The sequence below is a fragment of the Notolepis coatsorum genome, assembly GCF_963971535.1.
Source record: "Notolepis coatsorum genome assembly, chromosome: 5".
Lineage (NCBI taxonomy): Eukaryota > Metazoa > Chordata > Actinopteri > Aulopiformes > Paralepididae > Notolepis > Notolepis coatsorum.
The window spans coordinates 207,239,257-207,504,256 of NC_140169.1; the positions used below are offsets into that span (position 1 = coordinate 207,239,257).

The window sequence follows — 265,000 nt, forward strand, 5'->3', positions numbered from 1 at the left end:
ACAGTGGTATATTTAATGTGTAATATAGCTTCCTGGATCTATGCTATAGGATTGTCCCCAGAGCTCTACAGTGGAGAATCACTCAAACACACAAGTAGAACATCTACTACTAAACTTAAAATTCAGCAAACAGAAGAACATCCTAAATGCTGTTTTAGAGGCCTGTTCAAAATAGCTAAATAATCTATTTCTATTTGATACCATGTGACAGAAAGCTGTGTAAAAAGTGGGATAAGCTATTCAGGTCGTTGGAGGTTTGTAGGTGGTGTGTAGCAAGAACAGGAGCCGTCAGTCAGTCAGTCAGTCAGTCAGTCAGTCAGTCAGTCAGTCAGTCAGTCAGTCAGTCAGTCAGTCAGTCAGTCAGTCAGTCAGTCAGTCAGTCAGTCAGTCAGTCGGTCAGTCAGTCAGTCAGTCCGTCAGTCAGTCGGTCAGTCAGTCAGTCAGTCAGTCAGTCAGTCAGTCAGTCAGTCAGTCAGTCAGTCAGTCAGTCAGTCAGTCAGTCAGTCGGTCAGTCAGTCAGTCAGTGAGTCAGTCAGTCAGTCAGTCAGTCAGTCGGTCAGTCAGTCAGTCCGTCAGTCAGTCGGTCAGTCAGTGAGTCAGTCAGTCAGTCAGTCAGTCAGTCAGTCAGTCAGTCAGTCAGTCAGTCAGTCAGTCAGTCAGTCAGTCAGTCAGTCAGTCAGTCAGTGAGTCAGTCAGTCAGTCAGTCAGTCAGTCAGTCAGTCAGTCAGTCAGTCAGTCAGTCAGTCAGTCAGTCAGTCAGTCAGTCAGTCAGTCAGTCAGTCAGTCAGTCGGTCAGTCGGTCAGTCAGTCAGTCAGTCAGTCAGTCAGTCCGTCAGTCAGTCGGTCTTATAGGAGGACAGGTAACCAGGATACAGTGAAGTGCCTTCCCTCCCTCCAGCTTTAAACAAATATTGACTGGAACAGCAGGCTCTCTGAGACACAGAGGACCAGGCTGTGTGATGTCTTTCTCCCTCAGATAGTGTTACCAAGTCCCAGAAATGTATTTAATTTCATTTATTTAAACAGGAAGAAAAACATACAAACACCATAAAAGGTCATTCAAATGGGCGGCTACGTGGCGTAGTGGGCAAGGCGCTCGCCACGGAATCTGGAGACGCTGGGCTTGCCTGTTCGAGCCCAGCCAGTGGCGGACTGGCCATCGGGACGTTCGGGACGAATCCCGATGGGCCGGGACCAAAGTGGGCTGGGCCCAAAAAAAAAAAAAAAAAAAAAAAAAAAAAATTACTTTTTTTTTTTGGGCCAGTGTGTGGGCCAGTGTGTGGGCCACTAATGTGGGCCGATGTGTGGGCCAGTGTGTGGGCCAGTGTGTGAGTCGGTGTGTGGGCCACTAATGTGGGCCAGTGTGTGGGCCGGTGTGTGGGCCAGTGTGTGAGTCGGTGTGTGGGCCACTAATGTGGGCCAGTGTGTGGGCCAGTGTGTGGGCCGGTGTGTGGGCCAGTATGTGGGCCAGTGTGTGGGCCGGTGTGTGGGCCAGTATGTGGGCCAGTCTGTGGGCTGGTGTGTGGGCCAGTGTGTGAGTCGGTGTGTGGGCCACTAATGTGGGCCAGTGTGTGGGCCGGTGTGTGGGCCAGTATGTGGGCCGGTGTGTGGGCCAGTATGTGGGCCAGTGTGTGGGCCGGTGTGTGGGCCAGTGTGGGCCAGTGTGTGGGCCACTAATGTGGGCCGGTGTGTGGGCCGGTGTAGTGTGTGGGCCAGTGTATGGGCCATATGTGGGCCGGTGTGTGGGCCATTATGTGGGCCGGTGTGTGGGCCAGTGTGTGGGCCGGCAATAAAACAATAAACAAGTTGCATAAACTAAATCAGATTAAAAATGATCACAGTTCTGGTTTGCCTTAAGATGCAGTTTAAGATGGGTCTTGAACATGGAGTATGTAGGGCACTCTCTAATCACAACTGGCAGGCTATTCCAGTAGTTACCACTTTTAACAGAGAACACAGTTTTTGCAATGGTAGTATACCTGTAACTGAGGGGTACAATTCCCTGACTGTATTACTAGATATGATACTTACTACCACTACCTTTGTACTTAATATTCGGCCACCCAGTACACGGCATAAATATATTATCATGAACACTCTCACGTAGATGAAACGGATCCAACACAAATGTACGAATTAGAAACAGGTCTTTATTTCTACACAGCGATGGTGTGTAGAATAAGCACTTAATCACTTAATTACATTTATGAATTGAAATAGTATGCACTTTTATGGCAAGGAGTATTCGTCGGTATATCAATAGAGAATGTCCAATCTCTGAAGGCGCAGGTGGTAAATATACGACCTGGAATAGTTAAGGAATAACAGCAATGATACTTTAATGATTATACTAGATACACTAGAGGGGGTTAATCCGGTCGCTTGTAAGCCGACAGGAGTAGGAGGGGGGGGGGGGGGGTAGAATCCGGCTGCCTCGTCCGGCCAAGGGTATCCCAGGTGAACCCACTGTAGTGCCGTTCAATGCGCCGGCGATCCTTGGACCACAGATGAAAGCAGGTGGACTCTTTGTGGGCCGGCTCTCTCCGGTCCACGGGGGAGAGACGTGAAGCGACCTCGTCTTGCAGAGCGTCTCCTCACCTTGCGTCCTCTCCAGGGGGGGGGGTTCCAACACACGGCAGTGTCGGGGGTCTTTATCCATGGAATAATCAAAGTATCCAAAGCATAATCCGTGCCTGGGAAGGCGGGCTGTCGTCGGTAGAATAATCCGGTATACAGGTCCACTCGCTCGTCGGCTCTGGGGCTCCTCGGGTGCAGCTTCACATAGGGTCAACCACCCTGGGTAAGCAGCCAGTTCTCTGCCCGAAACGATGGGGTACTGACTACGGTAGTATTCTCACCGCACGAAGCACTATATATTAACAGACTATTATTAGCTTAATAGACTACGTCCAACTCGACGATATAGTGCCAAATATGACTATTCAAATATTAATATACACGATGTCTCAATACCGATGGTAGGCGAACTTGGCCTTACTCCCACACGTGGCGTCGCGGGGAGGCTTTACGTCTGTGACTCTATTGGAGGGTAAGAAACTGGACTGAAAAGAAAGTCCTACTTTAGTAGCGCAGTATATATACGCACTATGAACAAATAGTCCCATTAGTGGTGCGGTAGCCAAATTCCTACGCGGAACTAGGACTTGTTCGTACATGTCGAGCGGTACGTTTGAACTGGGTCTGAGGGGTATGGCAGCCTGGCACCAAGGTCTCGACCAATAGTAGAATGGAGACTATTATGGGATGTTCAGTAGGCTAGAATGGATATTCAATGCATATTGTACAAGGAATATACAAGGGATATCAGGGAATATTAGAGAATATACAAATACAATTAAATATATATAAATAAATATATATATTCGGTTTAATCTGGCCCTTCACAACAGCCACCCCCTGAATAGGTCCCAGACCTAATCAGTTAAACAGAGACAGATTAATCGCGTTGTCTATTTACACATAAGGGTTTGCTGTAGGGGTCAGTCAACTTCACAAAGTCATAGGGTTGTAGGGTCATGGTCATCATCGATTGTGTCTGGGAGTCGAGGCAGTTCTATGAGCCTCGCCACGGGACGGGTGTAAGTGCGACCCTGGACGAGCACTTCAGCTGCTCGGACCTTGCCGTCGGCACCGGTGATCACTTTGCTTACGCGGCCGGCCAGCCACATAGCTCTGGGCAGTGATTGATCAATAATCATGACGACTGTTCCTTCTGTCAAATTGTCTCTCTCCTTTACCCACTTCTGGCGGGTCTGTAGAGACGGTAGGTAGTGCAGTAGGAAACTGTTCCAAAACTTGTCGGCTAATACTTGGCTGTACCTCCACATTCGTCGGCCGTTCGCTTCTTCAGGCCGGTACATTGTCTGGGGTAATGCAGGATCTAGCCGCCCCATCCGGAGTGTGTTGGGGGTAACTGGGTCGATATCCGCCACATCACTGGAGACATATCCGAGGGGCTTCGAGTTAAGTACTCCCTCAATCTCCGTGAGGACTGTCATTAGGACTTCTTCCGCCACAGTCTGGGCCCCAAGTACTGCGTACAGGGCTGTCTTTATGGAGCGCACTTCTCGTTCCCAAGTGCCACCGAAGTGGGGTGCGTTTGGGGGGTTGAATTGGAAATCAACCTGTGCTGGAGCGAGGTGGGTCTTAAGTTCTGGGCCCATAGCTTGGAAGCTCTCTCTCAGCTCTCTTTCGCCGCCTTTGAAGTTTGTCCCATGATCGGACAATAGGGTAGACGGTCTTCCTTTCCGTGATGTGAATCTACGGAAGGCCATAAGGAATGAGTCTGTGCTCATGGTCGGGAGAAGCTCGATGTGTATCGCTCTGGTGGTCATGCATTTGAATACAATACCCCACCGCTTCTCGGTTCCTCTTCCTTTCTTTATGTGCAGCGGGCCAAAGCAGTCCATACCCGTTGAGTGGAATGGCTTGTCACCGATTCGGAGGCGACATGGAGGAAGGTCAGCCATCCTTGGTATGCTGGGCTGCGCGCGCCACTTGCGGCAGTCTAGACATGTTCGCTGGAAGCGTCGTACCGCCTCTCTTCCTTGTAGGATCCAGTAACGACGTCTGATTTCCGCGAAGACTCTTTCTGCTCCTGCGTGATGTACATCCTCATCGTATTTCTTTATAATCAGCTCTGTGACCTTGTGTCGGCTGTTCAATACGATCGGGTATTTAATGTCATCCGGTAGATTGGGGGCTCTGCGTAGGCGACCACCCACTCTGATGAGGGTGTGAGCGTCGCTCTCGGGGGCCAGGTGAATTAATCTGCTGTCGGATGGGACGGGCTTTCCTCCCTGTAGACAGGCCAATTCATCGGGGAACGAGTCTCTCTGGGCTCGCTGCAGTAGAAGCAGTTCTGCTTCCTCGTAGTTAGCTGCTGACATATCAGCGGGGGACTTGCACTCCGGGTGGTACCGCAGGAATGTTCTTTGTTGTGCACTCTCTATGGACGTGCAATCGTCTATGTTAGGGTCGGTGGAGGCTACGGTGCTCAATCCACAGAACACAGACTTCTTAATTTCCACCTCCTCTGGACTTGCTTCCCTCGGGATAGGCATGGGCCACTGTCCTTCCGGGAGTCTTAGGAATGCGGGGCCGTCACTGTAGACATTGCGACGGGTGAGGTCATCCAGGGGCATCCCCCGGGTGATGACGTCGGCTGGGTTCTGTTTTGTATCAACGTAGCGCCACTCTGTTTCTCCGGTTAACTCTTCGGTTAAGTCTTGAATCTCGGTGACTCTGACTCCCACGAAGACTTTGTACTTGCATGAGTCCGATTTGATCCAGGCGAGTACCGTCGTGGAATCTGACCACAGGATTGTTCTAGACACCGGTATGGTGAGCTCACGTTGGATGAGCGTGGCTAGGTGCGCTCCGGCTAGGGCTGCGCAGAGCTCTAGACGTGGGATAGATTGTTGCTTGCGTGGGGCTATTCTCGAGCGGGCGAGGACAAATGCTGTGTAGATCTCTCCCCCCTGGTCTTGGGCCCGCAAGTAGGCTACTGATCCGTATGCGACCTCTGAGGCGTCACTGAAGACGTGTAAGTCCATTTTACATGTCTCTGGCCTCACCGTGGGTGGGAAGTAGCTTCGGCGCATATTAACGCCTGGGAGTGAGTGGAGCTCCATCTCCCACTCTCTCCATGTGCGGGAATGGGGTCGTCCCAGCCCTGGTCCTTGTCCCACAATGCTCGTACAATCATTTTTGCCCTGGTGGTGTACGGTAGAATACATCCTAGCGGGTCATATTGTCGGGCGAGTGTTGTGTACACACTCCGTCTGGTGGTCGGCGCCGCCGCCGGCCTTCCCTGCTCCGTAGTCAGGGGCTTGTGTCTGTAGTGAAGCGAATCTGTTTTGAATCGCCACACCAATCCCAGGGTCATCTCCTGGGCTTCTCCCGGGATTGTAGCCATCCAGGTCTCGCTGCTGGCTGCCTTGTCCTCGGAGGAGAGGCTGCGCAGTACTTGCGGATCGCTGCTGGCCCACTGCCTGAGATCAAAGCCGCCTTTGATCAATGAGGCGCGGAGTTTAATCAGGAGAGCCTCGGCTTCTTCCTGGGTTGAAAGGCTTTGTAGACAGTTGTCTACGTAGAAGCTGTTCTTTACGCTGTGTCGGACCTCTTCGTCCGCTGCTGGGTCCTCTGCTACATGTTTCTGTAGTGCAAATGTCGCACAGCAGGGGCTGCACGTCGTTCCGAAGGGGAGGACTTCCCATTGGTAGATGGCTGGGTGCTCATCTCCTGGCTTCTCTCTCCATAGGAACCGTAACAGGGGCTTGTCCGCCTCTACTAATCTCACCTGCAGGAACATTCCTTTAATGTCCCCGCTGATGGCCACCTTTTCCTGGCGGAAGCGGAGTAGAACGCCGAGTAGGGAGGGGCCGAGTGTGGGACCGGGCAGTAACTCTTTATTCAGATTTTGGGATCCGATCTGGTAGCTGCAGTTAAATACTATGCGGTCTTTACCGTTGTGATGGACCTTGTGGTGGGGCACGTACCACGATTCAGTGGTCTGGTCAGCCTCTTTAATGTCCATCTTTGTGACGTGTCCCGCTGTGATGAGCTTCTCAATCTCAGCGCGGTATACACTCTCTTGGGCGGGGTTCTTGGCTAAGCGCCGCTCCGTGTTCAGCAGGTACCGTTCTGTGGCGTCTGTCTTGGCGTGGAAAGTAGGCATTCCTTCTCGCCGCAGGAGTGGCGTGGCGTATCTCAACACGCCATTGACCGGGACTCTCTTGGTCCCTGTCTCGAGGAGGTGAATTGCGTAAATGTCATCTTTAGAGCGAATGTCTTTCTTTCCGTTCTTAAAGGGCATTTGTCCTAAGGTCCATAGCCGCTCTACGTGTTGTAGGAGTGCGGTTTCTCCCTCTGTGACTCGGGAGTGGAGACATCTAGTGGCTGTACTTCGGTTGAGAGATTTGGCGAGCGGGCCTTGGAGAGTCCATCCCAAACGGGTCTCGACTGCTGCAGGACAGCCTCGGGGTCCGGTATGAACCCGGTCTATCGGGACAATGAGGTCTGCATGGTCGGAGCCCATCAACAGGGTCGGCATAGCATTGTCTATGAGCGGGATCGGTAACCTGCGCAGATGTACATATTTCTCCATCAGCTTGGCGACGGGGTATGTGTACCGCGACAGTCCTATTTCTTGGCTGGTGAAAGCGTCTGTAATCTGGTACCGTCGCTCAGGCTGGCCGCTTGCTGCGATAGAGAATGAGACATTCTCGCCCTTTATCGTCTTCAAATCTCGTCTTATTGTCCGAATTGTCATTTGGGTTTCGCTTCCCCGCAGCCCTAGCTGGGCCGCAGCGGAGGCGAGCAGCAGGGTCTTCTCTGACCCGTCATCGAGGACGGCGTAAGTGTCCAGGACTTTATTCTGGTAGCTTAGTGTCACACGCACTACTTTTAGGAGTACTCCGGCTCCACTGCTGCTGGCGGGATCGATGTACATGCCGCTCGCTTTGCGGCTGGATGGTGCGGGTGAAGGGCGCCGTCTGTTACTGTCGTGAAGTATGTCCAGATGGGCTCCATCGCACTTGGTGCACCTTTTCTTTAAGCGGCATTCGGCTGCCATGTGTGAGCGCGCACAGCGAAAACAGCGCTTGTTGGACTTTATCCATTGACCTGCTTCCTCCGCGTTCAGCTTGGGGAAGGAGTCACATTGCGCTAGCCAGTGTTCTTTCTCACAGTAGGGGCACACTATCTTCCACTTCTCCGTTCTGGAGGGGGTACTGTGGCTCCTGCTGCTCGGTACTGACTCCGATTGGTGCATCACAGTCACCGATCTTCTTCCATCATTTAGTCGTCTGGTTCCTTCTCTGGAGCCAGGGGTGCTCCGTCCGAATGTATCTAGCCGTAGGCTGCTGACTTCTCTCGCCAGGAAGTCTGCTAGATCGAGGAGGTTCGGTTCGGGGCCATTCGGGTCTCTGTGGTCCCTCTGCCGCCTAAAGCGCTCCTGACGAGCGGGCGGCAGCTTCTCCAGGATCCTTTCCACATTTGAGTTGGCGTAAAGTTCATGCCTCCCCTTCTCTCTTTGCGCTCCCAACATCCCTACCAGGGACTGCACTCTGATGGACAGGTCGTCCAGTGCTCGATTGTCTATTGCTGGGGGTAAGCGGTCGATGTGTCGGATCTCCTGGATCACGTAATCCCATATGCGCCCATACCTCTGGTCCAATGCTACCAGCGCTGCTGTGTATGGGGTGGTGGAAGTCGCGTAGGCGAGCGCTATATTATGTGCGCGGGGTACCTTTAAGTGCTTCAGTAGGATGGCGTATTTGTGGCGTTCATCCAATACATCCACCAACATGGTCTCCAGACACATGCGGAGTTCTGTATACTGGGCCCGGTTCTCTTGGGTGAAGTCGGGTACCATAGGCGTGCCAATGTATGACGCTGACTGTGGATACATCGGCGAGCGTTGGGGGAGAGGCCTCCTAGGCGAGTCTCCTCCCGCTCCTTGGTATGGGCTGGTACCGGCAGTGTACCATGGCCCGCTTGTCCAGGTGCTGTTCCTCGGTGCGGGTCGTGCGTCGTGCTCACCCGTGTATAGAGTCGGGGGTCTGTAGCGCAGCTCCGCGGGAGTATAGCCTGGGCTGTACCGGACCTCCTGGTCCGGTAGAGTACTGTGCTGTCTTCGGGCGTGGTTCTCCTCCTCTTCCTCTTCGTCTTCAGTTAGGTCATCCAGTGCTTGTAGTCTCTGGTTTAGCCTCTCCACAGGATATGCTGCTCCTTCCCGGTTACTAGGTCTCGCTTGGACCGGTGGGGGGAGGTGGTCTGTGGGGGGTATAGACCTCGTCTGTTGGTCAAGTTCAGGGTTGTTTACTCGGCTAGGGGATGCCGCCCTGGAGGTGTGTCTAGACGAGTTCCTGGAGCCTCTGGCGGAGGGAGAGGGTGTTGTCCGTCTGATCAGCTGTTCTATTAGTTGCGACTGCTGTCTGTCGCGCACTGCGTCCCGTTGAGCACCGGCTCGTTCTCGGGCCACATTCTCTTCCATCTGAATGCGTCTTATTTCTAGACGTATCTGCTCGTGTTCGCTTCGCTGCTGGATCTGCAGTCGGTCGCGTTCAGCAGCGGCGTTCAGGCTGATGAGGAAGGCCTGCTGTAGGGTCCTCTCTGCCTCGCTGGGAGAAGGCGGTTGTATAGGGGAGCCTTCCCTCGGGGTACTCCTTGCGGAGCCTTGGAGCTCTATCTCCACGGTGCTCTCCCCGTCTTCTTCCGTGCCGAGTTCTCTCTCGGTAGCGTTGTATTCCTCCCGGGACTCATCGGGGACTACTTCTTCAGTACTGGCGGGATGTGAAGTCATGTCTGGTTCCCACTGGTCCCCACCGTGAACTTGGTCAGTTACATTAGAGCCCGTAGGGGCCTCTATGGTCGGGGTAGTCTGGGCGTTGGGGTTAGACATACTTTTACTTTCTAGTTTTACCGCGTTTACTGTTAGTAGAAGACTAGGTTGTTGACTGACAGCGTAAGCCTCTAAGTACTGAGGGAGCCGTCGTTCGCGCTGCGGGCGTTGGTTAGGAGGATCGTTTCGTGGAGTGTTCATCATAGGCCATTTCAATATTAATAACACTATATTAATATTACACTGATTACCCTCCGGCTCGAAGGACCAATTGTAACTGAGGGGTACAATTCCCTGACTGTATTACTAGATATGATACTTACTACCACTACCTTTGTACTTAATATTCGGCCACCCAGTACACGGCATAAATATATTATCATGAACACTCTCACGTAGATGAAACGGATCCAACACAAATGTACGAATTAGAAACAGGTCTTTATTTCTACACAGCGATGGTGTGTAGAATAAGCACTTAATCACTTAATTACATTTATGAATTGAAATAGTATGCACTTTTATGGCAAGGAGTATTCGTCGGTATATCAATAGAGAATGTCCAATCTCTGAAGGCGCAGGTGGTAAATATACGACCTGGAATAGTTAAGGAATAACAGCAATGATACTTTAATGATTATACTAGATACACTAGAGGGGGTTAATCCGGTCGCTTGTAAGCCGACAGGAGTAGGAGGGGGGGGGGGGTAGAATCCGGCTGCCTCGTCCGGCCAAGGGTATCCCAGGTGAACCCACTGTAGTGCCGTTCAATGCGCCGGCGATCCTTGGACCACAGATGAAAGCAGGTGGACTCTTTGTGGGCCGGCTCTCTCCGGTCCACGGGGGAGAGACGTGAAGCGACCTCGTCTTGCAGAGCGTCTCCTCACCTTGCGTCCTCTCCAGGGGGGGGGGTTCCAACACACGGCAGTGTCGGGGGTCTTTATCCATGGAATAATCAAAGTATCCAAAGCATAATCCGTGCCTGGGAAGGCGGGCTGTCGTCGGTAGAATAATCCGGTATACAGGTCCACTCGCTCGTCGGCTCTGGGGCTCCTCGGGTGCAGCTTCACATAGGGTCAACCACCCTGGGTAAGCAGCCAGTTCTCTGCCCGAAACGATGGGGTACTGACTACGGTAGTATTCTCACCGCACGAAGCACTATATATTAACAGACTATTATTAGCTTAATAGACTACGTCCAACTCGACAATATAGTGCCAAATATGACTATTCAAATATTAATATACACGATGTCTCAATACCGATGGTAGGCGAACTTGGCCTTACTCCCACACGTGGCGTCGCGGGGAGGCTTTACGTCTGTGACTCTATTGGAGGGTAAGAAACTGGACTGAAAAGAAAGTCCTACTTTAGTAGCGCAGTATATATACGCACTATGAACAAATAGTCCCATTAGTGGTGCGGTAGCCAAATTCCTACGCGGAACTAGGACTTGTTCGTACATGTCGAGCGGTACGTTTGAACTGGGTCTGAGGGGTATGGCAGCCTGGCACCAAGGTCTCGACCAATAGTAGAATGGAGACTATTATGGGATGTTCAGTAGGCTAGAATGGATATTCAATGCATATTGTACAAGGAATATACAAGGGATATCAGGGAATATTAGAGAATATACAAATACAATTAAATATATATATATAAATAAATATATATATTCGGTTTAATCTGGCCCTTCACAACAATACCGAAAAGGCACCTTACAGTCCCCTCTACTGATGGCCCTGGTGGTAATGCCAGTGTCTGCTTTCTGTTGGATGAACTCATTCAATGGGGGAGGGGCAAGTCCATGCAGAACCTTGTACATGAAGCAAGTATATTTGAAAACTTGGAAATTCTCGAAACTTAGCATGTTATGTTTTTCTAAAACATTACATTCACATTTACATTTACATTTAGTCATTTAGCTGACGCTTTTATCCAAAGCGACTTACAAGTTCTGTACGACAAGCCATCAGGAAGTGATGAAATGTAATTTGTTTCCTATCAAATACTTTTATGGCTAAGTAATTATATTGGTGTAAGAGTAGTGACATATAAAAGAGACCAGTTGATAAAACAGTAGGCCTACTCGATGTGTGATAAAATCATTGAATGCAGAAACATCCTTGCAGCATTAACTGGCAGGCAGGGCCTGATCTGCCTGAAGTTTTCGATGTTAAACTTGACTGTTTGTCACTTTCTTCACATGACTTTTTGAAGGTCAATGTAGAGTCCAATGTGACCCCAAGATACTTGAATTAATGTACAATGTCCAGCTCTGCCTCTCCCAGAAACACATTAGAGTGAGTGACCTCTACTGGTGACTTTGTGAACATCATACACACTGTTTTCTTGGTGTTAAGTGAAAGACATGCTTTTGTTAGCCAGTCTTGAATGAGACATGAGACATCAGTGAATGAGATTCACGTTTCCTCCCAACCGCGAGTAGGCCTAGAAGCGCAGAAATGGAGAATGCAAAAAAAGAAAGGGTGGAGCTGAAAAAGCTAGAATTAAAAAACAAAAATTGCTAGTAAAAGACGCAGAACAATGTTCTAAAATTACAGACATGTTTACCCGCTGCTGCTGCTAATGATGATGAAGTTCAAGTGGAAGGAACCAACAGTAACATGACAGGTGCATGCAGTAGCCTAGTGCATATTCTACTGTTGGTGTCTGCCGGTTCATGAGGGCTAGCTAGCCTATACTAGCTCTTGCAGTGATTTCAGTCATTCTATTACAAGACAATGTGCTTTCCGTATTCCTGATTCCTTACAGCACGTGGACGTAAATAGTTGTGACTCGTGACGTTTTTTCTCTGACTAAAAGTTTAGTTAGCAATGTTAGGACTAGAGCCCACCACAGCATCAGAAGCTAAAGTGCTAACCTAGAGAGCCAATCAGAACCTAGGACGGGCTGCAAATTAATCGGCTACTAATATTATAATAGTAAATACTAAAATAAAATACTATTATGTTCCCTTCCAAATTTTCATGTTGATATAATATTGGTAATCTAATTGATTGAATTGATTAGTTGCCATTTTACATGCTTAAATAAGATGTACCTTAGAATTCCCAACTGTTAGCCATGTTCTCGATCTGTATATGATTAGTCTCATCTACATGTTTGTAAATAACCACAGCTAACTAGCTTAAGCTAACAACTAGGTCAACTACTACCCCGTAGTTAAACATATGTGATTGCATATAACAGCTAACTGCTACAGCTAAGTTGGTAGTTAGCCTATTCCATTAATGTTGAATGTATTTATGAAGGTTGTTGATGGTGGTTGGCGCTGATTAGCAGACATGATTCCGTCAGTCTGCCACAGGGCAGCTGTGTTTGCTGATGCTGCTCACAACCACCAATAGTGTATGACTGTGTGAGTGTGAATGCTTGATGGTTTCTGTGAAGCGCTTTGTGGAACAATGCTGATATACAGTTAAGAATGAGTAATTCGCTTTTGGTTTTTAAGAAAAATTTGTAAAGCTATTTTTGAAAACTACAGGGGTGAATAATACTGTTTTCTTTTGCTATTTTCTTTTGGAGTCTTAATTTTTTAAATGTTTGTTTTTTTTTTATCCACTTTTTCTCCCATTTTCTACATTTTCTCCCATCCCAATTTCGTATCATCCAATTCAACCCTCCCCTGTCACGAACGCTGTTTCTTGCCTCCCACAAGCCGGCTGCAATGTGGACTAAGTCATACATAGCACAAGTCCCCTCCGGTACTTGAGGTAACAGCAGTCGCATCTTTTCACCTGCGCAGCTCGATCTCTCAGTGGCGAGGAGTAACGCGTGGGAGGCTCACGCTGCCCCCGACACTTCCTGATTCTACTGCGCAGGCACACCAACCGACCTGTAGGAGTCGCTGTCCACAACGCCCAATCCCCACCCATCAGTTTCCCACCCCCTAATACGGCCAATGTGTATTAGTATGAACGACCAGCTAAACTGAAAGCAATGTGGAGCGCTGGGCTCGAACAGGCGAGCCCAGCGTCTCCAGTATTTGTGGCGAGCGCCTTGCCCACTACGCCACGTAGCCGCCAATTTTTTAAATTTTTGTTAAGAATATAGGACAGGCATATATAAGCATTATGCTTCAGTCTGTACCTTTTCAGTCACTGTAAAATCAAATATTGTTAAATGATGGGGTATATTGTATTGTGTGAGATGATGACTGAATAAACTACTACTACTACTACTACTACTTTGGGTGTTTTCAAAAGGCTGAAAAACGCTGTATGAATTCAAGCCATTATTATTGATTGCTGATGTTCTTCTTATGCAGTTGACTCTGAGGAAAGAGAGAGCGCCCAATCCAGCACAGCTGACCCTGAGGGGAGAGAGAGTGCCCAGTCCAGCACAGCTGACCCTGAGGGGAGAGAGAGAGCCCAGTCCAGACAGACAGACAGACAGACACACAGAGAGAGAGACAGAGAGAGAGACAGAGAGAGAGACACACAGAGAGAGACACACAGAGAGAGGGAGAGACACACACACAGAGAGACAGAGAGAGAGAGAGAGAGAGAGAGAGAGAGAGAGAGAGAGAGAGAGAGAGAGAGAGAGAGGTCTTTCAATGTTGATTAAATGGCAAGCAACTAATGTCATGAGTGCCAAATTAAAGGACAATAAATCCAATCTAACTGAAATTGTGTAGCACAGACCTTTCTATTAGGGATGCTCGATATTGGCTTTTTTACCGATACCGATATTGTCCAACTCTTAATTTCCGATACCGATATCAACCGATACCGATATATGCAGGGTTTCCCGCCCCAAGAAATGGAATAATTTCAGGTAATTACCATTACATATCTCTTGTTGTGGAATTAACACAACATTATGCATACTTTTGACAATAAATAAAATCAGAATTGGTTCTTACTTGCTTGCCTGGGTAAATAAAGGTTATAGAAATGTAAATAAAATATTATTTCTTTAAAACCGATACCGATATTTTTCGATATCACATTTTAATGCCGATATCGGCCGATAATATCGGACATCCCTACTTTCTATGGATCAAAACCTCAATATTATTATGGTGTAGTTAATACTTCATGTATCCTTAATCCCTAGGCTAATGAGGCACTAAGATGTTAGTAAAAAAAAAACATATGCCAATGACGGGAAGTAACGGTATATGTATGTGTGTGTCTGTGTGTGTGTGTGTGTGCACTGTGCATGAGTGCACATCTAGGGGCGGTGTGTAGATTTGGTCTCCCTGATGTTGACTCCTTAGCCACAGCCTTGGGTTGTTTAATACTGGACAAGTGTTTCATAACGCCCGTTGTGTGGGCCGGTTTCGGGGCCGGTGCGTGGGCCGGTGTGTGGGCTGGTGCGTCTGAATGTCCCGGGCTGAATTTGTGTCCCAGTCCGCCACTGAGCCCAGCGCTCCACATTTGCTTTCAGTTTAGCTGGTCGTCCGTACTAATACACATTGGCCGTATTAGGGGGTGGGAAACTGATGGGTGGGGATCGGGCGTTGTGGACAGCGACTCCTACAGGTCGGTTGGTGTGCCTGCGCAGTAGAATCAGGAAGTGTCGGGGGCAGCGTGAGCCTCCCACGCGTTACTCCTCGCCACTGAGAGATCGAGCTGCGCAGGTGAAAAGATGCGACTGCTGTTACCTCAAGTACCGGAGGGGACTTGTACTATGTATGACTTAGTCCACATTGCAGCCGGCTTGTGGGAGGCAAGAAACAGCGTTCGTGACAGGGGAGGGTTGAATTGGATGATACGAAATTGGGATGGGAGAAAATATAGAAAATGGGAGAAAAAGTGGATAAAAAAAAAAAGGTCATTCAAATACTTCTGGGCCCTAAATTAGCTAAATGCTAATGTGGCTCCACTGTTAGAGTTAGCTACATTACCATTTAGCTACACCTAAATCCCATACATTAATCTGTTAGATATGGGGCATGAAATGAGACATATAACTCAATTAGTATCGACGTGGCATCTGTTAGACCCACGGTTGATATTCTGGAAAGTTGCTTTCTGTTAATCTGGTAAACTGTTGGTTGTGTATTGTATTGTATTGTATTAGGCGGAGCTAAATGCTAATGTGGCTAACTAACAGTAAACTTTTGTACAAAATACAGCCCAAAAACCTTAAAAGATCCCGCTGACAAACACAGTTTACAAACGTTTGCTTATTAAATTATTTTTAAAAGTAATTCAAAAAGAAAAAAGTGACGATAAAGTTGTTTAATTGACGGGAGAAAAGTTGCTAAAGTCTATGTATTGTGATGGGACCGGAAGAAGTCTGCACGTGGAAGACGTAACCGGATATGCTGCCTCCACATTGTGCAAGTGGTCAATAGGAGGTTGTTATACGCCCATTTAAAGCCAACAAAAGATGAATTACTGTGTAAATGTAGAGGATCTCGTTCCAGTAAACTCTACCACTATAAAAAGAAAGATTGGTGTCCGTAGTTATTTTTATATTTTGGCAGGGGATTTTCACAGTTTTAGATTGAACAAGTTAACCTGCATCTGGCTTCCATCAGAATCCATCTTGTCAGGCTTCAAGTTATGCACTTGTGCCTGAACCACAGTGGTTCTGACCAATCAGCATCCTTTGAGGAACAACTGGCAGCTACATTTATAGACACAGATACTCTGTCAAGATTTTTTTTAACTACCATCTCTATTCCAAACAGCTTCAAAGGAAGACTTTCCCCGATGGTTCTGTGTTCCTTCTGGCAGGCCAGGTTAAGCGCGAGTGATTTGCATTTGTCTTGTGGTCGTAAACCAAATGATGTAATGGTTATCAGAACTCACACATGTCCGTCGTCTCCCAGTCTTACTGCCCTAGTTTGCCGACCTCTCCTGCCTGTTCAGTTGTTATAGATAAAGAGGCATTTCACCAATGTTTAACCTGAATCCTTGCGTTATGTTCTGTGGAGGACATGTGATAATCGGACACAAAACCTACCAATGTCTTCTGTGTCTTGAGAGCTCGGCCGCGTTGCATCATGACTTCAAGTATGAAAGAGAAACGATGATACGTGTCACCGATTTTTAGATACGGATGACTCCCTCATTCAAAAAGATAGGGCCCAGGGCTTGTTGGAAAGTCCTGCATGGCATTATAAGACGCCGTTATGAAAGAATAAAACGGTGGACCGTTGCCTCTGACAGGGAAAGTCCCACTAAACACAGGCCACACATGCATACCGAAACAATACCCCTATACTACTCTAGCGAGGCCTTCAACCTTGAACTGGAGAGTCTGGACTGGTCAGATGAACTCAATGGTACACTGGTTGAAGAAACATGGCTTGGTTTCAAAACCAAATTCTCAACAATACTAAACGACATGGCCCCCCTAAGAACCACCAGGGTAAAAAATCGCGCTGAGCCGTGGATGCACTCCGAAATACTGACCGCTATGAAAACCAGAGACAAAAAATGCTCTGAGTTTCGTAAAAGTCAGTCAAAGCTTACTAAAAGCACGAGCAGTGAACTCCAAGCCCACGTGACTGAACTCAAACTAGAAAGAAACGACATAAACTCCATGATCAAAACTGCAAAAAAGAATTTCATCAATGACAAAACTGAGGAAAACAAAAACAAACCACGTGAACTTTGGAAATTACTCAATAATCAACTAGGATGCAGTAAAAAACTTAAAACCAGATTCTCAAACATAAACATAAAAACGGACAACACGCTCATCACAGACAAGCTGGATGTAGCCAATTACTTAAACATTTTCTTCACAAACATAGCCACAACACTGGTAAACAAACTACCCTCCCACTCAGGGCTTTATGGGGTAGAACACATAGTAGCTTACTACAAAAACCTAGGGGTCCGCAAGGACGACTTCAAGCTGGAAATGGTAACAACAGATGAGGTACTCAATAAACTGAGCGCCCTCCAACCTAACAAGGCCACTGGCCATGACAACATCCCCTCCAAATTCCTCAGAGACTCAGCAGCCGCCATCACCCCAATCATCACACACATAATAAACCTCTCCATAAAACAGGGACACGTCCCCAAGGACTTCAAAATTGCGAGGGTGACCCCTCTGCACAAAAAGGGCAGCAAATTAGACCCAGGCAACTACCGCCCTGTTTCTATTCTCACCTCCATCTCGAAAGTCATGGAAAAAATAGTCTACGAACAGGTCGAAAAGTACCTAGCGGAAAAAAATCTAATCTACGAATTCCAATCTGGCTTCAGAACATCCCACTCCACTGACACATGCCTTCTCTATTTGAATGACCACATCAAACAAGAGGTGGACGCAGGCAAATACTGCGGCATGGTCATGCTGGACCTACAAAAGGCCTTTGACACGGTCAATCACTCCATTCTGATTGACAAGCTAAAAGCAATTGGTTTTGATAGTCTATCAGTGAGCTGGATGCAATCCTACCTTGAGGGGAGGGAACAGATGGTGGAGGTAAACGGTACCCTATCCCCCCCCCTCACAGTGAGCTGTGGTGTTCCACAAGGAAGCATACTAGGACCGCTACTGTTCCTAATTTATGCAAATGACATGTCGTCAGCTTGTGACTGCAACTTGTTCCTGTTTGCGGACGACTCAGCCCTGCTGGTCTCTGACAAGAACAAGTTACAGGTTGAAAAAACCCTCAGCTCGGAACTAGGCAGAATCTGCATATGGCTCGCTGATAACAAACTATCATTACACATGGGCAAAACAGAGTCCATTCTCTTCGGTTCAAATAACAAACTCAGCAAGACCGACGGCTTCTCAGTTACAGTGGGTGACAATATTGTCACAAGGAAAGATGAAATTACCTACCTGGGTTCCATCCTAGAGGCTAATCTCTCCTGTGACAAAATGGCATCCAATGTAATAAAAAAAGTCAACCAACGAACTCGATTCTTGTACCGGATCTCCTCTCTGGTAAACAAGAATACCCTGAAGACTCTGGCAGGAGCACTCATTCAGGGGTACTACGACTATGCTTGCACCTCATGGTACCAAAGCACCTCAAAGGCGCTAAAAACAAAATTACAAACATCTCAAAACAAACTGGTCAGACTACTGCTTGACCTTACTCCTAGAACCCACCTCACCCCTGCCCACTTTGACAACCTAGGATGGCTTAGAGTAGACGACAGAGTACAGCAACTTGCAATGGGCCTGGTCTACAAGATACACTACACGACCAAGGTACCCATGTACATGGCAAAATACTTCCCAAAGGTCAGTGAATACCACGATCACAACACCAGAGGGAGCTCCACAAATCATGTTAAACCCAGATTCGGCTCAAATAAGGGACTAAACACGTTTCGCAATTATGCCACATCAATGTGGAACGCCCTACCCAAAGCTGTAAAGGAATGTGGATCACTACCCACTTTCAAAACCTCTCTCAAGGGACACCTACGGGAGACTGCAATTCAACACTGGCCCCTGTAAATATCCTAACCCAACCCCCTCCAATGTACAGTCATTTACCTAGTATGGTTTTGTCAATAGTCCAATGTACAATTTTGTTTGTTTGTACAGTGTCTCCCCCCCCCCCCCCCCCCTCAATGTACAGTTTTGCTTGTTTATACAGTGTGCCCCCCAACCACCTCCAATGTAAATTACCCAGTATGGTTGTCAATATCCCAATGTACCCAACCCCCCCCCACCCAACCTCCTCCAATGTACAGTTTCTACGTCAAATGTATATACTCCCTTTTCTTGACTCCTTCTGTATCACAAACAGTACTGTATTTGCAAATCTGGTATGTCATAAATGTATAGATGTAGCAGTACTGACTATCTATATGTCATGTATGTCATATATGTCCTGATGAATTGAAAATGGGGGACCCTGATGTAAACAAGACGAAAGTCTTTCTCTGGTCTGCATCCCCTTAACAATTGTGTGTATTGAGCTGTACTGTATTGTACCCATTCTGCAATCTGTTAATAAAGTTTTCAATCAATCAATCAATACTGATCTGGGATCAGATCCCAGTAGAACCTTTTCTACTGTGTCTCCCTCTCAGCCTTCCTACTGTCTCAATAAATAACCTTCTCTCCTGTGTCTCTCCTACTGTGTCTCCCTCTCAGCCTTCCTACTGTCTCAATAAAGAACCTTCTCTCCTGTGTCTCTCCTACTCTGTCTCCCTCTCAGCCTTCCTACTGTCTCAATAAAGAACCTTCTCTATGTGTCTCCCCTACTCTGTCTGCCTCTCAGCCTTCCTACTGTCTCAATAAAGAACATTCTCTCATGTGTCTCCCTGTGTTTCTTTGTACTGTGTCTATTGAATGGTGTAGTAGTCAAGATTTAAGAGTTTTATTTGTACATGTATGTATTGAATGGCATAATAATAATAATAATAATAATAATAATAATAATAATAATAATAATAATAATAATAATAATAATAATAATAATAATAATAATAATAATAATAATAATAATAATAATAATAATATCTTAAATGTATATAGCGCCTTTCAGGAGACCCAAGGCTCTTAGTGTATGTATTGAGTGGTGTAGTACATGTATGTATTGAGTGGTGTAGTACATGTATGTATTGAGTGGTGTAGTACATGTATGTATTGAGTGGTGTAGTACATGTATGTATTGAATGGTGTCGTACATGTATGTATTGAATGGTGTCGTACATGTATGTATTGAATGGTGTCGTACATGTATGTATTGAATGGTGTCATACATGTATGTATTGAATGGTGTTGTACATGTGTAACGGTTGTGACAACGTCACCTCAAACTTTGATGCCTCGAGTGGGAGTCGAACCCCGGTCTCCCACACCGCAGGCAGCAACACAGACCGCTATACCAAGAGGTGAATCCACTTCTAAATACTGGGTCTATCTGTCTTTTGAGGATGTGAGAGTGAGTTTAACCCATAGCACCGCTACTCACCCCAGCCCTTCTTGACTGCGCTTCACGATACCATCCGTTACACATGTATGTATTGAATGGTGTCATACATGTATGTATTGAATGGTGTTGTACATGTATGTATTGGTGTAGTGCTTGTATGCCTGTCTGTTTAAAAGCTCCAAGTTAGGGAGCTGATTGCAATTGACAACAGGTGTGTCTGTGGGAGGAGCTACAGGGATGTTTATTTTATTACCCAGGGACAATGCACATTAATCAACATTTTCACATCCATGTAAATATGTCAAAGTTAGCTAATGAGCAAATGTCTTGCCTAACGTGCATGGATCTTGGTATGGGAGGAAACCAGAGTACCTGGAGGAAACCCACACAAACACAGGGAGAACATGCAAACTCCACATAGAAAGGCCTCCCACCGGGGTTCGAACCAACAACAGTATTGCTGTGGGGCAGCAGTGCTAACCTGTGTAATAATGGGGTAGGAGTTCCTCCCAAGAAGGAATGTCATTATTAACCTCTTAAGCCCTGGCCATATTTTCTGAATATTAGCCTAAAAGTACATACCCAAGTAAATGGAAGATTGCTCCACTTGTACAAGGTTCATTTGCATGTTCTTGGTATCTAGCGACATCTGGGCGCGTCCGGGAATGTATTCCCAGTGTCAGAAACATTGTGTCTGTTACTAGGCTTGAGTAAATTGTAATGAACCAAAGGAGAATATAAATTATTATTATATTAATTTAATCTTTGACAGTGAATAACATCATGCTAACATTGACCAGTACCTTCTTGAGATCAAGTGTACAAAAAAATCTAAGCAAATGAATAAAGGGCAGATGATTTACAAGGGATTTTGTAGATACAGTATTGAATGTTGCCATCCGGACACATGCTATTTTAAATATGAATATAGAATATCAGGCCTATAAATTACCTTATTATGGCCAAGTCATACATCTATGGATCGGGCCAAATCTCCTCTTTCCAATGGCAGAGTTCAATCTGGATTTAGTACAATCAGGCGCCCGTAACAGAGCAGCAAAGACCGTGAATGAATTTTTTTTTTGACGTTCACAGAAAGGTAAAGTAACAAACTACATTCTATTTTATGGCAATAACGTCCAGGTTTGTTTGATCCGTGAGACATAATCACGAAAAATAACATTCAAAATATATTTCACGCCAGACGGCTCCAAGTTTGACCGGGGGTGGCGTGAGCTGGGTAGTGTAGATTTATGAAATTTAAAAGCCCATCGAAATCCATCGGTCTCCTCTCTCATAGGACTACAAACACGTATGACGTTTCTTCGTGTCAATATCTGCCGGTTTCCGACTCAATGTGCTGAGATTTCTATAAACTCATATTTAGCTAATAACACTTAAAATCAATGGTAAACAAACATAGTGCTGAAAATATACACTTTGACTGCTGTTTTGATAGGGTTAGGGTGTTTACTCTTGGCTACATTTGAAAAAGAAACACAACATTAATTAATAAGGACTGTTTTGTCCTTTTTAATGACGTGATATTAATTTTGTACCGGTACCGGACCGCTCGGGCTTAAGGGGTTAATGTGACCAGAAACGAACAGCATGCATGGCCCAAGCTGTGCGCTGTTGTGGAAATTATTATAAGAGCAGAAAGTGAGCGCCAGTAAACAATTTCTGAGTCCAAAGCTGAATAAAATTTTCATACAGTATATTTATTCCCTCATATGGCCATACAAGGAAAATAATATGCTCAGTTCCAAATCAGAACCACAGTGTACACAGGTGTCTGACCAGGAAGTGAGACAGAGCCCTGGTCAGACATACAATTAAATACACATGAAATGACGTCCAGATATGACAAAAAGGTAAACAAAATAGGCCCTAGGAAAATCAATAACAATACTTTGTTATGGCTTTAGCATAGAAAACAGCCTCGTCTAACAGCTCTCTCAACCCTGGGATCTCTAAAGAGACACACACCCTGTGGCCTAGTAGTCTGGGCCGTTATGCTAGTTGGTCTGTGCAGAGATAGGATACATATTGTAACATAGATGTATAGACATGGATAACATTCCCATAACAGTGCATAGCCTGGTTAGTACAGTTTCAGTTCATTAAGTTGTGTTTTGTTCTTTTGAAGACTTTGGTATCTTTTCATCTTCTTTTCTTTTTTTATATATTTTCTACCTCCACTGTACATATTCTCCATCACGGTTACTGGTGGAAACTGCTTACAACTATCCTAGCTCAGCACAAATGAATGGAACTGGATACGGACCAGTAGCCTATCTTAAAACTCCGGGAGAGGTGTTTTTGGCCAACAGTTAGGCTAGTGGTCTGTATCTGCTTCCATTAATTTGTGCTAAGCTAGGCTAGCTTGCAGCCAGATAGCTTTCTACTGAATACACAGAGAGGAAATTGGTATCTATCTTCTTGTCTGACTCTGAAGAAGACGGTAAGCACATTTCCCATAATGTTGGCGTGTTCCTTTGAAAGATTAAACAGACCTGTGTTATGATTTACAATGGATATGAAATCTTGAGATGAAGAATAACCTTGGCTTATACATCACAGTGTATACTCTGTGACTGACTGTATCTGTTACAGTAATGAAAGATGTGGAACTGTCCGTTCAATTCAACCAGAATAACCGAAATGTGACATTTAATTTCATGTTTATTTGTTCCGTTAATGGTAATGCACAGTAATGCACAGTTCCATAGAAGACAAAAAAGTATTTCATAATCAAAGCACCTCTCAATTTGCACATTCCATGAGCGAAGAGGAGAAAGTCTAATTGATCTTTCTTTATACATTCTCTTGAACTGAAATAGTCAAACACCAAACACTCTCAAAACAAAAAGAGCTGTATTGAAATTATATTTTTTACTAGCTACATCAAGGGTTAATCCCTGCCAACACAACCAGTCCGGTGATATGTAAATGTATGATGGTTATTCTGATAAAAGAATTTGTCAACGATGTCTGGTTGTTTAGAGCTGTTCAGGGACTACAGGTGCAAATTAACACTGGCATTTTTACATTGATGTTACATTGTGATATTGATTTAGATTAATGTGCACTGATCTGATTACAAAAAATTTGAAGAGAAAACTGTTCTGCACTGGAGCGGGTATTTGAATGAATGTCATGATAATGACAGGTTTGCAGCAGTGCATGTAGCTACATCTCAGAAAACAAGCATTCTTTTAATGCCTAAGTGAAATATATATATATATATATATATATATATATATATATATATATATATATATATATATATATATATATATATATATATATATATATATATATATATACATTTTAATTTTAAACAACTTTTTATTTCTTCTTGTTGCAGCCTTCTAGTAGTAGTAGTAGTAGTAGTAGTAGTAGTAGTAGTAGTAGTAGTAGTAGTATTGGTAGTAGTAGTAGTAATAGTAGTAATAGTAGTAGTAGTAGTAGTAGTAGTAGTAGTAGTAGTAGTAGTAGTAGTAGTAGTAGTAGTAGTAGTAGTAGTAGTAGTAGTAGTAGTAGTAGTAGTAGTAGTAGTAGTAGTAGTAGTAGTAGTAGTAGTAGTAGTAATAGTAGTAGTAGTAGTAGTAGTAGTAGTAGTAGTAGTAGTAGTAGTAGTAGTAGTAGTAGTAGTAGTAGTAGTAGTAGTAGTAGTAGTAGTAGTATTGGTAGTAGTAGTAGTAGTAATAGTAGTAGTAGTAGTAGTAGTAGTAGTAGTAGTAGTAGTAGTAGTAGTAGTAGTAGTAGTAGTAGTATTGGTAGTAGTAGTAGTAGTAATAGTAGTAGTAGTAGTAGTAGTAGTAGTAGTAGTAATAGTAGTAGTAGTAGTAGTAGTAGTAGTAGTAGTAGTAGTAGTAGTAGTATTGGTAGTAGTAGTAGTAGTAATAGTAGTAGTAGTAGTAGTAGTAGTAGTAGTAGTAGTAGTAGTAGTAGTAGTAGTAGTAGTAGTAGTAGTAGTAGTAGTAGTAGTAGTAGTAGTAGTAGTAGTAGTAGTAGTAGTAGTAGTAGTAGTAGTAGTAGTAGTAGTAGTAGTAGTAGTAGTAGTAGTAGTAGTAGTAGTAGTGTGTGCTCTAGTCTATAGTTTATACATCTTACACCAAAACAAAGCTTTCCCATTCATTCTAATATCAAGTTTTGTGCCTAATAATCAATACAAGACAAGAAAATGACTGGTTAAACAGTTAGGCTATTAGTGTGTGTTGGCTGTGCAGCATCCCAGAGGGAAATGTTCCCTATCAGATGACCAGTGTGTGTGTGTGTGTGTGTGTGTGTGTGTGTGTGTGTGTGTGTGTGTGTGTGTGTGTGTGTGTGTGTGTGTGTGTGTGTGTGTGTGTGTGGTGTGTGGTGTGTGGTGTGTGGTGTGTGTGTGTGTGTGTGTGTGTATGTAAGGTGTGTGTGTGTGTGTGTGTGTGTGTGTGGTGTGTGGTGTGTGGTGTGTGTGGTGTGTGGTGTGTGGTGTGTGTGTGTGTGTGTGTGTGTGTGTGGTGTGTGGTGTGTGGTGTGTGTGTGTGTGTGTGTGTGTGTGTGTGTGTGTGTGTGTGTGTGTGTGTGTGTGTGTGTGTGTGTGTGTGTGTGTGTGTGTGGATAATGGTTAATGATCAACACAGCCTCCCATTAAGCCCATCTCTCCTCTCCTTGCCTGTAGCCTCCAGTCATGACGTAAGAGAACTATGAATAGGCCCCCAGTGGAAAACATAGACCTGCATCATCACTGGACCAATGTAGAAGCCAATATGTCACCATTACTACTGTGTACCTTAAAGGAACACTCCAGCATTATGGGAAATGCACTTAGCGTCATCTCCAGAGTCAGACAATAAGATAGACACCAATTTCAACTCCGGGAGAGGTGTTTTGGCCAGCAGCTGGGCTAGCTGGTCCATATCCGCTTCCATTCATTTGTGCTAAGCTAGGCTAGCTTGCAGCCGGATAGCTTTCTATTGAACGTACAGAGAGGGAATTGGTATCTATCTTTTTGTCGAAATGCATTTCCCATAATGTTGGAGTGTTCCTTTAATGCAGTCGTTCTCAACCGGGCGCCAGGCACCCCCCCCCCCCCCCCCCCCCCAGGGACCCCCACGGGGGGGGGGGGGTGTTCCACGGGGGGGGGGGGGGGGTCCCCAGAGAAAATGGGGAATAGTTAAATTTCACTAATATTATTATTGAATTGACTAGAAGTTAGAACACTGAGAGAATGTATAAGATGACTAATCTGCTCTCTCCATTTGAAATTCGGAACTAAATCATATCTAAGAACAAAGATATTTTCCAACCGGGGCGCCTGAGACTTAATCTGGTCACACAGTGCTCTGTATGACCATTGTGCATCGATTTGGGGCTCCTTGACTAAGGCAGAACCACTGCCTTAGAGGGCAAATCATCACATTTACAGTAATAAAGATGGTACAGTTAGCTATCATTGGTACAGTTGACCGAAAAAGAAAATTACTGTTAGGAGCTGTTGGCAGCTGTTACAGTAAAAGCTGTTAGCAGCTGTTCTGAGCTGTTTGCAGCTGGTAGGAGCTGTTAAAAGCTGTTAAAAGCTGTTAAAAGCTGTTAGCAGCTGTTAGGAGCTGTTAGCAACTGTTAAAATCTGTTCGAGGCTGTTTGGAGCTGGAAGGAGCTGTTCGAGGCTGTTTGGAGCTGAAGGAGCTGTTCGAGGCTGTTTGGAGCTGAAGGAGCTGTTAGAGGCTGTTTGGAGCTGGAAGGAGCTGTTCGAGGCTGTTTGGAGCTGGAAGGAGCTGTTAGAGGCTGTTTGGAGCTGGAAGAGCTGTTCGAGGCTGTTTGGAGCTGGAAGGAGCTGTTAGAGGCTGTTTGGAGCTGGAAGGAGCTGTTAGCAGCTGTTAGAGGTTTTTCGGAGCTGTTTGCAGCTGTTAGGAGCTGTTCGGAAAGGGAAATTAAGATACTGTATGTATCAATGTTACTTGTGACAAAAAAAATGCAATTGTGGATGATGTCAACACTGGTGTCTCAACAGAGACATAGTTGTTACTCTTACCTTGTGACTTATCAAAAAGAGACACATAAAACATGGCAAAAAGAGTCCATTGTAATCACCTTCGCCTCAAAACAGAGAATAATTTCATCATAACTAATTCAGAGGTGAAGTATTAGAATAAACATGGTATGTCCAGTTATGACTGGACTAGGCTACGGTGTCCTGCTATTACTCGTCATCATTACCGACGGCAGTAACAGAAGTAACCAGAAGCAACAGGTGTTTCCAGACGCTCAGGTTCTGGCTGCCCGGTCTCTGCGTGGCCTAACCAGATGGTATCAATATTGGCACTGCATACAATTCAACTTCTTTAAAACACGTCGACTCTGTATTTTGTCAGTTTTGAAGTTGTGTTTGTTCACTAAGCCTGCTAGTCAAACAAAGAGGTGCTCAGGTCAGGTTGTGCTATTTCACTGATGGCCTGGAGCACAGACTGTGACCAACTGTATGCAAATGAGCCGTTTAGTCAGAGAGTATTACAATACACGTGTTGCTTCTATTTACAATTACATACAAAAAAAATATGTTTGTAAATTACATGACCCGTTATAATTAATCAATATCCCCCCAAAATCATCTGGTTTACTTTGAATTCAGGACAAATTACACCAGAATCACTAGGGATCAGAGTCCCTTACTTTTTATACCTAATAAACCCTTAAGATAACCGTATTATTGAATAAGTAAATTAAGAAAGAAATTAAGGAGAATTGTGCATGACTAAGTTAAATTAAGGCAAACCCCTGAATTGTATACCCTTAAAAAACAATTACAACACCTACATATTAATTAAACTCCTTAATTTACCCTGACATTAGTGATCAATGTGTTTACCTCGGATTGGAATGAAGGCATGTTGGGTTGTGTGCATAGATCAAGGAATTTTTAAGCACTTTTTAAGCATTCGAAGGGGATGATCGTCCACAGTGAGTGCAGATGTCCCATGCAGAGGAGTCTCTTCTCTCGCCAGTCGCCAACCTGTACCTGCTTAACGCGAGCCGAACGAACAAAACTTCAGCGTCAGGCATTGTGCGTGAGGCTCAACGTGAGGCAAATACAGACACAACCGAAAAGAAACGAGAAAGTCCGGAATGTGAAGAGGACTTGAAGAGGAGGGTGACTGGTCCTCGTCTCTCTGCAGAAGAACAAGCAGCTGCACGCAGCGTGATGAGTCGCTCTCTCCTCCGTCGTCGAGACGAACCCCCCTGGGGAACAGATGGAAAGGTTGTGAAACAGAAAGAAAAAATAAATATGCAAATATACTAAATACCTTATAATAAACTATCTTTAAAAAAATATATACAAATGTAGAAGAAGAAAAAAGACACCCGCCTTATATTGCAGGGATAAGATGTGAAAGTAAAAAAAAAAAAAAAAAAAAACGTGCTCACACCTTGCTCACCTTCTGCGCGCGTCTCGTCGCCCGACTGAATGAGTGCGGCCCCTGGCAGGTATACACCTTTTATACCTCAACACTGCTCGATCTATCTATCTCCCCCTCTCTCTCTCTCCCTCCCCCTTTCCAGATACAGCGATAAAGAGAGAGAGAGAGAGAGAGAGAGAGAGAGAGAGAGAGAGAGAGAGAGAGAGAGAGAGAGAGAGAGAGAGAGAGAGAGAGAGAGAGAGAGAGAGAGAGAGAGAGAGAGAGAGAGAGAGAGAGAGAGAGAGAGAGAGAGAGAGAGAGAGAGAGAGAGAGAGTGTGAGAGAGAGAGAGAGAGAGAGAGAGAGAGAGAGAGCGAGAGAGAGAGAGAGAGAGGATCCTCGGGGCTTGGCTGCAGACACCTGTCGCACGGTGCGTTGCCTCTGATCCAATATTGACACAAGAGGGGGGAGGAACGGGGTGAGAGAGACAGGCCACACACACAGAAAGAGAGAGAGAGAGAGAGAGAGTAGATTAGCTCCTCTCCATTATACCAACCCTTTCCCTCTCTATGCAAACCAACCTCCCTCTCTCTTCCCCCCTCTCCTTCCATCCATCCATCCCACCCGTGCCTCCCCTCCTCCGTCCATATGTGACCTTTGCTTGGTTGTACTGAAAAATGGCTCATCGCCAGCCCAGGTGGATAGAATTTCCAGTGGTGGTAGAGTGGTAAAATAACAGATCAGATATGAACTATGAAGGCAGATGATGAACATAACGGCAACAACCAACCACCAATATACACAAACAAAAACACAAAAGAAAATCTGTAGTTATTCTCTCAAAAATCACATTTTCATGTATGTTAACTTACTTGATCATTTCAGTCAGCTCAGAGAGGAGAGTTTAGGTGGATTTATGCCTCACTGCCGGTGTGATTTCAACACATGTTTTAAGAGCATCGATGTGCTCTCATTCAGGTTTTGTTGTAACAACCTATGGTACAACATGTACAATAATGCTGTATATTATATATATATACAGTTTACATATATATACAGTATATTTATCCACATACATCTGAATACATGCATATAATCATTTTACACATCTGTATACTATATCTACACTAGTCCTACTAGTTACGCTGCTATGACTTACTACCAGTGTTTTTATTACTGTACTGTACTACCTGATAACACTGTACATACATTTGGTTTAGCGCTATTATTCAGTAGCACACATTTTTTATATTTGATACCCAGTTTAATCACCTGTACATTGTATATTGTAAATTTGAATCTAATCTAATCTAACAAAGATACGGTAGTAAGTAATGTCTCTGGTAATGAACATACCTGCCATCCTCATCTATCTGACTACACACGGACAACTAAAGGTTCCATGAAAGGTGGCTCATTGACCATAAAGGAACCTATTTTGGCGCTACATGGAACCGTTCCAGTAGTCTAGTCTTCCGTACAGCTGCTATACAGAAGACGGTACAATAGAACCAAGTTGGCCAAACGGGTACTCCGTTGTTCCAAAGAAGTTAATAAAACGCACCGGACTAAAGCCAGAGAAGCTCTGAAGAACCATACGTTAGCTGGATAGCCTGTAGCGAAGGCCTAGCCTTCCTCCCAAAGACCATTTACACAACATTTCCATCTCATATGGTTTGCAAATAACTTCCTACTACCCTGCCGTTCGGCACACCCTCCCCCAAGGGTTTAGACGAAGACTTCGGACGGATTCTGCCGTGGATAAACCGGGTCTTGTTGAACTGGAAAATAAAGAGTCTGGGATTCGATTCCAATCTGTTCCACTAGGAGCCCTGTGAAGGGCACTTCTTAGTGGGTAAGAGGAGAGTTTTTCTACCAAGCTAGTGCAGCTTCTATAAGTGTTAATTGCCGGTTTTGTGTGGCTCAAAACCCTTGCCATCAGCGGTAGGGTAGATCCAGGTACATGGAGTCTACTAACCTGTTTTCCATACATACATGTTTTTGCAACTACAGGCACTTTTCCCAGCAGTGACATTTTGGATTTATGTTCAAATTTGTCATATGATTTTTGATAGATATATACACAGTGTTATTACACATCTTGACATACAAAATAATTACTAAATAATGTGATTTAATAACATTTCTGAGGCATTTTATGTGTCCAAACAACCACTTTTGTTCATGTCCCACAACTGTGGTCTCAATGTTGAGATTAGCTAATTCAATTACAATATGACATTATTTTTCATTTAATTGTTTCATATACATATTACTTTACACCATATTAAAATTATTTGTTTTGTTTACTGATCATTTATATGGTTTTTTAATCTAAATGCGCCTGTCCCACACGTCTGAGTCCTTACTGAACAAATGCCATAGTAAAGGTTTTTTTCAAAGCCAAACACATTTAGTTTCTATGGAAACAGAAGTTACCAAGTGAGCACATGGATGACAAGTTGTGTCACTCACACGATGTGACTCTCAAGATCAAGAAAAACAAGGTAAAGATCATCTTTTCTTCTGGAGTAGGCCTATTTATTGTGTGTCCTTACCAGTAATTGTGTATTTTGAACTATATTTAAGACATTTATTAATACTCTTGAATTCATGTATATTAGATCCTAAGTGTCAAAGCTAACGTAGCAGACCTTGCTAGCTGCCATTTATCTGCAATATTAGCAAACATGTCTTTACCGCAGCAGCATTAAGTGTCGCGGTAAAGACCTTGTGTCGCGGTAGAGACAAATTCAAGGTGAGTTTCTATATTATATTGCAAATATTAAGTCTATTGTAAACTAAACATGTCATTTTTCAACCCTAGATGAGACCAAATTCATCTAAATTCTATTGATTTTGCAGAAAACTACCTCTGCAAATATGCAAGTGAAATACAGGCGGTGCACTTCGGGGATTCTCATCAACAGGTGAGCCTACACAGTTGTGGTGTACACCAGGGGAGCACAATCTTTAATGCACTCTGTCATCCTCTTTCCACCATGACCCTTTGGCCATATGGGCACATCTTAGACCTGTTATGCACCATCTGCAGGAGAACAACTCCAGGGCTAGAGGACTTCACATGGTCAGTGATGGACCAACCACACAGTATCGGTCCAAGCTTCTTCCTGTCGACAGAGCCCTTCAAGACAGTAACATGGAATTTCCTTGAAGCAGGCCATGGCAAGAGGTCAGAGAGATCCCTGATTGATGATCTGCAGACAGTTAAAGGCACCATGAAGATCCATAAGGTATGTAATGATGCTGCATCGTTTTATTTCGTAAATATTTATTTTATAGAGGAATGTGAATGAATTCTTTCAGTAGACGCGCTATTTTCTCTGTGCTGTCTATCATGGCCTGTGGCTAAGCGGTTTGATAATTGTGCAGAATGTTCTGCTAAGTTGCCAACATACTATATTTTTCAGATCCACACATCAGTCTCTGATCATGTGGAGAGTGCTGAGCTGCTTCTGCAGAAAACCAGATCCATGCACCTGCTTCAGCCCACAGTGCATCACCTCTTCTCCTGCATCAGAGCCTTCCATGGGAGCCCTCCATCAGCATCCTCCAGCATTCCAGGAAACCAAGGCAATATAACCAATTTCTGATGTCAACGAGGAGCTGATCGGTAAACGGTGTGTCGTTCTGTATGAGAATACGCCTTATCCAGGCATCATTCAAGATGTTGCTACAGTGTTGTGCTTTTGTCAAAACAATGCACAATGTTGGGGACAATAGTTTTTTTTTGGCCAATGAAGGATGGTGTGATCTGGTACACATGAGTGTGGTTGGACTTCCGGTGCCAGAACCAAAACCAGTGACGTCAAGGAAGCTTACTGATTACGTGTGGAAGGAACTCTGCTCTTGTTTTAATTAGTTACCTGTATGTACCAAATACCTGAAAGTTGCCATGTGTTTACTCCTCAGGCTGCAATGGGAGATAGTTGGACTTGGTACCCAAATGTAATATTGTGGTGAGATGCAGTGTTAGTGTATTAGTATTAATGTTGTGGTGAGATGCAGTGTTAGTGTATTAGTATTAATGTTGTGGTGAGATGCAGTGTTAAGTGTATTCGTAGTAATGTTGTGGTGAGATGGTGTTAGTGCTCTGGGTGTGTGTTAGTGTGTTAGTAGTAATGTTGTGGTGAGATGCTGTTAGTGCTCTGGGTGTGTGTTAGTGTATTAGTACTGTAGTAATGTTGTGGTGAGATGCAGTGTTAGTGCTCTGGGTGTGTGTTAGTGTATTAGTAGTGATGTTGTGGTGAGATGGTGTTAGTGCTCTGGGTGTGTGTTAGTAGTAATGTTGTGGTGAGATGGTGTTAGGGCTCTGGGTGTGTGTTAGTAGTGATGTTGTGGTGAGATGGTGTTAGTGCTCTGGGTGTGTGTTAGTAGTGATGTTGTGGTGAGATGGTGTTAGTGCTCTGGGTGTGTGTTAGTAGTAATGTTGTGGTGAGATGGTGTTAGTGCTCTGGGTGTGTGTTAGTAGTGATGTTGTGGTGAGATGGTGTTAGTGCTCTGGGTGTGTGTTAGTAGTGATGTTGTGGTGAGATGGTGTTAGTGCTCTGGGTGTGTGTTAGTGTGTTAGTAGTAATGTTGTGGTGAGATGGTGTTAGTGCTCTGGGTGTGTGTTAGTAGTGATGTTGTGGTGAGATGGTGTTAGTGCTCTGGGTGTGTGTTAGTAGTGATGTTGTGGTGAGATGGTGTTAGTGCTCTGGGTGTGTGTTAGTAGTAATGTTGTGGTGAGATGGTGTTAGTGCTCTGGGTGTGTATTAGTAGTAATGTTGTGGTGAGATGGTGTTAGTGCTCTGGGTGTGTGTTAGTAGTAATGTTGTGGTGAGATGGTGTTAGTACTCTGGGTGTGTATTAGTAGTAATGTTGTGGTGAGATGGTGTTAGTGCTCTGGGTGTGTGTTAGTAGTGATGTTGTGGTGAGATGGTGTTAGTGCTCTGGGTGTGTGTTAGTAGTAATGTTGTGGTGAGATGGTGTTAGTGCTCTGGGTGTGTGTTAGTAGTGATGTTGTGGTGAGATGGTGTTAGTGCTCTGGGTGTGTGTTAGTAGTGATGTTGTGGTGAGATGGTGTTAGTGCTCTGGGTGTGTGTTAGTAGTAATGTTGTGGTGAGATGGTGTTAGTGCTCTGGGTGTGTGTTAGTAGTAATGTTGTGGTGAGATGGTGTTAGTGCTCTGGGTGTGTGTTAGTGTGTTAGTAGTAATGTTGTGGTGAGATGGTGTTAGTGCTCTGGGTGTGTGTTAGTAGTGATGTTGTGGTGAGATGGTGTTAGTGCTCTGGGTGTGTATTAGTAGTAATGTTGTGGTGAGATGGTGTTAGTGCTCTGGGTGTGTGTTAGTAGTGATGTTGTGGTGAGATGGTGTTAGTACTCTGGGTGTGTGTTAGTAGTGATGTTGTGGTGAGATGGTGTTAGTACTCTGGGTGTGTGTTAGTAGTGATGTTGTGGTGAGATGGTGTTAGTACTCTGGGTGTGTGTTAGTAGTAATGTTGTGGTGAGATGGTGTTAGGGCTCTGGGTGTGTGTTAGTAGTAATGTTGTGGTGAGATGGTGTTAGTGCTCTGGGTGTGTGTTAGTAGTAATGTTGTGGTGAGATGGTGTTAGTGCTCTGGGTGTGTGTTAGTAGTGATGTTGTGGTGAGATGGTGTTAGTGCTCTGGGTGTGTGTTAGTAGTGATGTTGTGGTGAGATGCTGTTAGTGCTCTGGGTGTGTGTTAGTAGTGATGTTGTGGTGAGATGGTGTTAGTACTCTGGGTGTGTGTTAGTGTATTAGTAGTAATGTTGTGGTGAGATGGTGTTAGTGCTCTGGGTGTGTGTTAGTAGTGATGTTGTGGTGAGATGGTGTTAGTGCTCTGGGTGTGTGTTAGTAGTGATGTTGTGGTGAGATGGTGTTAGTACTCTGGGTGTGTGTTAGTAGTAATGTTGTGGTGAGATGGTGTTAGTGCTCTGGGTGTGTGTTAGTAGTAATGTTGTGGTGAGATGCTGTTAGTGCTCTGGGTGTGTGTTAGTAGTGATGTTGTGGTGAGATGGTGTTAGTGCTCTGGGTGTGTGTTAGTAGTAATGTTGTGGTGAGATGGTGTTAGTGCTCTGGGTGTGTGTTAGTAGTAATGTTGTGGTGAGATGGTGTTAGGGCTCTGGGTGTGTGTTAGTAGTGATGTTGTGGTGAGATGGTGTTAGGGCTCTGGGTGTGTGTTAGTAGTGATGTTGTGGTGAGATGGTGTTAGTGCTCTGGGTGTGTGTTAGTAGTGATGTTGTGGTGAGATGGTGTTAGTACTCTGGGTGTGTGTTAGTAGTGATGTTGTGGTGAGATGGTGTTAGTGCTCTGGGTGTGTGTTAGTAGTGATGTTGTGTTGAGATGGTGTTAGGGCTCTGGGTGTGTGTTAGTAGTGATGTTGTGGTGAGATGCTGTTAGTGCTCTGGGTGTGTGTTAGTAGTAATGTTGTGGTGAGATGGTGTTAGTGCTCTGGGTGTGTTAGTAGTGATGTTGTGGTGAGATGGTGTTAGTACTCTGGGTGTGTATTAGTAGTAATGTTGTGGTGAGATGGTGTTAGTGCTCTGGGTGTGTGTTAGTAGTGATGTTGTGGTGAGATGGTGTTAGTACTCTGGGTGTGTGTTAGTAGTGATGTTGTGGTGAGATGGTGTTAGTGCTCTGGGTGTGTGTTAGTAGTGATGTTGTGGTGAGATGCTGTTAGTGCTCTGGGTGTGTGTTAGTAGTAATGTTGTGGTGAGATGCTGTTAGTGCTCTGGGTGTGTGTTAGTGTATTAGTAGTAATGTTGTGGTGAGATGGTGTTAGTGTTCTGGGTGTGTGTTAGTAGTGATGTTGTGGTGAGATGCTGTTAGTGCTCTGGGTGTGTGTTAGTGTATTAGTAGTGATGTTGTGGTGAGATGGTGTTAGTGTTCTGGGTGTGTGTTAGTAGTGATGTTGTGGTGAGATGGTGTTAGTACTCTGGGTGTGTGTTAGTAGTGATGTTGTGGTGAGATGGTGTTAGTACTCTGGGTGTGTGTTAGTAGTGATGTTGTGGTGAGATGGTGTTAGTACTCTGGGTGTGTGTTAGTGTATTAGTAGTAATGTTGTGGTGAGATGGTGTTAGGGCTCTGGGTGTGTGTTAGTAGTGATGTTGTGGTGAGATGGTGTTAGTGCTCTGGGTGTGTGTTAGTGTATTAGTAGTGATGTTGTGGTGAGATAGTGTTAGTGCTCTGGGTGTGTGTTAGTAGTGATGTTGTGGTGAGATGGTGTTAGTGCTCTGGGTGTGTGTTAGTAGTGATGTTGTGGTGAGATGGTGTTAGTGCTCTGGGTGTGTATTAGTAGTGATGTTGTGGTGAGATGGTGTTAGTGCTCTGGGTGTGTGTTAGTAGTAATGTTGTGGTGAGATGGTGTTAGTGCTCTGGGTGTGTGTTAGTAGTAATGTTGTGGTGAGATGGTGTTAGTGCTCTGGGTGTGTTAGTAGTGATGTTGTGGTGAGATGGTGTTAGTGCTCTGGGTGTGTGTTAGTAGTGATGTTGTGGTGAGATGGTGTTAGGGCTCTGGGTGTGTGTTAGTAGTAATGTTGTGGTGAGATGGTGTTAGTGCTCTGGGTGTGTGTTAGTAGTAATGTTGTGGTGAGATGGTGTTAGGGCTCTGGGTGTGTGTTAGTAGTGATGTTGTGGTGAGATGGTGTTAGTGCTCTGGGTGTGTGTTAGTAGTAATGTTGTGGTGAGATGGTGTTAGGGCTCTGGGTGTGTGTTAGTAGTGATGTTGTGGTGAGATGGTGTTAGTGCTCTGGGTGTGTGTTAGTAGTAATGTTGTGGTGAGATGGTGTTAGTGCTCTGGGTGTGTGTTAGTAGTAATGTTGTGGTGAGATGGTGTTAGTGCTCTGGGTGTGTGTTAGTAGTGATGTTGTGGTGAGATGGTGTTAGGGCTCTGGGTGTGTGTTAGTAGTGATGTTGTGGTGAGATGGTGTTAGTGCTCTGGGTGTGTGTTAGTAGTGATGTTGTGGTGAGATGGTGTTAGTGCTCTGGGTGTGTGTTAGTAGTGATGTTGTGGTGAGATGCTGTTAGTGCTCTGGGTGTGTGTTAGTAGTGATGTTGTGGTGAGATGCAGTGTTAGTGCTCTGGGTGTGTATTAGTGTATTAGTAGTAATGTTGTGGTGAGATGGTGTTAGTGCTCTGGGTGTGTGTTAGTAGTGATGTTGTGGTGAGATGGTGTTAGGGCTCTGGGTGTGTGTTAGTAGTGATGTTGTGGTGAGATGCTGTTAGTGCTCTGGGTGTGTATTAGTAGTGATGTTGTGGTGAGATGGTGTTAGTGCTCTGGGTGTGTGTTAGTGTATTAGTAGTAATGTTGTGGTGAGATGGTGTTAGTGCTCTGGGTGTGTGTTAGTAGTGATGTTGTGGTGAGATGGTGTTAGTGCTCTGGGTGTGTGTTAGTAGTAATGTTGTGGTGAGATGGTGTTAGTGCTCTGGGTGTGTGTTAGTAGTGATGTTGTGGTGAGATGGTGTTAGTGCTCTGGGTGTGTGTTAGTAGTGATGTTGTGGTGAGATGGTGTTAGTGCTCTGGGTGTGTGTTAGTGTATTAGTAGTGATGTTGTGGTGAGATGCTGTTAGTGCTCTGGGTGTGTGTTAGTAGTGATGTTGTGGTGAGATGGTGTTAGTGCTCTGGGTGTGTGTTAGTGTATTAGTAGTGATGTTGTGGTGAGATGCTGTTAGTGCTCTGGGTGTGTGTTAGTAGTGATGTTGTGGTGAGATGGTGTTAGTGCTCTGGGTGTGTGTTAGTAGTGATGTTGTGGTGAGATGGTGTTAGTGCTCTGGGTGTGTGTTAGTGTATTAGTAGTAATGTTGTGGTGAGATGGTGTTAGTGCTCTGGGTGTGTGTTAGTAGTGATGTTGTGGTGAGATGGTGTTAGTGCTCTGGGTGTGTGTTAGTAGTGATGTTGTGGTGAGATGGTGTTAGTGCTCTGGGTGTGTGTTAGTGTATTAGTAGTGATGTTGTGGTGAGATGGTGTTAGTGCTCTGGGTGTGTGTTAGTAGTGATGTTGTGGTGAGATGGTGTTAGTGCTCTGGGTGTGTATTAGTAGTAATGTTGTGGTGAGATGGTGTTAGGGCTCTGGGTGTGTGTTAGTAGTAATGTTGTGGTGAGATGGTGTTAGTGCTCTGGGTGTGTGTTAGTAGTAATGTTGTGGTGAGATGCTGTTAGTGCTCTGGGTGTGTGTTAGTAGTGATGTTGTGGTGAGATGGTGTTAGTGCTCTGGGTGTGTGTTAGTAGTGATGTTGTGGTGAGATGGTGTTAGTGCTCTGGGTGTGTGTTAGTAGTGATGTTGTGGTGAGATGGTGTTAGGGCTCTGGGTGTGTGTTAGTAGTGATGTTGTGGTGAGATGGTGTTAGTGCTCTGGGTGTGTGTTAGTAGTGATGTTGTGGTGAGATGGTGTTAGTGCTCTGGGTGTGTGTTAGTAGTGATGTTGTGGTGAGATGCTGTTAGTGCTCTGGGTGTGTGTTAGTAGTGATGTTGTGGTGAGATGGTGTTAGTGCTCTGGGTGTGTGTTAGTAGTGATGTTGTGGTGAGATGCAGTGTTAGTGCTCTGGGTGTGTGTTAGTAGTGATGTTGTGGTGAGATGCTGTTAGTGCTCTGGGTGTGTGTTAGTGTATTAGTAGTAATGTTGTGGTGAGATGGTGTTAGTGCTCTGGGTGTGTGTTAGTAGTAATGTTGTGGTGAGATGGTGTTAGTGCTCTGGGTGTGTGTTAGTGTGTTAGTAGTAATGTTCGTGCCACATCAACTATAGGCCATAATATTTTTGAAACATGAAAATCAGTTTGACGCAGTCTTTACTGCAATACCTCTATTCTTTATTTTAATCATGATTTCTATTTGCAAATATTATTTGAACACTTAGGTACAGTAGAGATGATGTACACATTAGAATTGCAATATCGGTCATAAAAAGCAACATATTTGAACTTGTGTATAAAGACACTTGACATCTAAGGTTACTGTACATTTTCCATGGCCTATAGAGAAAACCATGAAATCCCATATTTATAGTTATTATTTTACATCAGTATTTACAATTATGAACAAAGCTTGATGAAAATGAATTAAAATGTCTTAAAGAAAATACAAAAGGAAAATGTTTAAAATGAGCGTTATTGTAATGTTGCGGCAAGGACATAATTGTAAGAACAAGTGATGAAAACCATAAGAAATAAACATGTTCCAGATTAAAATCTTAACGGATATATGCAATTTTGTGTACCCGTTTATATGTATTACAGACTATAATGGTTCAAATAAAAATGCAGTTTGATTTTTTTTCATTTGAGCATAGTTGCAGAAACACTCACATACACACCCATCAGCCTAATTAAGTTTTAATCCATGTTGTAAAATAATACAAATATCTTTGTCTCACTATGAATGGCATCAACTGGAATTCCCTCCAACGGACTCTGAAGCTTCCTCCTTCTCTTGCTGCATTTAAAAGTATGACCCCGGACCACTGTCGACTTGTAACAGTCTTAGCTTATTCTTACTTGTAGTGCATCCAGTATATGTTGAGGGAGACAGTGGCTCGGGATGTAGAGCAGTCGTTTGGTAATCGGAAGGTTCCCGGTTCGATTCCAGCTAGACTCCCGGCAAGGTGTTAAAGTATCCTTGAGCAAAACACTTAACACCCAGCTGCTCCCGATGAACCATGCATGGTTGCCTCTGCCGTCGGTGTATGAATGTGTCATGAATGGGTGAAAGTGAGGCGTAAGATGTAAAGCTCTTTGGATAAAAGCGCTATATAAAAAGTCAATTTATATGTATATATTTGCTGATAAACTGTCTTTGTTTTGTACAATTGTTGTCGCTGTAAATGAGGGTAACCTCAGTGTCTCGAGTTGAAATAAAATCCAAATAGAATTTCTCAAGTGAAACAGCGTTACTAGGCAACAGCTTGGATGAAAGTTGGTCAGCTGCTGATGTTCAAACACTGTCACAGGAAAAACACTTAAGAATGTTTATGTTGTCAAGTTGAAAACAAGTCTATGAAATACAAGAACAAGGCGATTAAAACAGAGGTTCTCAGCTTGCATGGATGAGTCTGTCGCCCAGTAAGTAAACTCATGAATTCCCACAAAAATAAAACACATTTTTCAAAGCAAATGTAAATCTTATTTATTGAACTCATTACAATAGAATTTCACATTATTTCACACACAAAAAAGAAAATCACATCTGCATATTTGATTTGTTCATATAAAAACAAATCAACTGGAGGGAAAAACACTGTCGACGGTTTCTGGAGACGGAGACGAAAAGAACATGAGGATAATTTAGGGTGGGCTGCAACAAACTCAACAGACATCCTGGCCACGAGTACGTAAAATAAGCACCGTTTGGATTTGGAAAGTCCTCGCTATCCGATATTTATAGAACCGAGAATAACATTTTAAAACTTAAAACTCTCAAAGCTGCGGTACATTACATGTTTCCTCTACATAAAATCACATCTAATTATTTTCTCCAAATGTGTTTTAATCTTGTTTAAAGTGAAATAACTTTCGTTCCGTTGTTGTGGCAACAACAAAAAAAGATGTTACACAGTGCATTGCATTATGGGTGGTATTTGGGGCTGAACAGATGGCTCTCCAGCCTGCTGCCTCCAGGGTGGAGGATGGTCTGTAGTGAACTAGACCTGCACCTGTTGGACCCACACTGAGATGTGAGAACAACCACCTCCCGTTTTGATGGGGATTCCCAGAGGGACCAGGGCTAGGCAGGACGAGGGCTAGGCAGGACGAGGGCTAGGCAGGACGAGGGCTAGGCAGGATGAGGGCTAGGCAGGACCAGGGCTAGGCAGGACGAGGGCTAGGCAGGACGAGGGCTAGGCAGGACGAGGGCTAGGCAGGACGAGGGCTAGGCAGGACGAGGGCTAGGCAGGATGAGGGCTAGGCAGGACGAGGGCTAGGCAGGACGAGGGCTAGGCAGGACGAGGGCTAGGCAGGACGAGGGATAGGCAGGACGAGGGCTAGGCAGGACGAGGGCTAGGCAGGACGAGGGCTAGGCAGGACGAGGGCTAGGCAGGGCTAGGGATAGGCAGGGCTAGGAATGAGCAGGACTAGGGCTAGGCAGGACTAGCACTAGGCAGTACCAGGGCTAGGCAAAGCAGGGCTAAGCAGGACCAGGGCTAAGCAGGACTACGACTAGGCAGAACCAGGCCTAGGCAAGGCAGAGCTAAGCAGGATCAGGGCTAGGCAGGACTAAGCAGGATCAGAGCTAGGCAGGACTAAGCAGGACTAGGCCAAGACAGGACTAAGCAGGATCAGGGCTAGGCAGGACTAAGCAGGACTAGGCCAAGACAGGACTAAGCAGGATCAGGGCTAGGCAGGACTAAGCAGGATCAGGGCTAGGCAGGACTAAGCAGGATCAGGGCTAGGCAGGACTAAGCAGGATCAGGGCTAGGCAGGACTAAGCAGGATCAGGGCTAGGCAGGACTAAGCAGGATCAGGGCTAGGCAGGACTAAGCAGGATCAGGGCTAGGCAGGACTAAGCAGGATCAGGGCTAGGCAGGACTAGGGCTAAGCAGGACTAATAGGCTGAGGACAGCCATTTCTTGGATGCAGCCAATATCAGCATTCCAATTCTAAGACACGCGATATAGAAACAGTGGTCTGGGGAGCCTTTACACACGTCCTCAAACATCAACTGATCAGCGCTGCTACTTTAATCAGGGTGGAAAACAAGATTCAGCCCCAAATACCCCATCCGACGTTAACTGAGAACAACAAGGTGAAGATCACATACAATATCACAGTTTATTTCCGAGACGCTTTTTGTGTCGTTTAAATTTGTGAAAAGTAGGGATGTCCGATATTATCGGCCGACCGATATTATCGGCAGTAAAATGTGATATCGGAAAATATCGGTATAGGTTTAAAAAAAGAAAAAAACAATAACAATATTTGTTATATATATATCCAGTGAAATGATTAGTTACCTGAAATTATTCCGTTTTTTGGGGTGGGAAACCCTGCATATATCGGTATCGGTTGATATCGGTATCGGAAATTAAGTGTTTGACAATATCGGAATATCGGTATCGGTAAAAAAGCCAATATCGAGCATCCCTAGTGAAAAGGGATCCGTAAGAGATCTTGCGGCGTTAATCCACTTTGAGACGATTCAGACGCACGGTCAAAGTGGTTATTTGGAATGCATTTTCCATTACGGTTTTTGTGATTAACTTAAGTTTCACTGGCGCAACGGAATTAACATCCTAGTCTCAAAAAATCTCCTTTATCAATTGCACCTCTGATAGGCTAAAATAATAACTGGTTTCTATAACACTTTTAACGAGCCCAATCTGGAAGTGGAGTCGAGCAGTTAGTCCCCTGGCTTCTTGCTTTCTGTATGTGACCATTTGACCGTGACGCTGCTATATAAATAGAATGCATTTGCTGTGGTAACTTAAGAGAGTGGGGTAAATACGACTCGCTCTCTCTGGAAACATTAAAGCGCTGTATTGAAATTACCTTTGTGAGCTGCCAAATTATGACGGATGTTCTCCATTACAGTAATTCATTAGCTGGCTCCATGGCAGTCAGCGAGTCTTCCAGAGGTCCTCGTACAATACATTCCATTAAAGGAAAATGTTGTATACTTGTGTTGCAGTCGTTTATACGGCCGTAGGAATCAATGTCAAAGCCTAGTCTTTTTTTATTACCCATACAGACGTTGCCATAGCTGGAAATGGTAAATTCCTCATTGATATTGACTAGCTAAGCGCTTCTGGTTACATAGTGACGTCACAGGGAAATAGGGCTGTTTGGAAACTGTCTTTGCTGTGTGAGCTGCGCTTGATCCATGGCAAGTTACTGACTGACTGAGAGGTGCACGGTTAAAAAAAAAAAAGAAAAAAAAAAAAATATATATATATATATATATTCTGCTCCCTTTTCTCCTGTGTGTGTCTATGGTACTGTAGTAGTGCTACCATTACACTACCATGTGTCTATGGTACTAAAGTAGTGCTACCATTACACTACCATGAGATGTGTGTCTATGGTACTAAAGTAGCGCTACCATTACACTACCATGAGATGTGTGTCTATGTACTGTAGTAACACTACCATGAGATGTGTGTCTATGTACTGTAGTAACACTACCATGAGATGTGTGTCTATGTACTGTAGTAACACTACCATGAGATGTGTGTGTCTATGTACTGTACTAGTAACACTACCATGAGATGTGTGTCTATGTACTGTAGTAACACGATGTGTGTCTATGTACTGTAGTAACACTACCATTACACATTTCCAATCTATCCCTACATCTAATTAAAAAAACACATTAGTATTCACTAATGTTTACCTGAAAAGTAACGGAGACCTGGGGAAAATAGCTGAAGTCATTCAAATAAAATGAGAATTTCATCAAATCAGGTAACACCAGGTCTGAGGTGGTTAGAGGAGTCTCAACGGGTTTAGCAGCTCAACAGGAGGGAATTATAAAAAAACACACTTGCTCAATATTTAATAGTAAACTTTCCATATACTAGGCACGTTTACTGATGGCAAGCAAGAGTGTGTGTTTTGGTATGGCAATGTTGTACACTGGTGTCAGAAATGTCAGAAATGGAGCAGGGCACTGCACGATTTCCAGCCTCAGGGCAGAAACCATAGAAACCACTTGATAGAAACATTCTTTGCAGACAGAACTCAGGAATTCTAACGTGTGATGTCGCTTCGGCCCGTGCTCTCCTATTGGCCGGCCTGGCCCAGTCTCTTGGTGTACGCCTCCCAGCCTGCCTTCCTGTATGACTCAGCAGCCTTCAGCCTATCGGGGGCGCCCAGGATACCCCGTCCCACGATGATGACATCAGAACCTTTAGTGCAGATCACCTCCTCTGGGCTGGTGTACTGCTGCCCCAGACCATCACCTGAGAGAGAGGGGGAGAGGGGAGAGAGAGGGGGGGAGGAGAGAGGGGAGAGAGAGGGAGAGGGGAGAGAGAGGGGGAGAGGAGAGAGAGAGGGGGAGAGGAGAGAGAGGGGGGGAGGGGAGAGAGAGAGGGGGAGAGATGGGGGGGAGGAGAGAGAGAGGGGGGAGAGAGAGAGAGGGGGGGGGGGGGAGAGAGGGGAGAGAGAGAGAGGGAGGAGAGGGGAGAGAGGAGGGGGTTAGGTGCTAATCAGATGTTGAGCTAGCCTGTTACTTGGTGGCAGACAATGCAAGGATTTATTGTGCAACAGCACCACCCTGTGGTAAAACCAGATCACAACACCAGTCAAAACCAATGGCCAGCGAGAAAAGGTCCATTCGAGCTTAACTGATCTCAAAATACGTTCCCCATGTATGTTCCATGTTAGGATTGGTGAAGGTGTGAATAATGGTGTATAAGAGCCGTACCTGCCACCACTATTAACCCTTTCTGCTGCTCTGCTCCCATTTATCTACCGGTTTCCTCACAAATTTATTTTCTTTTTTTAAATTGAGTTACCATAGTGACACAAACTAAATGGGGTTTTCTATGGGGAGATATATGTTGTCAGGTTAGATTGAGAGACTAATATAATTCATACACTACACCTAATTATTCCTGCCTAACCTAAACGAGAGTGAACATAAAACTCCTTGCTGTGTAGTCAGTCAGTCAGTCAGTCAGTCAGTCAGTCAGTCAGTCAGTCAGTCAGTCAGTCAGTCAGTCAGTCAGTCAGTCAGTCAGCATGTTACTTACCGCCAGTCAGCATGTTACTTACCTCCAGCCTGCATCTGCACCCCAGGGCTCATATGGATGAACTGTGGCCTCTGGCTGATCTTAGAACCGCAGATGAACCCAAACACAAAGTCTGAATGCTCCTCTGCCATTTCAACCTGGAACAGACCACACAGAAACCTCTGTTCAACACTCGTTCATATCAGGTTTAGAGCAGAGAGCAGAAAATATCACACAGGATAGAATGTTTTCTGTCATGCTAACAGCCAGGACCTGAGTCATGCCAACACCCAGGACCTGAGTCATGCTAACAGCCAGGACCTGAGTCATGCCAACAGCCAGGACCCGAGTCATGCTAACACCCAGGACCTGAGTCATGCCAACAGCCAGGACCTGAGTCATGCCAACAGCCAGGACCTGAGTCATGCTAACAGCCAGGACCTGAGTCATACTAACAGCCAGGACCTGAGTCATGCTAACAGCCAGGACCTGAGTCATGACAACAGCCAGGACCTGAGTCATACTAACAGCCAGGACCTGAGTCATGCTAACAGCCAGGACCTGAGTCATGCTAACAGCCAGGACCTGAGTCATGCTAACAGCCAGGACCTGAGTCATGACAACAGCCAGGACCTGAGTCACACTAACAGCCAGGACCTGAGTCATGACAACAGCCAGGACCTGAGTCATACTAACAGCCAGGACCTGAGTCATGCTAACACCCAGGACCTGAGTCATGACAACAGCCAGGACCTGAGTCATGACAACAGCCAGGACCTGAGTCATGCTAACAGCCAGGACCTGAGTCATACTAACAGCCAGGACCTGAGTCATGCTAACAGCCAGGACCTGAGTCATGCTAACAGCCAGGACCTGAGTCATGCTAACAGCCAGGACCTGAGTCATGCCAACACCCAGGACCTGAGTCATGCCAACAGCCAGGACCTGAGTCATGCTAACACCTAGGACCCGAGTCATGACAACAGCCAGGACCTGAGTCATGCTAACAGCCAGGACCGGAGTCATACTAACAGCCAGGACCTGAGTCATGCTAACAGCCAGGACCTGAGTCATGCTAACAGCCAGGACCTGAGTCATGCTAACAGCCAGGACCTGAGTCATGCTAACAGCCAGGACCTGAGTCATGCTAACAGCCAGGACCTGAGTCATGCTAACAGCCAGGACCTGAGTCATGCTAACACCTAGGACCCGAGTCATGACAACAGCCAGGACCTGAGTCATGCTAACAGCCAGGACCGGAGTCATGCCAACACCCAGGACCTGAGTCATGCCAACAGCCAGGACCTGAGTCATGCTAACACCCAGGACCTGAGTCATGCCAACACCCAGGACCTGAGTCATGCCAACAGCCAGGACCTGAGTCATACTAACAGCCAGGACCTGAGTCATACTAACAGCCAGGACCTGAGTAATACTAACAGCCAGGACCTGAGTCATGCTAACAGCCAGGACCTGAGTCATGCTAACAGCCAGGACCTGAGTCATGCCAACAGCTACTAACAGCAAACTAACAAAAAGCCACTCCCAGACCTAAAGGTAGGATCTGTAATGCTGTCAAATGGCAACCTCTAGGCAAGAGCCCCACTTGCTATTATTCAAGTTCAAGTTGTTTTATTTGTCACATATAAAGGTACATGTACATTATAGTGAAAGGCTTGGTTAGGTATGACCCTCATGAGATTGTGCTTCATAAATAGTAAAATACCAAACAATATACAAATTATACAAAACGATGTGCAAAATGCTAAAATGAGGTAGAAAAGGTAGTGCAAATGTTTAAGTAAATAGATCAAATATGGTGTAATGTTTAAAAAGTGTTTAAAGTTAACACTTTGAATGCCGACGACGTGTATTGTCATCTTATCATGCCCCCCGTTGAGTGCCGACGACGTATATTGTCGTTTGATTTCTTTATTAGCGATATGAATTCATATTTCATCAACCGAGTCTCCCGTTGGTACAGCAGACCCTGTCTAGGACATAGGTGTCAAACTCAAGGCCCTCATTTGATGTGGCCCACAAGAGCTCTGGTAAAAAATGTATATATATATTTTTTTTAAACATTAATCTTGGGTTTAAAAATAGTGGCGTTAAAAGAATTGTGGGTTAATGCGTTAATAAAGCTTTAACTTTGACAGCCTTAGTTATTACACATTCTTACACACATGTATGTTGGACATCTGAGGTATTGATGAAGTAACAAAGGAAAAAAGCCAAAAGCACTTACTCCTCAGACATTCTTTGACAATTTTACAGCCCAAAATACAAAAAAGATCCAGGCGGAATAGGTAACAAAGGGTTGAAGAAATATTGTCTGAACGGTCAGATGCAAACTGGCTGTGTGACATAACCGAGCATCTCGCTCAATTGAATAAGAAGCTGTAGGGACGCAAACAAGTCCCACCCAAAACTTGACCAATATAGTTGTGAACTGAGACAACCCTTATTGTTATTTTTTAGTACAGTTACAGTTGTGTGTTCATGCAGACACATAATAGCAATTTCATTACGAATTGAAAATGGGGGACCTTGATGTAAACAAGACGCTCACACACTAGCAGCCACTTTAACATGAGCAAACACACACTCATGCTGCACACGCTCACACTTATGGTCACTTTACAAAAGGAAAGGTCACTTTAAGAATAGTATAGTATAACTTGAGATTGTATAATATAGCATTGTATAGCAGTGTACATAAAGACCCAGTGCCTCATCCGTAGCTAACAGTGGATTGCACTACCACAGGACCTAGCATGTCCTACCATGCTCTGTAAATAACTCATGTACATATACCGATATGCCCTACTTTGTTTACTTGTTTTTTGCACAATGTCGTTCTATTGGATTCTATTATATATTACTATTGTATTATGCACATCGTTGCGGGCAAGACCCCCCGCATTTCATTGTATACTTGTATGCCGTGACAAATAAAACTCTTGACTTGACGAAAGTCTTTCTCTGGTCTGCATCCCCTTAACAATTGTGTGTATTGAGCTGTACTGTACTGTACCCATTCTGCAATCTGTTAATTAAACTATCTTCCATTAGTTGGATGTATGGCCTCTGCAAGGTTGTGTGCAGCCATTTGTTTTTGTAACATCTGCTACATCTGTCCCACGGGTTCTTTGCAGCTCACAGTTGTTAGTTCTGCCCCTCTTGACTGTGACAAAAAGGTTTTGAACAAACTTAATGTCATAGCTTGTATTTGATGATATTCTTCTTTGTTATTTACTTGAATGGTTTGATCATTGATTGATGGAGTAATATGGGGTTCTGATAAACTAAAATTATTTGTTAAAATAACATAAGCTAACATATATGTTTACATCTATGCAAATGCATATGCAATATGTATAACTTGAATAAGTAATAAATACAGAAACAACATGTTTAACAATATGTAAATGAGTAGCTACATTTATTTTACATTACATTAACATTTATACAGTCTTTGGCCCTTTGAGAGCAACCATAATGGTGATGTGGCCCTCTGTGAAAATGAGTTTGACACCCTAGAACAGGGATCGGCAATAGGGGGCCCGCAGGCCAACATTGGCCCGCCAGCAGATTATTTTGAGAATATGATATTTATTTGACGCACAGGAAATATTCACTGGGGACGCCAGGGTGACTTTTATTGTGAAGCTGTATCTATCTACCGGTAGTCATCAAAAGCATGTCTGTCACTATAGCCAATTGAAATGCTAGAAATGGTCACATGGACTGGGAGAACCAATGGAATAGTCCCACCGGGCCCCGTGTATATTTCCCTAACGCACTTTCACTTCCACGTTCGAGATGCGAGCGAGTTGAAGAAAACAAAACAAACATCTTTGGATAGCAACAGGGAAATATAACGCTTCTTTTAATAAACAGGAGCCATACTTAAAATACAGGTTTATCGCAACAGGTCGGTGATTCTCGCGTGCCGAGCCGACGTCCTCTCTGCATAATATGTGGCGACAACAACAACAACAACAACGAGGCAATGATGACAACTGTGTTCAAGTTGGCAGATAAAGTAGCTGCATTCAACGCCAATCTGGAATTGGAGGGCGGCGAGTGGATATGACATGTTTCAAACATTAGCAGGGATTTTGGAGGACTTAACAACAAACAAGGTATGGTGAGTCGTGTTTTCATGCATTCTGATCTGTTCATCACCCGCCGCGGTGATCTGCAACAGCTGATCTGCTGTTCATGAATGAATGAATGAATGAATGAATGAAAACTTTATTTAACAGATTGCAGAATGGGTACAATACAGTACGGCGCAATACACACAATTGTTAAGGGGATGCAGACCAGAGAAAAACGTTTGTCTTTTTTCAATATCAGTATATTAAATTAGCCATTGTTTTTGATCCTGGCCCGCCAAGCAACGGCTTGGGGGAAATCTGGCCCGTGGCCAACCCTAATTGCCGACCCCTGCCCTAGGAGCTCAGATGGGGAAATACCGCCCCCTATCGTCTATCCCTGTGTAACTGCAGGCCATTCGATTATACTGGGAGATCCCTGTGGGGGGAGCCAACTGGCTCCATTATGCTGGCGATGGATCTGATGAACATGGAAGTGATCGCGAGACGGAAAGCAACATGGAATATATATTTACAGCAGCCAATAATCAATAAATAAACGCGATCGATATTTGGAATGGCGATCAGGAATTGGAATAATCTTTTTGGAGAACATCTGATCTAAGGTAAGGAGTCTATGTTACCAGTTTTAGGATAATCAGAGCTGTATTCACTGAGATATCAGCATGTGCCGTGTGTGTGTATGTGTGTGTGTGATGTTGAGGAAATGAGAATAGATTTTTCAGCCCGCTTCTATAGCGTGCATAAGTACACATATACTATCGATAATCTAGCGTTTATTTGAAAACGATTCATAAATAGGCAGACAAATGACAACGTGTCTAGTGTATTCGAGAATATTCCAATAAATGCCGTTTATGGGGGAATCTTAAAATTTTCCAGAAATTTTCGAGAGAACGATAGCTTTTCGAAATGCTATAAAAAGGATATGAACCGATTAAAAAACAATCAGTTTCGACAATGTTGACTGCAAACAAGTCATTGATAAGCGACAGGCAGATTAGACACATAGCCATAATTTAAAACATAGATTATGCGTTTTTAACGCTAACATTGAAGTGGATGATGGCATTCAAGGGGGTAAAAAGGAAAACAAGGCCGGCACTGATAGTGTTAATGAATTAAAGTGAATTGCACTACATTTTCTTTGGTTTTGGTCTAATGTGTAGGTTGGAGTTTAGTAATTTATTATTTTGTCAATTTCTCCAAATATCTCTAAATAAAATCTTACCACAGACTTAGTGTATTCTCCTGTAGCCAGGGAGCCCTGGGAGCTCATCTGTGCGACCAGCAGACAGCCTCTGTCCTGGGATTTACCTACTGCTCTCAGACCCTCCACCACGCCTGGGCCTGGCAATGCATGGGCATTCACTATATGAGACCAGGAAGAGATCTGATACAGACCACCTGGGGGGAGAGAGAGAGAGGGAGGGTGAGAAGAAAAAGAGAAAAGAGGAGAGGAAGAGATAGAGAAAGAAGGGGGGGAGAGTAAGAGAAGAGGGAGAGAGAAGAGCAAAATAGATAAAAAGAGAGGGAGAGAAAGAGGGAGAGCGAGAAACGATGAGAAAAAGTACAACAGCTAGGATACTAGAATAGCTCATGTTATTATATTATTGTGGCACCTGGCAGAGGAGAAGTGATAAGAAGTGAGAGGAGAGCAGATATGCGTTTCCCACTGTGTATGTCTGTGCCCATATTAGGAGTTCTGGTGACAAAACCGGCATGTACAACAATCAGAGCCTGTATATAGAGTTGTGCCCCAATCAGCCAGAGTAACGTCACCTGTGTCTAATTCGTGGAGCGCGGCTGCAGCTCGTTACCGTGCTGATTGGAGCAGGATAAAAAGGTTTATTACATGGCGTTTTAACATTCGCCGAAATGCTTGATTGTGATTGGTCAATAGCCCCTGACAGCGGTGAATTATTTTTCGATAACCACCGGTAGGGGTGGACGGTATAAACGGTATACGGTATAAACGGTATTAATTTGCTCTACGGTATGGATTTTGACTATACCGTGTAACCGGTAGTGCAGCTCTAAAATAGCAATGACGTCATGTAACCACAGCGTGACTATTTCAATCGCATTTGCCCCTAAAAATAGATAGAATTAGTCATAGATAATAGATATGTGCAAACTGGAAAAAGTTATTTAGGAGGCTTCGCGCAGTGGGCGTGTCAACACGCAATTGTCATTTCATAATAAACACATATCACCGCAGCGCACAGCAAGTTTCAATTTCAGTTCCTGGCATTTTTAACCAGTGGAGAAAGGTAAGAGATGTCCCTATCGTTTTTCTTATATGAATTATTCTACGTTAATAAAACATACCTGGTGATCAACTACAGTTTGCTGTAAACATTATGATATGCGTGTAGTGTTATGATAACGAGAGGACGGGAGGACGGCGGCAGCAGTGGATTTGCGAATAGCATGCAGCTGCAGAGCCGCAGAGCCAGCGGCGCTTTCAGGTCTCACAGGCCCGCTCAACAGCGCCCCCCCACCCAACGGCTGAAAGCTGTGACCAGACCTGAAAGCGCCGCTGGCTCTGCAGCTACATATGCTTCTAGCAAAATCCAGCATCCAGCCCGCTGTTTGCAATGGGAGCAGCACGGACTCGGGACTTATTTTATTTGGAATATAATGAGTTATACGCAAAAGTAACCTAGTTTTAAGTTAAAATATTATAAATCTACATGCCTTGAGGATGTCATTCTTTATATAGCCTGCCTATCAGGCAAAAAAGATTATTCTAATGGAAACACTGATACCGTGATATATACCGTTACCGTCTATGCTTCAAATTATACCGTGATATAAATTTTAGACCATACCGTCCACCCCTAACCACCGGTGATTATTGTTTTTCGCAGCTGGAGTAATCAAGCCCACTGACACACATTGCATCAGCTGCTCAGCATATGCAGAGCTGCAATAATCAGTGCAAGCTGCCGGCTATGACAGCGGGAGCAACAGAACAGAACTGCGTCTGCATTTGATCTCGTCTTGTCGATGGTGTAAAATGAATTAGGTATATTGTTAGTAAATAAGCGGGATAATGTATAGCTATACTCGGTCATTGTCGCAAAATAATTGACCTTCACTGACGTTTAAAACACCTCGGCGAGGCGCCTCGGTATTTTAAACTCCGTGTCGGTCAATTATTTTGCGACAATGACCTCGTAGCTATACATTATCCCTTACTTAACAGACGAGAGAAGATTGGAGAACCTTGACCGGCAAATCCATGGTGGACGTGGATAAGTAAATAACCTTTGTAGTACCGTCTTTTACTATCATGCACTTTGCTACTAAATAATCTCCCTTGCCTATATTGCTACCTACTATGCTAATATGTCTATACTACTACTATCTTGAATCTTGACTGTAGCACCCAAGTTCACCACTGTTTGACACTACTACCCTTGCCTGTCTGTGAACCCACTCCATGTCTGACTGACTACCCTCCACTAGGCTTGGGCGGTATTACGGTATACCAGGGTATTTCGAGATCCCGCCGGTATGATTCTCAATACCGTGACGTCACAGACTGCTATTACAGACACGGAGTTGATTGTAGTGCACAGCATGCGCCAGCAAAGGGTTACGTGGCTAATCGTTCTGAGAACTAACGTCTCTGCATGGCTGGATGCTGGCTAACTAACGTGGCTAATCGTTCTGAGAGCTAACGTCTCTGCATGGCTGGATGCTGGCTAACTAACGTGGCTAATCGTTCTGAGAGCTAATGTCTCTGCATGGGTGGATGCTGGCTAACTAACGTGGCTAATCGTTCTGAGAGCTAACGTCTCTGCATGGCTGGATGCTGGCTAACTAACGTGGCTAATCGTTCTGAGAGCTAACGTCTCTGCATGGCTGGATGCTGGCCAACTAACGTGGCTAATCGTTCTGAGAGCTAACGTCTCTGCCTGGCTGGATGCTGGCTAACTAACGTGGCTAATCGTTCTGAGCGCTAACGTCTCTGCCTGGCTGGTTGCTGGCTAACTAACGTGGCTAATCGTTCTGAGAGCTAACGTCTCTGCCTGGCTGGATGCTGGCTAACTAACGTGGCTAATCGTTCTGAGAGCTAACGTCGGTACCTGGCTGGCTAACTGTTTATGTTATTTATGTTATTTGTAAGGCCCGACAACACACGTTAATGTCCCCATGGGCCGGACACGTCTTCTTCAAACAAGTCAAGAAGAAACATAACAATAAGTCAATAACAAAACAAGAACACCATAAGGTCCAACAAATTTAAAATAAATGCAAAATAAATGAATGAATGCAAACACTCCCAGACATACCCCACACGAAGGTAAGGAAAAACTCACTAAAACCTAACAACAGGAAAAAATGCACCACAGGCAGTGTGGAGGAGAGAAACCTTAGAAGGGCCATTCAAGGGGGGATCTCCCTTCTTAGATGTCGGTGATAGTAGTGTTGCAGACTCAACCATTCTACTGGATTTTGGACGGAAGTATGCCGTGTGCATTAACCCCTTCCTTCCCACAAACGGCAATAAAGCATTTAGGGCTGTACCGAATGTAATTTTTTAACATTCGAAGCTTCGATTGAAGTATTCGAACGAAGCTTCGAATGTCTATAAAAAAAATTTACTTAACTTTTTTTCCCTCTCAAACTAGTGATTAATCTGATTAACACTTTCAGAGCCGGCAGGGGGTGTCGTCCTTTACGTGGTGGATGCCAGCATCCACTTCAATGATTGTTTGCGTTAAAAACGCATAATCTATGTCTTAAATTATGGCTATGTGTCTAATCTGCCCGTCACTTATCAATGACTTGTTTGCAGTCAACATTGTCGAAACGGATTGTTTTTTAATCTGTTCATTTCCGTTTTATAGCATTTCGAAAAGCTATCGTTTTCAAACATTTCAGGAAAATAGAAAGATTCCGTCAAAACGACATTTACTGGAATATTCTCAAATACACTAGAAACTTTGACATTTTTCGGCCTATTTATGAATCGTTTTCAAATAAACGCTAGATTATCGATAGTATATGTGTACGTATGCACGCTATAGAAGCGAGCTGAGAAATCGATTCTCTCATTTCCTGATCAACGCGCACACACACACACGGGGCACGCTGTTATCTCAGTGAAAATAGCTCCGATTACCCTAAAACTGGTAACATAGACTCCTTACCTTAGATCAGATGTTCTCCAAAAAGATTATTCCAATTCCTGATCGCCATTGCAAATATCGATCGTGTTTATTGATTGATTATTGGCTACTGTAAATATATATTCCAGGTTGTTTTCCAACTCGCGATCATCAGATCCCTCGCCAGCATAGTGGAGCGAGGAGGCCCCCCCCCCACACATCCACCAGTGTAATCAAATGGGGTGCAGTTACACAGGGATAGACGATAGGGGGCGGTATTTTCCCATTGGAGCTCAGAGAGAGGCTGCTGTACTAACGGGAGGCTCGGTTGATGAAATATGAATTCAGATCGCTAATAACAAAATAAAAACGACATTTAGCGCTGTCGGCTCTCAACGGGGGGCATGAACTAACGATAAATCTCGTCATCGGCATTGAAAGTGTTAAATGAGTATTTTTCTTTTATTAAATCAACTTTCTTTAATGAATATTAGGCTTGGGCGGTATGACGGTATTAAGGTATACCGGGGTATTTCGAAATACCGACGGTATTGAAAATCAATACCGTCTAAACGGAGTTTTGTTGTAGTGCACACACGCGCCAGCAGAGGGCAAGACTAGTCCTCACTAGTGGGGCGAGCCATGCAGAGCTGGTTGTCTTCTACACACAGGAGGAGGGGGAACCCCGCTTCAGTGAGTGAAATTAAATGAGACACGCTTACCGTTGCTGGTGCTGCGGGCTAACTGGCTATTCTGAGAGCTAACTGTAGTGTTGTATATGATCACAACGGTGTTCACGCTTTACGGTAATGTTGCGACAGTGCTGTGAAAATACCGTAAAGCGTTGTGGTAATGAGTGTGTGTTGTTGTTGTGTGTAGGATGCTGCGGGCGAGCTGCTACCATTCTGAGAGCTTAACGTTAGCACTAGCATGCTGCGGGCGAGCTGCTACCATTCTGAGAGCTTAACGTTAGCACTAGCATGCTGCGGGCGAGCTGCTACCATTCTGAGAGCTTAACGTTAGCACTAGATGCTGCAGGCGAGCTGCTACCATTCTGAGAGCTTAACGTTACTAGCACTAGATGCTGCGGGCTAACTGCTACCATTCTGAGAGCTTAACGTTACTAGCACTAGAGCTGCGGGCTAACTGCTACCATTCTGAGAGCTTAACGTTACTAGCACTAGATGCTGCGGGAGGACTGCTACCATTCTGAGAGCTTAACGTTAGCACTAGATGCTGCAGGCGAACTGGCCATCTCAGTGATTTGTTTACTTGGTAAAACAATTTAAAATTCGAATGTTGATTTAGAATTCGAATGTCAACATTATGATCGAAGCTTCGAAGCATTCGGTACAGCCCTAAAAGCATTTGAATTTCATTCATCCAGTTGTGGACCTTGAATTTATGGTTTTCAGTGTCACTGTGGCACACTAGGGTGAGATTTGTTTCCATTCATTTTGATATAGGGTTGCCACATTTCAATCATATACTGATGTTTAGTGATTCAAGAAAACGTTGTGAGGTAGTTTCCATCTCATCCTCTTCTTCAGCAACAGAGGATCCTTTCAAAAGTATATATCATTGAATACATGAAGTGAAAAGAAACTGGATCGCTGGAGCACTGTTTGAAACATCCGTTTGTCTGTGGTGCTCCTATCCTCCGACCACCTTTACCATACAAAGACGCCTCTAAGAGCAACGTTGGTTCACATTGTTTCAAAGGGTAACTTTTAATTAGTTTGACCATATGAAATAAGACATCCAGGGGATGTCTGGTCACGTATTAATTCTCTCTGTAAACTGTAAAAATTTAAACACACCAACCAGGTTTGGGTCAAAAAAAGGAATGAGATTAATTGCATTAAAATATATTTTTTTACACGTTAACACATTCCCTGCCACGCAATTTGAGCATCTTATACCATTCTCTGCCAGCACTGAAAGCCTATGGAGATGTTCACCTTCTTTGCAGGGCTATAACTTTTTAAATTGTATTGCTAAATTGACATTACTATGGCCCATTCAACATCGATTATCTATCGTTCAGGATGTAGGAACGTTTTACTTTTTCATTCATACATTCATACAAAAATACCATCTAGAATATAAATATGTTTTTATCGTTTTCTGCAGTAATTCCTAGAACGTGAGATATAGGCATAAACACATATATAGATGATCAAATGCCGTTTGTTGCCGATCCACGCTATATTAAAAATTTCAACTGTACACGATCCTAAACGTTATGACTGATCATGCGCGGATGAACAGAGGGGGGGGGGGGGGGGGGGGGGGTCGTTTATAATTCTGTGATAGTCGTTAAATGCTTTATGTAGTATGGGTGATATATTGATCAGAGCAGTTTGCATGGATAATAATAAACAAACAGGCTGAAAGTAAAGCCAGCGTCCTCTTACCGTCCCACTTATTTGACGGCGATCGAGTCGATCCATTTCCGGTTAGTATAATAATAATACACGCCCAAATCATGTCGATTATTGAGTTATGGCAGCGATCCATATACACGGTGTGTGGCTATAGTCCTGCAACAATATGCGAGTGCCGGCCGCATTTCGGAGACGCACCGAGGTCGACTCGTCCATTTCCGGTTTGGCAACTCGCTGATCATCCACCAGGGGGCAGTATTGAAGCGTTGCAGAGTTGTGCCGAGTCCCACTGCATCAGACCAGGCTCCGTGAGGGAATTATGAATAACATGGCGAAAAAATTTAATATGATCTCAATAACGTCGTACGCCGTGGATTGGCAGAATTAGCATGAACTTGAAACACGTTGTACAACGTTTTTGGTGCAGGATGTGTTAAAGGAAAACACCAACATTTTGGGAAATTTGCTTATTTGCCATCTTCCCTGGAGTTAGACAAGAAGATACATACCCTTTTCTTCTCTGTGCATGCATTAGGCTTAGGGAACAGCCGCTCCGTTAGCGTAGCTTAGCTTCATCACTGGAAGTGGGTCAGACCTTTACCCTGAGTTCCCTACAGTCCCCTACAGTCACGAAATACACTCCAAATACAACTCTAAAACGTTCCTGTAAACATGTTGTGACCTGTGTATTTACCACGTGGAGAAATAAAAAATAATTGAATTCGACAATTACGTTTTCTAAGCAAATATACTCCGAACAATTTTTTGCCGAACCACTCCTCTCGGGGCGCAGTCAGTGATTTCACGCAACGCAGTGATACTTACTAACGTGACGCCAGTGTTTGTTTACATTCTCATTTCATTCAAAGGATCCGAACTGATTGAAGTTTATGGATACTGTTACAAAGGGTCAGATTAAACCGAATATATATATTTATTGCTTGAGATCCCTTGTATAATATTTGTATATATACACGGAATATCCCTTTACCTGGGTACAAACCAGAGTGATATTCGCTCTCCTATTGGACAGCGACCCCTAGGCGCCAACGGCCAAGCCCCCAACGGCAAGTTCAAAGGCAACTCCGGGCATGTCTCAACATGTCCAGAGTCTGCGCAGTAATACGAGACAGAACTGAGGTTGGCACTAGATAATTCACCTTACGTATAAATACGGCGCAGGTGGAAACAGCAGCAATTTATTCGTTCATTACTAGTAAAGCCTTCACCACGAGACAAAGTGCAGTGAAGTGAGCAACTTTGCCTCTAAATAGAGCCTTGAGAACACGTGCGAATAGATTGCTAAAGTGTCAGAGTTTAACGCAGTAACGTTGAGTTCGACTTATTCTAATGTGAAGTAATAGTCTATCATTTATAGTGTATCGTGCGGCTACAGTTCTTCAGTGACCAGCATTACCACCGGTTCGTCGTGTATATAGCTAGTGCACTTATCCAGGCTGGGCGGCCTAAACTCGTGCCCCCACCCGAGGAGTCCTAGACGAGAACCGTTGGATATGTACACCGGAGAACCTACACCGGCGACTGCAGAACCATTTCTGGTTGGATTATATTGCTTTGGGACCGTGACTGCTGGAGCAGAGAACCGTCGACCCCACTGTCGTTTGGGATCTACCCCCCGTGAGGATCATCACTCGAGCCCGCCTCTAGGAAGAGGCTGGCTAGCTGTCTTCCATGCTGTCGAGCATACTGGATTATAGCTGTTGCTTTGTCTACTGATCAAGGGAGTACATGCACTGGCTCCTGTATCTGTAACCTCGTTATTCCTCGTTGACCCAGACTTTGTACCCGAACATTCCTCTACCCCGGCCGGCCTTACACCCGGAGGGAACCCCCCAGTGTCTCCAGCTGGTACTAGTGTGCCCTATGTAATTGCTATACCACAGGTGGCGTCAGTTTAGACCCATCCTAGTATTCATACTATTCTCATTGACTTACGCTCTTGACTTACTTTACGTGTGTTCTTCGCCATACAAGCGCGAGCATAATTCTCAATCTGTAACCTAACGTTGCTTAATAATAATAAATACCCTCTAAATAGTACTTTATGTGTCAATGCCGTATTCTTGTGTGGGTGTTCACCATATATATTCATGTACTGTATGGCCAGTAATTAAAGTACATAACTAGTAGTGGTTTAATATATCATACTCTTTAATACAGTCAGGGAATTGTACCCCTCAGTTACAATTGGTCCTTCGAGCCGGAGGGTATCAGTGTAATATCTAATATAATATTGATATTAACCATGGCCAGCGGTGAACACTCCCCAAGCGGCTCTCCCAAGCTAGAACGCCCGCAGCGCAAACGTCAGCCACCTCCCTATCTGGAGGAATACGCTGTCGTTCTAATACCTAGCTTTAACCAGACGTTAAATACGGATAAAGCGGATAGTCAAAGCATGTCAAATCCTACCGACCAGGCGACCCTGCCAGTAGAGACCCCAGTGGGTTCTAACGAAACTGACCAAGCTCACGGGGGGGGACCAGGGGGGACATGACATGACTATACCCCCAGACAACGTCAACGGGATAGTCCCCGGAGAGCTCCAGGATAAAGAAAGCGCTCCAGGGACAGAACCCGACACACCACCAGAAGAGAAGCGCGCCCAGGAGATGGACCTCGGGGCGCGCCAGGAGAACAGATCTCCAACGAGCACTGTCAGAAGCCGATCACCTCCGTCAGTATCATCCCCCAGCGAGGCGGACCAGATACTGGCACAAGCCTTCATCGCCACCCTGACAGCCTCCACCGAACGCGATCGACTTCAGGGTGAACGCGATCGACTTCAAGCACAGACGCTTAGTGAGCGCGAACATTCTTCCATGGAACAAGAGCGCCTCCGGGCGCAACAATTAAGTGAGCACGAACACTACCATGGAAAGAGAGCGCCTTCAGGCTCAACAGACGAGCGAGCGCGAACAGTCTGCAGACCAACGAGAGCGCCTTCACGCGCAACTCCAAGCGCAAGCCCTTAGTGAACGCGAACACTCTGCAACCGAGCGAGATCGCTTCCAGGCGCAACAAAGGAGTGAAGACGACCGCATAAAACTGGAGACCAGACGCCTTCAGACGGAAGAGAACATTGAAAGAGGCCGCGCCGATGCACAGCGCGCCGCCGCCAATGCACAGCGCGACGCCGCCAATGCACAGCGCGCCGCCGCCCATGCCCAGCGCGAAGCAGAGCGCGACGCCGCCCACGCCCAGCGCGAAGCAGAGCACGACCGGCTGCAGGCGCAGATGATAGAACTATTGATTGCCAGGGCGACACCCCTCTCTCCGCACGGAGCTCCAGGACATCATCACGACAAGGGTCTAGGGCACCTTCCCCTACCCGACCAAGTGACCCGGAACCCGGCCAACAGAAGGATCCCATCTACGTCTCCGAACCCCCTCCCCGACCGGTCCATACGAGACCCAGCTACCGGGAAGAACCGGCCCACGCCGCCGAGAGACTGAATAGAAGACTTCAGGACCTAGAAGAGGAAGAGGAAGAGGAGGAAAGTGAAGCCCACCAGCAGCAACGTACTCAGGACCAGGAGGCCCAGTACAGCCCAGACTTCAGCCCGAGTCACTGCGCTACAAACCCCCGACTCAACTCACGGGTGAGTTTGACGCACAGTCAGCACCGAGGAACAGCACCTGGGTACCCGGCCTCTGGTACCCACCAAGTACCAGCCCACGACAACACGTACGGGGAGACTCGCCCAGGAGGCCTCTTCCCCTACGCTCACCAATGTGCCAGCCATCCATGGCATCGCACCTTGGCACACCGACGTTCCCAGACTTTACGCACGAGGACAGAGCACAGTACACGGAATTACGGATGTGCTTGGAGACTATGATGTCCGACGTCCCTGATGAGTCGTACAAATATGCCATCCTCCTCAAGCACCTCAAGGTGCCCAGAGCGCATAATATAGCGCTGGCATATTCCAACTCAAGCACCCCATACTCCGCGGCTCTAGTGGCCCTCGACCAGCGTTATGGACGCATATGGGACTACGTGATACAAGAAATAAGAAATATCGACCGCCTCCCCCCAGCCAAAGACAATAGAGCATTGGATGACCTCTCTATCAAGGTACAATCCCTGGTAGGGATGCTGGGGTCCCAAAAGGAGAAAGGGAGATATGAACTATATGCTAACTCTAATGTGGAACGAATACTAGAGAAGCTCCCTCCAGCCCGCCAAGAGCGCTTTCGGCGGCAGAGAGACCACCGTGATCCCGACGGTCCCGAGCCATCCCTCCTAGACCTGGCCGCCTTCCTCGCGAGGGAAGTCAGCAGCCTACGACTTGATACGTTCGTGTGGAGTGGACCAAGCCCAAGAGATGGACCTCGGAGATCTAATGATAACCGCCGGTCGGTGACCGTTATGCACCAAGCCGAGTCAGTACCGCAGCACAAGAACCACAACACCCCCTCGACGAAAGAGAAGTGGAAGATTGTATGCCAGTACTGTGAAAAGGAACATTGGCTGTCTCAATGTGACACTTTCAAGAAGATGACCGCTGACGAGGTGAGTCAGTGGATCAAAGCCAACCGCCGCTGCTTCCGCTGCGTGCGCAGCCATATGGCAGCCGAGTGCCGTTTAAAGAAGAAATGCAGCAAGTGCGACGGCGCCCACTTGGATGTCTTACATGACAGCAACAAGAAGAAACTCGTACCCCCAAGCAGCTCGAGAGTGAACGTCATGTATATCGACCCCGCCAGCAGCGGGAGCTCCCGAGTGCTCTTGAAAGTGGTCCGAGTGATATTAAGCTACGAGGACAAGGTCATGGACACTTACGCCGTCCTGGACGATGGGTCAGAAAAGACTCTCCTCCTCGCATCCGCCGCAGCCCGGCTGGGTCTGCGGGGGAGCGAAGAAACAATGACAATCCGTACTATAAGAAGAGACCTGAAGACCATAAAGGGTGAAAATGTCTCCTTCACGATAGCAGCAGTCGGGCAGCCCGAGAAGCAGTATAGGATTACGAACGCCTTCACCAGCCAAGACATAGGCCTGTCACAGTACACCTACCCCATCCCCAAGCTGATGGAAAAATACGTGCACCTACGTCAACTACCTATACCAATCATCGACGGCGCCACCCCGACCCTGCTCATAGGATCCGACCACGCACACCTCATCGTCCCAACGGACCGGGTCCACATCGGGCCCAGAGGCTGCCCAGCAGCAGTCGAGACCCGCCTAGGTTGGACACTACAAGGCCCCCTCTCCGGGTCTTCCAACCGACCAGCAGCCACTCGCTGCCTCCACTCAAGAATAAAAGAAGAAGACACCACCCTCTTACAGCACGTCGAGAGGCTATGGACATTAGACGCGATGCCCTTTAAGAATGAAAAGAAACTCGTTCGATCAAAGGAAGACACTTATGCTATAACCCTCCTCGAGCAGAGGACAAAGAGAGTCGAGGTCAATGGAGTGATGAGATACGCAACTCCACTCTTGAGGCGAGAGGGTATGCCCACCCTCCACGCCTCAAAAGAAGCGACGGAGCGATATCTACTGAACACCGAGCGGCGTCTAGCCAAAGACCCCACTCAAGCCAATGTGTACCGCGCTGAGATTGACAAGCTAATCACAGCGGGACACATAAAGAAAATTGACATTCAAGAGGCCGACCAGACGACCGAATCATGGTACGTGCCCCACCACAAGGTCCACCACAACGGCAAGGATCGTATTGTGTTCAACTGCAGCTACCAGATCGGACTACAGAATCTGAATAAAGAACTCTTGCCCGGCCCAACACTCGGCCCCTCTCTACTAGGCGTGTTGCTACGTTTCCGCCAAGACAAGGTGGCCATCAGCGGCGACATCAAAGGGATGTTCCTGCAGGTGCGACTAGTGGAAGAGGACAAGCCCTTGCTGCGGTTCTTATGGAGAGAGAGGATCGGGGATGAGCAACCATCCATCTACCAATGGGAGGTCCTCCCTTTCGGAACCACATGCAGACCATGCTGTGCTACGTTCGCACTGCAAAAACATGTCGCAGAGGACCCAGCAGCTGACGAGGAGGTCAGACAAAGTGTAGAGAGGAGTTTCTACGTGGACAACTGTCTGCAAAGCGTCTCGTTGCCAGAAGAAGCCGAAGCCCTCCTACTCAAGCTCTGCGCCTCACTGATCAAAGGCGGCTTTGATCTCCGGCAGTGGGCCAGCAGCGACCCTCAAGTACTTTGCAGCCTCTCCCCAGAGACAAAGGCAGCAAGCAGCGAGACCTGGATGGCGACCATCCCAGGTGAAGCCCAATAAATGACATTAGGACTAGTCTGGCGCTTCAAAACAGACTCGCTCCATTACAGATACACACCCCTGACCACGGAGCAGGGAAGGTCGACCTCTCTACCGACCACCAGACGGAGTGTATACAGAACACTCGCAAGGCAATATGACCCGCTGGGGTGTATCCTACCTTACACCACCAGAGCGAAAATGATTGTACGAGAGCTGTGGGACAAGGAACAGGGCTGGGACGACCCCATACCCGACCACCTCGCTTCCACCTGGAGAGAGTGGGAGAAAGAACTCAACTCACTCCAAAATGTGAACATACGCCGCAGCTACTTCCCACCCACAGTGCGGCTGGAGACGTGCCAGATGGACCTGCACGTCTTCAGCGACGCCTCAGAAGTAGCCTACGGCTCGGTGGCTTACTTGCGGGCCCGAGAGGAGGGAGGAGAAATACACACAGCCTTCATCCTGGCTCGCTCAAGGATAGCCCCCCGCAAGCAACAATCGATCCCGCGTCTAGAGCTCTGCGCAGCCCTGGTAGGCGCGCAACTCGCCACGTTAATCCAACGTGAACTCACCATCCCGGTGCAAAGAACAATCCTGTGGTCAGACTCCATGACCGTACTCACATGGATCCAGTCCGATTCGTGTAGATACAAGGTCTTCGTGGGAGTCAGAATCACAGAGATCCAAGACTTAACAGAATCAGCATGCTGGAGGTACGTGGACACGAAACAGAACCCAGCAGATGTCATCACACGGGGGATGTCCCTAGATGACCTCACACGTCACAATATCTACAGTGACGGTCCTGAGTTCCTCAAGCTCCCGGAAGAAGAGTGGCCTAACCCCACCCCACGGGAGGCTAGTCAAGAGGAGGCAGAGATCAAGAAATCTATGTTCTGTGGGTTGACGCACACACCGGTCCCCACCGACCCTAACATAGACGACTGCCCCACCCTTGAGAGTGCGCAGTTAAAGACATTCCTGTGGCACCACCCTGAGGTTCCCTCCACTACTGTGCAGCTTTCTATTGTGGTGGTGGAGGTTAGGTGCACTTTAGTCTGTGTTTGTAAATAAGTAATGTTTTTTTTTGTGTTGTTTTTTATGCTGTGCGTTTATGTGAATGTTGATTAGTGGTAGTTGAGCTATGGTTATAATTATATTGTCATTTCGGATGTATGGAGGCACTGTATGCTTGGTTAAAGTTGTGAATGGAGGTGTATTCATTTCACATGTGATCCAGGGACGTAGCGAGGAGTGGGCTGTAATTGGTCGAGATACGTCACGTGGTGTCAGTGAAACTGTATACAAGAAGTTGCGGGGAATTTGACAGCAGCGAAGGGAAACGAGTGAGGACTGGTGAGTGAATGTGTGTAAGCGATTTGTTTTAAGAATGATAGTAGTATTGTGGTTTTTATTGATTGAATGTGTGTTTTGTTTCAAGGTTTGTAACCTGTTGGAGAAAAGAATTAAAACCGTTTTACAACTGAGTGGCATCCTGTCCATCCCTTCACCCCAGCAGCGGGAGTAAAGCTGCACAGTTACAAACCACGGGCGGCGGCAGAAGAGTGGCTGAACGCGCCGTCAGACAAGGACAAAATAACCGAGGGATATGAGGTACTCCTGTGTCGTTGTAAATGGAATAACTCGCGCATCAGACCATATGGGTCAGCGAGCAGGAACTTTCACCTGGTTCAAATGTTAATGCAAGCAGCTAACACAGCTAAGGAAGCTAACGCAGCTGAATGAGTGAATGAATGAAAACTTGGTTTGACAGATGTCAGTGCCAACTTCAAATGCGATCAGGAGTAATGCCAAGCTACTGAAACTGGCTATCAAATAGCATACCAAAGCTAACGTGGACAAGCAATGAAGGCAGTTGATTGTTTGTTTGAGCATTTTGTTAACGGATTGGAGAGTGGGTGCAATACAGTGCAGCTCAGTGCACACGGTTGTTGGGGGATGTAGACCAGAGAGGACTTTCGTCTTGTTTACATCAGGGTCCCCCATCCAGTTGAGGATAAAAGCTATAGTTTGTTTACTAGCCCTGCGATGGTGCCAATCATATTATATAGGTGTATGCTGATTAGTAGCCCTCTAATTTCAAGACCTTTAGCTTAGTTTGAGTGTACCTGGGTGGCAAGCCGGCGGGAGAAGGTGAAACCTACTCCACTTTGTTTATTTGTATTGTTTTCCATTTTTGGGCGGTATCCCTGGGGGGGACCTCTGGTGAGCCTGGTAACGCCGCTGAAGACTAGTTAGGCTATAGTTAGGGAAGTAGCTTCTGAGCTAGTTTAGGCAGCTAGAGAGGGCGGAAGACACAAGGTAGATAAGGAGTTACGGGTACGCTCAATTAGGTTATTATTTATTAGGTTATTTATTATTACAATTATTTATTTTATGGTCAAATAAATAATAAGTAAATAAAAATAAATAAAAATGGATCAATTAAAGAAAGAGAGGGCCAAAGTGAAGGCAGCTTTCACAAGAAAGGCCAACAGCATTTTGCGAATGGCGCCAACTATGCTGCGAGAGGAATTGAAAAGTGAGTGGAAATCCCTTTCTGAGGACGCAGAAAGGCTTCATGCAGCTAATTATGTGTGTGAGGCCTGTCTGATTGATGAAGCAGGCGACATGGAGGCTGTGGATGATAAAGCCAAAGCAGACTTGGAGAGGGTAACCATAGAGTGTGATACAACATTAAAAGAGTGAAGCAGGCAATCCATTCCAACCTTTGGTCAAAATATGCAGAGACCGAGCTAAAAGCAGCCATTGGACGGGCAGAAAGAAGCTATGAAGGTGCGAAGTTCCAACCTTTGGTCAAAATATGCAGAGACCGAGCTAAAAGCAGCCATTGGACGGGCAGAAAGAAGCTATGAAGGTGCGAAGTTAACCTGGAAACAATCACCTACGAAAATGGTAAAGAACAAGTCACACTCTTGGAATCTCTCATCACCAAGGCAGAAAGTCTGCTAGCTGTCTGGGAAGGGTGGATCCCTGAAGGCGCTGCGTGCGAGGTTAGAAAAAAGCTGCAAGTACTGGAGGACAAGAGAATTGACCTCTGGCGAAGGTGGGTGGTTGAATTCGGCAGGGTCCAGAAAGAGCAGGCTGATAGAGCCATTGAAATCAGGCTAAAGGCCGCCTCCGACATTGCAGAAGCTGAAAAAGGAGAGGCTGAGGCTGAAAGAAGAGCCGCCGAGACCAGGCTAAAGGCAGCCGAAATTAGCGCTGGGTCTGAGGAGAGGGCCGCAGATGCCAGAGAAAAGGCAGCTGAGATCCAGTTGGTAATGGCAGAGGCCGCCGCAGAAGAGCGTGCCGAGCTGGCTAAGGCGCAGCGGAAAGCATGGGAGGTAGCACACAGCGCTAGCATAGCAAGCCTGGAAGCGGGAGGCTCACAAGCAGCAGCCATACAGAGAGTTCGCCTTCACCCAATACAGCTACCAAAGTTCAATGGTTGCATGAGAGACTTTCACCGTTGGCGAAGAGACTGGGAAAACCTCCAGCGACAGGGAGATCCATCTGGGTCAGCCGAAGTAAAGAAATTCCAGCTCCTAGACAGTGTGGAGGAGAGAATCATCAATGGCGTTAGGCTCTCAAGCTACGACACAGCTCATGATATGTTTAGGGTCCTTGAAAACCGGTTCGGGAATAAGACCACCATGGCTATTCAGATAATTGAAGAGTTGGAGAAGTTGCCGGTGGCAAAAGGTAACCAGCCGAGAAAAACAATAGAGCTCATCCAAGCTGTTGAGAAGGCCCTTACTGACCTGACAGACTTAGGAAATATTGGAGCTATAAAGAATCCACTTGTTATCAAAGCTATTGAAAGCAAACTGCCTGAATGTGAGCTGAGGAGCTGGCTCACCTTTAAAGCTGCACCTGTGAACAATGTCACCCCTGAAGGCCACTTTGACGCTCTCCTAAAATTCTTAAAAAATGAAGAAGTAGTCCTTGAGGCGTTGGTGCAGCTAAGACCCTCAGAAGTGTTCGAGAAGCCAAGCAAGCCAGAGTGGAAGACGTTCACACGAGCAACAGGAATGGTTGCGACTGGAGAAGAATGCAGCGTGTGGAGATGAGGAGCACGGAGACAAAATTTTCTTCTGCAAAAGGTTCAAAGCGCTCAGTCTGGCTGAGAAGAGAGACGTCGTCGAAAGGAATGAAGCCTGCCAGAGATGTTTGACATCCCATCAGAGGGATGGAGAATGCAGCGACAGGTTCCTTTGCAGGAAGTGCTGCCAAAAGGGAGAGACCTCCGACCACCACTACCTCATGTGCTCTGCAGAAGGAGGGCAAAAAGGAGAGGAGAGGAGAATGGGAAAGCAAAGGGTGGAAACAAGCGGCGTAAACACGGGAAAACTCTCAGAAGAGCAACAGAAGGCACTTGCTAACGTCTCCCCCGAAGCAGCGGACCAGATTTTAAGGGCATTCACCAACCAAACAACAGTGTCAATGAGCACAAGCAGTAAGGGTGGTAGTCTCCGTGGAAAAAATGGCCTGAGGGAGCATCCTGTGCTTATGATGATCATGGAGGTCATGACAAACGGAGGGCAAACTATTGGGACCCTAGTAGACCTTGCGTCCGACACCAACTACATAACCCACCAAGCTGCCAAAAGACTCAGACTGAGAGGGGAGAAGATAACGTTGGTTGTGCATGGAGTTGGTGGGATGAAAGTGAGAGTCAAGACAGAAAGGTACCTGCTCAAGGTCAGGATGCGTATTTCAGAGGACACATGGAGTCCCCACCAGATAGTCTGTTATGGCCTGGATGAAATCGCCCGAGCAGGCAGAGTCGTCAGCCCGAAGCAGCTTAAAAGATTCTTCCCAGAAGTCAAAACGGAGGAGCTGGTCCGGCCAGAGAAGATCGAGCTCTTGATCAGCCACCGGGAGGGTCGGCTTGCTCCACAGCGGATGAAGAGAGTCGGAGATCTGGTGCTGTGGGACGGCCCGCTAGGGAAGACTGTGGGGGGAACGCACCCTGATCTGTTTGAGGAGATGGAGATGTCAATCCACAAATCTAAGACTCATTTTGCACACTCTGAGAGCAAAAGCGATCACGGTGGAGGAGATCTCCTGCGAGCTGGTAAACACCAAAAGAAAAAGGGCTCAGAAACTGGACAAGGTCACGAGAGGAGTGGAAGAGATCCTCCCCGCTGGAGGCTTCTCTCTCAAGCCATGGGTTCAGTCCAGTCAAAGTGGGAGGCGTGAAAGAAGTCAGCCCAAGCAATCTGGTGAGGTTTCGAGTCTGGCGCTCGAAACCCTGGTGTTGCCCAATGCCAGAGAGGCTGTGTGTAAGGTTCAGCAGCTTGGCCAAGCTCTGTGGGGGGGCCATCAGCTGGGTCCGCCGAGCGGTGAACAAGTGGCGAATCCGAGGTGGAGCCATAGAGAGAGCAGAGTGGGAGGCCAAGCACTTGATGCAAGCAAAGAGTGTGCTGATAAAGATTTGTCAATTTTGTCGCTAACCATGGCTGAGAAATGTGTTGCATTAGAGGAAGAAAAGGCCTCTTTACATACTATGATGAAACGGTCACAAGAAAGTCATCAGTCTGAGATTAATTCTTTAAAAAGTGAATTGGATAAAGTATCAGCACAGTTGCAAATGACTGAGTACAGTCTTGAGGAGAGAGAGAAGATCCACCATGATGAGTGTGAAGGGGCCTCTGCCCTGAAGGAGAAAGTGGAGCATCTCCACGTACAGTTCCATAAAGAGTCAGATAAAGTGAGAGAGGCAGTTAACAAACATCATTGTCTACACAATGAATTGCAAGCCAAAGATGAGCAAATCAACTGCATCAACGTTCAAATAAGTCAAAGAAAGGAATTACTTGCTGGACTCGGTCAACAGCTGAAGGAGAATGATGCAGCCATTGCCCATGTCATGGATTCTGCCTCAATTGAAAGGCTGAAACATGCTGAAGGGAACAATGGTCTAATAGCACAGTTGGGAAGAATGGAATATGAGCACAGAAGCTCTCTGAAACAGCTGGAAACTACAACAGCCTGTTAGCAATGGAACTGAGATTTCAGTTTCACAGAATAAATGGAAGACATTACATCTCAAACTCAAGCTGTAACAAAATAAATATGTGAAATTTTTGTCCTTGAAGGGGCATTTCTTCATCTTCAAAAAGAGGGTCTGTCCTCGAAGCATGGGAGCTTGGGGCCGCTTCCGAGAACTTTGTTTGGCAGCTAAAAAGGGAGTAGCATTCCCTGAGTCAACTCTGAACAGGCTTGTGTCCACCACCAAGGGAGAGTGTTTATCTGTTGTGGTCTCCTTGGGTCTAAAGACCAGGATACCAAGTGGGAGGTGTGCAGCTTTCTATTGTGGTGGTGGAGGTTAGGTGCACTTTAGTCTGTGTTTGTAAATAAGTAATGTTTTTTTTTGTGTTGTTTTTTATGCTGTGCGTTTATGTGAATGTTGATTAGTGGTAGTTGAGCTATGGTTATAATTATATTGTCATTTCGGATGTATGGAGGCACTGTATGCTTGGTTAAAGTTGTGAATGGAGGTGTATTCATTTCACATGTGATCCAGGGACGTAGCGAGGAGTGGGCTGTAATTGGTCGAGATACGTCACGTGGTGTCAGTGAAACAGTAAACAAGAAGTTGCGGGGAATTTGACAGCAGCAAAGGGAAACGAGTGAGGACTGGTGAGTGAATGTGTGTAAGCGATTTGTTTTAAGAATGATAGTAGTATTGTGGTAGTTATTGATTGAATGTGTGTTTTGTTTCAAGGTTTGTAACCTGTTGGAGAAAAGAATTAAAACCTTTTTACAACTGAGTGGCATCCTGTCCATCCCTTCACCCCAGCAGCGGGAGTAAAGCTGCACAACTACTGACATTAATGCAGCTAACTACGAAGAAGCAGAACTCCTTCTGCTACAGCGAGCCCAAAGAGACTCGTTCCCCGACGAGCTAGACTGTCTGCAGGGATCAAAGCCAGTCCCGTCAGACAGCAGACTGCTCCACTTGGCCCCTGAGCGCGACGCCCATGACCTCATCAGAGTGGGTGGTCGTCTGAGACGAGCCCCGGACTTAACGGATGACGTCAAGTTTCCTATAGTCCTCAACAGCCGACACAAGGTCACCGAGCTCATCATAAAGAAATACGACGAGGATGTGCACCACGCTGGGGCAGAGAGAGTCTTCGCTGAGATCCGACGTCGCTATTGGATACTGCAAGGAAGAGAAGCAGTAAGACGCTTCCAGCGGACCTGTCTAGACTGTCGCAAGTGGCGAGCACAGCCCAGTATACCCAGGATGGCTGACCTGCCTCCCTGTCGCCTCCGACTTGGCGACAAGCCCTTTCACTCCACCGGCATGGACTGCTTCGGCCCGCTTTACGTGAAGAAAGGAAGAGGGACGGAGAAGAGGTGGGGCATTGTATTCAAATGCATGACCACCCGAGCAATACACATAGAACTCCTTCCGACCATGAGTACGGACTCATTCCTCATGGCCCTCCGGAGATTCACAGTGCGAAAAGGGAAACAGTCTATATTATTGTCTGATCACGGGACAAACTTCAAAGGCGAAGAAAGAGAGCTGAGAGAGAGCTTCCAAGCCATGGGCCCAGAACTTAAGACCCACCTCGCTCCCTCTCAGATCGACTTCCAGTTTAACCCCCCGAACGCCCCTCACTTCGGGGGAACCTGGGAAAGAGAAGTACGTTCCATAAAGACAGCTCTGTACGCCGTGCTTGGGGCCCAGACCGTGGCTGAAGAAGTCCTCACGACAGTCCTCACAGAGATCGAGGGAGTATTGAATTCAAAGCCCCTCGGTTACGTCTCAAGTGATGTAGCAGATGTCGACCCAGTCACCCCCAACACTCTCTTAATGGAGCGGCTGGACCCCGCGCTCCCACAGACGGTGTACAGACCCGAAGAAGCGAACGGCCGAAAAATGTGGAGGTACAGTCAAGTATTGGCTGACAAGTTTTGGAACAGTTTCCTCCTCCACTACCTACCGTCTCTACAAACCCGCCAGAAATGGGTAAAAGATAGAGACAACTTGACGGAGGACACAGTCGTTATGATCGTGGACCAGTCACTACCCCGAGCTATGTGGCCGGCCGGCCGCGTAAGCAAAGTGATCACTGGTGCCGACGGAAAGGTCAGAGCGGCAGAAGTTATTGCCCAGGGACGGACATACACCCGACCCGTGGCGAGGCTGATAGAGTTGCCAAGGCTCCCTGACTCCCTTGATGACGATCATGACCCACTGACTTTGTAGATTGCCCTACTCCCCACAACAGACATTGAGTAGTTGACAAGACGATTAATCTGTCTTTGCTTTATCTAATTAGGTGCGGACTAATTAGGAGGCGGCTGTTACAAAGGGTCAGATTAAACCGAATATATATATTTATTGCTTGAGATCCCTTGTATAATATTTGTATATCGTTTGATATCCCTTGTATATTATTTGTATATATACACGGAATATCCCTTTACCTGGGTACAAACCAGAGTGATATTCGCTCTCCTATTGGACAGCGACCCCTAGGCGCCAACGGCCAAGCCCCCAACGGCAAGTTCAAAGGCAACTCCGGGCATGTCTCAACATGTCCAGAGTCTGCGCAGTAATACGAGACAGAACTGAGGTTGGCACTAGATAATTCACCTTACGTATAAATACGGCGCAGGTGGAAACAGCAGCAATTTATTCGTTCATTACTAGTAAAGCCTTCACCACGAGACAACGTGCAGTGAAGTGAGCAACTTTGCCTCTAAATAGAGCCTTGAGAACCGCGTGCGAATAGATTGCTAAAGTGTCAGAGTTTAACGCAGTAACGTTGAGTTCGACTTATTCTAATGTGAAGTAATAGTCTATCATTTATAGTGTATCGTGCGGCTACTAGGGGTGGGACAATACATCGATCCAGATCGATATATCGATCTATTATCAATAATCAAATAGGATCGACGCAACGTAAAAAGATCGATTCATATTGCGATACTCTTATTTTGAAAATCCCCGCAAGTCATATCCGCCGGCGCCCAGTATTGTGAAACTCCGTGTAGAAATTACAGCAGTGTTTGCGTCTGCTGTAAAGCACTACAGAGCGTCTATTTTGCGAGCCGATATAAGTCTGTGCAGTTTTTTCCCCGCAACGGGTCAAATGCATATAACAGGCGTTGCATCATCGCCATTCCTTTATGCCAACGTCGCGTTAAATATCTAAATGAACGTCGCGTTGGCTGCTAAAAGCTAAGCAGCTAACCGTGAGAGAGAACAGGAGAGTGGAAAGGGGACTTGGAAGGAGGAGGGGTGGGGGCTGTGGGGGACTCTGTGTGTGTGTGTGTGTGTGTGTGTCTGTGTGTGTCTGTGTGTGTCTGTGTGTGTGTTAAAGCTCAATATATAAAAACAAAAGTGAACAGGAGGTCTATTTGTATTAAAAACAATAGATTGTTTTTCATTTAAATGTCTGGAAGAGCTCAAAAATAAATACATCAATTGATATTTCCGTAGCCTTTTTTTAGTTGATCTAAATGTGACTGATTGTGTTAAATGGGCACATAATATCGCCTCATATCGATCGCAGACACCTGAATTGAATCGTATCGTATCGTGGCAGACTTTGTGATATCGGCAAATATCGTATCGTTGTCCAAAGAATCGATATCGTATCGTATCGTGATGAAACTGATGATTCCCACCCCTAGCGGCTACAGTTCTTCAGTGACCAGCATTACCACCGGTTCGTCGTGTATATAGCTAGTGCACTTATCCAGGCTGGTCGGCCTAAACTCGTGCCCCCACCCGAGGAGTCCTAGACGAGAACCGTTGGATATGTACACCGGAGAACCTACACCGGCGACTGCAGAACCATTTCTGGTTGGATTATATTGCTTTGGGACCGTGACTGCTGGAGCAGAGAACCGTCGACCCCACTGTTGTTTGGGATCTACCCCCCGTGAGGATCATCACTCGAGCCCGCCTCTAGGAAGAGGCTGGCTAGCTGTCTTCCATGCTGTCGAGCATACTGGATTATAGCTGTTGCTTTGTCTACTGATCAAGGGAGTACATGCACTGGCTCCTGTATCTGGAACCTCGTTATTCCTCGTTGACCCAGACTTTGTACCCATTCCTCTACCCCGGCCGGCCTTACACCCGGAGGGAACCCCCCAGTGTCTCCAGCTGGTACTAGTGTGCCCTATGTAATTGCTATACCACAGGTGGCGTCAGTTTAGACCCATCCTAGTATTCATACTATTCTCATTGACTTACGCTCTTGACTTACTTTACGTGTGTTCTTCGCCATACAAGCGCGAGCATAATTCTCAATCTGTAACCTAACATTGCTTAATAATAATAAATACCCTCTAAATAGTACTTTATGTGTCAATGCCGTATTCTTGTGTGGGTGTTCACCATATATATTCATGTACTGTATGGCCAGTAATTAAAGTACATAACTAGTAGTGGTTTAATATATCATACTCTTTAATACAGTCAGGGAATTGTACCCCTCAGTTACAGATACCATGACTTAAAATCCTCTTACCTTGACGATTAAAAGCCTCCCCAATTTAGAAAACAGTATTCCCATGGCTGGTGTTGATATGCTGCTAGCTAACGAAAACAAACAGCCGGACACTAAAGCAAATAACGACGGTACATTTTTTACTTCCGGTCGGGGGGTTCCAAAATAAAAGAGCAACGTCTATAGCACCGGAAATACGTTTATTTTGTACATTATCTAACTTTAACACGAACCTAAACTAACGTTACAACTAACCTAAAGTTAGTTTAGGTTCGTGTTAACGTTAGATAATGTGTAGTGGGTTGTTGACAGTCGTCCACGATGCACCTGCGATTGTGCCTTTTCACTCTGTACCAAAGTTGTAGATGTTGAATGAATTGAATGTCCACAGTTGCTCCTCTTACGGTTTACAGGGTTTATTGTTGTCCAAGGGTAAATGATAGTGAAGTAAGGGTTAAACAGAACAGTCGTCAATTGCTCCGTGGTCAGTTCCAACAGTAAAACAGTGTTTGAAGGTAAAACCTCAGCAGGTGCACAAGATTCCAGTGATCACCTTGGCTATTTATAGGAGTGGGCTGTAATGGGTGGTGAGCCCTCTAGTGTCCAAACATAAATAAGACAGTCTAAACCAGGGGTCTCAAACTCAATTTACCTGGGGGCCGCTGGAGGTAGAGTATGAGTGAGGCTGGGCCGCATCAAATATTCCACAAAAAAGGGTTTCAAGTATTCAAAAAAAAGTACAACTGATCCAATCTTCTCAATCTTTAGCAATAACTAGGGGTGCACCGATATATCGGTCGGGTATCGGTATCGGCCGATAAGTGCCTTGTTGACTGCTATCGGCCTATCGGCCGATAAGCTCAAATGTGCCGATAGCAGTCGCCGATAAATACCCATCAATTTGTGTAGCGTCAAAAGGCAAAAAAAAAAAGTTCACTCGCGACCTATCTGCACAACGCCCGCCGTCCCCCACACACACACACAAGCTACTGCATCAAAGTAACTAGTACTTATGATTAACAAGGCATTCGTTTTGTGGCATTAGCGTTATATAGTTAGTGTTACACGGACAATAACATCAGCATATTATTATTACCCATAGCAGCAAGGCATTACTCCGAGTCCGTTCATTAGCTACCGGGAGATGCAAGACTTACGTTACTGGTGAAAATGTGATTTGCGTTGGAATACTCCTTTGTCAACTTGCTGTACTTTGCTTGCAGGTCTGCAGCCATTATTATGAATAGCCCCAACTTTAGCCAAGGTAACGTTATGGCTAAACCTTTAACAATAGTTAACGCTAGCTTTCGGTTAGCTGTTCAATGCTATTAATAACACAACTCCCCGTCAACACCCTCTCTCGGGAAGATGGCATTTAAGAAAGTATCTGCTGTTAAAATGAAGTGTTACACGTTCAATAACAAGCATATTATTTACCCGAAGATAGCAGTAAACAAGGCATTACTCCGTTAGTCCGTTCATAGCTCGGTTCCATTCCGTTGCTCATTCCGTACCCAACTACACATTCTGCAATCTGTTAATAAAGTTTTCAACCAGACAAATGTATAGAAAGGCTTTGTTTTATTATAACATTTGTTGCAGTAAAATCATTATGCAGCTAACGTAGCTACGTTAAGTGTGTTCTTCTGCTCTCGCAAACAGAACAATGGCGGCATGCCCGGAAGTAGAAAAATGTATAAACGCTTGCCGATTGGTGGTAAGGACAGCAGGAGGTGGGTGCTAGCGGTGTGGCGTAATTGGCCGAATCGACTGTCAATCAAAATGGTTCCATTGCATTGGTTGAAAGCTCTGGTTGAGAGAATAGTATCCCGCTGCAGGCCGCAAGAATGGTTCCATTGCATTGGTTGAAAGCTCTGGTTGAGAAAATAGTATCCCTCTGCAGGCCGCAAGACGATACTGGGAGAGAGATAGTGATACCATAAACATATTTATTGATGTTTCCTTTTTTTAAGTAAGTAAAGAGGCCTACAAATACAAACATACACATACAAATATACAGTAGTTTCATTAAAAAAAAATAATAATAAAAAAAAAAAAAAAAAAAAAATTACAAATACTTATATACAAATATACAAATATCGGTATCGGTATCGGCCGATAGTGTTAGTTGAACAATCGGTATCGGTATCGGCGGCCAATTTTCATATCGGTGCATCCCTAGCAATAACATTTCAGAACAGTTCTTCAGAACATGAATGGTTCTTCAGAACATAGGCTTCTCAGTGGTGTCAGTGGACTCATCCACAGCTATGGAAATGCACTGTGCATTTTTTTTTATTCTATCACAAATCTGTTTAATCAAATCACCAGCCAGTATTTCAGTTATTCTGGTTGCTGTGCGATCTGAGGGGCATTTGCTTTTGTTTGCCTTCAAACATGGTCTCCATCACTCAGTCATACATTATTTTCAAATTGCCACCCTCCACAAGAGCTACCGTTTCTTGGCATATAGTCACATTGGTTTGGTGCTGGGACTCGGGATGAACGCATATTTTTCAGCCCATTCACCTTTGAATTGCAGTCGACTTTTCTTTTACTGACCATCTTTTAAAATGCCATATTTTTCTGCTGGCTGCCTGCTGGCGAAACTAGGCTAGTAGCTACATTTATGATTAATCTCACGGAGATAAAACTGGGAGCGAGTTTACTGTAGATGCGCAGTCAACTCTGCTCTGACATTACTGAAAGAGAGAGACGACATGCAATCCGTGAAGACCCGCCCTACTCTGCATCTGATTCGCAGACTGTGGGTGAGGGGGGGGGGGGGGGGAACGCTGACGGGATGCTGAATGTGATTGGACCAGACCCGTACACAGACACAGACCGTTGTCAGTGCAGCCAGCCGCTTATGCAGAGCACTGCTCGCAGTCAGGAGATAGCGAGGATATATTTTCCTTCCACTGTACTTGATATCACTCCGGAATCACGTTTCAACCAAGTCACTAATATAACGTTGCTGTCATGAGCCTGCGCTATGGTAGCCTACAAGTGATTAAATAAATAAAACGTCCAACTCTCGCGCAACGACTCGGCAAACAGTAGCGCGCGGTAGGGGTGGACGGTATGGTCTAAAATGTATATCACGGTATAATTTGAAGCATAGACGGTAACGGTATCACGGTATCATCGTTTTTGATTAAAATTTATTTTATTTTATTTTATATAATTTTTTTTTTTTTTTATAAAATATATATATTATATAATTAGACTTGTACTTGTATTATCTGCGAGACATCGCCACCACGCAACAAGCTCCACTGTCTGTGTGTACTCTAGTAGCCTCCAGCTACGGCCAGGATTCTCCGGAGCTGCACCTGGACCCTATTGGCATAACGTTACTTACCGTAATTCCTCTAATAGTAACCGGGTCTCAAATACAAGCCGGGTCTCTATTAATGGCCGGGTGCGCTCTTGAGCTAAGCAATTATAAGCCGGCCTCCTAATACAAGCCGGGTTACTAATATACTGAGCTGCATACTGAGCTAGTTACTTGATTTCACTTTGAAAACGTTGACATGACCAGTGACCACCTGTAATTGCACTGTTTACTATTTCATACAGTACTTGGTTTCAATAAATGAACCCAGTACATTTTACTGGGTTCAAACTGACACAAAATGTTGATTTATTCATTATGATCCGTTTGAAAATTTGAAATATAGGCCTCCCTCTTATACAGGCCTCCTCCTAATACAAGCCTGGTACCCGCTACAGTTGAAACAAATACAAGCCGGGGTTACTATTAGAGGAATTACGGTAACTGTGCTCAGCAAGCCCTCAGCTCGAATACGCATCGAATCAGTGTTATAAGACATTGATATCAGGAGCTATCTGTAGCTACTGCTAGCCGGATATATAACGTTAATACAACGCCTCAGTGAATTATTTAGTTCAATGGGACATTTCGTTTTGAACGGTGAACTAACTTGCGCTAACGTGAGCTAACAGGTAGCATACACATCTCTACTAGACTTTGTGGAGCGTTTGTTGATGTCAGGAGCTATCGGTAGCTGGCCGACTAGATACCGTTCGGTTAGACAATGCCTCATCATGTATTAAACTAAAAGTGAATAGTTGACTGGGTCATTTTGTAACGGTAGCTAAGCTAACGTTAGCTCAGGGAGACGCCGCCGTCCTCCCGTGTCTCGTCCCACTAGACTACTAGACCCGTGTTTACATGCGTGCGGTAGGGGCTGGCACGCCCACTGCGCGAAGCCTCCTAAATAACTTTTTCCAGTTCGCACATATCTATTATCTATGACTAATTCTATCTATTTTTAGGGGCAAATGCGAGTGAAATAGTCGCGCTGTGGTTACATGACGTCATTGCTATTTTAGAGCTGCCCTACCGGTTACACGGTATAGTCAAAATCCACACCGTAGAGCAAATTCATACCGTTTATACCGTATACCGTTTATACCGTCCACCCCTAGCGCGCGGGCCACATTAACACTAAACATTGACGTCAAGTAGGGGGCCGCAAAATATCATCCCTCGGGCCGCAATTGGCCCGCGGGCCGCGAGTTTGAGACCCCTGGTCTAAACAGTGCATGGTAATATATAATATAATATATATATTATAATAATAATATAATAATATATAAATCCACCAAGTCGGTTTCTGCCTCTACATAATGTACAAAATAAACGTATTCCCGGTGCTATAGACGTCGCTCTTTTATTTTGGAACCCCCCGACCGGAAGTAAACATTTACCCTCGTTATTTGCTTTAGTATATTTGCTTAGAAAACGTAATTGTCTAATTCAATTATTTTTTATTTCTCCACGTGGTAAATACACAGGTCACAACATGTTTACAGGAACGTTTTGGAGTTGTATTTGGAGTGTATTTCGTGACTGTAGGGGACTGTAGGGAACTTCAGGGTAAAGGTCTGACCCACTTCCAGTGATGAAGCTAAGCTACGCTAACGGAGCGGCTGTTTCCTAAGCCTAATGCACGCACAGAGAATAAAAGGGTATGTATCTTCTTGTCTAACTCCAGGGAAGATGGCAAATAAGCTAATTTCCCAAAATGTTGGCGTTTTCCTTTAAGGTTTTCAAATTGATCTGAATAAATGTACATGTTAACATTGATAGCTCCCTAAAAAATGCCACATTGTAATTTGTACTGGAAAACTAAATCAAATCATCATCAAAACTAAGATATTGTGGTATGATATTTTGTCCATATGAAGCATCACCATATTCAGTAAATAATACTCTCCATCGAGAGTGAGACCATCCTCTGGCCATATATCACTCTTTTCCATGTACTCACCTTCATATTGATGCTTCACCGTGTTTCCGATGTCAGCAAATTTGCGGTCCTCAAAGATGAGGAAGTTGTGCTTCTTTGACAGGGAAACCAGCGACGAGACGAAGGTTGGAACAAAGTCCTAGAGGGGTAGAATAACAATATGAAGTCCTACAGAGATAGAATAACAACATGAAGTCCTACAGAGGTAGAATAACAATAATGTCTGGCCTTCCCCCTCCAATACACTATCCCCTTTGTATTGTATCTACCTAACACCTACCATTTCCTAACCACCTTATAGCCATTCCTTTGTCTCACCCCTTCTCCTATATCCCACTTCCCGCCAATAAATGTCGACGTACACCTCTATTCTAAGAGCCACTTCCGGGTCCTAGGCCAGAACTCCCAGTGTGGTCTTCTTCTGGACACAATACATTAGGGGTGTAAAGGTACACATATCGGTACCGAACCGTTTCAGTGTGTTGTGTACCGTACCATACCAAACGGATGTGTAGTGTACCGAACATTTACAACCACTAACGAATGTTTTTTTCACAATCTAATATATATATATATATATATATATATATATATATATATATATATATATATATATATATATATATATATTTTTTTTTTTTATGTTTACAAGTCGATTATTAATTTCAATATAGAATATTCGTCGACACCCCTACAAGTACAATTAGTTACTGCACACTACATCACCCCTGAGTGGAACATGGAAAGCCAAACTGTACCGAAAACCCGTACCGAAACTTGACTTCAAAACCGAGGTACGTACCGTACCGTGGTTTTTGTGTACCGTTACACCCCTACAATAATAATTCAGGGAGATATACTAAAAAGCTATTTATAATTTTTGGCCTGAGGATACTAGTAAAACTTTTTTAAATATTCAATTGCAAATAGAATCAATTGTTGTAGATTTTTCTGGTACATTTATTGTTTAGATTAATCGACTAATCGATAAAATAATCAACAGATTAATAGATAACAAAATAATCGTTAGTGACAGCCCTACTATCTAGTCTACCTGTAGCATGTCCACATGGGTCTCAGGGGAGGAAATTAGGCCACTTTACTCGCCAAATGCGAGTATTTTTTACGTTTGGCGAGTGATTCATGAAGACCACTCGCCAGTCTGGCGAGTATACAAAAAAATAAAACATTCTGCAATCACTGCACTGGCAAACGGTGCGCGTCTTCTGAGTGTTCGCTTTAGTTGACAGTGCCACGAGAGCACTGCACAAGACCACCCGCGGACATATAATGTTTAATAAACGTTTGGGCAGTACTGGCCAACCCGCGGACATATAATAATAATAAAAGTCCCGCGGTACTACTAGGCTAGCCATCAGGAGCACTCGCAAACAGATAACGTTAAACACAGCAGAATATGGAAAACAGACAGACTGACCAACGGGGAACTGCATCCAACCCTAGTACAACCATCGAGTATAAGTTACTAAGGACACATTTAAATCAGAGGTGTAATGTTGTCTACTGGAACTGTATACAGTGGTTAGCTTCTAGTTAGCGTTTTAGATATAGGTGCTTGCTAGCTAACGTTAGCCCCGTGTGCTCAAAGCAGCCAGCTGGGTGTATATCCGTTATGACTATAATGTTTCCAAAAAAGCACCGGACTACGACGTAAGGTTAGACATTTTATTTCATGCTCAAAAGCCCCTGGCTTGCACATCGCAGTCACAAAAGGGGCTAGCTCAACCAGTGCACTGTGCACACAACGTCAACAGCACACCAACCCAACTGACGTTACCACAACACTTGACGGTACGTCACAGCACTGTCGTAAGACCACCGTGCTGTCTTAAAGGCACAGTGTGCCTACCCAGATGCATACACAACATTGACGCGGCTTGACATACAAAGAAGTAATTATCACAATTAGCGATTTTTTTTGTCTGGTAAAAAATCTGTTTGGCTGGTAAAAAAAATCAGATACTCGCCAGTTGGCTGGTAAGCCAAAAAGTTAGTTTCCTCCCCTGATGGGTCTCTATAAGGTCTACCTGTAGCATGTCCACATGAGTCTCTATAAGATCTACCTGTAGCATGTCCACATGGGTCTCTATAAGGTCTACCTGTAGCATGTCCACATGGGTCTCTATAAGATCTACCTGTAGCATGTCCACATGGGTCTCTATAAGGTCTACCTGTAGCATGTCCACATGGGTCTCTATAAGGTCTACCTGTAGCATGTCCACATGGGTCTCTATCTAGTCTACCTGTAGCATGTCCACATGGGTCTCTATAAGGTCTACCTGTAGCATGTCCACATGGGTCTCTATAAGATCTACCTGTAGCATGTCCACATGGGTCTCTATAAGGTCTACCTGTAGCATGTCCACATGGGTCTCTATAAGGTCTACCTGTAGCATGTCCACATGGGTCTCTATCTAGTCTACCTGTAGCATGTCCACATGGGTCTCTATCTAGTCTACCTGTAGCATGTCCACATGGGTCTCTATCTAGTCTACCTGTAGCATGTCCACATGGGTCTCTATCTAGTCTACCTGTAGCATGTCCACATGGGTCTCTATCTAGTCTACCTGTAGCATGTCCACATGGGTCTCTATAAGGTCTACCTGTAGCATGTCCACATGGGTCTCTATAAGGTCTACCTGTAGCATGTCCACATGGGTCTCTATAAGGTCTACCTGTAGCATGTCCACATGGGTCTCTATAAGGTCTACCTGTAGCATGTCCACATGGGTCTCTATAAGGTCTACCTGTAGCATGTCCACATGGGTCTCTATAAGGTCTACCTGTAGCATGTCCACATGGGTCTCTATAAGGTCTACCTGTAGCATGTCCACATGGGTCTCTATAAGGTCTACCTGTAGCATGTCCACATGGGTCTCTATCTAGTCTACCTGTAGCATGTCCACATGGGTCTCTATAGGGTCTACCTGTAGCATGTCCACATGGGTCTCTATCTAGTCTACCTGTAGCATGTCCACATGGGTCTCTATCTAGTCTACCTGTAGCATGTCCACATGGGTCTCTATAAGGTCTACCTGTAGCATGTCCACATGGGTCTCTATAAGGTCTACCTGTAGCATGTCCACATGGGTCTCTATAAGGTCTACCTGTAGCATGTCCACATGGGTCTCTATAAGGTCTACCTGTAGCATGTCCACATGGGTCTCTATAGGGTCTACCTGTAGCATGTCCACATGGGTCTCTATAAGGTCTACCTGTAGCATGTCCACATGGGTCTCTATAGGGTCTACCTGTAGCATGTCCACATGGGTCTCTATCTAGTCTACCTGTAGCATGTCCACATGGGTCTCTATAAGGTCTACCTGTAGCATATCCACATGGGTCTCTATCTAGTCTACCTGTAGCATGTCCACATGGGTCTCTATCTAGTCTACCTGTAGCATGTCCACATGGGTCTCTATCTAGTCTACCTGTAGCATGTCCACATGGGTCTCTATAAGGTCTACCTGTAGCATGTCCACATGGGTCTCTATAAGGTCTACCTGTAGCATGTCCACATGGGGCTCTATAAGATCTACCTGTAGCATGTCCACATGGGTCTCTATAAGGTCTACCTGTAGCATGTCCACATGGGTCTCTATAGGGTCTACCTGTAGCATGTCCACATGGGTCTCTATAGGGTCTACCTGTAGCATGTCCACATGGGTCTCTATCTAGTCTACCTGTAGCATGTCCACATGGGTCTCTATAAGGTCTACCTGTAGCATGTCCACATGGGTCTCTATAAGGTCTACCTGTAGCATGTCCACATGGGTCTCTATAGGGTCTACCTGTAGCATGTCCACATGGGTCTCTATAGGGTCTACCTATAGCATGTCCACATGGGTCTCTATAAGGTCTACCTGTAGCATGTCCACATGGGTCTCTATAAGGTCTACCTGTAGCATGTCCACATGGGTCTCTATAAGGTCTACCTGTAGCATGTCCACATGGGTCTCTATCTAGTCTACCTGTAGCATGTCCAAATGGGTCTCTATCTACTCTACCTGTAGCATGTCCACATGGGTCTCTATAAGGTCTACCTGTAGCATGTCCACATGGGTCTCTATAAGGTCTACCTGTAGCATGTCCACATGGGTCTCTATAAGGTCTACCTGTAGCATGTCCACATGGGTCTCTATCTAGTCTACCTGTAGCATGTCCACATGGGTCTCTATCTAGTCTACCTGTAGCATGTCCACATGGGTCTCTATCTAGTCTACCTGTAGCATGTCCACATGGGTCTCTATAAGGTCTACCTGTAGCATGTCCACATGGGTCTCTATAAGATCTACCTGTAGCATGTCCACATGGGTCTCTATAAGGTCTACCTGTAGCATGTCCACATGGGTCTCTATAAGGTCTACCTGTAGCATGTCCACATGGGTCTCTATAGGGTCTACCTGTAGCATGTCCACATGGGTCTCTATCTAGTCTACCTGTAGCATGTCCACATGGGTCTCTATAAGATCTACCTGTAGCATGTCCACATGGGTCTCTATAAGGTCTACCTGTAGCATGTCCACATGGGTCTCTATAAGGTCTACCTGTAGCATGTCCACATGGGTCTCTATCTAGTCTACCTGTAGCATGTCCACATGGGTCTCTATCTAGTCTACCTGTAGCATGTCCACATGGGTCTCTATCTAGTCTACCTGTAGCATGTCCACATGGGTCTCTATAAGGTCTACCTGTAGCATGTCCACATGGGTCTCTATAAGATCTACCTGTAGCATGTCCACATGGGTCTCTATCTAGTCTACCTGTAGCATGTCCACATGGGTCTCTATAAGATCTACCTGTAGCATGTCCACATGGGTCTCTATAAGATCTACCTGTAGCATGTCCACATGGGTCTCTATAAGGTCTACCTGTAGCATGTCCACATGGGTCTCTATAGGGTCTACCTGTAGCATGTCCACATGGGTCTCTATAAGGTCTACCTGTAGCATGTCCACATGGGTCTCTATCTAGTCTACCTGTAGCATGTCCACATGGGTCTCTATCTAGTCTACCTGTAGCATGTCCACATGGGTCTCTATAAGGTCTACCTGTAGCATGTCCACATGGGTCTCTATAGGGTCTACCTGTAGCATGTCCACATGGGTCTCTATAAGGTCTACCTATAGCATGTCCACATGGGTCTCTATAAGGTCTACCTGTAGCATATCCACATGGGTCTCTATCTAGTCTACCTGTAGCATGTCCACATGGGTCTCTATAAGGTCTACCTGTAGCATGTCCACATGGGTCTCTATAAGGTCTACCTATAGCATGTCCACATGGGTCTCTATAAGGTCTACCTGTAGCATATCCACATGGGTCTCTATCTAGTCTACCTGTAGCATGTCCACATGGGTCTCTATAAGGTCTACCTGTAGCATGTCCACATGGGTCTCTATAAGGTCTACCTGTAGCATGTCCACATGGGTCTCTATCTAGTCTACCTGTAGCATGTCCACATGGGTCTCTATAAGGTCTACCTGTAGCATGTCCACATGGGTCTCTATAAGGTCTACCAGTAGCATGTCCACATGGGTCTCTATCTAGTCTACCTGTAGCATGTCCACATGGGTCTCTATAGGGTCTACCTGTAGCATGTCCACATGGGTCTCTATAAGGTCTACCTGTAGCATGTCCACATGGGTCTCTATCTAGTCTACCTGTAGCATGTCCACATGGGTCTCTATCTAGTCTACCTGTAGCATGTCCACATGGGTCTCTATAAGGTCTACCTGTAGCATGTCCACATGGGTCTCTATAATGTCTACCTGTAGCATGTCCACATGGGTCTCTATAAGGTCTACCAGTAGCATGTCCACATGGGTCTCTATCTAGTCTACCTGTAGCATGTCCACATGGGTCTCTATAAGATCTACCTGTAGCATGTCCACATGGGTCTCTATAAGGTCTACCTGTAGCATGTCCACATGGGTCTCTATAAGGTCTACCAGTAGCATGTCCACATGGGTCTCTATAAGGTCTACCTGTAGCATGTCCACATGGGTCTCTATAAGGTCTACCTGTAGCATGTCCACATGGGTCTCTATAAGGTCTACCTGTAGCATGTCCACATGGGTCTCTATAGGGTCTACCTGTAGCATGTCCACATGGGTCTCTATAAGGTCTACCAGTAGCATGTCCACATGGGTCTCTATAAGGTCTACCTGTAGCATGTCCACATGGGTCTCTATAGGGTCTACCTGTAGCATGTCCACATGGGTCTCTATAAGGTCTACCTGTAGCATGTCCACATGGGTCTCTATAAGGTCTACCTGTAGCATGTCCACATGGGTCTCTATAAGATCTACCTGTAGCATGTCCACATGGGTCTCTATAAGGTCTACCTGTAGCATGTCCACATGGGTCTCTATAAGGTCTACCTGTAGCATGTCCACATGGGTCTCTATCTAGTCTACCTGTAGCATGTCCACATGGGTCTCTATAAGGTCTACCTGTAGCATGTCCACATGGGTCTCTATCTAGTCTACCTGTAGCATGTCCACATGGGTCTCTATAAGGTCTACCTGTAGCATGTCCACATGGGTCTCTATCTAGTCTACCTGTAGCATGTCCACATGGGTCTCTATCTAGTCTACCTGTAGCATGTCCACATGGGTCTCTATAAGATCTACCTGTAGCATGTCCACATGGGTCTCTATCTAGTCTACCTGTAGCATGTCCACATGGGTCTCTATAGGGTCTACCTGTAGCATGTCCACATGGGTCTCTATAAGGTCTACCTGTAGCATGTCCACTAGGGGTGGGAATCACCAGTTTCATCATGATACGATACGATATCGATTCTTTGGACAACGATACGATATTTGCCGATATCACAAAGTCTCTCACGATACAATACGATACGATTAGATTCAGGTGCCTGCGATCGATATGAGATGATATCATATGCCCATTTAACACAATCAGTAACATTTAGATCAACCAAAAAAAGGTAATGAAAATATCATTTGACATTTGTATTTTTGAGCTCTTCCAGACATTTAAAGGAAAATCAATCTATTGTTTTTAATACAAATAGACCTCCTGTTCACTGTAAAGTGCCACGTTTTTATATATTGAGCTTTAAACTTTAAGCTACATTTTTTGGAACTCAAAACTCACAACCTTCCTCTCCCAAACCGTTCCTACAACAATTTGTTGATGTTGCATGATCATGTATAGGCCTACATTTATTATGTATTATATTGTTTATGTTTAAATAACATTTAAACATCAAACTCCTCTGACCTCATCTGGTCTTTCCAAAGACGCGCGCACACACACACACAGAAAGGGAGAATGCTATGCTGTAACGTCTACACACACGGAGCTACTGCTGTTGTTCTTGGGCGGATATGAGACTCGCCACAGGATTTTCAAAATAAGAGTATCGATATGAATCGATCTTATTACATCGCATCGATCCGATTCGATTGTTGATAATTACATCGATGTATCGATCTGGATCGATGTATCGTCCCACCCCTAATGTCCACATGGGTCTCTATAAGGTCTACCTGTAGCATGTCCACATGGGTCTCTATAGGGTCTACCTGTAGCATGTCCACATGGGTCTCTATAAGGTCTACCTGTAGCATGTCCACATGGGTCTCTATAAGGTCTACCTGTAGCATGTCCACATGGGTCTCTATAGGGTCTACCTGTAGCATGTCCACATGGGTCTCTATAAGGTCTACCTGTAGCATGTCCACATGAGTCTCTATAAGGTCTACCTGTAGCATGTCCACATGGGTCTCTATCTAGTCTACCTGTAGCATGTCCACATGGGTCTCTATAAGGTCTACCTGTAGCATGTCCACATGGGTCTCTATAGGGTCTACCTGTAGCATGTCCACATGGGTCTCTATAAGGTCTACCTGTAGCATGTCCACATGGGTCTCTATAAGGTCTACCTGTAGCATGTCCACATGGGTCTCTATAAGATCTACCTGTAGCATGTCCACATGGGTCTCTATAAGGTCTACCTGTAGCATGTCCACATGGGTCTCTATAAGGTCTACCTGTAGCATGTCCACATGGGTCTCTATCTAGTCTACCTGTAGCATGTCCACATGGGTCTCTATAAGGTCTACCTGTAGCATGTCCACATGGGTCTCTATAAGGTCTACCTGTAGCATGTCCACATGGGTCTCTATAGGGTCTACCTGTAGCATGTCCACATGGGTCTCTATAGGGTCTACCTGTAGCATGTCCACATGGGTCTCTTTAAGGTCTACCTGTAGCATGTCCACATGGGTCTCTATCTAGTCTACCTGTAGCATGTCCACATGGGTCTCTATCTAGTCTACCTGTAGCATGTCCACATGGGTCTCTATCTAGTCTACCTGTAGCATGTCCACATGGGTCTCTATAAGGTCTACCTGTAGCATGTCCACATGGGTCTCTATAAGGTCTACCTGTAGCATGTCCACATGGGTCTCTATAAGATCTACCTGTAGCATGTCCACATGGGTCTCTATCTAGTCTACCTGTAGCATGTCCACATGGGTCTCTATAGGGTCTACCTGTAGCATGTCCACATGGGTCTCTATAATATCTACCTGTAGCATGTCCACATGGGTCTCTATAAGGTCTACCTGTAGCATGTCCACATGGGTCTCTATCTAGTCTACCTGTAGCATGTCCACATGGGTCTCTATAAGGTCTACCTGTAGCATGTCCACATGGGTCTCTATAAGGTCTACCTGTAGCATGTCCACATGGGTCTCTATCTAGTCTACCTGTAGCATGTCCACATGGGTCTCTATCTAGTCTACCTGTAGCATGTCCACATGGGTCTCTATAAGGCAGGGTTCGAAATTAACGGGGGCTCGGGGCAAAATGCCCTTGAAAATGGACAATGCCCCCGAATATCAGTTAAGGGGGGCAGAAAATGCCCCCGACAGTTTACTAATTATATATATAATTATATATATGATCTACAGTGCAAGCATTTCCCTTGTATTTGGCCCTAATAATATGTGTGTGTGCGCCACCCGGAAAAATCATTTACTCGAGACGAGTGACGATTACAAAACAGCTCCGCTGTTATAATAGTCCCACATTACACAAGGCGCATAAACGTCCAATCACAGTAGCGCCCGAAAACAAAGTCACGGTACCGGCTTAGGCAAGTTATACATTCAGAATCAGACAACGCAAAAAAATCAGCCAGCCATGAAGCCCATTAATTTTTATTTTGAGCAAAAGAGAGACGAGGAGAAAGAGAGGAATCCGGCTGACATGGCTTTTGAAGTGATATTCGCACGTGTTTTTGCGGGTCCAGTCCCCACGGTATGTTGACAGAATTCGCAAAACACCTTATCGACTGAAGCATAAAAGTCATTAGGATACTGCTCTGCTCTGAATTTAGGGCTTAGTGGGGAATTTCTTCCGACGTTAACGTTAACGACGCACCGAAGCAGCTAGACCATTTCTCCGTGTTGTGTGTAACACGCAGCAGTCCCCGCCTCCTCCCTCCTTGCAACAAACGTTCCACCCAAAAACGGAATTTCTATTTCATAATGAATTAAATAATTGTATAAAGAATTTTCAATGTTCTGTCATCTAATAATATATTCCATTACCTTTCCTATCTGTATCAAAGTCAAAATGTTGGTATCATAACAACACTACAACATACAAAAGCAGCTTGACAACCGATATCCTTTGCGTTTGATTGATTGAAAACTTTATTAACAGATTGCAGAATGGGTACAATACAGTACAGCTCAATACACACAAGTTAAGGGGATGCAGACCAGAGAAAGACTTTCGTCTTGTTTACATCAGGGTCCCCCATTTTCAATTCATAGTGTGCACACGCACAGTATAATAATGCATGAGATAAATAGTTAATAAACTCTGTGTTACTTGAACAATTTTCACTGTGCTCCTAAATTTCTTTGTGTGCTCCTAAATTTTTATTTAGATTTTATTTATTAACATTTTATTTAGGAGCACATGTGCTCCTTGGGAAAAAGGTTAGCGTAGAGCCCTATATATGGAGACATTAACATTACATTATCAAACATAGGGACGAAGACTGTAAAAAAAAGTGTCAACAATGTTTTATAATCCTTATGTTAATTTTCATCATAAAAATGCAGTGCCCCCGAAATACAAAAAAAAGCCCCCGAAAATCAATTAAGGGGGGCAAAAAAAGCCCCTGAATTTTTTTTTTTAATTTCTAACCCTGCTATAAGGTCTACCTGTAGCATGTCCACATGGGTCTCTATAAGATCTACCTGTAGCATGTCCACATGGGTCTCTATAAGGTCTACCTGTAGCATGTCCACATGGGTCTCTATAAGGTCTACCTGTAGCATGTCCACATGGGTCTCTATCTAGTCTACCTGTAGCATGTCCACATGGGTCTCTATAGGGTCTACCTGTAGCATGTCCACATGGGTCTCTATCTAGTCTACCTGTAGCATGTCCACATGGGTCTCTATAAGGTCTACCTGTAGCATGTCCACATGGGTCTCCATCTAGTCTACCTGTAGCATGTCCACATGGGTCTCTATAGGGTCTACCTGTAGCATGTCCACATGGGTCTCTATCTAGTCTACCTGTAGCATGTCCACATGGGTCTCTATAAGATCTACCTGTAGCATGTCCACATGGGTCTCTATAAGATCTACCTGTAGCATGTCCACATGGGTCTCTATAAGGTCTACCTGTAGCATGTCCACATGGGTCTCTATAAGATCTACCTGTAGCATGTCCACATGGGTCTCTATAAGATCTACCTGTAGCATGTCCACATGGGTCTCTATAGGGTCTACCTGTAGCATGTCCACATGGGTCTCTATAAGGTCTACCTGTAGCATGTCCACATGGGTCTCTATAGGGTCTACCTGTAGCATGTCCACATGGGTCTCTATCTAGTCTACCTGTAGCATGTCCACATGGGTCTCTATCTAGTCTACCTGTAGCATCTCCACATGGGTCTCTATCTAGTCTACCTGTAGCATGTCCACATGGGTCTCTATAAGGTCTACCTGTAGCATGTCCACATGGGTCTCTATCTAGTCTACCTGTAGCATGTCCACATGGGTCTCTATAAGGTCTACCTGTAGCATGTCCACATGGGTCTCTATAAGGTCTACCTGTAGCATGTCCACATGGGTCTCTATAGGGTCTACCTGTAGCATGTCCACATGGGTCTCTATAAGATCTACCTGTAGCATGTCCACATGGGTCTCTATAAGATCTACCTGTAGCATGTCCACATGGGTCTCTATAAGATCTACCTGTAGCATGTCCACATGGGTCTCTATCTAGTCTACCTGTAGCATGTCCACATGGGTCTCTATAAGGTCTACCTGTAGCATGTCCACATGGGTCTCTATAAGGTCTACCTGTAGCATGTCCACATGGGTCTCTATAAGGTCTACCTGTAGCATGTCCACATGGGTCTCTATCTAGTCTACCTGTAGCATGTCCACATGGGTCTCTATCTAGTCTACCTGTAGCATGTCCACATGGGTCTCTATAGGGTCTACCTGTAGCATGTCCACATGGGTCTCTATCTAGTCTACCTGTAGCATGTCCACATGGGTCTCTATAAGGTCTACCTGTAGCATGTCCACATGGGTCTCTATAAGGTCTACCTGTAGCATGTCCACATGGGTCTCTATAAGGTCTACCTGTAGCATGTCCACATGGGTCTCTATAAGGTCTACCTGTAGCATGTCCACATGGGTCTCTATAAGGTCTACCTGTAGCATGTCCACATGGGTCTCTATAGGGTCTACCTGTAGCATGTCCACATGGGTCTCTATAAGGTCTACCTGTAGCATGTCCACATGGGTCTCTATAGGGTCTACCTGTAGCATGCCCACATGGGTCTCTATAAGGTCTACCTGTAGCATGTCCACATGAGTCTCTATAAGGTCTACCTGTAGCATGTCCACATGGGTCTCTATAAGGTCTACCTGTAGCATGTCCACATGGGTCTCTATCTAGTCTACCTGTAGCATGTCCACATGGGTCTCTATCTAGTCTACCTGTAGCATGTCCACATGGGTCTCTATCTAGTCTACCTGTAGCATGTCCACATGGGTCTCTATAAGGTCTACCTGTAGCATGTCCACATGGGTCTCTATCTAGTCTACCTGTAGCATGTCCACATGGGTCTCTATAAGGTCTACCTGTAGCAAGTAAACATGGGTCTCTATCTAGTCTACCTATAGCATGTCCACATGGGTCTCTATCTAGTCTACCTGTAGCATGTCCACATGGGTCTCTATAAGGTCTACCTGTAGCATGTCCACATGGGTCTCTATAAGGTCTACCTGTAGCATGTTCACATGGGTCTCTATCTAGTCTACCTGTAGCATGTCCACATGGGTCTCTATAAGGTCTACCTGTAGCATGTCCACATGGGTCTCTATCTAGTCTACCTGTAGCATGTCCACATGGGTCTCTATCTAGTCTACCTGTAGCATGTCCACATGGGTCTCTATAAGGTCTACCTGTAGCATGTCCACATGGGTCTCTATAAGGTCTACCTGTAGCATGTCCACATGGGTCTCTATCTAGTCTACCTAGCATGTCCACATGGGTCTCTATCTAGTCTACCTATAGCATGTCCACATGGGTCTCTATAGGGTCTACCTGTAGCATATCCACATGGGTCTCTATCTAGTCTACCTGTAGCATGTTCACATGGGTCTCTATCTAGTCTACCTGTAGCATGTCCACATGGGTCTCTATCTAGTCTACCTGTAGCATGTCCACATGGGTCTCTATCTAGTCTACCTGTAGCATGTCCACATGGGTCTCTATAGGGTCTACCTGTAGCATGTCCACATGGGTCTCTATAAGATCTACCTGTAGCATGTCCACATGGGTCTCTATAAGGTCTACCTGTAGCATGTCCACATGGGTCTCTATAAGGTCTACCTGTAGCATGTCCACATGGGTCTCTATAAGATCTACCTGTAGCATGTCCACATGGGTCTCTATAAGATCTACCTGTAGCATGTCCACATGGGTCTCTATCTAGTCTACCTGTAGCATGTCCACATGGGTCTCTATAAGGTCTACCTGTAGCATGTCCACATGGGTCTCTATAAGGTCTACCTGTAGCATGTCCACATGGGTCTCTATAAGGTCTACCTGTAGCATGTCCACATGGGTCTCTATAGGGTCTACCTGTAGCATGTCCACATGGGTCTCTATAGGGTCTACCTGTAGCATGTCCACATGGGTCTCTATAAGGTCTACCTGTAGCATGTCCACATGGGTCTCTATCTAGTCTACCTGTAGCATGTCCACATGGGTCTCTATCTAGTCTACCTGTAGCATGTCCACATGGGTCTCTATCTAGTCTACCTGTAGCATGTCCACATGGGTCTCTATCTAGTCTACCTGTAGCATGTCCACATGGGTCTCTATAAGGTCTACCTGTAGCATGTCCACATGGGTCTCTATAAGGTCTACCTGTAGCATGTCCACATGGGTCTCTATCTAGTCTACCTGTAGCATGTCCACATGGGTCTCTATCTAGTCTACCTGTAGCATGTCCACATGGGTCTCTATAAGGTCTACCTGTAGCATGTCCACATGGGTCTCTATAAGATCTACCTGTAGCATGTCCACATGGGTCTCTATAAGGTCTACCTGTAGCATGTCCACATGGGTCTCTATAAGGTCTACCTGTAGCATGTCCACATGGGTCTCTATCTAGTCTACCTGTAGCATGTCCACATGGGTCTCTATAGGGTCTACCTGTAGCATGTCCACATGGGTCTCTATAAGGTCTACCTGTAGCATGTCCACATGGGTCTCTATCTAGTCTACCTGTAGCATGTCCACATGGGTCTCTATAAGGTCTACCTGTAGCATGTCCACATGGGTCTCCATCAGTGGATGTGAGCGGCGCGGCGCGCGAGCGGCGCTGGGCGCGGAGCGGGCCGTTTTGACGTGAGCGAGGAGTGGGTTTTAAAATGGGTCGGCGCGACGACCGGAGCGAGAGTTCTCCTCCGCTCCAAGCCGCTCAGGTCCGCTCCTCAGTGCGCACGGCACTGGTCTGGGAGGCGTCTACCAGACCAGACCAGATGGCACCGGTCCACAATGCACCTGTCCTCAGTGTCCGTCATGTAAACAGAACTGCATGTGCTTACAAGAAATCCCACAACGTGAAAGCATGGCCGTGTTTGCGAAGTATTTTAAAAAAGTAACAGATAATAAGTTCCAATGTATCGTGAAAACAACTAACGATGATGGTGAGGAGACAGAATGTGCAGACTATATTACCGTCCGAAGAGATTCTTCTTGGAATCTAAAGAGACACATTGGGAGGAAGCATGACCACATATTTCGCGAACATAATGAGAAGAAATCCAAAGGTTTGTTACTTGTCATTATTAGCCATTTTGAAATTGGTAGCCTTATTACAGCTTAATGTATTGTAGACCTAATATAAAGCATGCATTTATTATTTGTTTTAGATGCCCAGACGAAGCAGCAACAAAAAGATAAACAGCGTGACTCGCTGCACAATTTCCTCACTGGAAAAAAGGCACCTAACGTGACACGTGAAAGAAAAAGGGAGCTGGATGAAGCGTTTTTTAAAATGATATCCATGGATTACGACCCCTTAAGTAAAGGAGAACGTGAAGGTATGAGACATTTTGCCGGCATGGCCCAACCAGGTTACACCCCGCCCTGCTACAATACTGTCCGGGACACACTTATGCCACATGCCATACAAGAGATGGAAGTCAAACTACGAGAGCTCATAGGAATGGGTGAAGGGTTCGTTCTTGCATCTGATATTTGGACAAGTAGAAGAGGCCACAGTTTCCTTGCTATTGTGGCAAGTTTTATCGACGGGACGTTCAAGGGCCACACGGTTCTGTTAGGCTGTGAGCACATAACAGGGTCTCACACTGCAGATCGCATATATCAAAAGTATGAAAGTGTGCTGAAAAATTGGAACATTCATCAACGCGTGATTCGTGTGGTGACAGACAGTGCCAGCAACATGGTCAAGGCATTTAACATCCTGCCTGACGCTGAAGGAGAAGAGGAGAAAGATGATGATGATGAAGTGGCACTGGTGGTGGAGGAAGGGGAGGAAATAGCGGAGGAGGAACCTGCGCTCTCGCAAAACCAAGTGGACGTGGTCACTAATACTGTAGAGGCTATGGTAAACCAGTACTTCACCGTATCAAGTTTACACCTGCGATGCCCAATTCATCTGCTTCAGTTAGCTATCAAAGACGCAGTTAACGAGCATGATGATATCAATCGCCTGCTAGTTAAAGTGGGAAAGCTAGTGAAAAGTGTGCGTAAGAGTTGTCTGAACACGGAGGAAACTGACTCTCTGGGTGTACGACCCACCACTGCTTGCCCGACGCGATGGAGCAGCCAGCTGCGCATGGTGGAGTCTGTCCTAAAGCTATTCAAAAAAGATGCATTGTGGCAGAGCAAACTTAAAACCACTGCCGCTATTCTCACACTTAATGACGTGCGTCGGCTCAATCACCTTGTTGAAGTATTGTCACCGCTGGCTGACCTCACAGACAACATGCAACGGGAGCTTGGGAATTTGGGCATGATTCTCCCGGCTGTAGGCGAGCTCAAATCCCTGCTTGTCAACAACAACGCTGCCCTTCCATTAGGAATAGCTTCTTTCGCGGAAACACTGTCCAATAACGTGTCCACTCGCTTCAGAATGTACTATGATGATAAACACCTCCTCTTCGCGTCGCTGTTAGATCCTCGTTTCAAAACAGAGTGGATAATCCGTGATGAGTTGGTTTGTAATAAACTTGGAGAAATACGCGACCTCCTCGTCAAAGAAACAGAGGAGATGACTGCAGCAGTCGCTGCTGGAGAGGCAGCAGGTCAACCCGAGTCAGACGGCGGAGAATCTGACGTGCCCGAAGAAATCAAGAGGCCTCGTATGTTTGGATCATACTTCTCAGAGAATCAGCCCACGGGAGGAGGCAATGCGAAAACTGAAGTTGAAACCTACCTCTCGTCCCCAAGATCAAACCCTGACGATGTCAAAGATGTCATTGCATTTTGGAAACAAAATTCCAAGTCCCTTCCACGCCTGAGTAAAGTTGCCCGCAAAGTGTTCAGTATTCCCAGTGGCTCTGCGAGCGCAGAGAGGGTGTTTTCCGCTGCTGGTTTGATGTCAAGAAATCACCGCATGAGTTTGAAGCCTCAGACATTGGCTAAACTCGTGTTCTTGAAAGTGAACTCAAAGATAATGTAGCTGCGTGGCACTGCATGGCAGATATAGGCACATGAGCATTGTTTTATTTTGTTTAAAATGCACAAAGTGACAAAAACGAATAGCCTATAATATCCTACTTTATTGTAAAATGCAATAGGCCTGCCTAAAGTTAATGGCCATTATTTTTTATTTTATACATAAGAATGTAGCACTCTGTTTTATTTTGTTTAAAATGCACAAAGTGACAAAAACGAATAGCCTATAATATCCTACTTTATTGTAAAATGCAATAGGCCTGCCTAAAGTTAATGGCCATTATTTTTTATTTTATACATAAGAATGTAGCACTCTGTTTTATTTTGTTTAAAATGCACAAAGTGACAAAAACGAATAGCCTATAATATCCTACTTTATTGCAAAATGCAATAGGCCTGCCTAAAGTTAATGGCCATTATTTTTTATTTTATACATAAGAATGTAGCACTCTGTTTTAGATTTTATACATTTATATAAATGTAGCATATCCAACAGCACTTTTATATTGGTTGATTGTATTCGAGTTTTTCAAAGGCTATAGGGAACTTGCACACTTTCGTTTGTGTTTTACTGTGAGACACTTTGTAGACAGTTATGTCGAGTAAGTTATATTTTTATTTTCATAGGCATATTAGCTATGCGATTTCCTGAGTTCGTTTGATAACAAGCCTGTTGCATTAATTGTCTTCAGTGCATGCTAAGCCAAGGCCTTAGGCCTATTACGGCCTCCTCTGAGGCTCATGTCATACGCATAATTTTGTATCCGTCTTATGCTGCCCTGTGATTATGTTCTACCTCAGATTGATTGGTTGATTTAATACTTTATTAACAGTATGCAAAAAGGTATAGGCCTACAGTGTAATTCAATTAGCTACGTCGGATAATACAAGGTACTGTATATGCCGAGGGCTGTGCATAATTAGTTTTTTCCGTCACTGCGTTGAATGTCTTGGTGGTGCCCTGCCCATGGTGCAGTGGTAAATAAAAAAAAATACCATATTCGGTTGATACATTTAAACTGGGTCTGTCTGTTTTCATTATTCTATGATATTTTAAATAACGAAATCAAGAATTTACGCATGCTCGAAACGAAGGCCTTCAGGAAATCCGATGTGTTTAATTAGCCAATTTCAGGAAAACAGCACTTTCTTTTATTTCCCCCGCTGTAATTTTTTTTCTGCTGAGCGGGGTGGAGCGAGGAGCACTTGATGCCAAAATGAAGTTGAGCGCTGGCGGCGCGCTGAGCGGTGTGGCGGCGGGATCAACATGAGCAATTAGCGGAGCGGACCAAGCTTTAAAGAGCGAAGAGCGGATTTCTCACCCGCGCCGATCCGCTCACATGCTCTGGTCTCCATCTAGTCTACCTGTAGCATGTCCACATGGGTCTCTATAGGGTCTACCTGTAGCATGTCCACATGGGTCTCTATCTAGTCTACCTGTAGCATGTCCACATGGGTCTCTATAGGGTCTACCTGTAGCATGTCCACATGGGTCTCTATAAGGTCTACCTGTAGCATGTCCACATGGGTCTCTATAGGGTCTACCTGTAGCATGTCCACATGGGTCTCTATCTAGTCTACCTGTAGCATGTCCACATGGGTCTCTATCTAGTCTACCTGTAGCATGTCCACATGGGTCTCTATCTAGTCTACCTGTAGCATGTCCACATGGGTCTCTATAAGGTCTACCTGTAGCATGTCCACATGGGTCTCTATAAGGTCTACCAGTAGCATGTCCACATGGGTCTCTATAAGGTCTACCTGTAGCATGTCCACATGGGTCTCTATAGGGTCTACCTGTAGCATGCCCACATGGGTCTCTATAAGGTCTACCTGTAGCATGTCCACATGAGTCTCTATAAGGTCTACCTGTAGCATGTCCACATGGGTCTCTATAAGGTCTACCTGTAGCATGTCCACATGGGTCTCATCTAGTCTACCTGTAGCATGTCCACATGGGTCTCTATCTAGTCTACCTGTAGCATGTCCACATGGGTCTCTATCTAGTCTACCTGTAGCATGTCCACATGGGTCTCTATAAGGTCTACCTGTAGCATGTCCACATGGGTCTCTATAAGGTCTACCTGTAGCATGTCCACATGGGTCTCTATAAGGTCTACCTGTAGCATGTCCACATGGGTCTCTATAAGGTCTACCTGTAGCATGTACACATGGGTCTCTATCTAGTCTACCTGTAGCATGTCCACATGAGTCTCTATCTAGTCTACCTGTAGCATGTCCACATGGGTCTCTATAAGATCTACCTGTAGCATGTCCACATGGGTCTCTATAAGGTCTACCTGTAGCATGTCCACATGGGTCTCTATAAGGTCTACCTGTAGCATGTCCACATGGGTCTCTATAAGGTCTACCTGTAGCATGTCCACATGGGGCTCTATAAGGTCTACCTGTAGCATGTCCACATGGGTCTCTATAAGGTCTACCTGTAGCATGTCCACATGGGTCTCTATAAGGTCTACCTGTAGCATGTCCACATGGGTCTCTATCTAGTCTACCTGTAGCATGTCCACATGGGTCTCTATAAGGTCTACCTGTAGCATGTCCACATGGGTCTCTATAAGGTCTACCTGTAGCATGTCCACATGGGTCTCTATAAGGTCTACCTGTAGCATGTCCACATGGGTCTCTATAAGGTCTACCTGTAGCATGTCCACATGGGTCTCTATAGGGTCTACCTGTAGCATGTCCACATGGGTCTCTATAAGGTCTACCTGTAGCATGTCCACATGGGTCTCTATAAGATCTACCTGTAGCATGTCCACATGGGTCTCTATAGGGTCTACCTGTAGCATGTCCACATGGGTCTCTATAAGGTCTACCTGTAGCATGTCCACATGGGTCTCTATAGGGTCTACCTGTAGCATGTCCACATGGGTCTCTATAAGGTCTACCTGTAGCATGTCCACATGGGTCTCTATCTAGTCTACCTGTAGCATGTCCACATGGGTCTCTATCTAGTCTACCTGTAGCATGTCCACATGGGTCTCTATAAGGTCTACCTGTAGCATGTCCACATGGGTCTCTATAAGGTCTACCTATAGCATGTCCACATGGGTCTCTATAGGGTCTACCTGTAGCATGTCCACATGGGTCTCTATAAGGTCTACCTGTAGCATGTCCACATGGGTCTCTATCTAGTCTACCTGTAGCATGTCCACATGGGTCTCTATCTAGTCTACCTGTAGCATGTCCACATGGGTCTCTATAAGGTCTACCTGTAGCATGTCCACATGGGTCTCTATAAGATCTACCTGTAGCATGTCCACATGGGTCTCTATAAGGTCTACCTGTAGCATGTCCACATGGGTCTCTATAAGGTCTACCTGTAGCATGTCCACATGGGTCTCTATAAGATCTACCTGTAGCATGTCCACATGGGTCTCTATAAGGTCTACCTGTAGCATGTCCACATGGGTCTCTATAAGGTCTACCTGTAGCATGTCCACATGGGTCTCTATAAGGTCTACCTGTAGCATGTCCACATGGGTCTCTATAAGATCTACCTGTAGCATGTCCACATGGGTCTCTATAAGGTCTACCTGTAGCATGTCCACATGGGTCTCTATAAGGTCTACCTGTAGCATGTCCACATGGGTCTCTATAAGGTCTACCTGTAGCATGTCCACATGGGTCTCTATCTAGTCTACCTGTAGCATGTCCACATGGGTCTCTATAAGGTCTACCTGTAGCATGTCCACATGGGTCTCTATAAGGTCTACCTGTAGCATGTCCACATGGGTCTCTATCTAGTCTACCTGTAGCATGTCCACATGGGTCTCTATAAGGTCTACCTGTAGCATGTCCACATGGGTCTCTATAAGATCTACCTGTAGCATGTCCACATGGGTCTCTATAAGGTCTACCTGTAGCATGTCCACATGGGTCTCTATCTAGTCTACCTGTAGCATGTCCACATGGGTCTCTATCTAGTCTACCTGTAGCATGTCCACATGGGTCTCTATCTAGTCTACCTGTAGCATGTCCACATGGGTCTCTATAAGGTCTACCTGTAGCATGTCCACATGGGTCTCTATAAGGTCTACCTGTAGCATGTCCACATGGGTCTCTATAAGGTCTACCTGTAGCATGTCCACATGGGTCTCTATAAGGTCTACCTGTAGCATGTCCACATGGGTCTCTATCTAGTCTACCTGTAGCATGTCCACATGGGTCTCTATAAGGTCTACCTGTAGCATGTCCACATGGGTCTCTATAAGATCTACCTGTAGCATGTCCACATGGGTCTCTATCTAGTCTACCTGTAGCATGTCCACATGGGTCTCTATAAGGTCTACCTGTAGCATGTCCACATGGGTCTCTATAGGGTCTACCTGTAGCATGTCCACATGGGTCTCTATAGGGTCTACCTGTAGCATGTCCACATGGGTCTCTATAAGGTCTACCTGTAGCATGTCCACATGGGTCTCTATAGGGTCTACCTGTAGCATGTCCACATGGGTCTCTATAGGGTCTACCTGTAGCATGTCCACATGGGTCTCTATAGGGTCTACCTGTAAGATGTCCACATGTGTTTTGAACAGGCAGATCTTGGGCCCCAGGGAGTCGGCTAGCTGCAGAACCTCCTCACACTTCGTCAGGTCAGCAGACACGCAGAGGTTAGACCGCTTCTCCTCCATGATCCTGAAAAGCTTGGAGGCCAGGGGATGTGTTTCTGGAAGTAAAGGGGGAGGGAAAGGGAGAGAGAGGGAGGGAGAGAGACAAAGATCCATTACCGTCTTTGATTAGAGTGATTGGTTTGGGAAACCAGGGCTAATTTCAGGGAACCTTCCAGTAAGGTTGGACAAGGCAATACATTTTGATCCCAATAAAACCTCAGACTCCAACCTCCGGGCTGCTCAGCCAAAACTGCTATTGTCAAACACGTCAAAGCTTACATTTTAACACACCTCCTTGAAGGCACCAATGACAGGTTCAATTATTGGCAAGAGCAGTTTTTAAGCCAAACAACAAATTAGCTATGGCCACACATCACATCACCCCTAACCCCCTGTCTCTGAGACACTTACATGGTACCAACTCAACTTGAGTTTTCCTACCTAACTTGGGGAACCTGGGGGACCCACTAACTACTGTGCTGACAGAAAACACCAGTGGCGAATTATCAGGGCCTTCAAGGTATTCAGAGAAGGCCCTGTGAGTCTCAGAAGAAAGAAAATATTAATTTTAAAAATTACTTTTTTTATTTATATTTAAAAAAAAATTATCAAATTTATTAAAATAGTTTGTGTGGCTAATCTGTTAAAAACCGCACTGTTTCGCTCGCCATAGTTGTTTTCGACCCATTCACTGCGCATTAGAGCGTTTTTGTACAGGAGAAAATAACAGCCAATCTGAGATTTCTTTTCACAAGTCACTGGGCAGACTTTCCTCCATCGGGTATTCTAGCATGACCTGCCCAATACAGCTTAACAGGAGCTCAGGTGTGGAGTGACAGTTTGATCAGCCAATCACATTTGGAGCTGTAGTCAATGGGCGTAGTCTTTTAGATGCCAAGGTATCCTAGAGCAGTGTTTCTCAACTGGTGGGTTGCGACCCAAAAGTGGGTCGCGGGGCCATTTTGAGTGGGTCGCGGATGTGTGTGTGAAAAAAATAAACGATTTTTTCTTTTTCTTTTTGCACAACCTATCTTTGTGAAAGTGGCTTCTCAACTCTGGTCCAGCTGAAGACAAAGCAGAGGAACAGATTGGACATTGAGCATGACCTCAGAGTTGCTTTGTCTACCATCACCCCAGACTTTGAGACTCTTGTCAGGAGCAAACAACATCCCCAGTTATCCCATTAGTTCTCTGGGATGTTAACACTTTGATCGCCATGGTTAAATTCATAATTTACCATCCCTCGCCATCTCTATTTGTCTATGGAGAAGTTCCCCTTCTTTGCAGGGCTATAACTTTTTAAATTGTATTGCTAAATTGACATTATTATGGCCCATTCAATGTCCTATATCTATTGTTCAGGGTGTAGCAACGTTATACTTTTTCATTCACATATTCATACTAAAATACGGTCTAAAGTATAAGTATGTTTTTATCGTTTTCTGCAGCTTTCTCCAGAACTTGATTTATAGCCCCAAATGCATTATATTGATGATGAAATACAGTTTGATAGTGATCGGTGCCAGATAAAACATTTCAACTGGAGGTGGTTCTAGAAGTTACTACTTATCATCTGATGTTGACCGGATGGGCGGGGGGTCGTTTATAATTCCGTGGGCAACGTTAGATGATTCATCTAGTGTGGGTGATATGATCATCAGAGCAGTTTATATCGAACACGGTAATAATAAACGCTGAAACTTACCCCAGTCTCCTCGGGCCGTTGGGCGATCAGCTTGGAGTAGACAGTTTTCTATTATAGGATGTTGATCTAGATCAGTGGTCACCAACCCGTCGATCTTGATCGACTGGTCGATCTTTGAGACTGTCCCTGTAGATATTTCCATGAAAATTAAAAATGTTTTTTTTTTAGATCTTACCCTGAGAGTCCACATTACAGTTCTACCTTTGTTTTGATGTGAAAAGTGATGCTGCACTTAGCACTGACTGAGAAAGTACACATACAGTTCTACTTTTGTTTTGATGTGAAAATGATGCTGCACTTAGCACTGACTGCACTTAGCACTGACTGAGAAAGTACACATTACAGTTCTACTTTTGTTTTGATGTGAAAAGTAATGCTGCACTTAGCACTGACTGAGAAAGTACACATTACAGTTCTACTTTATAAAATGCTAATTGTAAATATGTTTGTCAATGTTAATAATATGAGAGTCCACATTACAGTTCTACTTTTGTTTTGATGTGAAAAGTGATGCTGCATAAGATGACTGCACTTAGCACTGACTGAGAAAGTACATAATAGTTCTACTTTGACGTTTTAATGTTGGACCAAAGCATTGCATGTAATTAGAATACAGGCAAATAAAAGTAATTTAGTTTAAAGTACAATCTTGGCTGTCTTTTTCTCTCAACGCTTCAATAGGTAGATCTTGCCTTCACCAAAAAAAAAAAGTGATCTTGGGCTTAAAAAGGTTGGTGACCACTGATCTAGATGAACCATTTCCAGGTTGTATAATACTATATACGTCCAAATAACGTTGTTTATTGAGTTAGGGCGAGCGATTGATTATCCAGTGTGTCGAGATGGAGTCCTGCTAACGATCGCGAGTGCCCGGACGAAATATGGGTGAGCACTTCCTGTTTGGCGCGTCACTTCCGGTTGGGCGATCTGCCGATCGGCCACCAGATGGCGCTCTTGAACCGTTAGAGAGTTGAGTGGAGCTCAGCAGTATATCTCAGGTCCCCGGAGGAGAAATATGATTTCGATCACAGATTTTTGAAATATTGATATCAAAGACGTGTTACGGCGTCTTCGGCAGAATGAGCATGGCGGGCAATGACGAGTTTCGGCGTTTCCGGCGATTAAAGTGCTAAGCTAAGAAGTCTGCTAAGAAGGATATATTATTTATTATTATTATTATTTTATTTTATTGTGTTTTAGCCCTAGTTGCACTTTTGTTGCAACCCCAGTTCCCATTAGTTCCCCCAAACTTAGGTTTGTTATGTTAAGCTAAGAAATCTGCTAAGAAGCATATATTATTTATTATTATTTAATTTCATTGGGTTTTTAGCCCTAGTTGCACTTTTTAGTGTTTATTTCATGTTTTTAACAGTGCATGAAAGATTGTCTATTACTGACATTAAAAAAAAAATAAAAAATCATAGTGGTTCAAATATTTGGGTCACGACTTAATGACTAAGGAAAATGTTGGGTCCCGAGGCTAGACCAGTTGAGAACCACTGTTCTAGAGAGTAGCGAACTATTACTGGCTGCGTCGGCCAATCAGAGCGCAAAACGCGGAACTGGCTACCGTAGCGAACTATCAAGCAAGACAACACGAGCTAAACAAACGAATGAAACATGGCAGCAGCAAATGATACCGTCGATGTTGTTGCGGATTTATTAACAGTTCCCTTTTCAAGAAGAACATTCAATGAAAAGATGGACATTGTCAAAAAAGGCCACCCAACCCCAGAAGGACTGGAAATCAGCCAGGCATCAAAGGCCGGTTACGAGCGACATTTCCAGGCTAGCAATTGGGAACGGTACCCCTGGATTACTGGCTCGGTTTCACGGAAGAAGCTTTTCTGCTGGGAATGTTTGTTGTTTGGGACCGACAAGTAGGGATGGGTACCTTTCACATTTGAACCGATACCGGTACCTGTGAATCGATACCGGTACCCAACGGTACCTTTTTTCGGTACTTTAGTCTCAAGAAATTTAATTTACCTACCTCAGTCGTAAAAAAAAAATCCAAACTTCAAATAACTACAATTTCGACAGTTTTCGGCTGGTCATTGCTCCGACTGCTTTGTTGTTGAATCAAGTCAAATCCTAGGTAAGCATATATTGTGCGTGTGAACGTTGACATGAAAAGAAAAAAGGTTAAAAAAAAAAGGTAAAAAAAGGTAAAAAATAAATAATAAAATTTTTCTCTTTTTTTTTTGGTTTCTCACTTGATTCGATACTCGGTAGTACCGACGTGTTTCGGTTCGGTGCCTCAAAAGTACAGAATTCGGTACCCATCCCTACCGACAAGGGTGCGTGGAACTTTAAAGGCTTCGATAACCTTAGCTGTTTAACAAAGTCTGCACAAAAGCATGAAGGCTCGGCAAGTCACCTTAAGGCAACAATTAGTCTGAAAACATTTGGAGACGCAAGGATTGATTTACAGCTGGATGAAGAGAGAGAAACAACGATGCACAACGAAAAGGTGAAAAAAAACGGGAGATTTTAAAACGGCTCATACACTGTGTGGTTTTCCTAGGGAAACAGGAGATGGTTTTCCTAGGGAAACAGGAGATGGCTTTCAGGGGCCATGATGAGAGTGGAACATCTTTGAACCGGGGGAATTACCTGGAGCTTTTGTCATTTTTAGCAGAATATGATCCAGCTTTGCACTAACATCTGACCACTTCCAAGGTATTTATTGGAACCTCAAGTCAAATACAGAACGATTTGATAAGTGCTGTTGCTGATGTGATGAATGACGAAATTAAAGAAGAAATAAGGAACGCGTCATGTGTAGCTCTAATGCTGGATGAAACGTCAGATGTGAGCAATGCTGCACAGCTGTCGATTGTTCTTCGTTATGTAACAGACGGTGGCGTAAAAGAGAGGTTCATTAAATATGTGGATGTGTCAGGGGCAAAACAGCAGCAGAGGTTGCAACCCTGGCTCTTAATTTCTTGGAGGAATATGCATGCACAGATAAACTTGTAGCGCAGTGTTACGATGGTGCACCTGTTATGGCCTCGGGACTAAACGGTGTCCAAGCCAAAGTGAAGGAAAGGGTCCCCGATGCGCTTTTCATACACTGTTATGCACATGTCCTTAATTTAGTTTTATCTCAAGGTGTAAAAAAAAATTCAAGAATGCAAAATCTTCCTCTCACACCTGTCTTCCATGGCCGCGTTCTTTACTAAATCGCCCCAAACGTACGCAAGTGCTTGACCAGATGTGTCAAAGGCGACTGCCACGAGTTGCACCAACTAGGTGGAATTTCACATCAAGATTGGTTTGCACTGTATTTGAACAGAAAGATGCTCTTAAGGACGTGTTCCAGTACATAGTTGACCACCATGAGGAATTTGACGATACTGCTACAGGCGGTGCTGATGCTCATATATCATACTTGAGCACCTTTGAATTTAGCTTTTTAATTTCAACATTTTACGAAATGTTTTCCCATGCAGATGTTCTTTTTGACATTTTGCAGAGCAAGTCATTTGACATGCAGTTTTGTTTGGCTCGGGTGGACGAGTTTTGCATTCGCATTGAGGAGCAGAGGCCACGTTTTAATCAACTCTATGACGAGACAGTGAACACCACCGGTGTGCCACCTGGGCGCAGAGCGTGCGGAGATCCACGTACATACTACAAGAAGGTGCATGATGGCATTATTGACAATATTCTAAATCAAATGACAACTCGTTTTAAAGATCACGAAAAGCTTTCATTCCTTTCCCTTCTGGATCCCACGCAGTTCACCATCTATAAGAAAACGTTCCCTGAAACTGCTTTCACAAGCCTGACTGACAGCTACGGGCCGCGTTTTGACTTGCCACGGCTGAAACAGATTTTCAGGGAAAGGACCCATCTGACCTTCTTCTATTTCTTCAACAAAAAAAACTCAGTGAAAGCATGAAGCAGCTATATAAACTGACGTGTTTAGTTGTAACTATCCCTGTCACCACCTCAACCGTGGAAAGGACATTTTCTGCCCTCAAGCGAATTAAAACATATGCGAGGAATACAACCGGACAATCCCGACTCTCTGCATTATCCTCTATGTCAATTGAAAAAGAAATGCTCCTGGATCTGAAAAGGACTGATCAGCTTTATGACCGGGCCATTGAAAAGTTCACCCAAACGGACAGGAGGATGGATTTCATCTTCAGGTGAACCACGTCAAAATGGTGAGTGAAACAAATTAATTTATATTGATTATATTGATCTGCCGCTGCGCATTTTATTTCCACACAAATATATGTCTGTCTTGAAATATTGTCTTGGCTGCTGTGCGTTTGATTTGGTAATTCTTGACTTGATCTTTCTTTGCATACCGTAACTTCCCTCTAAGCACAATTTGAATTGTATTAAAATAGTTACATTTGTTTCGTTGTTGCTTCACCAAGCATGTCTAATAATGACAACTCGCTGGGAGGCGGAGATCGGCATTGGTTTCAGCGATCACGCAACGTTGAACCACACGATAATGTTGCCGTCTCTCTCTGGTTTCTCAGTTCTTCGCTTGATATAATTAATACAAATGTCCAATATAACGGAATTTGTTAGCTCATACAAATGTGATTATAACAGACTGCTGTTTAGTGTCGGGTCGACTGCCCACAGACACGGTCTATTTTATTTCAAGTCAGCAGCAGCACGGAGTATCGAGGGACTTATTTTATTTGGAATATATTAATGACTGTATACGCAAAAGTAGCCTAGTTTTAAGTTAAAATATTATAAATCTACATGCCTTGAGGATGTCATTCTTTATATAGCTCTCAAAGTGCACCAGATTGAAGCATTTCCATCGCAAAAAAAAAAATATATATATCTGCGTTTGGTGGGGGGGGGGGGGGGGAGATTATGAAGGCCCGGTTCTGTATCATTAAGGGGTTCCGCTTGGCATCACTCATGCACTCCCTCGCGTACGTGCACGCGCACTGAATAAATTCCACAAATGTACCTTTAATACCAGTATTAGTCTGACCACACCCCTCATCAGCTTACCTTCATAAGCAGGTGTGTGGTCACCTGCTCTCCTCCTCCTCGCTTTCACCACAAGGAAGTGCCTCGGTAGTACCCCACTTGACGTGTTGATTAGTTGAAAAGAGTTGTGACAAGTCTACATTGTGCTTAATTTTTTCTTCTCTCATATGTTGTAAAGAAAAAGTTTGGGTCATAATGTATTCTGCGGAGAGTAGACCCGCTAGACCTACTCTTCACCAGCGGTTCTCCATTCCCGCCTCCGTCGTGCGTTCTGGTGCTGGGCTGTTGCCACTTTCGTGGTTGCCGACCCAGCCCAGGAGACAGCCGATGGGATAGTTTGCCTCTCCGAAGAGCCGAGGAGTCGGTGCGGTCGCTCCGGCGATGGCCTGATCTCGACTCTGGTTCCTCTGGTTCCAGGGAATCGTCCGTTGGTGAACGGTCGGTTGTTTTGGAGCGGGAGGATTTGCGACGCAAACTTTTCGCGTCTGCCCGTTCACGTCGCAAGATGGTAGCATGCAGGCGCTAACGGCCTGGGTTTGGGGAACTGCTGGAGACCAGCGAGGATGCGTCCGGCTCTGGATTTCCGATGGAAACTGAGGACTTCATGGAAGAGGCGGACGGATTCTTGTATGATGGTCCCGTGGAGGAGAGTATCCCTCCTCAGGAAACACCGGAGGGGGGAGAAATGGCTCCATGGGGCTCCCTGTTCGAGGATGTCGAGGAACCACCTTGGCCTCGTCAGCAGGATGCCCTACTGTCGGCCACATCAAACTGTGGCTCCTTGACCAGTTGCAGCCTGCTGCATGTGAGGGATGCGGGTTCGGTGGAGGAAGGTCCGCAGGGGGAACTGCGGGCTTTGTTTCCCGAGCTCATGGCGGTAGCCGCCGCCGCAAACGGCGTGCCGCTGCCGCTCCCATTGCCTGCACCTGTCCCTGATGATCTCATAGGTCATCGCTGGCAGCGTCGCCCAGTGAGAGGGGTGGACGTTGTCTACCCATTCCCCTCAATGGGGGCCTATGTTCGTCAGGGTCAGGCGGTTTCCAACATCATGGGACTAACCCCCACCTACGTACCAGTTACGCGGGTGTCGGAGTTAGTCAAAGGTATGGGGGAGGGCGTGCCTCAGCTTGACAGTCCGATGGCCGCTCTCCTCTGTCCGGATATGGTGTGGGAACCCTTATGCAAGCCGGTCCTCCAGGGGAAATCGGCTAGGCGATTGGCTTATTGGGGTGACCAGTAAGGCTGAGCCCGAACGTTCGAACGTTCGTTCGTTACGCTGACATTCGGACTTTAATTAATAGGTTCGAACGTTCGGTGAAAAAAAAATAAAGGATGCGCACGGGGTTGAGGTGATGTGAATGCGAGGTGCTCGGCTCAACCAGTATGGTCTGCCGGGCTGCAGCGGGATACTATTTCTCAACCAGAGCTCTATTTTGATTGACAGGCGATTCTGCCAATTACGTCACACCGCTTGCACCCGCCTCTGCTGTTACCACCAATCGGCAAGCCTCAACAGACTTACCGTAGCTACCGGGGAGCCGTAGTTAGCTCCCCGCCGAGGAAGTAATCGGAATGCAGAAGGATCATTAATGAATACCATCCTTTTTCGGCCACGGAGCGCGAGCTTCATGGCGGGAGGTGGTTGCGTTGGAAACAACAGCAGGCGCACGGTGGACCGTCTACCTCGGAACGGTGGTAGGGCGGACGGGCGGCTGCGGCAGGCGTGTTGGGAGCCCGGCCGTTCCGAGGTAGACGGTGGACGGGTCTGTTGAGCCGAGGCGTGCGCCTCTCCTCCCGGCTCCCCTCCCCGTCGACCAAGAGTGAATACATGTTATTGAACGTGTAACACTAACGTTAATGCCACAAAACGAATGCATTTGTTTATCTAGCCCCTTACGTGACTGCAAGGGCTATTGTTTATCATACTTTGATTCAGTAGCTTGTTTATTTTCTTCTGAGTGCTTTGTTTAATTACATGTTTACATGAACAGCCACCACTGTAAACAACATGTTTTTCACCAATAGACTATGCAATGCCGCCCTCCGTAGGATCTATAATAATACAATAAAAAAAAAATTATTATTAAAAAAATGAAAAAAAAAATTTATAAAAAAAAAAAATTATTAAATTTTTTTTTTTAAAACGAACGTTCGAACGTTCGTTCGATAAACCCTGGCGAACGTTCGAACCCTAAAAACAGGGTTCAGGCTCAGCCTTAGTGACCAGTCATTCATCGCTGGTACACAATCGCTGGCTGCGGCGTCTAACATCGCCCACCTGGCTAGATTTGTATCGGGGATTATGACGGGCGGCACGGATCTGAACGAGGTAAAATGCGATCAGATCACCCAGGCGGCAGGAGCTGTCCTGCACCTTTCCCAGGTGCTGGCCATAGCCATGGGGAAAGTGCGCGCCCTGGCTACCCTGGGCCAGCGTCATCTTTGGCTGGAGCAGGCCCGTGTGCCGGAACGGAAGAGAGCCCCTCTTCTGACGGCCGCCCTCTCCGACGCTGGTCTGTTCGGGAAGGCCCTGCGGTTGATGACCTCAACATGCAGAGAGATGGCAGAGGAGAGATCCATCCTCCAACCCCATTTTCCGCCTCCCGTCCTTGCCGGTGGAGTCAGAAGGCTTCCGCGACGTCGAGCTGCCTCCGCTGCTGGCCCTTCCAAGAAGGCCAGGAGAAGAGACGGCGCTTCTGCTACCGCCGGCCCATCCACGACCGGAGGAGACGGTAGGGAACGTCGTGACCAGCAGACAGTAACCTACCGTCCCTCCGGGGCTCCTCGGGGTGGCAAGACTCGAGCGGCGCGAGGTGGCAGACGCCGCTGAGAGTGACTTTTCCCCTCTGTGTCCCCTCTCCTTTACACCCTCCCCGGCCCCTCTATGATTTTGTGCCTTAAAACATTATGATAAATAAAGAAGTTCCCCGACATAAGGTGTGTTTCTTCAACAATTCATATGGTGGGGTTGTGTAAATATGAATCTGCACTTTTACGTTGTGAGATGAGTCGTGTTGTGTTACGAGATTAAGCAAGGTCTGCAACATACACTCAGTAATAGGTTCTATTAGCTTGATGCTCCACATGCAGGTAGAAACTGGTGTTATTCCATTGCTTGAACTAAGTATATGTGTCTCACAATGCTGTGTTGTTAAGTTGCAGTAATACTCGTACACGCACGTTCCACGGCCTAGCTGTTACTCTCGGTCAGCGTTTTTTGCTATGTACGACATAGTCAACGGGTGTAGGATTCACACACATGCGACTTGTTTTTGTTGTAAATCCTGTTCACATTTTGTGGGTAGTGGGCATTGTATTAGCTTATGCTATACATTAGCATTCTACCGGAGGTTTTCAAAATGGCTACGGTTGTTTTCTGTGTGTAGGGAACGAAGGGTTTTTTGGGAGGGGGTGTCGAATAAACCCCTCCTTCCCACTTGATTGGTTTAGGGGATTTTTATCTCTTCTGCTGAGCCAGTCAGGGCCGAGCCGGTGAGACGTCTTGGCAGGGGGGGAGGGTTATCCTGCCAACTCCTATTACAGAGAGGAGTCAAAAAGGCAGCATTTCCCCCCGGCATAGCGGTGTTGCTATGGCGATGCCTTCCATGAGTTGCGGTGTCTTAAGGTGTCGAGTTAGAGCGTAGGGCTCACGGGTCTGCTGCGCTCGATTTATGTAAACCTGAGTCAGTTGGTCACGTGACTCACGGTTTGCATGTCTTTCTCATGACTACCACTCGTGTGGGAAGGTTTTCTGGGAGGGTCTAGTCTTTACTCTCTGATTAAAGAAGAGTGACTGGATGTAAAATCATGTGAAAACGGGTTTTTTACTCCCAGCTGTGCAGTTGGGTTCATACGGGTGATGCTTCTTCTTTATTATTATAAAGAGTTAGATGTGTCTAGATGAATTGGAAATGGGGGCCCCTGATGGAAACAAGACTAACGACTTTCTCAGGTCTGCCTCCCCTTACCGATTGTGTGTTTTGAGCCGTACTATGTTGTACCCTTTCTGCAATCTGTTGGTTAAAGTTTTCATTCATTCATTCATGGAGTTGGTTGCATCCCGCCCTCTTGTCGTTCCCCTGGGCGTCTTGGGGATTCAATAAGATGGTCTAAATAGCCTATTATTGATGTGGATATGCCCAACGCACACATAGTGCTAACTCAGGATGTTCTGTTGGACATTAGGTAACTGACTGGCGCGCCTTGATTGCTTGGGGTTAAAACAGCGTTTTTATAAAGCAATCGGGATGGGGGTTTTTCCTCTTCCGACGCCCTGTGTGGTTGTCGACGGGTTCTCGTTCATATCAGGGGATGATGACGGAATGGATCTGAACATATGTGGAAGGGTCTCACGCCCTGGGGGTGGGCTGCCGGGCGCGGTTCGCACCGGAACGTCTGAGTGGCGCCTTCTTTTTATGTTTAAGATCAACACGCATATCTGCCCCTTCTCCTGGAGTTGGCATGTCGGCGTGGTTAGGGCACGGGACTGGTTCTGGTCGCGCTGGTCCGGATCAGTTGAACCCGTTGTCCGCCGGGGATGCAGATCTGCTGTTCTGGTACCCTGAGGGACTTGGGTTTTTTCAGGGGGGAAAATGCTAGGTCGGTCCGGGTGTCACAGGGTTGGGCGCTATGGAACCCTTGTTGGGTACAATGTATTCTACTCTGTCGTAATGGCTTACGGCTGTGCCAGCCTGTACGCGTCCGATCTCGTCGGATCTCGGCCGCCATACAGGTTGGTCTTGGTTAGTACTTGGTTGGGTGACCTCCTGGGAATAAAGTTGTGTTCAGCTGTCCTTTCTGGCGCCTGTCTCGTCCGCAGTCTCCGGGCTAGGGTTCACAGCCTGTTGCCTGGTTTTCCTCGGTGCGCTGCCTGCTTCCGTTGGTTAACCTTTTTGTGTGCTTACGGCCATGCTGACTGCCTGTTGCAGGGTCAGTGTGCCAGGCAGTGTACTATCGGGGAGGACGGGGCCCGCTCGGCTGAGGGGCCTTTGTCCGAATACGCTGGCGATGTGGGGGGCGGGGCACTGCGTGCCCACCTGGTGGGGTCTTGATGCTGGCATCATGGACTTCTCCGGGCCCCCGTTCCAGGGGGTCCAGTCCCTTTGGTGGGTCTGGGTCTTCCTTCGCGCTCCGCTGCTACGGCCTTGCCACGGGGTTGGGTTTGCCCTTGACCCCGTGATTCTGGGGGCAGTAACGAGGTTGTTTCTTCCGTTCGTTCCCGGGTGGCATGCAGGTTGTGCATGTGTGTAGTCGTGGGGTCAAGCCACGGTCTGCTCACCCTGTGCGTTGAGTTGCTTGAGTGCCTCTTCGCGCGGTCGGGTCCGTCGCCCTCCCGGTAAACCTCTAATAGGGGGGGTGCCCTCCATTAGGGGGGGTCGGGGGGGCTCGGCCCTCCCTGTTCTGTTGGTTGTGGGGGGCCTTCAGCGGGGTGTATTTGTCGGCCAGTGGCTCCGCTTGGCCTCCCTTTGTGCATGCGTGATGCCAAGCGGAACCCCTTAATGATACAGAACGATAGGTTATGACTATAACCAAGTTCTGTTAATTAGGGGTGACGCTTGGCATCCGACGCCGCTGCAGCCCTTGACCTCACCTTGTGGTGAAAGCTTGGGTAAGAGGAGAGCAGGTGACCACACACCTGCTTATGAAGGTAAGCTGATGAGGGGTGTGGTCAGACTAATACTGGTATTAAAGGTACATTTGTGGAATTTATTCAGTGCGCGTGCACGTACGCAAGGGAGTGCATGAGTGATGCCAAGCGTCACCCCTAATTAACAGAACTAGGAAACCACTAACTACTGTCCAGAGGGAAACCATTAACTACTGTCCTGGAGGAAACCACTAACTACTAGGGGTGGGACGGTACGCATTCGAACCGTGTACCGTACGGTACGACCCCCACGGTTCAGGGCGTCTGTGTATCGTACGGTTCAGATGACGCGCAAATAAAAAAATTCATTTGGCGGAGCCGGGAGAGGTGAGCACTGGCTGCAGGCAGCAGCAGCAGCAGCACTGCAGCCAGGTGCTAGTCAGTTTGTGTAAAAATGGCAAGCACAATATAAATCAATCTTCATTATGACTTTAAAAACATAGCCATTAACATTACATAGGCCTACACACATCTTGCCATAGTGTTAGCAGTTTGTACAACACAACGCACGTTTTAACTATAGTAGCCCGCAGGCCACGTGAGCGGATCGGCGCGGCCGAGAAATCCGCTCTTCGCTCTTTAAAGCTTGGTCCGCTCCGCTAATCGCTCATGTTGACCCCGCCCCCAAGTCGCTCTCCACTCGCTCACCACTCACCTTGAATCGAGCGCTCCCCGCTCCCCGCGCCAGATCGCTCGGCAGATCTTTTTTTTTTTTTTTTTTTTGGAGCATGGTGTAAATTAGCTCAAACTACAACAGTCTACACCCCCTGGGCCCCTTAACAATTGTTTGTATTGAGCCGCATTGTAATTGTACCAATTCTGCAATGTTAAATAACGTTGTTTATCCATTCACTAGCTCTATTAACACTTTAAGTGCCGAAAACGCGTTTAGGCGTCTTTCCTAGCCATGCTAAAGTTGCCGAGGACGCCCTAACTCGTCTTTAATATCAATATTTCAAAAATCTGTGATCGAAATCATATTTTTCCTATGCAGCCCTGAGACACAGTGCTGGCCTTCTCTCAACCCTCTAGCGGTTCAAGAGCGCCATCTGGTGGCCGATCGGCAGAAGCGCCAAACAGGAAGTCATGTGGATGAAGTGGTGATCGTCCATATTACTTCCGGGCACTCTCTATAGGTCCCGGGACTCGATCTCGACACAATACATAGCGATCCGTTGCCAATAACTCGATAAACAACATGATTTGGACGTATATACTATTATACAACCTGGAAATAGATCGCATATTTCTACATCCCATAATAGGAATATTTCAGTTCCACGCTCATCGTCCAACTGCGCGAGGAAGATACGGTAAGATTCAGCGTTATTTTTGAACGTGTTCGATATAAACTGCTCTGATGATCATATCACCCACACTAGATGAATGATATAACGCTGCCCACGGAATTATAAACGATCCCCGGCCCATCCGGTCATCATCAGATGATACGTAGAAACTTCTAGAAGTACGTCCAATTGAAATTTTTGATCTCGCACAGATTCCTACCAAACTGTATTTCATCATCAATATAATGCATTTGGGGCTATAAATCACGTTCTGGAGAAAGCTGCAGAAAGAGATGAAAACATACTTATACTTTAGACCATATTTTACTATGAATATGTGAATGAAAAAGTTTAACGTTGCTACACAATGAACAATACATATAGGACCTTGAATGGGCCCTAATAATGGCAATCTAGCAATAGAATTTAAAAAGTTATAGCCCTGCAAAGAAGGGGAACTTCTCCATAGACAAATAGAGATGGCAACGGATGGTATATCATGAATTTAGCCTTAGGCAATCAAAGTGTTAAGCGATGATAGCTAGCCGAGCCACAATGCTATGGTCGCTGCCATTAACGTTAGCATGTAAGCTAACGACAACAACAATGGCGTCGATACTTTTTCATTGGTGAGTGACAAAGCCTGAACAGGATATCACAGGTTCACCCTTCTCATTGGTTGAAAATGGCCTTCATGTTTGTACATCGCCATCTGTTGCTTTGGCATTGTACTACATGTATCAGTGTTAAACCACTGTGAGCGGCCTGGAGTGGATTGGAGCGGAGGAGAACTCTCGCTCCGGACGTCGCGCCGACACATTTTAAAACCCACTCCTCGCTCACGTCAAAACCGCCCGCTCCGCTCCCCGCGCCGCTCACGCTCCGATCCGCTCACATGCACTGGTAGCCCGCTAGCTAATACAGTCAATGAAATGTTACCGTAGCTACTAGCTAGCAGAGGAGGAAATGGGAGTCTGAGAGGCGGAGTGTTTAAAGACAATGATAGGCATTTATTCAACATCCAAGAAGGCTAACATACAACTGTGTTTTACTAACTCCAACCGGGACTATTGCCGCTTTCCCACTGCATGCCATCACCTCCTAACGTTGGCGGAGCGCGTTGATAACATTGCCTGAGCTGGCGGTCCGTGACACTAAAATGTCCGTGGGGACCCGGCGCCAACCCATAGATAGTTCCAACTCACCGAATTACGTAATCCACCACAGTTGCACTCAATATTTAAATAATGTTAGTCTAAATAAATGTAGACAGATACATAATAATTTCAAGCAGAAAACGAATCTTTCTATTAAGAACTGACAATCAGGGAATTTAAACATGGTTGACATTGTTTTTTTGTGTTTATATTAAAGAAAGTAAAGTCTAGTGCTGGCTGAGCATATTGTTTGTTTGCAAGTTAATACTTTGACAAATGTAGCCTATATTTTTCAGTCAGTTCGGTCTTTGTGTGCCAAACATTATTTAAGGCTGTAAACACTGTAAACTTTTTTTTTTCTTTTTTTTTTAATATATAAATGTTCAGAAGCATGTTTAGATTTTTGAGTGTTACATTTTTTTTAATAAAAATGTACGTATATCAAACCGAACCGAGAACCGTGACCCCAAAACCGTGATACGAACCGAACCGTCCATTTTGTGAACCGTCCCACCCCTACTAACTACTGTCCTGAGGGAAACCACTAACTACTGTCCTGGAGGAAACCACTAACTACTGTCCAGAGGGAAACATTAAACTACTGTCCAGAGGGAAACCACCAACTAGTGTCATGAGGGAAACCACTAACTACTGTCCAGAGGGAAACCACTAACTACTGTCCTTAGGGAAACCACTAACTACTGTCCAGAGGGAAACCACTAACTACTGTCCAGAGGGAAACATTAAACTACTTCCCTGGGGGAAACCACTAACTACTGTCCAGAGGGAAACATTAAACTACTTTCCTGGGGTAAACTCTGAACGTTGAACAGATTGTACATGCTTCCTACCTGGAAGTTCTGCTCTGGCCAGGTAGCTCAGTTTCTGGTTCTGCTTCTTACAGGGTTTCTTGATGACAGGAGAACCATTGCCATTCTCCTCCTTGGGCCTACAGCAGGTAGGGAAATTAAACACACACAGGCACACACACACACAGTGAGAGAGGGATACAGGAAGTGGTAAGAGCTGAACCTAGTGATATAGTATAATGGTCTAGTCTCAAGTCTAACTGGAGGTCATATAACAGGGCTGTACACTGCGAGCATCTCGTCGCAAATTGCCCCCTAATCTGGCCGGTGCGAGTGGAAAATATCATCTGGGGGCAAGCTTGCGAGTAGTGATTGCAACCCTTCATTCGCATTTCACTCCTAAATTAATCCATACAAATTGGATAAAACATTAGCCTACAACCAGGGCATAATGTTGCGGTTGTAATTTCATTAGACAGACCAGCGCGGACCTTTAATAACATGCAATTTGATTGACACGAGCAATGGGCTAACGTTAGCTGCTATCCACGGTATCCATTAGGATTATGCTAAGCTAACTAGCGTTAGCTGCTGCTAACCCTGGACACCAGTCAAAGCGGACTCCACAACACTAGTTCCATTCGGGAGGAAAGGGGGTGGGTTATATTGACAACGCTTGACAACAGAAGTTTAAACATAACTTCATATTTATTGGTTATTCGTTTCTGTTACTGTATATCATCCACTTTCCATCTCCGTCTGTTAAACGCTTCCTGTTTACATTCGAGTGTGACGTCATCACCTACGGCAGCTTGCCTTAGACGATCAAAACGCGAACCTAGAACAAAACCCGGGGGGGGGGGGGGGGCTGGCTCTCATTCGTTCTCGCCCTCTCTCTCTCTCTCGCTCTGATTGATTGAAAACTTTATTAACAGATTGCAGAATGGGTACAATACAGTACAGCTCTCTCTACATTCAATGATTTAAAGTAGCCAAACGTTACAGACAGTATAAATACTAACTGGATAGTTGATGATATAAACATTTAATTTCATTATCTGAAATATTCTAAAATCATTAAGTCTGCTATAAGCCATTATCCCTTTGTGTGTGTGATTATTATTTTCTCACAGTAGTGTGTGTGTGTATATATATATATATATATATATATATATATATATATATATATATATATATATATATGTGTGTGTGTGTGTGTTTGGCTAAAGTGGATAGAAAACACAGTACTGTGCAAAAAAAAGGCACCCAAAAGTTTTTATATAAATTGTCAGTAGACTACTCTTAGTACATTTTCATTAAATTATTTTTTAAAGCATCTTCATGGTTTAATAATGCAAACATATGTTGCAGGGACTTATTATAATCATCATATTGGCGTGACTGTATGCATCAAAGGGTTAAATCAAGCATTTTTAAGTGCTTTAGAGGAAATGTCAAAATATTGCGATATATATCGTGTATCGTGATATGGCCAAAAAATATCGCGATATCATTTAGAGGCCATATCGCCCAGCCCTACTATAATGGTAAAATAGTTATTTAAAAATGTGCCCCTAAAAAATATTCTTTGCCCCTAAATTTCTCATTTAGGGGCAAGTGTGCCCCTAGTGAAAAAGCTTAGCGTACAGCCCTGCATAATATTGTTAACTACTCACCAAGAGGTCTAGGGCTGCAACAACTAATTAACTAATCAGCTAATCCAGGGGTTCCCAAACTTTTCAGGCCGGGGCCCAGAAAATAAGGCGTCAGAGAGCCGCGGCCCAATGCACATCGTCTGGCTTTTTTTATTTATTTTTTTGTCAGGCGACCGATTTTTTAAGCCAAATATCACTTCTATCCTATTAAGTTAGTTCAAGTTAGTTATTCATTTATATGTGCTATTTATGAGAGGGCTAACTTGTTGCAAAATAATAATGATAATAATAATAGCCTCATTAAAATACTATTGTTGCTTCGGTTGTTTTCAGCGTTTTATGTGCATAATCTGTTATTTAGTTTGAAATGTTCGTTGAAATAAGTAGATTTTTCGTTTTTGTTTATTTATTAAGTTAATATAAAACCATATAGTCACATTTTAGAATACAATAGAATAGAATTTTAGAATACAACTAGAAACACTGTCCTGGCCTGCTTCTAAGTTCAGTGGCCTGACAAAAAAAAATAAAATAAAAAAATAAAAAATAAAAAAATAAAAAATAAAAAAAAACATTTTTTTATTTTTTTTAAATCATCTCGCGGCCCACCCGTGGCTGCTCGCGGCCCACCTTTGGGTCGCGACCCCGACTTTGGGAACCACTGAGCTAATCAACAACTAACCGACTAATCAACAACTCGCTTATAATAGTTGGCAACATTTATTTTTATAATTGATTAGTTGGGTCTATGGTATGCTATACCGTCATGGCCAGTTGATGCCATTTGATGTTTGTCAAAGCCTATTAACCCTTTGTAGGCCAAACCCGAGATAAGTCGGGTTAACTCGCCATGCGCTGGGCGCCAAGACCAGAGATATCTCCGGGTCGATTTAATCGATATTTCTTTTATTCGCTATATCCATAAATTTTTCCTCCATCCAGCCTGACGTTATAATTGGGAATGGGTCTGCGCAAATAAAAAGGGCAAATACCGCCGCCTAACATCTCCCGGATGGTATTGCACATCATTGGAATCCCTCTGGCTGGGGCTGTGCATCAATCTAAGAAGTCCGGTCCAGGTTTTACTTCTGGGGCATGCAGTATCGTTATAACAGATGGACTGTGGACACTGGGAGCAGCGTGGATTATGTGTTTTGGACATACAACGTTGGATCAATAAACGCGATCAATATTTGGAATGGCGATCAGGAATTCGATTAATCTTTTTGCACTACATCAGATGTGAGTTAAGGACTTTGTTACAAATCTTGGGTTAATCCGATGTTCCTTTCAAATCAAATCAAATAAAATTTATTTATAGGGCCCGACAACACACGTTAATGTCCCCATGGGCCGTACAGGTCTTCTTTAAACAAGTCAAGAAGACAACATAACAATAAGTCAAGAACAGAACAAGAACACCATAGGGTCCACATTTTTTTTAGATGAATGCAAATAAATGAAAGAATGCAAGCACTCCCAGACATACCCCACGCGAAGGTAAGGAAAAACTCACTAAAACCTAACAATAGGAAAAAAAGCTCCACAGGCAGTGTGGAGGAGAGAAACCTTAGAAGGGCCATTCAAGGGGGGATCTCCCTTCTTAGATGTTGGTGATAGTAGTGTTGCAGACGGACAGTTGGTAAGCATGCACTCATGTGTGTGGTGAAACACAGATGAGTGCATGCAATAGCAACTGTACATTTTGAAAAATTAAAGATAGAGCTAATAGCGATAGCAACTGAACATTGAAAGATTAAAGATAGAGTTGATAGCGGATCTATTTGAGGCACAGGGGCGGCGCAAAGAGGGTCACGTCCTCCCCGTCTTAGTCACGGGACATTCAACACTCCGGTCGTTGCTCAGGGACAGCCGGAGACACCATCGGAGCGCGCATGTGTGAGGTTCGCACCGACCAAAGTACGGAGAAGCGATTTTTCAGACCCTGCTTCTGTTCGCGCATGATGACACATAATATCGATAATCTAGCGTTTATTTGAAAACTATTCATAAATCAAGCGACAAATGGCACGAATTCTAACGAAATACATTGAAGCTCGATTTGCTGGAGTTTATTGAGATGAGACGGAACGCTCTAGAAATATATTCATATTCATCACGGTATAAAACTGAAATGTATGTATGAAACAATTATCTGTTTTGTGCATGTTGACTGGAAGCAACTCACTGACAATCAACGTGTTATTTAGATCTATTGCTATTATATTTGATATATTTTAAGCACTCGCAAGTAAGTCCTATCCTACATTGGATAAAGCACTGGCGCTGAGGGCCATCAGCGCCCTCTGCTGTTTGGCCCCCAATGAGTTAACACTTAGTTTGTGTTTTTCGTCATTATTATTTAAACCATTCAGCTCCTTTCAAACTGAAGACTTAAAACAGGTTTTGTTTATAAAAAAAAAGGGGGGAAAAAAACTATGAAACAAACTATGAGGATTACATTTTAAATTAAAGTTTTGCTCAAGGACAGTCGAGGTTCAGGAAGAACAGTCGCCTATTAATTTACATCCACGCCGATGGACTGCATTATATGTTGCTTTTATGCAAGGCACTTTACAACTTATGCCTCACATTCACACACCGACAGCTGAGGCAACCATACAAGGTGCCAACCTGCTCACCGAGAGCAGTTATGGGTTAAGTGGCTCGCTCAAGGACACTTCGACACACTGCCTAGAAGAGCCGTAATCCAACCGGGAACCTTCCACTTACCAGACTGACCGCTCTACCTCCTGGACCTACTTGCTTGCATGTAATTTTAGCCATCTTAATAGTTAGTTTCATTATGCATTGTGTGTTGAGTACTGACTTTTAATAATTTTGCTTTGCAATAATACGTTTTTGTATGTTTTTTTTGTGTGGACCCCAGGAAGACTAGCTGGTTGCTATGGCACCAGCTAATGGGGATCCGTAATAAAATCAAATACAAATCCTGAGCCACTGTCGCCCCAATTAGATCAAATACGATGTGAATGATGCTCCTCACACACACCCTGAAGAGCCACTTTGTTATCAGGAATCACCCAATTAAACCTTGTGCTCTACTGTACAGAAGGATCTTTCATGTACCTTCAACCCAGCTGAGCAGAGGAAATATGCAAAGACCACAGCTGCCTCTCAATCAAATATTGTCCGCAAATATGCAGAGTAGAGCTGTGAATCTTCACTGGCCTCACGATTTGATTACGATTCAGCTGTCCACGATTCTATTCGATTCTACGATGCAGCTCAATAATATATTACATCCTCAATTGTATAATCTTTATTACTGCACATGGCTACTTTTTCATCAATTAATACAAGCATATTAATTGATTTTATTTTAAGGCTGTCAATCGATTAAAATATAGTCCATAGTTAACTCGCGATTAATCACAAATTAATCGCATGTTTTTTTATCTGTTCTAAATCTACCTTAAACTGATATTTTTCAAGTTTTAATACTCTTATCAACATGAGTCGACAAATGCTTGCTTTATGCAAAAAATGCATGTTTATTTATTGCCACAATGAGAAATACTGTCCAGAATCTTCAAGTAACTAAGATGTGCAAACTGCATTGTAAAGACATTTTATTTAAATAAAAGCCCAACAAAAATATAGCAGATGGACATACCAATTACTAACTGTAACATTACATAGTAATGATTACTAACACAGTAGTGTGTTGAACTTTACACTTGAACTATTCATCCCCATTTTTTGGTGTAAGCAGCCATTTAACACAAAAGGATGACCCTCATGCATTGCAAATTTGCATAAAATAATAGGGGAAAGAAAAAGTTAGGAACTTGTTACATTCACCCACAAAAGGGCTGACGACTCGCACACCCTCCCCCCCCACCCCCCCGCTCGCACACGCACACACACACTTCGAGTCAGAAACAAACATAGTATCAATGAGTATCAATAATACAACCAAGTGAAGTAAACAAATAAAAGAAAACAATAAATGAAACGTTAATATCAAGGGGAAGAATTGTGGCGTACATTTTTTATTTTTTTTGCCTGATTTTTCTATGCTTTTCTCCTCATCCCAATTTAGTCGTTATGCCAATTCCACCCCTCCCCTACCTGGTTGTTGTGCGCATGTTCCCCCTACTGGTCGGTACAAGGGAACCCTGAAGTCTACCACATGCTTCCTCCGACACATGTGGAGACAGTCAGCGGCTCTCTTCTCACCTGGCAGCAAGGACTCTCATTGGTGAAGTGTAACGTGTGGGAGGTCACGCTGCCTTCACAACTTCCTGCCTTTCGCTGAGCAGGCGACCAGGCCTGACCTGTAGGCGTCGCTGTCCACAACGCCAGATTACCACCCACGACTTCCCTCCCGCTAACTCAGCCAAACGAGTTAGTATGACGATCGGCCCAAGCCGCAGGCAATGCTGACTCTGGGAGTCGAGACTGCAGCCTCTTGCATTTGTGACGAGCGCAATCTCCGCTACGCCACCCGACCGACTGCGTCAAAAGATTTTGCGTTAACACGTTAACTTTGACAGCCTTCATTTATTTAGAAAGTTCTTAAATCAGAATGTCAAAATAAATGTCTTTACTAGTGTTGCATGATACAGATACTAGAAAGGTATCTCGATACCCAGCTGTTAAAAACGGTTCAATACTCTTTTTATTAGTATCAGTATTAGTATCAATACTTTTAGAATAGCCTGATTCTGTATTTTCTATGAGTTGAGTGGATGCATGACCAGAGCACTAGCTTTAATAATACAATAATAATAATATATTTGATTTGTAGGGCGCTTTATAGTTGTGGAGCAAATCCCAAAGCGCTACATTGTAAAATAACATAAAAGCTAGCCAGAGAGTAAAAAAATAAATATGGTCTCTTACTAGGCTTGAGTAAATTGTAATGAACCAAAGAAGAATATAAATGGTTTCATCTTTGACTGAATAACACCATGCTAAAATGTTTAGAAAATTTTAAGATTCCCCCATAAACGGCATTTATTGGAATATTCTCGAATACACTAGACACGTTGTCATTTGTCGGCCTATTTATGAATAGTTTTCAAATAAACGCTAGATTATCGTACGTATGCACGCTATAGAAGCGGGCTGAAAAATCTATTCTCTCATTTCCTCAACATCACACACACACACGGCACATGCTGATATCTCAGTGAATACAGCTCTGATTATCCTAAAACTGGTAACAGACTCCTTACCTTAGATCAGATGTTCTCCAAAAAGATTATTCCAATTCCTGATCGCCATTCCAAATATCGATCGCGTTTATTGATTGATTATTGGCTGCTGTAAATATATATTCCACGCTGCTTCCCAACTCGCGATCACTTCCCTCATCATCAGACGGCTCACCAGCATAATGGAGCCAGTAGGCTCCCCCCACAGGGATCTCCCAGTGTGACGTACCTTGGGTACGTGGGTTGGTCATTACCATTATTACTGTATTTATGACACCTTCTGAACATCAGGTTAGTATATTTAATGTGTTATGTTTTGTATATGATGTGTGTGTGTGTGTAAACATGAGAGCTAATGCTGTCTCTTCTCTCCCTGTCAGGTGCTGCCCATCCCTACTGAAGAGTGCTGATTGCTTAATGAATGACAGCTGATTGGCAATTAGCTCAAGGGGGATGGGTAGCCAAATACCTGACAGGACACACACGTCTCGGGGCCTCATTGGGAGTCACTGCCACGTCTCAGAGTGGAGTGAGGAGGCTGCCTTCTCTCTTAGCTGTCGCGTTGGAAGCGATATAGTGGTGGCGCGGTATTAGTGATCACTGGTTGTGGATCGATCCCCAAATGGTGGTGGTGTTTTATGAAGGATACACAGTTCACTTGTTTATTGTTTGTTTGTCTGTATGTGTACCGTGTTTGTTCTCCGCTTACCTTTTTCCCTTTGTGTGATCTGGGTTGAAATCCCCACTGACAACATCCCCTTTTCCCTTTGGGAAAAGGCCGTGGGTTGGAAGCCCCACACATAATAAATCTGATTTGCCATTTGAAAACATCTCTGTTTACTATCTGCCTACCCGGGACTGTTTGAGAAGCATTTTTCTACTGAGGGGGTTGTTTTTTGCTCATGTAACACCTGCCCAGATTACTATCTTGTATGGTCAATAGACCTCTGTACGTGACATGGGGGCTCGTTAAGTTTGCGCAATTGTATGGTTCCTTGTTGGTAAAATAACGGGGTGACTTGTCGATTGAAGCATGTCAGGTGTAATAAGATAGCGTTTTCTAAATTGGTATTGGTAGGGGTCCATTGTCCGTGCACAGTTGATTGATGTAAACCATTATTGTTGTGATGCTCTTAACCATTCTATTTTTCTGCCACATAGGTAACGGGGGGGTCACCTGCTTGGCTAGAGGGTGGGGGGCACGAGTCGTGATTCCGGTGGAGTGCGCAATTAAATCGGTAAGCGACTGAAGATATTTGTAGCCTTTCATCCATCTAGTGGAGTAGTTTATCTGGGATAGGCTAGAGTGACACAGGTGACTCCTAGTTGAGTGGTTAGGACCATTTGTTATTATTTTCATTTAGTAGATGTGGTCAGTTGGATTGTTTTGGTTAAGAGGTATGAAAGCAGAATGTGTCTATTATTATTGTGCACGGTCATGGTTAATTAAGTGAGGACGTGATATATATGTATATATTTTTTTTTTCTCACACACACATAAAAACATAATATGGCAGTGTCGGTATTTGTTTTTGAAGCCTTTATAGCGGATCCGACAGAGGGTCAAGTGGAATGTTGCACTAAGGCGGAATTAGGCCTTATTGCTAGGCATTATGCTATTGCTGTACAAAATTCCCAATCCAAGGCAGCTATGAAGGCAGCTGTTATAGCGGGGTTGGTGGAGCAACAGGTGTTTAGGCCGGCTCAGGGAGTAGTGAGTCATAGTGATCAGGAGGTTGTACACACTGGCGAATGGGTTAACTCTCCCTTACGTGATCTTAACATGGATGGTGGTGCTATTAGGAAGGATGGTAGTACGGCCGGAGCTGAAAGTGAGGCCGCAGGCGATTCAGATAAAGACTCCACGTCTTCTGGCCATGCGCGCTCTAGCCTGCGTTTCGCCCGTCTCCAGATGGAGGAGAGAGCGCTGTTGCGCAGAGAGGACAGAGACAGGGAGGACAGAGCAGCTGACAGAGAGGACAGAGCAGCTGAGAGAGATAGACAGGACAGAGCAGCTGAGAGAGACAGGGAAGCTGTACGAGAGAGAGAGGACAGAGCAGCTGAGAGAGACAGGGAAGAGAGGGAGAGAGATAGAGAGCTCCAGATTACACTGAAGAGGATGGAGCTGGGGAGTGTTGGCTCTTCTTCACCCTCATCTGAAGGTGGCCATGGCAGTTTTAATGTTGGGCAACATATTGCTATGGTTCCTGTTTTTCGAGAATCTGAGGTGGAGAAATTTTTTTTGAATTTTGAGCGGGTAGCGGGGGCTGCGAATTGGCCGGAGGATCAGTGGGCACTATTAGTGCAATATAGGCTCACGGGTAGGGCTCAAGACGCATGCCAGTTTTTATCAAAGGAGGACAGCATGGTATATGAGAAAGTGAAGGGTGCTGTCTTGCGCGTGTATGAACTGGTGCCGGAGGCTTATAGGCAGCGGTTTAGGGGACTAAGTAAAGCCCCCTCACAAACACATGTCGCATTTTCCCATGAACAACGGATGGTGTTCACTCGTTGGTGTGAAGGGTGTAAAGTGGATGGGGTCGAGGCTTTGAGCGAGTTAATCCTCATGGAACAATTTTTTAAAAAATTGCCCGAACACATGATAATACAGTTGGAGGAGCGAAATGTTTCTACCCTCCAGGAAGCTGCAGTTTTGTGTGACGAGTTGGCAATGATCCACAAAAATGTTTCTGCATCACATGGTTCTGTGCGAAATGATGTGTATATAGGAGGCGACGAGCGATCATTTCGACCACGCTCGCCTCCGTCAGAAAAGAGACATTGTAATTATTGTAGCAAGCCAGGTCATTTGGTGGCGGACTGTTATGCATTTGTGCGCGATCGGCAAAATACTGACAGGCCAGCGCAGGAACCAAAGGTGGTGGGGTTGGTTAGCACTGTCTCACGCCCTGGGCGGGGGAAACCAGACAGTTGTTTTGATCCTTTTACATCTTCTGGTTTTGTGTCACTGTCGGGTAAGGTCTGTGACCAGCGCGAGGTGAGGATCCTTCGTGATACAGGTGGTTCACAGTCCTTTATGCTGGCGGATGTATTGCCGTTAAATGTGGAGTCGTCTTGTAATACAAGTGCTATTGTGTGCGGAATAGAGATGGGCTACACGCCCGCTCCGTTACATATGATACATGTGAGGTCAAAACTAGTCACAGGTTGTTTTCCCGTGGCGGTTCGTTCCTCTTTTCCGGTAGCCGGAATTGATTTTATCATGGGAAATGATATAGCTGGGGGGAAAGTTCTGTGCGATGCGTTGATTGAGTCAGCAATCCGGCCACGCTCGCCGCCGTCTAGGAGACCGGTGGTATGCAATTATTGTAAAGAGACAGGCCATGTGGTAAAAGGATGTTGTGCGCTGAGGAAGCGACAGGACAAAATCACGAAGTCAGCCCAGAAACCAAAAGGTGTGAGTGTGGATTTTGTCATGGGGAACAAGTTTGCTGGGGGGAGTGTGATTCCTGTAGTGGGGGTTGAAAAGGCTCCATTGACTGACTTGTGTTGTGATGAATTGCTTGATAATCACCCCAATGTGTTTTCTGCTTGTGTTGTCACCAAGGCACAGGGCGGGGAGCGAACTCAAGTTTTGACGTTGAGTGAATCTGTCGGGGGCGAGGCTCTCGCCGGGGACAAGGGGCCATCTGTTGGCGAGATGGAAGAGGTTGCTGTATGTAGCGTTCAGAGGCAGCTGGTAATTCCCGAACCATCTATTGGAGAGATGGTGATGAGAGACATATCACCTGGATCGTATCCACCTAATTTTTTCATTCGTGAAGCATTGTCGCCCGAGCAATTGCTCGCTCTAACGCGGTGGAGGCTCGGTTTTCTAGGCCTGTGTGGTGCTGGTGTGCCCATTGGTGGGTGATTGTGGGAGGAGAATTTTGTTTTTGTTGTTTCTGTTTTCCCTGGTGTGTGGTACTAATCGGATGTTGGGTAATAAGTAATAATGTTTTGCTAACCCTACAGGTTCGCTCTTATGGGGGAGGTGTGACGTACCTTGGGTACGTGGGTTGGTCATTACCATTATTACTGTATTTATGACACCTTCTGAACATCAGGTTAGTATATTTAATGTGTTATGTTTTGTATATGATGTGTGTGTGTGTGTAAACATGAGAGCTAATGCTGTCTCTTCTCTCCCTGTCAGGTGCTGCCCATCCCGACTGAAGAGTGCTGATTGCTTAATGAATGACAGCTGATTGGCAATTAGCTCAAGGGGGATGGGTAGCCAAATACCTGACAGGACACACACGTCTCGGGGCCTCATTGGGAGTCACTGCCACGTCTCAGAGTGGAGTGAGGAGGCTGCCTTCTCTCTTAGCTGTCGCGTTGGAAGCGATATAGTGGTGGCGCGGTATTAGTGATCACTGGTTGTGGATCGATCCCCAAATGGTGGTGGTGTTTTATGAAGGATACACAGTTCACTTGTTTATTGTTTGTTTGTCTGTATGTGTACCGTGTTTGTTCTCCCCTTACCTTTTTCCCTTTGTGTGATCTGGGTTGAAATCCCCACTGACAACATCCCCTTTTCCCTTTGGGAAAAGGCCGTGGGTTGGAAGCCCCACACATAATAAATCTGATTTGCCATTTGAAAACGTCTCTGTTTACTATCTGCCTACCCGGGACTGTTTGAGAAGCATTTTTCTACTGAGGGGGTTGTTTTTTGCTCATGTAACACCTGCCCAGATTACTATCTTGTATGGTCAATAGACCTCTGTACATGAATAATATGTACCAGTATAATCGAATTACCTACAGTTACACAGGGATAGACGATAGGGGGCGGTTTTTTCCCATCGGGGCTCCTAGAGGGGCTGCTGTACCAACGGGAGACTCGGTTGATGAAATATGAATTCAGATCGCTAATAAAAAAATAAAGCGACAAATCGCGTCGTCGGCACTCAACGGGGGGCATGATAAGACGACAATACACGTTGTCGGCATTCAAAGTGTTAAGAGGTTAATAAATATTTTTCTGTGGGGAAATGCAATACTTTAATTCATGCCCTTTCTAAAAGCTCTGTGGATGTATTCTTTTAAAACTAGATACAATTTAATCTATAGCACCTCTAATTGCCCCATGGAACACAAAAAACAACATCTGCCCTCAATATATATACGTGTTTGTTCCTACTTGAAGGTGTTGTTCTCCAAGATGAACTTGCGGACGTTCTGGGCCGTGGCGGCATCGATGCGCCCAGCCTGCATCAGGACATTGAGAAGCTTAAACATGGAGATGACAGGATGGAGTTTGATTCCCTGAGAGGCCAGCATGGGGACCCCACCCTGCTCTCTGTCCATCAACACGATGGCATCAGTCACCTTCAGAAAAATAAAGTCTCAGGTGAGGATTTATAGCAGTAACCCCTTGTTAAAACATGCAGATGGTATTTTTTTAAATATTTAATTTCCATTAATTTAGTTTTCACAGTTTAAAAATGTTTAGTTTGTGAAGTGAATTCCATTGACTCTGTAACAACAATATTTAAACACTTAAGCCTGACGGACCCTGTACCGGGCCGAGATTTATTTTACGTCATAAATAGATTAATACAGTCCGTATTAATTAATGTAGCGCTTTTTTCAAACGTAGCCAAGAGTAAAGACCCTATCAAAACAGCAGTCAAAGTGTATATTTCCAGCACTACATTGGTTTACCAATGATTTTAAGTGTTATTAGCGAAATATGAGTTCATAAATATCTCGGCGCATCCCGGCGGAAACCGGATGAATTAGATGGAAATAAAGGAAGCTGTCATACGTGTGTGTAATCATATGAAAGATGTACAAAAATGTAACTGTACTTAAGAGTAGATTTCATTCAGTCTTTTCTGCCCTGTAACGGGCGCCTGGTGGTACTAAATCCAGATTGAACTCTGTCATTGGAAATAGGAGATTTGGCCTGATCCATATATGTATGATTTGGCCATAATAAGGTCATTTATAGGCCTGATATTCTATATTCATATTTCAAATTGCATGTGTCCAGATGGCAAAATGCAGTACTGTATCTACAAAAAACCCTGTAAATCATCTGCCCTTTATTAATTTGCTTAGATTCTTTTTTGTACATGTGATCTCAAGAAGGTGCTGAATGAACTCAGTGGCTTCACGTCTGGTCAATGTTAGCATGGTGTTATTCACCGTCAAAGATAAAAATATATTATATTCTCCTTTGGTTCATTACAATTTACTCAAGCATAGTAACAGACACATATTTCTCTGACACTGGGAATACATTCCCTGAGGTCCACTCCATAGATGTCCCTAGATACCAGGGACATGCAAATGGACTTGTAGAAGTGGAGCAATCTTCCATTTACTTGGGTATGTACTTTTAGAAAGATTTTCGGAAAATATGGCTAGGGCGAGGTTAAAGAGATATTGTGCAGTTACCTTACCTGTTGTAAGAATATTTTAAAATCACAATGATAGCATATGCATTTCTTCAAGTGATGTAACCGTTTTTCATCTGTGGCGTTCACATTTACGCTCTAGAAATTAGCGTAATATGACATGTCGTAAATGCGTAATTATGGGTTTATCTTGTTCGAACGAACTCTTGTGATTTAGCTAAAGAAACAATATTTGTCCATGAAAAAGTGATATAAGGCAGGTTTACACTTGAATTAAATGATGGATGAATCAAAACACAATACCTGTAGTCCCTCTTTATAGAGCACCTCCGCCGTTTCCAGAATGCTGGTGCCACTGGTCACTGTGTCCTCGATGATCAGACAGGTATCACCCTCGCGACACACCCCCTCAACCATCCGCTTAGTCCCTGGAGATTAAATAACGATGTAAGATAATCACACAGGAAATACCTGAGCCTCGATAAACTAACACAAGAAAATACTGTATCAAATAGATTCTTCAAATCCCAACATCGATCTTTTATTAACGTATGCCTTTTTTCAGTGGACAGAATATTTTCACTAAACGTTATTTGTAGCGCACCTCCCATCCTGCAGGTGTCTCTCTAGTTTGCCTTGTGCCGAGTTTCTGCTGAACTGTGAAACTCGGTTCACCAAATGACATCTTTTGACAACAATATCGGGTGCCGAACCCCTGAAACCAGCACCATCAAGTCTTATTGAATCGATATTGAATCAAATTGAATCTGGACCTTGTGAATCGGGTAATCAGCACCCAAGAAGCTGTTATTTACAGGGTTCCTCACCGTCCACCTCAAGGCCTATAAGGACCATGTGCAGTCCCACAAGGTAGCTCTCTCCAAGGCCAAAACACACTATTATTCCACCCTCATCGGTAACCAGCAAAAACACCCCAGGACACTATTCTCCACCATCAACCGGCTACTCCGCCCCCTCGATCCCCCCCGCCCGTCTGGTGCGCGTGATTTTTTTCCGTAGCCTCTGTGAGCGAAGACGCTCTTTGATTGCAGCGAAGAAGAAAAAGACGCTCTCCGATTGGCTAACCCTAAGCATGATGCAGTCGTAATATGGGAACTGCACAAACGCCACGCATACATGTGCCCTCAGTTGCGCACAGAACAGATGATTATTATGCATAACAATGTTTTAAATGTAATTGTAGTTACAATTTCTTTAATTGAATTAACTTAAACTAGAAAAGTAAATACAAACTAAATTAACAATGTAACTTAGAGTTATTTTACAGAAGGACAGTTTCCTTCAGACTGAAGCACAACTCGTCTCATCCTTCCAGTCGGGAGATCAAGCAGCCCCCCACCAATTGGTAGCCTACAGCCAGGGCTTGTACTTTGGTTTGGCACTTCTCGTAGGTATCCTGCTATTATTATGCAAAGTCTAGGTGATGAGTGCCGGCCGCCGGCCGGGTAGCTTCATTGCTTTCTACAACGGCCGGGTACTTATTGCACGGCGCGACGAGTGCGCGCGTGCACATCATTGCGCGCACTTCTGCCCTGAGTGACCTACTAACACGCCATGTAACCGCGTGTGTGCACGACTGCATGCCTGAGCATAACCACGTCGAAAGAGGGCCTAAGCATAACCACTTCGAAAGAGGGCCTAAGCATAACCACTTCGAAAAAGGGCCTAAGCATAACCACTTCGAAAGAATGCCTAAGTAAGCATAACCACTTTGAAAGAATGCTAAACCACTTCGAAAGAATACTTAAGCATAACCACTTCGAAGCAGAAAATATATGTACAAGGCGGAAGAGACCCTTAGGAGCTAAACCAGTCAGAGGGGGTATTTTCTTCTTCGCTGTACGCGGCCTAGCCAATCAGAGAGCGTCTTCGCAAACAGAAGCTACGGACAAAAATCACGCGTCTGGTAGGGCTGCACGATTTTGGGAAATAATCTAATTGCGATTTTTCTGACCGATATTGCGATAAAATTTGCGATTATAATAAAAAAATTTAAGCAGCCCCACAGAGGTTTATTGTAAAATGCGGCTTGCATCTGGCCCACGCGGTGGGTCTTTTCGGGGACACCGAGCCTGAAAATGTTTTTTTTTACCTGGGAATCGATACCGGTACCCAACGGTACCTTTTTTTCTGTACTTTACTCTCCCTCTCTGAAGTCTAAACTTCACAACACACAATCTAAAAGCCCTTACCTCCCTCTCCCAAACCGATCTTGTATCTCAATGGGACTTCCTGGTTAAACAAATTAAAAGAAAAGAAAAGGAGAAAATTGCGATTTAATTTTTTTTTGCAATTTGATAATTGCATCATTCCAAATCGCGATTTCAATTTAAAATCGATTAATCGCTCAGCCCTAGCGTCTGGTGCCCACGTCCTCTGCGCCGGGTTTCTGGTTCTCTTCCAGGACAAGGTAAACACCATCTACCAGCAGCTAGTGGTGCCCTCCTCCTCCACTTCACTTGCACTTCCTCCTGGGTGTCTCCCCCAATGCAGCCGCTCCTCCTTCTCCCCGGTGGATGGTCCTCAAGTTGCCAAGCTTATAGCTTCGGCCAAAGCCTCCACCTGTTCACTCGACCCCCATGCCTACTACCCTGGTCAAGATCTGCCTCCCTGCTCTACCATGGTCAACATCATCAACTCCTCACTTGAATCTGGTCTCGTCCCCTCCTGCTTCAAAACAGCCTCCGTCACTCCCATCCTCAAGAAGCCCGCTCGACCCAGACAAGCTCAACAACTACCGCCCGATCTCCAACCTTCCTTTCCTTAGTAAAATCTTGGAAAGAGGGGGAAAAAACAAGGACACACACAAACTCTCTCTCTCTCACACACACAACACACACAAACCATAGTCCTTGGCCTCCTTGCGTCTGATGAGCATGGGTAGTTCGTGTTTGGAGCAGATGATGGTGGCCAGAGGCAGAGCGGTGTAGGGAACTCCACACACAGAGTCAAACTGCAGCTCCTCCGTCTGGGCGCGCTCGTAGATGAGGCTGGACACCTGCAGGCATGACAGACAGTTGTCTTAGCGAGTAATGAAGAAACAATACACCTGCAGGTTACAGGGCTTTCCCTAAAAAAATCGTATGGGGGCACGGCCACCCTCCTCAGTGTTTGAAAGAGTTGAAAAAGAACCTCTTAGTGGACATACGTTGACACATCATGGTTTCCTCCTGTGATTGTGATTACATTGTGACCAGGGAGTCAGGGACCGAAACTAAAGCCCGCCGCCCGCCAGGGGCGCTCAGTTTTTACCTTTGGCGCTTGACACTTAGAGGGCTGCCCGCCGTGTGGCGTGTAGACGTGTAGTTCATAGCGATACTCTTATTTTGATTGTGTGAGTCAGGGTTAGAAATTAACATTTTTTTTCAAGGGCTTTTTTTGCCCCCCTTAATTGATTTTCGGGGGCTTTTTTTTGTATTTCGGGGGCACTGCATTTTTATGATAAACGGTAGGGGTGGGACGGTTCACAAAATGGGACGGTTTGGTTCGTATCACGATTTTGGTGTCACGGTTTTCAGTTCGATATATGTTAATTTTTATTAAAAAAAAATTTAACACTCAAATCTAAACATGCTTCTCATTTATTAAAAATAAAATAAAAGGTTTACAGTGTTTACAGCCTTAAATAATGTTTGGCACACAAAGACCGAACTGACTGAAAAATATAGGCTACATTTGTCAAAGTATTAACTTAGTGCAAACAAACAATATGCTCAGCCAGCACTAGACTTTTCTTTCTTTAATATAAACACACAAAAACAATGTCAACCATGTTTAAATTCCCTGATCGTCAGTTCTTAATGGAAAGATTCGTTTTCTGCTTGAAATTATTATGTTTCCGTCTACATTTATTTAGACTAACATTATTTAAATATTGAGTGCAACTGTGGTGGATTACGTAATTCGGTGAGTTGGAACTATCTATGGGTTGGCGCCGGGTCCCCACGGACATTTTAGCGTCACGGAACACCAGCCCAGACAATGTTATCAGCTCCGGTAACGTTAGGAGGAGACGTTCTAACATCAACATGCAGTGGAAAAGCGGCAATAGTCCCGGTTGGAGTTAGTAAAACACAGTTGTATGTTAGCCTTCTTGGATGTTGAATAAACGCCTATCATTGTCTTTAAACACCCCGCCTCTCAGACTCCCATTTCCTCCTCTGCTACAGTAGCTAGTAGCTACGGTGACATTTCATTGACTACAGTATTAGCTTGCGGGCTGCGTCGGGCTACCATAGTTAAAACGTGCGTTGTGTTTACAAACTCCTAACGCTATGGCAAGATGTGTGTAGGCATATGTAATGTTAATGGCTATGTTTTTAAAGTCGTAATGAAGATTGATTTATATTGTGCGTGCCATTTTTACACAAACTGACTAGCACCTGGCAGCTGGCTGCTGCTGCCTGCAGCCAGTGCAGAACACCGGCTCCGCCAAATGAATTTTTTTTATTTGCGCGTCATCTGAACCGTACTCCCACAGACGCTCCATTACCGGATAAATATATATATATAATTAGTAAACTGTCGGGGGCATTAAGTGCCCTCCTTAACTGATTTTCAAGGGCATTTTGTCCATTTTCAAGGGCATTATGCCCCAAGCCCCCGTTAATTTCGAACCCTGGTGTGAGTACAGATTATAGCCTCTCTCGTCTTTTTTTTCTCCGCCGCGAGATCGTTAAAAAACTACAAGTCCCACATTGCACTCAAGTCAACGGTCCAATCACAGTAGTGACTAGGGATGGGAATCGAAAACCGGTTCCCGTTGGGAACCGGTTCCTAATTGGCCGATGCCTGGAACCGTGTGGCTCCTGTGACTTTCGATTCCCTTAACGCTGCCAGGTTTTTCCTACAGTTGCGCGCGTTAGCATGTAGCCATGGCAGACTCTATTTGATTCCTTAAGGGCTCGAAATTGCCTGGCTTTTGGTCATATGCTCCCGAAATGCTCCCGCTGTTTGGCTACTTCTATGTGCAGTGAAAACTACTTGAATGCTTTCATTGATTTAGTTTAGGGTGAGCTAAAATTAGCCGCGGAGCTATCGCTAGCTAACGTGAGCTAACGCTATTTAATCAAGCTCACAAAGAGAGATAAACAGCTGACAGCGGATAGTACAGGTACAAATACAATAAAACAGCGGGTGGGGACTGTTCTGTAAACATTGTACTCTTTAGTTCACATATAATAAGAGCCGGATTGTTTATTTACTAAGTCCGTCAGACAGGAAGTACCATGGTGCAACATACAAATGTGTCCGTGTAGCAACACAAGCCAATACCTACAGGACAGGGGCCCGGGGAGGGAGCTCTGTGTGTCTGTGTGTGTGTGTGTGTGTGTGTGTGTGTGTGTGTGTGTGAGACAGAAGTCAGAGGAATAACGACTGTTATTCAATAGATTAAATTAGTTTAAGAATAAAAAAATAAATACATTTTAAGAGAATCTCAAATACATTATTTTATTTAAGTGTAGGCTATAGTTAATGTTTTATTTTTTACAGTTTTTGTATTTTTCTGACATGGTAAATGGCTGCTTTTTTATATAGCGCTTTTATCCAAAGCGCTTTACAATTTGTTCCTTACATTTTACCCAATCACTCACACATTCACACAACGACGGCGCAGGCAACCATGCAAGGTGCCAACCTGCTCATCGGGAGCAGTTAGGGGTTAAGTGTCTTGCTCAAGGACACATCGACACGCTGCCCGGGAGGAGCGGGAATCGAACCGGGAACCTCCGGATTGCCAGACGACTGCTCTACCTCCCGAGCCACTGTCGCCCCTGACATGGGGGCTCAACAATAAATGACAATCAGAAATGTCAAGTTGCATGTTGTTATTCTAACCAGCTTAGTTCTGTTGCATTTCCAATGTATTTATTTAAATTATAAATTGATCAGGTATCGATAAGAGAATCGATAAAGAATCGAATCGATAAGCAGAATCGATAATGGAATCGTATCGATAAAATCCTATCAATTCCCATCCCTAGTAGTGACGTGAGAAAGAAAGCAAATGACCAATCGGAAGCTCTCATTTGGCTTGTTTACTTCCTGAAACGCCACCATTGCGATATGCGGGCAGTCTGCTCTAGTCTATATCGGACCTCCATGAGCTACCGTTACTGTTTAAACAATGACCCAGTCAACTATTCACTTTTAGTTTAATACATGACGAGGCATTGTCTAACGGTATCTAGCTGGCTAGCTACTGATAGCTGCTGATATCAACAAATGCTCCAGCAATAGTCGACTCGAGTGCATAATACCTCCGTTCCCTCGTTAGCTAGCTTAGCTAGCTCACGTTAGATCGATCTGTCCCAGTAAACTAAATCGTCTTAACGTTATCTACCAGGCTAGCAGTAGCTACAGATAGCTCCTGATATCAATGTCTTATAACATTGATTGAATGCGTATTCTAGCTGAGGGCATGTTGAATGTGATTTGACAAAAGAACCGTAACGTTATAAATAGGGTCCAGCTGCATCGCCGGAGAATCCTTGCATGCTGAATGTAGGGTCTAGCTGAATATAGGGTCTAGCTGCAGGGCCGGAGAATCCTTGCTGGAGCTGGAGGCTACTCAACACATCATTCAATTTAGCTGCTGCGGCTTATATTCAGGTAAGGCTTATAGTGCGAAAATTACGGTATATTGTGAATACATTGTGATTATATTGTGACTACATTGTGACTACAAAGTACATTGTGATTATATTGTGACTACATTGTGATTATATTGTGACCAGGGCACGAAATTTACTTTTTGACTCACCGGCCAGTGGCGGGTAGATCGGAAAAATCTACCTGCCGAGCATATTTCTTACCAACCAATTTTTTTTTTTTTTTTATAAAAAATATATATATTATATAATCATACTTGTAGTTGTATTATCTGCGAGACATTGCCACCACGCAACAAGTCATGCTCGCTATCTGCAAACAGCTCCACTGTCTGTGTGTATACTCGAGTAGCCTCCAGCTCCAGCAAGGATTCTCCGGCGCTGCAGCTGGACCCTATACTCTGCGTTGGTTAAATCACATTCAGTATGCCCTCATGCAATGGAAGCCAGTGGCTCAAATACGCATCGAATCAATGTTATAAGACATTGATATCAGGTGCTATCTGTAGCTACTGCTAGCCGGCTAGATAACGTTAAGACAACGCCTCAGTGAACTATTTAGTTTACTGGGACATTTCGTAGTGAGCTAACGTGAGCTACCTAGCCAACGGAGGTATCATGCACTACTAAACTATTGCTGGAGCATTTGTTGATATCAGGAGCTATCAGTAGCTAGCCGGCTAGATAACGTTAGACAATGCCTCATGTATTAAACTAAAAGTGAATAGTGGGTCATTTTGTAACGGTAGCTAACGTTAGCTGACGGAGGTCCCACTAGACTAGAGCAGTCAGCAGACTGCCCGATGCAATATGAGCCTCTGTGTTTACACGGGTTTTGGAGGGGCAGGAGGAGGAGGAGCAGTGCGCTGCATGTCTGTGTGCTCAGAAGTCAGCGAGTGAGAACTCCGCTAAGAATTGGATCATGTTTTTCGATCGGTTTTCACATTTATTTGATTGCCCGCCACATGGCGGACAGACCTCTCAGTCTCACTCGCCAAACCTAAAATCTGCCGGCCAATGGCGGGTGGCGGCTCTAATTTCGTGCCCTGATTGTGACTATATTGTGACTACATTGTGATTATATTGTGACTACATTGCAACTACATTGTGACTATATCGCAGCCTGCTTTGCGACTGCCGGCTGAAGTGATGTCCCTCAATACTAGATCAATTACAAGAACTGTCCCCATTATTAATTTTTAGACCACACATGATGCAAAAATACAACATCATAAGACATTGTAATTTGTACTGGAAGACAAAATACTGTCAAATACCAGGGGAGGAAACTAACTTTCCAACAGCCAACTGGCGAGTATCTGATTTTTTTTTACCAGACAAACTGATTTTTTACCAGCCAAAAAAAAATCGCTAATTGTGATAATTACTTCTTTGTATGTCTTCGTCTAAATTGATTTTCAATCATAGTAAAAATCACACCGTGTCTCTACTCTTTAAAATATGTATTAGCATAAAACATTAATAACAGTCTCTACTCTTCACAATATTAGCATACAACATGTATTAATCACACTGTCTCTACTCTTCAAAATATTAGGATATCACATATTAACATGAAAGAGGGAACTATTCTGAACTGGGTTGGGCTGAACTAGGCAGTGAAAGATGCTGGGCTGGGCTGGACTAGGTTGGACTGAGTTGGGCAGTGAAAGAACCAAGCATTTCACTGTAATGTAATAGCTAAATAAAACAACTTGACTTGTTACATTTGCACTCTGGTTGTATGCCAAATGTATTCTGGTTGTACTGTACTTGTGCTGTAAGATGACAATACATTGGAACCGAATCGACAACGCTAGGGGTTCAGCAGGTGTATTCTGAATGCCAAGTATGACAACATCACCGTTGTGAAGGGCATATGGGCGAGTGGTGATATGGGGGGAAACCCGGTAATAATAAAATGTCACTCGGCTGCATTTAAGCAAAGCCGCTCAGTATAGTCCACTATGTTGAACGCGCGTTATGGTAGCTTGTTACATGCTAGGTAGCTAGCCGGCTAATGCTGGTTGACTTGTCATTCTCATCCGACTCGAAGGAGACGCGTCGCATGCTGTTGTTCGCCCCCATGTCAGACCGCACTGATATCCGAAAGCGACGACTCTACATGCAATTATTTTCATCCACTGATGTGTTTTTGTCTAAGTTTGTCTACGTTGTCAAGCCGGTGGCAGGAGTCTGTAGGTCCGCGTAGAGCTGCCGCGATTACCGCATTACCGCGGTATCGCTGTTACATCACGGCCACCGCAGAGTAGGCTGAATACCGCGTCACCGCTGTTTTTTATAATAATAATAATCAATTACCCTCCTCTCGTTGGGCTTGCGGCTCTGCAGATATACCCTACTTCTCTATCGAGGTTCCAAGCGACCCTATTGGGTACCAGAAAAGTCACGTGAAACATTGCAGACCACTGATTGGTCAGAAGAGAGACGCGTCACACGTTTTTTACGTCCTGAATGTCAGCTCATCACAACACTGCTAATAACGTTAGCTTTAACTCTCCGCCGGAGTGGACTACCATCGCTCTTCAGGAGTACTAAACGAGACAATGATTTTACTGTCTGCAACGAATGTTATAATAAAAGCCCTTCGTTCTATACACTTGTCTGATTGAAAACTTTATTAACAGACCGCAGAATGGGACAACTCAGCACGCTCTGAGCAAAGAAAGGAACTGAGATATGAATAGAGTATTGCTTGCCTTGCTATCGTCCGGTAAATACGCTGATGTTATTGAACGTATAACTATATAATGTTAATGCCACAAAACGAATGCCTTTATTATAAAGTAGTAACTTTATAGTAATAATAAGAAGAAAGGGTCGGGGGGGTAACCAGCCCTGCCCGCGACACCGAGTGAACTGCGCACGACCAGAGTTTCACTTTCAATAACTAATGCGTGCTTGCCGAATCCCAAACAATATTCATGCTGCAAAGTCATCCTCTAAAGATAGACATTTAGACTAGAGGCAGGCTATATGCTATAAAGAGTAGACTACTACTAAAAAAAAATTCATTCAAACTTTTTTTTTTTTTTTTTGTGCGTGCTGTAATAACCGCGCGGTAGGAAATATTTTGCAAATTTGTGCGGTAAGGAAAACAGCAATACCGCGGCAGCTCTAGGTCCGCGCGCAGTGATTTGTCCACTTCCCCTTGATGGGCGGCATCTTCTAGAAAATGAGTGTTCATTGGAGGAGCTTAGAGCGCATCTGTACAACGATGATGTTCATTGGTTATGGTTGGATTATTATGAGGCGCAAATGGGAGGAATCAAGGGGGGAGTCAGAGTTCGGCTTGTGCCAGTGAGCAAATCAGCAGATTGCAGAATGATTTTTTTGTTTTGTTTTGTAATTACTAGTACTCGCCAGACTGGCGAGTGCTCTTCATGAATTACTCGCCAAACGTAAAAAATACTCGCATTTGGCGAGTAAAGTGGCCTAATTTCCTCCCCTGTCAAATACCTTAAAAACTAAGATATTGATGATATGATATTTTGCCCATATCGCCTATCCCTAATTGGCGGTTACGTTTTAAGTTTATTTGGATCCCAGCAGTGCTGTGGCTATTCTTCCTGAGGTCATAACACATAAAATACAGTTACAGACTTACATTATACATTCAGACATTCACATGGCATACAGACAAATTAAAAACAACAAGACATACTCCTAATCAATTCATAGTACAATACAGTATAATATACAATTTAGGTTTTTATGCATTATCTACGTTTATATCAACCAATTATTCAATCTTCTAATAATATATCCATATCAGACATACCAGTATCAGTATACTCGATGTATCGCGGATTGTTCTACCCGAGATGTAGTACTGTACTATATCGCGAACATCGAGTATTTAGTTTATATGGCGCCGCCCGCGGCCGAGAGACACTCGCAGTGCTTTCCTCGAGAAGGGACGGCGGAGCTATAGACTAACGTTAGTGTATTGGTCCCGAGTGTAGCAGGGACAGCGGAGCTATAGGCTAACGTTAGTGTAGTCAGGGCTGTACAGTGCGATATAATGTTGCGGTTGTAATTTCATTAGACAGACCAGCGCGGACCTTTAATAACATGTAATTTAATTGACACGAGCAATGAGCTAACAGTAGCTGCTAACCAAGGTATCCATTAGGATTATGCTAAGGTAACTAGCGATAGCTGCTAACCCTGGTAAACGGTCAAAGCGGACTCCACAAGACTAGTTCCATTCGTGAGGAAATGGGGTGGGTTATATTGACAACGCTTGACAACAGCAGTTTAAACATAACTTCATATTTATTAGTTATTCGTTTCTGTATATCATTCAATTTCCATCTCCGTGTGTCTCCATCTCCATCTCTTCCTGTTTACATTCGAGTGTGACGTGATCACCTACGGCAGCTTAGACAATCAAAGCGCGAACCTAGAACAAACCCTGAGGGGGGGGGGGGGGCTGGCTCTCTTGTTCATTCTCGCCCCCCCTCTCTCTCTCTCTATATTCAATGATTTAAAGTAGCCAAACGTTACAGACAGTATAAATACTAACTGGATAGTTGATGATATAAACATTTAATTTCATTATCTGAAATATTCTAAAATCATTAAGTCTGCTATAAGCCATTATACCTTTGTGTGTGATTATTATTTTCTCACAGTAGGGTGTGTATCAGCGTTTCCGTTAGAACATATTCGTGCCGGTCTGGGTGTCCTGCAAGATTTCTATCCCCGGACATATTCGAGAAATTCCGGTCAGCCTGGTTTTCCTTTTTACCGGCTGAATGCCACCATCGGCGCCAATGTTAACGTTAATATCGCCTAATCTATGTTTTAAATTATGGCTATGTGTCTAATCTGCCCATCGCATTATCAAAGACTATTTTCCAGTCAGTGCTGTCAAGGCTGTTTATCGCGTCGTTTCCGTTTCAGAGCATTTAGAAAAGCCCCCGTTTTCAGATAAAAAACAGCTCATTCTGGAGCATTCTATGAAAATCGTCTTTTAGTGGAATATTCCACAACGTTGATATTCGTCGGCCTTTTTATGAATCGTTTTCAAATAAACGCTAGATGATCAATATTATACGTGCACGCAAGCACATTAATATAATCGCCCTGTTGATTTCCTCTCGGACTTTTACAGTGAAACCGAAAGAAGACATTTCACAAAACAGCTTATAACTTCATCAAACTTACTCTGATTATCCTAACACTGATAACATAGAGTCCTTACCTGACATCAGGCCTGTACACTGCGATGATATGATCGCAAATTGCCCCCTAATTTGGTCCGTGCAAGTTTAAAATAATATCTGGGGGCAAGCTTGCGAGTGGTGATTTCAACCCTTCATTCGCATTTCACTCCTAAATTAATCCATACAAATTGTAGTAAAACATTAGCCTACAACCAGGGCTGTACAGTGCAATATAATGTTGCGGTTGTAATTTCATTAGACTGATCAGCGCGGACCTTTAATAACATGCAATTTAATTGACACGAGCAATGAGCTAACGGTAGCTTCTAACCAAGGTCTCCATTAGGATTATGCTAAGCTAACTAGCGATCTCTGCTAACCCTGGAAAACGGTCAAAGCGGACTCCACAAGACTAGTTCCATTCGTGAGGAAAGGGGGTGGGTTATATTGACAACGCTTGACAACAGAAGTTTAAACATAACTTCATATTTATTGGTTATTCGTTTCTGTATATCATTCAATTCCCATCTCCGTGTGTCTCCATCTCTTCCTGTTTACATTAGAGTGTGACGTCATCACCTACGGCAGCTTAGACGATCAAAACCCGAAGGGGGGCTCGCTCTCTCTCTCTCTTTCTCTCTCTCTCTCTACATTCAATTATTTAAAGTAGCCAAATGTTACACACAGTATAAATACTAACTGGATAGTTGATGATATAAACATTTAATTTCATTATCTGAAATATTCTAAAATCATTAAGTCTGTGTGATTATTATTTTCTCACAGTAGTGTGTGTATATATATATATATATATATATATATATATATATATATATATATATATATATATATGTGTGTGTGTGTGTGTGTGTTTGGCTAAAGTGGATAGAAAACACAGTACTGTGTAAAAGGCACCCAAGAGTTTTTATATAAATTGTCTTAGATGTAAATAATTTTTTTTATTAGTGTGTCAGTAGACTACTCTTAGTACATTTTCATTAAATTATTTTTTAAAGCATCTTCATGGTTTAATAATGCAAACATATGTTGCAGGGACTTATTATAATCATCATATTGGCGTGACTGTATGCATCAAAGGGTTCAATCAAGCATTTTTAAGTGCTTTAGAGGAAATGTCAAAATATCGCGATATCATTTAGAGGCCATATCGCCCAGCCCTACTATAATGGTAAAATAGTTATTTAAAAATTTGCCCCTAAATTTCTCATTTAGGGGCAAGTGTGCCCCTAGTGAAAAAGCTTAGCGTACAGCCCTGGACATCAGATGGTATCCAACTTAGGGCTGGGCGATAAAACGATAACAATAACTATCGCGATAAATTATTTCCTCGAAATAAACATGAAACGTGGTCGCAAAGTTTCGATATATCGATTTTCCAAGCTTGGCTCCGTTCAGCCTCGGCTCAGCTCACTCACTAACAACAACCAACGTTACGTGATGACGTGTTTACGCACAACAGCTAACAACCAATCAGTGAAGGAGATGGCCGAGAGCGAAATATACCCGGAAGGAGGTAGGACTCACTCAACAAGGCTTGCTAGGCTAATTAGTAGGGATGGGTACCGAATTCGGTACTTTTGAGGTACCGAACCGAAACACGTCGGTACTACCGAGTATCGAATCAAGTGAGAAACCGAAAAAAAATAAAAAAAAAATAAAAAAGAATATTTTTTATTAATTATTTTTTTTACTTTTTTTTTTTTTTTTTACTTTTTTCTTTTCATGTCAACGTTCACACGCACAATATATGCTTACCTAGGATTTGACTTGATTCAACAACAAAGCAGTCGGAGCAATGACAAGCCGAAAACTGTCGAAATTGTAGTTATTTGAAGTTTGGATTTTTTTTTACGACTGAGGTAGGTAAATTAAATTTCGACAGTTTTCGGCTTGTCATTGCTCCGACTGCTTTGTTGTTGAATCAAGTCAAATCCTAGGTAAGCATATATTGTGCGTGTGAACGTTGACATGAAAAGAAAAAAGTAAAAAAAAAAAAAAAAAAAAAAGTAAAAAAAAAAAATAATAAAAAATATTTTTTTTTATTTATTTTTTATTTTTTTTAAAGTACCGAAAAAAGGTACCGTTGGGTACCGGTATCGATTCACAGGTACCGGTACCGGTACCGGTATCTGTTCAAATGTGAAAGGTACCCATCCCTACTAATTAGCTTGCGATGTTTTATATATTTACGTGCCGAGTATGTGTGTGACGTGAATTCTGAGGCCACGTTTATAGTAGTGGGGATATACAGTGGACGTCGTTTCAATATATTGTGGCGGAAGAGAGTATTTTAGTGTAATATTTAGCACATTGTCATGGAATACAGCGCTTAGATACTACAGGCTTGCTAGGCTAATTAGCTTGCACGGCGACGTTTTATATATTTACGTGCCGAGTATGTGTGTGTTTTGAATTCTGAGGCCACGTTTATAGTAGTGTGGGGTATACAGTTCGTTTCAATATATTGTGGCGGAAGAGAGTATTTTAGTGTCATATTTATTGTCATGAGATACTCCGCTTGCTTAACGTGTAACGTGCGCGGACTGATGACGACATCAACTCGACTTGAGACATTCGCAGCAGCATAAGAAGTTAATTAAACTTGACGGACATTATATCGACGATAATTATCGATATCGAATTATATGAAAATAATTTTATAATTTTATCGCGATAACGTTTTTGGTCATATCGCCCAGCCCAGCCCTAATCCAACTGGTATATTCCAATTCCTGGTGATCACCATTCGAAAAAATCGATACGTGTATGGATCCAACGCGATACTGTAGAACTCCATGATCAGCGGGGATCTGAGGTTCCAGAATGAACTGTGGTAACCCCGGCTGGATCAGTGAACTGGAAAATGTGGATATAATGTCGCACCTCAGCCAGGAGAATTAAACTTTCCACTCGGGCCTGAACGCTCGACATTTCTGTTTCTGTTTTCTTTCACCACGGCATCAGCGGTCTCTGTGACTTCAAGTTCAGAAGACTCATCTTCGTTGTCATTATTATTAGACCTGCTTGTGCTTGGTTTCATGAAATATTTGTTAAGCTTAGCTTGTTTTGGCCATCTCTCTCTCTCGCTCGTATACCTGTTTGTCGTTATGGTGGCCGGCCAGGCTCAAAAAAAGAAAGAAAAAAAGATTCACATCCGAGCGGCGCCATCCGCGCTTTATCAGAGTGAAGCAACATGTAATGATTGTTTCGTTCATCGCATAGGCTATTTAATTTTAGCCTATTTTAATACAATTCAAATAATAAAATTGTGCTTAGAGAAATTATTTTCACCGGACATTATGACCGGAGAGATTTAAATATTCGGACTTCAACATATTTTGCCGGTCAAATACCGGTAATTACCGGCTAACGGAAACGCTGGTGTGTATATATACATATATATATGTGTGTGTGTTTGGCTAAAGTGGATAGAAAACACAGTACTGTGTAAAAGTCTTAGGCACCCAAGAGTTTTTATATAAATTGTCTTAGATGTAAATAATTTTTTTTATTAGTGTGTCAGTAGACTACTCTTAGTACATTTTCATTAAATAATTTTTTAAAGCATCTTCATGGTTTAATAATGCAAACATATGTTGCAGGGACTTATTATAATCATCATATTGGTGTGACTGTATGCATCAAAGGGTTAAATCAAGCATTTTTAAGTGATTTAGAGGAAATGTAAAAATAGCGCGATATATATCGTGTATCGCGATATAGCCAAAATATATCGCAATATCATTTTTGGCCATATCGCCCAGCCCTAATTCACTTTCATTGAGTCCAATCCAAAAGGGTGATTTACCATCTGGGAGACGATAGGGGGCGCTTTTTTCACATCTGAGCGCCGGCAGTGCCTGGCAGTGCCTGGAACGGTAGGCTCGCTTGATGCAATATGATTTCAGAACGCTAATAAAAAAAAAATATAAAAATAAACCCAGAATACTTGTGACGTGGCATTCAATGGTCGGGGGGTAAACCAGAGAAAAGCCGTGAGTGGCATTCAAAGTGTTAACTGTTACACCGTTGAATGGCATGCTAGGTACAGCCCTGGCATAGAAATATGACCTATTCATGTATCATTAAAAAAAATTCAAAAACTTCAGTCCTCACCTGAATTCCTTTTCAGAATTTGAACCCCTTAAATGCCAGTTCTTGTGATTACATCTGAATTTTTATGGGGAAAAACATTTATTATTTTCCATCCCATATATGCAAATCTGATGTAAAATAATAGGTCATTATGTATCCCGTATGTATAAAAATCTACATGCAATAAATGGTTCCCAGTGATTGTGAGTTTTGCCCATGCCTAGTATTTTCTCTTTCTGTGCCAGGCCCTCACTCTACTTAGGAGCCAGCTACATGTGTGAAAGTGCAACTCAAGGTAATTCCCACACCTGATTGTCTGGCCAGTGTCCATAGTTCATGTGTGAAAGTCATGTCCTAGACTAGAGAGAGGACATTGTAGTGAAAGCCCTTTGTAGGGTGGTAGTGAAAGGGTTCATGTAATTTGCTATTAAAGCCTGACATTAAAATCACCAGATCCATCGCTGTACTGTAGTGTGTTCACACAACACAACTTTCTGTCTTGTGTAGTGATGCACGATATATCGGCCGCCGATATGGCAGTTTTTTTACACATCGGTATCGGTCCGATATCAAGATAGGGCTGATATTAACACTTTGGGTGCCGGGAACCGTCTTTAGACGTCATTCCCGGCCATGCTCAAGTTGCCGGAGGACGCTTTACGTCGTCCTTATATCAATATTTAAAAAATCTGCGATCGGATTCATATGTCCCCTCCGCTGGCCTGAGATCCACCAGCAGGACCCACTGAGCTCTCTGGCGGTTCAGGAGCGCCATCTGGTGGCCAATAGGCGCAATCGCTTAAACAGGATGTGCCATAGAGGTTGTGCTAGACGTCCGTATTGCTTCCGGCCACTCGGTACATGTCCCATGACTCTGGCTCGTCACGCTACATAGCGATCGATTGCCAATAACTCGATAAACAACATGATTTGGACGTATATACCATTATACAAGCTGGAGATGGACCGGGTAAATCGACATCCCATAATGATAGAATTTCTACTCTACGATGATCGCCCAACGGCGCGCGGAGACTGGGGTGAGTTTGAGCGTTAGGGGTGGACGGTATGGTCTAAAATTTATATCACGTATAATTTGAAGCATAGACGGTAACGGTATATATCACGGTATCATCATTTTGATCAAAAAAAATTTAATTTAATATAATTTTTTTTTTTTTTTTTTATAAAATATATATATTATATAATTAGACTTGTACTTGTATTATCTGCGAGACATCGCCACCACGCAACAAGCTCCACTGTCTGTGTGTACTCTAGTAGCCTCCAGCTACGGCCAGGATTCTCCGGAGCTGCACCTGGACCTATACTCGAGTAGCCTCGAGCAGAGCTACGGCCAGGATTCTCCGGCGCTGCACCTGGACCCTATTGGTGTGCTCAGCAAGCCCTCAGCTCGAATACGCATCGAATCAGTGTTATAAGACATTGATATCAGGAGCAGGTCTGTAGCTACTGCTAGCCGGATATTAGGGCTGTCTTAAATACTTCGAAGCTTCGTTCGATGGCACAAGCTTCGAACATTAAAAAAAAAATCGAAGTAAAAAAAAAAAAATAATAATAATATTAATTCTTTTTTCAAAATTTTTTTTTTCACATTTTTTTTTTACTTCGATTTGTGTGTGTGTGTGTGTGTGTGTGTGTGTGTGTGTGTGTGTGTGTGTGTGTGTGTGTGTGTGTGTGTGTGTGTGTGTGTGTGTGTGTGTGTGAACTACCCATCCCAGTTAGGACAGCCGAATCCTGTCCAATCTTTCGCCGTCGACTAAAGACTCACTTCTTCAACCATTATCTGAAATGATTAAAAAAAAAAAAAAAAAAAAAACTAACCGTGACTAACCTTACTGTCATGCACTTGTCCTAATAAACTAACCTACACTGTAACACGCAACACTTTGATGAACATTGTTACTCAGCTGATAGAGTTGTACCCTTCTTGCTGTCTTGTCGTACAGAACTTGTAAGTCGCTTTGGATAAAAGCGTCAGCTAAATGACTAAATGTAAGTGTGTGTAAGTGTGTGTGTGTGTGTGTGTGTGTGTGTGCTAAGGCTGAGCCCGAACCCTGTTTTTAGGGTTCGAACGTTCGCCAGGGTTTATCGAACAAACGTTCGAACGTTCGTTTTTTAAAATGTTTTAATAAAAAAAAAATGTAATAAAATTATTTTTTTCATTTTTTTAATAATAATCTTTTTTTTTATTGTATTATTATAGATCCTACGGAGGGCGGCATTGCATAGTCTATTGGTGAAAAACATGTTTACAGTGGTGGCTGTTCATGTAAACATGTAATTAAACAAAGCACTCAGAAGAAAATAAACAAGCTACTGAATCAAAGTATGATAAACAATAGCCCTTGCAGTCACGTAAGGGGCTAGATAAACAAATGCATTAGTTTTGTGGCATTAACGTTAGTGTTACACGTTCAATAACATGTATTCACTCTTGGTCGACGGGGAGGGGAGCCGGGAGGAGAGGCGCACGCCTCGGCTCAACAGACCCGTCCACCGTCTACCTCGGAACGGCCGGGCTCCCAACACGCCTGCCGCAGCCGCCCGTCCGCCCTACCACCGTTCCGAGGTAGACGGTGGATGGGTCTGTCCACCGTGCGCCTGCTGTTGTTTCCAACGCAACCACCTCCCGCCATGAAGCTCGCGCTCCGTGGCCGAAAAAGGATGGTATTCATTAATGATCCTTCTGCATTCCGATTACTTCCTCGGCGGGGAGCTAACTACGGCTCCCCGGTAGCTACGGTAAGTCTGTTGAGGCTTGCCGATTGGTGGTAACAGCAGAGGCGGGTGCAAGCGGTGTGACGTAATTGGCAGAATCGCCTGTCAATCAAAATAGAGCTCTGGTTGAGAAATAGTATCCCGCTGCAGCCCGGCAGACCATACTGGTTGAGCCGAGCGCCTCGCATTCACATCACCTCAACCCCGTGCGCATCCTTTATTATTTTTTAACCGATCATTCGAACCGATTAATTAAAGTCCGAATGTCAGCGTAACGAACGAACGTTCGAACGTTCGAACGTTCGAACGTTCGGGCTCAGCCTTAGTGTGTGCGCGCGCCTTGTAGAATTCCACACATAAGAAAGAAAGATACTGGGATGAATAAACAAAATAGGAAATAAAATGTAGAAATGCATGCAATACATAAATAAATATGAATCTCCATATATGAAATATAACATTTAGATAAGGTGCTACTGAGATGTTTTGGTGAGTTCTTTGTTTTTTTGTGGAAGTTGCCCTTCTTAAAAATGCATGAACATTCACTGATAATTGGTCTGTAGTGGAGTCTACAAGGTCTACATTAGAGCCATATGGAATCCGCGATCACGGAATCGCGGACGGAATCGCGGAATTGAGCAATAAAAATGGAATCCACTATAAAAAAATAAAAAATAATTTTTTTTTTTTTTTTTTTTACTTTTTTTTTATGTTGTGGGACTTGTACAGCACTTTGTCAATTTTGTCAGTGCTGTAAAGTTTAAACCTTTTAAAATCTTAGACAAACAAAACACTTTGCTTTCATGAAATATTGTAAGCAGTCATTTGAGGCTTTATAAAAGCAGCACAATGAACACAAATCTGTCAGTGCCGAGTCCGACCTCATCTTAAATAACAAACGGCATTGCTTGTTGTAGTTAACAAAGAGAGGCAGAGTTGATTTTGCAAAAATATATATAATTTTTATTTTATTTTTTTAATAATCAAATTTTATTTTCATATTCGAATCCCATGCCCATCGAACGAAGCTTCGAAGCTTCAAAGTATTTAAGACAGCCCTATTAAATGGACTGTTATATCTTATTAAATTGTGGACATTTATTCATTCCCACTTATTAGACACTATTTCTGATGGTAAAATGAGCGTACAAAGCAAAATACAGAATTCTGAAATATTAAAACGGAAAAAACTGAATTTGGAAAAAAATAAAATGGAATTTGGAAAAAGATTTTACGGATTTCATATGGCTCTACTAGTCTACATTGCCGGACCATGTAGAATCCGGACCTTGTAGACTGACATAATTCTGTGCATAGTTTAGTCTACACAGGCCATATTTCAAATAATCAAAATCTTACTTCATTCATCTTAAACATTCTTGATTTGGGGGATTGGTAGTTCCCATGAAATCTGAAGTTGTTCAAACGACAACAGCGATCCACCTTGAATTAAATCACACAGCCGAGTGAAACCTTGTTGGATGCATCACAGTCACGAAAGGGGCTACTTAATTAATTAATCCAACCCACTTTATTTATAGAGCACATTTAAAAACAACAAAGTTTACGAAAGTGCTGTACAAGTCCCACAACATAAGATAAAAAAAATAAAAAAAACATATAAAATTTTTTTTTTTTTTTTTTCTCGAAGCTTCGAATTAAAATCGAAGCTCGGTCCCGAAGCTTCGATTGCCAAAAAAAGCTTCGAAGGTCAGCCCTACCGGATATATAACATTAATACAACGCCTCAGTGAATTATTTAGTTCAATGGGACATTTCGTTTTGAACGGTGAACTAACTTGCGCTAACGTGAGCTAACAGGTAGCATACACGTCTCTAGTCTACTAGACTTTGTGGAGCGTTTATTGATGTCAGGAGCTATCGGTAGCTGGCCGACTAGATACCGTTCGGTTAGACAATGCCTCATCATGTATTAAACTAAAAGTGAATAGTTGACTGGGTCATTTTGTAACGGTAGCTAAGCTAACGTTAGCTCAGGGAGACGCCGCCGTCCTCCCGTGTCGCGTCCCACTAGACTACTAGACCCGTGTTTACATGCGTGCGGTAGGGGCTGGCACGCCCACTGCGCGAAGCCTCCTAAATAACTTTTTCCAGTTTGCACATATCTATTATCTATGACTAATTCTATCTATTTTTAGGGGCAAATGCGAGTGAAATAGTCGCGCTGTGGTTACATGACGTCATTGCTATTTTAGAGTTTGCTATTGCTAAAATTGCTATTTTACGGTTACACGGTATAGTCAAAATCCATACCGTAGAGCAAATTCATACCGTTTATACCGTATACCGTTTATACCGTCCACCCCTATTGAGCGTGTAACGTTACCGTCTTCGATACTAACTGCTATTATCAACATTTGACCCACATTAGATGATTGGTATAACGCTGCCCACGGAATTATAAACGCCCCCTCGCCCATCCGGTCAACATCAGATGACGTGTAGTAACTTCTAGAAGTACGTCTAGTTGGAATTTTTTATATCGCGCTGATTGCCATCAAACTGTATTTCATCATCAATATAATGCATTTGGGGCTATATATCACGTTCTGGAGAAAGCTGCAGAAAGAGATGAAAACATACTTATACATTAGACCAGGGGTGGCCAACCCGCGGCTCGCGAGCCGCATGCGGCTCTTTGCCCGTCAATGTGCGGCTCTTCCATCCATAACATTTTTTTTTTTTTTTTTTACTTTTTTTTATTTTATGTCACTCATTCCATAAGGACATAGAATAAACATTTAAATTTTTTTTTTTAAATGGTCCATTTGCATGTTCTTGGTATCTGAATCTAGGGACATATATGGATCAGTGTCAGAAATAGTGTGTCTGTTACTAGGCTTGAGTAAATTGTAATGAACCAAAGGAGAATATCAATTCTATTTAAAAAAAAAATATCTTTGACTGTAAATAACACCATGCTAAAATTGACCAGACCTGAAAAATCTAAGCAAATGAATAAAGGGAAGATGATTAAACAGAAGGTTTTGTAGATACAGTACTGAATTCTGCCATCTTTTTTATAATGTAAATTTCTCCACCATTTTTCATCATATTGCAACACCGTTTTTTGCAAGACGTTCACAGAAAGGTAGAGAAACTAACTGCGTTCTGTTTTATGGCAATAACGTTCAGGTTTGTGGGAGATAATCCCAAAAAATAAGAGAAATTAAAAAGTAAATCCAGAAGTCAGATGATTGACAGGGGCTGGTGTGAGCTGGGTAGGGTAGTTTTTCGAAATTTGAAAGCCCTGAGTCTCTTCCTTCAAAAGACTACACTCACTTTTGGCTGTGCCACTTCCTCCTGTCAATATGCACCGGTTTCCGACTCAATGCCCTGAGATTTCTATAATCTTATATTTCACTAATAACAGTTCAAATAATTGGTAAACAAACATAATGCTGAAAATATACACTTTTACTGTATATCTCGGGCTTAAGAGGTTAACCCTGTGAGGCCCAAATTAAAAAGAAATTAGCAACTTCAGAGGCCAGAGGGTGGGACATATAAACACATTTACTATCAAATAGCATTGTGAGGCTGAACAACAGGACCAATTGACTATACATGTGCTTAAAGGGGAACTATCTTATAAATGGCTTTTTTCAGTGTTTACCATTGTTTCTTAGCTATGTGGACTTATATTAATAGGATATATGTCTCTAATTCTCATATTGGCGAATTCTTCCAATTCTCCTCTCACAATATTCACCCTCACTGAACTGAGTCATCTGAAAATGTGCATATCTGTGATGTCAGAGATTTCTCAGCTGCATAATAATGTGGCAGTTGATGTGGCAGTTGGCACCAGGCCACACAGTGGTTGGAGCCCAGCCTCAAAACGGCTTAAGATCTTAAGGTAGAAAAATGCGGTTTTTAGTACTTGATTAGAAATACAAAACAATGCATTTTTTTGAAAAAAACCTAGGTGTTCCATAGACTCACAGGAATTGTGTAAAAGTTCCCAAATAGTGAAAGAAATAGTAAAATTTCCCCTTTAACATTTTTTAAATAAACATTATTTTTTTAAATGGCTAAAAGTGATTTTGTAATTTTGCAACCGTGGGTCTCACAGGGTACTTTTAACCCTGTGAGGCCCAAATAAAAAAGACATTAGCAACTTCAGAGGCCAGAGGGTGAGACCTATAAACACATGAAGGGTGCCGTGACTGAAAAAAAAAGGTTGAGAAACGCTGGTATATGGTGTGGCTCTTTGTGGTACCACAGTCATTTCTTTGTGGCTCTTAGTCTCTGACTGGTTGGCCACCCCTGCATTAGACCATACTTTACTATGAATATGTGAATGAAAAAGTTTAACGTTGCTACACAATGAACAATACATATAGGACTTTGAATGGGCCCTAATAATGGCAATGTAGCAATAGAATTTAAAAAGTTATAGCCCTGCAAAGAAGGGGACTTTCTCCATAGACAAATAGCGCTGGCAATCTATGGTATATCATGAATTTAACCTTAGGCAGCCAAAGTGTTATTTTTTTTTTTTTTTTTTTTTTACATGTTTTGCCCTTAAATAGTTTCAAAATATCAGTCATTTCTGAAAATAAGTTACTAAAGTAAAAAAATTATGCATTTTGGAAAATAGCTCTTTATTTGATTATCATAAAAAAGTGTTTTCTATACAGAGATATCGACATTGGTAAATATCGGTATCGGCCAAAACAGCAATATTAATATCGGTTATCGGTATCGGCCACAATTTTCACATCGGTGCATCAAATCTTTAGGTCATTGTGTTTTCACAGTACATGACAGGGGGTAACAGGGGGTAGACGTTACAAGATCTTTCACTAGGAGGAATCCCAGGTGAGTCTGTCTGGTCTCCAAAGTTCGGTAACCTTCCCAAGATGACCCATGCTTTTAAAAAGGGCCGACCTAAAACGACTGAGCTACTTAGAACAGTGGTTATATATCGTATAGCTCCGCTCTGCGTCATACTGTAATACTCTTCCATATCAATATTAGCACTGAATAAATGTTCACATGCACCTTTACACACCTCATCTGTCTGGCCACACCCCCATCCACTCCTCTACTGTTCCCGGAGCTCATGGCGGCAGCCGCAGCCGCTAATGGCGTGCCGTTGCCGCAGCCACTGCCTGCACCTGTGCCCGATGACTTGATAGGTCTATGGCAACGTCGTCCTGTGAGGGAGACGGGCGTTGTCTGCCCATTCTTCCCCTCAATGAAGGCCTACGTGCGTCAGGGACAGGTAATCTCCCGCATCACTGGCCTTACCCGCGGCATACATGCAAGTCACGCGGGTGGTGGGTTTGATCGAGGGACTGAAGGAAGGGGTGCCTCGGCTTGATAGCCCGATGGCGTCTCTCCTTTGTCCTGAGGTGGTGTGGGAGCCGTTGCGGAAGCCGGTTCCCCAAGGGAAATCGGCTAGGCGGTTGGCCAACTGGAGTGACAAGTCATTCATCGCCCCGACACAGAGCCTAGCTGCGACATCCAACATCGCGCAGCTGGCGCGCTTCATGTCAGGGATGATGGCGGGCGGCGCGGTGCTGGACGAACACCATCAGTTCCTGCACGCCCAGGCGGCTGGAGCCATCCTGCACCTGATACAGCTGCAGGCAATCGCCGCCGGGAAAGTACGCGCCCTGGCCACTCTAACCCAGCACCACCTTTGGCTGGAGCAGGCGTGGGTGCCGGAGCGGAAAAGACTTCCCTTGCTCACGGCCCCCCTCTCCGATGCTGGGCTCTTCGGGTCGGCAATGCAGCCGATGACAGCTGCTTGCAGGGACATGGAGGAGGAGCGTGCAGTGCTCCAGCCACATTTTCCCCCACCCGATGTTGCCGGTGAGGTTCGACGGAGGCCACGTCGTCGGGGACCCGCGACCGTCGCCACCACTGCTGGACCTTCGGCCAGGAAGGCCAGGAGGAGAGAGAGTGCCTCGACCGCCACAGCCAGCCAACCCACGCCTGGAGGTGACGGTAGGGATCGTCGTGACCAGGCACCCCAGTACCGTCCCTCCGGGCCTGCTCCCCGTGGGGGCAAACACTGCGCTGTTCGCGGCAGGCGCCGCTAAGTGACTTTCCCCGCCGTTCCCTTCCCCGCCGCAAATATGATATTTGTTACTATAATAAAAAGGTCCCTCCTAGGAGGGACTATTTTTTGTTACAAACTGTGTGTTTATTCACTGCATATGTTGGGGATACGATGTGTAGAACCCTCGCCTAAGTTGTGGGGTTGATAGGAGAGCAGGACTTGTTAGTCTTTAGCTGGTCGCTACATATATATGTGCTTAGCAAGGCCTGTAGCTAACACTCAGTCGAAAGGCTTTTTCTTTCCTCGTCCTGAAGAAATATGTTTCTTCCTATAGTGGTAAAAATGTACCGTTGTCTGAGAGGGTTGTGTGTTCTGTTACATTTGAAACAGTGGCATTGAGCCACAACACTGGAGTGTTGGCCTGCAGAAGTACTCGTGTGTGTAGCTTGTACCACGGTCTTATAGACCCTCTCTCTCGATCTTCTGTGTTTTTTTCCTGAAACATGAAACACGGGTGTCGTGTTCACACATAAACCTCGACCTTGTTATAAACCCTGTTCGCAGACGTGTTGTCGTCTGTGGCTAGCGTAGTTCTCTGTTATTGTCAAGTTGGTGTTGCGGTGCATAGGAACTCAAAGAGTTCTGCTACGCTCTGTATATATGTATCTTGAGCCTTTGGTCACGTGGCTCAATGTTACATAAGCTTTTCAATGTATTGCTCACGTGGGAAGTCTCTCTGGGGGTTCCCCGTCCCCTCCTTTATGGAGCAGGTTGACGGGGTATTGTTTAGGGAGTTCCCTGGCTGACTCCTCGCCTGTAATGGTCGGTTGAGTCATGGGATTCCCCCCGTCATAGGGTACGTCGCTCCCCATCCCCTCTTTTATGGAGCATGGTTGACGGGGTGTTGTTTTCCCTCAGCCGTGTCGTATGGGGCCCATGTCCGTATTTTTTTCTGTGAAAAAAGCGGCTTCTTGTCGTTCTCCCAGGCGGCTTGGAGGAACGGTATCTGGGTTCTTGTTAGAATGTCCATTGATATGTTTTGGGTCTCGACGTGTACATAGTGCTGGCCCTGGGTGCTTCTGATAGGAACCACGCATGGGCTTGCGCGCCTTGGTTGCTCATCATTGAAACAGCGTTTTTATGGGGCAACTGGGATGGAGTTTGTCTCTTCCGAAAGCATTGGTAGAGAGGGGTCTCACGCCCTTGGGGTGGGCCACTGGGCGCGGTACGAAGGGGACCGCCTGGGTGGCGCCCTCTATAATGTTTTGGATCAACACGCGTACCTACCCCCCTCCTGGGACTGGGGATGGCGGCGTGATTAGGACACGGGACTGATTCTGGTCGCGCCGGACCAGGTCAGTTAACCCGTTGTCCGCCGGGGCGCAGATCTGCTGTTCTGGTACCCTGAGGGACTTGTGCTTTTTTCAGGGGGGAAAATGCCGGGTCGGCCCGGGCGTTGCAGGGTTTGACGTTATGGAGATGTTCGTGGTTATGTTACTACGTGTTACCCCTCACTGTTGCTTGGTCCGTGTTGTGTTGTACCTTGCGCTGTGCTGAAGGAGCCTGGTCCTTCTCCATTCTTTTTCGCCCCTCTCTTCTGCTTGGCGGGGCTGGGAGGGGGCTGTTGAGGTGGTTCTTGTAGAACTCCTCTGGCATCCCTGTGTACGTCCCGGTCCGCCGGGCACGGGTTCTAAATTGTTTTCGTCTACCTGTTGGCCTGGGTTAACCCCTTCTTGAAAACTGAAACACTTGTACTGCGGTATAGCCAGTGTATACCCGCAGTTGTGTTTGAGTTTTTTCTTGGGGGGTTATAGGAACAACCGCCTCATGTTAGAACCAAGGGGGTGGTTGGTTCCCTGGTGTGTTGGTAGCGGAGTCAACTCTCGGGGTAGGCCGGGTTTGGCCCAGTCTACCTGTGAGTGTGCCCCCTCACCTTTCATGACGTCTGCCAATCATGTCAGCCTTCTCGGCCCCTCTAGAGTCGAGGGTTTTTTTGTGGAGGCTGCGACATGGTGCACAGCATGCCAGCATACGCCCCTTCCGCCGGGGTGCTGTTTCAGCAGACCCCTTTGGCGCCTGTCTAGTCCGCAGTGCTCCAGGCTCAGGTCGAGTGGCCTGTTGCCTGGATTGAGGGATCGACCTCTTTTGGGGGTTGTCTCCCCGGTCCGCTGCCTGGTCCCGCTGTGGGTGTAGCCTCTTGAGTGCTTCGGGCGGCATGCTGTAGGGGGGAAGGGCCTGCTCTTGGATGGGCCCTGTCCGAATACGCTGGCGATGTGGGGGGTGGTGTCACTAGTGACCGCCTGGTGGGGTCTCGATGCTGCGGCGTTGTTGGCCTCTCCAGGCGCCCTTTTCCGGGGGGGGGGGGGGTCCAGTCCCTTCCTGGGTCTGGGTCCTCCTTCGTGCTCCGCTGCTACGGCCTTGCCACGGGGTTGGGCTTTTGCTCTTGACCCAGTGATGTTAGGGGTTGTAACGGGGGTTTGTTCCTTCCGTTCGTTCCCTAGTGGCATGTGGGTTGCGCGTTTGTGTAGTCGTGGGTAAGTCCCACGGTCTGCTCACCCTGTGCGTTGAGTTGCTAATCTCCTCTTCGCACAGTCGGATCCGATACCCTCCCATCCTCCATTAGGGGGGTCCGGGGGCTCGGGTCCTCCCCGGGTCTGATGGTTGTGGGTAGGGCTGTCTTAAATACTTCGAAGCTTTGTTCGATGGCACAAGCTTCGAACATAAAAAAGAAATCTAAGTTTAAAAAAATTATAAAATTAAATGTTTTACTAAAGTAAGCGGCACCTCGACTACACCTCTCTACAACAAGCACATGGTGGAGATTATCTGTGTTGAAAACAACAAGGACATGTGCAGCAGACATGTCGACGAAGAAGTCATCAGACGTGTGGTTACACTTTAAAATATGCAAAGACAATGCCCAAAAAGCCGAGTGCCAGATATGCCAGAAGAAAATGGCATATCACAACTCTACAACAACTTTGTCAAATCACCTAAAAAACGTAAGTATCGTTGTACACGACGGCAATGCCACACAAAATATGAATAAGGCTATGCATATGCCGCTATGACTAATGTGTTACCAAGTTGGATCATTTAATTGTAATCATCTGCTTTTGTAGGAGCATTGTCTGATATAATTATAAATTAAATATAATATAATTGTTTGCTTGATAGACGAAGGTTGCAACATAATTATGTAATGTCATGTCGTTGGCTGTGAGAGCAGCCCCACTGCACCCAGGCAGCGCAGCAGAGTGAAACCTTGTTGGCTGCGTCACAGTCACGAAAGGGGCTACTTAATTAATTAATTAATCCAATCCACTTTATTTATAGAGCACATTTAAAAACAACAAAGTTTACCAAGGTGCTGTACAAGTCCCACAACATAAGATAAAAAAATAATAATAATAATAAAATAAAAACAAATATTATAATTAATATTTTTTCTCTTTTTTTTCTCTCGAAGCTTCGAATTAAAATCGAAGCTCGGCCCCGAAGCTTCAATTGCCAAAAAAAGCTTCGAAGGTCAGCCCTAGTTGTGGGGGACCTCAGCGGGTACATTTGTCGAGCTCTCGCTCTGCTTAGCTCCTGTATTACAGTATGACGCAGAGCGGAGCTATACGATATATAACGTACGGTTATGTATATAACCATAGTTATACGAGTATAGTGACGCTCTGCGTCAAACTCACTGAGTGAGGACCCTGTGGTCTTGCCTTTGTGGTGAAAGACTTGGGAAGGAGCTGTTAGTATGGCCACACCCCTGCTTATGTAGAGGAGCGGATGGGGGTGTGGCCAGACAGATGATGTGTGTAAAGGTGCATGTGAAAATGTGTTCAGTGCTAATACTAGGGCTGGGCGATATGACGATATTATATAAATATCGGGTACAGTTCATTAACGATACACTTTTTTAACGTATCGTGGATATCGTGATGTTTTGCCCAAGAGGATTGTGTCGCGTCAATCTGGTCCACCCCGTTCAAACTTTTGAACAACGCCGCTCCCGCACACACACTACTGCATCAAAGTTAGTTAGTACTTATGATTAACAAAGGCATTCGTTTTGTGGCATCAACATTATATAGTTACACGTTATATAGTTACACATCAGCGTATTTACCCAAACATAGCAACGTCCTATGACGACATAGATAGCAAGCGTTACTGTTCATATCTCAGTCCGTGCCGAGTTGTGCGTGCCCATTCTGCGGTCTGTTAATAAAGTTTTCAATCAGACAGATGTATGGAAAGGCTTTTATTATAACATTTGTTGCAGTAAAATCATTATGCCTCGTTGTCATGCTGCGGTGCGCTAGTAATCACTCGTCGGCTGCGGTGAGCTGTTGTTGTTGTCGTTGAGCTGAGCTCTCGTTAAAATCAAGGAGGGCATTCAGGAAGTAAAAAAAGAATAGCGCTGCTTGCCGATTGGTGCTAAGAACAGCAGGGCGGGTACAAGCGAATGATTGAATGAATGAAAACGTTATTAACGATTGCAGAATGGGTACAATACAGTACAGCTCAATACAACAACAGTGGACTGACTGGAGGATGAAGACCAGAAAAAGACTTTCGGCTTTTTTACATAAGGGTCCTCCATTTTCAATTCATCAAAACATTTAGAGACATACAAATATACAGTAGTTTCATAAAAATGCTAAAATCCTATTGATTGATTTAAAACTTTATTAACATATTGCAGAATGGGTACAGTACAGCTCAATACATACAATTGTTAAGGGGATGCAGACCAGCGAAAGACTTTCGTCTTGTTTACATCAGGGTCCCCCATTTTCAATTCATCATATTTCATATCTAAATCATATAATATCTCATTGCTAAATATATGCAATATATAATCTAATAATCCAATAATCTAAATCTAATATATAATATAAAAATGCTAAATGCATGGGTATTTTATTTTGTCTTTAATGTTAGCTTGCAAACTCAAATACTGTCTTGGTAAGCCTCATAATGAATTGTTTGGGGAAAAAAAGAAAAACATCGTGATGCGTATCGTGTATCGCCGAAAGGTCAGAAAATATCGTGATATCATATTTAGGCCATATCGCCCAGCCCTAGCTAATACTGATATGGAAGAGTATTACAGTATGACGCAGAGTCACTATACTCATAACTATGGTTATACATAACCGTACGTTCTCAAAAGGTGGGTCAAAGGTCATTAAAAGGAGTCCCAGGGGTTTCCATGACAAAATGAAGAACTTCAATGAAATAAAGCCAAAGTTTATCTCACAAAAAGGAATATGCAGTGAATAATAGTGACCGTTTTCTCTCTCTCGCTCCAGCTTCCGCCTCTGGCAAAGAGAACAGTCTGTCTTGTATGACAACATATCTAGCAAATGAAGGTATGAATTGAAAATGGGGGACCCTGATGTAAACAAGATAAACGTCTTTCTCTGGTCTGCATCCCCTTAACAATTGTGTGTATTGAGCCGTACTGTATTGTACCCATTCTGCAATCTGTTAAATAAAGTGTTCATTCATTCAGGTCACTGTGTCAGAATGGTTGCCTGAGTGTCAACGTAGTAAGAGTTATGTAATAAGAGGCCTTGGAAGAGGTGAGAGGAATCCCAGAGTTAGAAAACTACTCAAGTACTGTAACACACTGTTACTTAAGTAAATTGTTGAGGTACTTGTAATGATTTTAATTTTAGGAAAGTTAACTTTTTTTTTAACTACTACATTTATCTGAACCCATCTAGTTACTAGTTACTTTTAAGAAAAATGTTGCATAGAACAGTGGTTCTCAAAGTGGTCCCAGGGGTCCTTGAGAGGGTCCCAAGGGGTCCCCAGCTAAATTAGTAATTGTACTACTATTTTATTCACTAGAAGTAGAACAATGAGAGAGAATACAAGAATAATGTCTATTCTGATTATAGGTTTCACACTCTCCACTTACATACATTAAAGACTATGGGATCCTGGACCAAATCACATCTTAAAAACAATGATATTCTCAGCTAGGGGTCCCTGATGTGTCAAACACATTCAATATACAAATACTTATATACTGTATTATTATTTTACTTTTGAACAGAGGCCCTTTACTTTCAGCATCACATTACTATTGTGAGGTTTTTTACTTTTACTTAAAGGAAAACTCCAACCTTTTGGGAAATGATTTGCCATCTACCCTGGAGTTAGACAAGAAGATACATACCTGTTTTCTTCTCTGTGCATACAGTAGGAGTAGGAAGACGTGCACCGTTAGCCTAGCTTAGCGTCAGTCACTGGAAGTAGGTTCCTCCATTAGCCTAGTTCCCAACGTCTTCCTACTCCTACTGCATGCACAGAGAAGAAAAAGGTATGCATCTTCTTGTCTAACTCCAGGGTAGATAGCAAATAAGCTAATTTCCCAAAATGTTGGAGTTTTCCTTTAAGTGAATGAACTGTCAGTGCTAACGTTTAGCAGTTAGCAAACATGAGCTGACGTTGTGCTTTTGAGTGTCAACCCTGGAATCCACATGGACGACAACACGTGTTTACCTGGTTCATGAGAGACGGGTGGGACACCAGGACTCTGAGGTCGATGTAAATCGGGGTAATCATTCCACTTTTCAACTTGTACTCCCCGAATTTCACCCCGTCGACGTCGTGGAGCTTCAGAATCAAACTATCCACGCAAACGTTCTCCATCTTTTTTTTCTTCCAACGCGAATCTAGACACCAGAGAAAGAGCAGAACCTTACTTCTTATGTGAAGTGGAGTCACGTTGGTTTTCCTTTCCCCACTGATCGAAAAACTATCACTTCCGCATGTAAGCGCCGCGCGCAAGGAGTCGTGGGAGTTGTAGTCACATCATGCCACATTTGGTCAGACAACCCTGCTACAACAAACAAAGTAGTATCTGTTCATCATTTTTGTTGTAGTCTTCCCAACAAAAAAAAGTCTCAAAGATTAAGTTAAAACATTTACCTTTATTGGTTGTGACAGTATAATAATTAAATATACATCTGTCAAATATTATGAACCTACACAATACGGCGTGGCTGTATTCTAATTTAGTGTATACCCTACTTACAATCCTGCACAATTGTATACAGTCCTGTCCTATATTTTATTCTATTGTATTTCTATTCTAATAAGTTTATATATTCCATTTTATTTTATTCTACTTTAATTGTCTGTTAATGTTGATGCACCAAATGACCAAGACAAATTCCTTGTATCTGCAAGCTTATTTGGCAATAAAGAAATTTCTGATTTCTGATTCTCTAATACTTGTAGTTTTGATTTTCAATGGGTGGCTACAATGGAGGAAAATCACAGGTGGAACCCAAGGAATCTATAAAAGAAGGAAGGGTCATTACGTCAGAATACCAGCGTGCTATGCTCTGCTTGGTGTCAGACGTTAGTGTCAGTTCTATTGAAGCCTATATTAAAATATACTGCTATCTGAAGAAATGTACATCAACCAATATATAAAACGTTAGCTAGTTAACAATGCAACAAATTGCTGATGATTCTGACATTCGATGTAATAACCTGTTTAAATGACGATGAGTTGACAATCCCATTCAACTCAATGTCAGCCGAACTGAACGTTTCCACACTTGGCACCAATGTGCGTTCACACACTATACAGTGACTGATGACCCTTCCTTATTTTATAGTTTCCTTGGTGGAACCTCACTCCCTAGGTCTTAGCTTTAGTTAACCCTTTAGTGAGTTAACCCTGGCCAGTGCAATTCACAACCTACTGTTTACGCAAGTGGTAGAAGTTATAGGCCTACCTGGGCAAAGATAAGGCCTATTACCTAAAGACACTTTCCATTGTACTAGGCGGCAAGACTCGTTCTTGGTTGTTCATATAGGACTAGTGTTGTTCAAATGCATGAACGTCTTAGTTGGCGGAGTGTTGAGAAAAGACTTTCTGCCAACCTTTTAATTTGTTTTCATAAAGTGATCACAACCCACAGTCCTAAATATATCACAGATAAAATAATTTACAGCTCAAATGTGCACATGCATTTTACCAGAGGGGCAAGTAGAGGGCAGATTATTCTACCTCATGCAAATACGAACAGTATGCAAAGAACAGTTTTATATAGGGCTATCAGGGCATGGAATTATCTTCCAAGTGACATACGTGACATAAGAGGGAGCAATTAGGGGTTAAGTGTCTTGCTCAAGGACACTTCGACACGGGAAGCAAACCTTCCAATTACCAGACGACCGCTCTACCTCCTGAGCCACCTTTTTCCAACAAACAGTCTTTGGAAAAAGGTGCAATGAATTATTTCAATGAGCTAGAAATAATCCTTGCGGCCTCGCTTCAGCCATGGCAGAAGACTATAATGTAGTCTGTAATATTATGTCAGAATTTGCACGTTTTGGACATTTGGAGCAACTTCAAACAGGAAACAGCAAGAGGTTATCGACCTGTGGAGTCACAAGACCCACTTAGTTCTGAGTAGAGTGTATTCCTCTACTTTAGTAACATGTTATGTTGTGAAGGGCCAGATTAAACCGAATATATATATTTATATATATATATATATTTAATTGTATTTGTATATTCTCTAATATTCCCTGATATCCCTTGTATATTCCTTGTACAATATGCATTGAATATCCATTCTAGCCTACTGAACATCCCATAATAGTCTCCATTCTACTATTGGTCGAGACCTTGGTGCCAGGCTGCCATACCCCTCAGACCCAGTTCAAACGTACCGCTCGACATGTACGAACAAGTCCTAGTTCCGCGTAGGAATCTGGCTACCGCACCACTAATGGGACTATTTGTTCATAGTGCGTATATATACTGCGCTACTAAAGTAGGACTTTCTTTTCAGTCCAGTTTCTTACCCTCCAATAGAGTCACAGACGTAAAGCCTCCCCGCGATGCCACGTGTGGGAGTAAGGCCAAGTTCGGCCTACCATCGGTATTGAGACATCGTGTATATTAATATTTGAATAGTCATATTTGGCACTATATCGTCGAGTTGGACGTAGTCTATTAAGCTAATAATAGTCTGTTAATATATAGTGCTTCGTGCGGTGAGAATACTACCATAGTCAGTACCCCATCGTTTCGGGCAGAGAACTGGCTGCTTACCCAGGGTGGTTGACCCTATGTGAAGCTGCACCCGAGGAGCCCCAGAGCCGACGAGCGAGTGGACCTGTATACCGGATTATTCTACCGACGACAGCCCGCCTTCCCAGGCACGGATTATGCTTTGGATACTTTGATTATTCTATGGATAAAGACCCCCGACACTACCGTGTGTTGGAACCCCCCCCCCTGGAGAGGACGCAAGGTGAGGAGACGCTCTGCAAGACGAGGTCTCTCCACATCTCTCCCCCGTGGACCGGAGAGAGCCGGCCCACAAAGAGTCCACCTGCTTTCATCTGTGGTCCAAGGATCGCCGGCGCATTGAACGGCACTACAGTGGGTTCTCCTGGGATACCCTTGGCCGGACGAGGCAGCTGGATTCTACCCCCCCCCCCCTCCTACTCCTGTCGGCTTACAAGCGACCGGATTAACCCCCTCTAGTGTATCCAGCCTATAATCATTAAAGTATCATTGCTGTTATTCCTTAACTATTCCAGGTCGTATATTTACCACCTGCGCCTTCAGAGATTGGACATTATCTATTGATATACCGACGAATACTCCTTGCCATAAAAGTGCATACTATTTCAATTCATAAATGTAATTAAGTGATTAAGTGTTTATTCTACACACCATCGCTGTGTAGGAAATAAAGACCTGTTTCTAATTCGTACATTTGTGTTGGATCCGTTTCATCTACGTGAGAGTGTTCATGATAATATATTTATGCCGTGTACTGGGTGGCCGAATATTAAGTACAAAGGTAGTGGTAGTAAGTATCATATCTAGTAATACAGTCAGGGAATTGTACCCCTCAGTTACATGTTATGTTAGATTGTTAAGTCTTGATGGAGGTCTGCTCTCTACGGAGTGTGTTCTTCTAGTGTAGTTATGTTATGTTAGATTGTTAGGTCTTGATGGAGGTCTGCTCTCTACGGAGTGTGTTCTTCTAGTGTAGTTATGTTATGTTAGATTGTTAGGTCTTGATGGAGGTCTGCTCTCTACAGAGTTTTTTTCTTCTAGTTCATGCTGGTTTACCCCCTTTCTGTTTTACTGCTGGGTGAGGACAGTTGTTTGGGCTCCCATTGTTGAAGGCAGAGGTTCTGTGTAGGATTGTTAGTAACTGTCTAACTGCATATATAACTGTTTACACTAGTAACTGTCTATCTGCATATATAACTGTTTCCACTAGAGGGCGCTCTAGGCGGAGACACTCAGGAGCACCACCAGGTGGCGAGTATAAATAGAGATGTCTCCTCCCACTTCTTTCTCTTCCCCCCAGCCTCTCAGTGAGAGGAGACCTGTAGTGTTACTGCTCTGCCATGTGAATAATAAACAACGCCAGTTATATAGTCGTACTGGCGAATCGCGTCCTGCTCTTCGCCATCGAGATATACCTCATCTCCAGTACCTACTGTACTTCATTAACGAAAAAACAAATGCACCCAGGATCTGACCAGGCCCCGCCCCAGTGCCGTACTATAAGGCAGCAGGCGTGGTCACCAATCGCCCTTCCTCTATTTCGTTTCCATCATGGCGGATGCTTGCACCCTGTGAACTAGCGTTATGAAAAGTATGGAGAATTGCGCAATGTTGAGTATTCGCTGGAGATTTGCCAACCCCTGGAATCTTCTCGGCATGTTCCAACGGCACGTCGGGTCTGTCCTGGTGTTCCTCGTCTCTTGGCAGCGGTTCGAGGGACAGCGTGCAGTGTTTAGCTATCGAGCTAACCCGCACCAGGTAGGCTCTGTGCCATCAGGCATTAACGCTGGTGTTAGTAATGCTGCTTGTTGTCCTGTTGGACAACCGAGTTGTGTATCGGCGGAAGGGGCAGGATGTCTGGGTGAACGTCCCTCTGAGTTGGACGTTTTCCAGGCTGCCCTGGAGCGCACTGCTAATACTAAATGCTATAATGCTGGGTCACTGTTCTAATGTTCCCCGCTGTGGGATGTCACTAGGCATGACGATGCTGGCGTTGGTGATGTTGATCTAGTTGTCCCGGGAGACAACCGAGTTGTGTATCGGCGCCAGGGGCAGGATGTCAGGGTAAACGCTGTTGTTTTCCCCGTTACCCTGGAGCGCGCGGCTAACGCTATGCTATGCTGGGCTACTGTTTCTGTTTGTCTCCCCGCTGCGGGATGTATGTCTACAGTCTTCCCTTCTCTTAACCATTCATGCTGACGGTCAATCAGTGTCAATGTGGGAGTATTGCGGGGGGCTTTGTTTACCTTTTCATGGGTGAATGGGCTGAGGTCTAGGGCTGGTGTGTTGTTTGTGAATATATGAATGATATGCGGGACTGGTTCTTTGGTCTGCATCCCCTTAACGTGTGTGTATGGGCTAGCCCATTCTAGTTTCAAGTTCAAGTTTCTTTAATAGTTGTCATACAGAAGTACAGAATACTTTTATACAAAATGCTTCTTACTGTTACGCTCCAGAGACTGTGCTAGACAAGATAAGTATGAAATAAAATAGTATAGCATGTAAAATAGAAGTAAAAATAGAGGTCACAGTGTTCAGTATAGACATATGTACAATGTTCGATGCAGAATAGAAGTAACTGAGTTACCATACAATATACAATATACTATGCAATGTACTAATATACAATACTATATAGTGCAAAGCAGAAATGGGATGAGGTACAATTTAGGTACAATTTACAGTAAGGTGTACGAGTTGTAGTGCAAATCCTTTACCAATAAATATAAAGTGTGTTTAGGTGATCTAAAGTGTGGAGAGTGGGTGCTGCATTGTGTTGTTTGTTTAAAGTGAGTGTGTGCGTGTGGATGTGTGTGCTGTGTGCATTTGACGGTTGTTGCATAGTGTTTATTGTTCGTTGAGCAGCCTGATGGCCTGGGGATAGAAGCTTCTTCTGAGTCTTTCTGTGCTCGCCTTGAGACTCCGGTATCGCTTGCCTGACCGCAGCAGTTCAAAGAGGCAGTTGTTTGGGTGGCTGGAGTCCTTGATGATTCTCTTAGCCTTACCCCTGCACCGCTTGTTGTAAATGTTCTGGAGGGTGGGAAGCCCCCCTCCAATTGTGCGTTCGGCTGAACGTGTCACTCTCTGTAGTCTGCTTCGGTCTTATGCAGTGCTATTCCCAAACCAGGAGGTGATGTTGCCAGTCAGGATGCTCTCTATTGTACATGAGTAGAAGTTCTTAAGGATCTTCTGACTGACTTGGAACTTCCTTAGGCGCCTGAGGAAGTAGAGGCGTTGTCGTGCCTTCTTCACAACACTGTCAATGTGTGTGGTCCATGTCAAGTCCTCGGATATGTGGGCTCCGAGGTACTTAAAACTGTTCACTCTCTCAACCGGTGCCCCGTCAATGCTGAGGGGGCTGTAGTCCCTGACCCCCGACCTCCTAAAGTCCACAATCATCTCCTTTGTTTTGCTGACATTCAGGGAGGGCCTGGCACCATCCCGCCAGGCCCTCTCGTCGTTTGCAGAGATCAGGCCCACCACTACTGTGTCGTCAGCAAATTTGATGATTGTGTTGTTACTCCACTGAGCCACACAGTCATGTCTGTACAGGGAGTAGAGGAGGGGACTCAGAACACAGCCCTGGGGGGCCCCTATGTTGAGGGTGATGGATGAGGAGGTGCAGTTGCCTGCTCTCACCACCTGGGGTCTGCCCGTCAGGAAGTCCAAGACCCACTGGCAGAGGTCATAGTTCAAGCCCAGGTCCCTGAGCTTGGCTATGAGTTTGGAGGGGACTATGGTATTGAATGCCGAGCTGTAGTCGATGAATAGCATTCTCACATAGTTCCCCTTCCTCTTGTCCAGGTGTGATGCTGCTGTGTGCAGCACATGGGCTATGGCATCCTCCGTGGACCTGTTGGGGCGGTATGCAAATTGCAGGGGGTCCAGGTTGATGGGGAGGGAGGAGCAGATGTAGCCCTTTACTAGCTTCTCAAAGCACTTTATGGCTATGGAGGTGAGAGCTACAGGGCGGTAGTCGTTGAGGCAAGCAGGCTTGGATTTTTTAGGTACAGGGATGATAGTGGACTTCTTCAGGCAGGTGGGGATGACAGCCTGTTCTAAGGACAGGTTAAATATGTCAGTGAATACCGGGGCCAGTTGGTCGGCACAGACTTTTAGGACGCGGCCGGGGATGCCGTCCGGTCCTGCTGCCTTCCTGATATTCACTTTTTTAAAGGTCCACCTCACCTCATGCTCTGTTACCCTGAACACTGAGTCTCCATCAGCAGACCCCCCCCCCCCCCCCCCCCCCCCATTGCCGTGGCTTGTAGGCTGGTGTTGTTATTACCAGCCTCAAACCTCGCATAGAAGGTATTGAGATAATTTGCTAAGGAGATGTCACTGTTCAGTTTGAGGGAGGTGCCTTTGTAGTCTGTCATCGTTTTGAGGCCCTGCCACATAGCTCTGGAGTCAGCCTGTTCAAACTGAAGTTCAATTTTATCCCTGTAGCGCCGTTTTGCCTCTATTACTGTCCTCCTTACGTTGTATCGCGCCACCTTGTGGTCATTCATGTTACCTGCCACCAGGCCGGCGTTGTATGCTGTGGTGCGTGCTTTCAGAGCTTCACGGACGGATTTGTCTACCCAGGGCTTTTGATTTGGGTAAACTTTAATTATGGTAGTGGGGATTGTTTCTTCCACCAAAGTACGAACAAAGTCCAGCACTGTCTCCGTGTCATTAATGTTATCTGTGTTGTCACGGAACACGCTCCAGTCTGTGCACTCAAGCGCAGCCTGTAGCGTCTCCCCTGACTCCACATCCCATTTCTGCACCTCTCGCGAGACTACCGGAGTGCTCTTGATTATTTGTTTATATTTTGGTGAAAGAAAGATGGCATGATCAGATTTTCCGAAGCCACTAGCAGAATGAGCCTTGTACCCACCCTTGAATTGCGAGTAACAGTGGTCTAAAATGTTACCGCCTCTGGTGTTACAAGTCACATGCTGATAGAAGTCCGGCAATACCTTTCTCAGATTGGCGCTATTGAAATCACCCACAACCACAATAGCAGCGTCAAGGTTCGCTGACTGGAGTTTGTTTACCTCGTCATGGAGCCTGGAGAGCGCGTCACCAGTGTTTGCTTGCGGTGGAATATACACTCCGACCAGGATGATCGACGTTAGCTCCCTCGGGAGGAAGAAAGGTCGACACTTGATGGATATATATTCCAGGTTGGGGGAGCAGTGGTTCGAAAGTTCCTTCACGTTGGCTGGATCGCTCCAATTGTTGTTCAACATGAAGGCTATTCCACCTCCACGCTGTTTGCCGGATTCTACTGTTCTATCCTTGCGGTGAATGAAGAAGTGTTCTACAGTATATTGGTGGTGTTTAGTTCATTTATTCATTAACCCCTTCATGGTGCACATCACAGTGGAGGTTACTGGTTGTAACCACCACTGGTGCTCCATGTTTAGCATCAGTCCTTTGCCTCTGGCATGTTGAAACAGTGCCCCGCCCAGCCGACGCCATGAGGTGGGTCGGCCCGGCGAGTGGCTGGTGGGCTGTGTTAAGCCTGTACCGCCACGGTATGGAATTGGCAGCGATTAGTAACTTTGTTCGACTTGCTGTTTTTTCTGTCAAAAATTGTGTCTGGTGGCGGGGCCATGAGGGCCAGCCGACGTCGAAACATCGCGCGAGGTTGTTGACGTTATTAGCTTTGACCTAGCCGCAAGCTATAACCACAGGAAGGTTCCCTCCTCAGGGCTCCCCTCTCCGCAGAGGATCTTGGTCTTCCGCTGGAGCGCGGGCGGTATTTGTCCTAGGCCCCACACCGCCTCACGCCGCGCAGCCAGAGGTGAGAGCACGGCCTCGTCAGCGACTATGGCGAGGCCCTCGACAGGCGGCCATGTTTCCCCCGCCAGAGGTATCCTGGGCGTTGAGTCAACGGTTGTCCACAAGGCCAACAGCCTTGGCGGCCGAGGGATCGGCCATGTTGGATGAGCTCGGCTTGGAATATACAAGCCGTCGCCGTCCTGCCGCGAGCATCCCGCTCTCCGATCACTCCCTCCCCCAACACCAGCGGAAAAGGGGTTCTGATTTGTTTCCTTTGGCTGCGGGCCGCGAGCCTTCGTTGAAGTGCATGCGGCCCCACGTTTCGCTTCTCATGGGGACAGGGGCTGACACCCAGTTGATGGCTGAGCCTGGGTCTGTCCATGAGAATGTTGTGCTGTCAAGCGGCTCCCACACCATAAGCTGTGTTTGGTTGAGCCTGGTGTTACGTCTGTCAACTACAAGTGTTGTCAGCAGGGGGGCTCGAAAAAATGTTGAGGCACACCGTGCAGGCTTCCCTGACCTCGCCTTCGCCAGGCCGGGTATCATGTTGGTGCCTCCCACTTCTGAAAGATTGGCAGTGGTTTTGCAGGCGCGCGTGATTTGGGTGGTAGTAATATCACTGCAGGGCTACGGTGTGTAGGAACCCATGGGGGCCACACACCTTGCATGTCCAGCTGCATATCAACTCCTCAGCATCTTCTGGAGGGGTGTTCAGTGGGGGAGCTTTTGTCACCTAGACTGATGTCAGCTTCCCCCGTATCAAACCGGCCCTTTCTGTCGGGGTCCCCCCTTGGGTGCGATTGCCTCGTGGGTAGTGTCAGGGTCAGATGTCCCAACACGGAACGCTCTGCTCGCACGGGTCCAGGGTTGGCTACGCACAGCGGGTGGGACCGGGCCGCCTATCTACAGTTCCTAGCGGACCTGCGCCAAATGGCGGTGTCATCACATATGGCTACAGCAGTACCATATGTCGAGGTGGATGGAGAGAACGCTGAGGCGGGGACTTGTATTTACACAACCCCACCCGTTTTCGGGTTTGGTACAAACCCTATTGTCAGGGTCACCAGCAGTGACAGCTCTGGTCAATGAGATCCAATCTCTGTGGACAAAGCAAGCCATCGTCGTGGCGTTTTCCTCCCGGTGTTCTCTGGTGCCTGAGAAATCGGGAGGGGGGGGTGTCAGACCCATGCTGGACCTGTCCCATGGGAAGGTTCAGCATTTTTTGAATCGTCTCCTACCTGTTGAACACTGTCAGGTGGGGGCCTGGTTCTCCTCCATAGACCTGTAGGATGCGTATTTGCATCCCCGATCTTCCATCCTAGGGCTTACCTACGCTTCCTTTGCAGGGTTTAGCGTATGAGTACCAGAGGCTGCCGTTCGGCTTTTCTCTGGCTCCCCGCATCTTCACCAAGTGCGTGGAGGCCGCACTGGGGCCTCTGCGTCGTCAGGGGTTACGAAGTGTATTCTGCCCTGACGACGTTCTGGTCCTTGGCGGTCAAGGTGGATCGTCAGGTCTCATACCAGGCAGGTTTCCTACCAGCCTGGGGTTTGCTGTAGACTGGAAGTAGAGTACTCCTCTTCCCAGTCAACGGGTGGAGTGCTATGGGCATCCCTCTCAGAGCGTGTTGTCGACACGCTCGGGAGGTTCCGTCCTAGGACGGTTACGGCGCTGTCCGTGATACGCCTGCTCGGTATGATGGCATCTGCTCATTCCGTGGTCCCTCTTGGCCTCCTCTTCACCCCAGGAGGAGGTTACGGAGGTGGTTTTTTTCCAGTATGGAAATAGACCCGGTGAGAGGCAAGTGGAAGCGGCTAAGGTTCCTGTGTAAGTACTGGGGGACCTCGCCCCCTGGGGAGGGCCTGGGGTCCTCACCAGGGGGGTCCCCATGGGCAGTAGGCTGTCACACGTCACGTTTTTCACCGACGCCTCCCTCGCTGGAGACGCGTCAGGCCAACGCAGTAGGGGGCAGCTGGCAAGCCATGCTGCCCGGTCTGCACTACGTTCAATGTGTTGGTATTGAACGTGGTCCTTCTGGTCCTCAAACGGTGTTTGATCAGGACGGACAATACGACGTCAGCGTCGTATATCGACAGACAGGGAGGAGTACGCTCCCCCCGTCTGCACCGGGCGGCTGGCTATGGGCATTCTCCATCTGCGCAGCCTGAGGGCTCTCCACATCCCCGGCAGGGTGAATGTGGGTACAGGTGTGATGTCGCGGAGCGGTCCTCACCCTGACGGGTGGGGATTACGTCCGGACATAGTCAGGCAGGTCTGGGACCGATGCCGTGCCGCCTGGGATTCTTTCCCCCCATACATCTGTTAGGTCAGTTGTTGGGGCGGGTACGTTGAGGAGCGCAGGTCCTTGATCCTGATTGCGCCAGACCGGGGCGCAGCTGTGTGGTTCCCGGTCCTGATCCAGCTCTTGGTAGCCCCGTCGTGGCCTGTTCCTTGGTCATCGCGGGCCCTCTCTCAAGCGCACGGGTCTCTGTGTTAGTCCCTGTGCTGGGCCAGCCGCTGATGGTTTGGCTGGTGAGAGGGTGAGTCTGGAGAGGATGGATCCTTCTGCGGTTGGTACCATCCGGAACGCGCATGCTCCCTCCACTATCGCGGGTTATGCGGGTAGGTGGCGTATTTTTCAAGAGTGGTGTAAGGCCACCCTCTTGTGAAGCGTTTCCTGCTTGGCGCTCGGCGCCTTAAGCCGGTGAAACGTTCTCTGGCTCCGAGTTGGGATCTTCAATTGGTCCTCGGTCGGTTGTCTGAGGCCCCGTTTGAGCCTCTTGAGCAAGCGCCTTTGGAACAGCTGTCGTTCAAGACTGCGTTCCTGCTGGCCATCACCTCCGCTAAGCGCGTGGGTGAGCTCTGTGCTCTCTCGGTGCGGCCTGAGTGTCTGTCTATTCGTTTCGATAGCGGTGCCACTCTGAGGCCTAACCCAGTCTTCGTGCCAAAAAATATCCGAAGCTCTTTGCTCCGGGGATATTGTGGTTCAGGCGTTTTCATCCGCCTCCTCACGCTAGTGAGTTAGAAGCGAGCCTTCACCTGTCATGTCCGGTCCGGGCTTGGGGATTTACCTCAGCCGTACTCAGGGCCTCGGCTACAGATAAACTTTTTGTCTGTTGCGGTGGCTCTTGCGCTGGTAAGGCACTGTCGAAACAGCGCCTGTCCCATTGGTTGTGCGAGGGCATTGCCCTTTGCTACACGTTGGCTGGGCTGGCCCCCATGGGGGTGTCAGGGGCACACTCCACTCGTGGGGTGGCGGCCTCTGCCGCCCTGTTAGGAGGGGCCTCGGTGGAGGACATCTGTGCTGCGGCTTCATGGTCCTCACCGGGTCCCTTCGTAAGGTTTTACCTCATGGACATGACCAGGGGTTCTGTCTCCCAGGCGGTTCTGAGGTCTGGAACCTCTCCTGCTTCCCGTCTTCGGTGGGGTAGCAGGGGTGTGGACCACAAGGTGTTGTGTCACACGTGGTCCCGCCTGTGCTGTGCGTTTGGAGGTTTCTAGTTCCCTCTTTTTCCCACTTGGGTGGAGTTGACTGCCGCCCCCTCTTCATTAGGAAGAGTGGGGTGACGGGACTCCCCTCCCCCCTGATGTGGGCTTTCTGGTCCTCAGGGGGTGCATTTGTCGGTCCTCGCGTCTGCTCTGTCCCCATATCTCGATGGCGAAGAGCAGGACGCGATTCGCCAGTACGACTATATAACGAGTTATGAGTACTGGTTGAGCGTCCTGCTCTTAGCGCGCCCTGAGGTCCCTTGGGAAACTTTTCTGATGGAAACTTTTTCCGAGGAAGGGCGAGTGGTGACCACGCCTGCTGCCTTATAGTACGGCACTGGGGCGGGACCTGGTCAGATGCTGGGTGCATTTGTTTTTTCGTTAATGAAGTACAGTAGGTACTGGAGATGAGGTATATCTCGATGGCAAAGAGCAGGACGCTCAGCCAGTACTCATATAACTAGGTTATATACATAACCTATCGTTAAGGCTAAAGATAGAAACCATGCCTCTTGACCACATTATTGTCGCCCTATAGCCGAATTCTGTTAACAGGTTATGGGCCCAGATAACGCCGGGGCGAAATAATAAGGGTAGCAAGCTTAGCTGAAGTATAGGCTAGGTTAGCGCCGGGAGCACCGTGTGGCTAGACGCTAGGCCAACAAGAGCTAAAGCTACGCCTACCACCAACGAAGAGGATGGAAAACAAGGGAAGGGGCAAATGGCCCTCATTCGATGGAAAAGCAGAGGACTACGGTGCGGGTCTGAAGGAGACGATCCTGGCAGCCCCCACGGGAGAACTGGCGGCGGAAGAGCAAGCCCTGGACGACCAGCGTAACGCAGACGCGTACTGTGAGTTAGCGCCGCTGCTCGATGACACCAGCTTGGGGCTGATATTCCGCGACACTAAAGACAGAGGCAGAGAAAGCCTGGAGGTGTTGAGAGAGCATTTCATCGGGCGAGGAAGACCCAGAGTCGTGGCCCTCTACATAGCACTAACGGCTCTGAGGAAGGGGCCCACCGAGACTGTGACCGAATACGTCAACAGAGCGGAGCAGATCACGACGCCATTGAGGAGTGCTGGAGAAGCACCAAGCGATGGGCTAATGATGGCAATGATGATGAGAGGACTACCGGAGCTGTACAAACCGTTCACACTCCTGGTAACACACGGTTCAACGGACAGTTCAAGGCTAAGTTAAGGAACTTCGAGGCCTCAGAAGATACCCACCCAGCCGCCGCGGAGGCGGGAGAGAGGGTGCTAAAGGCTCGAGCGACGCCAAGGGAGAGAACCAGGACCACGACGGAACTCGCGTGTTGGCGATGCGGAGAGAAAGGCCATCGGAGAAGCGAATGCACAAAGACTGTCTGGTGTAGCTTCTGCAAATCCACGGGGCACACAGACAGAGCGTGCATGAAGAAACACGACCAGAGCGCGCGATACGCGCATGGGCAAGATGACGCCATGGACGAGACGGCGGCCACGGACAAAATGGCGGCTACGGACAAAATGGCGGCTACGGACAAGATGGCGGCTACGGACAAGAAGACTGCTGTGGACAGGATGACGACAGCGGACACGATGACGGCGACGGTCGACGTGAGACGGATCGAGACGACGCCCGGAGAATAACGGGACAAGACGACTGCGCTTTCGGGGCGTGGACGGCGTGCACCGCCGGACCGGCCCAGCTGCAGCGAGCCCAGAGGAGGGGACTGATCGTGGACACAGGTGCGTCGTCCCATGTCATCAACGACAGGAGTCGGTTCAAGAACTTTGACGACACTTTCCACCCGGAGAGGCACAGCATGGAGCTGGCAGACGGGAGACGCACCTACGGATTGGCGCAAGAGAGAGGAGACGCACAGGTATGCCTCACGGACAGTAAGGGGCGCCGGCGTACGGTGACGTTAAAGAACGCTTTCTACGTACCATTGTTCCCACAAGGACTATTCTCTGTAATAGCTGCTACTGCAAGCGGTGCCAAGGTATTCTTCGATAAAGGTAACAATGTTCTTGTAGAATCTGACGGTACCCGGTTTGACATAAAGATGTACCAGAGAATATATTATCTGAAAACGGAGTGTAATGACAACGACAAGTGTAATGATAATAATGATACGTGTAGCGTGACGGCCAGTCACGATATTCAGACATGGCACGAGATTATGGATCATTGTAATTACGAGGATTTACTGAAACTGCAAGTAGTGTCAGAAGGCATGCACATTGAAGCGTAGACCTGACAAAAATTGTGCAGTGTGCAAAACGGGGAGGTTTACTCAACCGAGATACAGAAATCCCACAGACAGAGTAAGGGTACCTGTAACTGAGGGGTACAATTCCCTGACTGTATTACTAGATATGATACTTACTACCACTACCTTTGTACTTAATATTCGGCCACCCAGTACACGGCATAAATATATTATCATAAACACTCTCACGTAGATGAAACGGATCCAACACAAATGTACGAAGTCGAAACAGGTCTTTATTTCTACACAGCGATGGTGTGTAGAACAAGCACTTAATCACTTAATTACATTTATGAATTGAAATAGTATGCACTTTTATGGCAAAGAGTATTCGTCGGTATATCAATAGAGAATGTCCAATCTCTGAAGGCGCAGGTGGTAAATATACGACCTGGAATAGTTAAGGAATAACAGCAATGATACTTTAATGATTATATACTAGATACACTAGAGGGGGTTAATCCGGTCGCTTGTAAGCCGACAGGAGTAGGAGGGGGGGGGGGGGTAGAATCCGGCTGCCTCGTCCGGCCAAGGGTATCCCAGGTGAACCCACTGTAGTGCCGTTCAATGCGCCGGCGATCCTTGGACCACAGATGAAAGCAGGTGGACTCTTTGTGGGCCGGCTTTCTCCGGTCCACGGGGGAGAGACGTGAAGCGACCTCGTCTTGCAGAGCGTCTCCTCACCTTGCGTCCTCTCCAGGGGGGGGGGTTCCAACACACGGCAGTGTCGGGGGTCTTTATCCATGGAATAATCAAAGTATACAAAGCATAATCCGTGCCTGGGAAGGCGGGCTGTCGTCGGTAGAATAATCCGGTATACAGGTCCACTCGCTCGTCGGCTCTGGGGCTCCTCGGGTGCAGCTTCACATGGGGTCAACCACCCTGGGTAAGCAGCCAGTTCTCTGCCCGAAACGATGGGGTACTGACTACGGTAGTATTATCACCGCACGAAGCACTATATATTAACAGACTATTATTAGCTTAATAGACTACGTCCAACTCGACGATATAGTGCCAAATATGACTATTCAAATATTAATATACACGATGTCTCAATACCGATGGTAGGCGAACTTGGCCTTACTCCCACATGTGGCGTCGCGGGGAGGCTTTACGTCTGTGACTCTATTGGAGGGTAAGAAACTGGACTGAAAAGAAAGTCCTACTTTAGTAGCGCAGTATATATACGCACTATGAACAAATAGTCCCATTAGTGGTGCGGTAGCCAGATTCCTACGCGGAACTAGGACTTGTTCGTACATGTGGAGCGGTACGTTTGAACTGGGTCTGAGGGGTATGGCAGCCTGGCACCAAGGTCTCGACCAATAGTAGAATGGAGACTATTATGGGATGTTCAGTAGGCTAGAATGGATATTCAATGCATATTGTACAAGGAATATACAAGGGATATCAGGGAATATTAGAGAATATACAAATACAATTAAATATATATATATAAATAAATATATATATTCGGTTTAATCTGGCCCTTCACAACAGCCACCCCCTGAATAGGTCCCAGACCTAATCAGTTAAACAGAGACAGATTAATCGCGTTGTCTATTTACACATAAGGGTTTGCTGTAGGGGTCAGTCAACTTCACAAAGTCATAGGGTTGTAGGGTCATGGTCATCATCGATTGTGTCTGGGAGTCGAGGCAGTTCTATGAGCCTTGCCACGGGACGGGTGTAAGTGCGACCCTGGACGAGCACTTCAGCTGCTCGGACCTTGCCGTCGGCACCGGTGATCACTTTGCTTACGCGGCCGGCCGGCCACATAGCTCTGGGCAGTGATTGATCGATAATCATGACGACTGTTCCTTCTGTCAAATTGTCTCTCTCCTTTACCCACTTCTGGCGGGTCTGTAGAGACGGTAGGTAGTGCAGTAGGAAACTGTTCCAAAACTTGTCGGCTAATACTTGGCTGTACCTCCACATTCGTCGGCCGTTCGCTTCTTCAGGCCGGTACATTGTCTGGGGTAATGCAGGATCAGGAGTGTGTTGGGGGTAACTGGGTCGATATCCGCCACATCACTGGAGACATATCCGAGGGGCTTCGAGTTAAGTACTCCCTCAATCTCCGTGAGGACTGTCATTAGGACTTCTTCCGCCACAGTCTGGGCCCCAAGTACTGCGTACAGGGCTGTCTTTATGGAGCGCACTTCTCGTTCCCAAGTGCCACTGAAGTGGGGTGCGTTTGGGGGGTTGAATTGGAAATCAACCTGTGCTGGAGCGAGGTGGGTCTTAAGTTCTGGGCCCATAGCTTGGAAGCTCTCTCTCAGCTCTCTTTCGCCGCCTTTGAAGTTTGTCCCATGATCGGACAATAGGGTAGACGGTCTTCCTTTCCGTGATGTGAATCTTCGGAAGGCCATAAGGAATGAGTCTGTGCTCATGGTCGGGAGAAGCTCGATGTGTATCGCTCTGGTGGTCATGCATTTGAATACAATACCCCACCGCTTCTCGGTTCCTCTTCCTTTCTTTATGTGCAGCGGGCCAAAGCAGTCCATACCCGTTGAGTGGAATGGCTTGTCACCGATTCGGAGGCGACATGGAGGAAGGTCAGCCATCCTTGGTATGCTGGGCTGCGCGCGCCACTTGCGGCAGTCTAGACATGTTCGCTGGAAGCGTCGTACCGCCTCTCTTCCTTGTAGGATCCAGTAACGACGTCTGATTTCCGCGAAGACTCTTTCTGCTCCTGCGTGATGTACATCCTCATCGTATTTCTTTATAATCAGCTCTGTGACCTTGTGTCGGCTGTTCAATACGATCGGGTATTTAATGTCATCCGGTAGATTGGGGGCTCTGCGTAGGCGACCACCCACTCTGATGAGGGTATGAGCGTCGCTCTCGGGGGCCAGGTGAATTAATCTGCTGTCGGATGGGACGGGCTTTCCTCCCTGTAGACAGGCCAATTCATCGGGGAACGAGTCTCTCTGGGCTCGCTGCAGTAGAAGCAATTCTGCTTCCTCGTAGTTAGCTGCTGACATATCAGCGGGGGACTTGCACTCCGGGTGGTACCGCAGGAATGTTCTTTGTTGTGCACTCTCTATGGACGTGCAATCGTCTATGTTAGGGTCGGTGGAGGCTACGGTGCTCAATCCACAGAACACAGACTTCTTATTTTCCACCTCCTCTGGACTTGCTTCCCTCGGGATAGGCGTGGGCCACTGTCCTTCCGGGAGTCTTAGGAATGCGGGGCCGTCACTGTAGACATTGCGACGGGTGAGGTCATCCAGGGGCATCCCCCGGGTGATGACGTCAGCTGGGTTCTGTTTTGTATCAACGTAGCGCCACTCTGTTTCTCCGGTTAACTCTTCAGTTAAGTCTTGAATCTCGGTGACTCTGACTCCCACGAAGACTTTGTACTTGCATGAGTCCGATTTGATCCAGGCGAGTACCGTCGTGGAATCTGACCACAGGATTGTTCTAGACACCGGTATGGTGAGCTCACGTTGGATGAGCGTGGCTAGGTGCGCTCCGGCTAGGGCTGCGCAGAGCTCTAGACGTGGGATAGATTGTTGCTTGCGTGGGGCTATTCTCGAGCGGGCGAGGACAAATGCTGTGTAGATCTCTCCCCCCTGGTCTTGGGCCCGCAAGTAGGCTACTGATCCGTATGCGACCTCTGAGGCGTCACTGAAGACGTGTAAGTCCATTTTACATGTCTCTGGCCTCACCGTGGGTGGGAAGTAGCTTCGGCGCATATTAACGCCTGGGAGTGAGTGGAGCTCCATCTCCCACTCTCTCCAGGTGGATGCAAGGTGTGCGGGAATGGGGTCGTCCCAGCCCTGGTCCTTGTCCCACAATGCTCGTACAATCATTTTTGCCCTGGTGGTGTACGGTAGAATACATCCTAGCGGGTCATATTGTCGGGCGAGTGTTGTGTACACACTCCGTCTGGTGGTCGGCGCCGCCGCCGGCCTTCCCTGCTCCGTAGTCAGGGGCTTGTGTCTGTAGTGAAGCGAATCTGTTTTGAATCGCCACACCAATCCCAGGGTCATCTCCTGGGCTTCTCCCGGGATTGTAGCCATCCAGGTCTCGCTGCTGGCTGCCTTGTCCTCGGAGGAGAGGCTGCGCAGTACTTGCGGATCGCTGCTGGCCCACTGCCTGAGATCAAAGCCGCCTTTGATCAATGAGGCGCGGAGTTTAATCAGGAGAGCCTCGGCTCCTTCCTGGGTTGAAAGGCTTTGTAGACAGTTGTCTACGTAGAAGCTGTTCTTTACGCTGTGTCGGACCTCTTCGTCCGCTGCTGGGTCCTCTGCTACATGTTTCTGTAGTGCAAATGTCGCACAGCAGGGGCTGCACATCGTTCCGAAGGGGAGGACTTCCCATTGGTAGATGGCTGGGTGCTCATCTCCTGGCTTCTCTCTCCATAGGAACCGTAACAGGGGCTTGTCCGCCTCTACTAATCTCACCTGCAGGAACATTCCTTTAATGTCCCCGCTGATGGCCACCTTTTCCTGGCGGAAGCGGAGTAGAACGCCGAGTAGGGAGGGGCCGAGTGTGGGACCGGGCAGTAACTCTTTATTTAGATTTTGGGATCCGATCTGGTAGCTGCAGTTAAATACTATGCGGTCTTTACCGTTGTGATGGACCTTGTGGTGGGGCACGTACCACGATTCAGTGGTCTGGTCAGCCTCTTTAATGTCCATCTTTGTGACGTGTCCCGCTGTGATGAGCTTCTCAATCTCAGCGCGGTATACACTCTCTTGGGCGGGGTTCTTGGCTAAGCGCCGCTCCGTGTTCAGCAGGTACCGTTCTGTGGCGTCTGTCTTGGCGTGGAAAGTAGGCATTCCTTCTCGCCGCAGGAGTGGCGTGGCGTATCTCAACACGCCGTTGACCGGGACTCTCTTGGTCCCTGTCTCGAGGAGGTGAATGGCGTAAATGTCATCTTTAGAGCGAATGTCTTTCTTTCCGTTCTTAAAGGGCATTTGTTCCAAGGTCCATAGCCGATCTACGTGTTGCAGGAGTGCGGTTTCTCCCTCTGTGACTCGGGAGTGGAGACATCTAGTGGCTGTACTTCGGTTGAGAGATTTGGCGAGCGGGCCTTGGAGAGTCCATCCCAAACGGGTCTCGACTGCTGCAGGACAGCCTCGGGGTCCGGTATGAACCCGGTCTATCGGGACAATGAGGTCTGCATGGTCGGAGCCTATCAACAGGGTCGGCATAGCATTGTCTATGAGCGGGATCGGTAACTTGCGCAGATGTGCATATTTCTCCATCAGCTTGGCGACGGGGTATGTGTACCGCGACAGTCCTATTTCTTGGCTGGTGAAAGCGTCTGCAATCTGGTACCGTCGCTCAGGCTGGCCGCTTGCTGCGATAGAGAATGAGACATTCTCGCCCTTTATCGTCTTCAAATCTCGTCTTATTGTCCGAATTGTCATTTGGGTTTCGCTTCCCCGCAGCCCTAGCTGGGCCGCAGCGGAGGCGAGCAGCAGGGTCTTCTCTGACCCGTCATCGAGGACGGCGTAAGTGTCCAGGACTTTATTCTGGTAGCTTAGTGTCACACGCACTACTTTTAGGAGTACTCGGGCTCCACTGCTGCTGGCGGGATCGATGTACATGACGCTCGCTTTGCGGCTGGATGGTGCAGGTGAAGGGCGCCGTCTGTTACTGTCGTGAAGTATGTCCAGATGGGCTCCATCGCACTTGGTGCACCTTTTCTTTAAGCGGCATTCGGCTGCCATGTGTGAGCGCGCACAGCGAAAACAGCGCTTGTTGGACTTTATCCATTGACCTGCTTCCTCCGCGTTCAGCTTGGGGAAGGAGTCACATTGCGCTAGCCAGTGTTCTTTCTCACAGTAGGGGCACACTATCTTCCACTTCTCCGTTCTGGAGGGGGTACTGTGGCTCCTGCTGCTCGGTACTGACTCCGATTGGTGCATCACAGTCACCGATCTTCTTCCATCATTTAGTCGTCTGGTTCCTTCTCTGGAGCCAGGGGTGCTCCGTCCGAATGTATCTAGCCGTAGGCTGCTGACTTCTCTCGCCAGGAAGTCTGCTAGATCGAGGAGGTTCGGTTCGGGGCCATTCGGGTCTCTGTGGTCCCTCTGCCGCCTAAAGCGCTCCTGACGAGCGGGCGGCAGCTTCTCCAGAATCCTTTCCACATTTGAGTTGGCGTAAAGTTCATGCCTCCCCTTCTCTCTTTGCGCTCCCAACATCCCTACTAGGGACTGCACTCTGATGGACAGGTCGTCCAGTGCTCGATTGTCTATTGCTGGGGGTAAGCGGTCGATGTGTCGGATCTCCTGGATCACGTAATCCCATATGCGCCCATACCTCTGGTCCAATGCTACCAGCGCTGCTGTGTATGGGGTGGTGGAAGTCGCGTAGGCGAGCGCTATATTATGTGCGCGGGGTACCTTTAAGTGCTTCAGTAGGATGGCGTATTTGTGGCGTTCATCCAATACATCCACCAACATGGTCTCCAGACACATGCGGAGTTCTGTATACTGGGCCCGGTTCTCTTGGGTGAAGTCGGGTACCATAGGCGTGCCAATGTATGACGCTGACTGTGGATACATCGGCGAGCGTTGGGGGAGAGGCCTCCTAGGCGAGTCTCCTCCCGCTCCTTGGTATGGGCTGGTACCGGCAGTGTACCATGGCCCGCTTGTCCAGGTGCTGTTCCTCGGTGCGGGTCGTGCGTCGTGCTCACCCGTGTATAGAGTCGGGGGTCTGTAGCGTAGCTCCGCGGGAGTATAGCCTGGGCTGTACCGGGCCTCCTGGTCCGGTAGAGTACTGTGCTGTCTTCGGGCGTGGTTCTCCTCCTCTTCCTCTTCGTCTTCAGTTAGGTCATCCAGTGCTTGTAGTCTCTGGTTTAGCCTCTCCACAGGATATGCTGCTCCTTCCCGGTTGCTAGGTCTCGCTTGGACCGGTGGGGGGAGGTGGTCTGTGGGGGGTATAGACCTCGTCTGTTGGTCAAGTTCAGGGTTGTTTACTCGGCTAGGGGATGCCGCCCTGGAGGTGTGTCTAGACGAGTTCCTGGAGCCTCTGGCGGAGGGAGAGGGTGTTGTCCGTCTGATCAGCTGTTCTATTAGTTGCGACTGCTGTCTGTCGCGCGCTGCGTCCCGTTGAGCACCGGCTCGTTCTCGGGCCACATTCTCTTCCATCTGAATGCGTCTTATTTCTAGACGTATCTGCTCGTGTTCGCTTTGCTGCTGGATCTGCAGTCGGTCGCGTTCAGCAGCGGCGTTCAGGCTGATGAGGAAGGCCTGCTGTAGGGTCCTCTCTGCCTCGCTGGGAGAAGGCGGTTGTATAGGGGAGCCTTCCCTCGGGGTACTCCTTGCGGAGCCTTGGAGTTCTATCTCCACGGTGCTCTCCCCGTCTTCTTCCGTGCCGAGTTCTCTCTCGGTAGCGTTGTATTACTCCCGGGACTCATCGGGGACTACTTCTTCAGTACTGGCGGGGTGTGAAGTCATGTCTGGTTCCCACTGGTCCCCACCGTGAACTTGGTCAGTTACATTAGAGCCCGTAGGGGCCTCTATGGTCGGGGTAGTCTGGGCGTTGGGGTTAGACATACTTTTACTTTCTAGTTTTACCGCGTTTACTGTTAGTAGAAGACTAGGTTGTTGACTGACAGCGTAAGCCTCTAAGTACTGAGGGAGCCGTCGTTCGCGCTGCGGGCGTTGGTTAGGAGGATCGTTTCGTGGAGTGTTCATCATAGGCCATTTCAATATTAATAACACTATATTAATATTACACTAATTACCTCCGGCTCGAAGGACCAATTGTAACTGAGGGGTACAATTCCCTGACTGTATTACTAGATATGATACTTACTACCACTACCTTTGTACTTAATATTCGGCCACCCAGTACACGGCATAAATATATTATCATAAACACTCTCACGTAGATGAAACGGATCCAACACAAATGTACGAAGTCGAAACAGGTCTTTATTTCTACACAGCGATGGTGTGTAGAACAAGCACTTAATCACTTAATTACATTTATGAATTGAAATAGTATGCACTTTTATGGCAAAGAGTATTCGTCGGTATATCAATAGAGAATGTCCAATCTCTGAAGGCGCAGGTGGTAAATATACGACCTGGAATAGTTAAGGAATAACAGCAATGATACTTTAATGATTATATACTAGATACACTAGAGGGGGTTAATCCGGTCGCTTGTAAGCCGACAGGAGTAGGAGGGGGGGGGGGGTAGAATCCGGCTGCCTCGTCCGGCCAAGGGTATCCCAGGTGAACCCACTGTAGTGCCGTTCAATGCGCCGGCGATCCTTGGACCACAGATGAAAGCAGGTGGACTCTTTGTGGGCCGGCTTTCTCCGGTCCACGGGGGAGAGACGTGAAGCGACCTCGTCTTGCAGAGCGTCTCCTCACCTTGCGTCCTCTCCAGGGGGGGGGGTTCCAACACACGGCAGTGTCGGGGGTCTTTATCCATGGAATAATCAAAGTATACAAAGCATAATCCGTGCCTGGGAAGGCGGGCTGTCGTCGGTAGAATAATCCGGTATACAGGTCCACTCGCTCGTCGGCTCTGGGGCTCCTCGGGTGCAGCTTCACATGGGGTCAACCACCCTGGGTAAGCAGCCAGTTCTCTGCCCGAAACGATGGGGTACTGACTACGGTAGTATTATCACCGCACGAAGCACTATATATTAACAGACTATTATTAGCTTAATAGACTACGTCCAACTCGACGATATAGTGCCAAATATGACTATTCAAATATTAATATACACGATGTCTCAATACCGATGGTAGGCGAACTTGGCCTTACTCCCACACGTGGCGTCGCGGGGAGGCTTTACGTCTGTGACTCTATTGGAGGGTAAGAAACTGGACTGAAAAGAAAGTCCTACTTTAGTAGCGCAGTATATATACGCACTATGAACAAATAGTCCCATTAGTGGTGCGGTAGCCAGATTCCTACGCGGAACTAGGACTTGTTCGTACATGTGGAGCGGTACGTTTGAACTGGGTCTGAGGGGTATGGCAGCCTGGCACCAAGGTCTCGACCAATAGTAGAATGGAGACTATTATGGGATGTTCAGTAGGCTAGAATGGATATTCAATGCATATTGTACAAGGAATATACAAGGGATATCAGGGAATATTAGAGAATATACAAATACAATTAAATATATATAAATAAATATATATATTCGGTTTAATCTGGCCCTTCACAACAGTACCACTTGCATTAGTTGACACGGACCTAACCGGCCCAGTAAGCAACGAGTCCATAGGAGGTTTTAGATATGTACAGTCTTTTACAGATGTGTGCACAGGGGCAGTGTTTGTTTACTTTCTCAAAGCAAAGAGTGACACACTCCAGGCCACGGAGAAATTCCTGTCAGACGTAGCCCCTTATGGAAACATAGGATGCTTGAGATCCGACAACGAAACAGAGTTCACAAACAGAGAGTTCCAATCACTGTTGAGAAGGTATAAGATAAGACACGAGACGTCACGTCCATATCCCCCACACCAGAACGGGGTGGCAGAGAGGGAATGGCATACCCTTTTCAAAATGGCTAGGTGTAAGCTAGCAGATAGTAACTTACCTAAGAGCCTATGGCATTATGCGGTGCAAGAAGCCGCTTACACCAGAAACAGGTGCTTTAATAAGCACTAGTCGGGCACCACCCAGTATACAGCACTGCAGGAAAGTGTAATCTAGCCAGAATGCACCGATTTGGATCAGTGTGTTATGCGTACCTGCATGACAGGGGAAAGCCCAAGTCCAGAGGTGTAAAAGGATTTTTCGTAGGACACGACAAGGGAAGCCCCGCTTTCTTAGTTTATCATCCCGGTAACGGGAGAGTGCAGAAACACATGCTAGTCAAGTTTGTCACGAAGGCAACATGTGAGAGCGAGACACAGACAGAGGAGCCAGAGCTGGACTCCAGAGTAAGGTGTGTAGAAACAGAGACACATCAACCCAGTGTACTTAGTACGGTCGTGCAGGCAGACAGTCAGCAACCCCCAGAGGGTGATGACGAGGAGCACCCGAGGGTGATGTCAAGTGCCCCAAGCAGTGGGAGGTATCCCTCAAGGGAACACAAACCCCCAAAATATCTGACAGACTATGCCCGGAAAGGGAGTGACGAGGAGGGCAGTACACCTACCCCCGTTGAGTACTACTACAGGGTAGTCAGTGGGGTAACCCCGACCCTTAAAGAGGTCACATTGTCCCCCGAAGAGGGCAGACAGACAGTGGGAGGGAAATGGGTGTATTCAACCAAGTTACCAGAGGGCAGACAGACAGTGGGAGGGAAATGGGGGTATTCAATCCAGGAGGGTATTGAAGGCCACGACAAATACAAAGTATGGTTCGTAGAAAATTGCTTAAAATTTAATGCTGAAGGAGGATACTCCAGGTTTAAATACGGGAGGAGTAGAATCCAGGTTTAAATACCTGATTAGAGTCCATGTTTAAATACTGAAATGGATCCTATGGTTAATTCCATAGAGAGAGATTTAGTATACAGCTTCTGTCAGCCCTTATAAGGGCATATAGCCACGCCCCCTTTAGTTTGATTGATTGTAGCCACGCCCCCTTTTTGGAGCGTTCTGATTGGCCGAGAGGTTTAAGGGGGCGGGACTTAGGGTAGGTTATTTTGAGATGATTTATGACCCCCTAGGGCTTCTCTGATTGGTCTAGGATGTAAGGAGGCAGGACATCCGGTTTTGAGGGAGGGACATCCGGTTTTCAAAATAAACGTTTTTTATTTATTTTTTTTCAAAAAAAGAAAGTCCTTCAAAATAAAATATTCGATTTTTTTTTTAGATTCAAACGTTTTTTTTATTTTCAGATTGTATGTATTCCATGGTTTTCACAATATGTATTTCTGTATTTCCAAAAGTTTTCAGAATATATCTTCACAATTAAGTTTTACAAGGTTGAATACATTATGTGTATTCCAAAGTCTTAAGAATTTGTGTATTCCAAATGCTAAATGTAAAATACAATGTGTGTTTTCTTCAGAAAGTGCATTTATTTCAAATGTGTGTGTGTTTTCTTAATATCAAAAGCCAAATGTAAAATACAATGTGTGTTTTCTTCAGAAAGTGCATTTATTTCAAATGTAATAATAATAATAATAATAAATCAAATTTATATAGCGCCTTTCATAGAACCCAAGGTCGCTTTACAATCAGGACAAAAAATAGGGCAAGGAAAGTAGGGGGGGGAGGGGGAAGAGGGGATGAGGGAAAGTAGGGGATAATGGACCTAATTTAATCTAAAACTAACTGATGGGGAAAGCCTTGGTGAAGAGGTGTGTTTTTAGAGCGGATTTGAAGGTGTCCAGGGTTGGGGCGTTGCGGATTTCGGGGGGGAGAGAGTTCCAGAGGGTAGGGGACGCCACGCTGAAGGCTCTGTCCCCAAAAGTCCGTAACCTGGTGCGAGGGATGGAGAGGAGACCTAGATCAGAGGATCATAGGTTCCGGGATGGAGTGTACTGGTGGAGGAGATCAGACAGGTACCGGGGGGCGAGGGCATGGAGGGATTTGTAGGTGAGGAGCAGGAGTTTGAAGGTGATGCGGAACCTGACTGGAAGCCAGTGGAGATGGATGAGGGTGGGGGTGATGTGCTGCCAGGGCTTGGTGTGAGTGAGAACCCTGGCAGCTGAGTTCTGGACATACTGGAGCCTGTCCAGGGCTTTGCTGGGTACCCCGAACAGGACTCCATTACAGTAGTCCAACCGGGAGGTGACAAATGAGTGGATCAGGGTCTCCGCCACAGAGTCTGAGAGTGAGGGTCGGAGACGGGAGATGTTCCTGAGGTGGTAGAAGGCAGACTTGGTGACAGATTTGATGTGGGAGTGAAATGAAAGTGTGGAGTCAAGGGTGACGCCCAGGTTACGGACTTCGAGAGACGGGGAGATGGAACAGCCGTCAACGTGGAGGAGGAGATCTCCAACCTTCCCGAGCAGTGCCTTGGGGGCCACAACCATGAGCTCTGTTTTTTTGCTGTTGAGTTTGAGTAATTTGGTTGCCATCCAGGTTTTTATAGCGTGGAGGCAGTTGACTACAGACTGTGGGGGGAGCTGGGAGGATGGTGAGGTGCTGATGTAGAGCTGAGTATCATCAGCATAACAGTGGAAGTTGAGTCCGTGGTGACGTATAATCTGACCGAGGGGGAGCATGTAAATGGTGAATAGTAGGGGACCCAGCACAGAGCCCTGGGGGACACCGTGGTTGACTGGGGCCGGGGGGGAGGATGAGCCGCTGACGCTGACAAACTGAGATCTATTAGTGAGATATGAATGAAACCATGACAGTTTCAAGTTTCTTTAATAGTTGTCATACAGAAGTACAGAATACTTTTGTACAAAATGCTTCTTACTGTTGCGCTCCAGAGACTGTGCATGACAAGATAAGTATGAAATAAAAACATAGTAAAAATTTGAAGAAAAAAAAAGAGGTCACAGTGTTCAGTTTAGACATATGTACAATGTTCGTAGACGTAGTTACCATACAATATACAATACTGTGCAGTGTACTAATATACAATACTATACTATATAGTGCAAGGCATAAATGGACGAGGTGCAGTTTAGGTACAATTCACAGTAGGTGTACGAGTTGTAGTGCAAATCCTTTATCAATAAATATAAAGTGTAAGTGTGTTTGTGTGATCTAAAGTGTGGAGAGTGGGTGCTGCAGTGTGTTGTTTGTTTGAGTGAGTGTGTGTGTGCGTGTGGGTGTGTGTGCTGTGTGCATTTGATGGTTGTTGCATAGTGATTATTGTTCGTTTAGCGATTATTGTTCGTTTAGCAGCCTGATGGCCTGGGGATAGAAGCTCCTTCTGAGTCTTTCTGTGCTCGCCATAAGACTCCGGTATCGCTTGCCTGACGGCAGCAGTTCAAAGAGGCAGTTGTTCGGGTGGCTCGAGTCCTTAATAATTCTCTTAGCCTTCCCCTTGCACCGCTTGTTGTAAATGTTCTGGAGGGTGGGAAGCCCCCCTCTAATTGTGCGTTCGGCTGAACGTGTCACTCTTTGTAGTCTGCTACGGTCTTGTGCAGTGCTATTCCCAAACCAGGAGGTGATGTTGCCGGTCAGGATGCTCTCTATTGTACATGAGTAGAAGTTCCTAAGGATCTTCTGACTGACTTGGAACTTCCTTAGGCGCCTGAGGAAGTAGAGGCGTTGTCGTGCCTTCTTCACAACACTGTCAATGTGTGTGGTCCATGTCAAGTCCTCGGATATGTGGGCTCCGAGGTACTTGAAACTGTTCACTCTCTCAACTGGTGCCCCGTCGATGCTGAGGGGGCTGTAGTCCTTGACCCCCGACCTCCTGAAGTCCACAATCATCTCTTTTGTTTTGCTGACGTTCAGGGAGAGGCAGTTCTCCTGACACCACTGTGACAGGTTCTCTACCTCTTCCAGGTAGGCCCTTTCGTCGTTGGCAGAGATCAGGCCCACCACTACTGTGTCATCAGCAAATTTGATGATGGTGTTGTTGTTCCGCTGTGCTACGCAGTCATGTGTGTACAGGGAGTAGAGGAGGGGGCTCAGAACACAGCCCTGGGGGGCCCCTATGTTGAGCGTGATGGATGAGGAGGTGCAGTTGCCGGCTCTTACCACCTGGGGTCTGCCCGTCAGGAAGTCCAGGACCCACTGGCACAGGTCATAGTTCAAGCCCAGGTCCCTGAGCTTGGCTATGAGTTTGGAGGGGACTATGGTATTGAATGCTGAGCTGTAGTCGATGAACAGCATTCTCACATAGTTCCCCTTCCTCTTGTCCAGATGTGATGCTGCTGTGTGCAGCACATGGGCTATGGCGTCCTCCGTGGACCTGTTGGGGCGATATGCAAATTGCAGAGGGTCCAGGTTGATGGGGAGGGAGGAACAGATGTAGCCCTTCACTAGCTTCTCAAAGCACTTCATGGCTATGGAGGTGAGGGCTACAGGGCGGTAGTCGTTGAGGCAAGCGGGCGTAGATTTTTTGGGTACAGGGATGATGGTGGACTTCTTCAGACAGGTGGGGATGACGGCCTGTTCCAAGGACAGGTTGAAGATGTCAGTGAATACCGGGGCCAGTTGGTCGGCACAGACTTTTAGGACGCGGCCGGGGATGCCGTCCGGTCCTGCTGCCTTCCTGATATCCACTTTTTTAAAGATCCGTCTCACCTCATGCTCTGTTACCCTGAACACTGAGTCTCCATCAGCAGACCCCCCCCCCCCCATTGCCGTGGTTTGTAGGCTGGTGTTGTTATTCACAGCCTCAAACCTCGCATAGAAGGAGTTGAGATCATTTGCTAAGGAGATGTCACTGTTCAGTTTGAGGGGGGTTCCTTTGTAGTCTGTCATTGTTCTGAGGCCCTGCCACATGCCTCTAGAGTCAGCCTGTTCAAACTGAAGTTCAACTTTATCCCTGTAACGCCGTTTTGCCTCTATTACTGCTCTCCTGACGTTGTATCTTGCCATCTTGTGTTCTTCCATGTTGCCTGTCACCAGCCCGGTGTTGTATGCTGATGTGCGCACTTTCAGAGCCTCACGGACGGATTTGTCTACCCAGGGCTTTTGATTTGGGTAGATATTAATTTTGGTGGTGGGGATTATTACTTCTACCTGAGTACAGACATAGTCAATCACCGTTTCGGTGTATTCGTTAATATTGGCTGTGTTATCACGGAATACACTCCATTCTGTGCTTCCCAGCACTGCTTGGAGTGACTCCACTGACGTCACGGCCCAACGCTTAACCTCTCGCGAGACCACCGGCGTTCGCTTGAGACTCTGTTTATACTTAGGCAAAAGAAAAATTGCGGCGTGATCGCTTTTACCGAATGGACTAAGAGCCTGTGACTTGTACCCATTCTTAAATTGCGAGTATACATGGTCTAATATGTTCTCGCCTCTGGTGGGACAGGTCACATGCTGATAGAAATTCGGCAGCACCTTTTTAAGACGCGCGCTGTTGAAATCCCCCAAGACCAAAATGGCCGCGTCAACGTTAGCTGCCTGGAGTTTGTTTACCTCGTCGTGAAGTTTTGAAAGTGCGACCTCAGTGTTCGCGTGTGGTGGAATGTACACTCCGATGAGGATGATGGACGTTAACTCTCTTGGGAGGAAGAAGGGTCGACATTTTATCGTGATAAACTCCAGGTCTGGGGAGCAGTGGTTAGACATTTCCTTTGTGTTGCCTAAATCGCACCACTCCTTGTTTATCATGAAGGCAATGCCGCCTCCTTTCTTCTTTAGTGACTCTAATGCCGTCCGGTCTTTTCGTAGAACGAAGAAGTGGTCTGCCGGTTCTATTGCATGATTCGGGACATCTGGACTCAGCCAAGTTTCTGTGAAACAGAGGACGTTACAATCCCGAATGTCCCTCTGGAATTGGATCCTTGCTCTGATGTCGTCCAATTTGTTTCCTATCGATTGCACATTGGCCAACAATATGCTGGGCAATGTGGTTCTGTGTCGTTTGGACCTCAGTCTGTTCCGGACCCCGGCTCTCTTTCCTCGTCTTCGCGGCGGCTTTTGGTCTTGTCCGTGGCCGGCATAACAAAGGATCTCGGCGGGCCATTTCTGCTGTTCAGCGATCCGATCCAGAGAGCAATCCAAACGGTAAGTTTTCCTTAATCCAATGTCAATGATTGACTGACGGTCATACACATATAACGCACCAACAGTTGGTGCAAATAAAACTCCTAATACTATAAAAATTAACAAAATAAAGCACAGTCTCGTCGGAGCGATCAGAAAGGCAGCCATCACAGCAGCGCCAGTGTGATAGGTACAGAGCTGTACCGGTGATGCCTAGGTACAATGTGTGTGTGTTTTCTTAATATCAAATGCTAAATGTAAAATACAATGTGTGTTTTCTTCAGAAAGTGCATTTATTTCAAATGTGTATGTGTTTTCTTAATATCAAATGCTAAATGTAAAATACAATGTGTGTTTTCTTCAGAAAGTGCATTTATTTCAAATGGTGAGTGTATCTTAAGAAAGTGCATTTTCTTCCAAGTGTTGTTTGTATCTTAAGAAATACCCTCTCTCAAATGTCTCTCAGTAGACTGAATATTTCTCCCTCTGTCTAACTGCAGCTTCTCTGAAAATTCTGATAGTGACATCCCCCGTAGATGTCATAGGAGGCTGGAGAATGACTACGGCCAATGAGATGACTCAAAACCATCTGCCAAAAGCAGATTTATGACTCTGCGACTTCCCGTTTCTGTAGACCACCAGTCCCCCCAAGGTGTGTGTATGTGTCTGTGTGTGTTTTTCTTAATGCCAGATGCCAAATGTCACAATCTTTAGATAATTGTATTCCAAATTACAAATGTAATGTGTCTAATGTGTTTAAGCAAAAGTCTAAATAAATGTAAAATAAATTTCTGTATTCCAAATTACAAATGTATGTATGTCTATTAGTTTCATGGATAAAGACATAATCTTTATACACTTGTGTTTAAGCAAAAAGAAAATTACAAATGTAATTTGTAAAATTAAAAGTGCACCATTACATTAGCATGCAAGGGTCTAGGGTTTGAATTCTTTGAATTCTAGATTCTTTAAAAAGGTTGCATTACAGTGTTTTATATTATGCACATTAATTATTTTAGAGTTATTATTAAAAGAGTTGGGCTAAAAATATAAAGTACAGAAAAGATCTATGTGTGTCTGTGAGGTGTGTGTCTCTGATCGGGGGTGTGAACAGGGCCCTCTCTTAGGTGCTAAAACACAGCATGGGAGGCGTGAAGATTAGGGGACAACTCAATACACATTTACAGTCATCATTCAAATGGTTTATATCTTTTGTAACATGTACAAGTAATGTACAACATTATACTCATAGCATATTTTAGTTCACACAATGTTCACATGTTTTCACACATATTTTAAAAGATTTCCCCATAAACAGGCATATGTCCTAATAAACTAACCTACACTTTGATGAATATTGTTACACCGCTGACAGAGATGTATTATAATAATAATTTGGATAAAAACGTCAACTAATTGACTAAATGTAAATGGTGTAATACCAACTATTTGACAGTTTGGGTGGTGATTCTTATTTTCTTATTTCGTAAAACTAAAATTAAAAGGCTACAGATCATAGAAAGACTTATGTCTTGTTTACATCAGAGTCCCCCTTTTTTCAATACATCCAGACATTTAGGACATAGCAGATTTACAAATACAACACTGTTTGTGAAAACAGTCCAGAAAATATATGTCCAAGCTGTTTTAACTGTTTAAATAGGGTATTTCAACCATCTCTTTAATTAAGACTTATTTTGGATATAGATCGCCTCAAGGCCTGAATGTCCATATACTGTAGCAATGCTAAGCCTGCATTTTTAAGGTCAACTTCCCCTTTTTAGCACGGTTCAGACATCGCCACCCCCTCTTTTAATGTCACAGTAACCTGAAATAGCACAGAGTGTGGGGAAAAGGCCTTATTCAAAATAAAAAACTTTTAAACTGTACCCATTCTGCAATCTGTTAATAAACGTTTCAATCAATCAATCAATATATGATTAGGTATAAAAGTTAAAGACATGATAGATTAGAGTTGGGGCAAAAATATAAAGTGCTGTAAATATCTGTCTTTTTGAGGATCTGGGTGTGAACAGGGGGCCCTGTTATAGGTGTCAAAATGCTGCAAGGGGGTGTGAAAGATTAGGGACCAAACAACCTCTGTATATTTGCTTGTAATACTCTGCATTTACTCTAAACAAAACTAATAAAGTCTGTATTACAGCTAACTCTTTAAGTTTCAATAGTTTGGATTTAATACATAATTCATTGGTATGTTCTCTTGAATCTACATTGTGAACTATTCTTACTGCTCTCTTCTGTAATATAAATAAGGGATTTATGTTGCTTTCATACGTGTTACCCCACACTTCCACACAGTAACTCAAATATGGTAGGATGAGTGAACAATATAATATTCGCATAGAATTATAATCAAGCACATTCTTTGCCTTGTTCAAAACAAAACACTCTTGGCTACCTTATTTTTTTATGTACATTATATGTGGCTTCCATGTCATTTTCTCATCCAACATAATCCTTGGATTCCTTTGTCAATACATAATGCCACATTGTCCTTCTTTCGATTAGTAAATATCATACATTTCGTTTTTCCAAATTTAGGGATAGCTTATTGTTATTAAACCATATCTTAAGTTTACACATTTCATTTGTAATTTGGAATACAGAAATTTGTATCGACAGCAAATAAAACAAATTGCAATATGTTTGACACTTCACATATATCATTAATATATAAAATAAAAAGTATGGGCCCCAGGACCGAACCTTGAGGGACAACACATTCAATATTCATGCATTCAGATGTGTAACCAGAGAGTTGTACATATTGTTGTCTATTTTCAAGATAGCTACTTAACCAGTTCATCGCCACCCCTCTCACACCGCATGTTTGTAATTTAGAAATTAAAATGTGATGATCAATCGTATCAAATGCTTTTTTAAGTGTATTTCCTATTCCTATTGTGTAATTCCTTTCATATACGGTTGTGGTTATTTCTTCATATATATTCATTAAGGCTAAGGCTGTTGATCGATTTGCCCTGAATCCATACTGACTCTCACTCAGAATCTAAGAATCTAAGAATCATGAATCAAGAATCTTGAAAAATTGTGAAAGCAAAGACACTGGTCTGTAGTTGGTAAAACTGTGTTTGTCCCCAGATTTAAATAGAGGAATAATAATTATTTGAAAAAATTAATAGAAATTTCCCACAGGGATAAGGTTTATCTTATCTAAGTGTGCTAGTGTTTAATAGTGTATAGGGACATAGTGTGTAATAGTGTAATATTGTCATAGGGTAGTCATATAATAGTATGTAATAGTGTTATATAGTGTAATATTGTGCAAATGTGTAATCATGCAATAGTGTAATAGTGTGTAATACTGCAATAGTTTAATACATTATTTTGTTTCCTCAAACAGACATGTTCATGTAACTTGCATCAATCCAGTTTTCAGTCACCTTTTCAGTCACCTTTCAGCCAACTGTGTTGAAGATTTGTAGCATGGTCCTAGGATAAACATAAATTATAGACATCTAAAATCATGAAACAGGTCGATTTTTAGTAGATTTAATCAATAGTCAGAAGGATAATGCTATTTTAGTCAAGGGTTGAGATATATCACCCCCATGACACATCCCTATTTTGTAAGACAAACAGTTTGATGTTGTAATTTCAGTGATTAGGCTCGCTTGCCTGTATACATTTTTATCAATCTGCTTTTGGTGTATTTTTTAGGTGTTTGGTTATGTTTTTATCTGTCATTTTGATCAGGTCTAGCTAAAAGAGGGGATTTATGATCTCAAATGACTAAGGTTTACCAATTGTCATGCATGAATTTCAACTCTAACGTGTTACATAAGTAAAACAGACTATTTGCAAACAACATTGTTCTAAACAGTGTATCTACTATAGACTGTTTGTATTTATATTTTAGCTAAATGTAAAAAAAAACATGAGAACACAATCCTAGTGAATTCTGAATTTGATGTTTATTGGTTGAATGTCAAGGATAAACATAAATTATAAAACATCTAAAACCATGAAACTGACGGATGCACTTAAAACAGACATGTCAACATAGTTTTTTTTACCTGTTTGCATAATGATAAGGTATAAAAACAAAATGCTTCAATACAAATGTATTTTTTAGAAGTTTAGTAATATCAAGCCCCAAATGTATTTTCTTTAACCTGATCTAAGGTACATTATACAACTCATTTATGAATTACTTTGCAACGTCTAGTTTTTTAGCCCCCCAGAGTTTTATGCTCTCAATATTATGGATATGCATTAAATCCTACACACGATAGGAAATATTCAATCAACTCAAAGATGATGGTTCTAAGGTAAATAAAATGTAATTCAGTCAACATAGTTAGTGTATAGTATGGCTAACATGTATGAAAGTTGTTGATACAATATTATAATTCATAATTCAATTCAAAATAATTACCGGCGAGGTTGTTTGATTTTTGTCCCGATGATTGAAGGAAATTCATTTTTAAGAACCATTTAACATGAAACATCTTAAAGATGTATTTTTATTCATTATAACCATGAAAATAATGCAATGTTAGGTTTTACCGTGATTTTAGTGTTCACAGATAGGAATGTATCATTCACATTCAATTATCCAAATGTACTCTGATTGAGTCAAATTTACTCTGTGAAATGTACTCTGCGAAATGTACTCTGCGAAAGTTCCCTGCAATATGCAGGGTTTTACATAGACTACTAGCAAAAACAATTCATATTGTTTCAGTGATGGCCTGGTTGATAGCTACATTGTCGACATGTCTTATTTTTTATTCTTATTTCATTGTATAGTGAATCCAGGGGTATAGTGGAGCGATTATATTTTGTTTTTATAATATTTTATAATATCAAAACATGTCTTATGTTCTTATATATCTACAAGTCTTATATAGAATGCTGTAAAAAGAGTCCTACTAATATATTTCACTTAAAAAACTTGTACAGAAAGATACATTTCCGACCCCCGGAGCCCTGTCAGAGTGTATACAGGTTCTGTACAGTATACCATATGCAAATCCCATATGGTCTAGCGGTAATGATGCCCTGCTTTCATCAGGGAGACGCGGGTTCGACTCCTGCTATGGGAATAACACTTTTTTCTATACATAACAAATGTGTTGGTATGTTTTATTGTAACTGTTTGACTGTTTGACTGTTTTTAGTGCAACACTACTGTCAGCGGCATTTAAGAAGGGTCTAGGGTTATCTCCTCAACACTAGGTTGGAGATGCATTTAAGTCCTATAGTTTTTTCCATACTTTTGCAAGGATATGTATGACTGTGTTGCATTAATTTATTTTTAAATTTGGTGGACTTTATGGTATTTTATGGTTTATTTATGATTGTGATACTTCTTATTGAATTGTTTAAAGAATATGTGTTTAACCAGAGTATAGTAGGACCTTACAAATTTGATTTGATCCCAACAACTGGTGACATTTCGAAGTATTTAAGGGATCACATTCACATAGCTGAATATAGTTGCACAACTGGATAATATTTGTATTATTACTAGGATGAACTTAAAATCATTCAAAACAATTATTACATAACAATTATTACAATGAAGCGTAGTTGTGTATATTATAAATGTTTTTTATTAAAGAATATTACAAATCATGCTGCAACCTTTTTTATCAATAATATAAGCGTGCATAACATCAATAATGTGATTAATATCTAAAGTTTCTAAACACTTATGATTTTTCAGCGTAAAAGCCGTAACATCCACTATTACTGTGTATAAACATAACAGGTGTGCTCTGTTAAAATGACCATTCATATGATCTAAAATAGTAACTAAGCCGTTTTCAGATAGAAGACTTTCATCCTCTGAGAGTGTCTCTATCATATATTGCCAATTATTTAACAAGCCTTTCTCTCTCACCAGCTTCAACATATTTTCAAAAAGCCTTAAGCGCAGGCTATTGACATTCCCGGTTACAGTGTACAAGTGGGCATCGTTGACTTTATTAGCTATAGCATGCTTTAAAAGTCATAGTTTATAGAGGTCGTAATACAGCTGGTAGTCCTACTGAAGAAATTCCCCATTTCCTATGCTACGATCCTGGTACTTTAAACAACAGCTGATATAGGGTGTGTATTTCTGTATGGGGGTGGGGGCGTAGCTGTGGACGGGTGTATATGACGCTATAGATGTGTAGGATAGAAACCTATATATTTAGAGAGTTACCTCTTAGAGCAGGGAGGGGCAACTGGCGGCCCGCGGGCCGCATGCGGCCCTCACCGACGTTCTATGCGGCCCCAGGCCAATATTAAAATAATAAAAAAATAAATATTTTTTTTATTTTTTTATTTTTTTATTTTTTTATTTTTTTATTTTTTTATTTTTATTTTTTTGTATTGTATTCGACTAAGAAGAGTTGGCAGTCGACTATGGCTCCTTTCGATCGATTAGTTGACTATTTGACTAATAGGGGTCAGCCCTAGTGTGGACATATGAAACGCTGTTGAAAGTGCCGTGCAGCAATATGGGGGTTTTGATAAACTGTCGGCTGTTGTTACCGATGGAGCACCGGCAATGAAAGGAAAACGCACAGGATTCGCCGGGCTTCTAAGGCAGAGTGGCATTGAGTGTCCAATGCTGCACTGCATTATACATCAGGTAAGTTCGCTAACATAATTTCCATCTATTGTGGGTCATTATAATGACCAATGTGAGTCGAGTGTAGTCAAATTATATGCGAGAGTCGTTAAATCGTTTTTTTTTTTTTTTTTATCTGATATAGGAGGCTCTCTGTGCCAAGAAGCTTGACTACAGCCATGTTATGGATTTGGTTACCAAGGTTACCAATCTAATTCGTGGAGGCAACAGGTCACTAAACCATAGAACGTTTGTCTCCTTTTTGGAAGAGATGGACACTGATTATGGCGACTTGCAGCTACACACAGAAATCCGATGGCTGAGCCGTCGGAAAGTACAGGAGCGACATTGAAACACTGCAAATGCAATTCAATGATCGGTTTGAAGATTTCAATGGCATGCCGTCACGGATAGCGCTGTTTGCCGGCCCCCTCACCGCTACGGTGTCAGAGCAGCCCCCACCGTTGCAGCTTGAACTGTGCAAGCTACAGTCCGATCCTTTTTTTCAAGCAAAGAGAAATGAGAGGGGAATTTCGTTTTGGAAACTGCTACCTGAGCCCTGCTTCCCACTCCTCAGGGACTTTGCCCTCTCTATGTTTGGGAGCACATACATATGTGAGAGCAATTTCTCAAACATGAAGCACATCAAGTCAAAGGAGAGAAACAGGCTGTCGGATGAAACATTATTTCATCTGATGCAGACTGCATGCACAAACATTGAAGTTGACATTCCTGCTATTGTGCGCCAACAAGAGAGACAACAAGTGTCTCATTAAAGACAGGGGGGAGGAGGATGAAGAGGTGTAGAGGGGGGGAAGGAGATGATGAAGAGGTGTAGAGAGGGGGGAAGAGATGATGAAGAGATGTAGAGAGGGGGGGGGGATGATGGAGAGGTGTAGAGAGGGGACCATTATTATTATTATTATTATTATTATTATTATTATTATTATTATTATTATTATTATTATTATTATTATTATTATTATTATTATTATTATTATTATTATTATTATTATTATTATTATTATTATTATTATTATTATTATTATAACCATTATTGACCCACTGTGGGGCGAGGGTGAATGTCATGCCAGTTTGATAAAGGGTCAATGGGAGGCATGTAGTATTGCACTTTACTTTACTTGCACTTTACTTGTTTACTTTTGTAGTGTTCAGATAACACTAATAACACAAACACAAAGCAGCATTCCTGCTGCATTTCACTACAACAGTAAATCAAAAGTGCAATAATAAATGATTTTGTTAAATGTATACACTTTTATCCTGCTACTAAACAAAACATTCTTGAGTGCTTCATATCCATAACATGCATTTCAGTGTTATAATGTTTTGTTTAGTAGCAGGATAAAAGTTTATACATTTAACAAAATCATTTATTATTGCACTTTTGATTGACTGTTGTAGTGAAATGCAGCAGGAATGCTGCTTTGTGTTTGTTGAGCAGTGGGCTTTAAGTTCATACATTTATTTTATTAGAAGCCTTAATTATAATTGATAATTTTTGTATATATTTGGGGTTACACAGCAATACTTTTAAATTCAGCTGTTTATAAATTCATAAAGTTGAAATTGCATTACTAAATGCATTTGAAATGGAATAAAAACAAAGTTACAACAAATTATAATTGTTTATATACCTTGTGGCTATTTGAGTGATGCACTGTAAAAAGTAACCAGCATTTCACAACATTTAACAGTATTATCTTACAGTAACATATTGTAATTAAGGCCTCCTGTAATATCCCAACAAATACATGTAAAAAAGACAGTATCTTTTGATTTCACATTATATTATTCTTATTTCACAATAAAATACCGCAATCAAAATCCTCTGTAATATCACATCAGATGTTGTAATCTCACAATAGCATACCAACATATCACATTATATTATTCTTATTTCACAATAAGATACCGCAATCAAAATCCTCTGTAATATCACATCAGATGTTGTAATATCACAGTAGCATATGAATATTTCACATAATTTATTTATTATTTCACAATAAAATATTGCAATCAAAATCCTCTGTAATATCACATCAGGTGTTGTAATCTCACAGTAGCATATCAACATATCACATTATATTATTCTTATTTCACAATAAGATATTGCAATTTTATACAAAACAAGACGAAAGTGTTTCTCTGTAATATCACATCAGATGTTGTAATCTCACAATAGCATATCAATTTATCACATTATATTATTCTTATTTCACAATCAAATATTGTAATTTTATACAAAACAAGACGAAAGTCTTTCTCTGTAATATCACATCAGATGTTGTAATCTCACAATAGCATATCAACATATCACATTATATTATTCTTATTTCACAATAAGATACCGCAATCAAAATCCTCTGTAATATCACATCAGATGTTGTAATCTCACAGTAGCATATGAATATTTCACATAATTTATTTATTATTTCACAATAAAATATTGCAATCAAAATCCTCTGTAATATCACATCAGATGTTGTAATCTCACAGTAGCATATCAACATATCACATTATATTATTCTTATTTCACAATAAGATATTGTAATTTCATACAAAACAAGACGAAAGTGTTTCTCTGTAATATCACATCAGATGTTGTAATCTCACAATAGCATATCAATTTATCACATTATATTATTCTTATTTCACAATAAAATATTGTAATTTTATACAAAACAAGATGAAAGTCTTTCTCTGTAATATCACATCAGATGTTGTAATCTCACAATAGCATATCAATTTATCACATTATATTATTCTTATTTCACAATAAAATATTGTAATTTTATACAAAACAAGATGAAAGTGTTTCTCTGTAATATCACATCAGATGTTGTAATCTCACAATAGCATATCAATTTATCACATTATATTATTCTTATTTCACAATCAGATATTGTAATTTTATACAAAACAAGACGAAAGTCTTTCTCTGTAATATCACATCAGATGTTGTAATCTCACAATAGCATATCAACATATCACATTATATTATTCTTATTTCACAATAAGATACCGCAATCAAAATCCTCTGTAATATCACATCAGATGTTGTAATCTCACAGTAGCATATGAATATTTCACATAATTTATTTATTATTTCACAATAAAATATTGCAATCAAAATCCTCTGTAATATCACATCAGATGTTGTAATCTCACAGTAGCATATCAACATATCACATTATATTATTCTTATTTCACAATAAGATATTGTAATTTTATACAAAACAAGACGAAAGTGTTTCTCTGTAATATCACATCAGATGTTGTAATCTCACAATAGCATATCAATTTATCACATTATATTATTCTTATTTCACAATAAAATATTGTAATTTTATACAAAACAAGATGAAAGTATTTCTCTGTAATATCACATCAGATGTTGTAATCTCACAGTAGCATATCAACATATCACATTATATTATTCTTATTTCACAATAGAATATTGTAATTTTATACAAAACAAGACAAAAGTCTTTCTCTGTAATATCACATCAGATGTTGTAATCTCACAATAGCATATCAACATATCACATTATATTATTCTTATTTCACAATAAGATACCGCAATCAAAATCCTCTGTAATATCACATCAGATGTTGTAATCTCACAGTAGCATATGAATATTTCACATAATTTATTTATTATTTCACAATAAAATATTGCAATCAAAATCCTCTGTAATATCACATCACATTTTTTTTATCTCACAGTAGCATATGAATATTTCACATAATTTATTTATTATTTCACAATAATATATTGTAATTTTATTAAAAAAAACAAGACAAAAGTCTTTCTCTGTCATATCACATCAGATGTTGTAATCTCACAATAGCATATCAACATATCACATTATATTATTCTTATTTCACAATAAGGTGTTATAAGTGGTTGCTAGGGTGTTTCTAGGTGGTTGCTGTTATGGGTGGTTGCTAGGGTGTTTCTAGGTGGTTGCTAGGGTGTTATAAGTGGTTGCTAGGGTGTTTCTATGGTTGCTAGGGTGTTATAAGTGGTTGCTAGGGTGTTTCTAGGTGGTTGCTAGGGTGTTATAGCTGGTTGCTAGGGTGTTTCTAGGTGGTTGCTAGGGTGTTTCTATGGTTGCTAAGGTGTTATAAGTGGTTGCTAGGGTGTTTCTAGGTGGTTGCTAGGGTGTTTCTAGGTGGTTGCTAGGGTGTTATGGGTGGTTGCTAGGGTGTTTCTAGGTGGTTGCTAGGGTGTTATAAGTGGTTGCTAGGGTGTTTCTAGGTGGTTGCTAGGGTGTTTCTAGGTGGTTGCTAGGGTGTTATGGGTGGTTGCTAGGGTGTTTCTAGGTGGTTGCTAGGGTGTTATAAGTGGTTGCTAGGGTGTTTCTATGGTTGCTAGGGTGTTATAAGTGGTTGCTAGGGTGTTTCTAGGTGGTTGCTAGAGTGTTATAGCTGGTTGCTAGGGTGTTTCTAGGTGGTTGCTAGGGTGTTTCTATGGTTGCTAGGGTGTTATAAGTGGTTGCTAGGGTGTTTCTAGGTGGTTGCTAGGGTGTTTCTAGGTGGTTGCTAGGGTGTTATGGGTGGTTGCTAGGGTGTTTCTAGGTGGTTGCTAGGGTGTTTCTAGGTGGTTGCTAGGGTGTTATGGGTGGTTGCTAGGGTGTTTCTAGGTGGTTGCTAGGGTGTTATAAGTGGTTGCTAGGGTGTTTCTAGGTGGTTGCTAGGGTGTTATAAGTGGTTGCTAGGGTGTTTCTAGGTGGTTGCTAGGGTGTTATAAGTGGTTGCTAGGGTGTTTCTAGGTGGTTGCTATGGTGTTATAAGTGGTTGCTAGGGTGTTTCTAGGTGGTTGCTAGGGTGTTATAAGTGGTTGCTAGGGTGTTTCTAGGTGGTTGCTAGGGTGTTATATATGGTTGCTAGGTTGTTTCTAGGTGGTTGCTAGGGTGTTATATGTGGTTGCTAGGGTGTTTCTAGGTGGTTGCTAGGGTGTTATAAGTGGTTGCTAGGGTGTTTCTAGGTGGTTGCTAGGGTGTTATATGTGGTTGCTAGGGTGTTTCTAGGTGGTTGCTAGGGTGTTATAAGTGGTTGCTAGGGTGTTTCTAGGTGGTTGCTAGGGTGTTATATGTGGTTGCTAGGGTGTTTCTAGGTGGTTGCTAGGGTGAAAAGCATGGTGAAGAGGTCGTGACCCGGGTGGGCGGGGTCTGCCATGATCTTCCTCGCCCTCCTCAAGGCCCTGGAGGAATGTAGGGACTTGAGGGAGGGAAGGGGGCAGCCGATCACACTCTCCGCTGATCGTATCACCCGCTGCAGCCTTGTCCCTGACCGTGGCTGCAGGGAACCAGGTGATGATGGAGAGGGTGAGGATGGACTGGATGATGGCAGTGTAGAACTGGACCATCATAGTCCTCTGCAGCCTAAACTTCCCTAACAGGGGAGCCTATATCATTGGGACAGGTCTCTGCTCATCAGCAAGGAAAGGTACTGCTTTGGGGAGAAAGTATATCATCTATCACTACTGCCACCAGGTGTGGGAGGGTGCGGGTAGTATTAGGAGAAGTGTGGGTGTGTGGGGAATTACTGCGAGTCGCCCTGGAGGGCAAGAAGGACCAGCTCACTACCCCTAGGTTAGTAAATCCTATAGGCCCCATCCACCACTCTGCTAAAGCTCCACTCTACTCCTGCACTAAAGTCAGGGATTCAGTTGGACTCAGATCTGCATGCTGCGTTCCCCCTACCTGGTGAACGTTCATAGGGATAATCCACCCTGCTACACAAACATCTCAAAACAAACTGGTCAGACTACATGCTTGACCTTACTCCTAGAACCCACCTCACCCCTGCCCACTTTGACAACCTAGGATGGCTTAGAGACGACAGAGTACATCAACATGCAATGGGCCTGGTACCCAGATTCGGCTCAATCAGGGACTAAACATGTTTCGCAATTATGCCAGATCAATGTGGAACGCCCTACCCAAAGCTGTAAAGGAATGTGAATCACTACCCACTTTCAAAACCACTCTCAAAGAACACCTATACGGGAGACTGCAATTCGAAACTGGCCCCTGTAAATGTCCTAACCCAACCCCCTCCAATGTACAGTAAATTACCAAACATGGTTTTGTCAATATTCCAATGTGCTTGTATACAGTTGTACAGTGTCCACCCACCCCTCCTATACCCAACCTACCCAACCCCCCCACCCCACCCACCCAACCATCTCCAATGTACAGCCCCCCCCCACCCCACCCCACCTAATGTACGGTTTCATAAATGTATAGATGTAGCAGTACTGTCTGTATGTCATGTATGTGTGTGTGTGTGTGTGTGTAAATGAATGAACCGAAATATGTAGTTTGCTGATAGATACACAAAATGGGTTTATTTATGTTGATTTAATTTGGTTGTGTTGATGTTTCCATTTTTGCAAAATGCATATTCTGTTTGTTTTACACAATAAGTCTATTGGTGTGTTGTGTGTGTGTAAGGGCAGGTGTAGAAGATTTTTTCTTCTTCCTGTTCCTTTCGGCCATGGTATTTGGTGAATTATATGTACTGTTGGACTGTGGTAATTCCATGTACGAATAAATAAATGATGATGACGATGTATGTCCTGATGAATTGAAAGGTTATGGGGGACCCTGATGTAAACAAGACGAAAGTCTTTCTCTGGTCTGCATCCCCTTAACAATTGTGTGTATTGAGCTGTACTGTATTGTACCCATTCTGCAATCTGTTAATAAAGTTTTCAATCAATCAATCAATCAATCAATTAATCAATCAATCAATCAATCAATCAATCAGTACCCGTTCTGCACCTGCGTATTGGGGGCCACTATATAATGCATGATTAGGAGACATGTTGAGACTTGTCTAGGCTGCCTGCACACACACCAGCTTCCTGGGCGGGCGCCTCCCAGAATGCACTACACCTGTACCTTGCCTCCCAGAATACCTGCACCTTCCTCCATTGTTGTATCAGCGTGTGCTGTATCTCTGCATCGTTAATCGACAATAAAACGTGAGTATATAGTGCATGATAAAGTCGATGGTGGATATTATTCTGTATCTATGATTTCGATTGCAAACGCCAGCGGAGTAGTGCTGTGTTCGTTTTTTACATGGTTATGCGTTTTTACACGTTATGTGTGCCTGCTGCTAATGTTAGCTGTTAGCTATGTCTGACCTCTGTTGGGTAATGCAACGTTGCCTACCAAACAACGGGACCACTGTGTTTTTTTTTTATATTGCTCCTGGCTGTTCAAACTAATTTTACCGTGTGAAAGATAACCCCCAATAACTCATCAACACCTGCAGCATTATCTACAAACTATAACTTCACTCACACACCTCGCCCTTCCAGGCGGGGTGGAGGCACTGGCCTCATGACATCTCCTTCATGGACTACAAACGTAACACCCCTCCCAGCACTGTCACTCTCCTCTTTTGAATATCATGCAGTATCTGTCTCTAATCCTTTCAATCTCACCATTGTTACACTCTACCGCCCTCCAGGTCCGCTCGATCACTTCACAGATGAGCTGGACATGCTTCTAAGCTCCTTACCGGAAGATGGTACCCCTCTCCTTCTATTGGGCGACTTCAACCTGCCTGACTCATCTCAGTCAGTCATAGTAGTCTCCATCCTACAATCATTTGACCTGACTCCCACTGCCATGCCTCCCACCCACAAAGCAGGCAACTCCTTGGATCTCATATTTTCACGTAACTCCAGCATCATTAACACCACGGTAACTCCCCTACATGTATCTGACCATTCCTTCATATCCTTCTCACTAACTCTCATGCTTAACCGAAAGGTCTTCACCCCAACTCAAACCGTCTCACTCAGACGCAACCTGCCCTCCCTATCCCCCTCCACCCTCTCCTCTGACATACTATCCACTCTACCTTTGAGTGACACCTTCTCTGCTCTCTCCACAGAGATGGCAACCTCCACCCTCCTCTCAGCCCTTGCAACCTCCTTCGACAAGCTCTGTCCCCTCGTTGAGAAACCTGCCCGCCGTTCCCCACCCAGTCCATGGCTGACAGATCCAGTGAGAGAACAAAGACAGGTCCTGAGAGCAGCTGAAAGGAAGTATAGAAAGTCACGCCTCACTGCTGACATCGACACATATCACAACCTCTTGTTAACATTCTCCAAAACCATTACTAATGCCAAAGCTTCTTTCTTTCACCATAGGATCGAGGCCTCTGCCAAGAATCTTCGCAAACTGCATGCTACCATGTCCTCCCTCCTCACTCCCCCCCCACCCCCCCCTCCCTCATCTTTCTCTGCCGAAGACTTTGCGATCTTCTTTGAGGAAAAAGTGGAGAACATCAGCAGCTCCTTCTCCCAACCCCCACCCATTCCAAATGCTGAATCGAGAACCTCATCCTTCACTCTGTCATCTTTCTCTCCCATTACAGAAGCCGAGACCCTGACACTGGTAACGTCGAACCGTCCGACTACATGCCAGCTGGACCGGCTACCTTCCCCACTCCTCCAGTCCATAGCACCAGACATCCTCCCATTCCTAACTGCAACCATCAACTCCTCACTCAACTCGGGGGTGGTCCCCACCTCCCTAAAACAAGCCAGAGTCACGCCCCTCATAAAAAAACCATCCCTGAACCCTACCGTCATAGGCAACTACCGTCCTGTCTCTCTTCTCTCCTTCCTTTCTAAAACACTTGAACGTGCTGTATCCAACCAACTTACTGCTTATCTCTTACAGAATGACCTCCTAGACCCTAATCAGTCAGGCTTCAGGACTGGTCACTCCACAGAGACAGCCCTCATTGCGGTCACAGAGGCACTTCACTTAGCAAAAGCGAAAGGCCTCTCCTCTGTCCTGATTCTCCTAGATCTATCTGCAGCCTTCGACACAGTCAACCACCAGATCCTCCTCGCGGCCCTCGCAGGAATGGGAGTGGCTGGCTCTGCGCTGACATGGTTGTCATCATACCTCAATGACCGCTCCTACCAAGTGTCATGGAGAGGGACCCTGTCGGCCACCCGCCCCCTGCGGACGGGTGTCCCCCAGGGCTCGGTTTTAGGACCCCTTCTCTTCTCCCTCTACACTAAATCACTGGGTAACATTATCACGTCTCATGGCTTCTCCTACCACTGTTATGCCGACGATACTCAACTCTTCCTCTCCTTCCCTCCCTCAGATATCCACGTCTCTGAGCGGATCTCGGCCTGTCTGTCCGACATCTCCGCCTGGATGACGACCAACCACCTCAAACTGAACCTAAGCAAAACAGAATTGCTCCACCTGCCGGCCAAATCCTCCCCCCTGACCGACCTTTCCATCACAGTCGAGAATGCAGCTGTGACCGCGTCCCCGACCGCCAAGAACCTTGGTGTTGTCCTCGACGACCAGTTGAACTTCTCTGCTCACATCGCAGCGACAACCAGAACCTGCCGATTCCTCCTGAGCAACGTCAGAAGGATACGCCCCTTCCTGACAAAAGAAGCCACCCAACTCCTCGTCCAATCAACAGTCATCTCCCGCCTCGACTACTGCAACGCACTGCTCGCTGGCCTCCCGGCCACTGCCACTAAGCCTCTTCAACTCATTCAGAACGCAGCAGCCCGCCTGATCTCAAACCTACCGAAGTCGGCCCATGTCACCCCACTTCTTAGGGACCTGCACTGGCTCCCCATTGCTGCACGAATCCGCTTCAAGGCCCTTGACCTAGCATACCGTGCGGCAAAGGGAACTGCTCCCGCCTACCTCCGGTCAATGGTCTCTAACTACACACCCTCAAGACCCCTACGCTCTGCATCTTCTGGCCGCCTCAGACCTACTCCTATCCAAGCTCCGGGAGGGTCATCAAAGAGAAGTCGCCTATTCTCAGTCCTTGCCCCACAATGGTGGAATGAACTACCCACCCCAGTTAGGACAGCCGAAACACGTCCAATCTTTCGCCGTCGACTAAAGACTCACTTCTTCAACCATTATCTGAATTAAAAAAAAAAAAAAAAAAAAAAAAAGAATCTAACCCTAACTAACCATACTGTCATGCACTTGTCCTAATAAACTAACCTACACTGTAGCACTCAACACTTTGATGAACATTGTTACTCAGCTGATAGAGTTGTGCTCTTCCTGATGGCTTGTCGTACAGAACTTGTAAGTCGCTTTGGATAAAAGCGTCAGCTAAATGACTAAATGTAAATGTAAATGTAAAGAGGGGAAAGTTGGTTCATTTCCACAAACTACCAGTGAAAATGTGTTGTTCTGAACTGGAGCTATAGTATAGCCAGCCATTTAGCTACCTGGCTACCTATATAGCTTCAGTTCAGCTAACTAGCTACATGCAGCATTTAGCCAGTGATGGGCAAGCTACTTGGAAAATGTAGTAAGCTACACTAGTTACTCTCGATTAAATATAGCTCAACTACAATGGAAGCTATCCCCAGATAAATGTAGCAAGCTACACTACAAAAATAGCACACTACCTTTTTTTTTTTTTTTTTTACTTTACTTTATGATCAGGTTTCCACCAAACAAATACAGTAGGCAGGCAAAAGAAAGTTCAGTTTGTTTATGAAACAAGCCCTCGGTCTGGCTTTTTGTGTCATCATTTTAACATGAACTTGTATTATGTACAAAATGTTAATAAAGTATGAGGAAATAACTGTGGAAACGTAATAAATAAAAGGCCAAATCAATCAAATAAACACTAAAATATATACTCTCTCTATTGGAATGGAGACTTTTCAGCACAGGATAAACTGCCCACTTTATCAACCAAAACTTCTTCAATATCAGAATTTTAACTAATAATAACTGTCTTACTGAATTTTACTATTATGCTACCATGTCTATACTACCACCAACTATGCTGTCTATACTACAGTATGTACTCGGAGTATAACACTCAAGCTCGACACTGCTAGACAAACAATACTAATTTATAGACTATTTGTTTCCTGTGCAGTACACCTGAGATTAATCACCTCATGCAGTACTGTTTGACATGAATTTATGCGTCGTTCCCTGTGTTTTTTTTCTTTCCTCTTGCCTCCCTCCCTTGTCCTAGGGCCTGCCTACTGATTGCCTATGCCTGAATCTTTCCGGCCGACAAGGCGTACAGGACAGTAATCTGCACTGACGTCTCCCCAGATCCATGCACGGATTGCTTCTTGGTTGTATAGGTAGGCCTATATGCAACACAGATCGTAGTTTATAGACTATATTTGTTTCCTGTGCAGTACACCTGAGATTAATCACCTCATGCAGTACTGTTTGACATGAATTTATGCGTCGTTCCCTGTGTTTTTTTTCTGTCCTAGGGCCTGCCTACTGATTGCCTATGCCTGAATCTTTCCGGCCGACAAGGCGTACAGGACAGTAATCTGCACTGACGTCTCCCCAGATCCATGCACGGATTGCTTCTTGGTTGTATAGGTAGGCCTATATGCAACACAGATCGTAGTTTATAGACTATATTTGTTTCCTGTGCAGTACACCTGAGATTAATCACCTCATGCAGTACTGTTTGACATGAATTTATGCGTCGTTCCCTGTGTTTTTTTTCTGTCCTAGGGCCTGCCTACTGATTGCCTATGCCTGAATCTTTCCGGCCGACAAGGCGTACAGGACAGTAATCTGCACTGACGTCTCCCCAGATCCATGCACGGATTGCTTCTTGGTTGTATAGGTAGGCCTATATGCAACACAGATCGTAGTTTATAGACTATATTTGTTTCCTGTGCAGTACACCTGAGATTAATCACCTCATGCAGTACTGTTTGACATGAATTTATGCGTCGTTCCCTGTGTTTTTTTTCTGTCCTAGGGCCTGCCTACTGATTGCCTATGCCTGAATCTTTCCGGCCGACAAGGCGTACAGGACAGTAATCTGCACTGACGTCTCCCCAGATCCATGCACGGATTGCTTCTTGGTTGTATAGGTAGGCCTATATGCAACACAGATCGTAGTTTATAGACTATATTTGTTTCCTGTGCAGTACACCTGAGATTAATCACCTCATGCAGTACTGTTTGACATGAATTTATGCGTCGTTCCCTGTGTTTTTTTTCTTTCCTCTTGCCTCCCTCCCTTGTCCTAGGGCCTGCCAACTGATTGCCTGCCTGAATCGTTCCGGCCGACAAGGCGTACAGGACAGTAATCTGCACTGACGTCTCCCCAGATCCATGCACGGATTGCTTCTTGGTTGTATAGGTAGGCCTATATGCAACACAGATCGTAGTTTATAGACTATTTGTTTCCTGTGCAGTACACCTGAGATTAGCCTATAGTATACGTTCATAATCTGCATGCAAACTGTAATCTCTCCTTTCTCTGGTTTCCTTTTTTCTAGGTCATCAGAGAGGTCTTTAACATACAGTATCCTGTTCAGTGGCATCTTGTTCAGTGAGGCAGCCAGGCTAACCAGTGTTCAGTGTGAGGCAGATGTAATGATTGGGTAGGTAACTATAGCACGCACAACAATGTTCCACTGTAAATATATTCGATGTCAGCATGTGTCTGAGAGTGTGCATACCTTTGTCCAGCACGCGCAGCTCCACAGTAACGCCCCCAATTATCTTTATCAGTGCGGGATACCTGACTGCTCACAGAGGTTCAGAAAACACGCAGCACTGAGATCTCATATATATAGGCTGCATAGGTGCTACCTGCAAGCTGGTCAGCCGCCTAGACCTCCTAGATCAGCTCTACCACCTGACACATCCTTGAAATGTGTGCTTGAGGCTTGTGCATTTAAGTGTGACACTTTAGCCTCTCTTATCAAGCATTTGAAGACACACATAAAGGGAGGAATGGAATCGCCATGTCCATTTAGAGGTTGTGATTGCAGGTTCACAAACGTAATGACTTTTGCTTCACATATTTCCAGGAAACACAAGGATTCAGTTTTAGATGACTTGGTACTAGACAAGTCTACAGAGTCATTGCCAGAACCCAGTCAGACGTATTCAGAAGCTGCTGGTGAACATGATGAACCAGAAGTGCCATTAGCTGTGGACGAAACCCTTTTTTTACATAACCTTACACTTTTCTATTTGAAATTGCAATCTAAGCTACTCTTACCGGCAAGCACCATACAAACCATTATTGAGGACTTTCAAATTGCTCATGAACTTGGCCTGTCTCATACACTTAACGTTCTGAGTGAGAAATTGAAGAAACTTGGAATCCCTCAGGCCACTATAAGCAGCATGGTTGATGAAGTGAACAGAGATGATCTACTCACACTTTTTAACAAGGGAAGACTCAGTACAGATACAAAGAGGAAGTCTGCTTTTAAAGAGTGTTTCAACCATGTTCATCCCGTGCCTTTGCTCTTGGGCAATGATGAAAATGACAAAGAATGCTTTGCTCAGTATGTACCTATACATGAGACATTGGTGACACTGTTCAAAAACGAGTCTCTACGAGAACAGTATAACATGACACGTTTGCAGCAATCTACTGATGCTGTCTATCAGGATGTCAAGGATGGAGAAGGATTTCAAAGTAATCCAATGTTGAAAGCTGACCCTTCCTCACTTGGTTTGATACTGTACCAAGATGCCTTCGAGGTTGTTAATCCACTGGGCTCAGGGAAGAAAAAGCACAAGGTCTTAGCTGTTTACCTAACCCTGACTGACATCTTGCCTCACAATAGATCTTCTATAGATCAAATGCAACTTGTTCTCTTATGTAGGGAGCAGGACTTTAAGTATTTTGGGCTAAAAAAGGTTTTTGCACATCTGATTGAGGACCTCAAAATCCTGGAGGAGAGAGGTGTAGTCATATCTGATGGCACTGTACTAAAGGGCTCTTTGGTTGCCATTGCAGGAGACAACTTAGGATCCCATTCTATTGGGGGATTTTTAGAAAACTTCAGTCGATCTAAATATTTTTGTCGCTACTGTCAGGTACAGAGAGAGGATTTTGTGAAGAATCCAGTGTTGTGTGGTGCCACAAGAACGGTCCAATCATACACAAGTAATTTGCAAGACCTGGAAACTAGTACCACAGACTCTGTATGCGGTATCAAGTTTGACTCTCCTTTCAACCAGCTTTCTCATTTCCATGTTTGCCAGCCTGGCCTCCCACCATGTCTAGGCCATGATTTATTTGAGGGAGTCATGGCTTATGACCTTCCTTTATATATTCGCCATTTAGTCCAGGAGAATCATTTTACTTACCTGCAGTTAAATCGGTGCAAAAACAAGTTCCGATATGAAGGGAACGATGGTAGGGACAAACCAGCAGACCTCTCTCCCAGCAGTGACAAACTAAGTGGGCATGCAGTTCAAAACTGGTGTTTCCTTAGATTACTCCCTCTCTTGGTGGGTGGCAGGATTAAAGATCCCTGTGACAATGAGGTGTGGCAGCTCATTTTGCAGCTGAGAGAGATGGTTGAGCTTATCTGTGCACCAGTCATTACAGAAGGCCAGGTAGCATATCTGAAAGTCATCACAGAGGAGTACATATGCAACAGGAAAAGGCTCTTCCCCAATGCCCCCCTGAGGCCAAAGCATCACTATATTGGCCATTATCCAGATCTAATCATCCACTTTGGCCCACTTATTCGCCTGTGGACTCTGCGGTTTGAAAGCAAACACACTTTTTTCAAACAGTGTGCCAGAAAATTGCACAATTTCAAAAATCTGTGCAAAACACTAGCAGAGAGACACCAACTCCTCCAGGCCTACCTGAGTGCGGGAAACTTGTTTCCTCCTGTTATACAGGTAGAGAAGGGGACTGCCTTTTATTTGGATGATTACAACAACAAGATCAGGGCATCTGTAGCCAGTTGTCAATTTGAGTCTCAGTCTGCAGTGGCTTGTAACAATGTTACAGTCAAAGGCACAGACTACAGAAAGGGGATGTTCATCTTGTTTGGGAACAGTGATGAAGGACTTCACATGGGGAAGATTATGCTGGTCATTGTTGCCCAAAACTCTGTCCACTTTGTCTCAGAGAAACACATTTGTGTGAAGTTGATTGACATGGGTGTGTACTGTGACTTAGGAGTGGCCCAAGAGGATTACGTGTGCATTAAGCACAAAGATTTACTGGACTACTATCCTCTTCCAGCATACAACGTGCACGATCAGATGCTTATTGCGCTCCACCATTCTTTTCCAGGAGCAGTTTAAACAGGAAAGGGAGGATATGACAGACGTGAGGACAGACGTAAGTGGAGCAGGATATCAAGTAACCTTAAGATAGTTGATTTTGTATTGTTGATTGTATAGGGAGCACATGTTGGCAGTTAACCGCATATAGTGCACTGCAAACAGACAAGTAGGGAATATGCACAAACTGATTCATGATTGACCCTAATCAATGAGACTAGGTAATGGAAGATATAAAGGAAGCAGTTTGGTCATATTTACCGGGCCTCCCTGATGACTTACTGACCACCCTACTTGAGGATCTTGGAGTGGAGAGTGTCGAAGATCTGGCCTTAATGGAGAGGGTGGATCTGGTCCGACACCTCAAACCAATCCAGTGTCGGAAGCTGATGGATGGTCTTAAGAAAGGTAAATTCATATTTAGACTTGCGTGACACTTGGAACTATGCCCTTGGAACATTGGCATAACTGTTTTTGTCCCTTCTAGGGTTAGTAACCCTTAATATGGAGGTGCTCCCTCCCCATCCAATTGCTTCAAGTTCCCCAACACATCCAATTGCTTCAAGTTCCCCAACAACGAGCTCTGTGAACACTCTGTCCTCTCCGAACACCTCTATGCAATCTCTGTTGTGCAGCCCCCCAAGCACTCCAAACTCTTCACAGCCTGGCAGCGCATGGCATGTAGACTTTTGTGTCAACTGGAACCGGATGTCAACAGCCATTCAACGTGCAGTGGAAAAAGAACAGAGACCAAAGCCAGATGAGAGAAGGGCCTTTGTGAACGCTTTGGTGGATCAGATGATGGAGCACGAGCACAACCCAACCAGAACCACGTGCCTCAGTATCGTCCGAACAATTGTCAGGAGCCATCCTGACACCTTTGCTGACATTAGCAGGCGAGGTGAAATGGTTGGAGACGGATGCCACTCTCTTCTCCAACAAGTAAAAACAAGAGTGGAGTATAAAAGCAGGAACAACACTCTGGCTAGATGCCGCAGAGGCAGAGAGGAAAGACGGCCCACTGGCGTGGCAGGAGAGTCCAGGCTGACGAGAGGTCCTGTTGACCAATACGGGTAGGGGTGGCAAAACAAACGGCGCCAGTGTCCTCTCCATTCACGCTCGCAGCAATTAGGGGTTAAAGTGGCACTGCCAATGCTCGACTAACTTAGGTTATTTGGATTGAATGTTTAAATTATGTGTAGATTTTTTTTTAATATAATTTCTAGGGCTGTCCCTGACTAAGGATTTGGATAGTCGACTATGATTGGCCAAAATGTGCAGTTAGTCGACAAAAATAAAATAAAAAGTAGAATATATATATATATTTATATATATATATTTTTTATCATTCCATTTGGGCTGTGGGGGGTGCTTAATGTCTGAAGGCTTCTTGTCCTCTGCAAAAGCATGCAATTGGTCCACTGATGGATACATCTTGATATTTGTCTAGTCTAGTGTGTTCATTAGATGGGTGAAATCCTCTTTCAGTGCTTCTGTGCCTGTTTTCGTAGGCAGTTAGCCTCTGGTATGCGTGCCATTAGCGTTAGAGGCCTTTTTTCTTTTGGAAAGAATGATAAAAAAATATATATATTATAATTTTTCTTTTTTTATGTATTCCACTAAGAGGTTGCCTATGATTCCTTCCTATGCCTAGGTGTGTGAGGTGGGGCCCAGCAAGCTTACCGGACGGGGAGACAGAGGAAACCATGGCGGCTTTGAAAAGGGATCTGCGGAACATCTACTCAGGCATGCAATCTACTTTACTTTTGGTGAATTGACACCATGAATAAATATCCCACATTAAGCAAAAAGGCCACTTTAATATTCAGAATGAGTAATACAATTAAAGGTTTGCCACTCAATTTCCCAGATGTGGCAACATCAAATCTAATTGTTGTTACTTGGTTTGTATGTCTGTACACAGAGGAAGGGATGGGTGGGACAGCGAGAGCAGAACTTCTGATGGAGAGGACCTACGTCATCCTGCGGCGTTACTTGAATAAAATGCCTCCACCAACGATGGTGGCGGTCAAAGAAGAATGGCCTTTTCTCTTCTCTCAGACGGGGCTTTTCTCCCACTTTGGCCTCCTGACAGACACCGATGTCCTTCAAAAGATCAAAGATGCCCTGTGTCATCGAGGACGGACCATCCTGCAGTTCTGCCAGAAACTGGACAACCCGAAGATCAGGGATGTTCTGGCCAGATATCATCCAGAGGTTTCGGAGATCAGTGCCTGCATCGTCCTGCTCCTTATGGTGTACTTCAAGGAGCCTACGGAGAAACTACTGCTCGAAGTTGATGTACGTTTATTTAAATATTAAAATATTTGAAATGCGAGTGATTACATTAGGGGCGACTGAAGCTCAGTTGGTAGAGATGGTCGTTCATCGACCGTAGGGTTGGTGGTTCGAATCCTGGCTCTGACTGTCCGCATGTCGGAAGTGTCCTTGAGCAAGACACTTAACCCCCAAGTTGCTCCAAATGGGCCGAGCTGATGTGTGGTGAGCTGTAGTGCGTGGATTAGCTTATCTTCATCCTTTCATAATGTTAAATCTGCTATTGTGTGTTACTTTGTTGCAGACCTGTGCCACTGTTGCTGATGTGAATACTGCAGCACTCCCAAGCACCCCCTGTTTGATAATTCAAGGTAATAATGTTCAGGGATGAGCTTGTGTTCCTTTGCATCGAGGGGGAAAATCTGACCGAAGGCAGTTTGTGATACGGCACACATATGACGCTTATAAATAATATCCTGAGCTGGCATGTCTCATGTTCAACTTTGTCAGTGCTGTAAAGTTGAAACCTTTTTAAATCTTAGACAAACAAAACACTTTGCTTTCATGAAATATTGTAAGCCGTCATTTGAGGCTTTATAAAAGCAGCACAATGAACACAAATCTGTCAGTGCGACCTCATCTTAAATAAGAGACAGCATTGCTTGTTGTAAGAGAGGCAGAGTTGATTTGGCAAAAATATATATATATATATGCATTTTTCTTTTTCTTTTTAATAATCGAATTTTATTTTCATATTCAAATCCCATGCCCATCGAACGAAGCTTTGAAGTATTTAAGACAGCCTTAGTTCTGTGTCATGTCCTTGCAGGAATGTATACCTATCCACAACAACGCATGACGGGGTATCTGTTCATTTCAGGTGACGCAATGCAGCCTTCTGGATGGATGCTATCCATCGAGGGAGAAGTTGTGATGGGATCATCCACACTTGAGTTCATCCAAAGGTATTTTAACACTCTGAACACATGATCAATGTCATCAGTAAGACTTATCATGCAAAGACTATCTGGCTATTAAGTCCATGCCTTTCTACAGAGGCCATAAAGTAGATTAAATGCTTTGAGTATGAAGCCTGGAACCAACTATGTGAATTGGGACCACACCATCACTTGATGTTGCTGCTATCTTGTTAAGAAATTGACATAATGGTTTAATTCACATTATAGTATGGCTTCAAAATTCGGATGAGTAAACATTATGTTAGAGGTACCATGAAAAAACACAGGTGAGCACCTTGATAAATGCTGAGTCTATTTAAAACTGAAACGTATCTTTGCTTATTAACAGGTTCTTCTTGGGCATCAACCCGGAGAAAGGCTCCAGGGCAAAGAAGCGAAGCGCCATCAACCCTCAAGTGACCACCCTTTTTCGTAAGCTCATAGACTTTGAATGGTCTGCATCTGCATAGACAATCGTCCTTCTCCTGTCGTCCCCTGACGTGAACACCCTTCTTCGTAAGTAAGCTCATAAACTTTGGTCTGCAAAGACAATTGTCCTTCTCCTGTCGTCCCCTGACGTGAACACCCTTCTTCGGAAGCTCATAGACTTTGAATGGTTTGCAAAGACAATTGTCCTTCTCCTGTCGTCCCCTGACGTGAACACCCTTCTTCGGAAGCTCATAGACTTTGAATGGTCTGCATCTGTATAGACAATCGTCCTTCTCCTGTCGTCCCCTGACGTGAACACCCTTCTTCGGAAGCTCATAGACTTTGAATGGTTTGCAAAGACAATTGTCATGCTCCTGTCGTCCCTGCGCCTCTTTTGTTATTTTGAGTGCCTCTTTTGTTCTTTTGAGTGAGTGCATAAAGTGTATTCATTAGTTCCATTTTCGGGTAAGACCTGGAAGTACTAGTTTCATGGCGACAGTGGCTCGGGAGGTAGAGCAGTCGTCTGGCAATCCGGAGATTCCCGCTCCTCCCCGGGCAGCGTGTCGATGTGTCCTTGAGCAAGACACTTAACCCCTACATGCTCCCGTCGGTGTGTGAATGGGTAAAATGTGCACAAATTGTAAAAAAAAGAAAAAAAACAGCCATTTACCATTTTACTTACGAATATTATTACTTTGTCTTAGTTTTGCCGTTTTGAGCAGTGTTGACCAGCAGTTTATAAAATAATATTTAAAATGTTTATTAGCAACGCCGAGCTTTCAAACCATTGCGTTTCTCTGTACGAAACTCTCGTGCAACTGTGTACCTTTGAATTTTCTCTGTGATACTTGTACAACGAGCGTTTCGCAGAGGACCAGTTCTTCAGAGTTAATATGGGATTTTCCTATGGGTCAAATGTGCACAAATTGTAAAAAAGAAAACAGCATTTACCATTTCAAGAATAAGAATATAATTCTTTGTAATATAATTCTTTGTAATAATTCTGTTTTTTGACAATAAAATCCCATAATTAACTCTGAAGAACTGGCGAAACGCTCGTCGTACAAGGTGCATCAGTCAGCTAAAGCCGTTTTGAGCAGTGTTGACCAGAAGTTTATAAAATAATATTTAAAATGTTTATTAGCAATGCCGAGCTTTCAAACCATTGCGTTTCTCTGTCTGAAACCCTCATGCAACTGTGAGTACCTTTGAATTTTCTCTGCGATACTTGTACAACGAGCGGGATTTTCCTATGGGTAAAATGTGCACAAATTGTAAAAAAGAAAACAGCCATTTACCATTTCAAGAATAAGAATATAATTCTTTGTAATAATTCTGTCTTTTGACAATAAAATCCCATAATTAACTCTGAAGAACTGGCGAAACGCTCGTCGTACAAGGTGCATCAGTCAGCTAAAGCCGTTTTGAGCAGTGTTGACCAGAAGTTTATAAAATAATATTTAAAATGTTTATTAGCAATGCCGAGCTTTCAAACCATTGCGTTTCTCTGTCTGAAACCCTCATGCAACTGTGAGTACCTTTGAATTTTCTCTGCGATACTTGTACAACGAGCAGGATTTTCCTATGGGTAAAATGTGCACAAATTGTAAAAAAGAAAACAGCCATTTACCATTTCAAGAATAAGAATATAATTCTTTGTATATAATTACTTGTAATAATTCTGTCTTTTGACAATAAATGCCGGCTTACCTCGTGTAATTATTTGTAATAATTCTGTCTTTTGACAATAAATGCTGGCTTACCTCATGTAATTATTTGTAATAATTCTGTCTTTTGACAATAAATGCCGGCTTACCTCGTGTAATTATTTGTAATAATTCTATGACTTTTGACAATAAATGCTGGCTTACCTCATTTGTGCGTTTGGACTGTTGTTTTTAATGTACAATAGCCTACGTGCATTTTTGAAGTCCAGCGCAGTATACTTCCTGGCAGAAGCTCACACTTTGGTTTTCTGTCATGATTAATCACGTCATCCAATAGTATTTGACAGGAAACTATTGTATGAGCTTCCTCCAGAAGTATACTGGAGCTGGGGACTATACAGTTATGCATACCATTGTAAATTGACTGTTATTTTGCCAAATTATATAATATAATAATTATTATTATTCAATTATTTTGTTGGCAAGTCTGAAAAGTAATGCAAAAGACTTGCCAACAAAATAATTGAAAAATAATAATTATTATATTATATAATTTGGCAAAATAACAGTCAATTTACAATGATAGACATGCATAACTCTATAGTCCCCAGCTCCAGTATACTTCTGGAGGAAGCTCATACAATAGTTTCATGTCAAGATACAATAGGATGACGTGATTAAACACAACAGGAAACCAAAGTGTGACCTTCAGGAAGTGTACTGGAGCTGGACTACAAAAATACATGTAGGCTATTGTAAATACACAATACATTGTTGTAATATATATACAACAAAATAATGTGATATTACAGTAATTTCTTACAATTTGATGTTGTGAAGTCACAATACATTGTTGTAATATATATACAACAAAATAATGTGATATTACAGTAATTTCTTACAATTTGATGTTGTGAAGTCACAATACATTGTTGTAATATATATACAACAAAATTATGTGATATTACAGTAATTTCTTACAATTTGATGTTGTGAAGTCACAATACATTGTTGTAATATATATACAACAAAATAATGTGATATTACAGTAATTTCTTACAATTTGATGTTGTGAAGTCACAATACATTGTTGTAATATATATACAACAGAATAATGTGATATCACAGTAATTTCTTACTGTTAGAAGTTGTGAAATTACAACAATGTATTGTACTACCATTACTGTGAAAGTACAACACATTGCTGTGAAGCCATTCACAGTAAATTATTGTGAATCTTACTGTAAAAGTCATGCAAAATATTGCCAGTAATTTATTGTAATATCACAGTAATTTCTTACAGTATGAAGTTGTGAAATTACAACAATGTATTGTACTACCATTACTGTGAAATTACAACACATTGCTGTGAAGCCATTCACAGTAAATTATTGTGAATCTTACTGTAAAAGTCATGCAAAATATTGCCAGTAATTTATTGTAATATCACAGTAATTTCTTACAGTATGAAGTTGTGAAATTACAACAATGTATTGTACTACCATTACTGTGAAAGTACAACACATTGCTGTGAAGCCATTCACAGTAAATTATTGTGAATCTTACTGTAAAAGTCATGCAAAATATTGCCAGTAATTTATTGTAACTTTAGGGTGAAAAACTTTACAGTGTGGGGTACTACTGGCGGGACTGCCGATAAACAATGCGGCCCCCCAGATTGATTGTGGACATTTTGTGGCCCTCACCATATACAAAGTTGCCCACCCCTGTCTTAGAGAGACCCTAAAAAAAATAAAATGGCGAGCAGTCTAGCTACAACGGTTAGCCATGTTACGGACAGAGCTACCAGGATTAAAACCATGTTACTTGCACCTTGCAGATATGGTAGAGAGATCTATAACGAACTATGCCCGGTCCTAGGGGGTATCCTAGGATTTGAATACGATGCTAGAGCTGAGAGAATACTGTTCTACAAGATGACCGTGGAGGATTTCCAGGGCGTTGCAAGCAGGCCTGAGATGTATCTAAAGGAGACGGAATTTTGGGAAATGAAAAAGGCTTCTTTTAAGTCTATGGATGGATTAGTGGGTAAAACGCTTAAGGATGGACAGCTAATCACGCTGTTAATAGGCCATAGCCGGCTAGGGTACGGGTATGTGCATTACGTGGCTAGGATATCTATAAAAAGTACTCCGACACTTGATGTAGAGCCTGATCTAGCCATCTCCAGGCGGTATAATTCTACTCTTGAGTATTTCATCTTCTCACTTCCGGTAACCAAATGGCTGCAGTGTCTCCAGACATGCGGGGAGGTCCTTCAAGAGGTGTTCGAGGCTAGACGGCTCTTACAGAGCGAATCAGGGGACCTGGAGTACGATTGACCCCAGCGAGGGGGCGCCGGAGGGGGCGTGTCACCCCTAAATCCTCCTTTAAAAAGACTTACAGTGCATTTTGTACTTTTAGATAGCAATCATGGCTTTGTATGTGTCACATGAGGCTAATCCTGCTAACTCTGCATTGGATACACTAGATAGCCTGTCTCCACTATACACGCCTGACGATGTTGAGACACTACCCGCTGGCGGTTATAGATTCATGGACCCTCCTTCAACGCAATCAAACTTTACTTGGTATGAGGCTGATCCTTCTAAGCCTGCCTCGGATACACTATATAGCCGGTTTCCACTATACGTTCCAAACGAGGAAATTAAGACATTACCCGTAACTATGTTTGGTTCAACTATAACTCCTTCAATGCAAAGCCTCATAGACAACCCTAGGACTAGTTACAGCCCTCTTTCAACGATTTGGGAGACTTCGTCGCCGGATTCACCACCGTCAAACCCCGTCAGGTGGATGGATTCCCCTCCTCGTAATAGCCCCTGGTACACGGGTCCTTGGGAGACTTCGTCGCCGGATTCATCACCGCCAAACCCCGTCAGGCATATGGATGTCCCTCCTAATAGCCCCTGCTACACCCCTCCTACATCAGAATCTGATGTATTCCACCCTGACCCTGAAGAAATACCTCTCATTGATGTAACCAACATAGCATCAGGACTGCCATCCCCAACCGGGGGTACGGTTAAGAGACTGTGTCCTACTAGAAGAAAAACCTTCCACTTCCCAATCAAAGTATCTACTCTTAAAGCCTTAGTGACAGCCGCGGAGCTGTCAGGACAATTGTACATCGATGAGTAACCGGGAATGTCAATAGCCTGCGCTTAAGGCTTTTTGAAAATATGTTGAAGCTGGTGAGAGAGAAAGGCTTGTTAAATAATTGGCAATATATGATAGAGACACTCTCAGAGGATGAAAGTCTTCTATCTGAAAACGGCTTAGTTACTATTTTAGATCATATGAATGGTCATTTTAACAGAGCACACCTGTTATGTTTATACACAGTAATAGTGGATGTTACGGCTTTTAAGCTGAAAAATCATAAGTGTTTAGAAACTTTAGATATTAATCACATTATTGATGTTATGCACGCTTATATTATTGATAAAAAAGGTTGCAGCATGATTTGTAATATTCTTTAATAAAAAACATTTATAATATACACAACTACGCTTCATTGTAATAATTGTTATGTAATAATTGTTTTGAATGATTTTAAGTTCATCCTAGTAATAATACAAATATTATCCAGTTGTGCAACTATATTCAGCTATGTGAATGTGATCCCTTAAAGACTTCGAAATGTCACCAGTTGTTGGGATCGAATCAAATTTGTAAGGTCCTACTATACTCTGGTTAAACACATATTCTTTAAACAATTCAATAAGAAGTATCACAATCATAAATAAACCATAAAATACCATAATCACCATGGTTCTGTGATTTATGGAGCGGAGAACCAGCCGACGCTGCACGTGTTGGATTTACCCCGAGAGGAGTCAAGTCGAGTCGGCGCTCAGAGAGCCTGAGGCCGCCTAGCTTTCTTCCCTGTAGAGCTACAGTCTACAAGAGAACCAAGCTGTATTCGTCTGTGGATCAAGAGGCTACTGCACTGGCTTCTGTACCTGAAGTCTCCCTAGTCATCGTTGACCAGACGTCCTACTACCGACAGATCTTCTACCCCCCCTGCTGGCTTACAACCAGTGGGAACCCCTTCCAGTATCTCCCGCTAGATTACTAGTGCACCATAGATATAATTCCCTAAGATTCAGGTTGTATAATTACCTCCTGCGTAACCAGAGAATGGACATTCGTTATTGATTTGCCTACGCATACTCCTTTGCCTTACAAGTGCATTCAAAGAATAATGTAAAGTATCCTATGTACCTTTTGCTCCATTAAATACTTGATTAATACCTTTGACTGGAACCGATTTCATTGTGGGAAGTGTTCATCATATTCATATATCGTGTACTGTATGGCCAGTAATTAAAGTACATAAAGCGGTAGTGGTTTAATGATACCATACTTATCAATACAGTCAGGGAATTGTACCCCTCAGTTACAGTGACAGATGGTTTTTTTTTTTTGTAAAAGTTTATTAAAAAGGTCATTCAGTCCACAGTAGTTAAAGACTTTGGCACCTAAAATATAAAACAAATGAATCAAACATAAAGTGTACACCCCGAAGTAGCATTCAAACAAAATGCTTGGATAAAAGGGATAAATAAAAACATGAATGTAAAAACAAAACAAAGAAATCTTTTGAAAATTACAAATACACATCACTGTTTGAGACTAGAATGCAAAGTCTTTCAATGTCTTTCCAAGAATCTTTGGTAAGATTCCAAAAATCTTTGGTAAACCTCGGCCACCCAACTTCAATAACATGTCGTTTGTTTCATCGTTTGTTAATTGGCATTAATTATAATTGGAAAATTCAGATCTATGCACAGACTGACTAAAGTTAAATATACCAGCAAACTTTGATTTAATGCCAACTCTTTTTTTGAGGGAATGCTCACCAGTTAATTTCAATTCAATAGAAACTGTCTGGTGGTGGAAGAAGACACAGCATTTCCCCCCATCATGACCATACAGTTAGAATGTATGATAAGGACACTTCCTGGACAAGGTCTAGTCATTGACAACATTTCCTTGACAACAATATGGAAATGCATCATTCCACAGGACAGCGCCATGTTACATCGTTGACCAAACCCTTGTTAAATCAAAACCTTGGACTTTACACATGGTTTCAGTGGAATCTTTGATGCTAGGAGTCAGCTGACAGGAAGTCAAATGGAGTTTGTTCTACAGTAGAATGCTGGTTTTATCTTTGCTTTGGTTGGGCCCAGGTTTATTTCCTGCCGCGGTATTTGTGAATATCAACGGCTCACAGGAAATAAATCAAATGTAGTCCATTCTAGAATCACAAGAAGAGGACAGAACACAGCCTCACTTCAAATGTTTCCATGACAACACCGGCCCATCCTCTTCTTATGGTTCTAAGAGTATGACTTAAGCTAATGTCCTTCGATACAAGGTGTGATGGGTTTGAATAGGAACATCTATTCTAAAGATTTGGTGATTAGGACCGTTCTCTCTTTGAAAACAGTCAAGTACATTTCTGAATGTGTCTCTCAGATAAAAAATAGAAAACAAATAATAAATTCACATCAGAGAAAACTCTGCTTTCAGTTAAAAAAAGGTAGAGTGTACATTGGAAATATAGGATGGCTTCGGAATCTTTTCTACGGGATACAACGTTCCTCTTCAGAATAAAATAAACAGAAACATCGTGGGATTTGGTCAAAATACATGGAAATGCAAGTGAAATTTCATGGAATGTTATGGATTTTAAAGCAGAATCGAAGATTCAAAAATATTTACGTTCAATACAGTGCATAGAAATGTAAAACTGTATCAACGATTCTCCATCTCTCATTCTCTTCCTTTAACCGGTGGTATGGTATGGTATGGCTACTGCTATCAGGGTAATGTTTAAGGGTGTTTTCCTGAGCCAAACCAAGCCGTGTGTGGTGTACATATCTATAATGAGAGCTCTGTAGTATGAATATATGTTAACTGTAAATAATTGAAAAATCAAATTGTGGCCTCAAGATCGAACATTTGTATCAGATCTGAACATGTGTATATCGTTACACCCCTAGTGTAAAGGAACATAGAAACACAATAGTGTGTGTGTGTGTGTGTGTGTGTGTGTGTGTGTGTGTGTGTGCGTGTGTATGTGTAAACCTAACATGGACCAGAAAGATATTTTTGGTGGTCAGATCTGTAGATTCAAATAAAGCTTCTGAAATGTGTGTGTGTGTGTGTGTGTGCATGTTTGTATGTGTATATGTGTGTGTGTGTGTGCGTGTGTGTGTGGCTGGCGGATAGAAGAAAGGCGTCAGGTGAAAAGCAGCATAAATTAACGGACAGACTGGTAGTATCTGTGGGCTTCAGCTGGAGAATCCGGGCTCTTCCGGATACTTCTGTAAGCCGTCCTAACAGTGGAGCCACGGCCTCAATGGAAAATCCACCTAAATTAACATCTGTTATTTCTATAATACCGTACAGCTCAGTTTAGATTTGTGAATAAGAACAAGTCTCTCTCTGAAGACCAGATGGACAATATGACGTCATCAAGAGACCAATTCTTGAGCTGCTCCATAGACAGTGAATAGTGGAACAACGCTTAGGCCGCTATCACAGTAACCAGTAACCATGGTGATCTTACTGGAATATATGGGTACATTTTATGATTCAGAGCTGTAAGTCCTACATTTAAATGAAACACATGTGAATGTAATGGCTCAAACTAATGTCCTGTGAGCCACAATGTCGGCTGTCAACGTACCGGCTCTAAAAAGTGTCACTTGACGACGTCACAAATTCAAGACTCGATGCTCTGATTTACAGCTTAGGCAGACGGTTTATATTCATAGATACTGACTGAACCGTCCGAAGACCATTGGAATGTATAATTCAGTTTTAGCGTGGATTCTCCCTGTAAAGCTGAGACAGAAAAAGGTAAGAGTGAAACTCGGACGAGACGAATGAAAAGTCTTCCGTAAGACACAGAGCACGCTGGAAAAGTCTCTGTGAAAAGGCACAGGATTGTGTGGCAAAGTCTTTTTAAGGCACAGAGTTGTGTGAAGTCTTTTAAGGCGCCGAATCGGCGTGGAATCTCTCTTTGAAGGCACATGATTGGTGTAGAAAGTCTTTTTTTAAGAATATTTTTCTTAAGGAGCCGTTTTTCTTCAGCCGGCAGTCAGATCGACGGAAGTCAAGATCCTCCCCCTCTCCTCTGCTCTGCTCCCCTCCTTCGGTTTCTCTCTGTCATTCTTCTCTCTCTCTCTACTCCGAGGGGCTGATGGCGTCGGCCAACAGCTCCGGTCTCAGGCACTCGATGGGACAATGGATGTTCTGGAGGGGAGCAGAGTAAACGGTTTGAATCGGTTACTACATCTCAAGTTTGGTTTTTAGAAGGAACATCGATCAGGACTAGTGCTGTCAGGTGATTAAAACAATTAATCTAATTAATTACAGGATTTGTAATTAATTAATCTAATTAATCACATTTTAATCGCATAACCATTTTATGCCTGATATTCTATATTCTATAATCATATTTCAAATGGCATGTGTCCGGATGGCAGAATTCAGTACTGTATCTACAAAACCTTCTGTTTAATCATCTTCCATTTATTAATTTGCTTACATTTTTCAGGTCTGGTCAATTTTAGCATGGTGTTATTCACAGTCAAAGATAAAAAAAAACATGTAATTGATATTCTCATTTGGTTCATTACAATTACAATCAAGCCTAGTAACAGACACAGTATTTCTGACACTGGGAATACATTCCCTGAGATCCATAGATGTCCCTAGAATCAGATACCAAGAACATGCAAATGGACCATATTAAAATTTTGAGTACATTTTCATAACGCGATAATTTGCTGTGTAATTAATTAATCTAATTAACGCGATAAACTGACAGCCCTAATCAGGACATTTGATTTACTACTTAAAAAGGAACACGCCAATGTTATGGGAAATGCATTTTACCGTCTTCTCCGGAGTCAGACAAGGAGATAGATACCAAGCACATTTCCCATAATGTTGACGTGTTCCATTAACGGGATAGTTCAGATTTTTGGAACCGTAGCCCTATTTGCGAGTGATTGTTGTTTCTCAGCACAATACATGCTATTCCTCATACTAGCTCTGGCTATTTACGACACAAACCAATCCAAAGTCAATGTAGTCAAGCTCCTGTCTGTACAGACTGACTGAAGGCAACTGAAATCTCCTCTGAGTAAATTTCAGTCAGCTTGCACAGACAGGAGCTATGACCTCATTGACTTTGCATTAGGCCGGACCTTTTATGGGGAAAAGCATGGTTTGCGCTGAGAAAGGACTCTACCAATCAACGACTCTACCGATCAGCGACATAATTGGTAGGTAAGAAATAGCACTAGGGTTCCAAAAATCAGACCTATCCCTTTAATATTTCTTGTGTATTTGGCCCAGCATTGCATGCATGCATTTACATGAGTGGAGTTAGAAGGCAAAGTGAAAGAAGCAATGTATTACAGACAGTGTTTCCCACTGACCAGTTTGCGCAGGGCGTTTTCTCTGTAGCGGTCGAAGACGTCAGAATGTACAGGCTGGAGCACGTCGACATCGACCTCTGTCTGACCTCCAGGCCTCCTGCAGTTCTCACATCGCCAGCCCTGGGAGAACAGAGGGGAGAGAAGGACGAGTTAATACATGGACACAGGAATAGACGCTTTCCAAGGCAGCTACTTCCAAGGCACTGTGTGAAGGGGGTACTAGCAAAGTAATATTGTCATTGTATGGTGTAACCGTTTATTAACTGTGCATATGACAAATAAATATCCAGAATCTATGTCACCAAAAACACATTGTTGGAGACACTTGGTGGGCAGAGCATTATTACTACTAAGTATTATTATTACTACTACTACTACTACTACTACTACTACTACTACTACTACTACTACTACTACTACTACTACTACTACTACTACTACTATTATTATTACTACTAAGTATTATTCCTATTAGTATTACTACTACTACTACTACTACTATTATTATTATGTCTACTACTACTACTACTACTACTACTACTACTACTACTACTACTACTAATATTACTACTACTATTACTACAACTAATACTAATATTACTACTACTATTACTACTAGTACTATTACTACTACTAGAACGACAACTACTACTACTATTACTACTACTACTAGTATTATTACTACTACTACTAGTACTATTACTAGTACTACTTGTACTATTACTACTACTACTACTACTACTACTACTACTACTACTACTACTACTACTACTACTACTACTGGTCTCCTACCTGTTGACCTCCGTAGCAGGTGCAGGTACAGATGGCTCCCAGGTATTCCTTCTGCCACTGGTTTCCCACTTGATACATCTTCCCATCGTCATAACATGTCGACTCATCTGTAGGAAACACACCAAGACACAATATTCAGTAATGATCAGTCATAGACACATTTCATACACTTGGTTTATTTTCTAAATAAGGAAGGGGATACAACGTGTGTGTGTGTGTGTGTGTGTGTGTGTGTGTGTGTGTGTGTGTGGTATATATAACTAATGCAGGAGAGGCAGGGTGTGATCTGTACTCATGTGGTATAAATAACTGATGCAGGAGAGAGGCAGGGTGTGGTCTATATAAAGAACTGATGAGAGGCAGGGTGTGGTCTATATAAAGAACTGATGAGAGGCAGGGTGTGGTCTATATAAAGAACTGATGAGAGGCAGGGTGTGGTCTATATAAAGAACTGATGAGAGGCAGGGTGTGGTCTATATAAAGAACTGATGAGAGGCAGGGTGTGGTCTATATAAAGAACTGATGAGAGGCAGGGTGTGGTCTATATAAAGAACTGATGAGAGGCAGGGTGTGGTCTATATAAAGAACTGATGAGAGGCAGGGTGTGGTCTATATAAAGAACTGATGCAGGAGAGAGGCAGGGTGTGGTCTATATAAAGAACTGATGAGAGGCAGGGTGTGGTCTATATAAAGAACTGATGCAGGAGAGAGGCAGGGTGTGGTCTATATAAAGAACTGATGCAGGAGAGATGCAGGGTGTGGTCTATATAAAGAACTGATGCAGGAGAGAGGCAGGGTGTGGTCTATATAAAGAACTGATGCAGGAGAGAGGCAGGGTGTGGTCTATATAAAGAACTGATGAGAGGCAGGGTGTGGTCTATATAAAGAACTGATGCAGGAGAGAGGCAGGGTGTGGTCTATATAAAGAACTGATGCAGGAGAGAGGCAGGGTGTGGTCTATATAAATAACTGATGAGAGGCAGGGTGTGGTCTATATAAAGAACTGATGAGAGGCAGGGTGTGGTCTATATAAAGAACTGATGAGAGGCAGGGTGTGGTCTATATAAAGAACTGATGAGAGGCAGGGTGTGGTCTATATAAAGAACTGATGAGAGGCAGGGTGTGGTCTATATAAAGAACTGATGAGAGGCAGGGTGTGGTCTATATAAAGAGCGAATGCAGGAGAGAGGCAGGGTGTGGTCTATATAAAGAACTGATGCAGGAGAGAGGCAGGGTGTGGTCTATATAAAGAACTGATGCAGGAGAGAGGCAGGGTGTGGTCTATATAAAGAACTGATGCAGGAGAGATGCAGGGTGTGGTCTATATAAAGAACTGATGAGAGGCAGGGTGTGGTCTATATAAAGAACTGATGCAGGAGAGAGGCAGGGTGTGGTCTATATAAAGAACTGATGAGAGGCAGGGTGTGGTCTATATAAAGAACTGATGCAGGAGAGAGGCAGGGTGTGGTCTATATAAAGAACTGATGAGAGGCAGGGTGTGGTCTATATAAAGAGCGAATGCAGGAGAGAGGCAGGGTGTGGTCTATATAAAGAACTGATGCAGGAGAGAGGCAGGGTGTGGTCTATATAAAGAACTGATGCAGGAGAGAGGCAGGGTGTGGTCTATATAAAGAACTGATGAGAGGCAGGGTGTGGTCTATATAAAGAACTGATGAGAGGCAGGGTGTGGTCTATATAAAGAACTGATGAGAGGCAGGGTGTGGTCTATATAAAGAACTGATGAGAGGCAGGGTGTGGTCTATATAAAGAACTGATGCAGGAGAGAGGCAGGGTGTGGTCTATATAAAGAACTGATGCAGGAGAGAGGCAGGGTGTGGTCTATATAAAGAACTGATGAGAGGCAGGGTGTGGTCTATATAAAGAACTGATGAGAGGCAGGGTGTGGTCTATATAAATAACTGATGAGAGGCAGGGTGTGGTCTATATAAAGAACTGATGAGAGGCAGGGTGTGGTCTATATAAAGAACTGATGAGAGGCAGGGTGTGGTCTATATAAAGAACTGATGAGAGGCAGGGTGTGGTCTATATAAAGAACTGATGAGAGGCAGGGTGTGGTCTATATAAAGAACTGATGAGAGGCAGGGTGTGGTCTATATAAAGAACTGATGAGAGGCAGGGTGTGGTCTATATAAAGAACTGATGAGAGGCAGGGTGTGGTCTATATAAAGAGCGAATGCAGGAGAGAGGCAGGGTGTGGTCTATATAAAGAACTGATGCAGGAGAGAGGCAGGGTGTGGTCTATATAAAGAACTGATGCAGGAGAGAGGCAGGGTGTGGTCTATATAAAGAACTGATGAGAGGCAGGGTGTGGTCTATATAAAGAACTGATGCAGGAGAGAGGCAGGGTGTGGTCTATATAAAGAACTGATGCAGGAGAGAGGCAGGGTGTGGTCTATATAAAGAACTGATGAGAGGCAGGGTGTGGTCTATATAAAGAACTGATGAGAGGCAGGGTGTGGTCTATATAAAGAACTGATGCAGGAGAGAGGCAGGGTGTGGTCTATATAAAGAACTGATGAGAGGCAGGGTGTGGTCTATATAAAGAACTGATGAGAGGCAGGGTGTGGTCTATATAAAGAACTGATGCAGGAGAGAGGCAGGGTGTGGTCTATATAAAGAACTGATGCAGGAGAGAGGCAGGGTGTGGTCTATATAAAGAACTGATGCAGGAGAGATGCAGGGTGTGGTCTATATAAAGAACTGATGCAGGAGAGAGGCAGGGTGTGGTCTATATAAAGAACTGATGCAGGAGAGAGGCAGGGTGTGGTCTATATAAAGAACTGATGAGAGGCAGGGTGTGGTCTATATAAAGAACTGATGCAGGAGAGAGGCAGGGTGTGGTCTATATAAAGAACTGATGAGAGGCAGGGTGTGGTCTATATAAAGAACTGATGAGAGGCAGGGTGTGGTCTATATAAAGAACTGATGAGAGGCAGGGTGTGGTCTATATAAAGAACTGATGAGAGGCAGGGTGTGGTCTATATAAATAACTGATGAGAGGCAGGGTGTGGTCTATATAAAGAACTGATGCAGGAGAGAGGCAGGGTGTGGTCTATATAAAGAACTGATGAGAGGCAGGGTGTGGTCTATATAAAGAGCGAATGCAGGAGAGGCAGGGTGTGGTCTATATAAAGAACTGATGCAGGAGAGAGGCAGGGTGTGGTCTATATAAAGAACTGATGCAGGAGAGATGCAGGGTGTGGTCTATATAAAGAACTGATGCAGGAGAGAGGCAGGGTGTGGTCTATATAAAGAACTGATGAGAGGCAGGGTGTGGTCTATATAAAGAACTGATGAGAGGCAGGGTGTGGTCTATATAAAGAACTGATGCAGGAGAGAGGCAGGGTGTGGTCTATATAAAGAACTGATGCAGGAGAGAGGCAGGGTGTGGTCTATATAAAGAACTGATGCAGGAGAGAGGCAGGGTGTGGTCTATATAAAGAACTGATGAGAGGCAGGGTGTGGTCTATATAAAGAACTGATGAGAGGCAGGGTGTGGTCTATATAAAGAACTGATGAGAGGCAGGGTGTGGTCTATATAAAGAACTGATGAGAGGCAGGGTGTGGTCTATATAAAGAACTGATGAGAGGCAGGGTGTGGTCTATATAAATAACTGATGAGAGGCAGGGTGTGGTCTATATAAAGAACTGATGCGAGGCAGGGTGTGGTCTATATAAAGAACTGATGAGAGGCAGGGTGTGGTCTATATAAATAACTGATGCAGGAGAGAGGCAGGGTGTGGTCTATATAAAGAACTGATGAGAGGCAGGGTGTGGTCTATATAAAGAACTGATGAGAGGCAGGGTGTGGTCTATATAAAGAACTGATGAGAGGCAGGGTGTGGTCTATATAAAGAACTGATGAGAGGCAGGGTGTGGTCTATATAAATAACTGATGAGAGGCAGGGTGTGGTCTATATAAAGAACTGATGCAGGAGAGAGGCAGGGTGTGGTCTATATAAAGAACTGATGCAGGAGAGAGGCAGGGTGTGGTCTATATAAAGAACTGATGCAGGAGAGAGGCAGGGTGTGGTCTATATAAAGAACTGATGCAGGAGAGATGCAGGGTGTGGTCTATATAAAGAACTGATGCAGGAGATAGGCAGGGTGTGGTCTATATAAAGAACTGATGCAGGAGAGATGCAGGGTGTGGTCTATATAAAGAACTGATGCAGGAGAGATGCAGGGTGTGGTCTATATAAAGAACTGATGCAGGAGAGAGGCAGGGTGTGGTCTATATAAAGAACTGATGAGAGGCAGGGTGTGGTCTATATAAAGAACTGATGAGAGGCAGGGTGTGGTCTATATAAAGAACTGATGAGAGGCAGGGTGTGGTCTATATAAAGAACTGATGCAGGAGAGAGGCAGGGTGTGGTCTATATAAAGAACTGATGCAGGAGAGATGCAGGGTGTGGTCTATATAAAGAACTGATGCAGGAGAGATGCAGGGTGTGGTCTATATAAAGAACTGATGCAGGAGAGATGCAGGGTGTGGTCTATATAAAGAACTGATGCAGGAGAGAGGCAGGGTGTGGTCTATATAAAGAACTGATGAGAGGCAGGGTGTGGTCTATATAAAGAACTGATGAGAGGCAGGGTGTGGTCTATATAAAGAACTGATGAGAGGCAGGGTGTGGTCTATATAAAGAACTGATGAGAGGCAGGGTGTGGTCTATATAAAGAACTGATGAGAGGCAGGGTGTGGTCTATATAAAGAACTGATGAGAGGCAGGGTGTGGTCTATATAAAGAACTGATGAGAGGCAGGGTGTGGTCTATATAAAGAACTGATGAGAGGCAGGGTGTGGTCTATATAAAGAACTGATGAGAGGCAGGGTGTGGTCTATATAAAGAACTGATGAGAGGCAGGGTGTGGTCTATATAAAGAACTGATGCAGGAGAGAGGCAGGGTGTGGTCTATATAAATAACTGATGAGAGGCAGGGTGTGGTCTATATAAAGAACTGATGCAGGAGAGAGGCAGGGTGTGGTCTATATAAAGAACTGATGCAGGAGAGAGGCAGGGTGTGGTCTATATAAAGAACTGATGAGAGGCAGGGTGTGGTCTATATAAAGAACTGATGCAGGAGAGAGGCAGGGTGTGGTCTATATAAAGAACTGATGCAGGAGAGAGGCAGGGTGTGGTCTATATAAAGAACTGATGCAGGAGAGAGGCAGGGTGTGGTCTATATAAAGAACTGATGAGAGGCAGGGTGTGGTCTATATAAAGAACTGATGAGAGGCAGGGTGTGGTCTATATAAAGAACTGATGAGAGGCAGGGTGTGGTCTATATAAAGAACTGATGAGAGGCAGGGTGTGGTCTATATAAAGAACTGATGCAGGAGAGAGGCAGGGTGTGGTCTATATAAATAACTGATGCAGGAGAGATGCAGGGTGTGGTCTATATAAAGAACTGATGCAGGAGAGAGGCAGGGTGTGGTCTATATAAAGAACTGATGCAGGAGAGATGCAGGGTGTGGTCTATATAAAGAACTGATGCAGGAGAGATGCAGGGTGTGGTCTATATAAAGAACTGATGCAGGAGAGATGCAGGGTGTGGTCTATATAAAGAACTGATGAGAGGCAGGGTGTGGTCTATATAAAGAACTGATGAGAGGCAGGGTGTGGTCTATATAAAGAACTGATGAGAGGCAGTGTGTGGTCTATATAAAGAACTGATGAGAGGCAGGGTGTGGTCTATATAAAGAACTGATGAGAGGCAGGGTGTGGTCTATATAAAGAACTGATGAGAGGCAGGGTGTGGTCTATATAAAGAACTGATGAGAGGCAGGGTGTGGTCGATATAAAGAACTGATGAGAGGCAGGGTGTGGTCTATATAAAGAACTGATGAGAGGCAGGGTGTGGTCTATATAAAGAACTGATGAGAGGCAGGGTGTGGTCTATATAAAGAACTGATGCAGGAGAGAGGCAGGGTGTGGTCTATATAAATAACTGATGAGAGGCAGGGTGTGGTCTATATAAAGAACTGATGAGAGGCAGGGTGTGGTCTATATAAAGAACTGATGAGAGGCAGGGTGTGGTCTATATAAAGAACTGATGAGAGGCAGGGTGTGGTCTATATAAAGAACTGATGAGAGGCAGGGTGTGGTCTATATAAAGAACTGATGCAGGAGAGAGGCAGGGTGTGGTCTATATAAAGAACTGATGCAGGAGAGAGGCAGGGTGTGGTCTATATAAAGAACTGATGCAGGAGAGAGGCAGGGTGTGGTCTATATAAAGAACTGATGAGAGGCAGGGTGTGGTCTATATAAAGAACTGATGCAGGAGAGAGGCAGGGTGTGGTCTATATAAAGAACTGATGAGAGGCAGGGTGTGGTCTATATAAAGAACTGATGAGAGGCAGGGTGTGGTCTATATAAAGAACTGATGAGAGGCAGGGTGTGGTCTATATAAAGAACTGATGCAGGAGAGAGGCATGGTGTGGTCTATATAAAGAACTGATGCAGGAGAGAGGCAGGGTGTGGTCTATATAAAGAACTGATGCAGGAGAGAGGCAGGGTGTGGTCTATATAAAGAACTGATGAGAGGCAGGGTGTGGTCTATATAAAGAACTGATGAGAGGCAGGGTGTGGTCTATATAAAGAACTGATGAGAGGCAGGGTGTGGTCTATATAAAGAACTGATGCAGGAGAGAGGCAGGGTGTGGTCTATATAAAGAACTGATGAGAGGCAGGGTGTGGTCTATATAAAGAACTGATGAGAGGCAGGGTGTGGTCTATATAAAGAACTGATGAGAGGCAGGGTGTGGTCTATATAAAGAACTGATGCAGGAGAGAGGCAGGGTGTGGTCTATATAAAGAACTGATGAGAGGCAGGGTGTGGTCTATATAAAGAACTGATGAGAGGCAGGGTGTGGTCTATATAAATAACTGATGAGAGGCAGGGTGTGGTCTATATAAAGAACTGATGAGAGGCAGGGTGTGGTCTATATAAAGAACTGATGAGAGGCAGGGTGTGGTCTATATAAAGAACTGATGCAGGAGAGAGGCAGGGTGTGGTCTATATAAAGAACTGATGAGAGGCAGGGTGTGGTCTATATAAAGAACTGATGCGAGGCAGGGTGTGGTCTATATAAAGAACTGATGAGAGGCAGGGTGTGGTCTATATAAAGAACTGATGCAGGAGAGAGGCAGGGTGTGGTCTATATAAAGAACTGATGAGAGGCAGGGTGTGGTCTATATAAAGAACTGATGAGAGGCAGGGTGTGGTCTATATAAAGAACTGATGCAGGAGAGAGGCATGGTGTGGTCTATATAAAGAACTGATGCAGGAGAGAGGCAGGGTGTGGTCTATATAAAGAACTGATGCAGGAGAGAGGCAGGGTGTGGTCTATATAAAGAACTGATGAGAGGCAGGGTGTGGTCTATATAAAGAACTGATGAGAGGCAGGGTGTGGTCTATATAAAGAACTGATGAGAGGCAGGGTGTGGTCTATATAAAGAACTGATGCAGGAGAGAGGCAGGGTGTGGTCTATATAAAGAACTGATGAGAGGCAGGGTGTGGTCTATATAAAGAACTGATGAGAGGCAGGGTGTGGTCTATATAAAGAACTGATGAGAGGCAGGGTGTGGTCTATATAAAGAACTGATGCAGGAGAGAGGCAGGGTGTGGTCTATATAAAGAACTGATGAGAGGCAGGGTGTGGTCTATATAAAGAACTGATGAGAGGCAGGGTGTGGTCTATATAAATAACTGATGAGAGGCAGGGTGTGGTCTATATAAAGAACTGATGAGAGGCAGGGTGTGGTCTATATAAAGAACTGATGAGAGGCAGGGTGTGGTCTATATAAAGAACTGATGCAGGAGAGAGGCAGGGTGTGGTCTATATAAAGAACTGATGAGAGGCAGGGTGTGGTCTATATAAAGAACTGATGCGAGGCAGGGTGTGGTCTATATAAAGAACTGATGAGAGGCAGGGTGTGGTCTATATAAAGAACTGATGAGAGGCAGGGTGTGGTCTATATAAATAACTGATGAGAGGCAGGGTGTGGTCTATATAAATAACTGATGAGAGGCAGGGTGTGGTCTATATAAAGAACTGATGAGAGGCAGGGTGTGGTCTATATAAAGAACTGATGAGAGGCAGGGTGTGGTCTATATAAAGAACTGATGAGAGGCAGGGTGTGGTCTATATAAAGAACTGATGAGAGGCAGGGTGTGGTCTATATAAAGAACTGATGAGAGGCAGGGTGTGGTCTATATAAAGAACTGATGCAGGAGAGAGGCAGGGTGTGGTCTATATAAAGAACTGATGAGAGGCAGGGTGTGGTCTATATAAAGAACTGATGAGAGGCAGGGTGTGGTCTATATAAAGAACTGATGAGAGGCAGGGTGTGGTCTATATAAAGAACTGATGAGAGGCAGGGTGTGGTCTATATAAAGAACTGATGAGAGGCAGGGTGTGGTCTATATAAAGAACTGATGAGAGGCAGGGTGTGGTCTATATAAAGAACTGATGAGAGGCAGGGTGTGGTCTATATAAAGAACTGATGAGAGGCAGGGTGTGGTCTATATAAAGAACTGATGAGAGGCAGGGTGTGGTCTATATAAAGAACTGATGAGAGGCAGGGTGTGGTCTATATAAAGAACTGATGCAGGAGAGAGGCAGGGTGTGGTCTATATAAAGAACTGATGAGAGGCAGGGTGTGGTCTATATAAAGAACTGATGCAGGAGAGAGGCAGGGTGTGGTCTATATAAAGAACTGATGAGAGGCAGGGTGTGGTCTATATAAAGAACTGATGCAGGAGAGAGGCAGGGTGTGGTCTATATAAAGAACTGATGCAGGAGAGAGGCAGGGTGTGGTCTATATAAAGAACTGATGAGAGGCAGGGTGTGGTCTATATAAAGAACTGATGCAGGAGAGAGGCAGGGTGTGGTCTATATAAAGAACTGATGCAGGAGAGAGGCAGGGTGTGGTCTATATAAAGAACTGATGAGAGGCAGGGTGTGGTCTATATAAAGAACTGATGAGAGGCAGGGTGTGGTCTATATAAAGAACTGATGAGAGGCAGGGTGTGGTCTATATAAAGAACTGATGAGAGGCAGGGTGTGGTCTATATAAAGAACTGATGAGAGGCAGGGTGTGGTCTATATAAAGAACTGATGCAGGAGAGAGGCAGGGTGTGGTCTATATAAAGAACTGATGAGAGGCAGGGTGTGGTCTATATAAAGAACTGATGCAGGAGAGAGGCAGGGTGTGGTCTATATAAAGAACTGATGAGAGGCAGGGTGTGGTCTATATAAAGAACTGATGAGAGGCAGGGTGTGGTCTATATAAAGAACTGATGAGAGGCAGGGTGTGGTCTATATAAAGAACTGATGAGAGGCAGGGTGTGGTCTATATAAAGAACTGATGAGAGGCAGGGTGTGGTCTATATAAAGAACTGATGAGAGGCAGGGTGTGGTCTATATAAAGAACTGATGAGAGGCAGGGTGTGGTCTATATAAAGAACTGATGCAGGAGAGAGGCAGGGTGTGGTCTATATAAAGAACTGATGAGAGGCAGGGTGTGGTCTATATAAAGAACTGATGCAGGAGAGAGGCAGGGTGTGGTCTATATAAAGAACTGATGCAGGAGAGAGGCAGGGTGTGGTCTATATAAAGAACTGATGAGAGGCAGGGTGTGGTCTATATAAAGAACTGATGCAGGAGAGAGGCAGGGTGTGGTCTATATAAAGAACTGATGCAGGAGAGAGGCAGGGTGTGGTCTATATAAAGAACTGATGAGAGGCAGGGTGTGGTCTATATAAAGAACTGATGAGAGGCAGGGTGTGGTCTATATAAAGAACTGATGAGAGGCAGGGTGTGGTCTATATAAAGAACTGATGAGAGGCAGGGTGTGGTCTATATAAAGAACTGATGCAGGAGAGAGGCAGGGTGTGGTCTATATAAAGAACTGATGAGAGGCAGGGTGTGGTCTATATAAAGAACTGATGCAGGAGAGAGGCAGGGTGTGGTCTATATAAAGAACTGATGAGAGGCAGGGTGTGGTCTATATAAAGAACTGATGAGAGGCAGGGTGTGGTCTATATAAATAACTGATGAGAGGCAGGGTGTGGTCTATATAAAGAACTGATGAGAGGCAGGATGTTGTCTCTACTCACGTGGTTCACATTTGAACTCTCCCTTGCCGTTGCCCAGGCAGGTGCAGCTCAGCATGTGGCCGTTCTCCGCCCGGCGGTCCCACTTCTCACCGATACGGTAGTTGTTACCGCTGTCGTGACACCACTCTGAACGAGGGAGGAGAGAAGGACAGAGGGAGGGAGAGAAGAGCCAGGGAGGGATGGAATGAGAAAGGTGGTTGGGAGGAGGAGAGGTGTTGAAATAACGATAAAATCTTCCAAATATACTACATATATATATATAAATACACGTTACTACATGAATACCAATTTTCAGTTTAAGTAAAGCTTTACAGGACAACAAAATACAGGCTGTCACATCTGGCATGTGTCCAGAGACATTCATTCCTATCCTGAACAACACAGTGATTCTGAATGTTTTGTAATGTCACGTCGTCTTGGAAACGGACCCAAGTTCCCAGGACCTCTCCTGCTGTGAAGAGAAAACGTTCTGTCGGCTCAAGAGTGGATCAGATTCATCTCACAGGTGTGCGCGGACACACACACACGCACACACACACACAGAGGTCATGTGATCATATCATATTGACCCATGACCTCTGCACTAACATGTGCTTGGTGGTCTGAGTTATTGGTATCGTCGTGTTAACCAATGGGACAATACAAATACCCAAGACTCAAGCACGCGAGTTAGCATAGCCTAGCTTAGCTTAGCTAGCTGATGCCCCCTGTTCCTGGTATGTTTGGTTTCACAAACATACTTAGGGGCTAGCATGGGCAGAGCACAGAACAATGCTATTTAGTTCTAAGAATATGCTAAAAGGTTATATAGACTTTACCATCATGAGACTGTACAATATGTCATTTAATTTTTTTTGTATGATGGTGTTTCTCATGAACAATTTAATTTAACTTTTTAATTTCAATAAGAGTGCCTTAGATCTTTCTTTTTCTATTATTATATTGTACTTTTTTTATATACTTAAAACAACTAACAATATAATTATATAATAAAAGTGTAAATCTTTTATTATTAGTTAAATTGATTATACATGGATTATTATTTATTTATTTACTTTATTATTGTGGGTACATATATTTAAATGCATAAAGAATAGTGCATTTAAGTGTAGATATGTGTATGTGTATGTATGTATATATGTATTGTGACTTACAAAGATCTATATTCACAATCACCGAGTAGTAGGGGGGTAGGATCCTACTCCTTTTCGGCCATGTTGAGTTAATATTGTTTATTTGTTTGAACTATTTTGGTTTGTTGTTGCTTTTTATTACAACTTTTTTTAATTGTTTATGTATTTAAATTTTTCACATGTTTGAAATAGAAATTTCATTCAAATTCAATAATAACATAACATAAATAATAACACTACTACAACCTGAATCACTTCCTTCAAAATACCGGTAACAATGATACGATTCAGCTCAGGCTTGAATTTAATAATATTATGGAATTTGGAAAAGCGCAGAAGTGCACAATTCATGATACCGTTCTCTCTTTATTTATTGGTCCATATTATGTAATTTACTGAAACTAGGCATCCGTTTCATCGGCTGTGTTGTCCATGCTAGTTCAAACTGCTACAGGTTGAAACACATAGAATCAGTCAAGTATTCTATGGTGTTGCGATGAGGCCAAGGAATCTATACACCTTTACAGAAGTAAATCACATAGAATTATCAAGAGTTCCAATTCTATGGCAGGATTTGGTTTTGGGGAGGGGGGGGGCGCAAAGCATGCTGGGATGGGGTTAATAAGCCACTCACTGGATGAATCACACCTAAAATGGCCGCTGCCCAGCCCGAGGCAGCGGCACCACAGTTTGAAGCCCGTCTCTGACATGCGCTCCCACTCTGCGCCCACCTCGTGGTGGGTCTGGGTGAAGGTGTCGTAACACACGTCCCGGTTGGTGGTGATGGGGATGTCACCTGGTACTGAGGGGAGGGGAGAAGACAACACACAGGTTAATTCCTTTCATTTCAAACTTTTATTTCAACCACGTGAGACACTGGGGTTTACCATCATTTACAGCGATGACGAGCTTACAAAGAAAGCAGATTCATACATATAGGCACAATAAATAAAATTAAAAATAAAAAAAAAATCAGCTAAGACGGTTACATAGATCATACTTTTAAATGCAGCAAAAGGAAGAACCTTCAGCTTCAGAGTCAGTCGGAGGGCATTCCAGGTGTTGGAAGCAGTTTTTCCTAGTTCAGAGCAAACTGGAGGAACCCTAAGAACCAACCAGTCATTTGAACATGTAGAATACTCTACATGAATAATCTACTATGCTAATATGACTATACTACTGTCGACTGTGCTGACAGCCCAAACCCACCCAATCTTTCGCCGTTGACTAAAGATGCACTTCTTCAACCATTATCTTAAAAAAAAGAATATATATATATATATCTAACTAACCTTACTGTCATGCACTTGTCCTAATATACTAACCTACACTGTAGCACTCAACACTTTGATGAACATTGTTACTCAGCTGATAGAGTTGTGCCCTTCCTGATGACTTGTCGTACAGAACTTGTAAGTTGCTTTGGATAAAAGCGTCAGCTAAATGACTAAATGTAAATGCAAATGTAATATGACTATACTACTGTCTACTGTGCTAATATGTCTATACTACTGTCTACTATGCTAATATGTCTATACTACTATGCTAATTTGTCGAAACAACCATCTACTATCTACTATGCTAATATGTCTATACTACTGTCTAATATCTACTATCTACTATGGCATGCTAATATGTCTATACTACTGTCTAATATCTACTATCTACTATGCTAATATGTCTATACTACTGTCTAATATCTACTATCTACTATGGCATGCTAATATGTCTATACTACTGTCTAATATCTACTATCTACTATGCTAATATGTCTATACTACTATTAACTCAAGTGAATTGAATTCAACTCATTACTGGTCAACCAAAACCTAACCCTAATTGACTATGAGGGGCGGCCTGACATCTGTATCATTTGTTATTTGATGTATTAGTAATAGTATTAAAACAGCTTGCTTCCACAATATTACAGAAGATGAATGTGTTGTTTCCTAAGAAATTCCACTTCCTGTCAGCTTCTGGTATTAAACACTACAACAGGAAATACACTGGGGCCAAAATAGAATGCTTATCTGAAGGTCTGTAACGGGAGGAACCTACAGACACTGTCAACAACACAACGTTCTGTTAGGCCACTTTGTTTACCTAAAGACGAGTCCAATGTCTTTACATAAGGTTGCATCAGTAATGTTTTAAGTAGTGTACCTGCGTTGCCCACGGTAACCAGCTCTTCCAGAACCTTCTCCCTGGCGTCGCCCCGCATGGCCTCCACTAAGACGTTGTAGGACGCTCCGGACGTCAGGCCTATCAGAGTGGCACTGGTGGACGTGCCAGGGAGACGCATCTACCGGCGGAGACAAGAGACATTAGAACTGTGTGTGTGTGCATGTGTGTGTGTGCCTTTGTGTGTGTGTTTGTGTGCGTGATTGTCTCTGTGATGTCTCCATGCATGTAAGTATATGTATGTATTTGCACAACACTAGTTTTTACGTGCACGTTTGGTTTACAATATGTGTGTACAGTCGTGTGTGTGTATGTGTGTGTGCCTGTGTGTGTGTGTGTCCTGTGTAGCTCAATGGGTAGAGTGCTAGGCACTGCGAGCAAGGCATTAAGAGGTGAGGGGTTTTATTCCCATAAATACAGTCATTGTAAAGTGCATTGTGTCCTAATACTAGAAAATGATTCATTAATGAATGAATGTATGTGTATACAAGCATGCATCTATACAACAATCCCTGGTTGTGTGTAAGGAAGTGTGTCCTCGTGTTTGTGTATATTCAATATTCATGCATCACTGTGTGTGTGTGTGTGTGTGTGTGTGTGTGTGTGTGTGTGTGTGTGTGTGTGTGTGTGTGTGTGTGTGTGTGTGTGTGTACCTGGAAGTCCTTCTCCTCCAGATGTGTGACAGGGTTACAGGTCACTACGTATTCAGAGCTGTGTGGGATTGGTTGCCAGGAGATGGTCGTTATGGTCTGTGCCTCCTGAGCAAACGTTGTGTCGTTGTCAGGGAAACCAAATGCCAGGCCTGGCAGAGGACCGTCACTCACCTGTAGGAGCAAACATACAAGGACAGGACAAGTGAGGATAGGAGAAAACATACAAGGACAGGACAAGTGAGGATAGGAGAAAACATACAAGGACAGGACAAGTGAGGATAGGAGAAAACATACAAGGACAGGACAAGTGAGGATAGGAGAAAACATACAAGGACATGACAAGTGAGGATAGGAGAAAACATACAAGGACAGGACAAGTGAGGATAGGAGAAAACATACAAGGACATGACAAGTGAGGATAGGAGAAAACATACAAGGACAGGACAAGTGAGGATAGGAGAAAACATACAAGGACATGACAAGTGAGGATAGGAGAAAACATACAAGGACAGGACAAGTGAGGATAGGAGAAAACATACAAGGACAGGACAAGTGAGGATAGGAGCAAACATACAAGGACAGGACAAGTGAGGATAGGAGAAAACATACAAGGACAGGACAAGTGAGGATAGGAGAAAACATACAAGGACATGACAAGTGAGGATAGGAGAAAACATACAAGGACATGACAAGTGAGGATAGGAGAAAACATACAAGGACAGGACAAGTGAGGATAGGAGAAAACATACAAGGACAGGACAAGTGAGGATAGGAGCAAACATACAAGGACTGGACAACGTCAGCTGAAACCTTATGTTGACAAAATGGCGTCGATCATAGTCAATGATTAGAAGTAGGTATGTTCTAATCCAATCTGAAAGATCGGTATCGAAGCTCATCACAGCATTATTTGATTAACTACTTCTATTAATTCTATTAATGGAATTGACTGATTTGTACTGTATTGGTCCGATTATAAGACGACCCTGATTATAAGATGACCACTGTTTTTAATATTTAGAAAAATACTTTTTTGAAGACCAAATCTTGTTTTTTCGCTACCTGTTGAAGCTGTTTTGCACACGGCACATTTTGCCACTGTTGTGTTCATATGGTTGTGTTGTGTTTACTTCCGCCTGAGCAACACCCCCCCGTTGATGAGGGAGGATGGTGGAACGTCGGTTCTGCTTAAATAGGTGTAAACGCGGGCTGGTTCGCCAGAAAGCACCACGGTTCAGAGGCTCCAGAACGGAGCCGGAGCTTGAACCGGAGCCCTGCCGGTGTGAAAGCGCCCACTGTGTGATGTCAGAGTACCTCCTTTTTTTTTTTTTACTAGACAGACTCTGATAGTACCTCCAAAGAGGTACCCGGACATCATTTATGGGGTACAACACATAGTAGCTTACTACAAAAACCTAGGGGTCCGCAAGGACGACTTCAAGCTGGAAATGGTAACAACAGATGAGGTACTCAAAAAACTGAGCGCCCTCCAACCTAACAAGGCCACTGGCCATGACAACATCCCCCTCCAAATTCCTCAGAGACTCAGCAGCCGCCATCACCCCAGTCATCACACACATAATAAACCTCTCCATAAAACAGGGATACGTCCCCAAGGACTTCAAAATAGCGAGGGTGACCCCTCTGCACAAAAAGGGCAGCAAATTAGACCCAGGCAACTACCGCCCTGTTTAAATCAGTTAAAACAGTTTAAATCATTGTTACTCCACGAGTGGTACTCACAGAGCGAGCCGTGTATTTCCGCCTGTAATGCCTGGACCAGGCAGCCAAATGCCTGGTGCGCATGCGCGGTGACACCAATGGCGGAAATACACGGCTCGCTCTGTGAGTACCACTCGTGGAGTAACAATGATTTAAACTGTTTATTAGCAACTCCGAGCTTCCAGACCCCACTGTAAAGCTGTGTTAAACCCATATTGTACGCTGGGTATCTTTGAAATTCATATATGATATATTTTTGACCCAGCCCGAGCCCCGCGATCACGCTTGGTACCTTATTTTGAAAGTGGTTGCGGTCTACCTGAGTGACTGCGGTAGAGCCCAGCACCGCAGTCACGAAAAGGGCTAGTATGTCATATATGTCCTGATGAATTGAAAATGGGGGACCCTGATGTAAACAAGACGAAAGTCTTTCTCTGGTCTGCATCCCCTTAACAATTGTGTGTATTGAGCTGTACTGTATTGTACCCATTCTGCAATCTGTTAATAAAGTTTTCAATCAATCAATCAAAACCGATTGGGGTAAGGCAGAGTGTGCAGCAGGGCGAAGACATCAACCACTTGGACAGCAAAACGACCACATGTTTTAGTTACTCTTTAACACCATGTGGCTCCCAGGCCTGACTCACCCGGACCAGTGGGACTCTGTTTCCATCCGGGCCTGCCACTGGGATGTAGACCAGAGGTTCTCTGACCGTGGGCCTCTGGCCCTCTCTGGGCCCGGTGTGAGGTCCGTTGAAGCCGTTATTGGGCCCCAGGCTCTGGTACTCTGTGTAGATGTGTTGACCCTGCTGGCCTGGTCGGCTCTGACCGCTGGACAACTGGACGTGGTTGTTGTCGAAACTCTGGGGAGGAGTGTTGTCGAAAGTCTGGGGAGGAGTGTTGTCGAAACTTTGGGGACGAGTGATGTCGAAAGTCTGGGGAGGAGTGTTGTCGTAAGTCTGGGGAGGAGTGTTGTCGAAACTTTGGGGACGAGTGATGTCGAAAGTCTGGGGAGGAGTGTTGCCGAAAGTCTGGGGAGGAGTGTTGTCGTAAGTCTGGGGAGGAGTGTTGTCAAAACTTTGGGGACGAGTGATGTCGAAAGTCTGGGGACGAGTGTTGCCGAAAGTCTGGGGAGGAGTGTTGTCGTAAGTCTGGGGAGGAGTGTTGTCAAAACTTTGGGGACGAGTGATGTCGAAAGTCTGGGGACGAGTGTTGCCGAAAGTCTGGGGAGGAGTGTTATCGTAAGTCTGGGGAGGAGTGTTGTCGTAAGTCTGGGGAGGAGTGTTGTCGTAAGTCTGGGGAGGAGTGATGTCGAAACTTTGGGGAGGAGTGTTGTCGAAACCGTGGGTTGAAGGCCTGTCGAAACCATGGGTTGAAGGCCTGTCAATACCGTGTGTTGAAGGCCTGTCCAAACCGTGTGTGGAAGGCCTGTCCAAACCGTGTGTTGAAGGCCTGTCCAAACCGTGTGTTGAAGGCCTGTCCAAACTGTGTGTTGAAGGCCTGTCCAAACCGTGTGTTGAAGGCCTGTCAATACCGTGTGTTGAAGGCCTGTCCAAACCGTGTGTTGAAGGCCTGTCCAAACCGTGTGTTGAAGGCCTGTCAATACCGTGTGTTGAAGGCCTGTCCAAACCGTGTGTTGAAGGCCTGTCAATACCATGTGTTGAAGGCCTATCAAAACCGTGGGTTGAAGGCCTGTCAAAGCCAGTGTTGTCGAAACTGTGAGGAGGAGTGTTGTCGAAACTGCGAAAAGAGATGGAGTGAGAGGGTAGAAGAGGAGAGGGGGTGGGGATAGATGGAGAGAGGGTAGGGTAGGAGAGGAGAGGGTGGGGATAGATGGAGAGAGGGTGGGAGAGGAGAGAGGGTGGGGATAGATGGAGAGAGTGGGTGGGAGAGGAGAGACAGGGTGGATGAGGAGAGAGGGGGTGGGAGAGGAGAGAGAGGGTGGGGATAGATGGAGATAGGGTAGAAGAGGAGAGAGGGTGGGGATAGATGGAGAGAGAGAGTGGGAGAGATAGGGAGTCATGAGAAAGAAAAAGAGAGTGAGAGAAGGGATGGGTGGGAAGAAGGAGGGGTACAAGGTTAACATTCACCAAATATCTGACAAATTTTGGTCTTAAGAAATTTTCGGGCCGATTTCGGGATTCACGAACGGTCCATTCTCCTGGATTCGGTCCTAACTAAGGATTTAGGATCGCTGAATAGCAGTCGTAAATTGACAGACTGGTGTGCGCTGTGGTCCGCTCACGACCGACTCTGTGGAGATGTCACGCTAAGATGTGTACTGTACGTACTGTACTACTATAGGGCAGCGCAGTATCTGTGATCTCCTAATAAAACAAGTCATTAGAATAATATAAGCCTACTGTTCATTCATTACGCATGTAGACTATACAGTACACATGTGTATGTGCGTGCGTGTGTGTGTGTGCGCTGAACAGGTGGCCAGGCAGGAGCGCGCAAGAAGATGGTATACATATGGAATATTAATACAGTCTATTCCACTATAGGTATATAGTGTGCTATGTGATGACAATACATTTGAATCAAATACAATTTTGATCCGTCGCAAAGCGCTTCCGCTACCTGTTGGATACGGGGCAATTACGAACCTTTATTTCCACACGGCCCTCGCATTATAATGAGCTGGACAGGCGTGTCTGTATGCAAATGAAGTAAACGGGAACACGCGTTCAAGTTTGTCAATAAGTGACGTATCTCATTCTGGGCATCGCAGCTGTGATCATTTTGGCGAGTTAAGACAGCCTCTCCACGCGTTGGTGAATCCGGGTGTAATTGTAGTCGACTTTCTCTTATGACCTTCCAAGGTGGTTGTCGTAAGAGAAATTGTTGTCACAATGTTGGTGAATGAGACCCATTGTCTTTTTTTTTTTTTCACTTTTTCTCCTTATTTTTCTCCCATCCCAATTCCGTGTATCCAATTCTTCCCTCCTCTGTCTTGAACGTTGCCTCCCACAGGTCGGTTGTAGTGAGGATAGAAGCCTTGCATCACGTGTCCCCTCCGGTACACGAGGAGGCAGCCTGTCGCATCTTTTCACCAGACAGCTCGATCTCTCAGTGGCGACGAGTAACGCGTGGGAGGCTCACGCTGCCCCTGTTGCTTCCGTCGCACCGGCTTCACCCAACCGACCTGTAGGAGTCGCTGTCCACAACGTCCAATCCCCACCCACCGGCTTTCCCACCCTCTAACACTGCCAATTGTGTTAGTATGACGGCCGACCAAGCCGGTAGCAACGCCGAGAGCTGGGCTCGATACCAGCATATCCTGTGTTAGTGGCGAGCGCCTTGCACCCATTGTCTTTCTTATTGTCAAACTGTATGTTTGTAAGAGAAAACCTGAAAAATTAAAAAATTCAAGAAATCAATGACAAAAAAATGTTGTGCTCTTACGTCTTGTCAAAGGGCTCTGGAACATCCAGGATGTCAGTTCTGGGTCTGTTGGGGACAGGAAGCTGTGGCAGTTCAGGCGCCAAAAGATGAGGTTGTAGCGCTGGCTCTGATTGGAGGAGAGAGAGAAGTGGGCGGGGTTTTAGAAAGCTAAGCTGGCAGTAGAGCAGAGTAAGTAAGTAAGCCAAGTCGGAGCCATGGGACAATGAAGGTATTAATATAACTATGAGACAATGAAGGTATTAATATAACTATGAGACAATGAAGGTATTAAAGGAACACACCAACATTTTGGGAAATTAGCTTAGGCACGTTAGCCTAGCTTAGCACAATGAATGGAAGCGGACAGCGCCGGTTAGCCTAGGCATTGTCCAACTAACACCTCTCCCGAAGGCTAACTGGCACTGTCCGCTTCCAGACGATAAGCTAAGGCATACAAAAAAATATTGTTTGGTTCCTGTTGGTTGTCAGTTAAGGCCATGAGTAGGTAGGGAATTTATTTTATTTTTTATTGTATCTCTTCCCACGGCGACTATGGATAGGGAATTTCTTTATTTAATTAAAATGTTCACGACAACATGGATGCATGTACTCTGCCAGCATGTTTAATATCCATAATACTAAAGGTTTGACTAAGATTTGTATGAAATTTTATTGTAAAAAAAAAAGATTTTTTTTTCATATATTCTTTTTTGAACTCATAAAATAAATTGGGTCGCACCTAAATTGGCAGGGTCGGTCGGCAACCGGAACCAAACCATTATTTTTGTTAGGCCTAATTTCCCAAAATGTTGGCGTGTTCCTTTAATGTAACTATGAGACAATGGAGGTTAGCAATATTGCTCCCCAACAGGGACGAGAAATGGTAACTCTGACCAAATCAATGTGGACTCACTGGGTTATGAGAAACAGAAATATCAAAACATTATCAAGTCGAACCAATCAATATAATTTGTGATCATTGTTGGCCCATAAAAATAGATCTAAGATCAGATTTATAATTCAGTTCTACCAGTGTGATCAGCGTGAGAGAGCTGTATTATGTCTCTCCCTAGTTTGGAACAGGCAGTTACAGAGCGACTGCAGTTACAGCAGACAGCCAGCAGGGCGCAGCAGAGTTCTATAGCTGACTTACATTTCAATGTTATTCTACAATAAGTCTTTGCAGATGAAAAAGCAAAGCTTTAGGTCAAAGCTTTGTTGAGAGAGAGAGAGAAGCAGTCAGGCTGACATGTAGTCACCATGACAACAACTTAACATCACATTCGGACGGGTCCTTCAGTGACAGACTGACATGTAGAGTTACCTCCACCACCTTGGTATTTTGTCGGGCCATGACAACTACTTGACATCACATTCAGTAAAAACCTTTAACTTATGGAAACCATTTTGATACATTCATTCATATAATCATTCAGTCAAGGTATTAGATGCTTCCATGTTCTGGATGAATGTGTAACGTGGCAAGTTTTCATCCATGATTTGATCAAGAAAGGGTAGTGTGACTCGTGTGTAGGTGTCTCCTCGCCAGTACCATCTGATCTCAAGTTTAAACAGGGACACCATTCCCTCTCCTCCCAACGGCCTCCTGGTTACACTCTCGTGCCCAGCCTGGTGACTTTGGTCTTACATAGATGACTAGGAGGGTTCGGTACCACGGGCCCAGCTTTTTAAAGTGAAAGGTGTGAGCGACACATCCACTGACCTATAGGGAGCGTAAATAAGGCACTGAGTGGATATTGGTGTGTGGGAGGGGCTTCCTCCATTAGTCATGCCTCAATAGGGAGGTGTAGTGGGAGGGGCTTCCTCCATTAGTCCCTCCTCCATGCCTCAATAGGGAGGTGTAGTGGGAGGGACTTCCTCCATTAGTCATGCCTCTATAGGGAGGTGTAGTGGGAGGGACTTCCTCCATTAGTCACGCCTCAATAGGGAGGTGTAGTGGGAGGGACTTCCTCCATTAGTCACGCCTCAATAGGGAGGTGTAGTGGGAGGGGCTTCCTCCATTAGCCTCAATAGGGAGGTGTAGTGGGAGGGACTTCCTCCATTAGTCACGCCTCTATAGGGAGGTGTAGTGGGAGGGACTTCCTCCATTAGTCACGCCTCTATAGGGAGGTGTAGTGGGAGGGACTTCCTCCATTAGTCACGCCTCTATAGGGAGGTGTAGTGGGAGGGACTTCCTCCATTAGTCACGCCTCAACAGGGAGGTGTAGTGGGAGGGACTTCCTCCATTAGTCACGCCTCTATAGGGAGGTGTAGTGGGAGGGACTTCCTCCATTAGTCACGCCTCTATAGGGAGGTGTAGTGGGAGGGACTTCCTCCATTAGTCACGCCTCAATAGGGAGGTGTAGTGGGAGGGACTTCCTCCATTAGTCACGCCTCTATAGGGAGGTGTAGTGGGAGGGGCTTCCTCCATTAGTCACGCCTCAATAGGGAGGTGTAGTGGGAGGGACTTCCTCCATTAGTCACGCCTCAATAGGGAGGTGTAGTGGGAGGGACCTCCTCCATTAGTCACGCCTCTATAGGGAGGTGTAGTGGGAGGGACTTCCTCCATTAGTCACGCCTCTATAGGGAGGTGTAGTGGGAGGGACTTCCTCCATTAGTCACGCCTCAACAGGGAGGTGTAGTGGGAGGGACTTCCTCCATTAGTCACGCCTCTATAGGGAGGTGTAGTGGGAGGGGCTTCCTCCATTAGTCATGCCTCTATAGGGAGGTGTAGTGGGAGGGGCTTCCTCCATTAGTCACGCCTCAATAGGGAGGTGTAGTGGGAGGGACTTCCTCCATTAGTCACGCCTCAATAGGGAGGTGTAGTGGGAGGGGCTTCCTCCATTAGTCATGCCTCAATAGGGAGGTGTAGTGGGAGGGACTTCCTCCATTAGTCATGCCTCAATAGGGAGGTGTAGTGGGAGGGGCTTCCTCCATTAGTCACGCCTCTATAGGGAGGTGTAGTGGGAGGGACTTCCTCCATTAGTCATGCCTCAATAGGGAGGTGTAGTGGGAGGGACTTCCTCCATTAGTCACGCCTCAATAGGGAGGTGTAGTGGGAGGGACTTCCTCCATTAGTCACGCCTCAATAGGGAGGTGTAGTGGGAGGGACTTCCTCCATTAGTCACGCCTCAATAGGGAGGTGTAGTGGGAGGGACTTCCTCCATTAGCCTCAATAGGGAGGTGTAGTGGGAGGGACTTCCTCCATTAGTCACGCCTCAATAGGGAGGTGTAGTGGGAGGGGCTTCCTCCATTAGTCACGCCTCTATAGGGAGGTGTAGTGGGAGGGACTTCCTCCATTAGTCACGCCTCAATAGGGAGGTGTAGTGGGAGGGGCTTCCTCCATTAGTCACGCCTCTATAGGGAGGTGTAGTGGGAGGGACTTCCTCCATTAGTCACGCCTCTATAGGGAGGTGTAGTGGGAGGGACTTCCTCCATTAGTCACGCCTCAATAGGGAGGTGTAGTGGGAGGGACTTCCTCCATTAGTCACGCCTCAATAGGGAGGTGTAGTGGGAGGGGCTTCCTCCATTAGTCATGCCTCAATAGGGAGGTGTAGTGGGAGGGGCTTCCTCCATTAGTCACGCCTCTATAGGGAGGTGTAGTGGGAGGGGCTTCCTCCATTAGTCACGCCTCAATAGGGAGGTGTAGTGGGAGGGGCTTCCTCCATTAGTCACGCCTCTATAGGGAGGTGTAGTGGGAGGGACTTCCTCCATTAGTCACGCCTCTATAGGGAGGTGTAGTGGGAGGGACTTCCTCCATTAGTCGCCTCAATAGGGAGGTGTAGTGGGAGGGACTTCCTCCATTAGTCACGCCTCTATAGGGAGGTGTAGTGGGAGGGACTTCCTCCATTAGTCACGCCTCTATAGGGAGGTGTAGTGGGAGGGGCTTCCTCCATTAGTCACGCCTCAATAGGGAGGTGTAGTGGGAGGGACTTCCTCCATTAGTCATGCCTCTATAGGGAGGTGTAGTGGGAGGGACTTCCTCCATTAGTCACGCCTCTATAGGGAGGTGTAGTGGGAGGGGCTTCCTCCATTAGTCACGCCTCAATAGGGAGGTGTAGTGGGAGGGACTTCCTCCATTAGTCACGCCTCTATAGGGAGGTGTAGTGGGAGGGGCTTCCTCCATTAGTCACGCCTCAATAGGGAGGTGTAGTGGGAGGGACTTCCTCCATTAGTCACGCCTCTATAGGGAGGTGTAGTGGGAGGGACTTCCTCCATTAGTCACGCCTCAATAGGGAGGTGTAGTGGGAGGGACTTCCTCCATTAGTCACGCCTCAATAGGGAGGTGTAGTGGGAGGGACTTCCTCCATTAGTCACGCCTCAATAGGGAGGTGTAGTGGGAGGGGCTTCCTCCATTAGTCACGCCTCAATAGGGAGGTGTAGTGGGAGGGACTTCCTCCATTAGTCAGCCTCAATAGGGAGGTGTAGTGGGAGGGACTTCCTCCATTAGTCACGCCTCTATAGGGAGGTGTAGTGGGAGGGACTTCCTCCATTAGTCACGCCTCTATAGGGAGGTGTAGTGGGAGGGACTTCCTCCATTAGTCACGCCTCTATAGGGAGGTGTAGTGGGAGGGACTTCCTCCATTAGTCACGCCTCTATAGGGAGGTGTAGTGGGAGGGACTTCCTCCATTAGTCACGCCTCAATAGGGAGGTGTAGTGGGAGGGGCTTCCTCCATTAGTCACGCCTCTATAGGGAGGTGTAGTGGGAGGGACTTCCTCCATTAGTCAGCCTCTATAGGGAGGTGTAGTGGGAGGGACTTCCTCCATTAGTCAGCCTCAATAGGGAGGTGTAGTGGGAGGGGCTTCCTCCATTAGTCATGCCTCTATAGGGAGGTGTAGTGGGAGGGACTTCCTCCATTAGTGCCTCTATAGGGAGGTGTAGTGGGAGGGACTTCCTCCATTAGTCACCTCTATAGGGAGGTGTAGTGGGAGGGACTTCCTCCATTAGTCACGCCTCAATAGGGAGGTGTAGTGGGAGGGACTTCCTCCATTAGTCACGCCTCTATAGGGAGGTGTAGTGGGAGGGACTTCCTCCATTAGTCACGCCTCTATAGGGAGGTGTAGTGGGAGGGACTTCCTCCATTAGTCACGCCTCTATAGGGAGGTGTAGTGGGAGGGACTTCCTCCATTAGTCACGCCTCTATAGGGAGGTGTAGTGGGAGGGGCTTCCTCCATTAGTCCTGCCTCTATAGGGAGGTGTAGTGGGAGGGACTTCCTCCATTAGTCAGCCTCAATAGGGAGGTGTAGTGGGAGGGACTTCCTCCATTAGTCACGCCTCAATAGGGAGGTGTAGTGGGAGGGACTTCCTCCATTAGTCACGCCTCTATAGGGAGGTGTAGTGGGAGGGACTTCCTCCATTAGTCACGCCTCTATAGGGAGGTGTAGTGGGAGGGACCTCCTCCATTAGTCACGCCTCTATAGGGAGGTGTAGTGGGAGGGACTTCCTCCATTAGTCACATCTCTATAGGGAGGTGTAGTGGGAGGGACTTCCTCCATTAGTCACGCCTCAACAGGGAGGTGTAGTGGGAGGGACTTCCTCCATTAGTCACGCCTCAATAGGGAGGTGTAGTGGGAGGGACTTCCTCCATTAGTCAGCCTCTATAGGGAGGTGTAGTGGGAGGGACTTCCTCCATTAGTCACGCCTCAATAGGGAGGTGTAGTGGGAGGGACTTCCTCCATTAGTCAGCCTCAATAGGGAGGTGTAGTGGGAGGGGCTTCCTCCATTAGTCACGCCTCAATAGGGAGGTGTAGTGGGAGGGACTTCCTCCATTAGTCAGCCTCAATAGGGAGGTGTAGTGGGAGGGGCTTCCTCCATTAGTCACGCCTCAATAGGGAGGTGTAGTGGGAGGGACTTCCTCCATTAGTCACGCCTCTATAGGGAGGTGTAGTGGGAGGGACTTCCTCCATTAGTCCTGCCTCAATAGGGAGGTCTAGTGGGAGGGACTTCCTCCATTAGTCACGCCTCTATAGGGAGGTGTAGTGGGAGGGACTTCCTCCATTAGTCACGCCTCAATAGGGAGGTGTAGTGGGAGGGACTTCCTCCATTAGTCACGCCTCAATAGGGAGGTCTAGTGGGAGGGACTTCCTCCATTAGTCACGCCTCAATAGGGAGGTGTAGTGGGAGGGACTTCCTCCATTAGCCTCAATAGGGAGGTGTAGTGGGAGGGGCTTCCTCCATTAGTCACGCCTCAATAGGGAGGTGTAGTGGGAGGGACTTCCTCCATTAGCCTCAATAGGGAGGTGTAGTGGGAGGGGCTTCCTCCATTAGTCACGCCTCAATAGGGAGGTCTAGTGGGAGGGACTTCCTCCATTAGTCACGCCTCTATAGGGAGGTGTAGTGGGAGGGACTTCCTCCATTAGTCACGCCTCAATAGGGAGGTGTAGTGGGAGGGACTTCCTCCATTAGTCACGCCTCAATAGGGAGGTGTAGTGGGAGGGACTTCCTCCATTAGTCACGCCTCTATAGGGAGGTGTAGTGGGAGGGACTTCCTCCATTAGTCACGCCTCTATAGGGAGGTGTAGTGGGAGGGGCTTCCTCCATTAGTCACGCCTCAATAGGGAGGTGTAGTGGGAGGGACTTCCTCCATTAGTCACGCCTCAATAGGGAGGTGTAGTGGGAGGGACTTCCTCCATTAGTCATGCCTCTATAGGGAGGTGTAGTGGGAGGGACTTCCTCCATTAGTCATGCCTCTATAGGGAGGTGTAGTGGGAGGGACTTCCTCCATTAGTCATGCCTCTATAGGGAGGTGTAGTGGGAGGGGCTTCCTCCATTAGTCATGCCTCAATAGGGAGGTGTAGTGGGAGGGACTTCCTCCATTAGTCACGCCTCTATAGGGAGGTGTAGTGGGAGGGACTTCCTCCATTAGTCACGCCTCTATAGGGAGGTGTAGTGGGAGGGACTTCCTCCATTAGTCATGCCTCTATAGGGAGGTGTAGTGGGAGGGGCTTCCTCCATTAGTCATGCCTCAATAGGGAGGTGTAGTGGGAGGGACTTCCTCCATTAGTCACGCCTCTATAGGGAGGTGTAGTGGGAGGGACTTCCTCCATTAGTCACGCCTCTATAGGGAGGTGTAGTGGGAGGGACTTCCTCCATTAGTCATGCCTCAATAGGGAGGTGTAGTGGGAGGGGCTTCCTCCATTAGTCACGCCTCTATAGGGAGGTGTAGTGGGAGGGACTTCCTCCATTAGTCACGCCTCTATAGGGAGGTGTAGTGGGAGGGACTTCCTCCATTAGTCACGCCTCTATAGGGAGGTGTAGTGGGAGGGGCTTCCTCCATTAGTCATGCCTCAATAGGGAGGTGTAGTGGGAGGGGCTTCCTCCATTAGTCACGCCTCTATAGGGAGGTGTAGTGGGAGGGACTTCCTCCATTAGTCACGCCTCTATAGGGAGGTGTAGTGGGAGGGACTTCCTCCATTAGTCACGCCTCTATAGGGAGGTGTAGTGGGAGGGACTTCCTCCATTAGTCAGCCTCAATAGGGAGGTGTAGTGGGAGGGACTTCCTCCATTAGTCACGCCTCAATAGGGAGGTGTAGTGGGAGGGACTTCCTCCATTAGTCACGCCTCTATAGGGAGGTGTAGTGGGAGGGACTTCCTCCATTAGTCACGCCTCTATAGGGAGGTGTAGTGGGAGGGACTTCCTCCATTAGTCACGCCTCAATAGGGAGGTGTAGTGGGAGGGGCTTCCTCCATTAGTCATGCCTCTATAGGGAGGTGTAGTGGGAGGGACTTCCTCCATTAGTGCCTCAATAGGGAGGTGTAGTGGGAGGGACTTCCTCCATTAGTCACGCCTCTATAGGGAGGTGTAGTGGGAGGGGCTTCCTCCATTAGTCACGCCTCAATAGGGAGGTGTAGTGGGAGGGACTTCCTCCATTAGTCACGCCTCAATAGGGAGGTGTAGTGGGAGGGGCTTCCTCCATTAGTCACGCCTCTATAGGGAGGTGTAGTGGGAGGGACTTCCTCCATTAGTCACGCCTCAATAGGGAGGTGTAGTGGGAGGGACTTCCTCCATTAGTCACGCCTCAATAGGGAGGTGTAGTGGGAGGGACTTCCTCCATTAGTCACGCCTCAATAGGGAGGTGTAGTGGGAGGGACTTCCTCCATTAGTCACGCCTCTATAGGGAGGTGTAGTGGGAGGGACTTCCTCCATTAGTCACGCCTCAATAGGGAGGTGTAGTGGGAGGGACTTCCTCCATTAGTCACGCCTCTATAGGGAGGTGTAGTGGGAGGGGCTTCCTCCATTAGTCACGCCTCAATAGGGAGGTGTAGTGGGAGGGGCTTCCTCCATTAGTCACGCCTCAATAGGGAGGTGTAGTGGGAGGGACTTCCTCCATTAGTCACGCCTCTATAGGGAGGTGTAGTGGGAGGGGCTTCCTCCATTAGTCATGCCTCTATAGGGAGGTGTAGTGGGAGGGGCTTCCTCCATTAGTCATGCCTCTATAGGGAGGTGTAGTGGGAGGGGCTTCCTCCATTAGTCACGCCTCAATAGGGAGGTGTAGTGGGAGGGACTTCCTCCATTAGTCACGCCTCAATAGGGAGGTGTAGTGGGAGGGACTTCCTCCATTAGTCACGCCTCAATAGGGAGGTGTAGTGGGAGGGGCTTCCTCCATTAGTCACGCCTCAATAGGGAGGTGTAGTGGGAGGGACTTCCTCCATTAGTCACGCCTCAATAGGGAGGTGTAGTGGGAGGGACTTCCTCCATTAGTCACGCCTCAATAGGGAGGTGTAGTGGGAGGGACTTCCTCCATTAGTCACGCCTCAATAGGGAGGTGTAGTGGGAGGGGCTTCCTCCATTAGTCACGCCTCTATAGGGAGGTGTAGTGGGAGGGACTTCCTCCATTAGTCATGCCTCTATAGGGAGGTGTAGTGGGAGGGACTTCCTCCATTAGTCATGCCTCAATAGGGAGGTGTAGTGGGAGGGGCTTCCTCCATTAGTCACGCCTCAATAGGGAGGTGTAGTGGGAGGGGCTTCCTCCATTAGTCACGCCTCAATAGGGAGGTGTAGTGGGAGGGGCTTCCTCCATTAGTCACGCCTCAATAGGGAGGTGTAGTGGGAGGGACTTCCTCCATTAGTCACGCCTCAATAGGGAGGTGTAGTGGGAGGGACTTCCTCCATTAGTCACGCCTCTATAGGGAGGTGTAGTGGGAGGGACTTCCTCCATTAGTCATGCCTCTATAGGGAGGTGTAGTGGGAGGGGCTTCCTCCATTAGTCATGCCTCTATAGGGAGGTGTAGTGGGAGGGGCTTCCTCCATTAGTCATGCCTCTATAGGGAGGTGTAGTGGGAGGGACTTCCTCCATTAGTCATGCCTCTATAGGGAGGTGTAGTGGGAGGGACTTCCTCCATTAGTCACGCCTCAATAGGGAGGTGTAGTGGGAGGGGCTTCCTCCATTAGTCACGCCTCAATAGGGAGGTGTAGTGGGAGGGGCTTCCTCCATTAGTCACGCCTCTATAGGGAGGTGTAGTGGGAGGGGCTTCCTCCATTAGTCACGCCTCAATAGGGAGGTGTAGTGGGAGGGGCTTCCTCCATTAGTCACGCCTCAATAGGGAGGTGTAGTGGGAGGGACTTCCTCCATTAGTCACGCCTCTATAGGGAGGTGTAGTGGGAGGGGCTTCCTCCATTAGTCCTGCCTCTATAGGGAGGTGTAGTGGGAGGGACTTCCTCCATTAGTCACGCCTCTATAGGGAGGTGTAGTGGGAGGGACTTCCTCCATTAGTCACGCCTCTATAGGGAGGTGTAGTGGGAGGGACTTCCTCCATTAGTCACGCCTCTATAGGGAGGTGTAGTGGGAGGGACTTCCTCCATTAGTCATGCCTCAACAGGGAGGTGTAGTGGGAGGGACTTCCTCCATTAGTCACGCCTCTATAGGGAGGTGTAGTGGGAGGGGCTTCCTCCATTAGTCACGCCTCAATAGGGAGGTGTAGTGGGAGGGACTTCCTCCATTAGTCCTGCCTCTATAGGGAGGTGTAGTGGGAGGGGCTTCCTCCATTAGTGCCTCAATAGGGAGGTGTAGTGGGAGGGACTTCCTCCATTAGTCACGCCTCAATAGGGAGGTGTAGTGGGAGGGGCTTCCTCCATTAGTCACGCCTCAATAGGGAGGTGTAGTGGGAGGGACTTCCTCCATTAGTCACGCCTCTATAGGGAGGTGTAGTGGGAGGGACTTCCTCCATTAGTCACGCCTCTATAGGGAGGTGTAGTGGGAGGGACTTCCTCCATTAGTCACGCCTCTATAGGGAGGTGTAGTGGGAGGGACTTCCTCCATTAGTCATGCCTCTATAGGGAGGTGTAGTGGGAGGGACTTCCTCCATTAGTCACGCCTCAATAGGGAGGTGTAGTGGGAGGGACTTCCTCCATTAGTCACGCCTCTATAGGGAGGTGTAGTGGGAGGGACTTCCTCCATTAGCCTCAATAGGGAGGTGTAGTGGGAGGGACTTCCTCCATTAGTCACGCCTCAATAGGGAGGTGTAGTGGGAGGGACTTCCTCCATTAGCCTCAATAGGGAGGTGTAGTGGGAGGGACTTCCTCCATTAGCCTCAATAGGGAGGTGTAGTGGGAGGGACTTCCTCCATTAGCCTCAATAGGGAGGTGTAGTGGGAGGGACTTCCTCCATTAGTCACGCCTCAATAGGGAGGTGTAGTGGGAGGGACTTCCTCCATTAGTCACGCCTCTATAGGGAGGTGTAGTGGGAGGGACTTCCTCCATTAGCCTCTATAGGGAGGTGTAGTGGGAGGGGCTTCCTCCATTAGTCACGCCTCAATAGGGAGGTGTAGTGGGAGGGACTTCCTCCATTAGTCACGCCTCAATAGGGAGGTGTAGTGGGAGGGACTTCCTCCATTAGTCACGCCTCTATAGGGAGGTGTAGTGGGAGGGACTTCCTCCATTAGTCACGCCTCAATAGGGAGGTGTAGTGGGAGGGACTTCCTCCATTAGCCTCTATAGGGAGGTGTAGTGGGAGGGACTTCCTCCATTAGTCACGCCTCTATAGGGAGGTGTAGTGGGAGGGACTTCCTCCATTAGTCACGCCTCTATAGGGAGGTGTAGTGGGAGGGACTTCCTCCATTAGTCACGCCTCTATAGGGAGGTGTAGTGGGAGGGACTTCCTCCATTAGTCACGCCTCTATAGGGAGGTGTAGTGGGAGGGACTTCCTCCATTAGTCACGCCTCTATAGGGAGGTGTAGTGGGAGGGACTTCCTCCATTAGTCACGCCTCAATAGGGAGGTGTAGTGGGAGGGACTTCCTCCATTAGTCACGCCTCTATAGGGAGGTGTAGTGGGAGGGACTTCCTCCATTAGTCACGCCTCAATAGGGAGGTGTAGTGGGAGGGACTTCCTCCATTAGTCACGCCTCAATAGGGAGGTGTAGTGGGAGGGACTTCCTCCATTAGTCCTGCCTCTATAGGGAGGTGTAGTGGGAGGGGCTTCCTCCATTAGTCACGCCTCAATAGGGAGGTGTAGTGGGAGGGACTTCCTCCATTAGTCACGCCTCTATAGGGAGGTGTAGTGGGAGGGACCTCCTCCATTAGTCACGCCTCTATAGGGAGGTGTAGTGGGAGGGACTTCCTCCATTAGTCACGCCTCAATAGGGAGGTGTAGTGGGAGGGGCTTCCTCCATTAGTCACGCCTCTATAGGGAGGTGTAGTGGGAGGGACTTCCTCCATTAGTCACGCCTCTATAGGGAGGTGTAGTGGGAGGGACTTCCTCCATTAGTCACGCCTCTATAGGGAGGTGTAGTGGGAGGGACTTCCTCCATTAGTCACGCCTCAATAGGGAGGTGTAGTGGGAGGGGCTTCCTCCATTAGTCACGCCTCAATAGGGAGGTGTAGTGGGAGGGACTTCCTCCATTAGTCATGCCTCAATAGGGAGGTGTAGTGGGAGGGACTTCCTCCATTAGTCACGCCTCAATAGGGAGGTGTAGTGGGAGGGACTTCCTCCATTAGTCACGCCTCTATAGGGAGGTGTAGTGGGAGGGACTTCCTCCATTAGTCATGCCTCAATAGGGAGGTGTAGTGGGAGGGACTTCCTCCATTAGTCACGCCTCTATAGGGAGGTGTAGTGGGAGGGGCTTCCTCCATTAGTCACGCCTCAATAGGGAGGTGTAGTGGGAGGGACTTCCTCCATTAGTCACGCCTCAATAGGGAGGTGTAGTGGGAGGGGCTTCCTCCATTAGTCACGCCTCAATAGGGAGGTGTAGTGGGAGGGACTTCCTCCATTAGTCATGCCTCAATAGGGAGGTGTAGTGGGAGGGGCTTCCTCCATTAGTCATGCCTCAATAGGGAGGTGTAGTGGGAGGGGCTTCCTCCATTAGTCATGCCTCAATAGGGAGGTGTAGTGGGAGGGGCTTCCTCCATTAGTCATGCCTCAATAGGGAGGTGTAGTGGGAGGGACTTCCTCCATTAGTCACGCCTCAATAGGGAGGTGTAGTGGGAGGGACTTCCTCCATTAGTCGCCTCTATAGGGAGGTGTAGTGGGAGGGGCTTCCTCCATTAGTCACGCCTCTATAGGGAGGTGTAGTGGGAGGGACTTCCTCCATTAGTCATGCCTCAATAGGGAGGTGTAGTGGGAGGGACTTCCTCCATTAGTCACGCCTCTATAGGGACGTGTAGTGGGAGGGACTTCCTCCATTAGTCACGCCTCTATAGGGAGGTGTAGTGGGAGGGGCTTCCTCCATTAGTCACGCCTCAATAGGGAGGTGTAGTGGGAGGGACTTCCTCCATTAGTCACGCCTCAATAGGGAGGTGTAGTGGGAGGGACTTCCTCCATTAGTCACGCCTCAATAGGGAGGTGTAGTGGGAGGGGCTTCCTCCATTAGTCATGCCTCAATAGGGAGGTGTAGTGGGAGGGACTTCCTCCATTAGTCATGCCTCAATAGGGAGGTGTAGTGGGAGGGACTTCCTCCATTAGTCACGCCTCAATAGGGAGGTGTAGTGGGAGGGGCTTCCTCCATTAGTCACGCCTCTATAGGGAGGTGTAGTGGGAGGGACTTCCTCCATTAGTCACGCCTCAATAGGGAGGTGTAGTGGGAGGGACTTCCTCCATTAGTCACGCCTCAATAGGGAGGTGTAGTGGGAGGGACTTCCTCCATTAGTCACGCCTCTATAGGGAGGTGTAGTGGGAGGGACTTCCTCCATTAGTCACGCCTCAATAGGGAGGTGTAGTGGGAGGGACTTCCTCCATTAGTCACGCCTCAATAGGGAGGTGTAGTGGGAGGGACTTCCTCCATTAGTCACGCCTCTATAGGGAGGTGTAGTGGGAGGGGCTTCCTCCATTAGTCACGCCTCTATAGGGAGGTGTAGTGGGAGGGACTTCCTCCATTAGTCATGCCTCTACAGGGAGGTGTAGTGGGAGGGACTTCCTCCATTAGTCACCTCAATAGGGAGGTGTAGTGGGAGGGACTTCCTCCATTAGTCACCTCTATAGGGAGGTGTAGTGGGAGGGACTTCCTCCATTAGTCACGCCTCTATAGGGAGGTGTAGTGGGAGGGACTTCCTCCATTAGTCACGCCTCTATAGGGAGGTGTAGTGGGAGGGACTTCCTCCATTAGTCACGCCTCTATAGGGAGGTGTAGTGGGAGGGGCTTCCTCCATTAGTCAGCCTCAATAGGGAGGTGTAGTGGGAGGGACTTCCTCCATTAGTCACGCCTCTATAGGGAGGTGTAGTGGGAGGGACTTCCTCCATTAGTCACGCCTCTATAGGGAGGTGTAGTGGGAGGGACTTCCTCCATTAGTCCTGCCTCTATAGGGAGGTGTAGTGGGAGGGACTTCCTCCATTAGTCACGCCTCAATAGGGAGGTGTAGTGGGAGGGGCTTCCTCCATTAGTCACGCCTCTATAGGGAGGTGTAGTGGGAGGGGCTTCCTCCATTAGTCACGCCTCAATAGGGAGGTGTAGTGGGAGGGGCTTCCTCCATTAGTCACGCCTCTATAGGGAGGTGTAGTGGGAGGGACTTCCTCCATTAGTCACGCCTCAATAGGGAGGTGTAGTGGGAGGGACTTCCTCCATTAGTCACGCCTCAATAGGGAGGTGTAGTGGGAGGGACTTCCTCCATTAGTCACGCCTCAATAGGGAGGTGTAGTGGGAGGGACTTCCTCCATTAGTCACGCCTCAATAGGGAGGTGTAGTGGGAGGGACTTCCTCCATTAGTCACGCCTCTATAGGGAGGTGTAGTGGGAGGGGCTTCCTCCATTAGTCACGCCTCTATAGGGAGGTGTAGTGGGAGGGACTTCCTCCATTAGTCATGCCTCTACAGGGAGGTGTAGTGGGAGGGGCTTCCTCCATTAGTCACCTCAATAGGGAGGTGTAGTGGGAGGGACTTCCTCCATTAGTCACGCCTCTATAGGGAGGTGTAGTGGGAGGGACTTCCTCCATTAGTCACGCCTCAATAGGGAGGTGTAGTGGGAGGGACTTCCTCCATTAGTCACGCCTCTATAGGGAGGTGTAGTGGGAGGGACTTCCTCCATTAGTCACCTCTATAGGGAGGTGTAGTGGGAGGGACTTCCTCCATTAGTCACGCCTCTATAGGGAGGTGTAGTGGGAGGGACTTCCTCCATTAGTCACGCCTCTATAGGGAGGTGTAGTGGGAGGGACTTCCTCCATTAGTCACGCCTCTATAGGGAGGTGTAGTGGGAGGGGCTTCCTCCATTAGTCAGCCTCAATAGGGAGGTGTAGTGGGAGGGACTTCCTCCATTAGTCACGCCTCTATAGGGAGGTGTAGTGGGAGGGACTTCCTCCATTAGTCCTGCCTCTATAGGGAGGTGTAGTGGGAGGGACTTCCTCCATTAGTCACGCCTCAATAGGGAGGTGTAGTGGGAGGGGCTTCCTCCATTAGTCACGCCTCTATAGGGAGGTGTAGTGGGAGGGGCTTCCTCCATTAGTCACGCCTCAATAGGGAGGTGTAGTGGGAGGGGCTTCCTCCATTAGTCACGCCTCTATAGGGAGGTGTAGTGGGAGGGACTTCCTCCATTAGTCACGCCTCAATAGGGAGGTGTAGTGGGAGGGGCTTCCTCCATTAGTCATGCCTCTACAGGGAGGTGTAGTGGGAGGGACTTCCTCCATTAGTCACGCCTCAATAGGGAGGTGTAGTGGGAGGGACTTCCTCCATTAGTCACGCCTCAATAGGGAGGTGTAGTGGGAGGGACTTCCTCCATTAGTCACGCCTCAACAGGGAGGTGTAGTGGGAGGGACTTCCTCCATTAGCCTCAATAGGGAGGTGTAGTGGGAGGGACTTCCTCCATTAGTCATGCCTCTATAGGGAGGTGTAGTGGGAGGGACTTCCTCCATTAGCCTCAATAGGGAGGTGTAGTGGGAGGGACTTCCTCCATTAGTCACGCCTCTATAGGGAGGTGTAGTGGGAGGGACTTCCTCCATTAGTCACGCCTCAATAGGGAGGTGTAGTGGGAGGGACTTCCTCCATTAGTCACGCCTCTATAGGGAGGTGTAGTGGGAGGGACTTCCTCCATTAGTCATGCCTCTATAGGGAGGTGTAGTGGGAGGGACTTCCTCCATTAGCCTCAATAGGGAGGTGTAGTGGGAGGGACTTCCTCCATTAGTCACGCCTCTATAGGGAGGTGTAGTGGGAGGGACTTCCTCCATTAGTCACGCCTCAATAGGGAGGTGTAGTGGGAGGGACTTCCTCCATTAGTCACGCCTCTATAGGGAGGTGTAGTGGGAGGGACTTCCTCCATTAGTCACGCCTCTATAGGGAGGTGTAGTGGGAGGGACTTCCTCCATTAGTCCTGCCTCTATAGGGAGGTGTAGTGGGAGGGACTTCCTCCATTAGTCACGCCTCAATAGGGAGGTGTAGTGGGAGGGGCTTCCTCCATTAGTCACGCCTCTATAGGGAGGTGTAGTGGGAGGGACTTCCTCCATTAGTCACGCCTCAATAGGGAGGTGTAGTGGGAGGGACTTCCTCCATTAGTCATGCCTCAATAGGGAGGTGTAGTGGGAGGGGCTTCCTCCATTAGTCATGCCTCAATAGGGAGGTGTAGTGGGAGGGGCTTCCTCCATTAGTCATGCCTCAATAGGGAGGTGTAGTGGGAGGGACTTCCTCCATTAGTCACGCCTCAATAGGGAGGTGTAGTGGGAGGGGCTTCCTCCATTAGTCACGCTGCCTCTATAGGGAGGTGTAGTGGGAGGGGCTTCCTCCATTAGTCACGCCTCAATAGGGAGGTGTAGTGGGAGGGACTTCCTCCATTAGTCACGCCTCAATAGGGAGGTGTAGTGGGAGGGGCTTCCTCCATTAGTCACGCTGCCTCTATAGGGAGGTGTAGTGGGAGGGACTTCCTCCATTAGTCACGCCTCAATAGGGAGGTGTAGTGGGAGGGACTTCCTCCATTAGTCACGCCTCAATAGGGAGGTGTAGTGGGAGGGACTTCCTCCATTAGTCACGCCTCAATAGGGAGGTGTAGTGGGAGGGACTTCCTCCATTAGTCATGCCTCAACAGGGAGGTGTAGTGGGAGGGACTTCCTCCATTAGCCTCAATAGGGAGGTGTAGTGGGAGGGGCTTCCTCCATTAGTCACGCCTCAATAGGGAGGTGTAGTGGGAGGGACTTCCTCCATTAGTGCCTCAACAGGGAGGTGTAGTGGGAGGGACTTCCTCCATTAGTCACGCCTCAACAGGGAGGTGTAGTGGGAGGGACTTCCTCCATTAGCCTCAATAGGGAGGTGTAGTGGGAGGGGCTTCCTCCATTAGTCACGCCTCTACAGGGAGGTGTAGTGGGAGGGACTTCCTCCATTAGTCATGCCTCTATAGGGAGGTGTAGTGGGAGGGACTTCCTCCATTAGTCACCTCTATAGGGAGGTGTAGTGGGAGGGACTTCCTCCATTAGTCACGCCTCTATAGGGAGGTGTAGTGGGAGGGACTTCCTCCATTAGTCACGCCTCAATAGGGAGGTGTAGTGGGAGGGACTTCCTCCATTAGTCACCTCTATAGGGAGGTGTAGTGGGAGGGACTTCCTCCATTAGTCATGCCTCTATAGGGAGGTGTAGTGGGAGGGACTTCCTCCATTAGTCACGCCTCTATAGGGAGGTGTAGTGGGAGGGACTTCCTCCATTAGTCACGCCTCTATAGGGAGGTGTAGTGGGAGGGACTTCCTCCATTAGTCATGCCTCTATAGGGAGGTCTAGTGGGAGGGACTTCCTCCATTAGTCACCTCTATAGGGAGGTGTAGTGGGAGGGACTTCCTCCATTAGTCACGCCTCTATAGGGAGGTCTAGTGGGAGGGACTTCCTCCATTAGTCACCTCAATAGGGAGGTCTAGTGGGAGGGACTTCCTCCATTAGTCACCTCAATAGGGAGGTGTAGTGGGAGGGACTTCCTCCATTAGTCACCTCTATAGGGAGGTGTAGTGGGAGGGACTTCCTCCATTAGTCACCTCTATAGGGAGGTGTAGTGGGAGGGGCTTCCTCCATTAGTCACGCCTCAATAGGGAGGTGTAGTGGGAGGGGCTTCCTCCATTAGTCACGCCTCTATAGGGAGGTGTAGTGGGAGGGACTTCCTCCATTAGTCACGCCTCAATAGGGAGGTGTAGTGGGAGGGGCTTCCTCCATTAGTCATGCCTCTACAGGGAGGTGTAGTGGGAGGGACTTCCTCCATTAGTCACGCCTCAATAGGGAGGTGTAGTGGGAGGGACTTCCTCCATTAGTCACGCCTCAATAGGGAGGTGTAGTGGGAGGGACTTCCTCCATTAGTCACGCCTCTATAGGGAGGTGTAGTGGGAGGGACTTCCTCCATTAGTCACGCCTCTATAGGGAGGTGTAGTGGGAGGGACTTCCTCCATTAGTCCTGCCTCTATAGGGAGGTGTAGTGGGAGGGACTTCCTCCATTAGTCACGCCTCAATAGGGAGGTGTAGTGGGAGGGGCTTCCTCCATTAGTCACGCCTCTATAGGGAGGTGTAGTGGGAGGGACTTCCTCCATTAGTCACGCCTCAATAGGGAGGTGTAGTGGGAGGGACTTCCTCCATTAGTCATGCCTCAATAGGGAGGTGTAGTGGGAGGGGCTTCCTCCATTAGTCATGCCTCAATAGGGAGGTGTAGTGGGAGGGGCTTCCTCCATTAGTCATGCCTCAATAGGGAGGTGTAGTGGGAGGGACTTCCTCCATTAGTCACGCCTCAATAGGGAGGTGTAGTGGGAGGGGCTTCCTCCATTAGTCACGCTGCCTCTATAGGGAGGTGTAGTGGGAGGGGCTTCCTCCATTAGTCACGCCTCAATAGGGAGGTGTAGTGGGAGGGACTTCCTCCATTAGTCACGCCTCAATAGGGAGGTGTAGTGGGAGGGACTTCCTCCATTAGTCACGCCTCAATAGGGAGGTGTAGTGGGAGGGACTTCCTCCATTAGTCACGCCTCAATAGGGAGGTGTAGTGGGAGGGACTTCCTCCATTAGTCACGCCTCAATAGGGAGGTGTAGTGGGAGGGACTTCCTCCATTAGTCACGCCTCAATAGGGAGGTGTAGTGGGAGGGACTTCCTCCATTAGTCACGCCTCAATAGGGAGGTGTAGTGGGAGGGACTTCCTCCATTAGTCACGCCTCAATAGGGAGGTGTAGTGGGAGGGGCTTCCTCCATTAGTCATGCCTCAACAGGGAGGTGTAGTGGGAGGGACTTCCTCCATTAGCCTCAATAGGGAGGTGTAGTGGGAGGGGCTTCCTCCATTAGTCACGCCTCAATAGGGAGGTGTAGTGGGAGGGACTTCCTCCATTAGTCACGCCTCTATAGGGAGGTGTAGTGGGAGGGACTTCCTCCATTAGTCACGCCTCAACAGGGAGGTGTAGTGGGAGGGACTTCCTCCATTAGTCACGCCTCAACAGGGAGGTGTAGTGGGAGGGACTTCCTCCATTAGCCTCAATAGGGAGGTGTAGTGGGAGGGACTTCCTCCATTAGTCATGCCTCTATAGGGAGGTGTAGTGGGAGGGACTTCCTCCATTAGTCACCTCTATAGGGAGGTGTAGTGGGAGGGACTTCCTCCATTAGTCACGCCTCTATAGGGAGGTGTAGTGGGAGGGACTTCCTCCATTAGTCACGCCTCTATAGGGAGGTGTAGTGGGAGGGACTTCCTCCATTAGTCACGCCTCTATAGGGAGGTGTAGTGGGAGGGACTTCCTCCATTAGTCACGCCTCTATAGGGAGGTGTAGTGGGAGGGACTTCCTCCATTAGTCACGCCTCTATAGGGAGGTGTAGTGGGAGGGACTTCCTCCATTAGTCACGCCTCTATAGGGAGGTGTAGTGGGAGGGACTTCCTCCATTAGTCACGCCTCTATAGGGAGGTGTAGTGGGAGGGACTTCCTCCATTAGTCACGCCTCAATAGGGAGGTGTAGTGGGAGGGACTTCCTCCATTAGTCACGCCTCAATAGGGAGGTGTAGTGGGAGGGGCTTCCTCCATTAGTCACGCCTCTATAGGGAGGTGTAGTGGGAGGGACTTCCTCCATTAGTCACGCCTCAATAGGGAGGTGTAGTGGGAGGGACTTCCTCCATTAGTCACGCCTCAATAGGGAGGTGTAGTGGGAGGGACTTCCTCCATTAGCCTCAATAGGGAGGTGTAGTGGGAGGGACTTCCTCCATTAGTCACGCCCCAATAGGGAGGTGTAGTGGGAGGGACTTCCTCCATTAGTCACGCCTCTATAGGGAGGTGTAGTGGGAGGGACTTCCTCCATTAGTCATGCCTCTATAGGGAGGTGTAGTGGGAGGGACTCCCTCCATTAGTCACGCCTCAATAGGGAGGTGTAGTGGGAGGGACTTCCTCCATTAGTCACGCCTCTATAGGGAGGTGTAGTGGGAGGGACTCCCTCCATTAGTCACGCCTCAATAGGGAGGTGTAGTGGGAGGGACTTCCTCCATTAGTCACGCCTCAATAGGGAGGTGTAGTGGGAGGGGCTTCCTCCATTAGTCACGCCTCAATAGGGAGGTGTAGTGGTGACGTCATCATGCCTCAATAGGGAGGTGTAGTGGTGACGTCATCATGCCTCAATAGGGAGGTGTAGTGGTGACGTCATCATGCCTCAATAGGGAGGTGTAGTGGTGACGTCATTAATGCCTCAATAGGGAGGTGTAGTGGTGACGTCATCATGCCTCAATAGGGAGGTGTAGTGGTGACGTCATCATGCCTCAATAGGGAGGTGTAGTGGTTACTTCCTCCATTAGTCACGCCTCAATAGGGAGGTGTAGTGGTGACGTCATCATGCCTCAACAGGGAGGTGTAGTGGTGACGTCATTAATGCCGTTTCCCGCACGGTCCACCCCTCTTGAAATCGCAATGTATTTCCAATGGACAAATTTCTAAATCGTCTCGTTTAAAACAAATAAAGCATGAACATTGGCATGGTGTACCTTTCTGTGTGTATTCATCCACAATCTAATAGCTCAACATAAAGAAATTAGCAATTAATCGTAAAGGTAGGAAAATAACAACGTTTATGTTTTCGTTCACTGAGGAACTACACTTCACTGACAGGCGACAGCACTGAACGACTGGAGAGAGGGCTGGTTGAACCTATTATCGCTCTGCTATAGGGGGGAAACACACTCTAGTATCGCTCTGCTATAGGGGGGAAACACACTCTAGTATCGCTCTGCTATAGGGGGGAAACACACTCTAGTATCGCTCTGCTATAGGGGGGAAACACACTCTAGTATCGCTCTGCTATAGGGGGGAAACACACTCTAGTATCGCTCTGCTATAGGGGGGAAACACACTCTAGTATCGCTCTGCTATAGGGGGGAAACACACTCTAGTATCGCTCTGCTATAGGGGGGAAACACACTCTGGTATCGCTCTGCTATAGGGGGGAAACACACTCTAGTATCGCTCTGCTATAGGGGGGAAACACACTCTGGTGTGTTTGTATTTCTTTAAACCAATCACAATCAGCCTGGGAGGCACTAAACCCAGGATGCAGCGGCGGTGCGGCGGTGAACTAGTGTTGCAGAGAGTGGAAGGGAAGGAGAATTCCCACTGAAATAGTTGGCCAATGGCAGCTTATACCCACAGTCTACATCCTGTGAGTCAGACTGTGCCTCAATAGACCTCCCACGGAAATTAATGTGTAAATTAAACTAGCTTTATCTGTCATTCACACAGGCTCTTGACCTTGAACAAGGTCTTTATTAAACTAGCTTCATCAGTGGTTCACACAGGCTCTTGACCTTGAACAAGGTCTTTATTAAACTAGCTTCATCAGTGGTTCACACAGGCTCTTGACCTTGAACAAGGTCTTTATTAAACTAGCTTCATCAGTGGTTCACACAGGCTCTTGACCTTGAACAAGGTCTTTATTAAACTAGCTTCATCAGTGGTTCACACAGGCTCTTGACCTTGAACAAGGTCTTTATTAAACTAGCTTCATCAGTGGTTCACACAGGCTCTTGACCTTGAACAAGGTCTTTATTAAACTAGCTTCATCAGTGGTTCACACAGGCTCTTGACCTTGAACAAGGTCTTTATTAAACTAGCTTCATCAGTGGTTCACACAGGCTCTTGACCTTGAACAAGGTCTTTATTAAACTAGCTTCATCAGTGGTTCACACAGGCTCTTGACCTTGAACAAGGTCTTTATTAAACTAGCTTCATCAGTGGTTCACACAGGCTCTTGACCTTGAACAAGGTCTTTATTAAACTAGCTTCATCAGTGGTTCACACAGGCTCTTGACCTTGAACAAGGTCTTTATTAAACTAGCTTCATCAGTGGTTCACACAGGCTCTTGACCTTGAACAAGGTCTTTATTAAACTAGCTTCATCAGTGGTTCACACAGGCTCTTGACCTTGCACAAATATCGATTTCTCTCTCTGTTAAGGCAGGAGATTTAAGATTTTCTAAGCAGCAGTTTAAAAAAAAAGGAAGAATCACTAGGCGAAGTTAGCTTAGCATCGCAGCTCAGGTCACCTGAGGTCCACAGTACACTCTCGTAGCGGGGGTGTAACGACAACCGGTCATTTAATGGTAGCAATGTGGCTCTTAAAAATAGGCTAGTCAGCAAAACATATACCAAATGCAACATTTAGGATACAATTACTGGTAAACAGGA

At 45.3% G+C, this 265,000-nt stretch overlaps 2 protein-coding genes across 2 annotated transcripts in view; both read right to left on the reverse strand.

Moving 5' to 3' along the window:
• Positions 1–39,943: 39,943 nt before the first annotated feature.
• On the reverse strand, positions 39,944–158,073 carry umps (uridine monophosphate synthetase). Its single transcript, XM_084315036.1, has 10 exons — positions 157,844–158,073; positions 129,477–129,630; positions 126,915–127,039; positions 125,390–125,577; positions 113,451–113,548; positions 97,717–97,877; positions 76,949–77,066; positions 48,621–48,796; positions 43,309–43,423; positions 39,944–42,494 (listed from the first exon to the last, which is right to left on the reverse strand). Exons 1-10 carry the CDS (start codon positions 157,991–157,993, stop codon positions 42,316–42,318), a joined length of 1,464 nt encoding a protein of 487 aa, XP_084171162.1. The 5' UTR covers positions 157,994–158,073; the 3' UTR covers positions 39,944–42,315.
• Positions 158,074–218,846: 60,773 nt separating this feature from the next.
• The window catches only part of LOC311228525 (fibronectin-like), a 156,804-nt gene continuing 110,650 nt past the window's right edge, over positions 218,847–265,000 (reverse strand). Inside the window, 9 exon segments of the mRNA XM_084314427.1 lie at positions 218,847–221,778; positions 222,972–223,091; positions 223,764–223,870; positions 233,911–234,036; positions 235,678–235,845; positions 237,207–237,345; positions 237,878–238,048; positions 240,247–241,339; positions 243,008–243,113. Coding sequence (XP_084170553.1) covers positions 221,710–221,778; positions 222,972–223,091; positions 223,764–223,870; positions 233,911–234,036; positions 235,678–235,845; positions 237,207–237,345; positions 237,878–238,048; positions 240,247–241,339; positions 243,008–243,113 — 2,099 coding nt within the window. The 3' untranslated portion in view covers positions 218,847–221,709.

Excerpts from the sequence above, each read along its gene's own strand:
- umps (XM_084315036.1), bottom strand. The coding sequence starts at position 157,993 with ATGGAGAACGTTTGCGTGGATAGTTTGATTCTGAAGCTCCACGACGTC. Across the intron at positions 129,631-157,843 it reads ACCCGTCTCTCATGAACCAG|GTGTCCAGCCTCATCTACGA; the intron begins GTAAACACGTGT and ends TCATGCCTGCAG. Across the intron at positions 48,797-76,948 it reads GGTGAAGCATCAATATGAAG|GTGGTCTGTATCAGATCTCT; the intron begins GTGAGTACATGG and ends CTCTCCCCCCAG.